We start from the raw sequence: 288,358 nt of genomic DNA, 5'->3' as shown, positions 1-288,358 counted from the left end.
TTTGTACATTAAACTTTTTCTAACTTTTTGCCATTCATTGAAATCGTTAGATTCCTGTTAAAGGGCCGTGTTCTGGCACAGATCTCGTTCACGCGAGGCGTGCACACCGGCCGGCCACCCACCCACCGACCGCGCGCGCTTCGCGCGCGAACAAAAGGGGTTGCAGCGTCAATTGGAGGACTTCGCCGCTTCGACGCGCCGCGCAAACTAGCATTCTTGCTTCGCATTCTTGCTTCGCATTCTTGCTTTGCATTCTTGCTTCGCATTCTTGCTTCGCATCGTTGTCGAAGATCGTTGCTCTGCTTCGCAGAGCAACGATCTCGACGGATTGACATCGTCAATCAACAGCGTCAAGCGTGTGTCAATAAAAAATTTAAACTCAATTATTTAAATTTCGCCGCTTCCACCACAATTGATTAAGGTATAAGGTTTTCAATAAAAATGTTAATCTTTTGCAGCTCGGCGTGGCCCAATGATGCATCGCAGATTTAACGAAGTGTGGTTAAAAGAGACTTGGACTCCAAACAATTTTAAGTTACAGTAATTAAATCTAATTGCAGCAGCACATAACATAATTTAAACTATTGTTATCATTATTGTACTACAGACTGAAAATATCTCAGATCTATTTTGGGCGTTTTTAACAACTTGTAGTTGTAATTCTTAAATATTAGATATCCTAATTTATAACTTTTTAATCAGAGTGAATTAATAATTGATATTTGATAATTTATTTATTTGATAGTTTAGTCTGATATTGATATTAATATTGATTATATTGATATTGTTATTATTGAATGAAGCTAACTCCAGACATAAATAATACTACTTCTATTAACAAAGGGACTTGGAGTATAAACGACCAATTTTGCATAATTGTCTTTCCAACCAAGAATTCAGGAGGCAAGGGTGGGTGCGTAAACTTTATGGTCTGCACTCTCAGATCCTGTATCACCCTGGATTCATTTCGACGTATTTTTGGTAAAAGTATACATATACTTTCTGGTCACTCTCTTGCTACTCCAAGTCCCCTAAGATATATGGTCTAAAGTTTGCACTAGTTATATATATAAAATATGTTTTTGTCTGCTTTAACTGATACTAAATAAAATTGTTGTTTTCTTGAAATTGTTGTTTTCTTGCGATATACATTATTTGATGCGCGGCGCTACTGCAAGCGTAAGGGCTCTGGAGAGTGTAAAAAGTGTTTCTTACCATTATCCATTAAAATCCACACTTGTAGCTAATTACCACGACAACCGAAATCAGAAAGGCATTTCGATTTTGCAAATTAAATATTTTTGGTAATTTGATACCGGGAAAGTTTTTTTGGATATTTTGTAAATTTTGATAATTTTCAAAATGTTTCATGATCGATTAAAATTATTTTATAAAGGAGCAACATATCATAATGGAATCCCAAGCGCAACAGAGGCCAAATCTTTGGGATGATGGTGAGTGGCCCCGCTTATCTTCAAGAGGACCCTGGCATATAATAAAAGTCTTTGAAAGTATCGAGGTTATCTTTAAGCCATATTGGAGCAGCATATAAAAGTTTTGTGAGTTCTAAGTTGAAGGTCTAGGGTTCGAATCTCACCAAGTTTAGGATGTAGGGTCCATTAGATCTGTGTAATGTCAACTCAGACGAATGATCGGAAACGTGATCGGTTTAAATGAGAAGGGGCCCAGCAGTGGCGTAACGTTGCCTGTTGGCGCCCCCAGTTGGCGCCCCCTCCCCTTTTGGTGCCCCTCCCTAAAATTGAACAAATTAGGTGATTTTAAAGAAAACGCCGGTAAAATCTCTAAAAAAGTGTGTATCTAGAGCAAAACGCGCAGTTTTGCTAGTACTTTAGTTAAGTTTTCGAAATTGTCCCACATTCAAACGACGATTTGGCGCCCCCCTAAGACGGCGCCCCCCTGCACAGCAGGGTCAGCAGGGCCTTTCGTTACGCCACTGGGGCCAGCCAAAATGTCAAGAATCATCTATGGATAACCCTTCACTCTTCAGTACATATTCTACATTGTAGTAAATGAAACAAGAAAAGACATTAGGGGTTCTGTTTATAGTTGTTACTATGGGTTGCAGTCTTGTTGTGATAGAAAGTCGACACTATAATATGCTTAAAAACTTATATTGCGTGATTCAAGGATATAAAATGCAACTTCGAGTGGATATTATCTAACAACTGCTACAAAGCACATCATTGCATTAACGTACTGGAGGTATGGGACCGCTATGCACTGTATTTGTAGATCGTGTCTCTGAGATGATAGCTGACCATAAAAAAGAAGCCAAGAGCCAAGTCAAAAATCATATCAGAACGCGATTTAGATTTGATCTGTTAAGAAGTACACTCATTGCACTAAGAGGAATCAGAGGAAGATCAACGGCCCAGCATCTTGAACTGCATGACATCTCCTTCAACCTCATCCCCCAGAAGACGAGCTTTGAGGTCTCCTAGATTTGTTTATGTAAATTTTGAAATTTTGATATTTTACTATACTATTTTATGTTGTATATATAATTTTATGGACGAAATGATCCCACCGCTTCGGCGGGTAGTTGACGCACCTTTCACAAGCAAGAGCCACTTTGGTCTACTTGCTGTGAGGTGTCTCAGCTACATGGGTTGGGGGTCCCCCTTTTTTTTTTTTTTCTTTTTTTTCTTTTTTTTAAAACATACTGTTAATTTATAGGATCAGGGTGTCCAGGACAATTTGAACTATCTGCTATCATACTGCGCGGCTGAGATCGTACACATGTGGTGTCCTATTTTCACTCATTCAAGTTTCCGTATTTGTTTGCTGTAGCCTGTTACACATTACAGACAGGCCCTGTGTGTAACTCTCTGCCATGAAACATGGCTAACTTTTCTCTGCCATGAAACATGGCTAACCTTTTAAACTGTGATTCAAAACCTAAAGCTAAACTAAAACTCAACTGGGCTCTCCTTTGTCACCAAACTAAACCAATAAGTAATTTTAGATTATTATATTTTTCTATATTTTTATAACAAGTATATTGACGTAGTGGATGGTTGAGGGGGTTTCAAGCACAGGTCACTCTCAAATCCTAAAGATAAGCAGTGGCCTTCGGCACTTGAAACCTCTTCAAACCTCCCCTGATTTATTTATTATTGATATTGTTTGATTGTGCCGTAAAAATAAATATTTGTTTTATTAAATATTTGTTTTATTAACTGTAATGTGTAAAACATGTGGGCGTGTGCTAACTTATATGCATGGTAATTTCTAGCTTCGATGTAATATTTTAAATCTTGCCTTATACATTAGAAGAATTTAATTAATTAATTAACTTTCTGCTGTGGTATTGTGTGTAGTCATCGGCAAATAACCAACGGCAGTTGGGGGAGGGGGGCCGCCCCCAAGCCCGCGCCCGTACCCCCTGAGTCTGTCGATTGGACACCCGACACAACTGCACCCCCCCTCCCCTCAGCCAGCTCCCTCGAGTGTAGTGGTCTGCAATGCGACCACATTACACAACCAGACACTGATTATATATCACTTTTGATAGTTCCCTGATTTATATTTAAATGTAAAATTTTATCGATATAAGATTTGACAATAGCAGGAGGGTGATCATTATTTTCGTTGGCCCATTGACATTATTATTGACAAATGATATGATCACGTTATGTGCTGTGTAAATTTTGATCCACCATAATTCTGATTCTGATCACAATGAATTGTTTGATGATGTGAATAAACTCAGGATGAATCTGGATTAAAAAAGAACATACACAAGAAACAAATTTTTTCCTACCAATGAAGTTGGTCCTCATTCTAGCTTTACTTTATGTGGTATCATTAGCTGAGCAGAAATACGACAATGTCACTAAAGCTAACGGTAAGAAACAAACTCAACTACTTCCGTTTATTTTACACTCAATTCAATATCTTCTAAAAATAGTTCTCCTGATCCAGTGGGTCTGTCCTGATCTTTATTATATGTATTAAATTTCATTACATAATGATATCTTTTATAGATATTAAATTCGAGCCCTTACTACTTTTCACTAATTCAGTATTCACTGATGGTTCCAGAACATTAGTTATGATACAAATATAGTATAATGATTTTGTTATATTACTTCAGGTATCGAAATTACCAGTTACGGAACGAGTGCATCAAAGGGTATCAGAGCCATCGGGCGAAGTTATGCGTATCAGCTGATAAAGAAACAACAGTTCACTGGTACTTAATTAATTAACTCACTCCGGCACTTATACTATGTGAATTACTGAAATATATACTTACATGTATTATACATCATAATACATAGATGGGAGGAGATTAAAGTTTGATCACTTCAGCTCTGCAAGTTGCCATTCCAATTGATATGATTTTCCATTATCGAATATTTGTGATTGACTGTCAATTTTTGCAGATTATGTAGATACTGCTTGGGGAATCTTCAATAATGAGGTAAGTAAATAATACTGTAAATATAGTAAATAATACTGAATTTGTTAAATTCATGTTCACTAGTCACAAATCAAGACGAACAATCTGATAGTTACGCACAATAATGTCTATCATTGACTAGACCTCAAATAAACTTTTAGGAGGAACAATCTGAAAGACTCTTGTGTGTCTCACTCAGGGGTGTAGGAAGCGGGGGGGCATCACTCCACTGTCCCAACAAGCCAACATTCTGTTCTGTGTACAATCCTAAAATGAAATTGTACTCCATAACTTCAATACAATAACCATTGCATGGTTACCATGGTTACCGTAATATAAATCTCGCCAACCTCATAAATACCTGTTATTCCCTCCGATTTCAAAATAGGTATATGTGGTATTAATGTATATTTATGAGGATGGCACCCCCCCCCCCCCCCCCACTAATGTAATGCCCACACCCCACCATTATTGTCAGATATTCATTATTCATGGGCCATTGTTAGCCTCAAACGTATTGATCCTTCATTCCTGCCACTCAGCATTGCCTACTGTAAAGTAGACATTTTTCTAAAATCATAGAGAAACTGACCTGTCTCACTAAAATCAACCACTTGTCATGATTAAAGGAATGTAAAATAAAACTTATTGTTTATTGGATAAACAGTGAACCTAATAAACAGGTCCTGTAAACACTCAGTTTCATGGCGTTAAATAATAATGATTTTATGGTTTCATTTATCATCTGTATTTCAAGGTGTTGAAGAATTTAATGTTTTTATTTGTATTCACACGCTGACTCAGGTAGTCAGGTAGTGCTGTGTACTAAGTGGAGTGAGACACACGCTGACGGCAGCATGTTATCATTCAACAAGTTTTTTTCAGTAGAAGCTTTTAAAATAGGCTGTCAAAAATTAGAAGAAACAGTCAAATGTTTTTAAATAAAATGTATTACGAACTTATCAAAATTTAAAATCAGATTAGATCAGGACGTTCCTCATTCGAAGTTATTAATGTGTCTTAGTTGCTATGGTAACATTTTAAATATTAATGTGTCCTACTCTATCTACAGTTTTACTTTTCTCAGACTCCGAGTCAGATAATAAATCATGATTCATATATTTCTGACATGCCTTAATTTGGGGGATTAACCATGAACTGACGCGTCCTAACTCCATTAACTGACGCGTCACACTGCACATTATCTCTATATTGCTTGATGTTTGCTGGTGACGTGGTGTCCACGTGACCTCAAGTCTCACATGCAGGATTATCTGCCATCTATTTGAAAACTTAGTGTCAAAATGTAATTATCGAGGGATGGAGCTGTATTCTATAAGTCATTACATGAAGAAGCTATCCAGTGCTTCCTTGGAATCTCCAGTAATATAGTATATATTACATATATATATAGTATAAATTATCTCCTGAGTAATGAGGCTTTATAATAGTCCTCGGGAACAATTTTTATAATTTCTTGTTTCATAAGGAACGGTGTAAACTCAGTGATATTAATGCTTTTCAAACAAAGTTACAGCTAATTCTTCATGTAGTGCATCCTGTGTTTGGACAGGATATGCACGTTTAAAATATTTCCATCACGTTACATAATTCTGAAACATATATTATATTTACAATAAATTATGCAATATCACAATATTACAATCAACAAAATAAATTAATCACAGAATCTCAGATACAAATAATCATAAATTAAACACAAAAAACAAGCAATAAATGAATATACCAATTCGCATCCACTGACAAATTACTCCTTCATATAAATTTATTATTCCTTCAATATTTCATTGAGTTATGTGATTTATTATCTTACTCGCGAATGATGTAATATTTGATATTTTGAGGTTGGATTTTGACTTTCGTGAATTATATTACAGAAATGAGAAATTAATATGTTTGATTCAATTATCTAAAACATTTGAGGTTATTCGTCATTCGTTGCTAAGAAACCCCATTAGATATACCCCAGTAGCCATTATATTTATTCAACTTAGGTGTAGAATGATTAGAATGTGACTACAGGATCGGGTGAATGTGACGAGATATGTGTGAACAATATATTATATGTGTGAACAATATATTTGAAGGTCTTATATGTTAAAAAGCAAGGAGAAATTTCGTGTTATAATCTACCCTAAATAATAAGAACATTACTGTATAATAGTATGAAGTTCAGAAGATTTACTCACACCTAAAAATGCAAACAAATAGTTTGACTAAGCTTAAAGTTTCAGATGCACTGGTTACACGACTTATTTAAGTAAACGTCTCTTACGCGGCGAAAGGGCTTCCTAAGCCTGTCCAGGGACCAATAACCACAGCAACATCAACAAGTCTCTCTTACCTCTTTTTCCTTATCTTTAGTATACATTGTAACCTACTAGAACGATCTCAAATTACACCCCCTCGAATCCCCCCAATATATTACATCCGACCTACGTCAAAATAAGTCCTTCACAGTTCCCCTTTCTCTTTTTTGAACAAAAGCAATATGTTACAGCAGTAATTGTAAACGGACTGAGCTAGAATGTTTTGTGAAAGAATACGGTTTGAAACTTTCACAAATATTACATTAACAATACAATGCATTTATAGTCTACTACCCTATAGTCACATGAATACAATCTGGATGATAGTAGGAGAATGAAAAACAGTGGTTTTCATCTGGTCATTCGGCTTATAAATATGACATACATATCGCTAAGCCCGGGTTAATATCGCTGCTTTGTTTCAACAACTTCAAGCACATTCCCTTGTGGTTCGAGCTCATTTAGGTTCTCCTAGCCCTGCTAAGAAACTCTGTGGAATGAACAAATTAATTAAGTGAGTCTGACTAAAGTTAACCTAGACCGACATGCTGCGGTACTGTAAACCGTCACATTGCTTTAAATACACCACAAAGAAGATCTAGTAAGCTAGTACGGTCATAAATTACATCTCAGTCTACCATAGTCGGTAGTATTACTGGGGTCTAATTTGGTCCTTTTCGGGCCAAAGAATCATATTTATAACAGTCCATATTTTTATCCCCCATAATTTAACCCCCGAGTCAAATTTTGGTGTTCCTTTTGGAACACGTTTCTTTCATTCACGTCCAGAAGTATGCGTACGTTATTGTGTAACGTTACATAATGAGTAATAATAATGTAGGTTAATTAAGAGGTGGAGAATATAGTTGGTGGAGACATGTGATACTTAGTAACACAGTTTAGCATGTGATACTTAGTAACACAGTTACATGTGATACTTAGTAACACAGTTACATGTGATACTTAGTAACACAGTTACATGTGATACTTAGTAACACAGTTACATGTGATACTTAGTAACACAGTTACATGTGATACTTAGTAACACAGTTACATGTGATACTTAGTAACACAGTTACATGTGATACTTAGTAACACAGTTACATGTGATACTTAGTAACACAGTTACATGTGATACTTAGTAACACAGTTACATGTGATACTTAGTAACACAGTTACATGTGATACTTAGTAACACAGTTACATGTGATACTTAGTAACACAGTTACATGTGATACTTAGTAACACAGTTACATGTGATACTTAGTAACACAGTTACATGTGATACTTAGTAACACAGTTACATGTGATACTTAGTAACACAGTTACATGTGATACTTAGTAACACAGTTACATGTGATACTTAGTAACACAGTTACATGTGATACTTAGTAACACAGTTACATGTGATACTTAGTAACACAGTTACATGTGATACTTAGTAACACAGTTACATGTGATACTTAGTAACACAGTTACATGTGATACTTAGTTACACAGTTACATGTGATACTTAGTAACACAGTTACATGTGATACTTAGTAACACAGTTACATGTGATACTTAGTAACACAGTTACATGTGATACTTAGTAACACAGTTACATGTGATACTTAGTAACACAGTTACATGTGATACTTAGTTACACAGTTATATGTGATACTTAGTAACACAGTTACATGTGATACTTAGTAACACAGTTACATGTGATACTTAGTAACACAGTTACATGTGATACTTAGTAACACAGTTACATGTGATACTTAGTAACACCGTTACATGTGATACTTAGTAACACAGTTACATGTGATACTTAGTAACACAGTTACATGTGATACTTAGTTACACAGTTACATGTGATACTTAGTAACACAGTTACATGTGATACTTAGTAACACAGTTACATGTGATACTTAGTTACACAGTTACATGTGATACTTAGTAACACAGTTACATGTGATACTTAGTTACACAGTTACATGTGATACTTAGTAACACAGTTACATGTGATACTTAGTAACACAGTTACATGTGATACTTAGTAACACAGTTACACATGTGATACTTAGTAACACAGTTACATGTGATACTTAGTAACACAGTTACACATGTGATACTTAGTTACACAGTTACATGTGATACTTAGTAACACAGTTACATGTGATACTTAGTAACACAGTTACATGTGATACTTAGTAACACAGTTACATGTGATACTTAGTTACACAGTTACATGTGATACTTAGTAACACCGTTACATGTGATACTTAGTAACACAGTTACATGTGATACTTAGTAACACAGTTACATGTGATACTTAGTTACACAGTTACATGTGATACTTAGTAACACAGTTACATGTGATACTTAGTAACACAGTTACATGTGATACTTAGTTACACAGTTACATGTGATACTTAGTAACACAGTTACATGTGATACTTAGTAACACCGTTACATGTGATACTTAGTAACACAGTTACATGTGATACTTAGTAACACAGTTACATGTGATACTTAGTTACACAGTTACATGTGATACTTAGTAACACAGTTACATGTGATACTTAGTAACACAGTTACATGTGATACTTAGTAACACAGTTACATGTGATACTTAGTAACACAGTTACATGTGATACTTAGTAACACAGTTACACATGTGATACTTAGTAACACAGTTACATGTGATACTTAGTAACACAGTTACATGTGATACTTAGTTACACAGTTACATGTGATACTTAGTAACACAGTTACATGTGATACTTAGTAACACCGTTACATGTGATACTTAGTAACACAGTTACATGTGATACTTAGTAACACAGTTACATGTGATACTTAGTAACACAGTTACATGTGATACTTAGTAACACCGTTACATGTGATACTTAGTAACACAGTTACATGTGATACTTAGTTACACAGTTACATGTGATACTTAGTAACACAGTTACATGTGATACTTAGTAACACAGTTACATGTGATACTTAGTAACACAGTTACATGTGATACTTAGTAACACAGTTACATGTGATACTTAGTAACACAGTTACATGTGATACTTAGTAACACAGTTACATGTGATACTTAGTAACACAGTTACATGTGATACTTAGTAACACAGTTACATGTGATACTTAGTAACACAGTTACATGTGATACTTAGTAACACAGTTACATGTGATACTTAGTAACACAGTTACATGTGATACTTAGTAACACAGTTACATGTGATACTTAGTAACACAGTTACATGTGATACTTAGTTACACAGTTACATGTGATACTTAGTAACACAGTTACATGTGATACTTAGTAACACAGTTACATGTGATACTTAGTAACACAGTTACATGTGATACTTAGTAACACAGTTACATGTGATACTTAGTAACACCGTTACATGTGATACTTAGTAACACAGTTACATGTGATACTTAGTAACACAGTTACATGTGATACTTAGTTACACAGTTACATGTGATACTTAGTAACACAGTTACATGTGATACTTAGTAACACAGTTACATGTGATACTTAGTTACACAGTTACATGTGATACTTAGTAACACAGTTACATGTGATACTTAGTAACACCGTTACATGTGATACTTAGTAACACAGTTACATGTGATACTTAGTAACACAGTTACATGTGATACTTAGTTACACAGTTACATGTGATACTTAGTAACACAGTTACATGTGATACTTAGTAACACAGTTACATGTGATACTTAGTAACACAGTTACATGTGATACTTAGTAACACAGTTACATGTGATACTTAGTAACACAGTTACACATGTGATACTTAGTTACACAGTTACATGTGATACTTAGTAACACAGTTACATGTGATACTTAGTAACACAGTTACATGTGATACTTAGTAACACAGTTACATGTGATACTTAGTAACACAGTTACATGTGATACTTAGTAACACAGTTACATGTGATACTTAGTAACACAGTTACATGTGATACTTAGTAACACAGTTACATGTGATACTTAGTTACACAGTTACATGTGATACTTAGTAACACAGTTACATGTGATACTTAGTAACACAGTTACATGTGATACTAGTTACACAGTTACATGTGATACTTAGTAACACAGTTACATGTGATACTTAGGTAACACCGTTACATGTGATACTTAGTAACACAGTTACATGTGATACTTAGTAACACAGTTACATGTGATACTTAGTTACACAGTTACATGTGATACTTAGTAACACAGTTACATGTGATACTTAGTAACACAGTTACATGTGTACTTAGTAACAGTTACATGTGATACTTAGTAACACAGTTACATGTGATACTTAGTAACACAGTTACATGTGATACTTAGTAACACAGTTACATGTGATACTTAGTTACACAGTTACATGTGATACTTAGTAACACAGTTACATGTGATACTTAGTAACACAGTTACATGTGATACTTAGTAACACAGTTACATGTGATACTTAGTAACACAGTTACATGTGATACTTAGTAACACAGTTACATGTGATACTTAGTAACACAGTTACATGTGATACTTAGTAACACAGTTACATGTGATACTTAGTTACACAGTTACATGTGATACTTAGTAACACAGTTACATGTGATACTTAGTAACACAGTTACACATGTGATACTTAGTAACACAGTTACATGTGATACTTAGTAACACAGTTACATGTGATACTTAGTAACACAGTTACATGTGATACTTAGTAACACAGTTACATGTGATACTTAGTAACACGGTTTAAATAGGCAACCTCACTCTTTATTATATAAATTAACTAATATCCACGAATAAGTGAATACTGTATGTCTGTATGAAGCCTCCTGCTCTGGAAATATATTCAACATTCAGCGCCCTGTAGAAAACACCCTCGTCAAACATTGGAGTACTACAAGATACTCTAGTTGAATACTATACATGTGTCATTAGACACATGTATAGTATATAGTAGTATTCAACACACCCAGCTCAATTTAAGAGCAGCAGAACACTTTAATACCAGATACACTAATGAAATTGGTCACGTGTTTTCTTAAATTGATCACGTGACACACACTCACAGTGTCTACATGCTAATATCTACTGTCCGTGTTCTGTGTAACTTCTCTCTGTATTATATCTGGAGCTATCAGTGTCACTTGTACAATACAATGTAGAGATTACATAAAGATTAAGGGGACACACGGGACCAAAACCTTTTTTGCCGGGACCCTCGATTTGACTTTATGTTATAAAAATAATAGTTTCTAAAAGTTTCGTCTCATCAAGCTGATTACGATTTTGTAAAAATTATTTCAAAAAACTGATACTTTTTGAATTATAGGCATTTGAAGCCTTAAATCTGGCCATTTTTTGCCCTTTTTTACATGAATTTGAAGACCTTTAAGGCCAGATTTCATACCTTTAAAAAAAATTGAGAGAAATCCGGTTCCAAAAAGTTGGATATGATCATCAGCTACACGTACACTCACAATAATTTTTGATGCGATGGGTGATTGGTAAAATGTACAACTTTAATAGTAGGCAAAAATTTCAATTCTGCTCCTCTCGCCCTTGTTCGGTTTGTCACTTTTTCATCTATTGTTCAATTATATAATCCTTTGGAGGGCTTCTTGTACGGATTGTAAATAATGTTCAGTAAAAAAATCAGCCAAAAACCTTTAAAAATGACTAAAAAAACGGTATTACATTGACAGACTTTACCAAATTTAATAAATTTTCGACAAGAAAAAGTGAATTTTTTCGAAAGTGCATACTCTCAAAATAATTTAATACTGTGTCAAATCATATTGTTTTTATCTAGATCTTAAACAATAATCTCACAATGTTTGTCTGTCTGTCTGTCTGTGCGCATGTAATTCCCGAGCGGCTTAATCAAGAAAACAGTAATAGTTACGGGACTGGTTTTTGCGGTAGAGTGCCTTGAAAACTCTGACGAAGCCAAATGATAAAGGTTTTTTGAATCGGTCGGTGGTAAGTGGTTTAATTGATGGTTTTGTACCACAAATGTGACATAAAATGGCTCACATTTTCTCCCTCCTCGCTCTCTCTCCCATTACTGCATAGACAGCGTTGGTACATAAATCATAATTAAGTTAGCCTCGATATTCACTGTTATGTAATACTATAAGCTTATTAGGGGAGGGGCACTCATTGCGGTCTGTTTGGACTGCAGAGAGAGAGTTCATAATTTCATATGACAATGTTATGCGTATTTTCAAATATAATAGGCGGGTTTATACTTTTGCATTTCAACTGCGATAGTGAAGTCCCGGCCGCGCCGTAGGCACGGGTTACACTAGTATTTTCATAATATGTTTGAAGTCAAATCGAGGGTCCCAGCAAAAAAGGTTTTGGTGTATGCCCCCTTGACCCCCTGTACAATATACAATATATACAATATACCCCCTCTATACAGTATAGAGATTATATACCCCTCCCCTGTACAGTGTACAATTCACTACACGAGATAGGTTGTAGTGCTCTCTTTACAGTATCTATTATGTTCACACGAGCTGCCAATTACGAACTATTTGTGAGTAGATACAAAAATGTTTGTCATGTCAATACAATACAAGAGGAAATGGTATTAACTAATACATTGTCTCTCTCTCAACTGTTTATTGTATCTCTGTAACGTGCTATGAGAACAGATCTGAAAATTTGTGAGTTGTTATAAAGTGTCCTGTAGCAGATAACTTACTACTTAATGGTAGCTGATGTGCTGATTGCTCTGCTGTTGTGTCAACACGAGTGAACAAATATTTTGAATTCCAAAAGCAAAAGTAAGGTTGTTTCCGGGAGATGGAGCGCGGTATTACTGGTTACCATGGTTACTACACAGGGTGTCATGTTACTTATATTACTGGTATGTGCGTCATGTTACTGTGGTTACCAATGTGAGTCATCATTACAATGTACTATATATAATATAATATATATATACTATATATAGTGCACACTATTGAAATCTAAGGAATTCCTCTCAGTTTGTCACGTGAGAATGTTACGTGAGAATGAAGCGGGCTTGTCTGAACTGCAAAGCATCAAACAAACCGCTCCAACATTGATATCATTTCACAGGTCTCACCATTTTGATTCCCATTTCCCATACTTTTAAATCAAACTAAATTCCTGTCATATTTAAACATCCTGGACGCATCATCACCGTTACCAACTAGATAATAACAATCACGTGGCATCACACGTGGCATGTATAAACAGTAGTACAGCAGACTTGTTACCATGGTTACCAGGGCCTATCCTCGTGTTGTAGTTACCTCGTGTTACCATGGTTACTGTGTGTAACTACACGCGGGTAACTGTGTGTAACTACACGCGGGTGACTGTGTGTAACTACACACAGTTAAATTTTATAATATAATTATTTGTTACAGATAAACGATAGACAATAACAGCTACAGGAATATCCAATAGGAGAGTGTGCGTAATGTGAGTGTACATGTAGAAAACATGCCGTGAGGTGCCGACATGCCGTGACGACTGAACGTAAGTGTGTCTTTAAGTCGTGGTTTGTCAGCTCAGTGAATATGAAATAATGGTGCCCCACTGCGCACGATCATCTCAAACAATGTTAAATTAGTACATTGATCTGTGAGATCCTACAGTACTCCTCCAGTCTCCAGTGTGAGATCCTACAGTACTCCTCCAGTCTCCAGGCCTATAATGTGAGATCCTACAGTACTCCTCCAGTCTCCAGGCCTATAATGTGAGATCCTACAGTACTCCTCCAGTCTCCAGGCCTATAATGTGAGATCCTACAGTACTCCTCCAGTCTCCAGGCCTATAATGTGAGATCCTACAGTACTCCTCCAGTCTCCAGGCCTATAATGTGAGATCCTACAGCTCAGTACTCCTCCAGTCTCCAGGCCTATAATTTGAGATCCTACAGTACTCCTCCAGTCTCCAGGCCTATAATGTGAGATCCTACAGTACTGCCCAAATTTGACAAAAGGAAGTATGTGACATTTTTGAAGATATGGAGTTTTATATACCGTTGAAAAGCTGGCAATAAGCTCTATCCCACTGGATAAGTGGCATTACATGAAAATGCTTCTATAATGTTGACCCATGGAAGTATGTGACAGTTTTTAACCTGAATATCCTGATACTTGCTGGTAGATTATCACAAAAGGAAGTATGTGCGCACATACTTCCTTTTGTAAAATTATTTTGCCCATTACTGTGTGTACATACTTCCTTTTTTGTTGGACATACTTCCTTTTTATGATATTTATTATATTGATCATTGTACTTACTTCCTTTTATGTATTAAAATACACAGGGTAAAATAACTGGATAAATTGTTTTAAAACGGTCGTTTTTGAGGAAAAATGGTCAAAGAAGAGGGAATGGATGAAGTCTCACAAGTTTTTCCTGACAATTTTGGATTAAAAAAACATTATCCCAAGAAAACATTTCAACCTATAAGGTGAAAAAAAACGGCCATCACAAACTTGCCATTATCTCGAACACGATATTACACTTTTACATTCGTTGCTAAATTGTAGCTCTCTTATCAGCAGTTTTGTGTGCGCGTTGAATTATCTCTCTGGCTTTGTAGATTTGTATACATTGTTTGTACATTTTCTGTACAACGTGTACGATGCCTTTGCCGCTACAGAATGAACACTTGGATATGATAGATGATGCTATGGTTATGAATGGCCAGTTCCTTACGGAGTATGTGAATCAGATACACATGGCAACTAACAGTATTTTTAAGGAGATTAGAAGTAAAATCGGTGCCGAACACAACGATGATGTGCAATTTGACAAACTGAACCAGAGAAGTGTGCCTAGAGAGAAGTTATCAGAATGGCTAGAGACAGTGTGCTGTTTGCTGAACGATTATTGTGGTCTATTGTTACAATCTGCCACAGAAACAGCTGACGACAACAGAGTGTTCAGGAAAGAAAAAATTGAAGATGCGACTAAGATCATAGAACTACAAGAGAAGTTACTCTCGAAGCAAGAAGAAGATATGGCAAAAATCAGTGATCTGCAGGAGAAGTTAGCTTTGAAGAAGGATGACGAGATTGGAACTGTGAAAAGTGCAGCTCAGAAAGAGATTAAGACCTTTTCGTCTCTGTTGAAAAACACGTGCAAAAACGCCTTTGCACCGAAGAAAATCCAAGCTGCAGTGAAAAGGGTTGCCCTAGAAGAAGATCGAAGTAAAAGTCTGATCATCTTTGGGATTCCAGAGACTGAGGAGAACCTGGATGCTAAGGTATCTGGTATTTTGTTGGACCATCTCAACGAAAAACCAAAAATTTTGAGATGTAATAGAGTTGGAAAGGACACAAGTGAACGAGTCAGACCAGTTAAATTCACTTTGTCAAGCTCAGATCAAGCTCGTACCATCTTGAGCAAGACTAAGTTATTAAGACATGTAGAGGGGTTTAGTTCTGTTTACATTACTCCTGATAGATCAGCTGCAGACAGAATAGCCTACAAGAATGTTGTCGTCCAGCTACTCAATAAAAGGACAGCAGAGCCGGACAAAGTTCACGTAATCAGGAACTTTAGAGTCATTAGCTCGGAGAAGGAACCTTGAGAGTTTTATATTTTCTATAAGTACAATATTATATGTTTTGATTCATTGATTAATTAATTGTTGCTAGGGCCCAATGTTATTGCGGGTGTGGTATTACTGCACACTACCGTGTTTTGGTTACCCCTCTTTCAATACATAATTTGGGTTTCAATATTCTGGGATAGTGAAAATTAGGGCTATATCGGTTCTTCCTTTTATAACTGGGTTTATTTAGAAGCATTCAATTCTGTATAATTATGTATTGTTTGAAAAGTTTTAGATAAAAAAAAAAGTCAAAAATGCACATACTTCCTTTTGTCAAATTTGGGCAGAGTACTCGTCTAGTCTCCAGGCCTATAATGTGAGATCCTACAGTACTCCTCCAGTCTCCAGGCCTATAATGTGAGATCCTACAGTACTCCTCCAGTCTCCAGGCCTATAATGTGAGATCCTACAGTACTCCTCCAGTCTCCAGGCCTATAATGTGAGATCGTACAGTACTCCTCCAGTCTCCAGGCCTATAATGTGAGATCGTACAGTACTCCTCCAGTCTCCAGGCCTATAATGTGAGATCCTACAGTACTCCTCCAGTCTCCAGGCCTATAATGTGAGATCCTACAGTACTCCTCCAGTCTCCAGGCCTATAATGTGAGATCCTACAGTACTCCTCCAGTCTCCAGGCCTATAATGTGAGATCCTACAGTACTCCTCCAGTCTCCAGGCCTATAATGTGAGATCGTACAGTACTCCTCCAGTCTCCAGGCCTATAATGTGAGATCGTACAGTACTCCTCCAGTCTCCAGGCCTATAATGTGAGATCCTACAGTACTCCTCCAGTCTCCAGGCCTATAATGTGAGATCCTACAGTACTCCTCCAGTCTCCAGGCCTATAATATGAGATCCTACAGTACTCCTCCAGTCTCCAGGCCTATAATGTGAGATCCTACAGTACTCCTCCAGTCTCCAGGCCTATAATGTGAGATCCTACAGTACTCCTCCAGTCTCCAGGCCTATAATGTGAGATCCTACAGTACTCCTCTAGTCTCCAGTGTGAGATCCTACAGTACTCCTCCAGTCTCCAGGCCTATAATGTGAGATCCTACAGTACTCCTCTAGTCTCCAGTGTGAGATCCTACAGTACTCCTCCAGTCTCCAGGCCTATAATGTGAGATCCTACAGTACTCCTCTAGTCTCCAGTGTGAGATCCTACAGTACTCCTCCAGTCTCCAGGCCTATAATGTGAGAACCCTACAGTACTCCTCCAATCTCCAGGCCTATAATGTAAGATCATACAGTACTCCTCCAGTCTCCAGGCCTATAATGTGAGATCCTACAGTACTCCTCCAATCTCCAGGCCTATAATGTGAGATCCTACAGTACTCCTCCAGTCTCCAGGCCTATAATGTGAGATCCTACAGTACTCCTCCAGTCTCCAGGCCTATAATGTGAGATCCTACAGTACTCCTCCAGTCTCCAGGCCTATAATGTGAGATCCTACAGTACTCCTCCAATCTCCAGGCCTATAATGTAAGATCATACAGTACTCCTCCAGTCTCCAGGCCTATAATGTGAGATCCTACAGTACTCCTCCAATCTCCAGGCCTATAATGTGAGATCCTACAGTACTCCTCCAGTCTCCAGGCCTATAATGTGAGATCCTACAGTACTCCTCCAGTCTCCAGGCCTATAATGTGAGATCCTACAGTACTCCTCCAGTCTCCAGGCCTATAATGTGAGATCCTACAGTACTCCTCCAGTCTCCAGGCCTATAATGTGAGATCCTACAGTACTCCTCCAGTCTCCAGGCCTATAATGTGAGATCCTACAGTACTCCTCCAGTCTCCAGGCCTATAATGTGAGATCCTACAGTACTCCTCCAGTCTCCAGGCCTATAATGTGAGATCCTACAGTACTCCTCCAGTCTCCAGGCCTATAATGTGAGATCCTACAGTACTCCTCCAGTCTCCAGGCCTATAATGTGAGATCCTACAGTACTCCTCCAGTCTCCAGGCCTATAATGTGAGATCCTACAGTACTCCTCCAGTCTCCAGGCCTATAATTTGAGATCCTACAGTACTCCTCCAGTCTCCAGGCCTATAATGTGAGATCCTACAGTACTCCTCCAGTCTCCAGGCCTATAATGTGAGATCCTACAGTACTCCTCCAGTCTCCAGGCCTATAATGTGAGATCCTACAGTACTCCTCCAGTCTCCAGGCCTATAATGTAAGATCATACAGTACTCCTCCAGTCTCCAGGCCTATAATGTGAGATCCTACAGTACTCCTCCAGTCTCCAGGCCTATAATGTGAGATCCTACAGTACTCCTCCAGTCTCCAGGCCTATAATGTGAGATCGTACAGTACTCCTCCAGTCTCCAGGCCTATAATGTAAGATCATACAGTACTCCTCCAGTCTCCAGGCCTATAATGTGAGATCCTACAGTACTCCTCCAGTCTCCAGGCCTGGGATCTTTATTATAATTGATTATCTTATCTAGACATAATTTATCTGTCATTATGCTAATTGCTATAGAAGTATTCGTTATGAGCTGGTTTATGCTATTAAGTAGATTAAATAAAGGCGTAGTGTGACCCTAAAGTACCATACCTCGGATTTAATGTTAGTTAACTAGTTACTTACTGGGGAGGATGTATTACTACTGAAATAATGCCTTTGAATATTAGGCGTACATCAATATTGCTAAATATAGTTAAATCTAAAATATTTTATAATAATAGAGATACTACCTTTTATACAGCAAAGGAACCATTCAAGGTACTACTTCAGTCATCACATCGGTGGTAGAAGATTTGTATTAGATTGCTTGCAGGTGTAATATTGCAGGTGTAGAATTATGTAACTATTATAATAATAACTATTATATACTACTTGCAACATCATGATCAATTCTAAGAACATACTTAGACTTGGACGTTTTATGATTTTTTCCTTATTATATATAATGTATTTAAGAATGCCTGAAAAAGTTACCAACGTCACGAAATTGACGAGGAACGAAATGAAATCTGTAGAAAGTAAGGGATCTTGAAATGTCTCCTCATTTTATTGGTCGAGGGAGTTTGAGGAAATAGCGAATCACTGTAAGAATATCACAATTTAGGATTATTTTGGACAATATTTTGCTTTATCGACTTCCTACATGTAATATTAGAATTCCCTACATACATAATACCGTTTTGTTTTTGGCGGTTGGCGTGTGCCGCAATTTATTGATCAATGGTTATTACATAAATGAAATTATAGAAGTCACACTAAAATATAATAATGTAAAATAAATATATTAAAATAAATGCCCTACTAAAAGTACTATATAACTAACGGTCTGCAAAACTGGTTGAAGTCGCAATTTGTAAACATGCTAATTACTATTTAATAATAATAGATAAAAAGTTTTGCGCGGCAGATGTAAATTCGGCATTGCATAATGGCAGTGAAATTAAAATGATATGTTGTTGATAAAAGATCATAGTCATTTGTCGCGAGTGATCTTTCTTTACTCGTTGTCGCTTACTAACTCGGTGCTGTAGTCTATTTGCGAGCGCCCTTCTCTTTGAGACTTTCTTAGCCCAGGTATACTATAAAGTAAGAAATTTGGCCAATTTTCATCGTCTCCTGAGCTTTGCAGCTTGAGGAGTTCGCGCTTAGCTGAATTTTTAAAGATTTCAATTGAAAAGGTAGAACTTGGAATAGTTATATCCTTACTTTGTTTTGTAATAGAGAGCATGGGTCCTTTGAAGAAAAGAGTATTTCTAAATGTTGGGCCGTTGTAAGTTGTGAACCAAGAAAGGTTATGTTCGTATGTGGAATTATAGGTGGGAATATCGTGAGGGAAAAGATCTTTGATGGATTTAGGGAGAAGGCTTGGCATGTTCCTTACTTTGTGTAGTAGAATAAGAGCGTTTTTTACAATGACGCTATGGACTGTTAGGATATTATGCAATCTAAACGCACTTTTTGTGTGCTCCGGGGGATTGCCGTCTTTATATCTATAATTTACATATCCTGACATAACAGCTCTAATTCCCTGCTTTTGCTTGGTGAACAGAGATTCAATGTGACATTTTGAGGCAAATCCCCACACTAAAGAACAGAAATTTAGATGGGATTGGATAAGGCTTTGGAAAATGTTTAGGCGGGCTTTGATAGGTAGAAGGTGCTTTAGCTTATACATAACTCCGAGGTAGCGACCCATCTTTATTCTAACGGCCGTAATGTGTTTTTGCCAAGTGAGCTTTTCGTCTAGGATTACTCCTAAAAATCTTGCTTCAGTCTTACGTTCGATTACAGTGTTGTCAATGGACAAATTAAAGCCGCTGAAGTCGATTCTTTTTCTAGTGAAAATCATGTAACACGTCTTTTTTACATTTAAAGATAGCCCATTAACACCTACCCAATCTACAAGACGTGAAATTAGCTGATTAGCTTTTAATTGTATTTCTTCTAGGGTGGTTCCACTAATTAATATGTTTGCGTCGTCGGCATAAAGGATGAACTTTGCAAAATCACTAATTCCAGGTAGGTCGTTTATATAAATTACAAATAAGAGAGGTCCTAAAATGCTACCCTGAGGTACGCCGTAAACTATGGGCATGCTAGAAGAGCAAGTTCCGTTTAAAGTTACGTATTGAGATCGATTACAAAGGTAAGATCTAAACCATTCGTGCGCGACTCCCCTGATCCCATAATGGTCAAGCTTCTTAAGCAAGGTCTCATGATCAAGCACGTCAAAGGCTTTACTGTAATCGAGCAGGAGCAGTAGGGAAATTTGTTTCTTATTCAGAGAGTGTAGTATAGAATTTTGGGCATTGAGCAGTGCATGTTCGCACGATCTTCCTGGCCGAAATCCGTATTGATTTTCGAAAAGAGAATCGTTCTTATCTAAAAATTCTAAAACACGAGCATGCATAAGTTTCTCATAAATGTGAGATCCTACAGTACTCCTCCAGTCTCCAGGCCTATAATGTGAGATCCTACAGTACTCCTCCAGTCTCCAGGCCTATAATGTGAGATCCTACAGTACTCCTCCAGTCTCCAGGCTTTACTGTAATCGAGCAGGAGCAGTAGGGAAATTTGTTTCTTATTCAGAGAGTGTAGTATAGAATTTTGGGCATTGAGCAGTGCATGTTCGCACGATCTTCCTGGCCGAAATCCGTATTGATTTTCGAAAAGAGAATCGTTCTTATCTAAAAATTCTAAAACACGAGCATGCATAAGTTTCTCATAAATTTTCGAGAATGATCCCAAAAGAGAGATCGGCCTATAATTAGCTACTTCCAATTTTGAACCACCTTTGTGGATAGGAACGACTTTCGCAGTTTTTAGAGCATTTGGGAAGGTACCACTGGAGAACGAACAGTTAATGACATTAGCTAGTGCCCTGGTAAAGTTTTCGCAGCTGTTTGCAATTTTCAACGGCTCAATTTTACAATCGAGTGTGGACTTGTTCTTAAGCCCTGATATTATCTTTTGGACTTCACCGTGTGATGTAGGCTTAAGAAACATCGAGTTACTACACGAAGCCTTAAGAAAATGCTTGAAACCACCTGGGTCAAAGGTTCGACGGGCAGCGATTTGCCTCTTGATACTGGCTGCAATACCGGAGAAGTAGCCGTTAAATTTCTCAGCGACTGCCAGATCGGAGCTTATAATCGTGCCATCGTCGTCCTTCAGACGGGTGTGTCCGAACTTTTTTCTGTTACGGTTCAGGAGGCCATTGATAATTTTCCATTGACTTTTAGAGCAGTTTTGGTATTTGTCAAACATTTTTTTATAGTACTTTTCTTTGGCTAGATTCACATGTTTGTGACAAAACTTTTTCATTTTATCATACGCGTCGCAGTTTTTTTGTGATGGATTTATAGTTTTTTCAAAAAAAAGTAACTTCTTGCGGTTGCATGCCGCCTCAAGCCAGGGTAAGATCCAAGGCTTTGGGTCAGCTCTTTCGAATTTTCTTCTCGAACTGTCGCGCTTCAGGGGGTATGCAGTATTGTAGTGTTTCATGTACGTTTGATAGATGGAATTGTATTGTTCATCAGCGCACGTTGAGGAGGTAGCATCATCCCAGGTCTCACTTACAATAAGCTCTTTGAATTTAGCATGATTAGCTTCGTTAAATACACGGGCCTCTAATTTCAAGCTAGTGTTGTTGTTCTTTACACGTTGACTACGGAATCGCTCGTTCAAACTAGGTGTGGCTCCTAAACTAATGGTCGTGCTAACCGCGAGATGATCTGACATATCCAACGTCACGACATTACAACTAATAACGTTGGTCACGTGATTAGTATACACGTGATCAATAAGCGTTGCACTGTGGTCAGTTACCCTGGTAGGCTTGGAGACAGTCTGGGCAAACCCATATTTTTCTAGTAAGCTTATAAGATCCTGGCTGTAAGCGTCGGTATCGTATTTTATAAGATCAATATTTGCATCACCCAGGAAGACTATCTGCTTTCTGGAGTGTCTATCAAGACCCCTGAGCACGTTTTCAAACTTTTCAAGGAATTTTTTAGGGCTTGTGGATGGCGAGCGGTAGAAATTTACGATGATTTTTGTCTTATTTCCGTTTTTAAAATTGTTGATTTTAAGCAATTGAAATTCTCCGCAAGTAACTTCTTCTGGACTCAGATTGAGTTCGAGTTCCTGTATTTTATCGTAATCACAAACGCGTTTGTTAACATAGAGCGCAAGACCACCTCCTTTTCCAGATTTACGTGCAGGTTCTTTGATAAAGGGCTCGTAAAACTGTTCGATTTCAATGTCGTTCAGACCATTAGGAAGATTAGAAATTTTACAGTTGGTTTCATTGAGGCAGATGAGGTCAAATTTGGAGAATGTTTCTATTTCTTCTCTAAAATTTGAGATATTCTTCACGAGTGATCTAACGTTTAACGAAAGTATCTTAAATTCGTGATTGCTAGGGGTCTTGATATTATCAGGGTGTTGGTACTTACAGCTAACCAATATCTCCGATATACAATTGTTGAGATCGATTTCGCTGGAATCTATTTCATCAGTAAGTTCGCCTATTTGATTCAGTACGTGAGAACGAATATAGGGGTTAAAAGTGGGGGTTATTGTATTGTAATTATCATTAAGTTCGTAGGAAGTTACTCTATAGCCAGGTATTAGGTTTAGACAGCATGTAATACAACCAAGATAATCTTTGAGGCATTTTTTATGAACTGGTTTGTCACATACAGGACAAATGAAAACATTTCTAGGAGCATAAGACCACCCGAAGCAACTTGAGCATTGTGATTTGAAACTAGGTTCAACCATTGTTCAAGATGTGTAAATACCAGATATCTGTGAATAATTAAGTAAGATATTAAATAGATAAGAGTGTATAGTATGGTGTATAGAATAGCTTGTACAGTCTAAGAATATGTATAAAATGCTAATGTGTGTGCGTGTGAATGAATGAGGAGTAAACTGTGTGCTGAGAAAGCGTAAAGAAGAAAAAGAAAACTTGTTAGACCTACCTATCAAGAACTATACAGCTCTGTGTGTAGATAGAATCGTAACGTAGTCTACAATATTACAATATTACGATAGCGGTACTGATTTCAGAACTATTCTAAAGTGTTTAAAAAACTCGGGCAAGAATTCTAGTAACTTACGATAAGCTGATAAGAGCACGGGCATGACTATATATTTTTATGCGAGGGTTTTCATTATAACCATAAGATGTAAGCTATAATCCCTTAAAGATTTTGTAAAAATTTTGTGAAAATTTTGGCGCGGCAAGTATAAGTAGTAGGCTGGGGTACGGCTTTGTGAGTTTGTATTTAACCGTTAGTTACCAGGCAAGAGCGAGACAAACTCCCGCCTTAATGGCCAGTGCTTTCGAACTTTCTCGCTTCGCATAGAGAGTTTTTGAACACCGGTCACCAGACAGTTAGCTATCTCACTCTTGGGCAGCTGAGTAATGTGAATCCCATTTCCAGATCTATCTAAAATCTCAAACCCTTTGTTAAATATCACACTACAAATATGGTGGGAGTCGAAAAACCAAAAGTTACGATTTTCGATCAGACTAAAGTCAAACATGCAGCGGTTAAACAAATCAACCTCCTTATTTAACCATGCAAATCTCGTTCTAAGAAGGTAGTTGAAAACAAACACTGTTTTTGGGTATCTAGCAAACAAGAAGTTAAAATTGTCCCTAATTTCACGGGAAAGTGTATAGCTTCTATGGTCATATCTCGACAAATCATTAATACCGGAAGATATAATCACATAATCGCAGTTTTCAAAAAAATTTTCAAACTTCATTAAGTCCGTGAGTTGGTACATGTCACGCTTTATGACACGAAAGTTAGAGGGGAAAGATGATGGGGTGTTACGTATCATAGAGTCAGTAAGGTATAGGACAGTCTGTTTGGAGGGTCTCAGGGGGTCGGATGGTGCTATTGACGGTTCATGGATTTTAGGAATGTGCGTGCGCATGGGCTTGTCTATGCGTCTAAAGGTCACTGACACACGACACGAGGTGACGCCAGGTTCGGGGTGTATTGCATGCTCCCAGAAAAACTGAGACTCTGTGGTCATTGCGTACACTGTGCCATTCCTTAGTTCGTGTTCACGTCGCTCATCAGTGACTATGTTACGGAAAGTTAAGGTGCGAGTGGCCCCAAAGCTGGCAGTGATGATTTCACCCGTTAAGCCTGTTTCATTATCAGAGTGAAACGGGATAGAGTCTGAGCCTGTCTGGTATCTAGTGACCATGCAAGTAACGTTATCCCTATTGAAGGTGGGATCGTCTAGTTCGTCAGCTATACAGTCTAGTATCTTATTTACAGCGTGATCAGATGGTGGGTAGGCCTTAGCGCGATGGGTAATACTGCCGTAACTGTATTTACTGGAGCCGAAGTAAGAGACGTCACGTGATCCTATGCGTTGAAAGTCCAGTCCATCACAAACATTATGCGTTTCAAACTCAAACTTTGATCGCAAACTTCTTACCGGAGTAGCTTCTAGTACTTCCTCGTGTCCGGCTGGCGAACCTGTGACGAAGGTTGAGGGATCCGAAGTAGTGTTGGGAGTAGAGTTCCTAGCGACGAGAGAACTAGAGCTCCTTATCACCTCCTTGTATTCGTCAAGCGTCTGTTCGGCTTTTTCCAGCAGCATGCAAAAATCGGAGGTTAGATTACCGTGTATAGTCTGCTTATCAGTTGGATTTCTGATAAGATGATCATAGTATCTAGAGTCTAGATTTAGCTTTGCTGTCATGTATGGTTTTCGTAGCGTTTTGTTTGTAGATTTACAGAGTCCGGCACTTAAAGATTCACGATAAAGTTGGTCCGGTGTAAGTGACGGCAGTAGCTCGAGGCAAGTTTCTGGCGTAAAAGTAGGTACCCAAAAACCAACAAACTCTGTCTGCGTACTGTGATTTTCGACGTTTATCTTACCTTCAGCTTGAGGGTTTGCCGAGCAGTGTTTTTGATCTGCGGCAGTGGTGGGGGCACCACTGCCCAGCAACCCCTTTTCAGATGTGTCGCTCTGCGTCGTGGTACTCGAACTAGAGGTAGGGCTGTGGGACTCCAGAGGACTCGAGGGGATCAAGCTTAGGTTAGTAGGACTCGAACTAGGCTCAGAAGACATGGTATAGAGGGTGTAAAAGTAGGTGTAGGATGTAAACTGGTTAACAAGACGTGGCTAAAAGGCAGGTCAGGCCGCGCGTTATCAGCTTATCAGATTACTATCAGCAGCAACAAAACATTTAGTAAATATTGAAATATGAATTTAGTGAATATTGAAATATGATTTAGTGAATATTGAAATATGAATTAGTGAATATTGAAATATGATTTAGTGAATATTGAAATATGGTTTAGTGAATATTGAAATATCGTACTGATATATCGTACTAATATTGAAATACCGTACTTCTACAATTTTGTTAAAGGCTGTAAAGAATGATCGATTTTGCGCAATTATCCTAAGTAATGATCAGAAGTCAAAATCAAATCAATATTTCAATCAGAACTCTCATGGAATCGGTATGATTCTCGTTATATCGACCTTCATTGTTCGCACAACCCATTAAATAACATTACTCTATCAGATAAATAACACATACTCCTTCATAAACTAAGTGTGCGATAACTGCGCAGTGGCACAATATATCCAATACTAAGTGAGAGTAGCTGCACATACTCCTTCATAAACGTCATGCTTGTTTATTGAGCGTGTTTACACAGGCTGGCAGCAGGATAGATATAGTTTAACTGGTACATGACTACATTCGTGTGCAAATATTGCGGTAGACACAGATTATATTTATATTATGACGCAGTGAAACTATCGGACTACGATGTGTGGGGACTTGCCCCCATGGCAACATTAAAATATATTGACTCTGTTATATATCGTTTCCTGTTAATATAAAACTCCGTTACAAATTGAACTGGGACCTGGCAATACTAAACCTTAGATCAATAAAATATGATAAACTAATGTATACTTAAGTAAAAGTCTGATAGAATAAAGAAAACAAAATAGTCTATTGCTGTCTGCTTGAAAGCTTGATAGTAAACTGCGAAAGAGTGGTCAACGTAAATAAAACTGTTCCGATACGGATACCGTACAGCCAAAGAGATAGCTCTTGCAAAAGGTTACTTACTTTGTTACTTTGTAGGGTTTCATAGAATCCTCTATCGGGCCATCGAAAAAGTCGACCCCCCGGACAGTGTAGAAACTGTTTTATCACCACTCCAATCAAGCAAGGAGTTTCCATTCCGACGGCTGTATCCTGGAGCTGGAGGCTCGTCCGGAAATGACTTCACAAAGTTCGTTATAGCCGCTTTGAATTGCATAGGATCCTCGATGGTGTGCATATGTGTTGGGATTACATTCCATAATCGAGGTCCAGTGACTGCAAATGAGTTGTCATGTAGTGCTTGATTACGTTGATTGCTGGACTTAGCTATACTGGGCACAACTGCTTTTTGACCATGTCTGAGAGTCACCGAGAACTGGATACCAATATCATTAGGGCACTTGCAATGCAGAACTTTCCACATGTTGATGATTAAATACCGTTCTCTTCTTCTTTGCAATGACATCAGATCTAGGGCCTTTAATCTCTGCCAGTAGTTGAGGTGCTGGGTGCCATCTATTTTCAATGTAAACGTACGCTGAATCCCTTCTAGCTGTTGGATGTCCTTGTTCTTAGAGCAATTCCACAGAGGACAGCAATACTCCAGATGGCTTCTAACGAGAGACTTGTACAGAGTCATCATGGTGGCTTTGTCTCTCGTTTTGAACGCACTTAGCACCCAAGAAGCAACTTTTCCTGCGCGTTCAGCTATCCTGTTGACGTGTGGGGTCCAGGACAAATCAGCGGAAACTGTCACTCCTAGATCTTTCACCGTTTGAGTGGGGTACAGCATGTTTCCGTTAGACACTTCATATGTTTGAGCTTGGATGGCGAATGGATGATCAAACAAGGAATTCTTTGGACAATGCTTGTGAACAAGAAGCTCGAACTTATCCTCATGAAGGGCCATGTTGTTGCACTTAGCCCAATTAACAACAGAGTTGAGATCATCCTGCAGGACATCTTTGTCGGCCAAACTGTAGATATGCTTAAGAATCCTAGTGTCATCAGCAAAGAATCTGATGACAGACCCTTTAACACATAGCTTCATATCATTTATGAACAGAATGAATAACAGTGGCCCAAGAACGGTGCCTTGTGGAACTCCACTGAGGATTGCGGCAGCAAACGATGATACACCATTTAACACAACACATTGCTTCCTTTCAGTCAGGAAGGATCGGATCCAGTTTACCACCTTCTCATGAAACCCCAATCTCTTCATTTTCAGAAGCAGTAACCGATGATCGACCTTATCAAAGGCTTTGGCAAAATCCAGAAATATAGCGTCAGTGTCTGCATTTCTAGTAAGACCTTGAACTATATCGTCTACGTGACTTAACAGCTGGGTAAGGCAGCTTCTTCCTGAGCGGAACCCGTGCTGGTTGTTGCAGAGTAACTGATTTTTCTCAATAAAGTCAACCATAACACCACGGAGGATACGTTCATACACTTTGATGATGTGCGAAGTGAGAGCAACTGGTCTGTAGTTGACTGCCTTGGCCCTGTCACCCTTTTTAAATAGTGGTGTAATGTAGGTGTCTTTGTAGAACGATGGCACTGTACCGTTTTCAAATGATTCCTCCCAAATAATACGTATAGGAGAACACAACTCCTTAGCACAGTTTTTCAAGAGAGTTGTAGGTATTCCGTCCGGTCCACAAGCAGAATCTGTAGAGATACTTTTTATAGCTGAAATGATATCTTCGTCACTAATTCTAAAGTCCTCTAGTTCTTGTGGGTGCTGGATAGAGGGAGGGGAGAAAACCGGATCCTTAACATCAGGAGAGGTCGGATCGCTAAACACAGAGCTGAACTGTTCCTGCAGCAGATCGGCCATTTTCTTGGGGTCTGTGGTTATCTCCTGGTTGCTATCAAAGAGCATGTTAATACTGGATTTGATCTTCGACAGAGACTTAGCATAACTGAAAAAGAACTTGGGATTTGTTTTGATCTTTTCTACTGCCCTGGATTCCTTTTCATCAAGTCTCTTGGTATGGGCACATCGAATATCATACTGTAGGAGTGCAACCTTGTTCCTAAAATTTCTGATGTGATCGTCAGGTGCACCATTGTTGACTAAGGCATTCAGCCTTGCCTGAAGTCGGTTCCTTTTACGCCGCAAAGCATTGGTATGTTTTGGGCGCCCAGAAGGTTTAGCCTTGCGGGGAACATGAGACGAGCATATCTGAAAGAGGGTCTCAGTAAACAAGGCTGGGAAGTCTTCAAAAGAGCATGAAGAACGAAGTTGAGACCAGTTAGTGTCTTCTATCTCGTCTCTGAGCGAGCTGAAGTCTGCTTGGAGAAAATCAAGGCATCTGTACGAGTTTTCATCAAACTTCGGCACTGCTGATTTCTCCTGTTCAAGTGGATTATATGCTAGCATAACATCTACCACGTGATGGTCTGACATTGTTGTGGTTTTGCATTCAACATTTGTAACAACTCGGTTGTTGTTAGTAATAAACAGGTCCAAAACATTGTTTCCTCTCGTTGGACACATTACGTACTGACTCAGCAGATGATCAGACATGAAAGTTAAGAAATGCTGTGCTGACTGCTGAATTTCTTGCGTGCCTCCAGATTGAACACAATTTGTCTGCCAGTCAATTGAGGGTAAGTTAAAGTCTCCAGTCATCATGATATCGTAGCTGTCGTCATTAATACTACTGATACATACGGAGAAAAAACTGAGGAGTGCTTTAAAGCTTGACAAGGATGCATTAGGCGGACGATAAGCCACAGCAACACATGTCTTTATAGTGCTGAAACTACAGAAAAGTCCCTCACACGTGCCGTCATCAAACGTGTTACACTCACTGACCGGTAAGTTGACATGAGAGTAGAGTAGAACACCCCCTCCCACCCTTGCATCACGGTCGCTGCGAGATACCGAATAGCCTGGTATTTGCAGTTGTGCGTCTGACATATAGGACTTGAGCCACGTTTCCGTAAGTGCTATAAACGGTAACGAGTGGTTTCTGGATTTCTCATCCTGAATAAGAGCTGAGATTTCTGGCACTTTCCATCTACTCGTACTTGATGCACTAGGATTCATGGACTGGACATTTAAGACGAGGCATGAGGAATAAGGGGCACGTGTGTCCTCTGAGGCGGTAGGAACTGCGGGTACTGGTAGTGGTATAGTGGGAGCGCTGTTCCTGGCTGAAGAGGTGGAGGTGGTCTGGGGTAGTGGTAGGGCATTTGAGTTTGAGGGAGGCTGGACCGGTGGTCGACTATTTCTGATAGGAGTCCGATCCTGGTTTGCATCGTTTCCAACAGTCTCCGTAACTCTAAAAAATCCTGATTCGCCGCCGTTACACCTTTTGATGGCATGGATTTCTTATTCTCTGCTTTTCCCTTCTTGTGTCCAACAGCAGAGTTGCTTGTCTGACGGCGGGTACCCTTCAAATGAATAAAAGTGCAGTCAGACTTTATTCTTAACTGAAAACTTGCACAACACAGGGTGAAGAAACTTGCAGTCTGGACCTTTACTGCAACCAAACTTGTGCTGATTTCCGTATTGACAGAATCTGTTACAATACTTCGGGTGTTCAAACTCACAAATCTGACCATTATGTTTCTTCTTCCCCTTGAGACCATGAGGACACTTTCCACGCTTGTACTTCGCACAAATTCTCTCCTGCGCAGCAGCAGATGATTTCTCGTGAAGCTCTGAATCGTCAATTGCTACACTAGATTGAGAAGTGGAGTGTTCTGTGATTTCCTCGGATGAGGACATTTGTGACGCAATCAAATCCTGCTTGGGTTGCTGAGATTCGGAATCTGATTTGTTCACAGTACTATCATCTGATTTGTTCACAGTACTATCATGCCGGCTCTTCGATTTTCGTGGTTTAATAGGAATGCTTTATTCCATGCATGATTTACACAACCAAACATAACTAGAAAGAACAGTAGCACTAGTCAAAACATCGTGGAAACTCGTAACAGCAGAACAGTTGTGAGATCCCCGAAAACACATATGACAGTGAAAAACGGGTTTCTGATCGGCTTCAAACTCAACAGTGTACTTTTCGTTACATTCCAAGCATTCTGATGGCAGGAACGCACGGAGCTCGAACTGAATTCTATTGGAAAGACTGTCCTTTGTATACAGTTTGTTCCCGTCTGAGTCGGCTAAATCAATGTTCAAAAACTCTGCACACGGTTCCAACATATCAAGATTAAAAGCAGATAATGACTTGACATTTGCTGAACGCTTTGCAGAGTGGTCAAAAACTGAAATGACACGTTTCACAATTTCATTACTTCCTGCACGGAGAAGCAGGTTCCCAATAGCCAGTTCATTAGAGTTATCGCCTGACATTGTACACTTCTTGTACAGTTACACACGTTGTACACAAGGTTATCACAGAGTAATACCGTTTTATCAATAGAGATAAGAGAGCTGCGTAATGTACAACCAAAGCAATTTAACAAATTATTATTGTCTATTTATTATTATTGTCTGTTATTTGGGCATTTTTTTTTGTGACTTACATTACCGAGATAGCAAATTTTTACCTTTGAGGAGTCATGACTCGGTAACCATGCATGATGAGATGATATTTTGGTATTTATTTCCGTATCCGGAATCTCTTCAGAACAATGCAGGTATAATTTAGTTTGTGTCTTAAGGAAATTTTACACAATCGCCTGCCAAAAAAGTGTGACTTACATTACAGGATAGACTTTGATTTTCGGACTTAGGTGTATTCAAACTGCAATTCTATCTCGAATATGTCAGATAGCAGCTTTCATCTAAAATTTCTGCAAATTTGAGGCCTTAAGCTGCTAAAAAATGCTAAGTTTAAGATTCGTTCATTCGTTTATTACATACATCACCCTCATACATTTGTGACTTACATTACAGACATTTGTGACTTACATTACTTTATCTCCTGAAACCAAGATACAAATTCATTTTCGTGTGATATTAACTTGGAATACAAAATTTTTTTGATTCTACATGCTCATTTGGTAATAACATAACACATAAATGTAATAATCCCCAATAACTTGAAATCATATTTTAATAATATCGACGAAATACATTATTGCCTTTAATTCAAAAAATAAAGGTTTTAGGCATATAGTTGATTGATAAGTTGAATATAAACTTGGCTATTTCGGTTCTTTTAAGCTATAACACAGTTCTCTAAGTGGTATGGTTCTCCAGATATGAATTTAATTGAACAGTAAACGCGACCGCGACAGAGTGGTTACCATGGAAACGAAAAATACCACAATATAAGGTTGGAGTTGAACTCTAAATTTTTTTTTCCAAACTCACAATGACCTAATGCAACTTTTTTGAAGGTGCATCAATTATTGGACTATGTTTGTGTTTTTTGATACAGCTTAATCGACAATCTTAGACAGCAACACAACACAGCAAAGACAGTTCACAAATAGGAAGTTTTTTCAACTTCCTAGTTCGCCTTTTTTTTACAGGTGAATTTGTATGAAACAGAACAGTCGAACAACATTAAGTCTGAACTGTATTGTTGCTCAGCAGGGATTTTAAGGTGTCGTTTTGGTATGTGTGACATACATTACATTGTGACTTACATTACACTGTGACTTACATTACTACTTTATACACTTAATTACAGGTACATTTAACCCACTAGCAATCATGTAGTAATTGATCTATCGTCCTTGAAGGTAGTAGAGATAGGTCTGAGAATTCGATTGTGGCTAGATTCGATTATTTGTCGGGAAAAAAACTTTTGTGGCAATATTGTGACTTACATTACATACTTTTGAAGGTAGATTTTTTTCTATGAAGTAATACTTGTCACAAGTTTATCACTTGATTAATACTTATACACTAAAAGTACAAACCAAATTGCGGTAAATTTAAATCGATAGTATTATTCCTACTTGTCGAAGTAAGACTTGAGAAAAACGTAAATAATTGGAGCAAAATTTACAGCAGACTTCAGCTGCACTTTTCATGAACTAAAATTCGCATTTAACGGTAAACCCTTATCGAGTCTGACATTTGAGACCTTTTTAAACAACAAACAATCATTTTTTGATGCTTTCTATTGATTTAAAATTTTCACCAAAGTGGAAGTTTTAGAAAAAAATGCCCATAATTTAACAAATTATTATTGTCTAGGTAACATGCATAAGGAATTAAAAGGAGGCCTTTTTTTTTCTTTTTTTTAAAAGAGAGGCTGGGCCATGATAGCCCACGAGAGGAAAGCATTGAGATGCTCTGCCTACCTCTGGGATGTGGCAACCCTGGGGAAGGTTGCCGGAGAAATCAGAGTGAATGGTGGAGGATGGTTTAGAAAGTGACATGAGTCAAAATGATACGCTTAAGTGCCAGCTGGGTTTGGAGAAGTAAAATGAGACGAGACAGCATGTCACCCCGGTCTGATCCAGCTCTTCCGGCACAATTAAGCGTTTGGTGCGGTTTGCGTAATTGACAATCGTGGTGATATGTTGGTTGTCGAATAGATTTCGTAAATACTTTGGGAGTCCTGGCGTGCAGCTAGCAGGAGTTGCATTCTGTGGGCACGGCGATAAGACCTCCTTCTTAAAGTAGGAGGCCAGAAACCGTCGACCAGAACAGAGAGAGAGAGAGAGAGAGAGAGAGAGAGAGAGAGAGAGAGAGAGAGAGAGAGAGAGAGAGAGAGAGAGAGAGAGAGAGAGAGAGAGAGAGAGAGAGAGAGAGAGAGAGAGAGAGAGAGAGAGAGAGAGAGAGAGAGAGAGAGAGAGAGAGAGAGAGAGAGAGAGAGAGAGAGAGAGAGAGAGAGAGAGAGAGAGAGAGAGAGAGAGAGAGAGAGAGAGAGAGAGAGAGAGAGAGAGAGAGAGAGAGAGAGAGAGAGAGAGAGAGAGAGAGAGAGAGAGAGAGAGAGAGAGAGAGAGAGAGAGAGAGAGAGAGAGAGAGAGAGAGAGAGAGAGAGAGAGAGAGAGAGAGAGAGAGAGAGAGAGAGAGAGAGAGAGAGAGAGAGAGAGAGAGAGAGATATCATGGATCGCTTAGGTTCCACCAGGATCTGGTAGTCCTCATAATTCTGCGGCCTCTGTCCTTCTCATCCTCTTATTTCTTTATTTTCCCACTAAGATGGATCATATCCTTCTCATCCTCTTATTTTCCCACGCAAGGCTTACTCTTTGTATCTTATCTGATATCCGTGTGTGTGCCTACTCTGCTGTTCTTACGCATGCGCTCACCTACTGAGGGGGGGGGGGGTTGTAGCACATTTCTCTATACTCCGCAAGCAATCCTCACTTCATTAGTTATACTACTCTACCAAACATTGAGGAATGAAATTACTATACACTCACAATTATATTATAATCAAAACACAAAACTCTAAGATAATATATTGTTTCTGTTTGAGATTTGAATAACGTTATTGTAATGTTCCAAATTATATTTGGCTTGGTTAATAGTTTGTTATTTGATCAAATACCATACATTTAGTCAAAATTTGACTAAAATTGTTGTAAACCAAATTTTTTGAAACTAAATTTTTCGGCGACTAATTTAAAAGCAGACCAAAATTTTAGTAGAGCATATGACACGAATATTATTGAGCTTACATTGTATATTGTTATATAATTAATATAATGACATCACTACACTACACTACTGCACTACACCGTTCCTACTACTCACCTACTGTTTATCCCAGGTCAAGATAGTATTTATTACACGTATAATCCACTGACAAGATAGTATTTATTACACGTATAATCCACTGACAAGATAGTATTTATTACACGTATAATCCACTGACGTTAAACTTTAAAGTATGACTTTATAGTTTATGTGCGAAATCGAAAAAAAAGAAGTGGCTAAATAATGGAAAAATCAAATAAATGGAATGGAAAATGGTCTCGAAAAGACGAAAATGTGACCAAAATTGTTGTAGAGACTACAACCAGCCACTAAAATAATCAGGATACGCCAGGGCCCCTTAAATATAACTGTCACTTGGTGATTATGCCATATTCTATCATATTCTAAACGTATTTTGCCAAATTCGGAATTTTCTCGAATGTGTAAAATTCTATTATCGTATTATGTAATGCCCGCTGTGGGTACCACCTAATTGACAATTCAATTTATTATTTACAGCAATATAGGGTTACTAGTGTAACCCGGGCCGTGCATAAGAAACTTACACTAGAAACTTCTTGCTTTTGTCTTTTCGGGTTTGAATAGGTATATAATAATAATGAGGGGTCCGTTAACTGGTTCAGTGTTTTATATGAAACACATGAGGTGTGTAGATTAGTAACTCACAGAAAAACTGTTCTTAATTTCAACTTATTAGAGTGCACATAATATTGACTTTGTAGCCTGTATTATATATATAATATTATAGGCGTGGCTATTGCGGACATGTTATGGGTTTGACTTTTGACAGGTTTTAATAAGGATTACTAAGGTACATTACAAATCATTACACCTACATCCTACATTACATTACAAATCATTACACCTACATCCTACATTACATTACAAATCATTTCACCTACATCCTACATTACACCTACATCCTACATTACACCTACATTACATTACACTTACATCCTACATTACACCTACATCCTACATTACACCTACATCATACATCCTACATTACACCTACGTCCTACATTACACCTACGTCCTACATTACACATACATGTATACATCCTACATTACACCTACATTACACCTACATTGCACCTACATTACACCTACATCCTACATTACACCTACATTACTCCTACATCCTACATTACACCTACATTACACCCACATCCTACATTACACCTACATCCTACATTACACCTACATCCTACATTACACCTACGTCCTACATTACACATACATGTATACATCCTACATTACACCTACATTACACCTACATTGCACCTACATTACTCCTACATCCTATATTACACCTACATTACACCCACATCCTACATTACACCTACATCCAAATTACACCTACATCCTACATTACACCTACATCCTACATTACACCTACATTACACCTACATCCTACATTACACCTACATCCTACATCCTACATTACACCTACGTCCTACATTACACCTACGTCCTACATTACACATACATGTATACATCCTACATTACACCTACATTACACCTACATTGCACCTACATTACACCTACATCCTACATTACACCTACATTACTCCTACATCCTACATTACACCTACATTACACCTACATCCTACATTACTACCTATCATCCCTGTACATCCTGTTTTCTGTAGTAATCTGTAAAATATAGCATAATATTGTGTTACTGCTCCTGGTTACTGCTCATGGTTACTGCAACTGGTTACTGCTCCTGGTTACTGCAACTGGTTACTGCAACTGGTTACTGCTCCTGTTTACTGCTCCTGGTTACTGCAACTGGTTACTGCCCCTGGTTACTGCAACTGGTTACTGCTCCTGGTTACTGCATCTGGTTACTGCTCCTGGTTACTGCTCCTGGTTACTGCAGCTGGTTACTGCTCCTGGTAACTGCAACTGGTTACTGCTCCTGGTTACTGCAACTGGTTACTGCTCCTGGTTACTGCTCCTGGTTACTGCAACTGGTTACTGCCCCTGGTTACTGCAACTGGTTACTGCTCCTGGTTACTGCATCTGGTTACTGCTCCTGGTTACTGCTCCTGGTTACTGCAGCTGGTTACTGCTCATGGTTACTGCTCCTGGTTACTGCTCCTGGTTACTGCTCCTGGTTACTGCAACTGGTTACTGCAACTGGTTACTGCTCCTGGTTACTGCATCTGGTTACTGCTCCTGGTTACTGCTCCTGGTTACTGCAGCTGGTTACTGCTCATGGTTACTGCTCCTGGTTACTGCTCCTGGTTACTGCCCCTGGTTACTGCAACTGGTTACTGCTCCTGGTTACTGCAGCTGGTTACTGCTCATGGTTACTGCTCCTGGTTACTGCTCCTGGTTACTGCAACTGGTTACTGCAACTGGTTACTGCTCCTGGTTACTGCAACTGGCTACTGCAACTGGTTACTGCTCCTGGTTACTGCAACTGGTTACTGCTCCTGGTTACTGCTCCAGTGTATTATCCAGTCACTGCTTGCAATAATTATATTAGATTATAATATTCTTAGTGGAAACAGTCTCCAAACGTAATATTGGACCGCCCGATAACTAGAACATTTCCCAAATATTAGGTCCCAAGCAACATTTCCCGAATGACATCCCCCAAATATGTTATGAGTCCCTCTCCTACGTAAACATACGTAAGCAGACCTACGCTAACACTAAATTACATTGCATAATGTGATCATGGGTATCAGGAAACAAGTAATCACACAACACACACACACTACACAGAGACAAGTAATCAGGTAAAGAGTGGTGATCTGATCTGAGTAACACACAACACACACTACACAGAGATACACAGAATTAGTGGGACTACACTCAGTACGTGTCTGTAGTGAAACTAACTTATTGTACATAATACAGTTGATAAATACTGTGATTTGATTAGTTGAATACCTTGGTGCCCTCTGTTATAGCGAGGAGAAGGAGGAGGAGGAGCCTCTACCAGTCTGTTATAGTGAGGAGGAGGAGGAGGAGCCTCTACCAGTCTGTTATAGTGAGGAGGAGGAGGAGGAGGAGGAGGAGCCTCTACCAGTCTGTTATAGTGAGGAGGAGGAGGAGGAGGAGCCTCTACCAGTCTGTTATAGTGAGGAGGAGGAGGAGCCTCTACCAGTCTGTTATAGTGAGGAGGAGGAGGAGGAGGAGGAGCCTCTACCAGTCTGTTATAGTGAGGAGGAGGAGGAGGAGGAGCCTCTACCAGTCTGTTATAGTGAGGAGGAGGAGGAGGAGGAGCCTCTACCAGTCTGTTATAGTGAGGAGGAGGAGGAGGAGCCTCTACCAGTCTGTTATAGTGAGGAGGTGGAGGAGGAGGAGGAGGAGGAGGAGGAGGAGCCTCTACCTGTCTGTTATAGTGAGGAGGAGGAGGAGGAGGAGCCTCTACCAGTCTGTTATAGTGAGGAGGAGGAGGAGGAGGAGCCTCTACCAGTCTGTTATATGGAGGAGGAGGAGGAGGAGCCTCTACCAGTCTGTTATAGTGAGGAGGAGGAGGAGGAGGAGCCTCTACCAGTCTGTTATAGTGAGGAGGAGGAGGAGGAGCCTCTACCAGTCTGTTATAGTGAGGAGGAGGAGCCTCTACCAGTCTGTTATAGTGAGGAGAAGGAGGAGGAGCCTCTACCAGTCTGTTATAGTGAGGAGGAGGAGGAGGAGGAGCCTCTACCAGTCTGTTATAGTGAGGAGGAGGAGGAGGAGGAGCCTCTACCAGTCTGTTATAGTGAGGAGGAGGAGGAGGAGGAGCCTCTACCAGTCTGTTATAGTGAGGAGGAGGAGGAGGAGGAGGAGGAGGAGCCTCTACCAGTCTGTTATAGTGAGGAGGAGGAGGAGGAGGAGCCTCTACCAGTCTGTTATAGTGAGGAGGAGGAGGAGGAGGAGCCTCTACCAGTCTGTTATAGTGAGGAGGAGGAGGAGGAGGAGGAGGAGGAGGAGGAGGAGCCTCTACCAGTCTGTTATAGTGAGGAGGAGGAGGAGGAGGAGCCTCTACCAGTCTGTTATAGTGAGGAGGAGGAGGAGGAGCCTCTACCAGTCTGTTATAGTGAGGAGAAGGAGGAGGAGCCTCTACCAGTCTGTTATAGTGAGGAGGAGGAGGAGGAGGAGCCTCTACCAGTCTGTTATAGTGAGGAGGAGGAGGAGGAGGAGGAGCCTCTACCAGTCTGTTATAGTGAGGAGGAGGAGGAGGAGCCTCTACCAGTCTGTTATAGTGAGGAGGAGGAGGAGGAGGAGCCTCTACCAGTCTGTTATAGTGAGGAGGAGGAGGAGGAGGATCCTCTACCAGTCTGTTATAGTGAGGAGGAGGAGGAGGAGGAGGAGCCTCTACCAGTCTGTTATAGTGAGGAGGAGGAGGAGGAGGAGGAGGAGGAGCCTCTACCAGTCTGTTATAGTGAGGAGGAGGAGGAGGAGGAGGAGCCTCTACCAGTCTGTTATAGTGAGGAGGAGGAGGAGGAGGAGGAGGAGGAGGAGGAGCCTCTACCAGTCTGTTATAGTGAGGAGGAGGAGGAGGAGGAGGAGGAGGAGGAGCCTCTACCAGTCTGTTATAGTGAGGAGGAGGAGGAGGAGGAGCCTCTACCAGTCTGTTATAGTGAGGAGGAGGAGGAGGAGGAGGAGGAGGAGGAGGAGCCTCTACCAGTCTGTTATAGTGAGGAGGAGGAGGAGGAGGAGGAGGAGGAGGAGGAGCCTCTACCAGTCTGTTATAGTGAGGAGGAGGAGGAGGAGCCTCTACCAGTCTGTTATAGTGAGGAGGAGGAGGAGGAGGAGCCTCTACCAGTCTGTTATAGTGAGGAGGAGGAGGAGGAGGAGGAGGAGGAGGAGGAGGAGCCTCTACCAGTCTGTTATAGTGAGGAGGAGGAGGAGGAGGAGCCTCTACCAGTCTGTTATAGTGAGGAGTAGGAGGAGGAGGAGCCTCTACCAGTCTGTTATAATGAGGAGGAGGAGGAGGAGGAGCCTCTACCAGTCTGTTATAGTGAGGAGGAGGAGGAGGAGGAGGAGCCTCTACCAGTCTGTTATAGTGAGGAGGAGGAGGAGGAGCCTCTACCAGTCTGTTATAGTGAGGAGGAGGAGGAGGAGGAGGAGCCTCTACCAGTCTGTTATAATGAGGAGGAGGAGGAGGAGGAGGAGGAGGAGGAGACTCTACCAGTCTGTTATAGTGAGGAGGAGGAGGAGGAGCCTCTACCAGTCTGTTATAGTGAGGAGGAGGAGGAGGAGGAGGAGCCTCTACCAGTCTGTTATAGTGAGGAGGAGGAGGAGGAGGAGCCTCTACCAGTCTGTTATAATGAGGAGGAGGAGGAGGAGGAGCCTCTACCAGTCTGTTATAGTGAGGAGGAGGAGGAGGAGGAGGAGCCTCTACCAGTCTGTTATAGTGAGGAGGAGGAGGAGGAGGAGCCTCTACCAGTCTGTTATAGTGAGGAGGAGGAGGAGGAGGAGGAGCCTCTACCAGTCTGTTATATGAGGAGGAGGAGGAGGAGGCGGAGGAGGAGGAGACTCTACCAGTCTGTTATAGTGAGGAGGAGGAGGAGGAGCCTCTACCAGTCTGTTTTAATGAGGAGGAGGAGGAGGAGGAGCCTCTACCAGTCTGTTATAGTGAGGAGGAGGAGGAGGAGGAGCCTCTACCAGTCTGTTATAGTGAGGAGGAGGAGGAGGAGGAGCCTCTACCAGTCTGTTATAGTGAGGAGGAGGAGGAGCCTCTACCAGTCTGTTATAGTGAGGAGGAGGAGGAGGAGGAGTAGCCTCTACCAGTCTGTTATAGTGAGGAGGAGGAGGAGGAGGAGCCTCTACCAGTCTGTTTATAGTGAGGAGGAGGAGGAGGAGGAGCCTCTACCAGTCTGTTATAGTGAGGAGGAGGAGGAGGAGGAGCCTCTACCAGTCTGTTATAGTGAGGAGGAGGAGGAGGAGGAGCCTCTACCAGTCTGTTATAGTGAGGAGGAGGAGGAGGAGGCGGAGGAGGAGGAGGATGAGGAGGAGCGTCTACCAGTCTGTTATAGTGAGGAGGAGGAGGAGGAGGAGGAGCCTCCTACCAGTCTGTTATAGTGAGGAGGAGGAGGAGGAGGAGCCTCTACCAGTCTGTTATAGTGAGGAGGAGGAGGGAGGAGCCTCTACCAGTCTGTTATAGTGAGGAGGAGGAGGAGGAGGAGCCTCTACCAGTCTGTTATAGTGAGGAGGAGGAGGAGGAGGAGCCTCTACCAGTCTGTTATAGTGAGGAGGGAGGAGGAGGAGGAGCCTCTACCAGTCTGTTATAGTGAGGAGGAGGAGGAGGAGGCGGAGGAGGAGGAGGATGAGGAGGAGCGTCTACCAGTCTGTTATAGTGAGGAGGAGGAGGAGGAGGAGGAGCCTCTACCAGTCTGTTATAGTGAGGAGGAGGAGGAGGAGGAGCCTCTACCAGTCTGTTATAGTGAGGAGGAGGAGGAGGAGAGCCTCTACCAGTCTGTTATAGTGAGGAGGAGGAGGAGGAGGAAGCCTCTACCAGTCTGTTATAGTGAGGAGGAGGAGGAGGGAGCCTCTACCAGTCTGTTATAGTGAGGAGGAGGAGGAGGAGGAGCCTCTACCAGTCTGTTATAGTGAGGAGGAGAGGAGGAGGAGGAGCCTCTACCAGTCTGTTATAGTGAGGAGGAGGAGGAGGAGGAGCCTCTACCAGTCTGTTATAGTGAGGAGGAGGAGGAGGAGGAGCCTCTACCAGTCTGTTATGTGAGGAGGAGGAGGAGGAGGAGCCTCTACCAGTCTGTTATAGTGAGGAGGAGGAGGAGGAGCCTCTACCTGTCTGTTATAGTGAGGAGGAGGGAGGAGGAGGAGGCCTCTACCAGTCTGTTATAGTGAGGGAGGAGGAGGAGGAGCCTCTACCAGTCTGTTATAGTGAGGAGGAAGGAGGAGGCCTCTACCAGTCTGTTATAGTGAGGAGGAGGAGGAGGAGGAGGAGCCTTACCAGTCTGTTATAAAGAGGAGGAGGAGGAGGAGGAGGAGGAGGAGGAGACTCTACAGTCTGTTATAGTGAGGAGGAGGAGGAGGAGCCTCCTACCAGTCTGTTATAGTGAGGAGGAGGAGGAGGAGGAGCCTCATACCAGTCTGTTATAGTGAGGAGGAGGAGGAGGAGGAGGAGCCTCTACCAGTCTGTTATAATGAGGAGGAGGAGGAGGAGGAGCCTTCTACAGTCTGTTATAGTGAGGAGGAGGAGGAGGAGGAGCCTCTACCAGTCTGTTATGTGAGGAGGAGGAGGAGGAGGGGGCCTCCTTAAACCCCCGCGTTAAAGGAGGAGGGAGGGAAAGGGGGGAGAGCCTCAAACCAAAATCCCCGTTATAGTGAGGAGGGGGAGGGGGACCCCGACCCCCTTTATAGTGAAAGGAGGGGGAGGAGGGGGAATTTGCCCTTCCCCTCTTTTAAAAGGGAAGGGAAAGGAGGGGGAGGAGCCTTCCCAAACCCATTTTGTTATATGGGGGGGGAGGGGAAATCCCCCATTCCTTCCATCCCCACCCTCTGTTTTTTGGGGGAGGAAAAAGTGGGGGGGAGGAGCCTCTCCCCATTTTGTTAAGGGGGAGGGGGAGGGGAGGAGGGGGGGGGAGCCCCCCCCCCCCCCCTTTACCCGTTTTAATATTGGGGGGGGTGGGGGGGGGGGGAGGAGGAGGGGGGGGCGGGGGAGGGGGGGAGGATGGTTTTGGGGAGGAAGGGGGGTCATTAACCCGTTAAACCCAACCCCTCTGTTTTAAAAAGGGGAGGAGAGGAGGGGAGGGGGGGGGGGAGGGAAAACCCCTTTCCAAACCCTTTTTTCCCCGTTTAATTTTTAGGAGGGGTATTAAGAAGCCGGGCCTTTTTTATAAAAGGGAAGGGGAAGGGAGGAGGGGGGGAGGATTAGCCCCCCTACCATTCCTGTTATAGGGGAGAGGGGGGGGAGGAGGGGGGCCTCTACCCCCCGTCTGTTATAAAAGGGGAAGGAAAAGGGGGGAGAAGGCCCTCCCCCCCAGTCGGGGATAGTGAGGGGGGGGGAGGGAGGGGGAGCCCCCTAACCCCCAAAAAAAGGGAAAAGGAGGAGGGAAAAGGGAAGGGAGGGGGGGGGGGGGGGAGGAGGAGGAGGGTGAGGGGGAGCGTCTTTTCCCCGGGGGCCGGGGTTTTAGGTGAGGGAGGGGAGGGGAGAGGAGGGGGGGAGCCTCTAACCCAAATCTTTTAATAGGGGGGGGAGGAGGGAGGGAGGGGCCCCTACCAGGGCGGTTTTATGGGGAGGGGGGGGGATTTAAATAAAAGGCCCCCCGGTTTGTTTTAGTTTAGGGAGGGGGGAGGGGGGGTAAAGGCCCCCCCTTTTGTTTTGTAGGGGGAAACCTTCCCGGCTTTATAGGGGGGGGAGGGGAGGGAGGGACCTCTAAAAACCAAGGGCTTTATAGTGAAAGGGGGGGGAGGGGGGGAGGAAGGGCCCCAAAAAACCCACCCCCCTTTTGGGGGGTTTTAAAAAATAAAAAAGGAAAGGGATAAATGGGGGAGGAGGGGAGAAAGGGGGGGACCTCAACCCGGCGTTTTTAAAGTGAGGAAGGGGGGAGGAGGGGGCCCTCCCCTTTGATATAGGAGGGGGAGGAGGAGGACCCCTAAAACCCGTCTGTTTTTAAGTGAGGAGGGGGAGGGGGGGGGGCCCCTACCCCTTCCGGTTTTTATGAGGAGGAGGAAGGGGGGAAGGGGGACCCTTTTAAACCCTCCGTTTTTAGTGAGGAGGAGGAGGAGGGAACCCCCTACCAGTCTTGTTAAAGTGAGGAAAGGGGGGGGGGAGGAGCCATACCAGTCCCGCTAAAGTGGGGGTGGGGGAGGGAAAGAATGACGACATATAAAAAAATTTAAGAAAAGCAGTTTTTAAGGGCCCCCAAAGGAAAAAGTTCATAATTATTACAAAAACTCCCCAAAAACCCAACAATTTTAAAATAATGTAATACATGACAATGTAATACACGATATAAAACTGCTTACCATCATTAAAAATGGGCACCGATTTAAGGTATAATACTGCTTTCCCCCCCTTTTTAAAATTTGGGGGCTGAGGTTTTTAAATGATATAAAATTTCTGCTTTTAAAACCCCCAATTTTTTAACCCAAGTTTATATGGCAATTTTTTTTGAAAACGGGTTACCCCCAAATTTTTTTTAAAAAAAAAATTTTAAAAAGGCCCACAAATATGTGAATTTCCCCAAGGGTTTTTTTTATTAAAAATTTAAAATTGGGTTTAGAAAATAAATTTGGGGGCAATTTTTTTTTCCCGCCTGTGTTTTTTTTCCTAACTTACAAGGGGTTTAAAATTACCACCCCCACTGCCTTTTTTTTTAAAAAAAACCCAACCAAAATTTTTTTAATTTTTCACTCAATCCGTGTGTTTTTTTCCCCAACTTTCATTTTTGGGAAAAATTTTCAAACCCCTGCCTGTGTTTTTTTTTCCTAACTTAACCCTTGTTAATTTTCCCCCACTCACAAACCTTGGGTTTTTAAAATTTCCCAACTTAAAAATTGGTTTTAAAAATTTCTCACCCGGGCCCGTGTTTTTTTTAATTTTCCCCAACCTAAATTGTTAAGGGTTTAAACTCCTGGGCCCGTGTTTTTTTTAAACCTAACTTTCCCTTTTTTAAGAATAAATCACTTAAATTGGGCCCGTGTTTTTTTTTTCCCCAACCTTTTTATTGGGTTTTTATTACTCACCACTTAAACCGGTTTTTTATTCCAACTTACATTTTTAAGGGTTTTCACTCACGGCCCGTGTTTTTATTCCTAACCACATTTTTAAATTACGCACTCACTTTCCCCGGTTTTTTAAATTTCCCAACCTACTTGTTGAAGTTAAACCAAAACCCCCCTGCCTGTGTTTTTTAAAAATTTCCTAAAAACCCCACATTGTTTTAATTACCTTTTACTCACTGCCGGGGTTTTTTATTTTCCCAACCTACTTTTTTAAGTTACCACTCACTACCGGGTTTTTTTTTTTTCCAACCCCCCCCCCCACATTGGGGTTTAAGGGGACCCCTCCTTTTCCGGGCCGGTGGGTTTTTTAAACCTACTTATTGGGGGAAAATTACTCCCACTGCCTGTTTTTTTTCCAAACCTAACCCCTTTTTTTTGTGGGTTACTCCAATACGGGCCGTGTTTTTTAATTCCTTCCTACTTTTTTAAAATTTCCCCTCACTACCTGTGTTTTTTTCCCAACTTACCTTGGGTTTAAGGGGTTTTGGATTTTTTTTTAAATTTAGGTGGTGAGTAGCTCACCCGATTTCAAATTTTGCTTATATCTCAGACTGTCTTTTTTTTTCATGTTAAATTTTAACTGTGAGGGACGGGCTCATTCAAAACCTAGGGCCTATTTTTCAATAAAAGGGGGTGGGCGATTTTAAAAAGTTTTGGGCTTTGGGTTAGTAATTATATATTTAAGTCGATTTTTTAGAATATAAAACCTTTCAATTATTTAAACTATTCAAAACTAAATCCCGTTTTGGGGAATATTTTCCACAAAAGCGGGGTAAGGGTGGGGGCCCAACGGGATAAGGGGCACTAAGGGGGGGGGACTTGGCCCCCCTCCAAAAACTTTGGGCCTTTTACATTTTGCCACAAAATTTTAAAAACTATAATTTGGAAAACTTAACCTAAAAATTTCCATGCAAAAAAAAGGGTTTTAAAGCTATGAGGAAGTAAGAAAAAAACTTTTTATAAAAAACCCTTTTGGACCAAGTTTTTCCCAACAAATCGGGACATACTGGGGACCCTCACATATCTTTTTCGTCACAGCCAACAAATAACCCACATCACACTACAAATACGCCCGACTCAATTCAGGGGGCGGTTTTTCACTACTTTTTAAAAAATTAATTTTAAATATAAACTAAAATTTTAAAATTTTCAGACCCCTAACCCCCGCGGGAAACAAACTAAGGGCTATGCAAAAGCTTTTCCCCAGTCTAAGCTTTATAGGGGCTGGTTTTTCCTTTTTCCTTTTTCCTTTTTTCCGGAGGTTTTGGGGTTTTTTTCCTTTGGGCTTTCCCCCCCCGTTTTTCTGTTGCCCTGTAACAAATCTCAAAAGGTTCGCTTTTCCCTTTTTTTTTTTTTTCCCTTTAAGATTTAATTTTGAAAAATTTCTAACACAAACCAAAATTGGTTTTAGGGTTTCCCATGGGTTTCCCTTTTTAATAAGGTAATTTTTTCTATGAGTTTTTTGGGGCGGGGAAAACTTTAATTTACCCAAAGTTTTTAATGGGCCCTTGTAAAAATAGTTCCATATCTGCCCGCAAGATTCGGGTATGGGATTGGGGGGCGAATGATTTGGGGGGGAAAAAATTTTTTGGGGTTTTTTCTCTGGCCGCAAACATGTTTTACACCAATTTTTTTTTATTTTTATAATGTCCCCCCAAATTTGGATGAATATAATAAAATTGTTTAAAATCAAAAAAAATTTTAGATTGGAAAATTGGGGGGGCTTTGCCCCTTGAAATTTTTGGCTGGGACAAATGAAATGGGGTTTGTTTTCCCCAGCAAGGGTAAAAAACCCTCCCCTTTTTTGAAATTTTTTATTTAATTTGATGACGGGAAATATCTAATTTTTGGCCGTTTAATCTTAAAAAAACTTTTAAAAAAGTTCAAGGTTTTTAAAAACCCTTAAACCCCGGTGACATTCACTTTAGTTTTTCTTCGCGAGAATCCTCGCCGGGGGCGGCCCCCCTCACCGCGCGCTCGGGGTCCATTGTCTTTCAAATTTCAAAAATTTTTTTATATAGCAATTTTTTTAACATGACGGGATTTGATTTAAACCCTAAATTGTATGGGGGGCATCAATTTGACGGAATCGATGGGACCCGATTAAAGGGTATTCTAATTATTTTTACATACACCATGGGTATAAACCGGGAAAAACCCCCCTCTACAGCGATTTCGGAGATTTTTCTAAATTTTTAAAACCCCCCAACAGTTAAACCAACTTCAATTTATTATTTCGGGAAAGCTATTGCGAATTTCCCCCATGACATAGGGTTTTTGGGGTTTAAAAATGTACCCCGGGGAGGTTTTTTTGCGAAAAACGGGCTCGATCCGTGAAATGAGAAAAAAAACAAGACACAAATAATGGATACTTAAAAGACAAATTTAAAAAAATTTACAAAAACCACTTCTCATTTCCCCATTTCTTTAAAAAACTGTTATTTTTAAATCTCACCTTTTAAAAAAAACGTTATTTAACATGCAGGGCCCGGCGATTTTTGGTTGTGTCAGGACCCCAAATTTTCGGGCTCTTTTAAGGGGGACCAACCCACGGGTACTATTGAAACAACCCCGGGGCTGACGGGCCCTTTTCGGGAAAATTTTATGAAACAAACGAGGGGAAACTTTTTATTTTTTTTTTAAAAGGCCCCTTTTAATTTAAAAAATTTTTTCTTGTATTAATTCTCTTTTGGGGGGGGGGGGGGGGGGGGGGGGGGGGGGGGGGGGGGGGGGGGGGGGGGGGGGGGGGGGGGGGGGGGGGGGGGGGGGGGGGTTTATGTTTTTATTTACATTTCACAAATTGCTGCTGTATTTTTGGAAATTTTGGGGGTTTTAAATTTTAATAACTTTTCCCCTTTTCCCCTCAAATTTGCAAATAAAAGGGCTCCGAAACTAATTCAATTTAAAATTTTTATTAAGGAGCTAGAGGGCCCCCGTTGAGGTTTTTTCCCAATTTTAATTTTTATTTTTTCCCCCATGGTTGAAAAAATACGTTTGAACAAAAAATTTTATGTTTAATTTTTTTTTTTTTTCCAAACCCCCATCAGGAAAAAAAAATATTTTTTTGGGGAAAAAAGTTCATTGAAGTTTGGGTTATTTAATTTTTAGTAGCCCTATTTTAAAAGGCACGTTTATGGGAAAATTTTTTCACATTTTAAACTATATAAAACCCCTCCCCCCAAAGTTAGGGTAATCCCCGCAGCCCCCTTGGAAAATTTTTCACATTGAAAATCTTTAACAATGGAAAAAGAATCGTTTTTTAAATTTGGGCCGGGGAGTGGTTTTTTAAAATTTTCCCCACTAAAAAATTTCGGACCCCCGTTTACCCTGGCCCCTTTGGGGTTTCTTTGCCCGGGGTTTTTTTTGAAACCAAAATTTTGGGGGGGGGCAAAAAGGGTTTAAAAATCAACGGGCCCTTAAATTTTAATTTTAACTGTTAACCGGGTAAACGTCCTTTTTTAAAGTTTTTTTCCCCCCCCCCGTTCCAAAACCAAAACAGAAAATATTTAAAAATGGGTTTCGGCAATTCACCCCCAAAATTTCAAATTTTCCTTTTGGGAAAAGAAATTTTAAAACCCATTTTCCCCCTTAAACCCAAATGCATATATAAATATACATCACTTGGTTTTGGGTTAAAAAACCAATATTTCCAAAAACCCCCTTTTTTTGGGGGGGGAAAGGCCCCGCCAATGAAATTTTATTTAATTTCCCTTTCTTCTACTATTTTAAATTTTTTATGTTGCTAACTTTTTTTAAAAAAACATTTATTTTTTGGTTTTTTTCAAATAAGTGTGGGGAAAAAAAATGTCTTTTTTAAAAAAACTTCAGATGCATAAAAGGGAATTTTGACCGGGGGGTGCAAACAGAAAACTGTCTTGGAGCCGAGATCGGGAACACTAACCCTTTAAACAAGGCTTTAAATGGGGCTTTTTCGATGGGAAGTGATCCCTTTCAGTTTTTATTTAAAATTAAAAATTTAAATTAAAAAATTAGTTTTTCTTTATTTTTACATATTTTTGGTTTTTTTCAACGAAATGGTTTTTTTCCGGGGATTCTTTTTCCCCCCAAACGGGGTTTTTTCCCCAAACAAAAAAGGGGGAACTTTTGGGAAAACTACATTGGGTTGGGAAAGGGGTTTTTTTAAAAAAATAAAAACGAACCCGAAGCCCCCCCCCCCCCCCCCCCCCAAAATGAACCCCCCCCCCCCCCCCAACCCCCCCCCCCCGGGCCCCCCCCAATAAAACCCCCCCCCGGTATCGGTTTAATGTAAAAAAACCGGATTAAGTATTTTTTTAGATCGCAAATTTGGGTTTTAAGGGATTCTGTTAAAAAATTTTCTTTCCCCCCGGGTTTTTTGCGACAAGTAAAAATGCTCTTATTAGGGAAAAGGGGTTACTCGCGTTTCAAAAGTAACTACAAACGTATTCATGACTCAAAAAAAAATTTTTTTATATAGTATGTTGAAAGTATTAAAACTGATTAAAAAGGGTGGGGGAAAAAACTGTACTAACAAATAAAAAGAAAAAATTTTTAGTAATTGCAGATTTTTACCCCAAATAAAAATTTTTTTTAGACTGGGTTAAACGGGGGTGACTAATGGGATTTCGTTTTTCAACGAATATCAAACCCCCGACAAACCCCCGGGGCGGGATAAAACCCCCCGCCCGGGGGACTTTTAAGGGTAAAGTTGGGAAAAATTAATCAAACAACAATTAAAGGGATTTGGGGGGGTTGGACGCAGGGGTTAGACCCTGCGGGGTTTTTGAAACATCATTCGAGCCCCCGTGTGGTAATTCCCCTTTAAGGGCCGGGTTTTTTAAAAAAATAATTGTATGGTATATAAATAGCAAATCGACTAAAATTTTTTAACTAGGACTTTTTTTTTAAAATACTTCTCCGGTTTTTAAAAAGAGGGAAATAACCTATAATTTTTGGTAGTTTTCCCTAGCTAATCCTAATTTCGGGCTCAGGTTTAAAAGCAGAAAATTGGAGATGCTAAAACCCCCTTAAAAAAAACTCAAGAGTTTTCCGAAACAGGGTGGGGGGGAGTCACAAGAATGGGGAGGCCCTTTGTCCCCAAAAAAAACACGGGGGAAAAGGGAACCCCCCCGGTTTAAAAACCGACATCGTAAAACCAACAAAACATTGAATGCCATCAAAGGTATGTTATCGAGATTTAGTTCAGTTTATATTATAGCAAAAGTATAATATTAGGCAGTATCTAGATACTGCCTAATATCGCTTATTTTATTTTATCTCTCCCTAAATAATAATTGTGAAGTTTAATTAAATTTGAAAAACTGAAAAAATGGAAAAATGGAATGGAAAATAGTCTCGAAAAGTCGAAAAATGTGACTAAAATTGTTGTAGACAAAACATTTGTGACTAAAATTATGGTAATCAAAATTATGGTAGCCAAATTTATTGTGAACTAAATTTATTGGCCCTTAGGTAATATAATTAAGTTACCATGTATTTTAATTAGGGTCATCTCGATTTTGTAAGGATAGCAAGTGCTTTTTAAGGTTGGATTTAATAATACCTGACGAGGCTGATAGTGATAAGTCTGAATTTTTTTCTCAGAATATACTAAAGCATTGACGGATGCGGAGGGCCAGTTTTCTTCAACATTGGAAGATGACGTACAATCACAGCTGACAAAATTCAAGGAAGAAATCTCGGAACAGAAGGGCACTCAAACTAAGAGTATTTCAGCTAATCTAGCTTATATCAAGTAATTTGAATATTGATTTAACATCTAATCAATCAATTTAATTAACAATATTTTCCAAGTTATAGACGAGGTTTATTCGCTCGTCACAATTATGATCATGTGATGGCACTTTTAATATCATGGAGCGGGGGCCGGGGGGAGCAGGTACTAAGTGTATGATTCCCCCCCCCCCCCCCCCCCCCCCCGCATGAAGCGGCCGTTTCCGCTGAGCCCTCTCCTCACATCTAATAATCACAGAGATTTGATGTTTCTTAAAGTGAAGAAAGTAGAAGATGATGCTGAGGATGATGTAGAAGATGATGCTGAGTATGATATAGAAGATGTGAATGAGTCTCTTAGAACAATGACCGAAGAGGGTCCTGGAAAATATGCAGTGTTTGGTAAGAGAAATAAAGCATATTTACTGCGTTTATCATGCTGTATACTGTACACCATGTGCATAGTTTATCATAAGATCATACTATATACCATGTGCATAGTTTATCATACTATATACTATATACCATGTGCATAGTTTATCATAATATATACTATACACCATGTGCATAGTTTATCATACTATATACTATATACCATGTGCATAGTTTATCATACTATATACTATATACCATGTGCATAGTTTATCATACTATATACTATATACCATGTGCATAGTTTATCATACTATATACTATATACCATGTGCATAGTTTATCATACTATATACTATACACCATGTGCATAGTTTATCATACTATATATACTATACACCATGTACATAGTTTATCATACTATATACTATGTACACCATGTGCATAGTTTATCATAAGAGCAAGTAACAATAAATTTTCTGATACACTCCAGTAACCTTATCTTATTCAGTAAACTTACTTAAACAATTAAACAATCAATTAATTTTAAAATAAATTTCAATTTTAAAATGAAATTATAATTATAATTCTATTTCAGCTCTTTTCGTCCTGATCTGTATTATACTGGGACTACTGGTACTAACAGTACTCATTGGCTTACTCTCCACTGTATTCGGCTGCTGTAAGGTGAGTAACAGTACTCCTAGGCTTACTCTCCACTGTATTCGGCTGCTGTAAAGTGAGTAACAGTACTCCTAGGCTTACTCTCCACTGTATTCGGCTGCTGTAAGGTGAGTAACAGTACTCCTAGGCTTACTCTCCACTGTATTCGGCTGCTGTAAGGTGAGTAACAGTACTCCTAGGCTTACTCTCCACTGTATTCGGCTGCTGTAAGGTGAGTAACAGTACTCCTAGGCTTACTCTCCACTGTATTCGGCTGCTGTAAGGTGAGTAACAGTACTCATAGGCTTACTCCCCACTGTATTCGGCTGCTGTAAGGTGAGTAACAGTACTCCTAGGCTTACTCTCCACTGTATTCGGCTGCTGTAAGGTGAGTAACAGTACTCCTAGGCTTACTCTCCACTGTATTCGGCTGCTGTAAGGTGAGTAACAGTACTCCTAGGCTTACTCCCCACTGTATTCGGCTGCTGTAAGGTGAGTAACAGTACTCCTAGGCTTACTCTCCACTGTATTCGGCTGCTGTAAGGTGAGTAACAGTACTCCTAGGCTTACTCTCCACTGTATTCGGCTGCTGTAATGTGAGTAACAGTACTCCTAGGCTTACTCCCCACTGTATTCGGCTGCTGTAAGGTGGGTAACAGTACTAAATATCTAAATATCAATTTCTCCGTATAATATAACCATTTCTATATCACTTTATACCACTTCCTATTCTTTTAAATAACTTAACTCTGGTACAGGTAAGTGACCCACTTCCTATTCTGTTAAATAACTTAACTCTGGTTCAGGTAAGTGACCCACTTCCTATTCTGTTAAATAACTTAACTCTGGTACAGGTAAGTGACCCACTTCCTATTCTGTTAAATAACTTAACTCTGGTACAGGTAAGTGACCCACTTCCTATTCCGTTAAATAACTTAACTCTGGTACAGGTAAGTGAGTAGTGACCCACTTCCTATTCCGTTAAATAACTTAACCCTGGTTCAGGTAAGTGACCCACTTCCTATTCTGTTAATAACTTAATTCTGGTACAGGTAAGTGAGCCACTTCCTATTCCGTTAAATAACTTAACCCAATACTCCTTTGACTTCATACCTAAATAATGAAAATTTACAATTTTTGGGTTTCGCGACAGCGCGCGGTCGTGAAAAAAGGCCATTTTACTGCTAAATCTGCTCTAAATTAGCCATTTTTTAACCATAATTTTGCAAAATTGGACAAGATCTGCTCTAAACTGTTCTTAAATAGTGTATCTTACCAGTAACAAACAATATAACACCACCAGAACTAATTAGACTGCCTCCATGATTAATTAAGGGTAAAATAGTGATATCCCCATATTTTGGCAGTCAAATTTTTTGAGGGAGGCTGGGGGTACTTATGGCCATGGGAAGGTGTCAGATGACAAATTTGGGTTCCCCATTATGTTTTTTCTGTCAATGTAAGGTATCAGGCATAACAAATAACTTAGTTAATAGTTCCCAAAACTGCGATCTGGAAGTTGATTCTGCACTTTGGTACCATGCGAACGAAATTTTGTCCTTCAAAAATGATGAAAACATCGAATTTTGCCTGCAAAAATAGAAATTTCAATTTTTTAGCCCAATTTTTATTGGCTCTTGCTCCTTACCCCATTTACTGATGATAGTGACCAGTTTTAATGGTTTTTAAAACGTTTAAAGATTGTTATTCAAGTTTATATGTTTAAAATGTATCCATTAATATTTATTATATTGAATTTTATTCACAAATTTCATACCAATTAGGTGTATTTGATTCAAGATTTCTCAAGAACCAAAAATGACAGCCCCTTAATTCTTTTTTGTTAGAAAATTCAGATTATTTCTGATTAGATCAGGCTAAACTTATCTGGAAAGCAAATATCACCCAAAATACTTTTTGCAGCCTCTGGGCACACTGTGCCCTGGTTCAGGTAAGTGAGCCACTTCCTATTCTGTTAAATAACTTAACTCTGGTACAGGTAAGTGAGCCACTTCCTATTCTGTTAAATAACTTAACTCTGGTACAGGTAAGTGAGCCACTTCCTATTCTGTTAAATAACTTAACTCTGGTACAGGTAAGTGACCCACTTCCTATTCTGTTAAATAACTTAACTCTGGTACAGGTAAGTGACCCACTTCCTATTCTGTTAAATAACTTAACTCTGGTACAGGTAAGTGAGCCACTTCCTATTCTGTTAAATAACTTAACTCTGGTACAGGTAAGTGACCCACTTCCTATTCCGTTAAATAACTTAACTCTGGTACAGGTAAGTGACCCACTTCCTATTCTGTTAAATAACTTAACTCTGGTACAGGTAAGTGACCCACTTCCTATTCTGTTAAATAACTTAACTCTGGTACAGGTAAGTGACCCACTTCCTATTCTGTTAAATAACTTAACTCTGGTACAGGTAAGTGACCCACTTCCTATTCTGTTAAATAACTTAACTCTGGTACAGGTAAGTGACGATGTTCTGCCTACAGAGCGTGACTCTGGCCCCTGTGGAAACCTCCTGATGTGTACCAGTTACTGCTCTGTAATACTGTGCGCGTTTGCCACTCTCGTCGCTGCAATCCTTGTTACTGTTGTTATTGCCAGTGAGGGAACTTGCAAGCAATACAGCGATGGCAAGCTTATTGGAGGGGTTAGTTTTTTAAAAATGTATTCTAGAATTATCTGCCGCGAATATTTCGAATCTTTTTTATTGAATCACTGTAAAATATTTCTTCTTGTTTTTAGAAACACCGGAAAGTTGAGATCCCCCAACAGTATGATCCCCCTACAGTATGATGACTTACTTGACTTAAGGCGGCTTCACCGTCCGAGTATTGATGCGCTGTCTCCATAAAACTCTATCCGCCATAAGTCCGCCCATTTCTCCAGTGTCGTTGAGACCCGTGTCAGCTCGTAGGCTATCAACATATGATCCGGCCTGTGTCTCCCCACTATGACCCCCCAAGAGTTTGGGTTCCCCCAAGTAGCAATACAGTTTGCGCACTAGTATGTCCCGGTGAATATGTCCCCCTAAGTAGATCCGCGCTACTTGGATCTATCAATATGATCTCTTGTAAAAAGGTATGCCAATAGACTCCTACATATTGATCCCTACAGTGCTTCCTCCTACATTAATTTCCCCCTACATTATATGTATATCCATCAATACGTCTCGTTATTATATATATGTCAGATGCTACTGTCAACGTCCATGTTTCAGACATAAAGAAGTATTGACTCCGGAACAAATAAAAGATCTTGATGAACATGTTGATAACTTCTAATTAGGGACTGTCCCAACATATCTAGCAAATGGCTGGAGTTGCCCCGAATAAACATCTTTTGCTTTGACCCTGAAAAAAGCACTACCTGTTTGGATGTTCACTCAACTCTGAAGAGAAGTTACAAGAAGTATCTGTTCACATTAAATCCCTCCCCCCCCGCAGAACTAGCTATTATAACTAATTTCTTATGTTAAAAAATCAATCTAAGTTTTAGAGCGTTCTTGAACATAATGTCCCGACACAAAAACTCACTGCAATATTCTCAAACCTTAAGTTGAAGGACGTCTAAAAGTTTGGATTCGAACTGGGTATAAGTGACGAAGGCAAAGGCAATATCGAAAGTAGACTCTGAAATGTTACGGACTATCTATAACACCTGTGGCCGACACAGGTAATTTTATATGGAATTTCATCATTTTGGTACTTTTTATACACTGTTCATTTGATGTATAGAATATGTCAATCAACTTAACAAGTCCCAAGACCAATGCGATTCCTTAATGATGAATTAATCCAGCAGGAGTGTATCAATAGGTGTGTGAATAGTTTGGTTAAGTACACATTCCCCGGGCTGCTAACTAAATAAATATTGACCCTTTGTGGTGTAGAACCCTTCTGTAAAAGTAACCGAATATGCTTTTAAGACTAGTAACATAGTTAATAAATATTAGTGAAGATAACCCCACAGCAATACGTAGTTACCCTTTTTTGATTAATCAATTATTAAATGGAAGTTAAGATTGTTGTTTACACTTCCAAGCTCACACCAATGCTCCATGAGCAATGGATTACGCATTTAGAGACCATGTTAAACGTTTGGTTTGTTATAAAATCTCAATCTTGCTTATCTTTTCAAATCAACATTTAGTTACAGGAGTTTTTACGACTATTCGATGTCCCAAGAGATAACCCACTATATGATGGTCATCTTAATGATAGGTCCCCTTTCGGACAGGGAACCCAATATCACTGAGCTTCCAATATCGGCTAGGGAACCATCACTAGGTAACCAAATCGTAGGAGAATCCAATATGACTGGGGCCATCCGATGTCCAACCCTATAATCACTTTAGGGTACCCAAATCTATAACCATATGCTGGTACCCTAACTAATATCTGCTTTTGGGCAAGACTAGGGTCCCCCAATTCGAAGGGTCAACCCTAATTCGATAGGGTCCTAATATTCGACGGGGAAACCTATTAGCTGGGACCTGGGCGTCCAAGTAACCCAGAGAGTTCCTCCAGTTCTCAAGACGTTCTGTTGAGCTGCCCCCTTCCACGAGTCCACAGCTGGGATTTGTTCCTCCCTGAAATATCGTTGACAAGCTTCCAGCTTTCTTGTTCTTACAACGATCAGCAGTATCCTCAACTTTCCTGATCTTTCCTTTCAGGATCTCCTCCTCTACCTCTTTGTAGCAGGCCTTTAACAAATCCTTTTTAGTGGCGACTTCCTCTCTCTTCTCCTCACAAGGCTCCTGATGGTATTGGTCCTTGGCCAGAACAGTCCCCTCCTTGCACTGTCCCACTCTTGGGTCACTTGAGGGGTCAATCTGCTTATGTCGAGTCTTCTTTGGCAGAAGGCTCTTGTTTGCCGCCTCAATAGCCAACCATAAGCTTCCGTAGCTTTCAGTGGCCCCATCATCCTCCTCTACCAGGCAAGAGAATCTATTCCGAACTTCAATTGCATACTTTTTTTGAAGCTCACCATCCGACTTCAGGGCACTATAATCATAGTTAACTTTTTTCGGAGGCCTGTGTCCTTTCCTAAAGCTAACTTTGATCTTACACACTACAACTCTGTGATCAGATCCCCAACGACTGAAAAGTGTTGTAAACTTCAGTGTTCTTTAATGAGTTTTTCCACTTCCGCCGTATGAGGATATAGTCAATCTGACCTTTGTTAAGTGTCCCATCGGATAAGAAGGTCCACCTCTTGTTTGACCTTCTTTCTGAAGCGGATATTGGTTATTTCCATATCGCACTCCAGGGCAGTGTCTCTCAGTAGCTCTCCATTCCGATTGGTACGAGTATGAAAGTACCAACGGGAATCTTCTTCACTCTCCTTTCCAAGCCGGGCGTTCATATCTCCCTCTGTGATCAGCAGGTGGTGCGCTGGCACATCATTCATAGCCTGTCTAAGGGTGTTATGAAAATCCTCCGCTTCTTCAACTAGTGCTGCCTCGGTAGGACTATAGGCAGTTATAGTTGTGAGTCTGGGATTTCCGTTGAAAGAGATAGTCAGCACCCTTGAGCCATAGGGTTTAATGAGGCTGATTGCGCTGTATGCTCTTCTAGTCAGCAGAAAGCCCACTCCACCAGTGGCTGCTCCTGCTCCATTCCTCCATGCTGAAACAGTTACCAAGCTAACCCCCTCCTTGAACTTTTCGATCTTGATCGGCTCCTGGTGGACAATCCTATGTTCTTGGATCCCAAGGATCTCCATGCCACTCTCCAGAAACTGAGTCACGAGTTCAAGGCGCTTGTAACCTTCTCTAGCAGTTCGGACATTAAATGTCCCTACTAGAGCTACCTCACTACAAGAAACCAATGCATCCCCATCCTTTTTTTGTTGTTTTATGTTATTTTTTGTGCCGGGTGAAGGAGCCGGCATATCATCTGTCACCCCTCTCCTAGGGAGTTTTAGGGTGAGAGAGTCATCAATCCGGTCCCCTCCGACATCTAAATCAGTGGTAGGGACTTTAACCCTAGTGTTATTATAAGACATCATCAAACTTTTCAATGGCTGGTGTCTCATGCGCAGTCCCCCTGCACATCAGGCAAAGTGAGACACCTACTTAACGCCGGGCGCCACTTGAGCGTTAAATGACTTATCCATCTTGGCCACGTGAGTAACAACTTCCGCTAGAACACTTGTTGCTACTAATCAGTAAGAGTGGGTTTTGTGATGATGTCCTGTCGTTGTATTTTTTCTTCTTTCTTCACCAATTCCAATAAATGACTATACGCTTTTGTCCCAAAGCTTAGGGAGATTAGAGTGTGAGCCAAGGCTCCACTTTTACGGGGGCTAACCTTCCCCCTGACTACCTCGTTACCCCAGGCATGATCCCCCTACAGTATGATCCCCCTACAGTATGATCCCCTTACAATATGATCCCCCTACAATATGATCCCCCTACAGTATGATCCCCCTACAGTATGATCCCCCTACAGTATGATCCCCCTACAGTATGATCCCCCTACAGTATGATCCCCTTACAATATGATCCCCTACAATATGATCCCCCTACAGTGTGATCCCCCTACAGTATGATCCCCCTACAGTATGATCCCCTTACAATATGATCCCCTACAATATGATCCCCCTACAGTATGATCCCCCTACAGTATGATCCCCCTACAGTATGATCCCCCTACAGTATGATCCCCTTACAATATGATCCCCTACAATATGATCCCCCTACAGTATGATCCCCCTACAGTATGATCCCCCTACAGTATGATCCCCTTACAATATGATCCCCCTACAGTATGATCCTCCCCCTACAGTATGATCCCCCTACAGTATGATCCCCTTACAATATGATCCCCCTACAGTATGATCCCCCTACAGTATGATCCCCCTACAGTATGATCCCCCTACAGTATGATCCCCTACAGTATGATGTATATGTATATATATATCGTCTCGCTTTATATATAGTGAGATTATTGTAAGATGTTACTTTCACACGTGTTGTGTTTCAGTTGGAAGACGTGGGGGAGGCACTTGGACAAGATTTAGATCTTGATGAAATGTTGATAACTGTGCTGAAATTAGGGGATGATCAAACTATGAATATAGAAAATGTGCTGGAGTTATGCTCTCAGAATGAAACATTCTTTAAAGCTTTAGACTTAAAACAAGACACTAACCTGTTTGGGATGTTCAGCTTCAACTCTATGAAAGACGAAGTTGACAAAGTAAGTATAAATGTGATAATATTAATCCCCCCCCCCCCCCCCCCCGCTGTAACTGTTATTAACTCATTAACGGTTAATTTAACCAACAATCATCTAAGTTTTATTAAATTGCATGTTCGTTCTTTGATACTATAATTTCCCGTTATCTTCATCAAATTACTTCACTCAGCAAATTGCTACCTTTAATGTTGAAGACGCTCTAAAAGATTTGGATTTCGAACCAGAGCTGTTAAGTGACGAGGCAAAGGCAGATATAACGAGTAGTAAGAACTCTTTAAATGATTACGACTTTGCTGCTATGAAGACAACTGTGGCCGACACAGGTAAGTTTTATTGGTTTTATACATTTTGTACTTGTATATAATGCTTGTCTGTTCATTTGGTATGTAATTAGTAATTAGTGTCATCAACTTACTATTCCCCAGAGACCACTGCGATTACCTCTGAGAAAATGGATGAATATATCACTGAAATAGGAAAACTCAAAGTACAGTACACATACATGGCTGAATGTGAAACTGCTTTGACAGATATCAAAGACACTAAAATACCAGCTGTGGAAACTAGTAAGGTACTAACTAAATACTTGTCATGTGACCACTTTTGTGGGAACACCCCATTCTGTAAAAAGATTAACTCGAATACTTTAAGACTAATAGTAACACTGATTTGAAAATATAAAGTACAGATAACCCCACAAATAACGTTTTGTTCATCCCTTTTTTGATTTGATTGATCATTAATTATTAATTATGATTTAATTATGATTCGATTGTAATGTTTTACACTTCTCAGGCTGCACTAGATGCTCCACTGAGCAATATGATTACCATTAAGACCAATATAGTGGTAAGTTTTGTTATTTATTTGCAATCTATGTTATCTTATCTGAATTCAGACCATTTAGATTAAAGCGAAGGTTTATCGACTAATATCGACTAGGGTAACCCTAATATCGACTAGGATAACCCTAAACCCTAATATCGACTAGGGTAACCCTAAACCCTAATATCGACTAGGGTAACCCTAATATCGACTAGGGTAACCCTAATATCGACTAGGGTAACCCTAATATCGACTAGGGTAACCCTAATATCGACTAGGGTAACCCTAATATCGACTAGGGTAATCCTAATATCGACTAGGGTAACCCTAATACCGACTAGGGTAACCCTAATATCGACTAGGGTAACCCTAATATCGACTAGGGTAACCCTAATATCGACTAGGATAACCCTAAACCCTAATATCGACTAGGGTAACCCTAATACCGACTAGGGTAACCCTAATATCGACTAGGGTAACCCTAATATCGACTAGGGTAACCCTAATATCGACTAGGGTAACCCTAATATCGACTAGGGTAACCCTAAACCCTAATATCGACTAGGGTAACCCTAATATCGACTAGGGTAACCCTAATATCGACTAGGGTAACCCTAATATCGACTAGGGTAACCCTAATATCGACTAGGGTAACCCTAATATCGACTAGAGGGTAACCCTAATATCGACTAGGGTAACCCTAATATCGACAAGGGTAACCCTAATATCGACTAGGGTAACCCTAAACCCTAATATCGACTTATTTTATAATAAGCAATAAATTACTTTTCCTATTGTCTTAAACTCATATTTTTTAATTACCGCATCGTGGGCCAAAATAGGAACTCTCCGACATTTCTGCTGAACGATCCTACATTATCTAAGGAACCAATTATTTAATCTACAATAAATTTAATCAAATGTTTGAATAAAAATAGTTTTTATTGTTCCTAAGGTAATTTTAGTTTTTTCTTACCTAACAACCTATCAGACAAAAATAGACGAGTTATTAGATGCGATTGGAAAAATGGATGACAGATTCAATTCAGATGATTTCAGCATCAAAAGCATTGTCTTGGAGGTCAGTTTGTAACCTACTTATTGAATATTACTACTCTAATATATATATAATATATGTACATATTATGTAATCAGCGACAAATTCCCGTTTTCAAAATGACCAGTTTCCCATCGACTACTTTTGTTTTGGGGATAAAATAAACAATTCCGATAACTTTGATATCTGATTGTGTGTCAATCCAGGAAGTGAACAAAGCCATAGACAAGGCTAAAACACTGGTGTCCGAGTTTATAGACTTCCTGTACGGCCAGTTTAGGACGAGTATCGGTAACTGCCAGCCGATTCCAGCTGTGTATCACACAATTCTCAACTACACCTGTGATGGAATCCTTATTCATATTGTAAGTGCTTTTTTGTCTGGTTCTATTCGGGGTATTTTGGTGAACTGTTGTTCGATTTTACAAGGAATTTGAAACAAACGCCTCGACTAAACATATCATAATTAATATCAAAATCTTATATCAAATTTTAAGCTAAGTTTTTATTTTTGAGGGTGTTAAAATTACTAATTGGTCGCAGTTAATTATCAACATTTTCGTTAATAATGTCTCTATATGGTGTTAATAATGTCTCTATATGGTGTTAATAATGTCTCTATATGATGTTAATAATGTCTCTATATGGTGTTAATAATGTCTCTATATGGTGTTAATAATGTCTCTATATGGTGTTAATAATGTCTCTATATGGTGTTAATAATGTTTCTATATGGTGTTAATAATGTCTCTATATGGTGTTAATAATGTCTCTATATGGTGTTAATAATGTCTCTATATGGTGTTAATAATGTCTCTATATGGTGTTAATAATGTCTCTATATGGTGTTAATAATGTTTCTATATGGTGTTAATAATGTCTCTATATGGTGTTAATAATGTCTCTATATGGTGTTAATAATGTCTCTATATGGTGTTAATAATGTCTCTATATGGTGTTAATAATGTCTCTATATGGTGTTAATAATGTCTCTATATGGTGTTAATAATGTTTCTATATGGTGTTAATAATGTCTCTATATGATGCTGTAACAGACCCTTCTCAGACCCTGCTGTACTGTGGATTGTCACTAGTTGGGATCTCCTTGCTGTTCTACATGTGTGTATCACGGTGTCTGGCCCGCTACTTTATAAAGTTTAGTCAACTCCACCCTGAAGACGAGGGAGGAAATGGATGGTAAGTCACGTGACCTCTCATTCTATCACGTGACGTCACGTTTTACTCCGAGTGACGTCACGGGATATTATGCGCGTTTAGAACGAGTTAAGTACTCTTGTATTCTAGCCCGTGTGTGTTTAACTGACCTCTCTGATTAGTGTGCTCTGAACCATTCAGCACGTGTTAACTCTACTCTGCTACTAGAGTAGTTAGGGTGTGCACGTGTTAACTACACTCTGCTACTAGAGTAGTTAGGGTGTGCACGTGTTAACTACACTCTGCTACTAGAGTAGTTAGGGTGTGCACGTGTTAACTACACTCTGCTACTAGAGTAGTTAGGGTGTGCACGTGTTAACTACACTCTGCTACTAGAGTAGTTAGGGTGTGCACGTGTTAACTACACTCTGCTACTAGAGTAGTTAGGGTGTGCACGTGTTAACTACACTCTGCTACTAGAGTAGTTAGGGTGTGCACGTGTTAACTACACTCTGCTACTAGAGTAGTTAGGGTGTGCACGTGTTAACTACACTCTGCTACTAGAGTAGTTAGGGTGTGCACGTGTTAACTACACTCTGCTACTAGAGTAGTTAGGGTGTGCACGTGTTAACTCTACTCTGCTACTAGAGTAGTTAGGGTGTGCACGTGTTAACTACACTCTGCTACTAGAGTAGTTAGGGTGTGCACGTGTTAACTACACTCTGCTACTAGAGTAGTTAGGGTGTGCACGTGTTAACTACACTCTGCTACTAGAGTAGTTAGGGTGTGCACGTGTTAACTCCACTCTGCTACTAGAGTAGTTAGGGTGTGCACGTGTTAACTCTACTCTGCTACTAGAGTAGTTCGGGTGTGCACGTGTTAACTACACTCTGCTACTAGAGTAGTTAGGGTGTGCACGTGTTAACTACACTCTGCTACTAGAGTAGTTAGGGTGTGCACGTGTTAACTACACTCTGCTACTAGAGTAGTTAGGGTGTGCACGTGTTAACTCCACTCTGCTACTAGAGTAGTTAGGGTGTGCACGTGTTAACTCTACTCTGCTACTAGAGTAGTTCGGGTGTGCACGTGTTAACTACACTCTGCTACTAGAGTAGTTAGGGTGTGCACGTGTTAACTACACTCTGCTACTAGAGTAGTTAGGGTGTGCACGTGTTAACTACACTCTGCTACTAGAGTAGTTAGGGTGTGCACGTGTTAACTACACTCTGCTACTAGAGTAGTTAGGGTGTGCACGTGTTAACTACACTCTGCTACTAGAGTAGTTAGGGTGTGCACGTGTTAACTCTACTCTGCTACTAGAGTAGTTAGGGTGTGCACGTGTTAACTACACTCTGCTACTAGAGTAGTTAGGGTGTGCACGTGTTAACTCTACTCTGCTACTAGAGTAGTTAGGGTGTGCACGTGTTAACTACACTCTGCTACTAGAGTAGTTAGGGTGTGCAAGTGTTAACTCCACTCTGCTACTAGAGTAGTTAGGGTGTGCACGTGTTAACTACACTCTGCTACTAGAGTAGTTAGGGTGTGCAAGTGTTAACTCCACTCTGCTACTAGAGTAGTTAGGGTGTGCACGTGTTAACTACACTCTGCTACTAGAGTAGTTAGGGTGTGCACGTGTTAACTCTACTCTGCTACTAGAGTAGTTAGGGAGTGCACGTGTTAACTACACTCTGCTACTAGAGTAGTTAGGGTGTGCACGTGTTAACTCTACTCTGCTACTAGAGTAGTTAGGGTGTGCACGTGTTAACTACACTCTGCTACTAGAGTAGTTAGGGTGTGCACGTGTTAACTCTACTCTGCTACTAGAGTAGTTAGGGTGTGCACGTGTTAACTACACTCTGCTACTAGAGTAGTTAGGGTGTGCACGTGTTAACTCTACTCTGCTACTAGAGTAGTTAGGGTGTGCACGTGTTAACTCCACTCTGCTACTAGAGTAGTTAGGGTGTGCACGTGTTAACTACACTCTGCTACTAGAGTAGTTAGGGTGTGCACGTGTTAACTCTACTCTGCTACTAGAGTAGTTAGGGTGTGCACGTGTTAACTCCACTCTGCTACTAGAGTAGTTAGGGTGTGCACGTGTTAACTCTACTCTGCTACTAGAGTAGTTAGGGTGTGCACGTGTTAACTACACTCTGCTACTAGAGTAGTTAGGGTGTGCACGTGTTAACTACACTCTGCTACTAGAGTAGTTAGGGTGTGCACGTGTTAACTCTACTCTGCTACTAGAGTAGTTAGGGAGTGCACGTGTTAACTACACTCTGCTACTAGAGTAGTTAGGGTGTGTTCTACAATAGTCATTAAACACCTAATCTCCACTGACTATTTGTTAGGTATTAGTTTTTTAAACAGGTGACCATGGTTACCATGGTTACCAGTTACGTTTGGTTACAACTTAAGAGCGTGCTGTTATATTAACTCTGATCTGGTGTTATGTACATTATACAACATTAACCACCGCTATCTTTAACGGATACTCATGACTGACATTGGACAAGTGTGAAAATGCGGAACTGACGATAACAGCTTTCACTATATTATGAAGTAGCATTGAATGACCATTGAAATGAGGAATGATAATCTTATTGCTTTATTGGACGTTTGAGGAAAGTTGTATAGCACGAAAACATGACTTCAATCAATTTTCAACTTCTTGGATATTTGGTCACTTGTTATTAACCGATCTTGCAAATCATGCCGATTTAAAAAAAACAAACAATTGGAATTTGGAGCATCTGGAAGAGAATTTGAAGAATTCAAAAGAAAACCAGCAGCAACTACCTTTACATAAGGAACCAGCTAGGTAACGTCACGTGGTTGCTAGGTAACGTCACTACCTTTACATAAGGAACCATTCAGGACAAAAGAGCACAGCATGACTCCGGTACTAGGGTCTGGAAACAGAGTGTAAGTAGCGCTCTACATGTGTACATGTTTGTAACGTTTCCTTCTGCCTCCCTATTGGGCCGCGCGCTACGTCTTCTTAATTATGTGAAATTACGGAATCAAACTATGGTTTTGTAAATGAGAGATTCGCTGCTAAGATCTTTTTTATTTGTCAACGTTTCGCACAGTTTAGTTAAAGAATAGGTTTTATGCCGTCTTTCTAGCTCTGAAAATAATTTATCTATGATTTTTTCAGTATATACAGGGTGTATACTGTGATACATCCTGTAATATACAGGGTCTACACTGTGGTACACCCTGTAATATGAAAGTTTTACTTGAAATATTTGAATGGTGCGTTAAAACACGACAATTTTGCATCTTATTGGGGCCCGATTTATAAGTTCTTGCTTGTCTTTTTAGCTTTTGCGTAAGTGCCTTCGGCAAAAAGACGGTAGTAAAAATTAACATTGATTCACAGTTCTCTTACCTGAATAATTCTTAATATTAGTGACATTTTATTTAAGTAGTGCTTTGCGACGGAATGATATTTTAATGTATATTGTATGCGCATGATTCACATGAAATTTGTAATATTATATTCGACTGACACGTGCAATGATTATGTTATTGTTAATACTTTATTGTAGTTAACTGACATTAATTAACTGACATTAATTAACTGACATTAATTAACTGAAATTAATTAACTGACATTAATTAACTGACATTAATTAACAGACCTAATTAACTGACATTAATTAACTGACATTAATTAACTGACATTAATTAACTGACATTAATTAACTGACATTAATTAACTGACATTAATTAACTGACATTAATTAACTGACATTAATTAACTGACATTAATTAACTGACATTAATTAACTGACATTAATTAACTGACATTAATTAACTGACCTAATTAACTGACATTAATTAACTGACCTAATTAACTGACATTAATTAACTGACATTATTTAACAGACATGTGTTTACAGTGAGAGTGGTATAAGTGAGCCAGTGATAGAGCTGGTTCACATTCCAATGACCGACCTACGCAAGGACCGACCCCGACCTAACAGACGAGCCCCACCTGGCAAACAGCCAAAGTTGCTAATTGACAATAATTACACAGTAACTGACAAACAAATAAACAAACATTATACAGACGGACAGACTGATGACCCCACAAATACATACCATCCAAGTGTTGTTATTGAGAACAGGACGGCCTGCTGAGGATGTAGATTATCAATTTGGGAATCCGCTCGGCTTTTTCAAGAGCATGGATCCTAAATAGGACTGTTTTTCTAAATAGGACTGTTTTTCTAAATAGGACTGTTTTTCTTAATAGGACTGTTTTTCTAAATAAGACTGTTTTTCTGAATAGGACTGTTTTTCCATCAACAAAATGTTAAGTCATTATTGAATGAATCAGTGAGGATGATATATTTTAGGTACTTTAGGGTAACCTTACTATTTATGCAAGGAAATCTAAGTAGGCACTGACAGAACTTGAAACCTTTTTGTTGTTTTTTTTTTCGTTAACATATTTTTGAATTACTTATTTCTCATCTTATCTGTTGGTAAACAGGACTATCTAAAGTAAATAGGACTATCTAAAGGCCTTTGATTTGTGTTAAGGTTTGCTATCAAACGTCTTGACTCAGCTATGCCTAGTGTAGCAAACAAATTTCAGATTAATATTATAATAATGACAATTAAAAAGAATTCTACAGATTGTTATATTCTATCTTACATGTCTTTAAAACCCACACCTTATATCTAACATGATTACATGCTATCTGAATTAACAACTTGCTGTATTTTTATTTTAAGATTATAATTATGCTAGAAAGCCCGTGGTAACAGGGAGGAAGCTAGTAGTATTCTTTAAAAGAAAAATGTAATCGTATAAAAAAATATCCGTCGCACATCCGAAGATACAGCCTTATGTAATCGACACTCTAAACACAGCGTAATTACTACAAAATCGATCAAAATGGCGCTCGCAAATCTTTGCACGTGCACGTGTGACAATCCTCGTTACCATGGTTACTTTGCAACTTCTTATTTCTCATCTGGTTTGCACGTGAGCGGTCGTACAGACATACAGACAAACTTAATCTTTCGAATTATAAGTAAGATACCATATAATATCTCTATTGTAACCAACTTTGAACTGACAAATTACAGCATTTGGGTGCGATAGATGTATAATTTGCCGTTTATTTGCTGCATTTTTATTCATTTTTATTCATTCGCATGTGAACTATTGCAATGAAATGAGGAGATGCGGTATTGCATGATTTAAGAGACTTCACCCAAATGTTGTCTCTGAAACCACATTATACCCACAACATGGTTACTGAAACATTCCCATCCCCTTGTCTTGACAGCACGCGGGATGGAAATGAATACGCCCACGTGCATGACAAGCCCCCCAGTGTTGGGCAAAGCGTGGTTACCGTGGTTACCGTGGTTACTGACAGTTACCATTTGAAAACTGACAGTAGCAATCCTAGGGGTCCGTACCCAGGTCATTACGCGCAGACAAAACTATAATCAGATGACAGAGATTGAAAGGTAGGCTCAGTCACGTGATCTCAGCTGCCCTCGTGGTTTTGTAAATGTGTACGGGTATTATTCAGGTATTATCCGCATATTGTGCGGGTAATAGCCGCATATTGTGCGGGTATTATCCGCATATTGTGCGGGTATTATGCGGGTATTGTTCGCATATTGTGCGGGTATTGTTCGCATATTGTGCGGGTATTGTTCGCATATTGTGCGGATAATAGCCGCATATTGTGCGGATAATAGCCGCATATTGTGCGGGTAATAGCCGCATATTGTGCGGATAATAGCCGCATATTGTGCGGGTATTATGCGCATATTGTGCGGGTAATACCTGAGTGGTACTATTCTATCTCGCTTGATTGCTGCATATGAGAGACTGAGTTCTAATTTGTGTTTATTTATTGGTAAATGAGATGGCACTCACTCATTTACAGGCATAACAACGTTTATTTAATTATTATAATAACGTTTATTTTGAAGTTATTTGATAAAATGACCTGATTGATTGAGGAGCACTACCCAGAGGCATTACTCGGCACTAACGCCTTAAAATCTTTAATTACAATCAAATATAAATATATGCACACAATGTATAAAATATGAATAATGTATAAAATATGATTACGCTATTAGCAAATTTGAATAGTACTACTATTAAGAATTTCTAAATAACTCTTATCTCTTGACATAAATTTAGAACAGCGACACAGGGTCTGAAGAATGCGCGGTGATATTTTTGTTTTGTAAATGACAGTGAAATTGCGCGGTAGCGATAGCATTGTAGAAAATGCTCGAAGATAGTCATATTTCGTTATGAGGTTAAAGTTTTGTTGCTCGTTATTATCAACGTATGTTGTACCAAATTATTTAAATTTCTAAAAGTACGAAATTTGAGTTGTTCCAGTCCTTGTCATCCGGGTTAAGTGCTTGTGCAGTAAGCACATGCTTGCTGACTGTAGACTTGAATGAATTTAGGAATTTGTCTTGTAGGCAAGTCGTGACATATTTTATGTCCTTGTTAATAATGTTGACTGTTTTGTTATATAACTTAGGCCCAATGTAAGAAATGCTCTTGTCTGAATTACATAAACGGTTAAATGGTACTGCAAAGAACTCAGGTTCTCTTCTAGGTGCGTTTAAGTTTGAAACAGTGAACATTCTTATAATATTTGGTGGTGCAGTGTTAGAATAAACTTTGTGCATTAAGCATAATATACATTTAGCTATCACGTTCGGTAAAGCTAATACTTCGAGTTTATTGAAAATTTCCTTTGTGTGTGAAGGTGTACTGTTCAGATCTTTGTCATAAAAATAGCGGTGGTATTGGTTATCTGCAGCGCGAATGCCCTTTTTCTGGGCCGAGAAGACTCTTTTAACGGAGTTTAGCGATCTTGTTCCCCAAACTGTGCAGCAGTAGTACAAGTGAGACTGAACAAAGCTGTTGTATATCAACTTGAGTGCTTTGTTAGGTACAGAGCCTTTGAGTTTGTAGAGTATGCCCGCATTTCTAGATACTTTAGTGGCTAAATGTCTAATGTGGTGGGCCCAATTTAGCTTGGTATCAATGATCACGCCAAGAAACCTTTCGTGATCACTTTGCTTTAATCGTTCACCTCCCATGTAAATTTCTATATCCTCAGTTTTCTTATTTGTAAAGATCATATATTTAGTTTTGCTAGCATTTAATTTAAGCCCGTTATTAGTAGCCCAATCAATTATCAAAGTCAGAATCTCATTCACCATTGCATTAAGTTGTTCAAATGTATCTGTACTTATTATTAGGTTTGCGTCGTCAGCGAAATAAATATGTTTAGCTAAATTACTAATCTGAGGAAGGTCGTTGATGTAAATTATGAACAGAATTGGTCCGAGAATGGAGCCCTGTGGTACTCCGTAGTTAAGTTTGAGGTGAGAGGACTTGCAGTTGTTGACGCTCACGTATTGCTCTCTATCGGTAAGATATGAGTGAAACCAAGATAAAGCCAATCCCCGAACTCCATAGTGCTCAAGTTTTCTCAGAAGAATACTGCTGTCAACCATGTCGAAGGCCTTGCTGTAGTCCAATAGAAGCAGTGCTGTGACCTGCTTTTTTTCTAGTGCCCTGTGGATATGGTTTTGGGCTTCTAGTAAAGCATGTTCACAGCTATGTCCAGCTCGAAATCCGTATTGAGAGTCAAATAGGATTTTCTCTGTCTTTAAGTGATCTAATAGTCGCGCTTGCATAATTTTTTCAAAGATTTTTGAGAAACACGAAAGTAGTGAGATTGGTCGATAGTTTGAAACTTCAGCACGTGACCCACCTTTGTGAAGTGGAATTACTTTCGCGATTTTCAATTTATGTGGAAACTTCCCCTGATGTAGAGAAGCAGAGACTAGGCAGCTAAGCACTGGCGCAAGTATATTGCTCACTTTTTTCAGGGGAAGTATACTCATATCAGAAGTCGACTTAATCTTCAGACCCTTAACTATTTCAATTATTTCTGATGCGGACGAGTCTTCGAGATTCATGCTCCGCTGGCATTTGCTATCTTGAGTTTCTGTTACGATAGTCTGGCCCTCGGAGCATACGAGACCATTTTCTCTCTTAAGAGTCTCAGCTATATTGCAGAAATAGTCATTGAAGCTATTCGCAATTTGCTGAGAATCTGTTATCTCGCTCCCATTATAGTTAATTTTGTTTATCTTGATTTTGCCTTTTTTCTTTCTGTTTAACAAGTTATTAACCATTTGCCATTGTTTTCTGCTGTCGCTAGAATATTTTGTAAAGTATGCGTTGTAATATTTGTTTTTGGCCTTATCCACGTGTTTATTCACAAATTTCTTCATTTTCTTGTACCTAATATCATTTTCAGTGGTCGGGTTTGTGACAAAATCTTCATAAAATTTATTTTTGCGATCACATGCGCACCGTAACCATTCTTGGATCCACGGCTTTGTGTTTTTACGGCGGCCTGGTTTACTCTTTTTTGCCTTCATTGGGAAATTTCGGTCGTATAGTTCACTATATTTTTTCTCGAAAGCCTCAAATTTTTCATCTACAGAATCATAGTTATTAACCAAGTTCCAGTCTACGGCAGAAATGTCGTTCTCGAACTTTTTGATGCTGTCATCGTTTATTACTCGAGAAGATGTTTCTGTTGTATCTTCTTGAAGTTTACAACTGAGCCTATTCTGATCAACCATAATTGTGACAAAAGTTGCCAAGTGGTCAGAGATTGATTCAGAAATTACTCCCGATTTTGTAACAGCGTGGCAATTATTGACGAAAATATGGTCAATGATAGTCGCACTGTGATCTGTGACTCTAGTTGGTCTTGATATCACAGGAGCGAATCCGTGCTCTGCTAAAGTATCCACATACTTAGTAACAGAGTCTATTCTCCCGTAATCTAGTAGGTCTATGTTAGTATCACCGGCCAGTATGATATTTTTGTTTCGATGTCTTGCTAAGTTACGGAGGAAAATTTTCAATTGTTCAAGGAAACCATTCAAGTCCCCACTTGGAGAGCGATATATATTACAGATTAACGCGTTTTTGTGCCCTTTCAAGGTAAGTTCTGCAACCAAGAATTCTCCTATCTTAGGATTATCGTGGCAACATAGAGCGCTCTTAACGTTTATGTCAGATAATTCACATAGTTTTTTGTTAACATATATGACTAATCCTCCACCACGATTTGACGCTCTAGCGGGAGTCTGAACATACGGTGGATAGAAACCGTCTAGTTCGAGCTCCTCTCCCTGAAAAGGCAAACATTCCGTGTTACAATTTGTTTCATTGAAGCAGAGAACGTCGTATTTTGTGTATTGATCTATATTCTCCCGAAATTCTTCAATTTTCCCATTAAGTGACCTAACGTTTAGCGAGAAAACTTTCAATTCATACTCCTTCGTATTTTTGATCGCGTTCGCGGTATAATATTTGCAGTTATTTAGAAGACTAGACGTTGTTTCCCATGGATTCAAATCAGCATCAGTATCATCATGATCACCTATTTGATTTGATAGGTGGTCGCGATTAAAGGGGTTAAACCTAATAGTGTTACTGAAATTTATCATGTGAAGCTGTCTAATGGAGACATCGTATGCTGGGAAAATTTTTCTCAAGCAATCTTTGCAGCCTGTTGAGCCAGCAGAACATCTTGTGTGGGATAGGTTGTCACAGTAGCAACATTTGGTCATTTGTCTTATATTCCCAATTTTTGTGCAAGTGTGACATTTTTCTCGTTTATTGGAGACTTGGATTTGTATAGGCCGTGATGGTGATAGAGGCATGACGGCACCCACTGGAAGAATTTCTGAAATGCAGCTGTAGCAAGACCATTCTCCAGTAAGTTCAGTTATGTCGCTAGGTGTTAGGTGAGCACATTTTGGGTGATATGTCGTATAACAAATACTACAAGTGATGCTTACCTTGTGTGAGACTAGGCGCTTTGCACAGGCCTTACAGCTATTTTTACTACTTCGGATAACTACCATTTTTTTTAGCTGTAAATGATACTCTTGTTTAAATGTAGATATAGGTTTGCTACTATATATAATATAATAAAGTACACGGAAAACAGTCACTGAAAGTATCTACTCCAGATGAGTGAGCCAAGAAAATGGGGCCAGGGAAGAGTGAGAAAACGTGCGAGGTTTTGTGAACACTCTGTCCGGGTCCCTAACTTCAGCTTCTAACTAGAGAAATCAATTCAGTGAAGTGTTGTTCTGTGGGAATAAGTTTAAAAAGTTAATTGAAGTATGTGAAATGTGAATGTGACTTGTATTCTGTACGTAGTCTCTCAATTAAAATGCATGATTATTAACTAAACTGTAAAACTCACTCTTCTTGTGTTTGTTATGTTTGTTTAATGTAGCCGTCTTGAGTTTTACTAGAATTCTCATTAACATTCCTACTTTTGATTTTACACGTCATGATCTGCTTGTCACACTATCCCACAACTTCTCCCTGCTACTAGAGTACAACTATCAAAATAAGTTTAACACCTCTAACATTACGAATAATGTTTTACACGAGTAACTGCACAACATTACACATTCACAACTATACTACTACACATAATACATCCGCTAATTGCCAGCTACTTTCTGCAGAGTGTATCCTGATCAGCTTATCCTGCAAATGTATTAGGTAACTAACCGTACAACTGTTGAACTAGTGTGTCTGTATTCCGCCCCTCTGCTGTTTCATAGTCACGTGCTTTGGTCACGTGCTTTGGTCACCTCTTTTGTGTTTATTACAATAACTGCTGTGTTGGTACGTGTGTTTATTACAATAACTGCTGTGTTGGTACGTGTGTTTATTACAATAACTGCTGTGTTGGTACGTGTTGCCATGGTGATGTGTGATTCCTCGTGAAGTGATCTATACTCGACAAATCCTCGAACATATCACAATAACACTCACGTTCAATGTTCATTACTCTTATCAGTAATTTTATTCATTCAATCCAAGATGATTAACTCACGCATTTTACATTCTTACACATTAACTCACACATTTTACATTACTACACATTAACTCACACATTTTACATTACTACACATTAACTCACACATTTTACATTACTACACATTAACTCACACATTTTACATTCTTACACATTAACTCACACATTTTACATTACTACACATTAACTCACACATTTTACATTACTACACATTAACTCGCACATTTTACATTACTACACATTAACTCACACATTTTACATTACTACACATTAACTCACGCATTTTATATTACTACACATTAACTCACACATTTTACATTACTACACATTAACTCACACATTTTACATTACTACACATTAACTCACACATTTTACATTACAACACATTAACTCACACATTTTACATTACAACACATTAACTCACACATTTTACATAACTACACATTAACTCACACATTTTACATTACTGCACATTAACTCACACATTTTACATTACTACACATTAACTCACACATTTTACATTCTTACACATTAACTCACACATTTTACATTACTACACATTAACTCACACATTTTACATTACTACACATTAAATCACACATTTTACATTACTACACATTAACTCACACATTTTACATTACTACACATTAACTCACACATTTTACATTCTTACACATTAACTCACACATTTTACATTACTACACATTAACTCACACATTTTACATAACTACACATTAACTCACACATTTTACATTACTACACATTAACTCACACATTTTACATTACTACACATTAACTCACACATTTTACATTCTTACACATTAACTCACACATTTTACATTACTACACATTAACTCAAAAATTTTACATTACTACACATTAACTCACACATTTTACATTACTACACATTAACTCACACATTTTACATTCTTACACATTAACTCACACATTTTACATTCTTACACATCAACTCACACATTCACATCCACACAGCCGACTAGAAGCATCTAGAAGGTGGTCAAGTTCACGAGTCAGTGGAACTAAGTCCGGCTACTCCGGAAAAAGGAGTGCGAGGGACGGACAAAGAGTGCTCATAACATCTCCAACACTTGATGTGTCCGTGCCGGCTGACGATATCATTCTCATATCAAACCCTACACTTACCAGAAATACTGTCCGGTTGGAAATTTATTGGACATAAATTATTCATCTACTATTGCTGTGCATTTGTCAACTTGACTACTACTACTTTTTCAAATCCAAGTCCAATAAAAATAATCATAACCAACTTCCACTTTAAAATACATTTCAACCTAAACAATCACACAATCACCTCACAGAACGTCCGTACCCAACCTGCCCCACACCACATCACACCACAAGTCACCTCCGCCGTACGGTGAACAGCAGTTCGTCACGCACATACCTGATACGCCGCGCGCACGTGCATCCATCCTCCCACCACTTGAAAACATGATGGACTTCGCCAGTGATACCAGTAGCTTCTAATATAAGGTAAACTTTGATGTAGACTCTCTGTAAACAAACACCCTAGTGGTTATTTGTTATTTTTTGATAACGAATTATTTAAAACAGTTATAGATACAGTGCAGTGTCTGACAAGAGATAAGTAAGCTGATTCAGATCTTTAAAATAATGGGCTCATTTTATCTGATTTTAAATTGAAATATTATATCCTGCATGCGACGAACCTTTCTCTGGGTTTTCATCTGGGTAATATCACTTAAAGTATTAAGTGGGATTAAAGTTATTATATTAAATAAACATTGACATCCACACAAATTCTGTCTAAATATTTGTTACTATTAAAATTAATATTAATATAATAAATGCAAATGTTTAGTATCCCGTTCTGAACAGTAGATGCCTTGCGCATCAAATAAACATCTCAGCTCTTTCCTCCCAGGAAAGACCCAGGGGTCTTTCCTACAAGTGTTACTAGTTAATTAACGCTGTAATTAGCTTCTAAAATAACTATTTTCTCATTAATTAAATGAATAGTCACCAGATACTACCATATTATAACAGTAGCTACAGTGTAGCTACACACTGCTACACACACTGCTACACACTGTCGTCCTCAGTTCAGGACTACAGATCCCTCTACCCCCTACCCAGCAAGTAGATCTACCAAAGTTAGAACGAGCTCAGGTTCAAACCTCTGCCCCACATTACTTCCCTGAGCTGGCAGTGCCTTGGAGACAGAGAGCAGAGGTGGAGAGGTTTGAGGCTGGGGATGAGGCGAGAAATTGGAAGCATGGTGGTGATGGTGGGAGAGATGGAAATAGACGGGGGAGAAACCAAGCAGTTCCGGATAAAAACAAGGTTCAACCCTCAGCCCCTGCTGTAGAGGACTCTCCCGGGTTGTTACAATCTCTGCCGGGGTATTCTACTTTTACTTCGCTGTGGAGCTAAACTCAGGTCTCCCAATTCCTCTGATGGGTAAGAAGTGCTGCACTACACCAGCAGAAATATCCAGCAGTCTAGCACAACTCAAAGATCTGACGAATACAGCACTTAACTTTAACAAGGCGGAATCTAGCAACATAACAGAGCTGTACTATAACTACTATACTATACTGTACTTACTACTATAACAAAGTGCCATATTATATATTATTAAATATTATATATCTTTAAACCTATCTTGGTCATATTATTATATTATTATATGTATTACTGACACTGTAGATTAAGCATTCTAAAAAACCTGGAATTACTTTATATCACACGTGTTCTTATTCATTAATCAAAACAATACACTAAAACCACTCAAACATTCAACTTCACGATCCATCTCATGAAAACAATATCACTGCATGAAAAATGTCTTGAGTCTTAAATAAAAGAGCATTGCTTGCAAACCTTATCTGAAGCATGAACGTCAGAGAAGCACTCAATTAGCATGTATTTCATTTAAACTGTATGCATGAGATTTATTAATGTGGTCAATTTTAACATGATGTGTCATCATAAACAGGATTTTCATGACGAATAATATTTTTTCTACGATTAACAATTCATCTGAAGTATGGTATGATCCATCTATAACAGTTTCATTTCAGTATGATAGAGACGAAGTTCTAGCGAAGGAGGATCATGGCGACTTTTTTACTCACCTAAATTCGGAGGAGTTTACGTTCAGTTTGTAAATTTATTTGTAGCACACAGACGCCACATAACACTACAAGATATGTCTCCTGTGATATAGTTGTGCGCCCTGGTAGCTTAGTTACTAGCGGTTACTAACAGTTACTAGCGGTAGTGACGCTGAACACTGGTTACTGGACGTAACTCTGATCATGTTTATTTGTTATCCTTCTTGGTTGTTGATGCTCCAGATATCTCGGGGACTGCGCGATAAGTTTAATATTCCACAAACTAGTTACATTTTTACTGTATATTAGTAGTCTTCTCAGAGTGTTTTTATTGGACTTTCCTGATCAGATGCACGTTGCTACTTTGCATGTGGGCAGAAATTTCAAGTAGGCATCGCTATCCCTCGATTATTCTCGAAATTATGACGCTGTTTTCTGTTTAAACAATTTCTAATGATTTATTAAAAGTAATCAGATTAAGCATTGAATAAGAATTAGCGATAAGAGCCAATGATACTGCATTGAATGAAAGCTGGTCTGAAGAATTAAAATTGGACACTATAACAATCGATAAATTGACCCCCCCCCCCCCCCCCCCCCCCCCCCCCCCCCCCCCCCCCCCCCCCCCCCTGTACCAGTACAGAGCAATGAATTTAGAACGCTGATAATTCTCGTATTTGTCAGTGAGACTGCGCTGAGAATTGTGACATTGTGATTAATTAATTATCAATACCTCCCTGTCCGCCACTTGTGAAACATCTATTTTTTATATTAGGTCTGAGCTCTCTGGAGTAGATACTTTGATAATAAATAGGGACTGGCATTGTGTTACCATGGTAACTAGGTAACATTGTGATTGTTTTGTTGCTGCTGAAACTACACTACACTACACAACATTGTGATTGTTTTGTTGCTGCTGAAAGTTCAACACAAGATTGATGGTTAAACGTCTCGTGTTGATTTATTATCAGAGTTAATTTTGATATCTATTTTTCATACAGACTATGATCGTGGCGAGATGTACTGATAATTTTATAAAACTACTAATAACTTTAGTTAGTGTAGTTGTTATGTGTGGAGGCTGAAATGATTATCAGTATTAATCAAAATAGGTAAAGATTTCTCACTTCAGACCAGTATTAAAATATGTGTTCAACTACTATACCTGAAACAATGCAAGTTTACATTATGATTAACTGAAAAAGATAAAATCAAAAGTCCTAATTTTACATGATTCGGTTAAATATTTAAATAATCAAATTCACCTGACAAGCATGACTGATGGTTACCTAATTGATTTTCAGATTCAAAAGAGACATTTTACTGTTACGGTTCTTGGTTTTTAACTCAAAGTGTAAAAAGTTTAATAATGCTTTTATGTATTAAAACAGCTTTCTTTGTAGATTGTAGAGAACCTCAATTTGATTGTTTTAATTTTCAAAAAGGTGAACTCAAGGACAACGTAAATTTACTACAAGTACAAGGAAGTATTATATTGAATATTAGTGCCAAGTAATATGCCAAGTTGGTAGGGATAGCCTTGATAATCTTATTTTTCGCAAATTAAGTGAAAAGGTTCATGTAGTCAATAATCAATATTAAGCAGAGTAATTGGTCTCAAATTCTTGATTTAATTCGGTTCCACCGGGGTTTAGGCTTGGGTAAAATTGTAAGTGTAAAAATAACTATGGCTATTCTCCTCTGTCCATTGCACACGTCATCTAGTGGCCCCCAAATTTATTCGAAGTAGCGCGGGCCGCTTTCTTCTCGAAATGTTAGCCCGAGGCAAGTGCTAAAAAGTTGAAAGTAGCGCGCGCCAGGCTAGTCCATTAACAATGGACAAATTGTGAGCACCTTGTATTGTATGTACTGTATGTATCTAGAATTGAACTCCGATAAAACTTGTATCAGACATCTGCAGTTTAAGTTTAACTCCGCCGTGATCTGTCATCTGTGCTTTTTTTTTACTTTTTGGTCAATAAATAATTGTCATAAATATATTAAGCCAATGCAGTGATATTTTTTTAATTATTTTGATTGTTACAAAGCAGATAATAGATATATTATATTTATATCATTATGCTACCTTACTGTTTAGCTCACACTACAACTTAATCACACACTTAATACACACTACAACTTAATCATTAATCCACAACCGAGTTGGACTTTCTGTACAGGGGTGTAGGAAGCGGGGGGCACTTCAAAAGATATTTCTCAGACATCAGATAACTTGTAGTTTTACCATCTGCAGCTAATTTATCTGCATTGCAGTAAGACTATGTGCAGAAAAGGGGCCAACTTTTTTGACCCCTTTGTTCAGACAATAACAAAATTTGGACATTTTAAAAGATATTTCTCAGATAGCTGTTTAGTTTAAGGCACATTGGTTAATTGACACAGTAACGCATCGCGCTACAAGCTCATTGGTAGCATAAGTCGGTACCATTTGTAGCTAGGTCATCTGCAAACTGTGTACAATCCATTTTTGTCCAAATTTACATTTCTCATTGCTCAATTCATTCCTTAAAGCAAATTTGCTGAAATTTCTCCGAATGACTACAATGTGCAATCCTTTTCTCGTTCCTTTTTCGAACAACACTTTCGCTTGACGGATGTTTGATGTTACTCGTCTGAATTTCTTCGAAGTAGCGCGCGCCGCTTTCTTCTCGCGCGCGCCGGGCCAGATCATTAACAATGGTCAAAACTTTCACAAGAACTGCTGGCATGCCCTAATGTAATATGCATAAAATCGTATTATTTAAATCGGTCTTAAAACGGTGTTTGAAAATGATCTCTATTGTCAAATTATTTTTACTGTCACCTTGTAGCGCGATGCACTACTGGGTCGCGCCGCGCATCAAATAATTCTTCTCGCAACCACTTCGGTAATTCAGCGAGATGCACCACTGTGCCTCACCGAGCTGCGAAGGATTGACATCGTGAATCAACTGTCACCAAGATGTAATTAGGCTTTTTTCAAAAGCAAAATGCTTTAAAAAATTTGCCTTCGGCAAGCTGTATCATGTATGGCCGGTAGTACTAGTACGTCATTGCTAGTATTTTGCCAATAAAATTTTAACATGAAGCAGGTTTCGACCATACATGATAGACCCTACCATATCCTTCAACTTTTTTTACAGCCATGGTTGACACTGAATGCTTTATGTTGTCTGCACATTAAACTTTTCTCAACGCATGATCATGACGAACTTTTTGAAATTTAAGCTGTGGCGCAAAGTTGAAGTGCGCACTAGTACTACATAAACATTATAAAAACTTTAAAATTTTGAAACTCATTCCACATTCCTACACCCCTCTTTCTGTACTAAACTGTACCATGGTGCAATATTTGACGATTGTCTCGAAAACTGACTAATGACTGATACTGATAGAATTTTTTTAAACTTTCCAGATAGTTGTAAATATATTTAAAGTTTGTAGCGCGATACGTTACTATGCTGCGCCGCGCACTCAATATGAGGCTTCTCACAGCGAAAGCCGAGCTGCGATGAATTGACATCGTCAATTAAATTTAAAGTTATTTACTGCGAAACACTCGATTTTCAACCTTTTGATTTGGCACAGTTTTGACGAAAGTCCTTCTGCCACAACCATAATAAACTTTATGTCCACGTCGGCTGCGGTGACGTTCTTATAGAAAATCTCCAACAAACTGATTCTTATAGAATCAGTTTTGAAATGAGACCAGAGACGCACAATACAGTGCGCGCGTCTAATTAAATTACGTTAATTATTACTTACAGCAGGTCAGCAGCAGCAATTACCTGGGGACCCCAGTAACAGCAGCAACTGCAAACACAATGCAGTCGTAAAATATTTGTTCCAAATATTGACCAAGACCGTCGGGCGTCGACGATTCCAACTCGGCGCGCGTCTTTGTTGTTTGTACTTGTAGGTTATAAACTAACAAGCTAAAAGCTCCATTAAGAAAATTCTGACAGCGACTATTAACATGGGTGGCGGACCCATAATCAAATTTTTGAATATTTTTATAAAATATATTTGACCATAATCATGGGTAGAGTGGACCGCTGCCAGTGTCTCTCTTTCCCAAACAAAAGGCAATGATATCAATTTGAATGACCGTAATCAAATGCAAAATGATACCGAGAGTAAAATTGGTCGCTCGCTTTCCCCATTCATTTACAATTGCAATAGATTACATGTTATAAATCGAAACTTATTACAATTTGTAAGCCGTGAATGAAATGTGAAAGGGAAAAGCAAGCGACCGATAATTTCATTCTCGGTACTATTCAACTGAAATATAATAATAATAATATTATTAACTTATGGCTATAACTGGTCCTGTTAATATTCAGATTCTCTCTAAACCAAAAGACAGTCCAATACAATTAAGCATCTGGGTTGATTGGGCCATCAATAAAAGGTTTGTCAGTCAGGTAGATACTGTTCTCAGCGGGCATGTAACTCTGTAGTTCTACTAAACTTATCGTGTTGATTCCTTCCTTCAACCAAACTCCTGCAACAATGAGCAGGTTCAGTAGAGCCCTCATTTGCTAAAATTAACATTTACTAGTACAGATATAATCTTTAACCAACTGTGAGTAAAATTAAAAACATTGGAGATATGTGTTAACTAGATATGATTACCGGGTAAATATAGAGTGTATTGTGGTCCGGCATCAGGCCAGTACCGTCCTATCAGGATACGGTTCACAAGGAGGTAGCCTTTACTCCAACTCCTCGTTATATCTGAGCAGTGGAAATGGTCGTGATTGTTATAGAATTTAACTTTAATTTAACTTCAACATTTAACTTGAAAAGTTGAAACCAGGCAGTAGAGTAATTCATGCTTAAATTTGACACATTATTAAGGGTAATCGTTCTTCAAAGATCGTTCAAATATTGCATCAATTAATTTTTACTTGAACACTTGATGGATGTTACTCGTCTAAATTTCTTTCGTGACCAAAACGGTTTTTTGCCCATAACTCTCCAGGGAAGCAATTTAACCCTACGTCATGGGGGGTGATTTGGAATCAGCGTCCAAAAATACACCGATCCAGATCACTTTCATGCCCAAAGGGCCTTTTCACAAGAATTTTCTTAAAATTTGGGCGAGCGATTTAGTAGGAGCGCAACTTGAACGCTGGAAGCCCTAGCGTTCATGATGTTCGTTCAATAAATAAAGTCCGATAACAGATATGGTATTTGAAAAAGATAAGTTTGCGTGCTGAGTCTAAATAAATTGTGCAGACCACCTCCATTGGAATTTGCATTTGCTGGACTTATGTACATTTCTTAGTCTTAACATCTACCGTAAACATTTCAATGTTATCCTCTCGCGGGCTATTTTGGCCCAGCCTCTCTTTAAAAACAAATTTTTAAATTTAAAAATCTATCTTAAAAAAACTTTACTTACTCAAACAGGCTGCGGAACAGATCGCGAAGGCCTCACAGTCACGCTTATAAAATTTTCAAATGGTGAACATGAAGCAGGCTTGTCCGCCGTGGCTAAACCAGTCGGCGGCGGCGTGGGCCCTAAACTCACCAGCGGCGGCGGCGTGAGATCGACCTTGACGGATGTTACTGGTCTAAATTTCTTCGAAGTAGCGCGTTGTATCACGTGGTGACCCCCACTGTCGCTTCACTATTATCGTCTTCACTGTATCGTCTTCGACGATACAGGGGGAGCCGCGCACTTCGTGCGCGGCGGGTCATACAACGTATGACAAGTAGCGCGCGCCGCCTTCTTCTCCGATGGCAAGTCACAAGTGCTACGAAGTAGCGCGCGCCGGGCCAGATCATTAACAATGGTCAAGATCGACCCTGAGATCGACCCTGAGATCGACCCTAAAAATTTGGTCTATTATAATTATTAGGCAGTGCGCCATCGACAATAAGACGCGCGCGCTGACCATTGACAATTAAATGGTTTTTTAGCTCTTATTTCGGCCAGCACATTATTTTGGAAACAATCGAAAAGTTATAATACTTCCCATATAACAATTTTGTTGAAATTTGGTCAGCTTACGTAAACATTTATGTTATACTGAACCTAATTTAGTTTGAGCAATTTCGATGCTCAGAATTTGAGTTATCAACGAATTTATACCTATTTTGTCATTTTTAGACCTCTTAGTCAAGGCCAATCTCTCCCAACTAAATTAGGTTCGGTAGTTAAGTATGATTGGAAGGTTCTGACAAATTTTCAGCATGATTCATGTTCAGGAACCGAAGATATGACAGAATAATACGACAAAAATCAACGAATTTCGTCAAATTACGCGACTTTTACACCTAATTTTGCTCCAAAAGCCGCGCACCATCAAATATGGCACCTAGGCGAAACTCACTGATCATTCCAAAAAGGTATGATAAATTTGGTACTGTGAAAATTCTCACAGTCTCTAGAAAACGATGGTACAAAAATTTTGAAAATCCGAGCAAGTTTATTTTTATCGTGCACCGCTTATAATTATGAATCTACATTATCGTGCTTTTTTTCCGACAAATACAATTAAAGTAAATTTGAGCTGTGCAAAAATTTGATTCTAATTTGATTTATTTATTTATTTAATTTTTCAATCTGCAAATTGAATTTTCAATGAAACTTCAAAAATTCGATTTATTCACGCCGTCGTACGCCAGGGGTGGTATCGGCGGCGTGCAGCGTCGTCAAATTGACCGGCGGCGTTTGGCGGCGGCGGACAAGCCTGTGGTTAAGGTTGTTTTCCAGATGATTGGTTTTGTGACGGCAAATATGCAGACTGCAAAAATGAAACAAACGAAGCGAAGAAGATTGTTAAGGTTTGTTAAATATATTCGAAATTTCAGTGGATTTCAACGCAATACGGCTGATAACGATTAACACATGTTTATTGAAAGCTTCTATAAGTTTTGTAGCGCGATGCGCTACTGTGCCGCGCCGAGCTGCCATGAATTGACATCGTCAATTACCTATAAGTTAAACTATCGTATCACTTATATGTTTTCAACCCAACTCCATTCAATACGGTCATGTTACGTTGAATCTTAAATCTACTCAATATTATCATCTTATGATATTTACTATGTAGTATTGACGGATGTTACTCGTCTAAATCTCTTCGAAGTAGCGCGCGCCACTTTCTTCTCGAAATATTGGCCCGATGGCAAATGCTACAAGCTACGAAGTAGCGCGCGCCGGGCCAGACCATTAGCAATGGTTAATATGTAGTATTAAGTTATAATTTTTAATAAATTCATAATTTCACAGTTATTCCCTAGCTGTTAGCCCCTTTACCTTCCTGCATACAAACAAATAAGACTACAAAAAGAGAAAGTCGAGAGGATGGGAGCTTCTACATTTGACATTCTAAATTGCTAATCTCGTTATTAGTGATTTAAGAATATCAATAATGGTGTCAACTGTCAATTCACATAAATACTTATTACTTATGTACTATTTGACCAAAACCCATAATTGGACCAAAACCCATGATTAGAGTGGACCGCTGCCAGTGTCTCTCTTTCCGGTTCCCAATCAAAAGTAAATGATATTAATTTGAATAACCGTCCGCAAATGCAAAATGATACCGAGAATGAAATCGGTCACTCGCCTACATGTTGCATTTGACTATACAAACTTGATTTATACTAAGCTCACAGTTTGTCAGCATCATTAGACAATCCAATTAGTAATTTAATTAGCAAGATTCTTATCTCGACCGATTAGTAAGATTCTTATTTCGACCAATTAGTAAAATTCTTGTCTCGCAGCACTCCATTTCTTATCAATTATCTAAACATTTCTGGCGCACTTTTTGCATCGTTTTTGAAATTTTAACTGCAACTGATAGATCATGGAAATTGAAAACATGTGGACGATTCAAAAATTAATTGAGCAGTGTGAAATACGTATTTCATCATTTTTTCACTTACTGACAAATGTATCCAGCAGTTGACTTTTTTCCAAAACAAATTCACCGCTGAAAACTGCCGGTCCTTTTGGTAGCAACGTTTTCCCTTTCCAGCTTTTCGCCTGCAAAAAAGTGTTATTTTAGCTGCATGGCCTAACAATATCGTTTTCAGTTTTGAACTCACTTATATATTTAAAACAATTTGATCGATTTTGTAAGTTGAATTTGTATATTTAGTTGTAAGAACGAAGGTACTGAAATCACCTTATAAGGATAAACAGAAGAAATGTGATCCGTTGTTCTGGAGGTGTCAGTTACGTTTATTTTGTAGTGGTTCCAGTGTGTCCAGATGCAACCGTTAACTGTTACATTCTTTAGCCCTTTGTACTCTGGTGGTGTCATCAGATTAATGAACGTTAAAAAACAGGGGGGGGGGGGGGGGGAATGATGAGATCTCTGAAGGGGGGGGGGGGGGGGGGGGGGAATGATGAGATCTCTGAAGGGGGGGGGGGGGGGGGGGGAATGATGAGATCTCTGAAGGTGTCCGCCGTTCAGAAGTCATGTAATTTGTTAAAGGATAGCACTGCTGTTATGATATTTCTAACAAAGCCTAGAGCTAGAATCAGACCAAATTATACCTGCGCTGTAGTCCAGCATTGCTTTACTGAAGCCGATATAACCCATATTCTCCACCATAATAGTAATTGTTTTGTGAGCGGTTATATTGAACTTAACCTCCTCCTCTCTCCTTACCACCTGAGTAACATGATTATAGGAATACAAGGAATACAAGGAATACAAGGAATACAAGGAATACAAGGAATACAAGGAATACAAGGAATACAAGGAATACAAGGAATACAAGGAATACAAGGAATACAAGGAATACAAGGAATACAAGGAATACAAGGAATACAAGGAATACAAGATGTGAGAAATCTTAAGTTACAACAGTAACTGTTTAGAGGGATTATTATTCACTATTATTTTATATATTTTAATTGGTCATTAGAACCACCTGGCACCGTCCAGCTTTCAATCATTAGATTTAATATTAATATTAATATTATAAGAGGACACGTGATTATAAGGGGACACGTGATTATAAGAGGACACGTGATTATAAGAGGACACCTGATTATAAGAGGACACGTAATTATAAGGGGACACGTGATTATAAGAGGACACCTGATTATAAGAGGACACCTGATTATAAGGGGACACGTGATTATAAGAGGACACCTGATTATAAGAGGACACGTAATTATAAGGGGACACGTGATTATAAGAGGACACCTGATTATAAGGGGACACGTGATTATAAGAGGACACCTGATTATAAGGGGACACGTGATTATAAGGGGACACCTGATTATAAGGGGACACGTGATTATAAGAGGACACGTGATTATAAGAGGACACCTGATTATAAGAGGACACGTGATTATAAGAGGACACGTGATTATAAGGGGACACCTGATTATAAGGGGACACGTGATTATAAGAGGACACGTGATTATAAGGGGACACGTGATTATAAGGGGACACGTGATTATAAGAGGACACGTGATTATAAGGGGACACGTGATTATAAGGGGACACCTGATTATAAGGGGACACCTGATTATAAGGGGACACCTGATTATAAGGGGACACGTGATTATAAGAGGACACCTGATTATAAGGGGACACGTGATTATAAGGGGACACCTGATTATAAGGGGACACGTGATTATAAGAGGACACGTGATTATAAGGGGACACGTGATTATAAGGGGACACGTGATTATAAGAGGACATGTGATTATAAGGGGACACGTGATTATAAGGGGACACGTGATTATAAGGGGACACGTGATTATAAGAGGACACGTGATTATAAGGGGACACGTGATTATAAGGGGCCACGTGATTATAAGGGGACACGTGATTATAAGGGGACACGTGATTATAAGGGGACACGTGATTATAAGGGGACACGTGATTATAAGGGGACACGTGATTATATTTATAAGAGGACACGTGATTATAAGGGGACACGTGATTATAAGGGGACACGTGATTATAAGGGGACACGTGATTATAAGAGGACACCTGATTATAAGAGGACACCTGATTATAAGGGGACACGTGATTATAAGGGGACACGTGATTATAAGGGGACACGTGATTATAAGGGGACACGTGATTATAAGAGGACACGTGATTATAAGAGGACACGTGATTATAAGAGGACATGTGATTATAAGGGGAGACCTGATTATAAGGGGACACGTGATTATAAGGGGACACCTGATTATAAGGGGACATGTGATTATAAGGGGAGACCTGATTATAAGGGGACACGTGATTATAAGGGGACACCTGATTATAAGGGGACATGTGATTATAAGGGGACACGTGATTATGAGAGGACACGTGATTATAAGGGGACATGTGATTATAAGGGGACACGTGATTATAAGGGGACACGTGATTATAAGGGGACTCGTGATAATAAGAGGACAAGTGATTATAAGAGGACACCTGATTAGTCGCTAGTTGACCCCTCTACCACACAATTTTGCTATTAAAGACATGAAGTTAAATTGGCAGCCAAAAAAATAATATGAATTTTGATATGATGGTTCAGATCGGTGGACTTATTTCACCTGAACAAAGCTCCCGTCGGTGAGAACATAAGCGCGGTCGTGAACCCCCAGTATCTCCAGTTCCACATCTATGAGAGGTTGCCCCGGAGTAACCTCGTGCTCGTACGCTAAAATACCTTCAAACACACCTAGCTGCTCCATTGTGTGGGGAAGTGGGGACTTCTTCACCAGCGTATCTAGGTGCAGAATTGCCTAATTATGTAAGTTAGTTAAATAATTAGTCAATTAATTGGTTGAGTGATCGATTATTTCTACTGAACGGCGCTTGCGACCCTGCCACTCCGCCATATCTTTATTCATTCAGTGTTTATGGACACTTAAGCCTGGTCCTCGGTAAGATTATTTAATATTTATGTTTCTGATGGAAGAAAGATTTGTGAAAATAATCTTAGTAGATAAATGTGTAGTGTAGTGTAGTGTAGTGTAGTGTAGTGTAGTGTAGTGTAGTGTAGTGTAGTGTAGTGTAGTGTAGTGTAGTGTAGTGTAGTGTAGTGTAGTGTAGTGTAGTGTAGTGTAGTGTAGTGTAGTGTAGTGTAGTGTAGTGTAGTGTAGTGTAGTGTAGTGTAGTGTAGTGTAGTGTAGTGTAGTGTAGTGTAGTGTAGTGTAGTGTAGTGTAGTGTAGTGTAGTGTAGTGTAGTGTAGTGTAGTGTAGTGTAGTGTAGTGTAGTGTAGTGTATTGTAGTGTAGTGTAGTGTAGTGTAGTGTAGTGTAGTGTAGTGTAGTGTAGTGTAGTGTAGTGTAGTGTAGTGTAGTGTAGTGTAGTGTAGTGTAGTGTAGTGTAGTGTAGTGTAGTGTAGTGTAGTGTAGTGTAGTGTAGTGTAGTGTAGTGTAGTGTAGTGTAGTGTAGTGTAGTGTAGTGTAGTGTAGTGTAGTGTAGTGTAGTGTAGTGTAGTGTAGTGTAGTGTAGTGTAGTGTAGTGTAGTGTAGTGTAGTGTAGTGTAGTGTAGTGTAGTGTAGTGTAGTGTAGTGTAGTGTAGTGTAGTGTAGTGTAGTGTAGTGTAGTGTAGTGTAGTGTAGTGTAGTGTAGTGTAGTGTAGTGTAGTGTAGTGTAGTGTAGTGTAGTGTAGTGTAGTGTAGTGTAGTGTAGTGTAGATAAATGTTTAGTATTAAACCCACCTGGTCCGATCTGAATAGTCAGTATTCCTGCTAATGTGAGCTTGAGGGGTATACCTCCCAATTTCTTAGAGTCCTCTGGTACCGGCATCTTGTTTCCCGGGAAGTACTTCTCTGTAACGTTCCTTATTGCCCAGTATTTATCCAATTTCACGTCGCCTGAAAACGGAGGAATGATTTTGGATAAGAATGAAACTCGAGTACTCAGGCAGTGAGGCTCTACTAATAGATACTTTCATAGCGCTTAGCCCAACAAATTAGTTTCTCATCATTCTCAGGCCTTGACAATTTTAGGCTTCATTCGTTTAGCTGTCAAGTGAAAGCATTTTTAGTCTCTCTCGAGATGGGTGAGATTAACATTACCCCATTCTGACTGTGGAGCATCGTAATCATAGCTGGTTGGATTAGCGATGAGTCCGCCTCTGTTCTGTGCCCCGCTCCACAAGCCGAAGTTGCTGCCTCCGTGCCACATGTACAGGTTCACGCTGGCCTTCAGACCCACCAGCTTGTCCAGAGACACTCCCAGTTTCTCAGCAGCTGAAACAGATCAGGTGATAGTATATGAGGTGGGAGGGGCGGGTTTACCTTGCTCGGACAGGGGAGCGTCGTAGTCGTAGCTTTGTGGTGTGAAGACGGTTTCGTAGTCACTAGCTCCAGTAGTATACATACTACTAGCTCCGCTGGAGAGACCAAAGTTGCTGCCTCCGTGAAACATGTAGAGGTTCACACTTACTGAGAGTGAGAGGAGCTTGTTGAGGGTCGCTCCGAGTGGCTCAGCAGCTGAAATAAGATTATTCCTTAAAGGAAAAATTACAGTCCATCGGTCATTTAAAACAGATGACGGATAGAATCAAGGATGACAAAAACCATCAAAAATGGATAGTGTAACATCTGGATTGTCATCATTTTGTCCCAATCCCTACATAAATATCCCAATTGTAAGAAGGCTGACTAGTAGTCAGTGACTACGTGTAGTGTAGTGTAGTGTAGTGTAGCTGACTACATGTAGGTACTGACCAGTAGTTTGATGAACCTTTCCGTACCAGTCACACCACCCAGAGTAAAGCTCACTGTTCACCACCGGACCCTTGCTCTGATGTCTCCTCAACCTGGCTAGGATCTCTGTAACGTTATCAGCAGGGGAGAAGTCTACAGTACCGAACAGAGGAGGCGTAATCCCGCAACTCAGTTCCCAGTCTCTCTTACCATCCGTTGTGAAGTACACCACATCCTTACCTGTGGGGACACTAATTACAAACTTCTCAACTCACATCTGGTGGAATGTTTGTGCTGCCAGTGATCCAGCCAGCCGGTGTAAAACTCTGAGTTAACGCTGGGTCCGTCAGGTTGGAACTTGCGCAGTTTCCGGAACTCGGCTGCTCCGTCAGAACCCACCCCGAAATCAATAGTGGTAAAGAGGGGCTCAGTGCCCTGCAGGGAGCCACATTTGTACCCTCCTGGTCCGTCCGTTGTAAAGTAGATGATATCTTTTCCTGGTTTTATCGGAAAGTGTTTTATATTTAGTTGGAGCTGGTTTAATTATGAGATTGTTCAATAAGATTTATTTTTGAAATACCTTTCAGGCGCGCTACCTTTCAGGCGCGCTACCTCTCAATTTTCACTCGTAGGTGGGAACACCACGGTAACACCATACTACCATAGTCACGTGGTGTAACACCATACTACCATAGTCACGTGATGTAACACCATACTACCATAGTCACGTGATGTAACACCATGCTACCATAGTCACGTGATGTAACACCATGCTACCATAGTCACGTGATGTAACACCATACTACCATAGTCACGTGATGTAACACCATGCTACCATAGTCACGTGATGTAACACCATACTACCATAGTCACGTGATGTAACACCATACTACCATAGTCACGTGATGTAACACCATACTACCATAGTCACGTGATGTAACACCATACTACCATAGTCACGTGATGTAACACCATGCTACCATAGTCACGTGATGTAACACCATACTACCATAGTCACGTGATGTAACACCATGCTACCATAGTCACGTGATGTAACACCATGCTACCATAGTCACGTGATGTAACACCATGCTACCATAATCACGTGATGTAACACCATGCTACCATAGTCACGTGATGTAACACCATACTACCATAGTCACGTGATGTAACACCATGCTACCATAGTCACGTGATGTAACACCATACTACCATAGTCACGTGATGCAACACCATACTACCATAGTCACGTGATGTAACACCATACTACCATAGTCACGTGATGTAACACCATACTACCATAGTCACGTGATGTAACACCATACTACCATAGTCACGTGATGTAACACCATACTACCATAGTCACGTGATGTAACACCATACTACCATAGTCACGTGATGTAACACCATGCTACCATAGTCACGTGATGTAACACCATGCTACCATAGTCACGTGATGTCACACCATGCTACCATAGTCACGTGATGTAACACCATGCTACCATAGTCACGTGATGTAACACCATACTACCATAGTCACGTGATGTAACACCATACTACCATAGTCACGTGATGTAACACCATACTACCATAGTCACGTGATGTAACACTAACCGAAATATTGTTGGAAGAAGGTTGTCATAAGACTGATGTAATCATGATCACAGCCGAATGAACCATACTCGTTCTCCACCTGCAGTCATTAAACATTATTTACCAGTTATTAATTAAAAATAGTTAATTAAACAGTCATTAAACATTATTTACCAGTTATTAATTAAACAATAGTTAATTAAACAGTCATTAAACATTATTCGGAACATTCCCTTGCCCTAACAGTTCAAACAGCTGGTATATGGCAAAACCCGAATATTATGTTGAACGTGGTCTCAAAGTTGAATATGAAAACTAACGGTTTACAAGTTACTGGAAGCTGATTGGCTAATGGTTGACACGTGTAATCTTGAGATTACCTGTATCATGATCACTGGACCTCCGTTTGCGTAGAGTAGAGGTTTTATTTTAGGTGCCAGCACTTCCAACCACTGGTTAACCGCTAACAGGTACTGTTTATCTGTCGTCCGCACCTGTCGCGAGTGCCGTTAAATCAACATTTAGGGTTAATTATTGTACTTATAGTCTTCTGTGTATTTGAACTTGCAGCCCATTTTGTCTTCTTTTATCTACGCTTTTTAACCGATACCAGTAGGTACACCTATAGTGTGCTACATATCAGTAGGTACACCTAGTGTGCTACATATCAGTAGGTACACCTAGTGTGCTACATACCAGTAGGTACACCTAGTGTGCTACATACCAGTAGGTACACCTAGTGTGCTACATATCAGTAGGTACACCTAGTGTGCTACATACCAGTAGGTACACCTAGTGTGCTACATATCAGTAGGTACACCTATAGTGTGCTACATATCAGTAGGTACACCTAGTGTGCTACATACCAGTAGGTACACCTAGTGTGCTACATATCAGTAGGTACACCTAGTGTGCTACATATCAGTAGGTACACCTAGTGTGCTACATATCAGTAGGTACACCTAGTGTGCTACATACCAGTAGGTACACCTAGTGTGCTACATATCAGTAAACTACTTACTTGAGATGTACGTCCCAGGAGCCAGGGAGGAAGACCCCCGAAGTTCCACTACTTACTTGAGATGTACGTCCCAGGAGCCAGGGAGGAAGACCCCCGAAGTTCCACTACTTACTTGAGATGTACGTCCCAGGAGCCAGGGAGGAAGACCCCCGAAGTTCCACTACTTACTTGAGATGTACGTCCCAGGAGCCAGGGAGGAAGACCCCCGAAGTTCCACTACTTACTTGAGATGTACGTCCCAGGAGCCAGGGAGGAAAACCCCCGAAGTTCCACTACTTACTTGAGATGTACGTCCCAGGAGCCAGGGAGGAAGACCCCCGAAGTTCCACTACTTACTTGAGATGTACGTCCCAGGAGCCAGGGAGGAAGACCCCCGAAGTTCCACTACTTACTTGAGATGTACGTCCCAGGAGCCAGGGAGGAAGACCCCGAAGTTCCACTACTTACTTGAGATGTACGTCCCAGGAGCCAGGGAGGAAGACCCCCGAAGTTCCACTACTTACTTGAGATGTACGTCCCAGGAGCCAGGGAGGAAGACCCCCGAAGTTCCACTACTTACTTGAGATGTACGTCCCAGGAGCCAGGGAGGAAGACCCCCGAAGTTCCACTACTTACTTGAGATGTACGTCCCAGGAGCCAGGGAGGAAGACCCCCGAAGTTCCACTACTTACTTGAGATGTACGTCCCAGGAGCCAGGGAGGAAGACCCCCGAAGTTCCACTACTTACTTGAGATGTACGTCCCAGGAGCCAGGGAGGAAGACCCCCGAAGTTCCACTACTTACTTGAGATGTACGTCCCAGGAGCCAGGGAGGAAGACCCCCGAAGTTCCACTACTTACTTGAGATGTACGTCCCAGGAGCCAGGGAGGAAGACCCCCGAAGTTCCACTACTTACTTGAGATGTACGTCCCAGGAGCCAGGGAGGAAGACCCCCGAAGTTCCACTACTTACTTGAGATGTACGTCCCAGGAGCCAGGGAGGAAGACCCCCGAAGTTCCACTACTTACTTGAGATGTACGTCCCAGGAGCCAGGGAGGAAGACCCCCGAAGTTCCACTACTTACTTGAGATGTACGTCCCAGGAGCCAGGGAGGAAGACCCCCGAAGTTCCACTACTTACTTGAGATGTACGTCCCAGGAGCCAGGGAGGAAGACCCCCGAAGTTCCACTACTTACTTGAGATGTACGTCCCAGGAGCCAGGGAGGAAGACCCCCGAAGTTCCACTACTTACTTGAGATGTACGTCCCAGGAGCCAGGGAGGAAGACCCCCGAAGTTCCACTACTTACTTGAGATGTACGTCCCAGGAGCCAGGGAGGAAGACCCCCGAAGTTCCACTACTTACTTGAGATGTACGTCCCAGGAGCCAGGGAGGAAGACCCCCGAAGTTCCACTACTTACTTGAGATGTACGTCCCAGGAGCCAGGGAGGAAGACCCCCGAAGTTCCACTACTTACTTGAGATGTACGTCCCAGGAGCCAGGGAGGAAGACCCCCGAAGTTCCACTACTTACTTGAGATGTACGTCCCAGGAGCCAGGGAGGAAGACCCCCGAAGTTCCACTACTTACTTGAGATGTACGTCCCAGGAGCCAGGGAGGAAGACCCCCGAAGTTCCACTACTTACTTGAGATGTACGTCCCAGGAGCCAGGGAGGAAGACCCCCGAAGTTCCACTACTTACTTGAGATGTACGTCCCAGGAGCCAGGGAGGAAGACCCCCGAAGTTCCACTACTTACTTGAGATGTACGTCCCAGGAGCCAGGGAGGAAGACCCCCGAAGTTCCACTACTTACTTGAGATGTACGTCCCAGGAGCCAGGGAGGAAGACCCCCGAAGTTCCACTACTTACTTGAGATGTACGTCCCAGGAGCCAGGGAGGAAGACCCCCGAAGTTCCACTACTTACTTGAGATGTACGTCCCAGGAGCCAGGGAGGAAGACCCCCGAAGTTCCACTACTTACTTGAGATGTACGTCCCAGGAGCCAGGGAGGAAGACCCCCGAAGTTCCACTCCGCACAGATGTACGGACCTACTCTGAGGATCAGCGCCATATCTGCAGCCTGCACCAGTTTAATGAACCTGCAGATATTGCAGTTTTAGTGTTTGCAGCCTGCACCAGTTTAATGAACCTGCAGATATTGCAGTTTTAGTGTTTGCAGCCTGCACCAGTTTAATGAACCTGCAGATATTGCAGTTTTAGTGTTTGCAGCCTGCACCAGTTTCATGAACCTGCAGATATTGCAGCTTTAGTGTTTGCAGCCTGCACCAGTTTCATGAACCTGCAGATATTGCAGTTTTAGTGTTTGCAGCCTGCACCAGTTTCATGAACCTGCAGATATTGCAGTTTTAGTGTTTGCAGCCTGCACCAGTTTCATGAACCTGCAGATATTGCAGTTTTAGTGTTTGCAGCCTGCACCAGTTTAATGAACCTGCAGATATTGCAGTTTTAGTGTTTGCAGCCTGCACCAGTTTCATGAACCTGCAGATATTGCAGTTTTAGTGTTTGCAGCCTGCACCAGTTTCATGAACCTGCAGATATTGTAGTTTTAGTGTTTGCAGCCTGCACCAGTTTAATGAACCTGCAGATATTGCAGTTTTAGTGTTTGCAGCCTGCACCAGTTTAATGAACCTGCAGATATTGCAGTTTTAGTGTTTGCAGCCTGCACCAGTTTCATGAACCTGCAGATATTGCAGTTTTAGTGTTTGCAGCCTGCACCAGTTTCATGAACCTGCAGATATTGCAGTTTTAGTGTTTGCAGCCTGCACCAGTTTAATGAACCTGCAGATATTGCAGTTTTAGTGTTTGCAGCCTGCACCAGTTTAATGAACCTGTACATATTGCAGTTTTAGTGTTTTCTAGCCGCAAAGGAGGTTAGTTTTTTTGTATTAACAATCTTCTTTGTTGATGACTTTTGGATCAAGAAAATGATTCAAAATTCTTAGACTGAGCATCACAAAAATAGATAATTTAGATTTTATTTCTTATTTGAAAACTAACTTGACGATATCGAAATCTCCTTCAAAGTTGTAGTGTCCAGGTTGGGGCTCATGGACATTCCATGCCACGTAGGTCTGGACAGCGTTTAAACCTGATGTTATTTAGGAACGTTTAAAATAAAATTTAGCCTTTTTAGTTGTAAGTTAGCCTTTTGAGATAATTACATGAAAATAATTTATAGAATACTGTTCCGTAAAACTGAAAAATGTGTAACTTCTATTCGATTCAGTTATAGCTTTCAAGTTCATAAAAAAGTTCATAAAAAAGCGACAATTTGTGTATTTTTAGTATAATTTCTTATCGGTATCCCATGTTGATGCCTTCTGAAATTACATAAAAATGACAAAATCAATTGCAACAAAATTGATTAATTAATTGCGACAAAACTAATTGCTCCAGCTCCTACCAGCAGATTTAGCAGCGGATATCCGGTGTTGCCAGTACTGGTGTGGTATGCGGAAGTAATGCATTCCTGCTGAAACATACTGGAAACTCTCTCCGTCCTTTACAAACCTGACGCAATATTTTTATCTGGTTATTTTACTTTTTTGAAAGATCCTCAACTGTTTGCGAGAAACTTTTTTGTTAATAAAATCAAAAATGACGTGACCGGTCACGTACGTTTACACGTAGGTCGTATTTATACAGTCTTATATAACCGTATATTATCTGATAGTAATAGGACTTCATAAAACTGTAGGACCCTATATTATGACTTAACTTAACTGTAGGACCCTATATTATGACTTAACTTCCTCACCTGTCGTTCTCCCAGTCTATGTAGAAGCCCCGTTTAGCATGACCCGAGCAAACCAGCAAAACTAACGCTAAAACAAAAAGCATTTTGTAAAATGAACCAAAGTTTAGACATCACCTCTTGTATTTCAATACACAATAAATAGCCTCATAGGCTCTATGATAAGTGTCATGTAACACACGGAATTATCTTTACCCGAAATTACATTATAAAATATTCTAGAAGAAGATGTACTCGTGATGGATGCTTATTGCTTATCGAACATACGCACAAGATAAAACTAACAGACCTAAACCCATAACAACCAGCTTTTACACCCATAACAACCAGCTTCTAAGTCCATAACAACCAGCTTCTATTCATAAACATATTATCTTGACAATCATTGACAATCAACAGACATATCATATACCAAATATAACTTACTTTTACTTAACAAAGTGACACCCCTCTCCCTCAGGTGGGATAAGGATTAAGGGGAAAGAAGCTTTCCATTCTCCTCCTTTACAGTTGAGACGGTCTTTACTTGAACTCAGGTTTGGACATTATTTAAGTCTTGCTATTTTTTATCAAAGTTATCAAACATTAATCAGGGAATGTATCACTTTTCCCTCACAACCTCGAGTCTTTCAACTGTAAATGACGTAATTCAATATATTTTCTACCAGCTTAATTCTGATCTGCGTATTGGTAATTCCCACTGGCCAGGTGTGAGGTGGTGTCTCACCCTGCACTGCCCAGGAGGTGCCGCTGCACTTGCTCCAGGTTCTCATATTCGTAATGCTTTACATAGTTCCTGGAGGTTGATAAGACAATAACATGCGCACGTGCACGTGTCATGCGCACGTGTCTCTTGTACAATACATTCTTAATTCCGGTGAGCGCTGGATCAATAGACAGTAAATCTCGAAAGTATAGTGTAATTGGCTAATGGACATCAGATGGTGTACACGTGAAAGGCGAAAGTGCACGTGCAACTTCTCATGACACGTGTCAGGTGATGTCCACGTGACGCACCTAACTACACAAATAACGTAGATAATAAGGTACATAGCACACTGTCTTCTTCATTAGGCTATATCTAGCGGCGTGTACCGTGAGCCAGATGTGCGTCATGTGACAATAGTATGAGTCTTTATCTCCAGCTCATTGGACGCCGGCTAACACGTGACTGCTCCGCGGAATTCCATTCGTAACTATGGCAACCCACGTGCAATAGGTAGTGTACAGATCTGAGCTATTACTCTGTTGGCCGCATCACACTCTCGCGTGTGTCGTGGATATTTATAGATTTCGTCCTCCGAATAGTCGGCAGTTTTGCACGTGCTCGTCTTCACTGCACGTACAGATACGCGGACGCTACGCTCTTGTACCCTAGCTGAGAGAACGGCCCATTATCAGTAACTTGTAGACCGTTTAGTGTACTCTCTCTCTCTCTCTTTCTCTGTTGTGATGTTAAGCTCTAGCTTGTATACATAACATACTGACCTTGCGTACAGACCCCTATCACTCTTATCAGCTATACTTTCACTGCCTAGTCATTTCTGCTGTTCGGTGTTCTTACTTGTTTTTGCTCATTTTGTCCTAATTATTGATGGTCAATGATGAGTAAATGTATTATTTCGTTAGTTGATAAGTAATTTCATTAGTCAGTAAGCATATTTTGTTTGGTCATGAGACTCTTATTGATTTGCTATTGGAAGGTACCCACATCCCAGTGTCCCGTAGTTTTGATTGGCAGGTATAATGTATCTGGGATCTGCTATAGTACCCCTTGTGCAACCCCAAACTGCAAGATAGAGGAAAACACAAATAATCATATCTATAGAAGAAACAACTAACAAGCTTTATATGCAGAGGCGAGGGGGGGGGACACTTAACAATCAACATGTGATAAATCTAGGGGGCCGGGGGGGGGGGACACTCAACAATCAACATGTGATAAATCGACTTGTTACCCAAGTTTTCATAACTCAAGGTGAGTCGTCCTAGTATCTAGAGTGAGACCGTCAGTTAAAGCAACTCACTAGAGTGAGACCGTCAGTTAAAGTAACTCACTAGAGTGAGACCGTCAGTTGAAGCAACTCACTAGAGTGAGACCGTTTGTTGAAGTAACTCACTAGAGTGAGACCGTCAGTTGAAGTAACTCACTAGAGTGAGACCGTCAGTTAAAGTAACTCACTAAAGTGAGACCGTCAGTTAAAGTAACTCACTAGAGTGAGACCGTCAGTTAAAGTAACTCACTAGAGTGAGACCGTCAGTTGAAGTAACTCACTATAGTGAGACCGTCAGTTAAAGTAACTCACTAGAGTGAGACCGTCAGTTAAAGTAACTCACTAGAGTGAGACCGTCAGTTAAAGTAACTCACTAGAGTGAGACCGTCAGTTAAAGTAACTCACTAGAGTGAGACCGTCAGTTAAAGTAACTCACTAGAGTGAGACCGTCAGTTAAAGTAACTCACTAGAGTGAGACCGTCAGTTAAAGTAACTCACTAGAGTGAGACCGTCAGTTAAAGCAACTCACTAGAGTGAGACCGTCAGTTGAAGCAACTCACTAGAGTGAGACCGTCAGTTAAAGGAACTCACTAGAGTGAGACCGTCAGTTAAAGTAACTCACTAGAGTGAGACCGTCAGTTAAAGCAACTCACTAGAGTGAGACCGTCAGTTGAAGTAACTCACTAGAGTGAGACCGTCAGTTAAAGTAACTCACTAGAGTGAGACCGTCAGTTAAAGTAACTCACTAGAGTGAGACCGTCAGTTAAAGTAACTCACTAGAGTGAGACCGTCAGTTAAAGTAACTCACTAGAGTGAGACCGTCAGTTAAAGTAACTCGCTAGAGTGAGACCGTCAGTTAAAGTAACTCACTAGAGTGAGACCGTCAGTTGAAGTAACTCACTAGAGTGAGACCGTCAGTTGAAGCAACTCACTAGAGTGAGACCGTCAGTTAAAGTAACTCACTAGAGTGAGACCGTCAGTTAAAGTAACTCACTAGAGTGAGACCGTCAGTTGAAGCAACTCACTAGAGTGAGACCGTCAGTTGAAGCAACTCACTAGAGTGAGACCGTCAGTTGAAGCAACTCACTAGAGTGAGACCGTCAGTTAAAGTAACTCACTAGAGTGAGACCGTCAGTTAAAGTAACTCACTAGAGTGAGACCGTCAGTTAAAGTAACTCACTAGAGTGAGACCGTCAGTTAAAGTAACTCACTAGAGTGAGACCGTCAGTTAAAGTAACTCGCTAGAGTGAGACCGTCAGTTAAAGTAACTCGCTAGAGTGAGACCGTCAGTTAAAGTAACTCACTAGAGTGAGACCGTCAGTTAAAGTAACTCACTAGAGTGAGACCGTCAGTTAAAAGAACCACAACACAGTTCCACCGAGCCTGGGAGTATCTGATACAGAATGTCACTAGTAGCTATACTACTAGTAGTAGAAGCTTGTCATGTACTTCTAAAGAGCTTTAAACCGTGATCCCAATACTTGCGAGCAGTTCCAGGATTAGATCAGATACAGTGACCGATGTTGAAATATAAACAAAAGTTTAGTGTTTTTCAAGATATAACCACTGTTTGGATTTTCTGCTGTAACAAAATTATTGTAGAGAAAATGTTAATTTCGTCTGGTTCAACAAAATCCAAATTAGCGCTCCTTTTTAAGTAGGCCTTGTCACAGTACGTGTCTTCTTAGATAAACACTTTTAGAGTCGGCAGATGCTGTGACAGATCACGCTGTAAAAATATGATTATCTTCACTGTTTTATGTATATATATATATACTGTTTTCTGTGTCACTATGAGATGAAATTTCGTAAGAATTTGCAACACACATCAATAGTCAAAATCTATAATTTTGTAACTTGTTTGAAAATCTGCACTACTGACTTGAAACAAAGAAAAATAGGAGTGACGTCATTGAGCTTCGTAGTGACGTCATTGAGCTTCGGCAAGAATATATAACTTATAACAATCATCATATCATTGTTCAGTTCTGTTCAGCTTTAGCACATCAGTACACAGTACGCAGTACACAGTGCACAGTACACAGTGCACAGTACACAGTGCACAGTACACAGTGCACAGTACACAGTGCACAGTGCACAGTACACAGTACACAGTACAGAGTGCACAGTACACAGTACACAGTACACAGTACACAGTACACAGTACACAGTACACAGTACACAGTACACAGTACACAGTACACAGTACACAGTACACAGTACACAGTACACAGTACACAGTACACAGTACACAGTACACAGTACACAGTACACAGTACACAGTACACAGTACACAGTACACAGTACACAGTACACAGTACACAGTACACAGTACACAGTACACAGTACACAGTACACAGTACACAGTACACAGTACACAGTACACAGTACACAGTACACAGTACACAGTACACAGTACACAGTACACAGTACACAGTACACAGTACACAGTACACAGTACACAGTACACAGTACACAGTACACAGTACACAGTACACAGTACACAGTACACAGTACACAGTACACAGTACACAGTACACAGTACACAGTACACAGTACACAGTACACAGTACACAGTACACAGTACACAGTACACAGTACACAGTACACAGTACACAGTACACAGTACACAGTACACAGTACACAGTACACAGTACACAGTACACAGTACACAGTACACAGTACACAGTACACAGTACACAGTACACAGTACACAGTACACAGTACACAGTACACAGTACACAGTACACAGTACACAGTACACAGTACACAGTACACAGTACACAGTACACAGTACACAGTACACAGTACACAGTACACAGTACACAGTACACAGTACACAGTACACAGTACACAGTACACAGTACACAGTACACAGTACACAGTACACAGTACACAGTACACAGTACACAGTACACAGTACACAGCTTTAGCAGGGACTTACATCAAGAGACTTTCTGTGTAGAGTGTTATATTGCGTGTAGAGTGTTACATTGCGTGTAGAGTGTTACATTGCGTGTAGAGTGTTACATTGCGTGTAGAGTGTTACATTGCGTGTAGAGTGTTACATTGCGTGTAGAGTGTTACATTGCGTGTAGAGTGTTACATTGCGTGTAGAGTGTTACATTGCGTGTAGAGTGTTACATTGCGTGTAGAGTGTTACATTGCGTGTAGAGTGTTACATTGCGTGTAGAGTGTTACATTGCGTGTAGAGTGTTACATTGCGTGTAGAGTGTTACATTGCGTGTAGAGTGTTACATTGCGTGTAGAGTGTTACATTGCGTGTAGAGTGTTACATTGCGTGTAGAGTGTTACATTGCGTGTAGAGTGTTACATTGCGTGTAGAGTGTTACATTGCGTGTAGAGTGTTACATTGCGTGTAGAGTGTTACATTGCGTGTAGAGTGTTACATTGCGTGTAGAGTGTTACATTGCGTGTAGAGTGTTACATTGCGTGTAGAGTGTTACATTGCGTGTAGAGTGTTACATTGCGTGTAGAGTGTTACATTGCGTGTAGAGTGTTACATTGCGTGTAGAGTGTTACATTACGTGTAGAGTGTTACATTGTTACATTGAAAATCCAAAGAGCTGTTTGTCAAAGTTTGTATGCTATGGTCCTGATATGCGGTGTCCAAGATAGATTATTGGAAACATGAATATTATCCAGAGCAAGGCAAGCTCGAGCTAGAGATCCCACTTACTTCAAGTAATCCACTCTGTTGAAGTCATCATATAGGACAGAATGATGTAGTTCAACTGTCTGTCATATTACTTCCAGTTCTTCTGTTGAGGTACCGGTACGTGCTCGTTACTACCACATGATTGCTCATGAAAATGGAGGGAAAATATTTGTCGAACTAGAGTACCTGGACTCAAGCTGTACCGATGTTCGACACGTACCCCCCCCCCCCCCCCCCCCACGTACCCCCCCCCCCCCCCCCCCCCCCCCCCGCCCACGTACCGATGTTCGGATGTTCGACAGGGCGATGTTCTGACTTACTTTGGCTGTCGAACTAGAGTACGTGTCGAACTAAAGTACGTAAATCGTAATAAAGGTATATTGTGTGACCTAATTCAGAGGAGATGTGGGACTAAAACTTAAAAGTCACATACAGCTTGTAACATTCGTCTTATAACAGATGCACAAATCCCATGTCGGTTATAATACCTCTTGCTTTTAATATGTGCCCTTAATGTATTACTTACTTAAGGTGAACAAAGAGCTTTTATTATATTTGCTTTTATTCTCACGTCAATTCTTTTGTTTACAGTTTTGTTTACCCTACAAGTACTGATCAAGGTATTTCGATGAAAAGTAAATATTTTCTTTATTGCCTAAAAGTCTAGATTACGCCGCTCTTATTTATAATTTAAATTCTTGATTGCTCCCAATTGAGCTAATGTTTTACTGAGCGGAGTTTTTTGAAAAAATTAACCGTTCAGTTTTTCTGACTGTCCCATTGGTATCTTATCGCATCCGCCTTCATCTCTCTCGCACAGTGTAGTGTAGTGTAGTGTAGTGTAGTGTAGTGTAACCATGGTAACGAGTGTAATGTAGTGTAGTGTAGTGTAGTAACCATGGTAACGAGTGTAATAAAGTGTAGTGTAGTAACCATGGTAACGAGTGTAATGTAGTGTAGTGTAGTGTAACCATGGTAACGAGTGTAATGTAGTGTAGTGTAGTGTAGTAACCATGGTAACGAGTGTAATGTAGTGTAGTGTAGTAACCATGGTAACGAGTGTAATGTAGTGTAGTGTAGTAACCATGGTAACGAGTGTAGTGTAGTGTAGTGTAGTGTAGTAACCATGGTAACGAGTGTAGTGTAGTGTAGTGTAGTAACCATGGTAACGAGTGTAGTGTAGTGTAGTGTAGTGTAGTAACCATGGTAACGAGTGTAATGTAGTGTAGTGTAGTAACCATGGTAACGAGTGTAGTGTAGTGTAGTGTAGTAACCATGGTAACGAGTGTAATGTAGTGTAGTGTAGTAACCATGGTAACGAGTGTAGTGTAGTGTAGTGTAGTGTAACCATGGTAACGAGGACTCACATAATCATGTATAAAACTCCTTTTTATGTCTGTTGATAATTACAAATAGTAAATATAGTAGTACACTACACTACACTACACTACAAATAGTAAATACTACGACTTTATTCGGTGTTAGAGTTTGTAGATCATTTCTTGTTAACCAAGCTGAATTACGATTGGGTGATTGTCAGTAAGCCACATGGAATAAAATGAACGTTTATTATATTAGTCCAGTCATTTATGGACAGGTTCGGTACCTGCAAATCTTCAGATACTCCTGAAACTTTGCACAGACCTTCCTAATGGTACGAATAACTGATTTCCGGTCGGTGACAATTTTGTTACTATGGGAAATATGGGCCACGCCCATATTGACCCAATAATGCAACTGCGGGGGGGCGTCAACCTCATAAATACAAATCGTTTACAATTGCCATTTTGCCAATGATTATAGACTATAGAGTAAGATATACCGTGTTTCGAGTTATTGGCAAAAACGCGAAGCAGAAATGGCAAATTTAACCAATTTAACTCTATTTTGTGTAAATTTTCTCTGGTTTTCCCCAAAACTTCGAAAAAAGATCATATTTCCGTGAAATAACCAAGGGTCGACCGGAAACGGATACCCAAGTAGGGACTATTATTATAGGAACGAATCAGTGGTCAACGGTCACTGCTTCTCCTCGCAGAACTTATCTATACCGTGTTCATCTCTTTGCACCGAATTTGCAGTGCGAATTATATAAAGTTGCCACACAAAAAGGATTTCCAGTGGTTGCATTAGGCTACAAACATGGCTAATACATCCAGTTAATCGTACACCTGGCTTACTCAGTTACTCTGTTGCGTTCAAGCCCTGGAAAATTGCCAACAATTTTCAGTCTCAAAGTCTGTCTGGTGATCTAGTTTTGGAAGGGCGCCTAGTCCCTACTCTAGTTTTGGAAGGGTTTGCGGCCTCGGACCTCGGCTTGCTTGGGGGCCATGACCCTTTATATCTTATCTTAGGAGCGTGGCCTCCAAACTTTTCATCGTGATAAATTTGACTCAAAGGTTTTGCATATGTTCTTCATATTAACTTTCACTTACTCCAGTAGCAGGGAGTAACTGGCCTATCAAACAGGACCCTATCTTTTATAACATCTCTTTTATTTCGGACCCTGTTTCAGATCGTGAGTCATATGATAGAAAATATACATAAATACTACATAGTTGGTTTTGTATAGTGGATCAGTTAAATATAGATCAGTGAGGTCAAGCTGAGAGTATAGCCTTGGTTTGGGACCAGGTCAAGCTGAGAATATAGCCTTGGTTTGTGACCAGGTCAAGCTGAGAATATAGCCTTGGTTTGGGACCAGGTCAAGCTGAGGATATAGCCTTGGTTTGGGACCAGGTCAAGCTGAGAATATAGCCTTGGTTTGGGACCAGGTCAAGCTGAGAATATAGCCTTGGTTTGGGACCAGGTCAAGCTGAGAATATAGCCTTGGTTTGGGACCAAGTCAAGCTGAGGATATAGCCTTGGTTTGGGACCAGGTCAAGCTGAGAATATAGCCTTGGTTTGGGACCAGGTCAAGCTGAGAATATAGCCTTGGTTTGGGACCAGGTCAAGCTGAGAATATAGCCTTGGTTTGGGACCAGGTCAAGCTGAGAATATAGCCTTGGTTTGGGACCAGGTCAAGCTGAGGATATAGCCTTGGTTTGGGACCAGGTCAAGCTGAGAATATAGCCTTGGTTTGGGACCAGGTCAAGCTGAGAATATAGCCTTGGTTTGGGACCAGGTCAAGCTGAGAATATAGCCTTGGTTTGGGACCAGGTCAAGCTGAGAATATAGCCTTGGTTGGGGACCAGGTCAAGCTGAGAATATAGCCTTGGTTTGGGAAAAGGTCAAGCTGAGAATATAGCCTTGGTTTGGGACCAGGTCAAGCTGAGAATATAGCCTTGGTTTGTGACCAGGTCAAGCTGAGAATATAGCCTTGGTTTGGGAAAAGGTCAAGCTGAGAATATAGCCTTGGTTTGGGACCAGGTCAAGCTGAGAATATAGCCTTGGTTTGGGACCAGGTCATGCTGAGAATATAGCCTTGGTTTGGGAAAAGGTCAAGCTGAGAATATAGCCTTGGTTTGGGACCAGGTCAAGCTGAGAATATAGCCTTGGTTTGGGACCAGGTCAAGCTGAGAATATAGCCTTGGTTTGGGACCAGGTCAAGCTGAGAATATAGCCTTGGTTGGGGACCAGGTCAAGCTGAGAATATAGCCTTGGTTTGGGAAAAGGTCAAGCTGAGAATATAGCCTTGGTTTGGGACCAGGTCAAGCTGAGAATATAGCCTTGGTTTGTGACCAGGTCAAGCTGAGAATATAGCCTTGGTTTGGGAAAAGGTCAAGCTGAGAATATAGCCTTGGTTTGGGACCAGGTCAAGCTGAGAATATAGCCTTGGTTTGGGACCAGGTCACGCTGAGAATATAGCCTTGGTTTGGGACCAGGTCAAGCTGAGAATATAGCCTTGGTTTGGGACCAGGTCAAGCTGAGAATATAGCCTTGGTTTGGGACCAGGTCAAGCTGAGAATATAGCCTTGGTTTGGGACCAGGTCAAGCTGAGAATATAGCCTTGGTTTGGGACCAGGTCAAGCTGAGAATATAGCCTTGGTTTGGGACCAGGTCAAGCTGAGAATATAGCCTTGGTTTGGGACCAGGTCAAGCTGAGAATATAGCCTTGGTTTGGGACCAGGTCAAGCTGAGAATATAGCCTTGGTTTGGGACCAGGTCAAGCTGAGGATATAGCCTTGGTTTGGGACCAGGTCAAGCTGAGAATATAGCCTTGGTTTGGGACCAGGTCAAGCTGAGGATATAGCCTTGGTTTGGGACCAGGTCAAGCTGAGGATATAGCCTTGGTTTGGGACCAGGTCAAGCTGAGGATATAGCCTTGGTTTGGGACCAGGTCAAGCTGAGAATATAGCCTTGGTTTGGGACCAGGTCAAGCTGAGAATATAGCCTTGGTTTGGGACCAGGTCAAGCTGAGAATATAGCCTTGGTTTGGGACCAGGTCAAGCTGAGAATATAGCCTTGGTTTGGGACCAGGTCAAGCTGAGAATATAGCCTTGGTTTGGGATCAGGTCAAGCTGAGAATATAGCCTTGGTTTGGGATCAGGTCAAGCTGAGAATATAGCCTTGGTTTGGGACCAGGTCAAGCTGAGAATATAGCCTTGGTTTGGGACCAGGTCAAGCTGAGAATATAGCCTTGGTTTGTGACCAGGTCAAGCTGAGAATATAGCCTTGGTTTGTGACCAGGTCAAGCTGAGAATATAGCCTTGGTTTGGGATCAGGTCAAGCTGAGAATATAGCCTTGGTTTGGGACCAGGTCAAGCTAAGGATATAGCCTTGGTTTGGGACCAGGTCAAGCTGAGAATATAGCCTTGGTTTGTGACCAGGTCAAGCTGAGAATATAGCCTTGGTTTGGGATCAGGTCAAGCTGAGAATATAGCCTTGGTTTGGGACCAGGTCAAGCTGAGAATATAGCCTTGGTTTGGGACCAGGTCAAGCTGAGAATATAGCCTTGGTTTGTGACCAGGTCAAGCTGAGAATATAGCCTTGGTTTGGGACCAGGTCAAGCTGAGGATATAGCCTTGGTTTGGGACCAGGTCAAGCTGAGGATATAGCCTTGGTTTGGGACCAGGTCAAGCTGAGAATATAGCCTTGGTTTGGGACCAGGTCAAGCTGAGAATATAGCCTTGGTTTGTGACCAGGTCAAGCTGAGAATATAGCCTTGGTTTGGGACCAGGTCAAGCTGAGAATATAGCCTTGGTTTGTGACCAGGTCAAGCTGAGAATATAGCCTTGGTTTGGGACCAGGTCAAGCTGAGAATATAGCCTTGGTTTGGGACCAGGTCAAGCTGAGAATATAGCCTTGGTTTGGGACCAGGTCAAGCTGAGAATATAGCCTTGGTTTGGGACCAGGTCAAGCTGAGAATATAGCCTTGGTTTGGGATCAGGTCAAGCTGAGAATATAGCCTTGGTTTGGGATCAGGTCAAGCTGAGAATATAGCCTTGGTTTGGGACCAGGTCAAGCTGAGAATATAGCCTTGGTTTGGGACCAGGTCAAGCTGAGAATATAGCCTTGGTTTGGGACCAGGTCAATCTGAGAATATAGCCTTGGTTTGGGACCAGGTCAAGCTGAGAATATAGCCTTGGTTTGGGACCAGGTCAAGCTGAGAATATAGCCTTGGTTTGGGATCAGGTCAAGCTGAGAATATAGCCTTGGTTTGGGATCAGGTCAAGCTGAGAATATAGCCTTGGTTTGGGACCAGGTCAAGCTAAGGATATAGCCTTGGTTTGGGACCAGGTCAAGCTGAGAATATAGCCTTGGTTTGGGACCAGGTCAAGCTGAGAATATAGCCTTGGTTTGGGACCAGGTCAAGCTGAGAATATAGCCTTGGTTTGTGACCAGGTCAAGCTGAGAATATAGCCTTGGTTTGGGACCAGGTCCAGCTGAGAATATAGCCTTGGTTTGTGACCAGGTCAAGCTGAGAATATAGCCTTGGTTTGGGACCAGGTCAAGCTGAGAATATAGCCTTGGTTTGGGACCAGGTCAAGCTGAGAATATAGCCTTGGTTTGGGACCAGGTCAAGCTGAGAATATAGCCTTGGTTTGGGACCAGGTCAAGCTGAGAATATAGCCTTGGTTTGGGACCAGGTCAAGCTGAGAATATAGCCTTGGTTTGGGACCAGGTCAAGCTGAGGATATAGCCTTGGTTTGGGACCAGGTCAAGCTGAGGATATAGCCTTGGTTTGGGACCAGGTCAAGCTGAGAATATAGCCTTGGTTTGGGACCAGGTCAAGCTGAGAATATAGCCTTGGTTTGGGACCAGGTCAAGCTGAGAATATAGCCTTGGTTTGGGACCAGGTCAAGCTGAGAATATAGCCTTGGTTTGGGACCAGGTCAAGCTGAGAATATAGCCTTGGTTTGGGACCAGGTCAAGCTGAGAATATAGCCTTGGTTTGGGATCAGGTCAAGCTGAGAATATAGCCTTGGTTTGGGACCAGGTCAAGCTGAGAATATAGCCTTGGTTTGGGACCAGGTCAAGCTGAGAATATAGCCTTGGTTTGGGACCAGGTCAATCTGAGAATATAGCCTTGGTTTGGGACCAGGTCAAGCTGAGAATATAGCCTTGGTTTGGGACCAGGTCAAGCTGAGAATATAGCCTTGGTTTGTGACCAGGTCAAGCTGAGAATATAGCCTTGGTTTGTGACCAGGTCAAGCTGAGAATATAGCCTTGGTTTGGGACCAGGTCAAGCTGAGGATATAGCCTTGGTTTGGGACCAGGTCAAGCTGAGAATATAGCCTTGGTTTGGGACCAGGTCAAGCTGAGAATATAGCCTTGGTTTGTGACCAGGTCAAGCTGAGAATATAGCCTTGGTTTGGGACCAGGTCAAGCTGAGAATATAGCCTTGGTTTGTGACCAGGTCAAGCTGAGAATATAGCCTTGGTTTGTGACCAGGTCAAGCTGAGAATATAGCCTTGGTTTGGGACCAGGTCAAGCTGAGAATATAGCCTTGGTTTGGGACCAGGTCAAGCTGAGAATATAGCCTTGGTTTGGGACCAGGTCAAGCTGAGAATATAGCCTTGGTTTGGGACCAGGTCAAGCTGAGGATATAGCCTTGGTTTGGGATCAGGTCAAGCTGAGGATATAGCCTTGGTTTGTGACCAGGTCAAGCTGAGAATATAGCCTTGGTTTGGGATCAGGTCAAGCTGAGAATATAGCCTTGGTTTGGGACCAGGTCAAGCTAAGGATATAGCCTTGGTTTGGGACCAGGTCAAGCTGAGAATATAGCCTTGGTTTGGGACCAGGTCAAGCTGAGAATATAGCCTTGGTTTGGGACCAGGTCAAGCTGAGAATATAGCCTTGGTTGGGGACTGCAGCACTTAGACAGCCCAACGTGAGCAGTACCTGACTCGCCTGATATAGTTACCTAGTTACAGTTACCTGTACTCCCCCACCGTGCACCAACTCCCCCACCCCACCCCACCCCCCTCACCTGACTCAATCTAAATTATCTGGAACATTTTCTATCGCTTGTATGTTTCCTGTCCCCTATCGAGCTCATTTTGACTTAGAGCAGGTCACTGTGTAAAAAACAACGGACACAATCTAATCTATTCAGTACCTAGTCCGTATCTCCCATCAGTTATAAAGCAGATATATTATAAACGAATCAGTAATCACTTATCAGTAAATTTATTGACTCTTTCTGTATCATTACCATAATTTGAATCGAAATGGTTAATTGATGGAACTACACAAAGCACATAATGGATACAACTGTGGACCTGTTGAAGTATGGTGACGGTTACTGTGTACCTACCCTAGTGTGGACCTACCCTAGTGTGGACCTACCCTAGTGTGGACCTACCCTAGTGTGGACCTACCCTAGTGTGGACCTACCCTAGTGAGGACCTACCCTAGTGTGGACCTACCCTAGTGTGGACCTACCCTAGTGTGGACCTACCCTAGTGTGGACCTACCCTAGTGTGGACCTACCCTAGTGTGGACCTACCCTAGTGTGGACCTACCCTAGTGTGGACCTACCCTAGTGTGGACCTACCCTAGTGTGGACCTACCCTAGTGTGGACCTACCCTAGTGTGGACCTACCCTAGTGTGGACCTACCCTAGTGTGGACCTACCCTAGTGTGGACCTACCCTAGTGTGGACCTACCCTAGTGTGGACCTACCCTAGTGTGGACCTACCCTAGTGTGGACCTACCCTAGTGTGGACCTACCCTAGTGTGGACCTACCCTAGTGTGGACCTACCCTAGTGTGGACCTACCCTAGTGTGGACCTACCCTAATGTGGACCTACCCTAGTGTGGACCTACCCTAGTGTGGACCTACCCTAGTGTGGACCTACCCTAGTGTGGACCTACCCTAGAATGTATAATTGGGATTTTGAGCAGGGATAATTAGCATCACATCCAAACCAGTCAACCATATTATATATATACCTCGTATATATATATATATATATATACGAGGAATTAAGTAGCCATTTATTTATCATGTAACCTTCCTTTGTTAAGATGCTCAGTCACGTATAGTTGCCATGGTGACAATTAATTAGTCACATATATGCTATCACAATTAGTCACGTACATGCTATCACAATGAGTAAACACAAATTACCGCACTGTTGAAGTATTATGTATCATGGTGACGGTTACTGTTGAAGTATTAGGTATCATGGTGACAGTTACTATGGTTACTGTTGAACTAGTCAAGTATTAGGTATCATGGTGACGGTTACTGTTGAAGTATTAGGTATCATGGTGACGGTTACTGTTGAACTAGCCAAGTATTAGGTATCATGGTGACGGTTACTGTTGAAGTATTAGGTATCATGGTGACGGTTACTGTTGAAGTATTAGGTATCATGGTGACGGTTACTATGGTTACTGTTGAACTAGTCAAGTATTAGGTATCATGGTGACGGTTACTGTTGAAGTATTAGGTATCATGGTGACGGTTACTATGGTTACTGTTGAACTAGCAAAGTATTAGGTATCATGGTGACGGTTACTATGGTTACTGTTGAACTAGCCAAGTATTAGGTATCATGCAATGGTGACGGTTACTATGGTTACTGTTGAACTAGCCAAGTATTAGGTATCATGGTGACGGTTACTATGGTTACTGTTGAACTAGCCAAGTATTACCCCCCAGTTCCATAGCGGATATTATGCCAAATTATTAGACGGAGGTCCATTTCTACGGTGATGATTCTCCGGCTCCGTCTACTGTATTAGACGGAGATGAAGCTCTCCGGGAATTTCTCGGAGATTGTAGCAGTTTGTGGCAGTTTCTTTGCACTTTGCTCCATCTGTGAGAATCAACAAAATTACCGTAGATGGTCTCCGGATAAGGTAATGGAACTGCAAACCGGAGAAATATCCGTAGAAATATTAGTTGACGATCTCCATCTAATAATTTGGCATAATATCCGCTATGGGACTGGGGGGTTAGGTATCATGCAATGATGACGGTTACCATGGTTACTGTTGAACTAGCCAAGTATTAGGTATCATGCAATGGTGACAGTTACTATGGTTACTGTTGAACTAGCCAAGTATTATGTATCATGCAATGGTGACGGTTACTATGGTTACTGTTGTCGTTGAACTAGCAAAGTATTAGGTATCATGGTGACGGTTACTATGGTTACTGTTGAACTAGCCAAATATTAGGTATCATGGTGACGGTTACTATGGTTACTGTTGAACTAGCTAAGTATTAGGTATCATGCAATGGTGACGGTTACTATGGTTACTGTTGAACTAGCCAAGTATTAGGTATCATGGTGACGGTTACTATGGTTACTGTTGAACTAGCCAAGTATTAGGTATCATGGTGACGGTTACTATGGTTACTGTTGAACTAGCCAAGTATTAGGTATCATGGTGACGGTTACTATGGTTACTGTTGAACTAGCCAAGTATTCCATGTTCGACAACAGTTACTCTAATCGGCAAAGATTAGATTGATAGAATGTGTATTCGGTTGATAAGATTTAATTTGGTTTATTTAGTTTACACTTTTCTTTCTGTGAAACTGATTCACTCTTCAGATATGACTCATGATGTCGGAGGAAAAGACATGATGTCGTATCACTAAACAGGTAACAAATCAGCTATGTTATCCATAGTAACCATCATAGCCGGGTAATCATGGCAACTATTACCACCTGGTTACCTTGCTTATTAAAACTTGACAACTGGCGTTAAGCCAAAAGTCACACTTACTATGGTAACTGAGAAAAATTGGTTACCGTTGCAGCTGAAGAGGCAGCTCTCTTCATTACTTGTTTCTGGAAACTGGATAACAAAATATATGCAGTATACTTGATGATCGAGATGGTTCATCGTTAAATTTAAATTATATAAAACAGAGCGTAAACGAGAATTACGTAACTGTAAAGCAGCTTGATGTTAATCCATCTTCAAACACGTGGATCATCAGCCAGAAATTTTCAGAATTTTCCTCTTTGAATGCACCGATAATTAATATGGGTCCTGACACCTCACTAATCAATAATTGTAACGACTTATTTCCTACACTTGTGTCATTAATTAATTAATTCACTACTTAAGGCAGAGGCGGCCTAATTATAGGGCTTATATTTCTATTAAGCTATTATTTCAGGGTACCAGTAAAATGCAATGATTGATAGAGCTATTATTTCAGGGTACCAGTAAAATGCAATGATTGATAGAGTGTCGACGGAGGAGAGCAGGGAAGTTAACAGAGAAACAGACATTTTATTACAACATCTTAAGCTCAAACGGAAAATAGGTAAATATTTATAGTTGCATGTGTGAAACTTAAAACGGAGGGGAGAGGGGCCGGAGGAGGGGGAGGGGGTTACACTTACTAATTGTGAAACTGAAAACGGAGGGGAGAGGGGCCGGAGGAGGGGGAGGGGGTTACTAATTGTGAAACTGAAAACGGAGGGGGGAAGGGGGAAGCCTTGATTACGTAACTGTCAGGAGGGGGGTTTGGTCTTGAGTACGGTTGATTACGGAGGGGGAGTGGGGCTAAAAATGGGTGGGCGACAATTGACAACCCCCCCCCCCCCCCCCCCCCCCCCCGACAATTAACCCGCCGACAATTGACCCGCCGACCCTAAGCCTAACCAATTCAATTGTCGGGGGGTCAATTGTCGTATTAAGCCCTAGATTTCGCGACAATTTACCTCAGTGTAATTACATAGGGGGTCAATTGTCGGGGGTCAATTGTCGGGGGTCAATTGTCGTACTAAGCCCTATAGATTTCGCGACAATTGACCCCAGTGTAATTACATAGGGGTTCAATTGTCGCGGTACCGTAAAAATTGCTAAAATATTGATTACGTAATATGTGAACGACCCCTCATAAAAAGGATCATGCGGGTACTATAGGTCAGTCTAAATGAATTATATAGCTTAATGCCTTCACAAGATCAAAGTCGAGCACTGCAGATTAAAATTATAGTATAGTTTTAAAGTATTTGATACAGGAAAATGGCAAAACTACATTTACTTTTAGTTTTCCCTTTATTATCTGACAAAAGAATAACTTTTATAAATTACATCTCTCGCAGGTTGTGGAGGTTTTGGTTACGTGTACGAAGGTACGTATAAAGGAACTAAAGTGGCGGTCAAGAAGATGCATGCAAACCGACGGAACAAAATGATCGCATTAGAAAGTCTTCGAGCAGAACTGTTCGTAGTCAGAATGAACCTGAACCATCCGAACATCGTTAGAACTCTGGGGACCACCACATCGGGCAGGGAGGTGGACGACCTTCCTTTTCTTGTCATGGAGTTTGCGGGCTCTAGAAACCTCCAGAACATTATAAATAATCCAGAGGAGGAAATCAGCGCCTTCAGGCGGTTTAAATACGCTACCGGAATAGCTCGGGCTCTAGAATACACTCATTTGAAGGGAATCGTACATCTGGATGTCAAACCGGCCAATATTATCATTGACGAATATGACACGTGCAAGTTAGGAGATTTCGGGTGCGCGCAGCGGTTGGGGGAGTCATGCGACAACGAGTTTACCCCGAGTCCCAGCATCACGGGGACAACTGTGTACAGGGCACCAGAACTTCTGAAGGGGTTTATTCCTCAAACAAGCGCTGATATGTACTCTGTGGGCATCCTCTCTTGGACGCTACTCACTAGGGAGACTCCTTATGGGGCTGAAAACCTGCAGGTATTACATTTTAATTCTTTTTTTACATTTAAGTTCTTCTTGTTTTTGATTTTGACTTTCTACAAAATCGAGAAATGCGCAGTAAAGCATTTACCGGTTTGCTAGTCAAAAAAATGTTATTTTTGCAAAGTTTAATGAAAAGCTTAATTTTGTTTCTATGCCAAACACAAACAAAATATTGGCTAATCGGGCTCAATCATAATCATTAACTCCAAAATGACCTGGCAGACTGCCAGTACCCCTAATTAAGTTATTAGTTGTTGTTGTTAATTATCAAATACCTATTCAGTATTCACACAGAGGGAAATCACTATCCAGTCTTAACCGTGTGCGTATGTAATTGCAGGGAGCCATTATTGTGATGGTCCAATTAAGGCCCCTCATGAGTTACCTGGGGATACCAGGCTATAAGTATAATGTTCATAAACATAGTGATAGAGGTTCTGCGGAATGACTGCGCCGCTCATGAGCCCACTTTACCGGTTATATAAGTGTTTCCTGGGTACACGTACTCAAGTTTGACACGCACTGTAGTTCGACAAACCCTAAGGACTCTGTCGATCAGCATGTCGAACTAAAGTGTGCTACCTGGACTCAAGTTCGATTTCGACACGTACTAAGATTCGCGTTCGACAAGACTAAGAGAACTAGAATTTTGAACTAGAATTTTGAAATCTCCGATCTCAAGCGACGATGATCCTTTTGCCTTTACGAGCTTCAAATCTATTCGTTTGTTTGTTTTTCACTTGATGATGTTCAGCTAATAAATGTGAATCTTGTTCTTAATATTATCTATAATCCATATCTATGGACATTTTTTCAACCTGTCTTCAATTATATGGAGTATTAGGAAGCGAGAGGAATAGGCGCTGGATCAGGATAGGATATTAAGTAAAATAATAATAATAAAGTTAAGTAAATTTTAACTGTCATAAAATTACCACTTGCGTCACAGTGTACCATCTTATTCATTATTGTTAACTTTTTCCCGTGATGAATTTCGTATAGTGCGTATACCCTTGCTAAAGAAAGTCAAATGTTCCAAAAATCATTTTTTTACCCCCCCCCCCCCCCTCCGTAATCAGTTTTACACATCGCTATTGTGTCAAAATTACACAAGCGTAATCATTCGGAAACCCCCCACCCCCCCCCCCCCCCCCCAGCTGATTACGTAATATGTGAACGACCCCTAAGGAGAAACCGCACAATTAAATATGCCGATGCGTGATCACTGATCAGTTTTATTTGTAAAGAGAAACCGAAACTAAATAGCACGTGTTACAGAGAAACCGAAACTAAATAGCACGTATTACAGAGAAACCGAAACTAAATAGCACGTGTTAAAGAGAAACCGAAACTAAATAGCACGTGTTACAGAGAAACCGAAACTAAATAGCACGTGTTAAAGAGAAACCGAAACTAAATAGCACGTGTTAAAGAGAAACCGAAACTAAATAGCACGTGTTACAGGTGATAACATGGGGAGTAGTCGCACTGAACTTGCGGCCTGACAGCGACAGCAGCACGGCCCGGAGGGAGGTTGGAGAGGTGGAATACCGTAAACTCTACAGGGACTGTTGGGACGGAGAACCCTCCAACCGACCGACGGCTACCCAGTTTCTGGAGCGGTTACATCAACTAATTCCCAACTGAGACACCAACCCCGGCTCTGTGCACTTTTTTAATACGTTTTTAATTTTTATACAAGTCACTCCGACATAGGGCTCTCAGAGGACATTTGAGAGAGTTTAATTTAGATGCCGTACAATTGCACACACACGATTACATGCAATTAGTTATTACTTCTAGAACAATGCGTGAGCACGTGGGCACAAATTGTATTTGGTATAAACAGTGTCGTTTATACATCGTCCTAATCGATTGCCTTTGGGTTTTAAATTCAAAGCTTTATAAATTTCCAAATGGTCGTAACAAATTTCCTGATACACAGACCGGTAGTGCATAGTGGCGCCTTCTTCCCGAAATTACGCATTTCGGTACAGTTTTATACCCCATTTCTGATTTCATGAGAGGTTAATCGGCGACCAAAAGACTACGCAGCCAACCTAGATTCTTGACTTCCTTTCACCCAAATTCACGAGAGTAAATTTGGAAACATTTAATTTTTGATGGCAATCGATTTAGTGCGATCGCTTCACCTTGCACATGCATCCATATTGTTCCTACTTATTGTTACACTGAGATTCATTTCCACACTTGATCAATGAGAAACTGTTTAAAAGCTAATCCCAGCTGAATAATGTGCAGTGGATTCAGGATTGTGTTCGATCATATCATGGTCTAATTCTAACATAGGTCAGCAAATGAGACTGCTATGTCATATCTTAGTCTTAGGATAGTTCCAAGGTAAGGGTGGTCTTCTTAAAACTTAGTCTCGCTTATCTGACATGATTTTGTTTGGATAAAGCGAGCAGGGGCTTGGTTCGATTATTCTTTGATTTTTATTCTGAGTATGAGCAAATCTACTAATTCTATAGGAAAGACTCTGCCTCACAACGAGATATTGTGAATACCTGAAATATTTAAATGTTGGTAAGCAAATAAGTTCGTTTTAAAATTAAAATAAGAAGTGTAATAAAGTTTAATTCAATTCAGAGATCTCTGATTCGGTTTGAGTTTTAATTGATGTTAGTAAAATTGTTGATATATTTTAAATGTTTTCAGTTTATTTTGTTCGGTTAGTTGTACATTTTACTGTAGTAAAGTATATCAAGTAAGTTTAAGGCAGAAGAATTTGGTTAATTTAATTTGAATATAAATTATGATTTAGTTAATGATAATATGAACGATTATTTATTCGATTGAGGTTCAATTAACTTCATTAATTGATAGATTGATTGCAGGTTAATTCAATTTAAATGGTACGGTAAAGGGTAAAATTGTAATTTGTTTTTTTTTGGGCGGCCCATGTTCGATATTACTTCATTTGTTTGAACGAACTTTATTCTGTTTGAGCTTTTAATTTTTGGAAAATGTTAGCTTTTCACTAACACTTTTAATCTAATTTCTGTAATCACAATCCACAAGATTCTACAAATTTCGGTACGATAAGTACACTCGTACAGGGTGTTCCAAAATGAACTATTCTTGTTTTATAGTTGATAACAAGAATACAACCACTGTATTCTACTACTACTTACTACTACTAGTACTACTGAATACCCTGTACACTATTCTACAGTGTCTCCTGGTCATGTTGAGACATTATTTATTACAGTTGACAGCATTTTTGATTTTGAACCTTCAAGTTTTAGTTTTTCAATATCTGTAATGCAAAATAGTTACCCATGGCCATGTTATACCCTAATTAATGGCAATGATTTCTCATTAACATTTCTCCATTATTTTGCTGTTTTATCACAAAGACAGTTCAAATCGGTAACATTTAATTACCAATATACCATGGCTTTAAGTGAAGATTTATAGTTATGGCTCATGAACCAATTAGCATGCTCACAAACAGGGTGGGTACAATTGTTCATTTTAAAATATTTTATGTTTGAAGAGACTTACTTTCAGTATTGTTTTCTCCGTTTAAATTATTGCCAATAAGAAAGGCATGTGATTAAGAAGAACTTTGTGGAATTGCGGATAAAGTAGACAAGACTAAATCGCTTTTTTTTCTAAATTATTTGTAATCTGAGAAGAAACTTTTGATTTTACATAAACTGGACTACATAAACTAAGGACGTTTTTACTTCTTGAGTAATGAGTATTGAAATGAGTATTGACAATTGAAAACAACGCGTATGATTTCTTTATGACGAATTAAATTAATGAAATAAAATACAATGCCATTCATCAGATGAAAATTGTATCACATAAAATTATTCATAATTTAATCTGAAAATGTAAAATTTGGTCACTACTCAAAAGGTAGACCCGATTAAAACAGCACACTTAGCACAAACCTCTACCAAATACCAATCTCCATTCTCCCTAAGTCAGCATATCCACCCACTATCATAAATAATGGAATCACCTTACAAGGATGAAACCTATCCAATTCCATCTAATCATGATGATTTCTTGGCTGGATGCTTTCCACTCGCTGTTTTCTTAGCTGCCGGTTTCTTTTTAGCAGCCGGTTTCTTAGCTGCTGGCTTCTTAGCTGCTGATTTCTTCGCGGCTGATTTTTTAATCATAACATCCTCCCCCTCTTCTTCAGACTCAGCGTTATCTTCAGTTTTAACATCATCTGTGCTAACCGCTTTAACTTTCTTTTTTTTAGCAGCCGCGCTCTCCAGCGCATATGGAGTCATGTGGCTCCCTTTGTTAAATTGCCGAGTAAAGGCTGATTTGGTTTTAGTATTGAGGTTAGCAGCAGGGTTAGGGTGAGGCGAGAAGGTTGATAGTTCCATTATACTGTCCCAGTCTTCCCTCTGGAGGTCGTACTGGTTCATTGTGGATATTACCTGCGGGGTTCAAGGCCAATTAAAAACATCAGAAATGAGCTGGATATAAGTTTAGATCCATGTTCTCTTTAGCAATATGAGGATGAAAACTACTGGAAATCTGCTCATTTAAATAACTCAAACATTTAGATCGATTATAAATACTGTTTTTATACCTCTGACACACCCTCAGATTCTTTATCCAATAGAGGAGAAACCAGTTTGTTCTTGAGAAGAGGCAAGTACTCCATACCCAGCTGCCTCTTATCCGTACTAACGTTCAGCACCATGTGGGACAGCAGATCTTGTAGCATACCGTCACATCTGGACGGGGGATATATAGTAACATCTGACCGAAGCAAATTTTAACAAAACAATAAATTTCATTACTTTTTTCGTTTAAAACCGACAGTCGAATGAGCTTAAGTTTTACAACACTCATTATGTATACACTGTAAATAAAGATAATAACCTGTTTTTCTTGCTGGTTTGTCCAAGAACCTGAGGGAACTGCGTCATGCCGGACAAACCTCCTCTCATGTAATAACACGGCATAATAGCAGAGAAATGAGACTGTGTGGGTAAAAGAGACCAGTTCTGCATCTTGATGGCAGAGTTGACCTGGTCCCCGGTACAGACACTGTCAGCTGCGTTACTCAGGCAAATCAGCGCGGATAGAGCGTTATTGTGGGCCCGCATTGGTCTGCTCCGGGGGTAGTTCTCGTGGATAAAGAACGGTGTCATACTGTAGTCCTGAGGAAAACATGGTATTGGAGCAAAATACTATGAAAATACAGGGCATTCACGATACAGTTTTAAATGTCTATAAAAACATTTATGAAGGAACATTCCACTATGTTTTCCACTCATTTATATGGACTGCTCCTTCATAAAAATGTTTATAGACGTTTAAAACCGTTTCAATGTATCGTGGATACCCTGTAGCTAAAATGTGCTAGTCTTGTGTTCTAGAATCTAGTTAATGATTGTACTACCACTAAGCTGAGTTTGAGTCTTGTGTTCTAGAATCTAGTTAATGATTGTACTACCACTAAGCTGAGTTTGAGGTCTTCAGTTCAAGAATCTAGTTAATGATTGTACTACCACTAAGCTGACTTTGAGCTACTACAATACCTGGAAGAAGAGGTCAGTGTAATCAGCGTATGTGTATTTTCTTGTTTCTTCACCGGCTGAGAAAAACAGCCTAGGAATGTCGAAGATTCCGATATTCATATCTTTCCTGGCACTTTCAGCATCTTTTCCAGCCTGGTGATAGGATGTGTAGATATATGTATATATATATATAATAAGGACGAGGTATTGTTGGAGATTGTAATTGGGGTCTTGTTTACAACTGTTTAAGAGTTAAGTACCACCCGTATTTGGGCGTATTTACACTCAGAATTGAGTTGGATACGAGATTAGGGACGTACAAGTGACGTGAAGATGGGGGGCATGGTGTGGGGCGTGGTGTGGGGCGTGGTGTGGGGCGTGGTGTGGGGCGTGGTGTGGGGCGTGGTGTGGGGCGTGGTGTGGGGCGTGGTGTGGGGCGTGGTGTGGGGCGTGGTGTGGGGCGTGGTGTGGGGCGTGGTGTGGGGCGTGGTGTGGGGGCGTGGTGTGGGGCGTGGTGTGGGGCGTGGTGTGGGGCGTGGTGTGGAGTGGGACGTGGTGTGGGACGTGGTGTGGGGCGTGGTGTGGGGCGTGGTGTGGGGCGTGGTGTGGGGCGTGGTGTGGGGCGTGGTGTGGGGCGTGGTGTGGGGCGTGGTGTGGGGCATGGTGTGGGGCGTGGTGTGGGGCGTGGTGTGGGGCGTGGTGTGGGCGTGGTGTGGGGGGACGTGGTGTGGGGCATGGTGTGGGGCGTGGTGTGGGGCGTGGTGTGGGGCGTGGTGTGGGGCGTGTTGTGTTAGCTACTCCCTAGACTAGGTGACACTGGGATGCTCTAACCACCAGGCCATCTAGGTAAAGCAAGTGCAATCATAATAGGCTGCGGCATCCCAAATAGACACCAACGCGAGGAAGTTTAAACGAGTTCAGGCATTGGCATTGAGAATGATGTCTGGTGCCATGCCAAGTACTCCCGTCATCGCATTGAACCACCTCACTAACACTTCAGATATCATACTTTTCCTGAGAGGTGAAACAAGCAAAGGGCACTGCCAGGCTTCAAGCCTACGGTAGCCTAACCCTAGAAACTATCGCCCACAGAAAAGGTACCATCAAAACGCACACCACTATCAACAAACAATTCATGGTAGACCTCAACATACCACCCAAAGCAGAGAGAGAACTATCTATACCAACCATGATGCTTGAACGACGCTTCACGGTCACCACTCCTGGAGCTGACAACATTGAATATAGAGGTTCACTCCAAAACACCATCGACAACATCCCCAGTAAGACTATCACCTGCTACACAGACGGGTCACGCACAGACTCAGGTAGCGGGGCTGGCTACATCATCACCACTGACGACAACAACACTACCCTAGAGGAAAAATCATTCAAGCTTCCTGATTATTGCACTGTTTATCAAACAGAGCTCACCGCCATCATCGAAGCTTGTAAATATCTCTCAACTTATACCAACACACACATCATCATATGGTCAGACAGTCTCTCCTCTATACAAGCTATATCCTCGCTCTCAACGAGGAGTAGAACTACTAGAGACTGTTCCTCAATGCACTCGGATCCACTAACACCTTAGAGATCAGATGGATACTGGATAGCTGCACACATCGGATTGTGGGGTTATAAAAAGCAACTAGTTAATACACTTTGAAGGGAAATTCCACAATCTTACATCAAACGCCTGATCGACGAAAAAGTCACCAGACTAAATCAAGAATCATGGATAACTGATGGTCCCAGACACACCAAACTGACTCTCGGACACAAACACATCAACATCATCAAAAATCTTAACACTACACTCAGTAACAACAGACAAAATTACAGAACTGCAGTGCACCTCATCACGGGACCTTGTGGCTTAAACAAACACCTCCATACCATTTGCAAATCAAACACCAGTGCTTGTCCTATGTGCGGCGACGAAGAGGAGACTGTCTCACACTTTCTCCGACAGTGCCCGGCTATTTCCCAAATAAGAGGTCAATATTTCCGGGACTACTACCTCTCCATCAATGACATATTCGACAACCAACACATCTCCACCATCGTCAACTTCGCAAACCACACTAAAGGCTTAATAGTGCCAGAGGAGCTGGACCAGACTGGTGTAACATAGCGACTATTCACTCGTCGTCTTAGTTCGCCTCTCTCTTCCACACCCAGCTACCACTTAAGCGTTCGTCTATGACACATCCCACAACACTTACCATCATCCTTGATATTACACATTCTGTTCCCCCGGCATCCTCCCATAGGACTGCCATACCCCAGGTAGGCAAAGCATCCATATGCTATCCTCTTGTGGGCCACCCAGGCCCAGCCTCTTTCTAAAAAAATTTTAAAAAGGCTGCGGCATGTTTGGCTCTGCAATTGCGGCATGCTTGGCTCTGCAATTGCGGCATGTTTGGCTCTGCAATTGCGGCATGTTTGGCTCTGCAATTAATGGGTGTGCCGCATTCCTGAACCCCCACATAACGGTACAAGTCACATTTGTTGTAAGTTTGGTGCTGATTGGGGTTGCATAACAGAGCAGGGAAAATAAATAACTTAAGTCGTGTAAATTGTTATTGTCACTTAATGCTTTTTTCAAATTTCTGCTTTTTCTCTAAATATAATTCTGAATTAGTGAAGGTTATAATAAAGGTAAAAAGATCACGTCACGACCTTCAAATTCTATAATATAGCTCGATAATTCTAATATAGAGATGATTTCTATGGAGAAAATGGAAAAAACCTTTGGGCAATTCTCCATTTTATGCCATTGCCCCCCCCCCCCCCCCCCCCCCCCACGGTGAAACATGGGAGATTTTGTGCCATCGTGCAGTTACCTGTTCGTAAGATATGGTTTTGCTGCCAGCTGTCCACACTGCTAAATGGTTTAGAATCTGTCTGATATCGCTGTTAGCTCCCTCCACTATTTTCTGCATGGCCGGAGGAGGCACTCTTAGTCCTTCCTTAAACGCTGGGAAATGTTTTGTTACAGTTCTGATGTCACACTAGAATGATGATTCCATTATCCTAACAAGAATGTCAAAGAAAGATGAGTTTTATAGATTTGTATCTATATATATCTATAGTTATCTGACCTATACTCATCATTGCTCCTTTCACTTGTTCTACTCGTGGTTTGTAAAATCGGAGGTCGAAACAATGGTTAGCCAAACTTCTGATCTTCTGATGGTTCCTGTGGGGGGGGGGTGCAGGTACTGTGATGACATTAAAATATTAGCTAATCAAACAGTTACTATAAATAACAAGCCAGCTCAAGGCTGCGACTGAGTCAAATTTTAAAGCGAACAGATACCTTTACATTTTACAAATGCCTTTAAGACGGATCATCATTGGTGGCCTCTAACCTGTCATTGCAGATACATATTATAGGAATACGGGTAGTTTTAATCAGTGCTATCAGCTCAGCAACCCCTCCTCTGTCCTCATTTCCCGCCATTCCATCCACTTCATCCATAATTAACACATGCCTATCTCCATCAGCTCCTGGAACAAATAATTAGTTATGTGGTGTTTAGGGAGAAAGGCTTCTCTTTAAGACACGGTAATCCTACTATACTTCTTGTTTTATGTTACGAAATTTAATATTACGGGACTTATGCCAGCTCCAGTCTAAGAAAATCGGGGATATGGGGGGAGGGAGGGGGTTATGGGGGGAGCTGGAGGGGGATATGGGGGGAGGGAGGGGATATGGGGGGAGGGAGGGGGATATGGGGGGGAGGGAGGGGGATATGGGGGGGAGGGAGGGGGATATGGGGGGAGGGAGGGGGATATGGAGGGAGGGGGATATGGGGGGAGGGAGGGGGCTATGGAGGGAGGGGGATATGGGGGGAGGGAGGGGGGATATGGGGGAGGGAGGGGGATATGGGGGGGAGGGAGGGGATAATGGGGGAGGGGGGATATGGGGGGGAGGGAGGGGGTTAATGGGGGAGCTGGAGGGGGGATATGGGGGGAGGGAGGGGATATGGGGGGAGGGAGGGGATATGGGGGGAGGGAGGGGGATATGGAGGGAGGGGAATATGGGGGGAGGGAGGGGGATATAGGGGAGGGAGGGGGATATGGGGGGAGGGGGGGGATATGGGGGAGGGGGGATATGGGGGAGGGGGGGGATATGGGGGAGGGGGGGATATGGGGGGAGGGAGGGGGATATGGGGGAGGGAGGGGGTTACTGTTCTTTTAGACGCCAATTAAAGATCAGTCTAAGAACGACATACTTATCTTTGACACGGGCAATAAAGTTGAAAAGTTGGTAGCAACCTCTTTCAGTAAGTCCACGAATAGTATGATTGTTGAGAACTTCAGCCACGTGCTCTTTGATGGACTTCTTGCTTCTCGCATCGCTCGCATTCAGCTCCAAGTAGCTAAATCCTAGTTCCTGAGAAAATATTAAATAACACCTTACATAAACTATAAATATGTTCACCCATATATAACATAAACTATAAATATATTTACCCACATATCAAAGTCACTATTGTGACGGTACATTAGAACTAGACAGAAACAAAGTGTGACGGGCCTGAACGGAACCCCTCGGTTTCAGTTCCTTGTTTAACACTGCCGTACAGCAAGGACATCCACCGGGTTGTCCAAGGATGGGCACATAGCTCACTCCACACTGTGCTATGTCAAATGTTGCTTTTATACCGAGAATCTACAGGAAATATTTCCTTGTAAGTTTAGAGGGCGATCTGTGAACAGACAACTACCTCATTCCCATATATAACATAAACTATAAATGAGAAATATCAGCGAAAACCTATAAATGCAAAAAAGTTGGAGAACCCGGGCATTGATCCAATGAGCCCGGTACCTCTCACATGCTAAGCGAGCGCTCTACCACTTGAGCTAGTCCCCCGATGTGTGAAAAGCGAATCGATTCTGAAAATTTTTCTAAATTTGGGATGTTTCTAACATTACAGTTACGCTACAAAATCCAACTTCTGTACAATAGCGAGAAATATTTTATTATAAGTACTACCGGTACAGTGGTAACGTTACGTCACTGTACCGGTACAGTGGTAACGTTACGCCACTGTACCGGTACAGTGGTAACGTTACGCCACTGTAACGGTACAGTGGTAACGTTACGCCACTGTACCGGTACAGTGGTAACGTTACGCCACTGTACTGGTACAGTGGTAACGTTACGCCACTGTACCGGTACAGTGGTAACGTTACGCCACTGTACCGGTACAGTGGTTACGTTACACCATTGTACCGGTACAGTGGTAACGTTACGCCACTGTACCGGTACAGTGGTAACGTTACGCCACTGTACCGGTACAGTGGTTACGTTACACCATTGTACCGGTACAGTGGTAACGTTACGCCACTGTACCGGTACAGTGGTAACGTTACGCCACTGTACCGGTACAGTGGTTACGTTACACCATTGTACCGGTACAGTGGTTACGTTACACCATTGTACCGGTACAGTGGTAACGTTACGCCACTGTACCGGTACAGTGGTAACGTTACGCCACTGTACCGGTACAGTGGTTACGTTACGCCACTGTACCGGTACAGTGGTAACGTTACGCCACTGTACCGGTACAGTGGTAACGTTACGCCACTTGCACTGTACCGGTACAGTGGTTACGTTACGCCACTGTACCGGTACAGTGGTAACGTTACGCCACTGTACCGGTACAGTGGTAACGTTACGCCACTGTACCGGTACAGTGGTTACGTTACACCATTGTACCGGTACAGTGGTTACGTTACACCATTGTACCGGTACAGTGGTAACGTTACGCCACTGTACCGGTACAGTGTAACGTTACGCCACTGTACCGGTACAGTGGTTACGTTACGCCACTGGTACAGGGTCATGTGGTATACGGCGGAAGCACTGTTCCGGTAGGCGCACGTACGAGTGTTGGCTGGCGTGGGTGTTGTGGAGGGGGGGGGTCCACTAGGTAAGTTTTGGGTTTCTCGAGATCATTTTGGGTTAAGTTTGGGATGGGGGGAGTTTTAGGATTAGCTTTGATCTTTGGTTCGATGAGAAGGGGCGAGGGTCAGAGTTTAATCTGGAGTCCATATATGAATATGTTGTTGTATGTATGTAGCTATGTACTGTACAGTATGTATGGTAGTATGTATGTCGTCTTATTATGTCGTCTCTCTGTCGTCTATATCCTGGCGGTACTATATGTACGTTTGTATGTCTATCTGTCATTTTGGACTACAAGTGTGACACTTGAAGTGTCAATTACACAGAACAAGCAATAAAAGAAGTTCTGGAGAACCCGGGCATTGATCCCGGTACCTCTCACATGCTAAGCGAGCGCTCTACCATTTGAGCTAGTCCCCCGATGTAAGAAATGCGAATCGATGCTCGAGAAGAAAATTCGGTTGGGGATGTTTTTAAAGCAGGCGAATCCGCCTTTTGTCCCATAAAAACTGCTTTGTAATTATCTGTTTATGTTCTGAAGTATGAAAATCTTGCGGAGGCGAAAAAAACAAAAAATGTTGGTTTCTGTAATCTGTACCATAGATGAATAACAATCAACATACCATATATGGTGCGAAACTTGTTTTGCGCCTTTTGTAGCATGTTAACTTTGATTAATCCAGGGTAGAGAAACCAAAATGTTCTCATTTACTGTCCACATCTATTACCAAGAATGTAATTTTATTAGGAATGTTTAGAAAGCAATAAAAGAAGTTCTGGAGAACCCGGGCATTGATCCCGGTACCTCTCACATGCTAAGCGAGCGCTCTACCATTTGAGCTAGTCCCCCGATGTAGTGTAAGGTAATCAATTGTCATAATTCAAATATGATTGGGAATGTTTACATATTAATAAAATCCAAATTATATTCCGTGGAGACTTTTTTTTGCAATCAAGAGACTTCTATTAATTTGAATTTTACCAAGTGATTTCTCGAAACTGTATCGGGGGACTAGCTCAAATGGTAGAGCGCTCGCTTAGCATGTGAGAGGTACCGGGATCAATGCCCGGGTTCTCCAGAACTTCTTTTACTTTTGTCAAAGAAAATAGGATATGGTTTAAGTAGTCAATCAAGATATTGACCAAGATATTGACCAAGATATTGACCAAGATATTGATCTAAGATATTTATATTAGAGTATGATTGATATTTTTTAGTATGATTGTATTTGGTCACTGGTCTACCGTTTAGTGATTTGATTAAGCAGTTAACATAAAATTTGAACATATATAGTGTTTACAGCTCAAAGAGTATTAAAACGTGATATTAATTATAAATATTGTTTGAGAGTTCTCCTGGTGCATCTCCATAACACTCAATATTCATCTTAGTGTAATGGTACTTATAAATAGTCAGTATATGACATAGTGATCACTGGGAAGTCCAGACTACACTGATCACTGATACCTTTTATCCGATTATAGGAGAGCGAACGCCCAACTGGCAAACGATCAAGCGAGTGAAATTAAAGTTAAATTAATATGAAAATACGCGCGCTCAACATCATGAGCGCGGGAAAAATTTCCACAAAAAGACACCGCGCATTCCAGCCAGGCCAGCAAACATGTGCTCAAAATAATGTGCCACGACCTGGCACACGATTAAAGGGGAGTTCACCCTAATTTTGTTGTGAAACTTGGTTTTGAGATAGCAGTTGACCAACAAACTACGACCGGTGACCGAACTTTTGAGCGGGTCCCGGACCCCAACCGCCAAACGGTGCCCGCGGGGCAGCCACGCCCATATTTGGTCCAAATTAAGCCCAATTTAGCCAAATACCCTGAACATGCCCAAAACCCAGATTTTAGGTGCTCTACTTGTAGCTAGTGGTCTCCTGAACTCGTAAATGATACAAAGAAAACCCCATTTACGGACGTGAGGAGAGTTAGGACTCCTCCAACTACATACAAAATTAAGTCAAAGTTCTGTTACGTCCTCAATAAATGTAATAGATTTTTAGTGTTGTAATTAGTTTAAAATTTTCATTAAGATTGGACATGCGAAATCTGGGTTTTGGGCATGCATGTTCAGGGTATTTGGCTAAATTGGGCCTAATTTGGACCAAATATGGATGTGGCTGCCCCGCGGGCACCGTTTGGCGGTTGGGGTCCGGGACCCCCTTAAAAGTTCTATCACCGGTTCTAGTTTGTTGGTCAAGGTGAACCCCCCCCCCCCCTTAATACATACCTTGGAGCATACGGTGGCGGATGTAGTCTTCCCTAAACCTGGAGGACCAGATAACAGAGCTGCTTTCAGATGACAACCTTCCTCTTTGTTGAAGGGAGCCTTTACTCTCGGCTTATTCCATCCTTCCCAATTCTGAAAAGGAGAAAAGTTGATATAGAAAGCCTTTACAGCTAATTCGCTTGTTCTCTGAATTATACATCTGTTGTAACAACATAATAGGAACATTATCTGAAGATAAAGATAACAGAGATGTAAAGATGAACCTTGAGCCACTTCAAGAGTTTGTTGACATTACTCTTAGCCCCTTGCTGTCCAATGATATCCTTAACTCTAGTCGGTCTGTATTTCTCCGTCCAGCTTATCGTACCAGCTGATCATGATAATAAATCATATCAACTTATTAATCTAACAGTCAAGTAACATATTTTATACTTCTTATCGGTTCATACACAAACTACCGTGTATATCATAATTCGCCGCGGTAAATCAGGGTTTGCGGTAAATCGGGGCGCGGTAAATCGGGGTTTTACTCTTTTTACTGTACATGCAATAATTTGAGGTGATACTCCGGTTGATATTTACCCGACGACATTTTCACAGAATCAGTTGAAGGTTTGAGGAGTTCTGTTTTTATTTTTGTTTCAGTGTTTATACTCTCTTTCTTTACGTCATGTTTCTCAGAATGTGATTTAGCAGTTGCAGTGGTAAGAGGTTCACGTTTCACTTCTGGTTTGATGATTTCAGTTTTCGGTTTTTTCTTCAATTCTTGAGCTGCTTCTTGTTCAACCTGAAATAGAACATGCTGGCATAAAAACTCCCCCCCCCCCCCCCCCCCCCCCCCCCCCGCATAAACGGTGAAACTTGGTATTTAGATGAGCATCTACAGACATTGCACTCAAAAAATAAACACGTTTATATATATATACAGGGTGGGCCAAAAGTCAGTGGGCATACGTTGACCTTAATAGCTCCGCCGTGTTTTATATTTGAGAGCTGTTGCTTTGCAGATGGCATACTGTACTTACTGGTTCGAGGATTCCGTCTTCAAAATTTGAAAATTCTAATATATTAGACCACGCGTGATTAGGTAAACCAATCACCTGATCACACGTAATGAATAAACTCGTTATGCTTCATATCTCGGTCATCTGAGAAGCTACAGTTCTAATTCTTTCAGGACAAACGTAATTCGAATGGCCAAACACAATTCAATAAAATTTAGCTCGATCCGACTATCCAAACTATCAAATAAATGCAAAAATTAACCTTCATTTTTTTTAAATGAATCGAATATTTTTCGATTTGACAAATTCCTCGAACCAGTGGTGGTAGTAAGTCATACCAGAAAGAATTATTTCAATTGGGCACTCAGTGACTGAGCTATTAAGGCCAACGTATGCCCTGTGACTTTTGGCCCACCCTGTAAATATATTTTCAAATATTCATCACAAAGTCGTATCTTTACTATTGCAGTACTAATAGTTCTTAACCTTAATGTCATAGGAACTCTTCTTTGCAGGTTTAGAGCGAATCAGATCCAGGAATCCATCTTCGTTAATCTGTGTTGTGTTGAACTTCTCAGCTGTTTCCAGCTTCTTAGCACCGACACCGTCACCCTTCAACTAATAATAAATTAAATCAATAGCACATATCGCTACTGGTAGCACATATCGCTACTGGTAGCACATATCGCTACTGGTAGCACATATCGCTACTGGTAGCACATATCGCTACTGGTAGCACATATCGCTACTGGTAGCACATATCGCTATCGGTAGCACATATCGCTACTGGTAGCACATATCGCTACTGGTAGCACATATCGCTACTGGTAGCACATATCGCTACTGGTAGCACATATCGCTACTGGTAGCACATTTTCTGATATGATTATAATCTTTACTGGACAGAAACATTTTGGCGCAGAATTTCTCAATTTGGTAAGATAACTCAAGACACGATTGAGTAAATTCAGAATACCACAAACTCACCAGATAGTTAGTTTTCTTGCTGACAGCAGATGTGACTCTGCCACCGTATTTCTTTACCATATTGGTAGCCTCGTCCCGCTCGATACTATCCAACACTCCTGATATCACAAACGTTAATCCCTCCAAACAGTTGGGTGCTCCCTGGAAAGGTTAGGATTTAGAATGCAGTACATACTCGTATTGAGTAATGAGTATAGTTATAATTGGAGGGTTGAAGTGGAGGGTTGAAGTGGAGGGTTGAAATAGAGGGTTGAAATGGGAGGTTGAAATAGAGCATTGAAGTGGAGGGTTGAAGTGGAGGGTTGAAACAGAGGGTTGAAATAGAAGATTGAAACAGAGGGTTGAAATGGGAGGTTGAAATAGAGGATTGAAGTGGAGGTTTGAAGTGGAGGGTTGAAGTGGAGGGTTGAAACAGAGGGTTGAAATAGAAGATTGAAACAGAGGGTTGAAATGGGAGGTTGAAATAGAGCATTGAAGTGGAGGGTTGAAATAGAAGATTGAAACAGAGGGTTGAAATGGGAGGTTGAAATAGAGGATTGAAGTGGAGGTTTGAAGTGGAGGGTTGAAGTGGAGGGTTGAAGTGGAGGGTTGAAACAGAGGGTTGAAATGGGAGGTTGAAATAGAGGATTGAAGTGGAGGTTTGAAGTGGAGGGTTGAAATAGAGCTAGAGGGTTGAAGTGGGGGGTTGAAGTGGAGGGTTGAAGTGGAGGGTTGAAATAGAGCTAGAGGGTTGAAATAGAGGATTGAAATAGAGGATTGAAGTGGAGGGTTGAAGTGGAGGGTTGAAATAGAGGATTGAAGTGGAGAGTTGAAGTGGAGGATTGAAGTGGAGAGTTGAAGTGGAGGATTGAAATAGAGGGTTGAAGTGGAAGGTTGAAGTGGAGGGTTGAAATAGGAGGTTGAAATAGAGGATTGAAGTGGAGGGTTGAAGTGGAGGGTTGAAACAGAGGGTTGAAATAGAAGATTAAAACAGAGGGTTGAAACAGAGGGTTGAAATAGGAGGTTGAAATAGAGGATTGAAGTGGAGGGTTGAAGTGGAGGGTTGAAATAGAGCTAGAGGGTTGAAATAGAGGATTGAAGTGGAGGGTTGAAGTGGAGGGTTGAAATAGAGCTAGAGGGTTGAAGTGGAGAATTGAAGTGGGGGGTTGAAATAGAGGATTGAAGTGGACGGTTGAAATGGACGGTTGAAATAGGAGGTTGAAGTGGAGGATTGAAGTGGAGGATTGAAATAGAGGATTGAAACAGACTAGAGGGTTGAAATAGGAGGTTGAAATAGAGGATTGAAGTGGAGGGTTGAAGTGGAGGGTTGAAATAGAGCTAGAGGGTTGAAGTGGAGGGTTGAAACAGAGGGTTGAAATAGGAGGTTGAAATAGGAGGTTGAAATAGAGGGTTGAAATAGAGGGTTGAAGTGGAGGGTTGAAGTGGAGGGTTGAAATAGGAGGTTGAAACAGAGGGTTGAAGTGGAGGATTGAAATAGAGGGTTGAAGTGGAGGGTTGAAATAGAGGATTGAAGTGGACGGTTGAAATGGACGGTTGAAATAGAGGATTGAAGTGGAGGGTTGAAGTGGAGGGTTGAAATAGAGCTAGAGGGTTGAAGTGGAGAATTGAAGTGGAGGATTGAAATAGAGGATTGAAGTGGACGGTTGAAATGGACGGTTGAAATAGGAGGTTGAAGTGGAGGATTGAAGTGGAGGATTGAAATAGAGGATTGAAACAGACTAGAGGGTTGAAATAGGAGGTTGAAATAGAGGATTGAAGTGGAGGGTTGAAGTGGAGGGTTGAAATAGAGCTAGAGGGTTGAAGTGGGGGGTTGAAGTGGAGGGTTGAAGTGGAGGGTTGAAATAGAGGATTGAAGTGGACGGTTGAAATGGACGGTTGAAATAGAGGATTGAAACAGAGGGTTGAAATAGGAGGTTGAAATAGAGGATTGAAGTGGAGGGTTGAAGTGGAGGGTTGAAATAGAGCTAGAGGGTTTAAGTGGGGGGTTGAAGTGGAGGGTTGAAGTGGAGGGTTGAAGTGGAGGGTTGAAATAGAGCTAGAGGGTTGAAATAGAGGATTGAAGTGGACGGTTGAAATGGACGGTTGAAATAGGAGGTTGAAGTGGAGGATTGAAGTGGAGGATTGAAATAGAGGATTGAAACAGAGGGTTGAAATAGGAGGTTGAAATAGAGGATTGAAGTGGAGGGTATAAGTGGAGAGTTGAAATAGAGCTAGAGGGTTAAGTGGAGGGTTGAAACAGAGGGTTGAAATAGGAGGTTGAAGTGGAGGATTGAAGTGGAGGATTGAAATAGAGGATTGAAACAGAGGGTTGAAATAGGAGGTTGAAGTGGAGGATTGAAGTGGAGGATTGAAATAGAGGGTTGAAGTGGAGGGTTGAAGTGGAGGGTTGAAACAGAGGGTTGAAATAGGAGGTTGAAATAGAGGATTGAAGTGGAGGGTTGAAGTGGAGGGTTGAAATAGAGCTAGAGGGTTTAAGTGGGGGGTTGAAGTGGAGGGTTGAAGTGGAGGGTTGAAGTGGAGGGTTGAAATAGAGCTAGAGGGTTGAAATAGAGGATTGAAGTGGACGGTTGAAATGGACGGTTGAAATAGGAGGTTGAAGTGGAGGATTGAAGTGGAGGATTGAAATAGAGGATTGAAACAGAGGGTTGAAATAGGAGGTTGAAATAGAGGATTGAAGTGGAGGGTATAAGTGGAGAGTTGAAATAGAGCTAGAGGGTTAAGTGGAGGGTTGAAACAGAGGGTTGAAATAGGAGGTTGAAGTGGAGGATTGAAGTGGAGGATTGAAATAGAGGATTGAAACAGAGGGTTGAAATAGGAGGTTGAAGTGGAGGATTGAAGTGGAGGATTGAAATAGAGGGTTGAAGTGGACGGTTGAAATAGAGGATTGAAACAGAGGGTTGAAATAGGAGGTTGAAATAGAGGATTGAAGTGGAGGGTTGAAGTGGAGGGTTGAAATAGAGCTAGAGGGTTTAAGTGGGGGGTTGAAGTGGAGGGTTGAAGTGGAGGGTTGAAGTGGAGGGTTGAAATAGAGCTAGAGGGTTGAAATAGAGGATTGAAGTGGACGGTTGAAATGGACGGTTGAAATAGGAGGTTGAAGTGGAGGATTGAAGTGGAGGATTGAAATAGAGGATTGAAACAGAGGGTTGAAATAGGAGGTTGAAATAGAGGATTGAAGTGGAGGGTATAAGTGGAGAGTTGAAATAGAGCTAGAGGGTTAAGTGGAGGGTTGAAACAGAGGGTTGAAATAGGAGGTTGAAGTGGAGGGTTGAAGTGGAGGTTGACATAGAGGATTGAAGTGGAGGGTTGAAGTGGAGGGTTGAAACAGAGGGTTGAAATAGGAGGTTGAAGTGGAGGATTGAAGTGGAGGATTGAAATAGAGGATTGAAACAGAGGGTTGAAATAGGAGGTTGAAGTGGAGGATTGAAGTGGAGGATTGAAATAGAGGATTGAAACATAGGGTTGAAATAGGAGGTTGAAATAGAGGATTGAAGTGGAGGATTGAAATAGAGGATTGAAACAGAGGGTTGAAATAGGAGGTTGAAATAGAGGATTGAAGTGGAGGGTTAAAGTGGAGGGTTGAAATAGAGCTAGAGGGTTGAAGTGGGGGGTTGAAGTGGAGGATTGAAATAGAGGATTGAAACAGAGGGTTGAAATAGGAGGTTGAAATAGAGGATTGAAGTGGAGGGTTGAAGTGGAGGGTTGAAACAGAGGGTTGAAATAGGAGGTTGAAGTGGAGGATTGAAGTGGAGGATTGAAATAGAGGATTGAAACAGAGGGTTGAAATAGGAGGTTGACATAGAGGATTGAAGTGGAGGGTTGAAGTGGAGGGTTGAAACAGAGGGTTGAAATAGGAGGTTGAAGTGGAGGATTGAAGTGGAGGATTGAAGTGGAGGATTGAAATAGAGGATTGAAACAGAGGGTTGAAATAGGAGATTGAAATAGAGGATTGAAGTGGAGGGTTGAAATAGAGGATTGAAACAGAGGGTTGAAATAGGAGGTTGACATAGAGGATTGAAGTGGAGGGTTGAATTGGAGGGTTGAAACAGAGGGTTGAAATAGGAGGTTGAAGTGGAGGATTGAAGTGGAGGATTGAAGTGGAGGATTGAAATAGGAGGTTGAAACAGAGGGTTGAAATAGGAGATTGAAATAGAGGATTGAAGTGGAGGGTTGAAATAGAGGATTGAAACAGAGGGTTGAAATAGGAGGTTGAAGTGGAGGATTGAAGTGGAGGATTGAAATAGAGGATTGAAACAGAGGGTTGAAATAGGAGGTTGAAATAGAGGATTGAAGTGGAGGATTGAAGTGGAGGATTGAAATAGAGGATTGAAACAGAGGATTGAATTGGAGGGTTGAAGTGGAGGGTTGAAATAAAGCTAGAGGGTTGAAGTGGGGGGTTGAAATAGGAGGTTGAAATAGAGGATTGAAGTGGAGGGTTGAATTGGAGGGTTGAAATAGGAGTTTGAAATAGAGGATTGAAGTGGAGAATTGAAGTGGGGGGTTGAAATAGAGGATTGAAGTGGACGGTTGAAATGGACGGTTGAAATAGAGGGCTGGATGTTATACAACCTTACCTCAGGTATTTCCTTGCTGCCCAGATTTTTGGGTCCCTCTCTGTTTTTATATTGCCAGTACCCGGAACTGTTTGCTTTACTTTGTACTGTATCTTCATTTTTGTCAGCACTAATTTCACCCTCATTTGATACTTTTCCCAAAGTTTTCTCATCACTTTTCGATTTCGGTCTCTAGAAATGTAAATTATTAATAGATTAATCAGTAGTACAATACACAGTAGTACAATAGTGACAATTTAAGAATATGCATAGGGTTGCAGGATATCTTGTATACTATTCATCAGATATAAGGTAAAACTAACGATGTTGTTCTACCTCATCAGATCTTGGTCGTTTTCTACTAGGTGTTACTGGGTCTTCTTCTGTACTGGACTTTTTCTCCGGCTGACCAATCTTTTCTTTCCAACTCATTACTTTCTTTTTCTGTGACAGTTTCTCTGCTAAACTTTCTGACACCTTCGGTGATGTTCCAGGCGTAACGTTCTCCTGACAAAAACACTAATAACATCACATAAATACCTATTTAATATTACGAAATAAGCTCAGTAGCTCACTTAAGAACTGTTGAATTGCACACAACATGTACTTGTTTGCGATATAGTGAGTCAATGCTTTGGAGAACTATTGTGTGATTAAAAGAGCACTCACTTAATTAAAAGACTATAGCTGAAATGGTTCTAAAGTTATAAGGTCTCTTCCTTGTATTCTGAAATTGTTTATAAATATAACTTGCAATAATTGATTTAGGTCATAATTAAATTGGCCGAATTTGAGATTGTACCAATAAAAAAATCAAACTGACCTTCTGTTTCTTCTTGTCTAATGTATCCAAAGTTTTCTTAAATGAAGGATCTTCAATCCGAGAAATCGTCAATATCTATAGCTGAGATATCATTTTCTGTGATATTATTTGATGGCCTGTCAACCTTTTTTACAACTGGCTTTGGGTCTTTTTTGACCTTCGAGGAACCAAAGAAGTCTATTGGAGCAGCTGCTTTCTTCTTAACTTCAGGAGAGCTAAACTTTGAAATGGATGGCCCTGTTTTCTGTTTCCTGAAAATTCAAAAATTAATTAAAGAGTCATTACTTGCAATTTCAATTCATTCACTAGTTGTACGATGAGACTGTAGCTGTATCCTTTCGATATAGTCAAACCCTAAATTTAATTCAACTTACTTAACAGGAAGTTCAATAATGTCATCATCGTCAGAATCAGAGATCACCAATCGCTTCTTTTTTGGGCGGCTAGTTTCTTTACTAGGTGCTGGTTTGCCAGATGATTGTTTGCCAAAGAAGCTTCTGATGTCCATGCTGGAAACATGATATGTAATATGTAGCGAAAATATCAACTCAATATACATATATAGTATATATATATTTTCTCTGGTCTCAGGTTACTATCCATGGCATACCAGTATTATCACTCCTATCTACAACCCAGGCAACCCCTTCAGCCCAGACAATTACAGAGCAATAGCAGTTGGCAGTTGTAAGGGTAAATTGTTTTCTAGCATTTTACTTTTTCTGTTACACTTCAAAAAGCTTTACTGTCCTGACCCAAAAGAACAGCTTTGATTTTCGAAGGGTGCCCAAACTAACGATCACGTTTTCACCCTCAAGACAGTCATTGACAAATACATAAAAGTTAAAAAAGCTAGTCTCTGTGCATGCTTTGTTGATCTGAGAAAGGCCTTTGACACTGTATATAGGGACCTCCTTCTGCACAAAATTACATGCCTTGGAAATTCCAAGTTGGAATAACCGGTAACTTCTTCAACTGCTTAAGTGATATGTACAAAAAGTCAATTGCCCATATAAAAATTTCTAAACTCTTGTCCCCTAAAAGTGATATTGGCAAAGGAACGGAGCAAGGACACCCCCTATCACCAGACCTTTTTAAAATCTATATTAATGACTTTTCATCTCTCCTGAAATCTGCTGATGTTCTGATATCACATCTGCTCTGGGCTGACGATCTTGTCCTTCTTGCTTTAAGTCCCAAGTCCTTGCAAGTCAATATCAACATTCTATTTGATCTCTGTAACTCCATGGGCCTTGAAGCAAATATTTTAAAAATTAAGATTGTTATATATTCAACCCTCCCAAAAGAAAGCATTCCTATGAAACATTCACATTGGGAGGTCAGCCCATCCAGCACACCGAAAAATACTGCTATCTTGGCATAATATTCCACAGAAATGAATCATTTACAGCAGCAAATACTGAGCTGAGGGCCAAGGCTCTCCATGCTCTCTATGGCCTCAAAGGCAATATAGTTAAGGATGCCCTCTCTCACCGTGCCCTTAATATTCTATTTGACTCCTTAATAAAACCAATCCTGCTTTATGGCTGTCAAGTCTTATGCCCCCACTCAAAAACCATGAGATACCTTTCAAAAATAGATGACAAAGCCAGCCCCAGCATACCCTGAAGTACATTGCACAAGACCACTGTGAAAAATTCCACCTTAAGTTTATCAAGTGGTACTGGTCTATGTCCGTCCATTCAAAAGCATCAAATATAGGGCGAAAGCGGGTGAAAGCGAAAGCGGGTGCCACCTCCTATTCTTTGAAGCCTGCAAACTTGCAATAGATTACTTTAGACGCCTTGAAAGCACTGAAAACGAACTACTCTGTGCTGCATTTCACGAGCAGATCATGCTGGGCCTTCCTTGGTAAACCAACATCTCAAACCTTCACACCAAATTCAACTTCCCCCACTCATTTTCCTCAAAATCTAAGCTCTCCACCCACTGTCACAATATGAGGGAAGAATTCGTGAATACCTGGAAATGTTTATGTTTGTATCACGGTCGTTTCACTAAGTGGAAACCCCTTTATCGTTATTACGATACAGGGGGAGTTGCGCACTCTTGCGCAGCGGTTCATGCAACGTATGTCAAGCTTATGTCTGATCGCATTGCACTGTGTGGCGAGTCAGCCTTAGTGTCAATAAAAGAATCTTACTTCCATCCAGTGCGGTATATGCATAGCTCTACTAGAGAACCAATACCTGCAACATGCCGCCGTGGGCTTTTCACCACCTTCAATACACCTATCTCTGATAAAGGCCAGCTAATCGGCTTAGTAATTGGTGTACAAACTGGCAGTTCTGCAGCTCAACAAGACTCTGATAAGGCATTGCTCAAAGTAGGGCGCTGTGAGTTTCTCACTAATACCAGGAACGTGCGCAATCGCATATTCTTATCAATTATTTACACGATCACGTGACAAGCAACTCAGGCATCGATACGCATTTAATGGGTAACAACTCAAGTACACAATCTCCTTCACCACACACCAACTAATGTGGTGTTTCCAAATATTCCTAACTCATACCAGCGATTTGCCCAGCATGCCACTGGGGCTAGATCGGTTCTTTTCTAATCACTCGGGATCCATGGTAGTCAATCTTCGGAGGGAAAAAAGAAGGCACCCTTGAAAACATCATATACTAGTAAAGTTTTCTCTGCCTCCGGCAGACCAAGGAGAATCTTTCCGTCGTTAACTTACTGCTTTTTTTTAAAAGGGGGGACCCCCAACCCATTTAGCTAAGACACCTCACAGCAAGTACACCAAAGTGGCTCTTGCTTGTGAACGGTACATCAACTACCCGCCGTTAACTTACGGCACAATAAAGTTCTCATAGTTATCATATTCTGGACAAAAATTTTGTTCAGAATTCCAATCATTGAGGCCGTTGGTAAGAGTGACACAAGTCGCCATCAAGGTACTGGAAGCTAGAAGCAGTATATCCGGAGAAACATTTGATCCAATGAAAATTTTGAATATGATCCACCATGTGTTTTAGAATTTACTCAGAAAACCTTACTGCCTGGCGGGCTCGTAGCGCGATGCAGTACTGGGTCACGCCTCCGCGCATCTTCTCGCAATTCCACAGTATGCAGATCGGCGATATGCGAAGAATTGACATCGTGAATCAACTGGCAGGCTTGCCTGCCAGATAATTTTCCAATAGCATGTTTGACGTTTGTCGTCGCGCGTGACGTAAAGTTTGCTGCTCGCACGCGTTTTACAGTTTGAATTCAGCCATGGAGTCATGATTGCTCTAACCAGAGCCCTCTCCCTTGCAGTAGCGCGCGAACGCCGAAGGCGGCAAATATTCTTTTTTTGAAACAAACGCGTCACGCAGTGCGCGTATACACATGGCTATGTGAAGAGTCATGACAACCAAATTGGATGATGATTTATCACTCTACGCTCGACTGTCACGTGCCCTTTTCAACCCGTTCTCTAGCTGGTCCTGGACGACTTTTCGAAACCCTAACCCTTTATAACTTTTCGAAACCCTAACCCTTTAACTTTTCGAAACCCTAACCCTTTAACCTGATCACAACTCTAACCCTAAGCTACGAATGACGAAGCCGCGCACTCGTGCGCGGCAGGGTTACAACGTGAAACAAAACATTACGGACTATTTATTTATGGACTATGGAGTCAGTTGAGGAAATATTTTTTGAATAACGTTCACTTCTGTTTTAGAATTTTTACTTAAATTTGAATTGCGCTGCGATAAAAATTTATGATTGAGACGAATTTTCCAGTAGTTCACTACAATATGTTAAATCATAGTAAAAAGCGTATTTTACATTTCTTTAGCATAGCCAATATTCTTATTGGGCCGCGCTCAGCCTGTCATTCCGCTGAATCTTTATTATGTTTATCAACATAATACCCTGATGTCCCCAGGTAACCAATATTTATGACTTTATTATCGGATGTTTAAGTTTAACTATGTTTATTATGATATTATTATTCATTGTAATATAATATGGCAATAAAATTTAAATTTTGTTTTACTTAAATTTTGTTTTACTTAACCCAATCTTTAACAAAAGCATTTGCTAAAACTTTAACCCTAACGATAAATTAGATTTACTTCCTTATATGGTCATATCACGTGATCGAGACAGTTTTTCGCCAATATCTCGTTTGGGGAGCATTTTAACCCTATGTCATGGGGGGTGATTTGGAATCAGCATTCGAAAATACATTTATTGAAGTTGGTTTCAACTGTCGGGGTCCCTTTTAGAACAATCTCGAAGATCGACTGTAAAGTGATTTAGCACAAATTAATTTGTAAAGTTATAAAGCTGCGACCTTTTATTCGGCCCAAAATCATATTTTTCAGGATAACTCCAAATCTACGTTGTCTCAAATTTCCCCTGAGGGGAAACGTTATTTTTACAAGGCGAACATTTTGCAAAAAACCGAAAGTCTTTATCTCTTTTACTTTCGAAGTTAGGCCCCAGCCGGTAAAGTTTCCTGGGTAGAATTTTTGAAATATGACTTATGGGGCTAACACTTAACTTTCTTTGAAAAATCGAATTTGGGGTAAAGTTAATCTCATATTTAAAAAAAAATCTTACAATTATGATACAACATTGGTTAATGGGCACGGATCGAACGGTTACAAGGCAATATTTGGGTAACTTTGTCACACTCATGATACCATACCTCTATTCTAATGTGAGGTGTCCTAAAAACCCTTTCAACTCATTATTTGATGGTTGCTCTACCAATCATAGCCCTAAAATATATCGTTTTGAATAGTTAGCTAATACAGGCACTTGGTTATTGGGAAATGAGGTTAATTCTGTCACAATATATGAAATTTTAAATTTTGGGCGAATTATTTATATTTGATTTTGGTTTGAAAGGCGGGAAAACTTTATATGATGACAATGTAGTTGATGCGAGTTAAGATCAGTTGATGTTTACATTGTCACAAGAAATTATACGAAATCGTAAATAGGTTAAAAACAATGATTATAGAATGAAATAGTCTCTTATAATAACTCTTATAATAACTGATGTGACAAGGTGAACATGTCTTGCCCCTATTTTGAAGATCTATATTCTATACCTCTATTAGAATTCAACATTCTTAAGTTTAACAATTTTAGGTTAAATTTGTCAAAGTCACTAAAAATGTGACAAAATTAACTTTCCCTGCCCCAACAATATCAAGATAGTGTGTTAAAATTGGCATACTAGAATGCTTTATTGCCTATATAATTTAAATCAATCCAAACTACAAAATATATGTTAATGTGATGACGATTACCTAACTCTTATAATAACTGATGTGACAAAGTAAACATGTCTTGCCCCTATTTTGAAGATCTATAACTCTATTAGAATTCAACATTCTTTCAGAAACGATTGGAAGAATATTGTCCAGAACATCAGAGCTCAATTTTAACAATTTTAGATTGATTTGTCAATGACACTGAAAATGTGACAAAATTAACTTTCCCTGCCCCAACAATATCAAGATAGTGCACGTTAAAATTGGCATAGGGTGCTTTATTACAGGTATATTAATCGATCCAAACTACGAAAAATATCTTTTAATCTGATGACGATTACCTAACTCTTATAATAACTGATGTGACAAAGTAAACATATCTTGCCCCTATTTTGAAGAACTATACTCTATTAGAATGCTATGAAACTTAATCATCAAAAAATTTTGATTTATAATAATTTTTTTGTGACGAAATTATCCTATTTTTGACCATGTTGTGGTAGTTTAATTGTGACACTGTTAACATATTACCACCTGATAATGATTCATGTGACTGGTGCATGGTACTAGCAGTGTTGTTTGATCCATAGTACGTAATATAAGGGGTTTAAGCTGGTATATCATTATTTGTTCAATTTCACACATGTTCAGATATCATCAAGATTATGTGACAAAGTAAACTTGGTTGTGCCTTCTGTGTTTTAATTCCTTACGACTATATGATATAATAACAATTCCCAGCACTTTCAGGCCATCAAATAAACCTACACTACTCAGCATTGCTTATCAGGGTGCCCTAAACATTCATCACATATTTTCTTTAATGTGTGACAGAGTAAACCTGAGTGCACCATCTAACGAAAAAAGTCGTCAAATATGTAGGTAATGGTCATATGTACCCATCCAATCAACTGGACACTCAAAAATTTGGTCAAAAACGGCAGCAAGGGGTCCATATTTACTCCGTCACATGTTTATAGTGTGACAATGTAACCATTTCCGTGCCGGCCGTATTTAAGCGATATCTTATCACCTGATTAAGATATCGTTATGTGACAAAGTTAGCCTAGAGGATGATACGATTATCCTAACCATCAAGGGTTTATGTAATTTCATAGTGTGACAAATTGAACTACACTGTGCCATTTAATAGGGTCACTTATATTTACCAATATCCTCAAACTCAAATGAACGTGTCCATATACTAATTGATAGATGTTTTTTAAAATTTTTTTAGAGAGGCTGGGCCGTGATAGCCCACGAGAGGATAGCATTAAGATGCTCTGCCTACCTCTGGGGTGGGACAACCCTTGCGAAGGTTGCCGGAGAAGTCAGAGTGAATGGTGGAGGATAGGATAGTGTTAAAAGTGACATGAGTCAAAATGATATGCTTAAGTGCCAGCTGGTTTGGAAAAGTAAAATGAGATGAGACAGCATGTGAGTTTACTCTATGTCACCCCGGTCTGATCCAGCTCTTCCGGCACAATTAAGCGTTTGGTGCGGTTTTCGAAATTGACAATCGTGGTGATATGTTGGTTGTCGAATATGTCGTTGACGGAGAGGTAGTAGTCCTGGGAATATTGACCTCTTATTTGGACAATAGCCGGACGCTGTCTAAGGAAGTGTGAGACAGTTTCCTCTTCTTGGCCGCACATTGGACAAGTACTGGTGCTTGATTTGCAAATGATGTGAAGGTGTTTGTTTAAGCTGCAGTGACTCGTGATGAGGTGAACTGCAGTACTGTAATTTTGTCTGTTATTGCTGAGTGTAGTGTTGAGGTTTTTGATGATGTTGGCGTGCTTGTGGCCGAGTGTCAGTTTGGTGTGTCTGGGACATCAGTTAACCAAGTGATAAATGGTGCTGCAATATAAGTTGCTCATTGTGTGGCCGGATGACAACTAACTAAAAATAAAAATTAACTTGATTATATAATAATTAATTCGGCTGAACCAACACATAGCATGAGTCACTTTAACATTGCGGCCGTCTACCAAATTTGAATGACAAACAATAACTGTAAGCCTGCAGTCTGGAGCAATGATACACAACTGAGTATAATGAAAGTGTGTTTTTTTAAAAGAGAAAAATGTCAAACAGTATATATACAGGGTGGGCCAAAAGTCAGTGGGCATAGGTTGGCCTTAATAGCTCCGCCGTGTTTTATATTTGAGAGCTGTTGCTTTGCAGATGGCGTACTGTACTTACTGGTTCGAGGATTCCCTCGTCAAAATTTGAAAATTCGAATATTTTAGACCATGCCAATTCAATATCAAAACACCTATATTGTTTTCTCTGAACATGCTAAACGCCTAATATTTTCAGAGACGGTAGATTATTAAATGTTGCATATATGATCTGAAAACATGAGGCAAAACGGATTAGAAATGACGATGTTATCAAGCATTTTCTGTATCTCGTTAACAAAATTGACTGGGTGATTATGTGAAACCTTAATTGGGCACCCTTAACAATTCCCATAATGTTTAATGGGGTGGTTAACGGGGTCACCTAATCACGTGATTAGGTAAACCAATCACCTGATCACACGTAACATGAATAAACTCGTTATTCTTCATATCTCGGTCATCTGAAACTATCCAAACTATCAAATAAATGCAAAAATGAACCTTCATTTGAAAAAAATGAACTCGAATATTTTTCGATTTGACAGATTCCTCGAACCAGTGGTGGAAGTAAGTCATACCAGAAAGAATTATTTCAATTGGGCACTCAGTGACTGAGCTATTAAGGCCTCTGGCCTTAAAGGGGGTGGGGGTGTCACGTCCGTCTATGTCTGGCATCCGCTTGTCTTATAGAATCCAAAAAGGACAGGACAGGACAGGACAGGACATAGCCGGACATAGGCGGGCATAGGTGGACATTGGTGGACATAGGCGGACATAGGCGAACAAAAGCGGACAACTAAATTAGCTAAATTTTGCTAAATTTTGTTGAAATTTGCTAATGAGGCAGGGTGATCATGCTACCCTGATCATTATGAGCCGAAAATATTTTGTCCAAATCCTGTGCGAAAAATTCTTATAATGTTTGTCTGTTAATGTCCGCCAATGTCCGTCCGAGCCCACCAATGTCCGCTAATGTCCCAAAAAACACATCCGTTGTCTCATAGAATCCAAAAAGGACAGGATATAGGCGGACATTGGCGGACATGTCACCCCCCCCCCCCCTCCCCCCATTAAATTCAATTTTATACTATTCTCATATTAATGTTTTCGGCCAGGTAGCGCAGTTGGTTAGAACGCCTGTCTTACAATCGTTAGGTTGCGAGTTCGAAACCCACTGACTGCCTGGTCGTGGGGTGAGCGTCGTCGACGTTCAGCTAAGGATCATGAGTGGTCTATGCAGCCCCCCGGTCTACTCAGCCGAATACTCGAGAAATCGGGTGTGAGGGTTAAATGAGGAGCTGCACATTGCAGCAAAGTCTCGGACGAAGAAAGTATGGTACACACTACCTTAACCGTCACTGGCCAAAAAGATCCTTCGGCTTCCTGTAATTGGCTGGTTGCACTTGTGTAACATTGTGGCTGTTGGAATACACCGAAGTAAAATAAGTGTCTAGATAAAAAAAAAAAAAAAAATAACATATATTTTATACTAATCTCATATTAATAATATTGGTAGCTGATGACGAAACAAGGCAGCAATGAAGCAGGTCCAGTGGTAAAGTTAGAAGCAACCAGTCCAGTACACTGCCCCCAACCCGCCAGCAGCAATGTTTTTACCAACTTTATAAAGAAGTGAGTACTCGGCATTAACCACAGTAACTGTATATACGATATATCATACTATCATATGGACTCCACATGATATGATACGATTTTATTAAATTGTTAAAAGTAATTTTATCTTTTTCTTGTTTTGTATTACAGCCAAAATATATAATATCACGAGTTTACTGGTAGGCTGAACTTTATATCTGTTGGTCGCTCTACTGGAGAAGATATCCTCAACACATGTTGTGTTTAATCTGTATTATAACCATTGTCTAATACGGTGCATGCGAAACAAAACACATGACGCAGCAGCCACAGTAATTTCACACACTAATCAGCATCATCTCTCCGTCACGTGGTGTAAAGTGTCTCGTGGTGTAAAGTGTCACGTGGTGTAAAGTGTCACGTGGTGTAAAGTGTCACGTGGTGTAAAGTGTCACGTGGTGTAAAGTGTCACGTGGTGTAAAGTGTCACGTGGTGTAAAGTGTCACGTGGTGTAACGTGTCACGTGGTGTAAAGTGTCTCGTGGTGTAAAGTGTCACGTGGTGTAAAGTGTCACGTGGTGTAAAGTGTCACGTGGTGTAAAGTGTCACGTGGTGTTAAGTGTCACGTGGTGTAAAGTGTCACGTGGTGTAAAGTGTCACGTGGTGTAAAGTGTCACGTGGTGTAACGTGTCACGTGGTGTAAAGTGTCTCGTGGTGTAAAGTGTCACGTGGTGTAACGTGTCACGTGGTGTAAAGTGTCACGTGGTGTAAAGTGTCACGTGGTGTAAAGTGTCACGTGGTGTTAAGTGTCACGTGGTGTAAAGTGTCACGTGGTGTAAAGTGTCACGTGGTGTAAAGTGTCACGTGGTGTAAAGTGTCACGTGGTGTAAAGTGTCACGTGGTGTAAAGTGTCACGTGGTGTAAAGTGTCACGTGGTGTAAAGTGTCACGTGGTGTAAAGTGTCACGTGGTGTAAAGTGTCACGTGGTGTAAAGTGTCACGTGTGTAAAGTGTCACGTGTGTAAAGTGAACTGTGCTGCAGTAATATATGCTCGAGGAGTGTCATGTTTCACTACGTCATATTCCAATTTTTATCTCATTTTCGCATCATCGCTGTGTTCTCGTGATCAGTCTGTGTGGTTCGTATGACTTAAATCTCGTGTGACTTTATACCATCAGTTTCATTTGCTCTCTTTTTCCTTTGCCTGAGTATACAATAGTGGATCTAGCTATCTAGCTAGGTTAGTGTACACTGTACAATGTTAAAGAAACATAGAGCTAGATCGTTAAACGGAGACAAAATACACACCAAGACCCAGCCTTCCCCCGACAGGTGTGTGTTACCAATATTGTGTTACATTGGGCTCCACAAGCCAGGTGTGTGTTACCAATATTGTGTTACATTGGGCTCCACAAGCCAGGTGTGTGTTACCAATATTGTGTTACATTGGGCTCCACAAGCCAGGTGTGTGTTACCAATATTGTGTTACATTGGGCTCCACAAGCCAGGTGTGTGTTACCAATATTGTGTTACATTGGGCTCCACAAGCCAGGTGTGTGTTACCAATATTGTGTTACATTGGGCTCCACAAGCCAGGTGTGTGTTACCAATATTGTGTTACATTGGGCTCCACAAGCCAGGTGTGTGTTACCAATATTGTGTTACATTGGGCTCCACAAGCCAGGTGTGTGTTATCAATATTGTGTTACATTGGGCTCCACAAGCCAGGTGTGTGTTATCAATATTGTGTTACATTGGGCTCCACAAGCCAGGTGTGTGTTACCAATATTGTGTTACATTGGGCTCCACAAGCCAGGTGTGTGTTACCAATATTGTGTTACATTGGGCTCCACAAGCCAGGTGTGTGTTACCAATATTGTGTTACATTGGGCTCCACAAGCCAGGTGTGTGTTACCAATATTGTGTTACATTGGGCTCCACAAGCCAGGTGTGTGTTATCAATATTGTGTTACATTGGGCTCCACAAGCCAGGTGTGTGTTACCAATATTGTGTTACATTGGGCTCCACAAGCCAGGTGTGTGTTACCAATATTGTGTTACATTGGGCTCCACAAGCCAGGTGTGTGTTACCAATATTGTGTTACATTCGGCTCCACAAGCCAGGTGTGTGTTACCAATATTGTGTTACATTGGGCTCCACAAGTCAGGTGTGTGTTACCAATATTGTGTTACATTGGGCTCCACAAGCCAGGTGTGTGTTACCAATATTGTGTTTCATTGGGCTCCACAAGCCAGGTGTGTGTTACCAATATTGTGTTACATTGGGCTCCACAAGCCAGGTGTGTGTTATCAATATTGTGTTTCATTGGGCTCCACAAGTCAGGTGTGTGTTACCAATATTGTGTTACATTGGGCTCCACAAGCCAGGTGTGTGTTATCAATATTGTGTTTCATTGGGCTCCACAAGTCAGGTGTGTGTTACCAATATTGTGTTACATTGGGCTCCACAAGCCAGGTGTGTGTTACCAATATTGTGTTACATTGGGCTCCACAAGCCAGGTGTGTGTTACCAATATTGTGTTACATTGGGCTCCACAAGCCAGGTGTGTGTTACCAATATTGTGTTTCATTGGGCTCCACAAGCCAGGTGTGTGTTACCAATATTGTGTTACATTGGGCTCCACAAGCCAGGTGTGTGTTACCAATATTGTGTTACATTGGGCTCCACAGACCGTTATATTGGTATTTGTAATAGCTATTGTCCGTCAGTCAGTTATAGATATTATATAAGGCTTCATAAAGCTTATAACTTCATCTCATTATACATTATACATTGTGTGCCCCCATCTAATATGACATCTTCTTCCCTAGACTTCTAGAACATTACCCACAGGTTGTAGTCCTTCGGTTTATAAAACCTAGAAATAAATTACAACGAAGCCTATTCTACTAGTACTACACCCTGACTGACATGTACGTATATTTCTCATCAGAATGGCAGATAAATATGTAACTAGTTGCTCTAACTTTAGGAATCTTGCTAGAGGGTGACACGGCTCACAGATTCTTAAAGATAGCTGTGTTACTTATCATAGTGGTGATATCGATTATGTCAAACATAGATTTCTGAATACGATGATCATGAGTACGATGTTGTCACATTGAAACGTTGAATAATTCCTTTCCTGATAAGAGCCTTTTCCTTGTCGTATCAAACGGGATCAATAGAAATTTACCCAAAAAACATAGATTTCTGAAGAAGAAAAGTGTTATAATATTTGTAGGTGTATAAACGGGCTCTACTATCTCAGTAAACTTTAATTTTTCTTGAAACAGCTTTAAATTCATAATTGCGAATCTGTTACCTCTAACTAACCTCAATAATCATCAATAAAAGTTAAGCTCAAGCCAAACATATCGTATTATTATTGCCTCAGTTAACCTCACTTTGCCTCAGTTAACCTCACTTTGCCTCAGTTAACCTCACATTGCCTCAGTTAACCTCACTTTGCCTCAGTTAACCTCACTTTGCCTCAGTTAACCTCACTTTGCCTCAGTTAACCTCACTTTGCCTCAGTTAACCTCACTTTGCCTCAGTTAACCTCACTTTGCCTCAGTTAACCTCACTTTGCCTCAGTTAACCTCACTTTGCCTCAGTTAACCTCGATTTGCCTCAGTTAACCTCACTTTGCCTCAGTTAACCTCACTTTGCCTCAGTTAACCTCACTTTGCCTCAGTTAACCTCACTTTGCCTCAGTTAACCTCACTTTGCCTCAGTTAACCTCACTTTTAGTGCACAGCCGCTGGTGTGCCGGCTCAACACCAGACAATAGGTTTACAGAGTTTACACTATAACTGTTGTCTGAGTAGATAATTGTACACACGATTTGACCAGAATCAAGACTCAGTTATCTGGGAAACGCCAGACAGGAGGATGTGGGAGGATATGGGAGGATGGTCAGGTTCTGAACGTAGAAAAAAAAGGTTACTCTAGTAGCAACTACACCCTGCTACTAGAGGAGGTTCTGAACGTAGAAAACTTTACACGGTAAAAGTGAAAAATCATTTTAACGACAATCTTAAAATACAAGTTAAAAAGTTATTCGCTGGTAGAGCCAGTGCCACTCTCGTTACGAAAATAATTTTTTTAAATACTAGGTTTATTTCTTACAATAATATCTCCTCTGATCACAAGTCTAGCATTTCCAGTAAACAGTATTGTAAATATATAATAATAAACACAGATACTAGCTGTTGTAATGTTAGCTTGCTGAGCTGACTACTTGGGAAATATAATAACCCGGATTTAAACACGTCGCACATACTGCTTCTCCTATTTACACGTATCTTTAGTAAACATTCTTACTAACAATTGTAGAGCGAGATCGCATATTAATCAATTATTGTTTTTGTATGTCCTCACTTCTATCTGGCACTAGTTCCAATACACCAGCCCCATGTTTAGTAAAGTTAAACAAGAACTAGAACTCTAATTATCTGCTTCTTATCTTTTCACTCAATTACCGTACTTAAAACGTAAACTCTTATCTTCTTAGAAGACGTTAACACTCGATACTTCGTGAAATTACAATCTTAAGTCTGGTTTTTAAAAGTTGGAAGAGGAATTTAGAGGTTAAATTCTGATTTTTTAGGCTTTATCTACATTTTCTTGATAAGTTTATAAGTGAATTAGTTTTTAAAGTTCGTTCAATTGATTAAAAAACAACCACCGAACCGATCATTGCTTTTTTTCCACTGCACTAGTTATGCTTTGTAATAACACTCATCTCACAATATTCATATTATAATGAACTAGTGTAACTAGTGTTATTAGTATAGATAAACTTACTCTGTTCTAACAAGGAATCACAATATAATTAAAATTACTGCCGCTTGTTAAATTAATAAGTTACCTAAGTAGAGTAAGTGCTCTAAGTTTGAAAAGTTCCTCGACTTTCCTTACGCTTAAATCTCTAGAATTAAAGTCAGATATTAATAAGTTAAATATAAAATAGATTAATCTGATGGTGACCTTTTGATTTCTAAGCCTCATTAGTCTGAGCAAACATTACTTTGTATTACTTTATATTATGAATAACTCAATATTTTAAATTACTTTCAAGTAATTTAATGATTAAAATCATTAAACATTATGGAAATGTTATAAATATTTTAAATTCCAAAGCTTTAACAAATGTTTCCTTCCACAGAGTACCCTACAGTCAGATCTCGCCAGCTCTAAAGAGAAGAGCAGCAGCTTCCAAATCAGTTCCAGCTGATTCACATGCTTCATCACACGACCAGTCAAAACGCTCCACTGTCAGTCAGATATTTCACTCAGGTTTGTTCACATGCTTCATCACATGACCAGTCAAAACGCTCTACTGTCAGTCAGATATTTCACTCAGGTTTGTTCACATGCTTCATCACATGACCAGTCAAAACGCTCTACTGTCAGTCAGATATTTCACTCAGGTTTGTTCACATGCTTCATCACACGACCAGTCAAAACGCTCCACTGTCAGTCAGATATTTCACTCAGGTTTGTTCACATGCTTCATCACATGACCAGTCAAAACGCTCTACTGTCAGTCAGATATTTCACTCAGGTTTGTTCACATGCTTCATCACATGACCAGTCAAAACGCTCCACTGTCAGTCAGATATTTCACTCAGGTTTGTTCACATGCTTCATCACATGACCAGTCAAAACGCTCCACTGTCAGTCAGATATTTCACTCAGGTTTGTTCACATGCTTCATCACATGACCAGTCAAAACGCTCCACTGTCAGTCAGATATTTCACTCAGGTTTGTTCACATGCTTCATCACATGACCAGTCAAAACGCTCTACTGTCAGTCAGATATTTCACTCAGGTTTGTTCACATGCTTCATCACATGACCAGTCAAAACGCTCCACTGTCAGTCAGATATTTCACTCAGGTTTGTTCACATGCTTCATCACATGACCAGTCAAAACGCTCCACTGTCAGTCAGATATTTCACTCAGGTTTGTTCACATGCTTCATCACATGACCAGTCAAAACGCTCCACTGTCAGTCAGATATTTCACTCAGGTTTGTTCACATGCTTCATCACATGACCAGTCAAAACGCTCCACTGTCAGTCAGATATTTCACTCAGGTTTGTTCACATGCTTCATCACATGACCAGTCAAAACGCTCCACTGTCAGTCAGATATTTCACTCAGGTTTGTTCACATGCTTCATCACATGACCAGTCAAAACGCTCCACTGTCAGTCAGATATTTCACTCAGGTTTGTTCACATGCTTCATCACATGACCAGTCAAAACGCTCCACTGTCAGTCAGATATTTCACTCAGGTTTGTTCACATGCTTCATCACATGACCAGTCAAAACGCTCCACTGTCAGTCAGATATTTCACTCAGGTTTGTTCACATGCTTCATCACATGACCAGTCAAAACGCTCCACTGTCAGTCAGATATTTCACTCAGGTTTGTTCACATGCTTCATCACATGACCAGTCAAAACGCTCCACTGTCAGTCAGATATTTCACTCAGGTTTGTTCACATGCTTCATCACATGACCAGTCAAAACGCTCCACTGTCAGTCAGATATTTCACTCAGGTTTGTTCACATGCTTCATCACATGACCAGTCAAAACGCTCCACTGTCAGTCAGATATTTCACTCAGGTTTGTTCACATGCTTCATCACATGACCAGTCAAAACGCTCCACTGTCAGTCAGATATTTCACTCAGGTTTGTTCACATGCTTCATCACATGACCAGTCAAAACGCTCCACTGTCAGTCAGATATTTCACTCAGGTTTGTTCACATGCTTCATCACATGACCAGTCAAAACGCTCCACTGTCAGTCAGATATTTCACTCAGGTTTGTTCACATGCTTCATCACATGACCAGTCAAAACGCTCCACTGTCAGTCAGATATTTCACTCAGGTTTGTTCACATGCTTCATCACATGACCAGTCAAAACGCTCCACTGTCAGTCAGATATTTCACTCAGGTTTGTTCACATGCTTCATCACATGACCAGTCAAAACGCTCCACTGTCAGTCAGATATTTCACTCAGGTTTGTTCACATGCTTCATCACATGACCAGTCAAAACGCTCTACTGTCAGTCAGATATTTCACTCAGGTTTGTTCACATGCTTCATCACATGACCAGTCAAAACGCTCCACTGTCAGTCAGATATTTCACTCAGGTTTGTTCACATGCTTCATCACATGACCAGTCAAAACGCTCCACTGTCAGTCAGATATTTCACTCAGGTTTGTTCACATGCTTCATCACATGACCAGTCAAAACGCTCCACTGTCAGTCAGATATTTCACTCAGGTTTGTTCACATGCTTCATCACATGACCAGTCAAAACGCTCCACTGTCAGTCAGATATTTCACTCAGGTTTGTTCACATGCTTCATCACATGACCAGTCAAAACGCTCCACTGTCAGTCAGATATTTCACTCAGGTTTGTTCACATGCTTCATCACATGACCAGTCAAAACGCTCCACTGTCAGTCAGATATTTCACTCAGGTTTGTTCACATGCTTCATCACATGACCAGTCAAAACGCTCCACTGTCAGTCAGATATTTCACTCAGGTTTGTTCACATGCTTCATCACATGACCAGTCAAAACGCTCCACTGTCAGTCAGATATTTCACTCAGGTTTGTTCACATGCTTCATCACATGACCAGTCAAAACGCTCCACTGTCAGTCAGATATTTCACTCAGGTTTGTTCACATGCTTCATCACATGACCAGTCAAAACGCTCCACTGTCAGTCAGATATTTCACTCAGGTTTGTTCACATGCTTCATCACATGACCAGTCAAAACGCTCCACTGTCAGTCAGATATTTCACTCAGGTTTGTTCACATGCTTCATCACATGACCAGTCAAAACGCTCCACTGTCAGTCAGATATTTCACTCAGGTTTGTTCACATGCTTCATCACATGACCAGTCAAAACGCTCCACTGTCAGTCAGATATTTCACTCAGGTTTGTTCACATGCTTCATCACATGACCAGTCAAAACGCTCCACTGTCAGTCAGATATTTCACTCAGGTTTGTTCACATGCTTCATCACATGACCAGTCAAAACGCTCCACTGTCAGTCAGATATTTCACTCAGGTTTGTTCACATGCTTCATCACATGACCAGTCAAAACGCTCCACTGTCAGTCAGATATTTCACTCAGGTTTGTTCACATGCTTCATCACATGACCAGTCAAAACGCTCTACTGTCAGTCAGATATTTCACTCAGGTTTGTTCACATGCTTCATCACATGACCAGTCAAAACGCTCTACTGTCAGTCAGATATTTCACTCAGGTTTGTTCACATGCTTCATCACATGACCAGTCAAAACGCTCCACTGTCAGTCAGATATTTCACTCAGGTTTGTTCACATGCTTCATCACATGACCAGTCAAAACGCTCCACTGTCAGTCAGATATTTCACTCAGGTTTGTTCACATGCTTCATCACATGACCAGTCAAAACGCTCCACTGTCAGTCAGATATTTCACTCAGGTTTGTTCACATGCTTCATCACATGACCAGTCAAAACGCTCCACTGTCAGTCAGATATTTCACTCAGGTTTGTTCACATGCTTCATCACATGACCAGTCAAAACGCTCCACTGTCAGTCAGATATTTCACTCAGGTTTGTTCACATGCTTCATCACATGACCAGTCAAAACGCTCTACTGTCAGTCAGATATTTCACTCAGGTTTGTTCACATGCTTCATCACATGACCAGTCAAAACGCTCCACTGTCAGTCAGATATTTCACTCAGGTTTGTTCACATGCTTCATCACATGACCAGTCAAAACGCTCTACTGTCAGTCAGATATTTCACTCAGGTTTGTTCACATGCTTCATCACATGACCAGTCAAAACGCTCCACTGTCAGTCAGATATTTCACTCAGGTTTGTTCACATGCTTCATCACATGACCAGTCAAAACGCTCCACTGTCAGTCAGATATTTCACTCAGGTTTGTTCACATGCTTCATCACATGACCAGTCAAAACGCTCTACTGTCAGTCAGATATTTCACTCAGGTTTGTTCACATGCTTCATCACATGACCAGTCAAAACGCTCCACTGTCAGTCAGATATTTCACTCAGGTTTGTTCACATGCTTCATCACATGACCAGTCAAAACGCTCCACTGTCAGTCAGATATTTCACTCAGGTTTGTTCACATGCTTCATCACATGACCAGTCAAAACGCTCCACTGTCAGTCAGATATTTCACTCAGGTTTGTTCACATGCTTCATCACATGACCAGTCAAAACGCTCCACTGTCAGTCAGATATTTCACTCAGGTTTGTTCACATGCTTCATCACATGACCAGTCAAAACGCTCCACTGTCAGTCAGATATTTCACTCAGGTTTGTTCACATGCTTCATCACATGACCAGTCAAAACGCTCCACTGTCAGTCAGATATTTCACTCAGGTTTGTTCACATGCTTCATCACATGACCAGTCAAAACGCTCTACTGTCAGTCAGATATTTCACTCAGGTTTGTTCACATGCTTCATCACATGACCAGTCAAAACGCTCCACTGTCAGTCAGATATTTCACTCAGGTTTGTTCACATGCTTCATCACATGACCAGTCAAAACGCTCACTGTCAGTCAGATATTTCACTCAGGTTTGTTCACATGCTTCATCACATGACCAGTCAAAACGCTCCACTGTCAGTCAGATATTTCACTCAGGTTTGTTCACATGCTTCATCACATGACCAGTCAAAACGCTCCACTGTCAGTCAGATATTTCACTCAGGTTTGTTCACATGCTTCATCACATGACCAGTCAAAACGCTCCACTGTCAGTCAGATATTTCACTCAGGTTTGTTCACATGCTTCATCACATGACCAGTCAAAACGCTCCACTGTCAGTCAGATATTTCACTCAGGTTTGTTCACATGCTTCATCACATGACCAGTCAAAACGCTCCACTGTCAGTCAGATATTTCACTCAGGTTTGTTCACATGCTTCATCACATGACCAGTCAAAACGCTCCACTGTCAGTCAGATATTTCACTCAGGTTTGTTCACATGCTTCATCACATGACCAGTCAAAACGCTCCACTGTCAGTCAGATATTTCACTCAGGTTTGTTCACATGCTTCATCACATGACCAGTCAAAACGCTCCACTGTCAGTCAGATATTTCACTCAGGTTTGTTCACATGCTTCATCACATGACCAGTCAAAACGCTCCACTGTCAGTCAGATATTTCACTCAGGTTTGTTCACATGCTTCATCACATGACCAGTCAAAACGCTCACTGTCAGTCAGATATTTCACTCAGGTTTGTTCACATGCTTCATCACATGACCAGTCAAAACGCTCTACTGTCAGTCAGATATTTCACTCAGGTTTGTTCACATGCTTCATCACATGACCAGTCAAAACGCTCTACTGTCAGTCAGATATTTCACTCAGGTTTGTTCACATGCTTCATCACATGACCAGTCAAAACGCTCTACTGTCAGTCAGATATTTCACTCAGGTTTGTTCACATGCTTCATCACATGACCAGTCAAAACGCTCCACTGTCAGTCAGATATTTCACTCAGGTTTGTTCACATGCTTCATCACATGACCAGTCAAAACGCTCCACTGTCAGTCAGATATTTCACTCAGGTTTGTTCACATGCTTCATCACATGACCAGTCAAAACGCTCACTGTCAGTCAGATATTTCACTCAGGTTTGTTCACATGCTTCATCACATGACCAGTCAAAACGCTCCACTGTCAGTCAGATATTTCACTCAGGTTTGTTCACATGCTTCATCACATGACCAGTCAAAACGCTCCACTGTCAGTCAGATATTTCACTCAGGTTTGTTCACATGCTTCATCACATGACCAGTCAAAACGCTCTACTGTCAGTCAGATATTTCACTCAGGTTTGTTCACATGCTTCATCACAAGACCAGTCAAAACGCTCCACTGTCAGTCAGATATTTCACTCAGGTTTGTTCACATGCTTCATCACATGACAGTCAAAACGCTCTACTGTCAGTCAGATATTTCACTCAGGTTTGTTCACATGCTTCATCACATGACCAGTCAAAACGCTCTACTGTCAGTCAGATATTTCACTCAGGTTTGTTCACATGCTTCATCACATGACCAGTCAAAACGCTCTACTGTCAGTCAGATATTTCACTCAGGTTTGTTCACATGCTTCATCACATGACCAGTCAAAACGCTCTACTGTCAGTCAGATATTTCACTCAGGTTTGTTCACATGCTTCATCACATGACCAGTCAAAACGCTCCACTGTCAGTCAGATATTTCACTCAGGTTTGTTCACATGCTTCATCACATGACCAGTCAAAACGCTCTACTGTCAGTCAGATATTTCACTCAGGTTTGTTCACATGCTTCATCACATGACCAGTCAAAACGCTCCACTGTCAGTCAGATATTTCACTCAGGTTTGTTCACATGCTTCATCACATGACCAGTCAAAACGCTCTACTGTCAGTCAGATATTTCACTCAGGTTTGTTCACATGCTTCATCACATGACCAGTCAAAACGCTCTACTGTCAGTCAGATATTTCACTCAGGTTTGTTCACATGCTTCATCACATGACCAGTCAAAACGCTCTACTGTCAGTCAGATATTTCACTCAGGTTTGTTCACATGCTTCATCACATGACCAGTCAAAACGCTCTACTGTCAGTCAGATATTTCACTCAGGTTTGTTCACATGCTTCATCACATGACCAGTCAAAACGCTCTACTGTCAGTCAGATATTTCACTCAGGTTTGTTCACATGCTTCATCACATGACCAGTCAAAACGCTCTACTGTCAGTCAGATATTTCACTCAGGTTTGTTCACATGCTTCATCACATGACCAGTCAAAACGCTCCACTGTCAGTCAGATATTTCACTCAGGTTTGTTCACATGCTTCATCACATGACCAGTCAAAACGCTCCACTGTCAGTCAGATATTTCACTCAGGTTTGTTCACATGCTTCATCACATGACCAGTCAAAACGCTCCACTGTCAGTCAGATATTTCACTCAGGTTTGTTCACATGCTTCATCACATGACCAGTCAAAACGCTCTACTGTCAGTCAGATATTTCACTCAGGTTTGTTCACATGCTTCATCACATGACCAGTCAAAACGCTCTACTGTCAGTCAGATATTTCACTCAGGTTTGTTCACATGCTTCATCACATGACCAGTCAAAACGCTCTACTGTCAGTCAGATATTTCACTCAGGTTTGTTCACATGCTTCATCACATGACCAGTCAAAACGCTCCACTGTCAGTCAGATATTTCACTCAGGTTTGTTCACATGCTTCATCACATGACCAGTCAAAACGCTCTACTGTCAGTCAGATATTTCACTCAGGTTTGTTCACATGCTTCATCACATGACCAGTCAAAACGCTCCACTGTCAGTCAGATATTTCACTCAGGTTTGTTCACATGCTTCATCACATGACCAGTCAAAACGCTCTACTGTCAGTCAGATATTTCACTCAGGTTTGTTCACATGCTTCATCACATGACCAGTCAAAACGCTCTACTGTCAGTCAGATATTTCACTCAGGTTTGTTCACATGCTTCATCACATGACCAGTCAAAACGCTCCACTGTCAGTCAGATATTTCACTCAGGTTTGTTCACATGCTTCATCACATGACCAGTCAAAACGCTCCACTGTCAGTCAGATATTTCACTCAGGTTTGTTCACATGCTTCATCACATGACCAGTCAAAACGCTCTACTGTCAGTCAGATATTTCACTCAGGTTTGTTCACATGCTTCATCACATGACCAGTCAAAACGCTCCACTGTCAGTCAGATATTTCACTCAGGTTTGTTCACATGCTTCATCACATGACCAGTCAAAACGCTCTACTGTCAGTCAGATATTTCACTCAGGTTTGTTCACATGCTTCATCACATGACCAGTCAAAACGCTCTACTGTCAGTCAGATATTTCACTCAGGTTTGTTCACATGCTTCATCACATGACCAGTCAAAACGCTCTACTGTCAGTCAGATATTTCACTCAGGTTTGTTCACATGCTTCATCACATGACCAGTCAAAACGCTCCACTGTCAGTCAGATATTTCACTCAGGTTTGTTCACATGCTTCATCACATGACCAGTCAAAACGCTCCACTGTCAGTCAGATATTTCACTCAGGTTTGTTCACATGCTTCATCACATGACCAGTCAAAACGCTCCACTGTCAGTCAGATATTTCACTCAGGTTTGTTCACATGCTTCATCACATGACCAGTCAAAACGCTCCACTGTCAGTCAGATATTTCACTCAGGTTTGTTCACATGCTTCATCACATGACCAGTCAAAACGCTCTACTGTCAGTCAGATATTTCACTCAGGTTTGTTCACATGCTTCATCACATGACCAGTCAAAACGCTCTACTGTCAGTCAGATATTTCACTCAGGTTTGTTCACATGCTTCATCACATGACCAGTCAAAACGCTCTACTGTCAGTCAGATATTTCACTCAGGTTTGTTCACATGCTTCATCACATGACCAGTCAAAACGCTCCACTGTCAGTCAGATATTTCACTCAGGTTTGTTCACATGCTTCATCACATGACCAGTCAAAACGCTCCACTGTCAGTCAGATATTTCACTCAGGTTTGTTCACATGCTTCATCACATGACCAGTCAAAACGCTCTACTGTCAGTCAGATATTTCACTCAGGTTTGTTCACATGCTTCATCACATGACCAGTCAAAACGCTCCACTGTCAGTCAGATATTTCACTCAGGTTTGTTCACATGCTTCATCACATGACCAGTCAAAACGCTCCTACTGTCAGTCAGATATTTCACTCAGGTTTGTTCACATGCTTCATCACATGACCAGTCAAAACGCTCCACTGTCAGTCAGATATTTCACTCAGGTTTGTTCACATGCTTCATCACATGACCAGTCAAAACGCTCTACTGTCAGTCAGATATTTCACTCAGGTTTGTTCACATGCTTCATCACATGACCAGTCAAAACGCTCTACTGTCAGTCAGATATTTCACTCAGGTTTGTTCACATGCTTCATCACATGACCAGTCAAAACGCTCCACTGTCAGTCAGATATTTCACTCAGGTTTGTTCACATGCTTCATCACATGACCAGTCAAAACGCTCCACTGTCAGTCAGATATTTCACTCAGGTTTGTTCACATGCTTCATCACATGACCAGTCAAAACGCTCCACTGTCAGTCAGATATTTCACTCAGGTTTGTTCACATGCTTCATCACATGACCAGTCAAAACGCTCTACTGTCAGTCAGATATTTCACTCAGGTTTGTTCACATGCTTCATCACATGACCAGTCAAAACGCTCTACTGTCAGTCAGATATTTCACTCAGGTTTGTTCACATGCTTCATCACATGACCAGTCAAAACGCTCCACTGTCAGTCAGATATTTCACTCAGGTTTGTTCACATGCTTCATCACATGACCAGTCAAAACGCTCCACTGTCAGTCAGATATTTCACTCAGGTTTGTTCACATGCTTCATCACATGACCAGTCAAAACGCTCCACTGTCAGTCAGATATTTCACTCAGGTTTGTTCACATGCTTCATCACATGACCAGTCAAAACGCTCCACTGTCAGTCAGATATTTCACTCAGGTTTGTTCACATGCTTCATCACATGACCAGTCAAAACGCTCTACTGTCAGTCAGATATTTCACTCAGGTTTGTTCACATGCTTCATCACATGACCAGTCAAAAACGCTCTACTGTCAGTCAGATATTTCACTCAGGTTTGTTCACATGCTTCATCACATGACCAGTCAAAACGCTCTACTGTCAGTCAGATGTTTTACTCAGGTTTGTTTCACATGCTTCATCACATGGAACAGTCAAAACGCTCTACTGTCAGTCAGATATTTCACTCGGTTTGTTCTAGTTGCTTCATCACATGACCATCAAAAAGCTCTACTGTCACAGATATTTCACTCATTTTGTTCAGTAATAGCCAAAAAATCGACAAAAACTGCCTAACTTCAGGCAGATTTTTGATGTTTGTTTGATATCACACTATTCAGTTATTTCGCGCCTTCAAAAAGTCACTAGCACATTCCTATCAAAATTTTAGAAAAATCAGTAAATATGAAAAACGAAAAATGTGCCTAAATTTGATGCCTAATTTTGATGTTTTTAGAAACGAAATTACAAGATTTACACACACCTTGAAATAGAATTGAATAGACACACGAGCAAAATTTCAACTCGATACCGCAATAAATGATTATCTTATAAGCCTCTCCACGAAATAAATGGTGTTTTTTCCGAAATTCCAACTAACCAGGAAATGCTCGATTCACAAATGGGTAGTCCTCAAATAATTTTTTTAAATGTGGAAACGGTGCGCTAGATGGTCACTGAACTGCCTATGAGGTCATTTGGGTTGGACGGCACAAACCACTGTTTTGGTATATGCCCCCTTAAGTGGTGGTCCAGGAGATGGTATTTGAACAACACTCTTCATTGCATAATAGGCTAGCACACGAATACTTGTCCGCATTATGTAGTGTATACTACTATATATACATTATGTAGTGTCTCCACCATTACACTATTATCGTGTAATCAATATAACCTTACTACCACTTACTATCAGTTTACTGTAATAATCTCACTGTTAAGTTTACTGTAATAATATCACTGTTCCTGATTCAGCATCTCCCTGGTAACTCTATCTCACATAACATCACACATCCACTAGAGTGTCGTTACAGTACCGTTACAGTACTGTTACAGTACCGTTACAGTGTCGTTACAGTACCGTTACAGTACTGTTACAGTACCGTTACAGTGTCGTTACAGTACTGTTACAGTGTCGTTACACTACCGTTACAGTGTCGTTACACTACCGTTACAGTACCGTTACAGTACCTACCTGTAATTTAACTGACTAATGATGAGCAGCTACAAACTTGTATATTATCAGGTGTTGCTCAGGGAGCACTACTAACTGGTTACATACAGTAATACGACACTGCTACACCCTAATATATTGTCCTTAATACTTGCTGCATACAATATACTGGTAGTATTTCCCTGAAACTTTATATATGTGCAGTTTTTATGACTGGCATAACATGATATTATGTATGAAACGATAATACGTTTGCAAGTTTGGTATGTGTATATTTAAAACATATAAATGATACGAAAAGTGGGCGGGCGTGTTATTATTCTGCAGAATAGCGAAATACCAATGACCGTGTTTTTCAGGTATTCCAGGTATTACAATTCCCTAGTGAGTTATTTTTAAAGCGTACTGAAATTTGTGTTATACCCCCTCGGCCTTGTTTCGAATGAGGAAATATAACTAACTCTGGTCGAATTGTTATTCCTCGAATAAACTAAGACTATTACATTTACTGAATAGTTGTGTATGAGATTGAATTATTTCGACCCGATCCGGCCAGTTCACATCCTGGCGGCAGTTCCTATTGAAGAGTTCGAATATAAGCTATACTTTTGTTTTGAATTGAGCTATCGAATACTTAAGTGTTAATACTAAGTGTTACTTAAGTGTTACTTAAGTGTTCTCAGAAAACATGTTGTGACTTGTGATGTTGCATCTAAAGATGGTCGTATTCGACATAATGCTAATAATCCTGCACGTCATTTGAATATCTAACATTGGCCGGTGACCTGTACCAAGCCACACCCATTATTATACGAAAAGTATCTTTGAATAGTAGCTGCACTATGTCACACTCTAGTAGCACTAGTAGTAGTAGTAGTACTCCCTACTACTACTCCCTTCCCGTTACTGTGCAGCTCACCTTATCAGGTTAAATGCTAAACTAATTCACGCTTAAAATATGGACATTTTACATTACATTTTCCACTACATCACATGAATAAAAATACGCTCAGAAAGATTGGGAGCTGGTCATTTTCCAGTCTCCGTATGTGACATAACAATAAGTTAGTCTCACTTGACTTTACCACTCTTGCCAGTAATGTGTAATTGTAATTGACAGGGCTGCTTCCTGCACTACACACAGTATATAACATATAGTGTATAATAACAGTTCTGTGCAAATTGTGCTTGTTTGTAGTTATTACAGGCAGGTAAATTACAATATTGGAGGTAAATTATTAGGTTGCGTGGTTACCGGGAGCCCTTAATAGTAAATTATCTTGTGTCCAGTATAATTAGTTATGAGATATATATGAATAAACATCGCCCAAGTCACAATTAATAGCTACACCATTGTATGGACTATGGGGGGTCGTTATAGTCCTTGGTTCATTCTCTTGTACTTGATATAGACGCTTCAGTGAACTGGACAGTGTAATAAATGTTGCTAAATTCAAAGAGTTCAGTAACTGCGTATTTGTAACGCGCGAATATAAATTTGTGGTCAAGGCCTGCGAATTACCGCGCACTTTACCACGCGCGCGCGTATATCTGTTTTGTAGAATTTACAATTTTAGTCCTAAATCGAGCAATGAACGGAAGAGCAAATCAGATCATAGCACTGGTTCTTGAATCCTGATTCCTGTCCTACTATAAAATATTTAAACACCATGTAAATATGATTTATCTCAGAATTACAACCTCACACTTATTAAATCACCCCTTCAGTTCCCGACGCAGTAAAGAAGAAGTTCTCACGATCTGGAGCCCCTAGTCCGGACCTATCCAGTATCAACAGTTGGGGTAGTGAGGATACTTTAGAGTACGATAATAGTGAGGTGAGTATCAACAGTTGGGGTAGTGAGGATACTTTAGAGTACGATAATAGTGAGGTGAGTATCAACAGTTGGGGTAGTGAGGATACTTTAGAGTACGATAATAGTGAGGTGAGTATCAACAGTTGGGGTAGTGAGGATACTTTAGAGTACGATTATAGTGAGGTGAGTATCAACAGTTGGGGTAGTGAGGATACTTTAGAGTACGATAATAGTGAGGTGAGTATCAACAGTTGGGGTAGTGAGGATACTTTAGAGTACGATAATAGTGAGGTGAGTATCAACAGTTGGGGTAGTGAGGATACTTTAGAGTACGATTATAGTGAGGTGAGGCAACATAGAGGTACATGTGACTGCGTTCATTGTTGACACGTGAATGTGTTTAATCATTCATATTAAATAAGAAACTGTGGTATAGCATGATAGTAAGTAAGATATTCAGTCACTCTTCGGAACAATATTAGCTCCTAGCTAAGCTGCCTACTTTAGGGCAGCTTAAGCCCTACTTATAACTGTAGAGTCTAAGTAAACAGTTCTGAGCACGTACGTCGCACAATCAATGCTAGTTGCTAGTGTGGTTATTGCGAGAGAGGATTGGGACCCAATCATATCACCTTTGTGACGAAGCTTGACAGGGAAATCATTCTAATTCTTCTGAAAAATAACATCGCATTTTTGTGACGTTCGTTGAAACATACATATAATATTATAGAACCCACAACCTACCAACGCGTCCCAATGACCACAACACTGCAACACAATTGGTCCTATTCGCCACAACACTGCAACACAATTGGTCCTATTCGCCACAACACTGCAACACAATTGGTCCTATTCGCCACAACACTGCAACACAATTGGTCCTATTCGCCACAACACTGCAACACAATTGGTCCTATTCGCCACAACACTGCAACACAATTGGTCCTATTCGCCACAACACTGCAACACAATTGGTCCTATTCGCCACAACACTGCAACACAATTGGTCCTATTCGCCACAACACTGCAACACAATTGGTCCTATTCGCCACAACACTGCAACACAATTGGTCCTATTCGCCACAACACTGCAACACAATTGGTCCTATTCGCCACAACACTGCAACACAATTGGTCCTATTCGCCACAACACTGCAACACAATTGGTCCTATTCGCCACAACACTGCAACACAATTGGTCCTATTCGCCACAACACTGCAACACAATTGGTCCTATTCGCCATAACACTGCAACAACACAATTGGTCCTATTCGCCACAACACTGCAACACAGTTGGTCCTATTCGCCACAACACTGCAACACAATTGGTCCTATTCGCCACAACACTGCAACACAATTGGTCCTATTCGCCATAACACTGCAACAACACAATTGGTCCTATTCGCCGCAACACTGCAACACAATTGGTCCTATTCGCCACAACACTGCAACACAATTGGTCCTATTCGCCACAACACTGCAACACAATTGGTCCTATTCGCCACAACACTGCAACACAATTGGTCCTATTCGCCACAACACTGCAACACAATTGGTCCTATTCGCCACAACACTGCAACACAATTGGTCCTATTCGCCATAACACTGCAACAACACAATTGGTCCTATTCGCCACAACACTGCAACACAATTGGTCCTATTCGCCATAACACTGCAACAACACAATTGGTCCTATTCGCCGCAACACTGCAACACAATTGGTCCTATTCGCCACAACACTGCAACACAATTGGTCCTATTCGCCACAACACTGCAACACAATTGGTCCTATTCGCCACAACACTGCAACACAATTGGTCCTATTCGCCACAACACTGCAACACAATTGGTCCTATTCGCCACAACACTGCAACACAATTGGTCCTATTCGCCACAACACTGCAACACAATTGGTCATATTCGTCAAAGAAATGACGAATGTTCACAACATGCTCTCTCTCAATGACCACTCTCTCTTTAATCAAGCAAACAAAATCGATCATAACGAAAAAGCGTGCTTCACACCGCATATTATAAAGATAAAGTCCTTAGCAAAGCTGCCAGCAATGAGGCGTCATGTGACAAGTAGCGGTATTCTGGCGTTGTGTGACAGCGTTATTAACACTATTGTCAGCCAACTATTTGTCAAGCGTTTCCTTAGTTTTAAGATAATATACTGTTGTAGCTAGTCCAGTATGTAGCTTGTAGTCGTAGTATGCAGCTTACAAAGAATTGTAGTGTTGGTAATGAGGGGGGGGGGGGGGTTATAATGAGGGACCGCGTTTTAAAGTCGTTATTAAGATCAGCCCATGTAATCGGAACCATTAAACTCTACAGGGCCCCAGTGTAATTCAGCAGGGAGCAGTGAGCAGTGAGCAGTGAGCAGTGAGCAGTGAGCAGTGTGGTATTTGTTGGGATGTCCCTTATCTGATACCGGGCCTCTTATATAATACTTGTAGCCTATTGTTCCCTATCTCATTCTTTGAGAGCCTATTGTTGTTTACCCGCAAGTGTAGTTTATATTGTGTGTAAAGTACGTTTTGGGTGTATGCAATTATTTTAATATGTAGCTGTGAACTGTTATAGCTGTGTGAATATTGTCGGAAATGTTTCCGATTACCAAGCACGCATGTTACTATAGTTACCATAGTTCATTTTGTACGAGGTTTTCTTGATATAACATGGACCTCAAATGGTTGTACAATAATTTTAACACCTTTAGAATTAGATAATTTTAGTTTCAGTTTGTCAGATTAGAAACTAAAATTAATAAATCACGCCACGATCTCCTGATGGGTATAGGTAGTTTAAAACGACCTACATTTTAAACTTAGAAGCAATGCGTTTCGTTGCATAATGACTGATATGAACGCAGATGTCTATTATAAGAGCTTTTTACTTGACAGTATAATTTTAAACAAGGTGTTTTCTTAAGAATTGGCTGCCAGCTCAGATTTAAACATTCCCACGAATTCCCGTAAGCGCGGATAACATTTGTGTAAAATGTTACTTGATTTATTTTGCAGATTTTGCTGTTGTCCAACAGGATATGTTAATCTGATTTGTGTAATTTTACCTGCCAAATAAAAGGTACCATGGTATAACCCAGATATGTATTCTTAGTAATGTATTCTTAGTAATGGCACTAGCAGATGTTAAGTCGGGTGTTTAAATTCCACGAATTTGAGTATTGTCATTTGTCATTATGATTTCTGTTGACGTCGAAATCTAATGTTTTGCTAAAAAAGTGTCGACAAGCTACGAGCACTACTAGAAAACTATACTGCCCCTTAACCCCCTCCCCCCCCCCCCATCACATAGTTTAGTATTTTATATTATAACGTATCGTGTAGTAAGCTTAGACTAGGGACATGCATGCTCAGTTGACTGACTCACTGTATGTACTATTACTCACTGTATTTACCATTACTCACTGTATTATTACTGTAAAAGTAACTACAGTTACTGAGCACTGCTTGCTATACATGTGTGCTATACAGGATGTGTGTACATACCGCCTACAATTACATTCCTGATGTGTGCACGACGCGCTTTGTTGTTTGTTTGTGTCTACATGACATTAATATACAGAGCTTAAGTTATTTTGAATCAGTTCATTGATATTGGAATACTTTTAAGTTTACTTTGAGCTTTGAATCATGCTGAAAAACAAGAAAGTTAGCCGGGTACAGGTTGTAAATCACTAATACCCCACCTAGAGACGTGCAAGTCACTTCAGCATCGTTCTGGACCAGATCAAAGCGTCTGACACGTGAGTAACATTCCTGTTACCATGGTTACAAAACCACTCATTTGTTGTATTATTCAAAGATCCGAAATTGAATATTTTAGTTAACAATTATTATCGTCTGAGGTGTGAGTTATTCATGCATAATGGGGGGGGGGGGTACATTACACTTATCCGGGGGTACACTACACTTATCCGGGGGTACACTACACTTATCTGGGGGTACACTACACTTATCCGGGGGTACACTACACTTATCCAGGGGTACACTACACTTATCCAGGGGTACACTACACTTATCCGGGGGTACACTACACTTATCCGGGGGTACACTACACTTATCCAGGGGTACACTACACTTATCCGGGGGTACACTACACTTATCCGGGGGTACACTACACTTATCCGGAGGTACACTACTCTTATCCGGGGGTTACACTACACTTATATGGGGGTACACTACACTTATCCGGGGGTACACTACACTTATCCGGGGGTACACTACACTTATCCAGGGGTACATTACACTTATCCAGGGGGTACACTACACTTATCCAGGGGGTACATTACACTTATCCAGGGGTTACACTACACTTATCCAGGGGTACACTACACTTATCCGGGGGTTACACTACACTTATCCAGGGGTACACTACACTTATCGGGGGAACACTACACTTATCCGGGGGTACACTACACTTATCCGGGGGTACACTACACTTATCCGGGGGGAACACTACACTTATCCGGGGGGTACACTACACTTATCCGGTGGTACACTACACTTATCCGGGGGTACACTACACTTATCCGGGGGTTACACTACACTAATCCAGGGGTTACACTACACTTATCCAGGGGTACACTACACTTATCCGGGGGTTACACTACACTTATCCAGGGGTAAACTACACTTATCCGGGGGAACACTACACTTATCCGGGGGGGTACACTACACTTATCCGGGGGTACACTACACTTATCCAGGGGGTACATTACACTTATCCAGGGGTTACACTACACTTATCCAGGGGTACACTACACTTATCCGGGGGTTACACTACACTTATCCAGGGGGTACATTACACTTATCCAGGGGGTACACTACACTTATCCAGGGGGTACACTACACTTATCCGGGGGTACACTACACTTATCCGGGGGAACACTACACTTATCCGGGGGTACACTACACTTATCCGGGGGTACACTACACTTATCCGGGGGTACACTACACTTATCCGGGGGTTACACTACACTTATCCGGGGGTACACTACACTTATCCGGGGGTACACTACACTTATCTGGGGGGGTACACTACACTTATCCGGGGGTACACTACACTTATCCGGGGGAACACTACACTTATCCGGGGGAACACTACACTTATCCGGGGGGACACTATACTTATCCGGGGGTACACTACACTTATCGGGGGTACACTACACTTATCCGGGGGTTACACTACACTTATCCAGGGGTACACTAATTTGGGGGAAATAATTATGGGGGTAATAATTACAGGGGTAACACATTATCGGGGGTAACTAACTTTCTGGGGGTACATCAATGGGGGTACACAAAATTTTTCCGGGGGGTAATAACAATCCGGGGGACACCACTTTGGGGTACAAAACCTTTCCTTTACCCTTTCTTTTTCTCAACACTTTTACACAATTTTTACCATTTCCCCCTTTAATCCCGGGGGAAAACTTTCGGGGTAATCCCCTATGGGGGTAAATAACTTTCCGGGGGAAATACCCTTTTCCGGGGAAAAAAAAACACAACTTTTCCAGGGGGTACCACATTTCCGGGGGTAAAAATTTTCCGGGGGTAACACATTTTTTGGGGGGGGTCCTTTTTATGGGGGTAACCCACTTTCCCCCGGGGACACTACACTTTCGGGGGTCATCCTTTTCCGGGGGGAAATTTATTTGGGGGTAAAAATTATCTGGGGGGGTAATACCTTTATCGGGGGTAAATACATTTCCGGGGTCTTTTTCCCGGGGGTTTTAAATTGGGGGGGGGGGTCCAAAAATTATGGGGGTCCCCTCATTTCCGGGGGACCCCTACACTTATCCGGGGGTACCCCTTATGGGGGTTTTTCCTTATCGGGGGGGTTAACTATTTTATGGGGGGGGTCATACATTTTGGGGGGTCCTCTTTTCCGGGGGTTCATAAAAACTTATCCGGGGGCCCACTAAAATTTCGGGGGTAATACACTTTCCGGGGGTTAATCACTTTCGGGGGGTCCTCACTTATCTGGGGGGGGGGGGGGTACACTACACTTATCTGGGGGGGGTACACTACATTATCCGGGGGTACACTACACTTATCGGGGGTACACTACACTTATCCGGGGGGTACACTACACTTATCCGGGGGTACACTACACTTCTCCGGGGGGGTACACTACCACTTATCCCGGGGGTACACTACATTATCGGGGGTACATTACACTTATCTGGGGGTACACTATTTCTTATCCGGGGGGGGGGGGTACACTACACTTATATGGGGGGTACCACTACACTTATCGGGGGGTACACTACACCTTATCGGGGGTACACTACACTCTATCCGGGGTACACTACACTTATCCGGGGTACACTACACTTATCCGGGGGTACACTACACTTATCCGGGGGTACATTACACTTATCCGGGGGTAACACTACACTTATCCGGGGAACACTACACTTATCCGGGGCGTACACTACACTTATCGGGGGTACACTACACTTATCCGGGGGTACATTACACTTATCCAGGGGTACACTACACTTATCCAGGGGGTACATCTACACTATCTGGGGGGGGGGGGTACACTATTCTATCCGGGGGGTACACTACACTTATATGGGGGTACACTACATATATCGGGGGTTACACTACACTTATCGGGGGTACACTACACTTATCCAGGGGGTCACATTACACTTATCTGGGGGGTACACTACATTTATCCGGGGGGTACACTACACTTATCCGGGGTACACTACACTTATCCAGGGGTACACTACACTTATCCGGGGGTACACCACCCCTTATCGGGGGTACACTACACTTACTCCAGGGGGTACATTACACTTATCCAGGGGTACACTACACTTATCCAGGGGGTACACTACACTTATCTGGGGGGGTACACTACACTTATCTGGGGGGGTACACTACACTTTTTTTTCATTGAAATCTTTCAAATCAGTCAATTACATACAAGTTTACACAATGAATTAGTTAAATATAATATTGTCTCTAAGCATGGATTGTCAAAGTTGAATTGTCTCGGACAAAATGTATGTAACCAAAGGCCCTGAGGGTCACCAAACACAGATATTGAGTGCAAATGCAGCTCCTGCACAAGCATGGGCCCTTATAAAATTGTAATAAGTTACTTTAAACAAAATCACACACCCATTCAATCAATTCATAAAATATTGTGCTGTGAGATGAAATTGAGAATATGTGAATGCAGACAGCAAGAATAGATAATCTTGAATAAACTATTTACGGATTTGTTTCTATTGAAAGTCAAGTCAGAGTCCGAATCCACCGGGATAATTTCCCCCACATGTAAGTGGAAAGTTTACTTTTAAAATCAGTGATTACTCTCTATCTCACGGATATCTAGAGGAATGTGATTCCACTTAGTGTGGGTCCTATAGAAGAAATTCTTGGCAAAAAGCGTTGGAGCTTGCTCGAGGTGGAGATAGAGCTTACAAAACATAGAGAGTCCATGTGACTATTTCTGAGCCTTGAGTGGCCTTGAAATGGTTGCAAATATGAGGGTAAAGTGACAGGTATATGTTGCTTCCCAATTTTAAAGAAGAAGATGAGATCCAAGAAGTCAAAGCGGTCTTCAATCGGCATAATCTTCAGCTGAAAGGGGGTACACTACACTTATCCGGGGGTACACTACACTTATCTGGGGGTACACTACACTTATCCAGGGGTACACTACACTTATCCGGGGGTACACTACACTTATCCGGGGGTACACTACACTTATCCGGGGGTACACCACACTTATCCGGGGGTACACTACACTTATCCAGGGGTACACTACACTTATCCAGGGGTACATTCCACCTTATCCGGGGGGGGGGGGGGGGGGGGGGGGGGGTACACTCACACTTATCCGGGGGGTACAATACACTTATCCGGGGGTACACTACACTTATCCGGGGGTACACTACACTTACCCGGGGGTACACTACACTTTTCCGGGGGTACACTACACTTATCCGGGGGGTACACTACACTTATCCGGGGGTACACTACACTTATCCAGGGGGTACATTACACTTATCCAGGGGTACATTACACTTATCCAGGGGGTACATTACACTTATCTGGGGGGGGGTTCACTATTCTTATCCGGGGGGTACACTACACTTATATGGGGGGTACACTACACTTATCCGGGGGAACACTACACTTATCCGGGGGTACACTACACTTATATGGGGGGTACACTAACACTTATCTGGGGGGGTACATACACTTATCTGGGGGGGTACACTACACTTATCCGGGGGTACACTACACTTATCCGGGGGTACACTACACTTATCCAGGGGGTACACTACCACTTATCTGGGGGGGTACACTACACTTATCTGGGGGGTACACTACACTTATCCGGGGGTACACTACACTTATCGGGGGTATACACTACACTTATCGGGGGTACCACTACACTTATCCGGGGGTACACTACACTTATCCGGGGGGGGTACCACTACACTTATCCGGGGGTACACTACACTATCCGGGGGTACATTTACACTTATCTGGGGGTAACACTATTCTTATCGGGGGGGGGGGTACACTTACACTTATAAGGGTGGTACACTACCTTATCCGGGGGGTACACTACACTTATCGGGGTACACTACACTTATCCGGGGGTACACTACACTTATCGGGGGTACACTACCACTTATCGGGGGTACACTACACTTATCCGGGGGTACATCTACACTTATCCGGGGGTACACTACACTTATCGGGGGAACACTACACTTATCCGGGGGTTACACTCACTTATCCGGGGTACACTCACTTATCCAGGGGGTACATTACACTTATCCAGGGTAAACTACACTTATCCAGGGGGTACATTACACTTATCTGGGGGGGGGGGGTACACTCTTACTTATCGGGGGTACACTAACTTATATGGGGGGTACACTACATTTATCCGGGGGTTACACTACACTTATCTGGGGGTACACTACACTTATCCAGGGGTACACTACACTTATCCAGGGGGTACATTACACTTATCTGGGGGGTACACTACATTTATCCGGGGGGTACACTACACTTATCCGGGGGTACACTACACTTATCCGGGGGGTTACACTACACTTATCCGGGGTACACCACACTTATCCGGGGGTACACTACACTTATCCCAGGGGGTACATTACACTTATCCAGGGGTACACTACACTTATCCAGGGGGTACACTACACTTATCTGGGGGGGTACAACTACACTTATCTGGGGGGGTACACTACACTTATCCGGGGGTACACTACACTTTCTGGGGTACACTACACTTATCTGGGGGGTACACTAATTCATATCCGGGGGGTACACTACACTTATATGGGGGTACACCTACATTTATCCGGGGGTTACACTACACTTATCTGGGGGGTACACTATTCTTATCCGGGGGGTACACTACACTTATATGGGGGTACACTACATTTATCCGGGGGTTACACTACACTTATCCAGGGGGTACACTACACTTATCCGGTAAGTTACCGCGACCCAATCTATTAACTTTCAGCTGACTAACTAAACCATTCTTCCAGACCATTGCTAAGAAACACGAGGTTGGAACCTGTGGAAGCTTCTCAAATAACCATGGCAGCACCAGTAAATGACCCGGACAACTACACTGTTGACTCAGATGATGAGAATGTGGATGTTGATGGACTATTCTCCAGCATATTCAGAGAGGTTACTCTAATACTCTTAGCTAAAGATATTTTAGCCAGGTTCCTGTATTATTGTTATTTGCAGTACTTAAAATGTAAATATCTCAAAAAGCATGGCTGAGATATGCAACAGTATGTACTGGTCATGGTGACGATCATGTATCACCATGGTGACGATCATGTATCAGTGAAAGCAGGATTAATGAACGAATAGTGTGACATTGGGTTCTCAACCATGAAAATTTAGAAGTCCCTACATGCTGTTCTTTCTGGCTCCATGTGCTAGTTAGGGGTCTGAGGTATCGAAAAAATCATGTTTTGAGTACCCAAAGTGTTCTGGGTGCCAGGAATGAGGTTAATTAAAGCGGCGAAAATGACCGATTTTGGACTATTTATGAGCTTTTTTTGCCCCATTTTCATGAGATAAAGAAATCAGGAAGCTGCTCTAGATGATTGAAATGGTTGATACCACTGAGGATACACCCAACACACATAAATATTCGTGATATATGTGATTTTAATGAGAAAAATATGATTCAGGGCCCATTTATACCAAAATTTGCCAAAACCACTCGCCAACTGTCAAAGCTTCCTCATTTTAGACACATTTAATGATTATTATGGTATCTAACTTATGGTGGATCTGATAGGAGTATGTCTTAGCTTCATTTTTAAGCCATCAATGCGCATGCTGGTGTGTATGAAGTACTTTAATCCTCCCGTCCATTGATACTAGTCTGGGCAGTGGGCCATGCAGCGCGCGCGCGCGCGCGCGTTTACAAACATGAATTTTCTCCCTCAGTTCTCTATCTAAAGCTTTTAAAGGACATGATTTGATTGCTATCTACTAGCACATGAGTGCTACAGGATGGTGAAAGAATTTCTATAAAAATCATTAAATGTGGAAGATATGAGGTCATTATATGTGTGTGTGCGCGCGCGCGCGCGGCGCGCGCGTTTACAAACTTGATATCCTCAGTCCTTCCACATATACTGAGATTTTGTTTCAAACTTAATTGACTCTGAACCGAATTGCCAGAGGAAACAGATAGTGTAACCTCAGAAAAGACCACAAATGGATAGTTTGTGAGATATTGAGGATATACTCCAAAAATTTACAATGATGTCACACCAGAAAACCCCTATTTTTGGTATAATTTAACCTCATATCTCAAACGCGCAGTACTGGATTGAGCTAAACTTGGTCAGGTTTTGTAGCCCCTGACTATCCTAGATCATATGGAACAGGAATAAAACTGTTTAGATGTTATATCTTAATTGTATTAGGCACTTAGTTCTGAAAAGTGAGAATGTCATTAATACTGCTTTCACTGGTATCACCATGGTAACGATCATGTATCACCATGGTGACGACTTCATTAAAATAATCTGACTAGAACTGTATTTCTTCAGTTAACCTCTGTGGTTGATGTGGAAAGAGAGTTAATCAAAGTTAAGTCGGAGATTGAAGTGACACAGCGCAACAACACAGGTACTGTAGTAGCCATGTAACCAGGTAACCAGGTAACCAGGTAACCAAGTAACCAGGTAACCAGGTAACCAGGTAACCAGGTAACCAGTCAACCAGGTAACCAGGTAACCAGCTAACCAGCTAACCAGCTAACAGCTAACAGGTAACCAGGTAACCAGGAGATTGAAGTGGCACAGCGCAACAACTCAGGTACTCTAGTAGCAGCGTGTACACAGGTATTAATTAATTATACTGTATATATTTATACTATAATTAACCTTTCTCATCCACACAATATTCATTAATCATTGTTGATTATGTCTATGAGCCTGTACTCTAGAATTCTCAGTAACCTTAAAAGTACATTTACCTATTTGTTACATTTCTTTGTGCTTAAGCTGAGAGAGCAACTTAGTCTCTATACTGCATTATCCTACATATATTAGCATATATTCTACTCATATTAGCATATATCCTACGTATATTAGCATATATCCTACATATATTACTATATATTTTAAATATGTTTATTAGTATATATCATACATACAGGGGGGGGGGGGGGGGGGGCCAAAGTCAGTACCATACGTTGACCATTGGTCCGAGGAATTTGTCAAATCGAAAAATATTCGTGTTCATTTTTTTCAAATGAAGGTTCCAGTGGTCGACCGGGGTCCGGCCCCTGCCTCGGCCCCGGGCCAAATCATAAACCCCCGGCCCTTCCCGGCCCCGGCCAAAATTTGGCAATTCGCCGGGGGTAAACCCCGGCCCCGGCCAATAAATTTACCCCCGGCCCGGCCAAAAACCATGCATTTACCGGGGGCACAGCCGGGGATTTCATGAATGATTTTGGCACATTTTTGAAAAAAATCAAACTCAATTTAATAGTAATTATGAGATTTCAAAGTTGAAGTTACCTATTGCAATATGTTACAACGGAGTCTCTAACTTGTTCACAAACACGAGTATAACAATTCAATCTTGATTCGGGTGTGGCCCCGAAAAATCGAATTTTCAATTTTGTGTGACGGAATCTTCAAAACAAGTAGGTACAGTATGCCATCTGCAAAGCAACAACTCTCAAATATAAAACATGGCGGTGGTATAAGACCCAACGAATGGTACTGACTTTTGGCCCACCCCCTGTATATATTAGTGTACATTAGTATATTTGACCATCGAAACGGTTATGTTATGCACTGTTCATTTTATGCGGTCCACATGATGATATATATAATACGATAATGTAATTTCTTTACCATTTGTTAGAATGATCCCAGTATTTTACCGCTGAGTTGAAGTAGGTGTGTAGTGGGAGTAACAACATGTAGTCTCTACTATATACTCTCCTGTATATAGTAGTCTCTACTCATCGGACTACTCACCACACATTTCCCTCTTATCTTTCTTTGTTCCTGTATTAGTAGTCTCTACTCATCGGACTACTCACCACACATTTCCCTCTTATCTTTCTTTGTTCCTGTATTAGTAGTCTCTACTCATCGGACTACTCAACACCACAATTTCCCCTCTTATCTTTCTTTGTTCCTGTAATAGTTAGTCTCTACTCATACGGACTACTCACACACAATTCCCTCTTATCTTTCTTTGTTCCTGTATTTAGTAGTCTCTACTCATCGGACTACTCACCACACATTTCCCTCTTATCTTTCTTTGTTCTGTCAGTCAACCGTCCACACGATTGTTGAGATGTCTCACCTTGACTACTACTCACGTTGAACGGCACCTTTCTTTTTCAGCACATTCTAACCAGCTCTAAGCTCATAGCTCCGCAGAATTCCACCGAAGCATATTCGGATGGAGTATGCATATTACGGTGGAGTATGCTTCAGTTGAATTCCACGGAAGCATATTACGGCGGAGTATGCATATTACGGTGGAGTATGCTTCAGTTGAATTCTATGGAACTCTGTCGGAATCCTTGGATAGTGCCGCTTTTCCTTCTTTCATCCAAATTGCTGTACTGGCTTTAAATAAACGTCCTGATATATAACTGCAACTTAAGGACCTATACAGTATACACCAAAATAGAGTTTAGTGTTATCCAGCCCAAATGGAACTATTTCTGTGTTTTTGCCATTATTTCAAACCAGGAAATGCTCAATTGCAAAAAAATTGTTGATTTTGGAAATGATGCTCAAGATGGTCATTTGGGCGAGACGACATTAAACCTTTAAACCCTGTTTTAGTGTATAAGTCCTTTAACTAGACAATCTAGACATGATAAGACGGATAATGAGCTCTTGTAAACAGTATCATTACTTATCATTACTTATCATTACTTATCATTTTTACTGATTATATAATATGCAAGGATAATTACATCTCATTTTGCATATTACATTAATTTATTATCATGCAATTAACAAGACTGAGAAGACTGGTTATCACAGCCAGTGTAGTGATTTGCCATTAGTAGGGTAGTGCTCCTCAATCATTAGCAATAGGAAACCGGTTATAGTTGTCTTCAAATGATTTGCTTCTCGACAGTAGTATAGTAGTACAGTAGGAGGGATTGCGGTTTGCTTTATTCAATAGAATTTAGAATAACACGGAACTGATTTCCCTAATTTTGTAGGTCTCTTTCTTAACGTATACCAATTGTGCATTCGAACTGATTTTTTTTCGTCATTGAATGATTAAGAAAACAGCAGGATGGAAACGAAGAATAGATTTCTAAGGACAATGTCGCTGCCCAGCAATTTGAGACCTCCAGGTCTAAAATTTCGAATAAAATAGCTTTGACAACATTGATGAAGGAGTAATGATGGGGGGGGGGGGGGGATGGATTCTCAGAAAGAAGGAGTAATTTCTGAGCTGATTAAAAATGCCATACAGTTAACACATTCCCTCATTTCTACTGTACTACTATACTACCGTCTCCTTCAGAGTTGACGAAGAAGTATCTGGAAGTTAGCAAGACAGTTTCTGACTCACAAATACCAGACCTCGCTACCAGAGAACAGTACAACCAGAAGTGAGTATAACTTTCTGAAAATCGTACACAATCTTACACAATCTTACACAATCTTACACAATCTTACACAATCTTACACAATCTTACACAATCTTACACAATCTTACACAATCTTACACAATCTTACACAATCATTGTTTGTAGCAACTTCTGGTCGTTCACGTCAGTTGGTGTTTTCATCGCTATTGTCCTGCCTCAAATTTAACACCGAGATTCTTAGATTTAAACGTAGAGTTATAATGTGTCGCTCGCGCTCCCGCTCGAAATGGTATTTTGTAAGATTTTCTTGAAGTTACTTGTTTGTGCATCAAATGGCGACAAGCTCAAAATCTTTTTGAAAGTTTAATCCCCCCTTAACCCCCCCGCCCCCCCCCCCCCTCCCCCAGTCCCCACCTTAATCCCCCCAACTACACAATAGTAATACAAGTAGCATGTTCTGTTCATATGAGTTTTATTTGTCTTTGACATTGTGTTTCAATTTAATATATAATAACTCTTCGATGATTAAACATTTTTTCGGATTTGCTTCATCAAAACATTTTATCCTCCACCTTGTTATAATAATGAATGTACTATTATCTGATAAATGTATTATTATCTGATAAATGTATAATTATCTGATAAATGTATAATTATCTGATAAATGTACTATTATCTGATAAATGTATAATTATCTGATAACGAATCCAGGAACCTAAAGTCTCAGAAGCACGTTAGAGAACTGCAGAATAAACTGAAGAAGTTGGAGGAGAGGAAGAAGAAGATCCGAGTGAGTTCTAACAACTATTGGGGGGGGGGGGGGGGTACCGAGTGAGTTCTTACTACTACTGGGGGGGGGGGGGTACCGAGTGAGTTCTAACTACTACTGGGGGGGGGTACCGGTAACCTACTATCCGAGTGAGTTCTAACTACTACTGGGGGGGGGGGGGGGGGGGTGGTACCGAGTGAGTTCTAACTACTACTGGGGGGGGGGGGGTACCGAGTGAGTTCTAACTACTACTGGGGGGGGGGGGGTACGGTAACCTACTATCCGAGTGAGTTCTAACTACTACTGGGGGGGGGGGGGGGTACGAGTGAGTTCTAACTACTACTGGGGGGGGGGTACCGGTAACCTACTATCCGAGTGAGTTCTAACTACTACTGGGGGGGGGGGGGGGGGTACCGAGTGAGTTCTAACTACTACTGGGGGGGGGGGGGGGTACCGGTAACCTACTATCCGAGTGAGTTCTAACTACTACTGGGGGGGGGGGGGGGTACCGAGTGAGTTCTAACTACTACTGGGGGGGGGGTACGAGTGAGTTCTAACACTACTGGGGGGGGGGGGGGGGGTACCGGTAACCTACTATCCGAGTGAGTTCTAACTACTACTGGGGGGGGGGGGGGGGGTACCGAGTGAGTTCTAACTACTACTGGGGGGGGGGGGGGGGTACCGGTAACCTACTATCCGAGTGAGTTCTAACTACTACTGGGGGGGGGGGTACCGGTAACCTACTATTACTACTAGATCTACTAAAGGTCTAACTCTTAAGTAACTAACTAGTAGCTCTTAAGTAAGTTGTCACAGTAACTTGTATTAAATAAAGTAACTGTTAATCCCTCTCAGGAACAGTAACTTGTATTAAATAAAGTAACTGTTAGTCCCTCTCAGGAACAGGAACTGATGAACAATGGTTACGTACAAGTGGACCCACAAGACACTACCCACAGTACTATGGGACATGAGACTCTGGACGGGAAACGTACTCCTGACCAGACCAAGAAATCAGGAGTTATTCACCGGGCTTATGAGAAGTAAGTTTTATTAAGTTTTAATTTGGACATATTGTGATAGGGGGGGGGGGGGGGAGAAGATTGGTTAACAACAGTGTGTTGAATGTGAAGACACTAGAATCACGTGTAATTAAAGTGTTCATTAGAGGGTGATAATACAATAAACCCTGATTAACCGCGGAGTTTGAGGAAAGGAAACATCCGCGGTAAATCGGGGCGCATTATAATTATATCGTGGTTTTACTGTATTGTGAACTGTTTCACAGTGTAACCAGGGTGTTCCACCACGAAATGCCTCACTTCAACTCCCCCCGGTATCACAATACACCCTCCAAAACTGGACGGCCTCTTCTTCAGTGCAAATGAGTGAGTTAGTGTGGGCTATTATATAGTACAGTCACGAAAAGCTAAAAATTGTGAGAGTTACACTAAAAACTCGAAGGCCAGCTTTTCGTGGCTGTGGTATAATTTTGTAACACTTCGTTTTTTCATTGCACGTGTGATTATGACTTGGAGAATGTTCTCCCTGTACTCCAGTAGCAGGGCAGGGGTTGAGTGTGCACTTCTCCCTGCTTTAAAGCTTTGAATCTGACTCAGCTGCCGTTTGTGAATGCCCTCTCTTGAGTTGTCAAATTTATGCTTGGTTTTCATTAAAATTTCTCACATTTTTGCCTGTTTTTCCATTAAAATCAGTTATTTTGGTGCATTTATGTAAATGTATAAAATTAGACTGGATAAATTAGTCTGTGACTGGTGATGGTGTGTACTGAAAACTACCATCAATGTACAGCACATTGCATGGGATATTGTTGTGGTCTGAAGCTTTAACCATCTAATTAATTATGCGACTCGTACCTTTCTAGTCTCTGTAACCTCTCTATACCGGGTACATTTCTAGTCTCTGTAACCTCTCTATACCGAGTACATTTCTAGTCTCTGTAACCTCTATACCGAGTACATTTCTAGTCTCTGTAACCTCTCTATACCGAGTACCTTTCTAGTCTCTGTAACCTCTCTATACCGAGTACATTTCTAGTCTCTGTAACCTATATATACCGAGTACATTTCTAGACTCTGTAACCTCTCTATACCGAGTACATTTCTAGTCTCTGTAACCTCTATACCGAGTACATTTCTAGTCTCTGTAACCTCTCTATACCGAGTACCTTTCTAGTCTCTGTAACCTCTCTATACCGAGTACATTTCTAGTCTCTGTAACCTATATATACCGAGTACATTTCTAGACTCTGTAACCTCTCTATACCGGGTACATTTCTAGTCTCTGTAACCTCTCTATACCGAGTACATTTCTAGTCTCTGTAACCTCTCTATACCGAGTACATTTCTAGTCTCTGTAACCTATATATACCGAGTACATTTCTAGACTCTGTAACCTCTCTATACCGGGTACATTTCTAGTCTCTGTAACCTCTCTATACCGAGTACATTTCTAGTCTCTGTAACCTCTCTATACCGAGTACATTTCTAGTCTCTGTAACCTCTATACCGAGTACCTTTCTAGTCTCTGTAACCTCTCTATACCGAGTACATTTCTAGTCTCTGTAACCTCTCTATACCGAGTACATTTCTAGTCTCTGTAACCTCTCTATACCGAGTACATTTCTAGTCTCTGTAACCTCTCTATACCGAGTACATTTCTAGTCTCTGTAACCTCTCTATACCAAGTACATTTCTAGTCTCTGTAACCTCTCTATACCGAGTACATTTCTAGTCTCTGTAACCTCTCTATACCGAGTACATTTCTAGTCTCTGTAACCTCTCTATACCGAGTACATTTCTAGTCTCTGTAACCTCTCTATACCGAGTACATTTCTAGTCTCTGTAACCTCTCTATACCGAGTACATTTCTAGTCTCTGTAACCTCTCTATACCGGGTACATTTCTAGTTTCTGTAACCTCTCTATCTGTACCTCTCTGTAACGGGCCTCCCGGGGAAATGGAAAGTGCACGGTATAAGTATTGTAACTCTTGTATTACGATGAAATTCAGCTAGACATGTACTTATATCACTATCAAATGTGATTTTAACTGTTATGTAAGAAATCACATTTCTTGCAAAAAGAAACTTGCTAAAAAAGAGGCCCGATTTATGGAGGTACCCGGTATAGAGAGGCACGGTATATAGAGGTTCGACTGTATATTGCTTATTAATTAAGCGGCCATTACATGGGCAATTTAATAATTAAAAACGAGGACTAAATCTGCGGGGTCCCATAATAAGGATATAAGCGGTACTAGCTTTCTAGTCTCTGTAACCTCTATACTGGGTACACAATAATAACTTAGCTACTAGTAGTATAGCAACTTTTTACTCTCAATTAAATATAGTTTTATTCGGCTACATGCTGGTGATGTGTTCTTTTGTCATATACATTATCTGACTTTGTTTGGGCGGACATTAAGTTATACGCATTACGACATTAAATCATTATGTAGGCGTTGGAGGGATCAGCGCCAAAATTGAAGTTCGTTCGAATTTTCGGCCGGCATATACTTTTATATCTGCCCAAATAAGGCCTGATATCGTAGTCAATATACCAGTAGGTGTAGGTGTACCTAGTATACCTACAGTAGGTGTACCTAGTATACCTACAGTAGGTGTACCTAGTATACCTACAGTAGGTGTACCTAGTATACCTACAGTAGGTGTACCTAGTATACCTACAGTAGGTGTACCTAGTATACCTACAGTAGGTGTACCTAGTATACCTACAGTAGGTGTACCTAGTATACCTACTGTAGGTGTACCTAGTATACCTACAGTAGGTGTACCTAGTATACCTACAGTAGGTGTACCTATAGGTAGTAGGTAGTAGGTAGTAGGTGATTCATTGCATAAAGAGATAAGATTGAGTTATCTTATTTTATCTTCCGCCTAAACTTAAAGCACAATATCTTAAATTATAGTATTGTACTTTTAAAGATACTTATATTATGATTTTCGTAATTAAATAGACAATGTTACACCTACTGTCACAATATGTACAATGCGATTTTAGTTGAACTACCTATTTAAACCAACATTATTGAAAACATTTTTGCTTTGGAGAATTAAATCTTGCGATTTTAATTGCAAAGTGTGCTTACTTAACAGAACAGCATGTCTCTTACACATCCAGGTCACATGACTCTGTACAATTTGACCTATATATATATCTATATAGATATAGATATATATATTTTTTTTTTGGTAAACAAATAGAATAATATATAACAATATAATTTACAACAATGTATATCGACCAGATTTGAATCATCAATTAATTGAGTCCATAGGACTCATAATTAGCTAAGCTTTGATACAAAGCATGCGAACTCAAAGTCGCTTTCACAACTTTTGTCAACTGAATTGACAGAAGATCTGGTTCCTCTTATACACAGGAGAACCAGCTTCCTGATAATAAATGAAAGTTTACATCTTAAAAAATTTACAACATCTGAATAATTTTGTTGAGTTTTATATGCTATTTTCTCACACAATAATCTACAGAATGTTCTCGCTTCTGGCCCGCTGCCACCCGTGACAGAGTACACCAGAGGACAGAAACTCCCATGTTCTACATTCAGAATTCTCTCGTTGTATAACCTCCGCTTCTGAGTCTCAGCTCTCTCGTATATTTTTTCTGTTGATGATGAGAGATAAGACTCAGAATTGGGATTGAGAAACTTTATGTCGAAATAGGAGTTCTGTCCCGGACGATAGAATCCCCTGGCACGGACGTCAGGGTGGGCATTGTCTCCTGTTAGTGTGGTACTTGTTGAGAAAGTCTCCCCGTCTAAAGTCTGTAGGTGGGGCTCACATTCTACGTCTTTGCAAACAGTTGATAGTTGTTTGGCTATGAAATCCCTAACTGAGTTGTGGCGGATGATGATGTAGCCTCCTCTTGGACAGTTTAGAGCATGGTTGATGTCCATTTTGGCCCCACAAACACAGGATTGAGGTAATCGTGGAAGGTCTTTGTTATATCGAAGAAGTAGACTATCCCTGAATTCCCCTTTGTTCAATGTGAACCCATAAGACTTAAGAGGTAGGACAGTCAACCAACTTGAGCTTCCTTTTTCTCTTGCCTGATTAATTGCACGTGTAGATCTATCACTGCTTTCATTGCAGATTAACGTGTATTCTAATTCATGCTTTTCTGCCCTCACTTTTAGAATTTCTTTCAGCGACTCGGAATCATGATCTATATCCGTTTCAATTCCGGCCATGGCTTTTACTAAGGACTTAGTCACTTCCATGGATGTTTTATACTCCTCTGATGCCAACTTTGATAAAACTGGTATGCCTAGTCCCCCACATCGTACGGGTAGCGCAACCGTTCTTCTCTCTAATGGTGTAATAGGGCATCCAAATAAAGCCGGTATGAGTTTCTCATCGATAAGCATGTCAAGAGGTTGCAAGTATTGATCTAGTCCTTCAATTGTTCTCATGAAGTATGTCATTTTGTGCCTAACTCCATGAGTGAATGCTGCATATGCTGCTTGTGGCTGGGATTGACCAAAATCAGATAATTTGTTGATCATTTTGATTTTTGATCCATTCTTCAACTAAATTATTGATGTAAAGTCGTTTATATTCCTGTGACCCAATAACCGCTCCAAGATGTCTCTGACCAGTTATTTTTATCTCGATCCCGCTTTCTCCAAATATTTCCATAGCCCTCTCCATGCTCGATGGATGTTTTATTATCAAACATGATTTGCTGGGGTTGACATGATATCCATATTTAATTCCCTCTGCCACTATCATATCCCACCAGGTTTTGAGATGTATCAGTGTTCCAACAGATGACGCGTCGTCGGCCAGCCAGACTTGCATAACTTTCCTTAGCTCTTTAAGTTTCTGTAAAATTGGAAGTGTTGCGAGTGCAAATAGGGGCATTGCCAGATTGTCACCCTGGGTAGTGCCTTCTGCCGATGGTATTTCAGTTCCACAGACAAACAAGCGACTTGGAGCTCGGTACATATTGATGGCAATTGGTGCAAATTCAGGACATTGCCGCTGGATGTTATGCAGCATCACCATTCGATTAACAGCATTGAAAGCATTTGTCGCATCAACCAATATACACGCTTCAGCTGATTCCACTTGGAATTGCTGTCTAATGAAATGGACTGCTGCTTCAGTACCAGATTTTAGCCCTGTGCAGACTTGTGATGGTCCTGCTGTTTCCTGAATATCCATCTTAAGTGCCCAAGCGATAGCCTTTCCCACTATTCTTCTTACAGTTTCGCCAATACCAATTGGTCTAACACCCGGGCATTTGTTAAGCGGTATTAAACGGCAGTTGACATATGAATCAATGATTGATGGATCGATGTATTCAGATGCCAACGAACGTGCAAATTTGGCTAGCTCATCACGTAAATCTTGCCCCTCTCCTTTGAATCTCTTGTGCAGCAGAAGATACTTAAAGAAATCTGCATCAGTGGTGGACGGACCTGCTGCACCGTTGGTCATCTTTGCCGCTCGGCCAATCATATTTCCATCTATTAAGTCGAAATATGAGGAGTCTAGCTTCATTATTGGGCCGTATAGAAGTGTTTCATCTCTGATTCCAGTCGGTATTGGGTGTTTCTTTTTTAACTGCGTCATTGTTTCTTCCGATAAGGGTAGCACACCGTTATTGTTGTCATCACACAAAATTCTGACAGCTGCCGTAACTTTACCCTCAAACATTTTGTTAGCGAAAGAGCGAGCTAAATCTTGTGTTTTCTTCCTTGAACTATTTTCCCATAACCCCAATCTTTTCGCCAATAATTGTTTGTGATCAGCTCTTTTACTCTTTGCCGACGGTTTCTGGAGCAATAATGCTGGGAGAATATTAAACGTTTTCAATGCGATGCATCTATACTTTGTTTTGGCATTAAAATGCTGGAGCCAACTGGATAACAACTTCACAAATTTTTTTCCCACTGCACATGTGGGAACCTCGAATAAATTCTTTCTCCAGTGTACGATTTCTTCGTAGACTGTGTTTATGTGTTCACAAAAGCTGATTAGTTCAGGATCACACGGCTCCTCGTGATCAGGTTTCGGCAAATCTGCTTCTATTTGTTTAATGACGATGGACGTGGCGGTTGTAGCGTATGAAAAAGTAAACTCACTAGACTGATCAGCACATTGCTCTTCATTTTTCATTGACTCTCAAATATCTTTAAACAGAGCAAAAAACACGAATAGACTCAAAAAGAGTTATATAGATATATAACTCTGCTCATTACTTCCCACTCCCAATACTCTATTATATAGATATATATAACTCTGCTCATTACTTCCCACTCCCAATACTCTATTATATAGATATATAACTCTGCTCATTACTTCCCACTCCCAATACTCTATTATATAGATATATAACTCTGCTCATTACTTCCCACTCCCAATACTCTATTATATAGATATATAACTCTGCTCATTACTTCCCACTCCCAATACTCTATTATATAGATATATAACTCTGCTCATTACTTCCCACTCCCAATACTCTATTATATAGATATATAACTCTGCTCATTACTTCCCACTCCCAATACTCTATTATATAGATATATAACTCTGCTCATTACTTCCCACTCCCAATACTCTATTATATAGATATATAACTCTGCTCCTTACTTCCCACTCCCAATACTCTATTATATAGATATATAACTCTGCTCATTACTTCCCACTCCCAATACTCTATTATATAGATATATAACTCTGCTCATTACTTCCCACTCCCAATACTCTATTATATAGATATATAACTCTGCTCATTACTTCCCACTCCCAATACTCTATTATATAGATATATAACTCTGCTCATTACTTCCCACTCCCAATACTCTATTATATAGATATATAACTCTGCTCATTACTTCCCACTCCCAATACTCTATTATATAGATATATAACTCTGCTCCTTACTTCCCACTCCCAATACTCTATTATATAGATATATAATAACTCTGCTCATTACTTCCCACTCCCAATACTCTATTATATAGATATATATAACTCTGCTCATTACTTCCCACTCCCAATACTCTATTATATAGATATATAACTCTGCTCATTACTTCCCACTCCCAATACTCTATTATATAGATATATAATAACTCTGCTCCTTACTTCCCACTCCCAATACTCTATTATATAGATATATAATAACTCTGCTCCTTACTTCCCACTCCCAATACTCTATTATATAGATATATAACTCTGCTCATTACTTCCCACTCCCAATACTCTATTATATAGATATATAACTCTGCTCATTACTTCCCACTCCCAATACTCTATTATATAGATATATAACTCTGCTCATTACTTCCCACTCCCAATACTCTATTATATAGATATATAACTCTGCTCCTTACTTCCCACTCCCAATACTCTATTATATAGATATATAACTCTGCTCATTACTTCCCACTCCCAATACTCTATTATATAGATATATAACTCTGCTCATTACTTCCCACTCCCAATACTCTATTATATAGATATATAACTCTGCTCATTACTTCCCACTCCCAATACTCTATTATATAGATATATAACTCTGCTCATTACTTCCCACTCCCAATACTCTATTATATAGATATATAACTCTGCTCATTACTTCCCACTCCCAATACTCTATTATATAGATATATAACTCTGCTCATTACTTCCCACTCCCAATACTCTATTATATAGATATATAACTCTGCTCATTACTTCCCACTCCCAATACTCTATTATATAGATATATAACTCTGCTCATTACTTCCCACTCCCAATACTCTATTATATAGATATATAACTCTGCTCATTACTTCCCACTCCCAATACTCTATTATATAGATATATAACTCTGCTCATTACTTCCCACTCCCAATACTCTATTATATAGATATATAACTCTGCTCATTACTTCCCACTCCCAATACTCTATTATATAGATATATAACTCTGCTCATTACTTCCCACTCCCAATACTCTATTATATAGATATATAACTCTGCTCATTACTTCCCACTCCCAATACTCTATTATATAGATATATAACTCTGCTCATTACTTCCCACTCCCAATACTCTATTATATAGATATATAACTCTGCTCATTACTTCCCACTCCCAATACTCTATTATATAGATATATAACTCTGCTCATTACTTCCCACTCCCAATACTCTATTATATAGATATATAACTCTGCTCCTTACTTCCCACTCCCAATACTCTATTATATAGATATATAACTCTGCTCCTTACTTCCCACTCCCAATACTCTATTATATAGATATATAACTCTGCTCCTTACTTCCCACTCCCAATACTCTATTATATAGATATATAACTCTGCTCATTACTTCCCACTCCCAATACTCTATTATATAGATATATAACTCTGCTCATTACTTCCCACTCCCAATACTCTATTATATAGATATATAACTCTGCTCATTACTTCCCACTCCCAATACTCTATTATATAGATATATAACTCTGCTCATTACTTCCCACTCCCAATACTCTATTATATAGATATATAACTCTGCTCATTACTTCCCACTCCCAATACTCTATTATATAGATATATAACTCTGCTCATTACTTCCCACTCCCAATACTCTATTATATAGATATATAACTCTGCTCATTACTTCCCACTCCCAATACTCTATTATATAGATATATAACTCTGCTCATTACTTCCCACTCCCAATACTCTATTATATAGATATATAACTCTGCTCATTACTTCCCACTCCCAATACTCTATTATATAGATATATAACTCTGCTCATTACTTCCCACTCCCAATACTCTATTATATAGATATATAACTCTGCTCATTACTTCCCACTCCCAATACTCTATTATATAGATATATAACTCTGCTCATTACTTCCCACTCCCAATACTCTATTATATAGATATATAACTCTGCTCATTACTTCCCACTCCCAATACTCTATTATATAGATATATAACTCTGCTCATTACTTCCCACTCCCAATACTCTATTATATAGATATATAACTCTGCTCCTTACTTCCCACTCCCAATACTCTATTATATAGATATATAACTCTGCTCATTACTTCCCACTCCCAATACTCTATTATATAGATATATAACTCTGCTCATTACTTCCCACTCCCAATACTCTATTATATAGATATATATAACTCTGCTCATTACTTCCCACTCCCAATACTCTATTATATAGATATATAACTCTGCTCATTACTTCCCACTCCCAATACTCTATTATATAGATATATAACTCTGCTCATTACTTCCCACTCCCAATACTCTATTATATAGATATATAACTCTGCTCATTACTTCCCACTCCCAATACTCTATTATATAGATATATAACTCTGCTCATTACTTCCCCACTCCCAATACTCTATTATATAGATATATAACTCTGCCCCATTATTTTCCCCCCCCCAATACTCTATTTTTGAATATAACTCTGCCCTTACTTCCCACTCCCCAAAAACCCCATAAAAGATATATTTCCTGCTTCCTTACTTCCCACTCCCAATACTCTATTTTAGATATTAACTCTGTCATTACTTCCCCCTCCCAAAACCTTTTTAAAATATAAACCGCTCCTTTCTTCCCACTCCCAAAACCTATTATAAGATTATAACTCTCTCATTCTCCCCCCCCCAAACTCATAATGAATTAAACTTCTGCCATACTTCCCCTCCCCAAACTCTATTAAAAAGAAAATAAACTTCCCTCCCCCTTCTTCCCCCCCCAATACTCATTTTAAAGAAATAAAAAACCCTCTCTCATTATTTTTTCTCATTATTTTTTTCTTGAAAAAGGGGCCTCGGCTAGACTGCCTTTCCCTTTCTCGTGTAACCAGAAAGAAAGTGGAGCACAAAAATAAAATAGGTACACCTACTGTAGTACTAGTAGTAGTAGTTATAATATTTTCCGATATCTGCAAATTATCAGCTCTCAGTGTCCACGAGTTTTAGTGGATATAATTCCCGGAAGGTATTATAACAAATAATACCTTCGCTTATTCGGGCCGCAAATTCCCTCCAGCAAGCTGTCGGGAATTATCCCCGTTGATTAAAATTTGATACGTCTTGTGTTATAAACCCCTCGCATGCCGGGGTTATGTGTGTTATAAACATCTTCGGAATCGGTATCCCTGAGGGCATATATTTGATTATTTCTTCTAGATGTATCTAACAGTTGTTCCAGTACACAGTACACAGTACACAGTACACAGTACACAGTACACAGTACACAGTACACAGTACACAGTACACAGTACACAGTACACAGTACACAGTACACAGTAGTAGCTGGCTACAGTAGTGTAGTAGCTGGTGTGATGTAACCTCTCGTACCTCTGATCACGTGATTTCCTGGTTATTTTCCACCGGGTACAATAATACAGGTGGCACATGTACAATGAGACTGTATTTCGCATATTATGTCTGCTGTTTAGCGTTGCTTTTTCCTTTGGTGTATTTCCTGCGTCTAACGAAAAGTTATTGGTCTAAACGTGGTCTAAACTTGGTCTAAACTTGGTCTAAACTTGGTATCCACTACTGGAAACTTGTCAGATTACTTAGAGATCACAACAAGTGTGAAGTGTTGAAGGAAACACTACACTACACTACTGTGTACTGTGATGTTGGATATACCAGAGATGCCACCCTCCGCACGACGCGCGACTCACCAAGCGCTTAATAAAGTTCAGTACATGCTATCTGAGTAAGTAGTAGACACAGTACCTAATCTTTAATATTGTGTGTAAAAGTCGACCATTGAAATCGTTTTAAACTCTGCAAAGTAATTAGTATGTTCTCGCATTACGTTAAACACATAGTACAGTAATAGTATATATATAGTGTACAGTAATTACAGTACACGGATTATATTTAAGTACCCATGTGAAATGTAACTGGGCAGTTACAGACTAACATATTATGTGAGCTGCGTATACCATTACTTATCGGTCTAATGGTCGCATGAAATATCCCATTATGTGCTTAGGCTCACTCTCAGCTGCTTTTTCTTGACGGATTGTGGTGACTTAAGAGGGATATTACGTACTTAGACTCACTTAACATGCTCCCTCTTAACCGATTTGCGAACCAATACGGAACTGCTTTCACTTAAATTTCGCTAAGTTGTTTTTGGCTTCGTGCGAACTACAGTAGTGTAGACACTGCACACACAGTACCTACTACGCTCGGCAACAATCTCCGTGGTCAGTGGATCTGGTGATGTATCTATAATCCTGGACCAGGCTTACTATAATCCTGGACCAGGCTTACTATACGTATAGAACCTACCTAATCTATACGTATAAATGGATGGCTAAGATCTCTTCAGAATGTCTCCGATGCTGGTCAAAGTGTGGCAGGTTTCATATTCCCCGGAGCAATGAACCTTACAATTTATATTTAATGTTTACTATGTACAGTGATATGTACTGATCTGTAGACTGACTGTTTACGACAACCTAACCAGCTTACTAAACATTCATCATAATTAACTGATCACAATATAATAATAGAGCGCATTTTACTTTGAATATCTCTACAGCTATGGTGTTTAATCTGATTCCCGAACATTTGTTATAGTTAAAGTTCACTACTTCATTAGCATGGCGGGGGCGGGGGGGGGGGGTACCAATGGCATAAATGGCAGTAATGGAAATTGGCCAATAAAAATTTTCCATTTAGCCATAAAACGTAATGCCAGTTATGCCATTTTATGACATTCTATGCCATTGGTACCCCCCCCCCCCCCCCCCCCCCGTTTGATATAATACATTTCTATTTCTTTATTTGTCATATGAATCTTTAACGATCATTCCAAGCGTTATAAAGCATGAAACATTCTCCTATTCAAGTACTAATAATAATTTGCGAATTTAAAGTCATCCTAAAGGTCAAATATGAAGACCTAAATCATGGCATAAAATGGAGAATTGGCCAATAAAAATGTCCATTTATGCCATAAAACGTATGCCATTTATGCCATTGGTACCCCCCCCCCCCCCCCCCCCCACATGGGCCCACAATAACTTCATTAATCAAGAAAGTGGGAGGACAGTTAATTCCTCCGCAAAGTTATTTTCTCAGTACGACACAGTCAACCGTTCCCAGCCGTTTGGATTGTAGATCAATTGTAGAATGTAGAATGGTATGAGTGTTTGAATGTATATATGAGTTGTACATTTACTGTGCTAGATAATGTTTATGTTATAAATTATTGGTAGAATAAAGACATATTATAGTGGTGTACTTCGTAATTCGTAGGATTTAACAATGGTGCTCTTTGGTTCATTCAATCGTTATTATGTTTATCATCATTCTAGTAAATTTTTCTGGATAGCGTAAGACTTACCTTCTAATCTGTGACAATATCCTAAGTGGTTATTTTTGAGCATAATCATTAAAAAAAATCGGCATATTAAAAATACCTGCTCCTATGTTATCGCAGAAAATTTTCCAGAACGTAGTCTAGGACTATGCTAACAACTTATGTAATCAAACTAGCTAGTTTCATAAATTGCCAATGTTAGTAGCCATAAAATTACGTCGTCTGGATTCTTTCATCGTTTTCTGCCAGCTTGATATACTCGAATAGAATGATCGGGAATTTAATTTTACCAAAGTAAAGTATTTCTGACTAGTTTTACATACGATGTATATACTAGCTGCAGTTACATAAAGAGCAGGTTAAGGCTTACCATTATACAATAAACATGTAGACTGTAGACTGTAGAGAGACTACGAAAAGAGCAGCTGGCTTGTACTATACGTCAGAATTATGTATACAAATCCTGCCTACCCCTCTAATTCTCCTTTTTTATCTCCCACTCCCAAGCTACCTCCTCCTTAATAATAATATTCTCTGTCCGTTGTTCGGTTTGAAACGTTTCGTCTTCAAACCGAGATTAGATTGGAGTGTTTCGTCGGTCATCAGCCTTATATTCAAATTAATATTGTGTGTGTATTGGCCACTACTATTACCTGATCCCCCCCCCACCCACCCCCCCCCCCCCCCCCCCCGCACTACTGTGTGTGTATTGGGCACTACTAGTACCTGATTCCCCCCCCCCCCCCCCGCACTACTGTGTGTGTATTGGCACTACTATACCTGATCCCCCCCCCCCACCCGCACTACTGGCTGGTAAATATTAGGCAGGGCGCTCCGTCTCTCACTTGGTAGTTTGATTTATTTGATTAATAGTGTGGTGGGTTAGTGCACTGAGCGTCAGAACCTTTTTATATATATTTAAAACCTCCGTTGTGGTATTGTTTTAGACAAGCTTTTGGCGGGGGGTGGTTTTTAAAACTTCGGCGTCGGGGCCCTTCCATTTTCCAGTTTCCCTGATTATCATTTTTTGAGAAATATTGAAAGGTTAGTAATGGTTAAACATGATTAGTAGGGAAATTATAGAAAAAGTAATAGTAAAATTTTTGAAAAAATTTATGAAAGAAACGCAAAGGGGAAAGTTCTTTAAGGGGAAATTTCCCCAGTCCAAACCCTGGATACATACACGAAAGATTCTTTTTCACTTTGGGGGGCAGAAAAGCATTAAATTTATATAGCATATAGTATATAAATATTTTTTCATTGGCGGGACTTCTACACAAATAAAAAAACGGTTGGATTAGTTTTCGAAGTTTTTGGGCTCTTTTTTTTTACATATCATTAAAGCAACTAAACAAATACAATCATATACAATTGGGGAATAAATAAACTAAAAGCAGGGGGAAAAAATCTGATGAAGGGAAAATTTAAAAGAGAAACGAAACCCGTTAAAAATTTAACCCCTTATTTTTCCCCTCAACCCTAAAAAATTTGAAAACCCCGATTCTGGGAAAATCAAAAAAAAAAAAATTTTAAAAAGGGGGGGGCCAAAAGCCCAGAAACCCAAAAGTTGGGCCCCTTTATCCCCCTCCGCCGTTTTTAATTTGAGGGGTTTTTGTTTTGCAGTTTGGCAACTGTCCCTACTTTTTCCCGGGGTTTCCCCCGTCACCATAAAAGTGGAAAATCTCGAAAAATTTTTCAAAAAAAGTCCCTTTGAAGTTTTCCTTGCCCAAAAATTTTCCCCTGATTTTTCCCGCAAGTTTTTTTCCCGTTTTAAAGGGGAAATTTTCCCTTAAAATTTCCTAAGAAATCAAATCCCCCCAAATTTTTTTGAGGGAGTATCTTTTTTAATATAGAGGAATTTTTTAATGTTTTTTTTCCCTTTTTAAAATTTTAAACGCACCAAGTTTAAGTGTAATGTTACTACTGCTGTAGTAACATTTTTAAACCCCCTTTACATCCTGACACGGGTGGACAATAAACTGGTGACAACGCAAAAAACTCACACGGCTTTCACTCAAAAACTCACACGTGGGTACACCAAATAACTCACACGTGCTTTCCCAAATAACCACACGGTCAAACTCAAATAAATTTTTAAAAATATTTTTGGGAAAAATTTTTTCTCCCGAGAAAAAACATTCGTTTTTATGTTTGATCAAATAGGATTTTGGTTTCTTTTGATTTTTACAGTCTGTTCCTCACTGTTAAAACCTACTTTATACTCTACAATCTACAGTTTTTCGGCACTTGGGGACGCACACAGGTTACAGGGGAACGTTTCACAGGGCCACGTGGAACGTCCCCATGTCACGGGGGGAGCGTAAACAGGTCACGTGGGGGAGCGTACACATGCACGGGGCAGCGAAAACAGGTCACGTGGGCACTACACAGGGCACGTGGGCAAACGTAAACAGATAAACCTGTGTTGAGTCGTGGTTTTTTTCCTTCCCCCCTCTACTGTGGGTCTACCCCCAAGGTTTATACATAGCTTGACTTGTTAGTTTTTATGTTCGGGGGCCAATTTTTGCTCGTTATTTTGCCCCGAGATTTTTGTAAGGTTTCAAGTGTAAAACAATTAAAACCCCCGGGGGGTTTTTGGGGGATTTTTTTTAAACGTAACCATGGTAACCCCCGCTGGATAAAAAAGAAAAAAGTTTCTCATACTTTTATAGTTTTTTAAGGGTTATCTGCGATTACGGGTTTTTAAACCCTTTTATTTTAATTTTTTCTTTCAAAGGTTTAAAGTTTAAGTGTCCTTAATCTTTCATATATGTTATGTGACCAAATTTTTATAATAAACAAAAACCTTCTAAGTTATTGCCGGGAACAACGTTTCCCCTGTCTCAATATTATTTTAAATTTTTAATTTTCACAAATAAAAAATTTAAATTTAAAATGCAAATTACAATTGGGAAAGCCCCACATAAACCTACCATCAAAAATTCAGGAACACTACCGCCCAAGGGGGGTTTTTTCTTTAAGGAACCCCTAAATAGTTCAAAAAGTCAAATTAATGAGGGGTCAACTCCCTCTAAAAATCTAATAAAGTACGCGATGCCTCGGTTTGAATGGCAGGTCTCATTGGGACTTTATTTGTATTGGTTTTGTTTTTGCAGACTTTCAAACCCTTTGGGTTTTTTAAAAACTCTGTGTATTTTGGCCCGCCCCCCCCCCCCCCCCCCCCCCCCCAAATTTCTTTATGGACACGTTTTATTTTAAGTTTGAGGGAAAATTGGGGAAATATTAGTGACCCTACTAAATGGCACATGATGTAAAAAAGTGTCACACTAAGAAACTATATAAACCCCTAACCCCAAAAATAACGTTTTTCCTCCCCCAAGATAAACTTTTTCCCCATAACGAATCTTTTTCAGACATAAAATAGGCCCCCCAAATGCGGGCCCCAGTGGGGTTTTAAACCTTTGGGCACACATTAAAAAAAAGGAAAGGAGTTTTTTATGGACCCCTTGTTGCCGGTTTGACCAAATTTTTCCCAATTTTCCCAAATTTAAGAATAGCGGGTTTTGACTTTTTCTACATAATTAGCGACTTTTTTCCCTTAAAAGGTGCACCATTAAACTCCTCACAAAATTCAAGAAAAATTTTTTTTGGGGGGGATGTTTTTGCACCTGACATAAATTACCGAATAGTCCCAGCAAATTTTTTTGTGAGCTGAAAAGTGTATGGGGAAATTTTTCACATATTTCATTATTATAGGGAAATAAAAAACAGAAAAGGGAGAAAAGGTAAATTTAGTCACATAAATTTTTTATGATATCTCCCCAAAATTTTTGAAAATTTAGTAAATATTAGTAAAACCAACTTAAACACCCTATAATTTCGTACTATGGATCAATTAACAATTTTCAACCCCTACGCCGGGCAATAAATTATTATAGGCATGATATTTTAAATTGGGTTTTTTTTAAAAAACCCGAACAGGGAAAAATTTTAAATTTTTGTCACCAAAAAAAAATTAAAATTAAAAAACTTTAAATTTTCCCGTGTTTTGGGAAAAAACTAATTTTATCGACATAGGGGATGGTGATAAAGTTTCATTATATTCTAATCGGGGATGTTTCTTCAAAAAAAGGGGGGAAGAAATGTAAATTTCGTCACATCAAACCCCTTTCATTAGTTTAGATAGATTTTCTTTCATATCAACTGCCCTTATTATAGTTTGGAATGGATTTTTACAGGGAAAAATTTGAAACCCCTCCCATTTTTTATCACATTGAAAATTTTAACCGGGTTTGGGGGGGGAAAAGGGAAATTTTGGGCACATTTCGGGAAATTTTGTGAATCAAACTCGCATTGTTTAAAATTTAGTTCTGATTTCTGAAAAATAACCTACCAAAAATTTTCCCGGGAAAAATATTGAATCTAATCGGGTATGGTTCTTCAAAATAGGGTCAAGAAATGTAAAATTTTGTCCCCCAAAAAACGTCTTTTTAAAATTTCAATACATTTTCTTTCACATCAAAATTTCCCAATTAAAAAAGGTTTTTAAATTTATTTAAATTCCCGGGAAAAAGGAAATATAGAAAAAACCCCTACCCATTTTTCATCACATTGAAAAATTTTACTTTTGGGGGCAGGGAAAAATGAATTTTGGCACATTTTTGGTAACTTAAATAAAATTAAACTCAGAATGTCAAACTTGGGGTTTTTGATGATCTGCTGAATAATAACCCCACTAATAATTCCCGGGAAAAATATTGAATTCTAAATCGGGGTATGGTTTTTTTTCAAAATTGGGGCAAGAAATGTAAATTTTTTTCACATAAGTTTTTGTAAAATTTAGAACACTTTCTTTCCACAACAGTCCTAATTATAGTTTGAAAGGGTTTAATTTCCCGAGATTTAAGGAAAAAATAGAAAAAAACCCTGCCCTTTTTTTATCACATTTAAAAAATACTGTTGGGGCAGGAAAAGTGAAATTTTTTCACATTTCGGAACTTTTAAATTTAAAAACCCCCAGAAAGTTTAAAATTATTCTGATTTGCTGAAAAATAACCTACTAATAATTCCTGGAAGAAATTTTTGAATTTTAAACGAGGCATGTTTTTTCAAAAAGGGTTTTGAAATGTAAATTTCGTCACAAACACCATTGCAAAATTTTTTAGATAGATTTTCTTTCCCAACAACTTCCCCCTTTTTATTGGGGGACCCTTTTTTAAAACAACTGCCCTTAACTTGAATCAACCCCTATCCCTTTCCCTCGTCCCCTTTTTTAATTTTTCCGCCCTTTCCCAAAACCCAAAAACAGATCTAAATTTATTTCGGCAATTCACCCAAAAATTTTAAAAACCCTATAATGTTTACAGAAATTTCATCATTTTCCCAAAAAATTGGGAAGTATTTGCCCAAAATTTTCAAAAAAACATATTTTTGGGGGTAAAGAATTTGGGAAAAAAGAACCATCAAAAAAATGAGTTGAAAAGGGGGTTTTAAGGGCACCCCCACAGTAAAAAAAGAGTACGTTCTGAGGGACAAAGTTTCCCAAAAAATTGCCCTTAAAAACCCTCGATCCCTTTCCCTTTAGGGCCCAAAAGGTTTTTATCATAATTGTTAGAATGACCTAATCTACATATTTTTAAAACCAAAAAGCTAATTGGGGCATATGGTTAACACAGTCCCCAAAAAAGTGACATTTTTTCATTATAGTTGGGCCCAAAAACAATAAATTGTATTTCCCGAGCCGTGTATATGGGGAAATAATGGGTCACGTGGTAGTGGGCCAGAACTTTTGAAAACCCTTTTTTTTTTTTGGGTTTTCCCAAACCCTTTTCCTTTAATATGGGAAAGTGTCCCCTTTACATTTCGTATCATTTTTTGACGATGTTTTTCCCTCAACTGCCCTATCTTCAAATCCCCTGTAAAACCGGTATCGTCCCCCATATTTGAGTTTTTTTTCCCCCGCCTTCCAAACCAAAATCAATTTTAAAAAGATTTCGGGAAATTTACCCAGAATTTCAAATTCCAATTTTTGTTTACAGAATTTACATCCCTTTTTCCCCAAAAGCCAAGTGCATGTAATTTTTTTAAATTTTCAAAACAACATATTTTTTGAGCTATGGGGGGGTTGGCAGAAGAACTAAACAAATTTAAGAGTTGGGAAAGGGTTTTTTTTGGGCACCTCACAGTAAAAAAAAGAGGGCCCCCTATTCCCGAGTGTGACAAAGTTTTCGAAAAGTTGCCTTTTAAAACCGTTTTGATCACTCCCTTTAGGGCCACTTTTTTAAACAAAAAATTTTTGATTGACCTAATCTACTATATTTTTTGACCAAAAAAAAACCAATTGGGGAGCTATGGTAAACAATGTCACAAAAATGTTTACATTTTTTTTTTTCATAATTTGTCCTAAAAGCAAAACATTTTAATTTTTTGAGCAAATGATATGGGATAGGGGGCACTGGCTAATGTTCAGAACTTTAAGAACACGCCAAAATTAATATATGTTAAAAAATTTAAAAACCCCATCGTCAAAAACGCTGTTTTAGAAAATTTTCCAATTTCCTCAAACTTTCAATGAAAAGGTCCTTATATGAAAAAAACTGAGCTAATTTTTTCCCATTTTTAGCTTTTTTTTTCTTTGGGTCTACATAGTGGTGTAATTCACCCCTACCCTGGTAAGTCCCCCTACTACCCTGGTAAGCACCCCGGTAAGCCCTCCCCCCTGGAAGTCACCCTCTACCCTGGGAAATACCCTATACCCCGGTAAGTCACCCCTACCCCTGGGAAGTCCCCTGGTAAGTCACCCTTCCCTGGTAAGTCACCCTGGGAAGTACCCTCACCCGGTAAGTCACCCGGGTAAATCACCCCTTTTAACCGGTAAGTCCCCTACTACCCCTGGTAGCACCTTACTACCCGGGGAAGTCACCCTATACCCGGGGAAATCACCCACACCCCGGTAATTCACCCCACTACCCGGTAAAAACCTCTACCCGGAAGTCCCATACTACCCGGTAAGTCCCCTAACCCGGTAAATCACCCTAAACCCTGGGAATTTACCCCACTACCCTGGAAGCCCCCTCACCCCCGGTAAGTCCCCTTACCCCCGGGAAGCACCCCCATAACCTGTAAGTCACCCATACCCTGGTAAGTCACCCCCCTTCCCTGGGTCACCCTACTACCCTTTAATTTTCCCCTACTACCAGGTAAGTCACCCTCTACCCTGGTAAGTCCCCCACTACCCTGGGAAGTCCCCTACACCCTGGTAATCCCCACTCCCTGTAAGTACCCACTCCCTGGTTTGCACCCTCCTCCCGGTAAGTCACCCCCACCCGGGAACACCCTACTAACCCGGTAAAATCCCCTCTACCCGGGAAGCACCCTACTACCTGGTAAGTCAACCAACCCGGTAATCACCCTACTACCCCGGTAAGTCACCCCCACTACCCTGGAAGTCCCCATCCCTGGGGGAAGTCACCCTATACCCTGGTAAGTCACCCTACACCCCGGTAACACCCTACTACCCGGGGGGTCACCCTCTCCCGGGGAAGTCACCCTACTACCCTGGTAATAAACCCATACCCTGGTAAGTCACCCTACCCAGGTAAGTCACCCCGGTAAGTCACCCTGGAAACCCCTAACTCTGGAAGTCCCTATTCCCTGGTATTTACCCTATACCCGGTAAGTCACCTACTACCCTAAATACCCACTACCCGGTAAGTCATTCTACCCAGTAAGTCACCCACTACCCCGGGAAGTCACCCTACTACCTGGTAAGTCCCCTACTACCCGGAAAAATCACCCTACTACCCCCGGTAAGTCACCCGGTAATCCCCACTACCCTGGGAAGTACCTTTCTACCCTGGTAATTAACCTTCAAACCCGGGAAAATCACCCCCCCCCGGTAATCCCCTACTACCCGGGGGTCACCCTACCCCTGGGAAGTACCCCGGTAAGTCACCCTACTACCCGGGAATCACCTGGTAATCACCCTACTACCCGGTAAACACCCTGATAAGTCACCCCTTTTCCCTGGTAAGTCACCCCCCTCCCTGGTAAAACCCTTACACCCTGGTAATCACCACTCCCGGTTTAAGTCACCCTACTACCCTGGTAAGTCCCCTACTACCCCGGGAATTTACCCACATTGGGAATCACCCACACCCTGGAAAAACCCCCACTACCCCGGAATCCCCTCTACCCGGGGGAAATCACCCACACCTGGGAAGTCACCCATAACCGGGAAATCCCCTAAACCCCCCGGGAAGTCACCTACAACCCCGGTAAGTCCCCACTACCCCGGTAAGTTACCCTACTACCCGGGGGAAGTCACCCTATACCCTGGTAAGTCACCCACTAACCCTGGTTTCCCCCCACTCCCGGTAAGCCCCACACCCGGTAAGTCACCCTCACCCGGTAAGTCACCCTACTACCCTGTAAAACACCCCACACCCTGGTAAAGTCACCCACTAAACCCCTGGTTAATCACCCACACCCTGGTAAGTCACCCTACTCCCCCGGAAGTCACCCAAAATACCCGGTAAGTCACCCCCACAACCCCGGAAGAAAAAAGGTTAAGTACCCTACCCCGGGGAAGTCACCCTACTACCCTGGTAAGTCACCCTGGTAAGTACCCTGGGAATTCCCCTAAACTCCCGGGAAGATCCTATTACCCTGGTAAGTCACCCTCTTCCTGGAAATCACCCTACACCCTGGTAATTTCCCCTATCCCGGTAAGTCCCCCTAAACCCCGGTAAATCCCCTCTACGCGGTAATTTTACCTACTACCCGGTGGTTTCCCCCCACTACCCCGGTAAAACACCCTAAAACCCTGGGCCCTGGTAAACACCCTACCCGGGAAGTACCATACCCGGTAAGTAACCAACTACCCCGGGAAGTCACCTAAAAACCCTGGTTTTCACCCACACCCGGGAATCCCCTACCCTGGAAGTACCCCACTCCCGGGGGAAGCCCCTACACCATGGAAGTCACCCCGGAAGTCACCTTTTACCCTGGTAAGTAAACCCCACACCCCCGGTGCACCCTCTCCCGGTTTGTCCCCTGGGAGTCACCCACTACCCGGAAGTACCCAAAAACCCTTGTAAGTCACCCTACTACCTGGTAAGCACCCTCTCCCTTTAAATCACCCAAAACCTGGGGGGTCCCCACTCCCGGAAGTCACCACCCACCCGGTAAGTCACCCTATACCCTGGTAAGTCACCCTCCACCCTGGGAAGTCGCCCAACGGTAAGTCACCCTACTTCCTGGGAAATCCCCGGTAAGTCCCCCACTACCATGGAAGGCCCCTGTTACCCTGGGGTTTGTACCCCCACCCGGGGGCACCCACTACCCTTTTAAGCACCCTACCCCGGTAATCCCCACAACCCGGTAATCCCCCCACTACCCGGGGAAGCACCTACTACCCTGGTAAGTCACCCTACTACCCTGGTAGGTCACCCTACTACCCTGGTAAGTCACCCTACTACCCGGTAAGTCACCCTACTACCCTGGTAAGTCACCCTACTACCCTGGTAAGTCACCCTACTACCCTGGTAAGTCACCCTATACCTACCCTTGGTAAGTCACCCTACTACCCTGGTAAGGTCACCCTACTACCCTGGTAAGTCACCCTACTACCCTGGTAAGTCACCCTACTACCCTGGTAAGTCACCCTACTACCCTGGTAGTCACCCTACTACCCTGGTAAGTCACCCTACTACCCTGGTAAGTCACCCTACTACCCTGGTAAGTCAACCTGGTAAGTCACCCTACTACCCTGGTAAGTCACCCTACTACCCTGGTAAGTCACCCTACTACCCTGGTAAGTCACCCTACTACCCTGGTAAGTCACCCTACTACCCTGGTAAGTCACCTCTACTACCCTGGTAAGTCACCCTACTACCCTGGTAAGTCACCCTACTACCCTGGTAAGTCACCCTACTACCCTGGTAAGTCACCCTACTACCCTGGTAAGTCACCTGGTCAGTCACCCTACTACCCTGGTAAGTCACCCTACTACCCTGGTAAGTCAACCTACTTCCCCGGTAAGTCCCTGGTAAGTCACCCCTATCTACCTGGTAATCACCCTACTACCCTGGTAAGTCACCCTACTACCCTGGTAAGTCACCCTACTACCCTGGTAAGTCACCCTACTACCCCTGGTAAGTCACCCTTCACCCGGGGAATTTACCACCACCCTGGGAAGTCACCATACCCCGAATCACCCACTACCCTGGGGTTTTCCCCATACCCTGTAAGTCACCCTCACCCGGTAAGTCCCCCTACTACCCGGTTTTGGCACCCTACCCCGGGAAAACACCCCCACTTTCCCGGTAAAGTCCCCCTTCCTACCCGGTAAGTAACCTTACACCCGGGGGAAGGGCCCCATTTCCCTGGTAAGTCACCCTACACCCCGGTAAATCCCTACTCCCGGAAGTCACCCTCTACCCTGGTAAGTCCCCACTACCCTGGGTTTGACCCTACTACCCGGGGAAGTCCCCTACTACCTGGTGCACCCACCCGGTAAGTCACCCCTACCCTGGTAATCACCCACTCCCTGGAACACCCTATACCCCGGTAAGTCACCCTTCTACCCGGTAAGTCCCCTACACCCGGTAAGTCACCGGACCCTGGGGGTCACCCATACCCGGTAAGTCACCCTATACCCTGGTTTAAACACCCAACCGGTAAATCCCCAATACCCCGGTAAGCACCCTCTACCCTGGAAGTCACCCCCTCCCGGGGAGCACCCCTACCCTGGTAAGTCACCCCTACCCTGGTAAGTCCCCTATACCCGGGGTTGTCACCCACTCCCGGGGATTTTACCCACTACCCCGGAAGTCTCCACTACCCTGGTTCCTACCCCGGGAAAGTCACCCTCTACCCGGTGTCCCCACCCCCTGGTAAAGTCCCCCCTCCCCCGGGAACAACCTGGTAAGTCCCCAATCCCGGAAGAACCTCTACCCCGGTAACAAACCCAACCCCCCTAGTCACCCGGGGGCCCCCCCAATTACCGGAAAATCACCCTCTCCCGGTAAGTACCCTACTCCCCGGTAAGTCACCCTTCCCCGGAAGTAACCCTACCAGGGGAATTTCCCCTACTACCCTTGGTAAGTCCCCTATACCCGGTTAGTCACCCTATTACCCTGGTAATCACCCTACTACCCTGGAAAATCACCACACCCCGGAAGTCCCCTACTTCCCCGGTAAATCCCCCTACCCCGGGAAATCCCCTAACCCTGGTAAGTCACCCACACCCGGTAGTCACCCTCACCCGGTAAGTCCCCTATACCCTGGAAGTCCCCCAAATACCCTGGGTTTCACCCCATTACCTGGGTCCCCTACTCCCCTGGTAAGCCCCAACCGGAAATACCCTCACCCTGGGAGTCCCCCATACCCGGAAGTCCCCACTACCCTGGAGTCCCCCACTACCCTGGAAGTCACCCACTTCCCGGTTGCCCCCAAATACCCCGGGAAGTCCCCTCTACCCCGGAAGTCACCCTATACCTGGTGTCACCCAAATACCTGGTTAAACCCCCTATACCCCGGAAATCACCCTACTACCCGGGGAAGTCACCCACTACCCCCGGTAAGTACCTCCCCGGGGGAATCACCCCATTACCCTGGGAAGTAACCATATACCCGGGGAATCACCCTACTACCCTGGAAAATCACCCACCACCCCCGTAAGACCCAAAACCCTGGGTAATTAACCTGGGAAATCACCCTCTACCCTGGAAGTAACCATACTACCCTGAAATCAACCACTACCCCCGGGAAGTCACCCTGGGAATCCCCCATTCCCTGGGGAAATCACCCTACACCCGGGAAGTCACCTACTACCTGGATCCCTACTACCCTGGTAAGTAACCAACTACCATGGTAAGTCCCCACTAAACCCGGAAGTCACCCTACACCCCGGTTAGTCACCCCACTACCCTGGTAAGTCACCCCCCTACCCGGTAAAGAACCATACTACCCGGTAAGTCACCCTGGAAAAAACCAACTCCCCGGTGTCACCCCCTACCCTGGGAAGTCACCCCGGGGAAGTCACCCTCAACCCCGGGAAGCACCCTGGAAGTCACCCGGTAAGTCACCTTACTCCCTGGTAAGCCCCTGGTAAGTCCCCTACACCCGGTAAGTCCCCCTGGGGAAATAAACCTCTCCCTGGTAAGTCACCCTACTAAAACCGGTAATTACCCTGGTAAATCCCCTACCCCCTGGGGAAGACCCCCGGAAGTCACCCAAAACCCCGGTAAGCCCCTGGAAGTCACCCCCTACCCCGGAACACCCTGGTAAGCACCCTACTCCCTGGTAATCCCCTGGAAAAACCCCTACACCCTGGAAGTCACCCTGGTAAGCCCCACACCCTGGTAAGTCACCCATACCCTGGGAACCACTACCCTGGTAAGTAACCTTACTACCCTGGTAAGTAACCTTACTACCCTGGTAAGTCACCCTACTACCCTGGTAAGTCACCCTACTACCCTGGTAAGTCACCCTGGTAAGTCACCCTACTACCCTGGTAAGTCACCCTGGTAAGTCACCCTACTACCCTGGGTAAGTCACCCTGATAAGTCACCCTTCTACCCTGGTAAGTCACCCTACTACCCTGGTAAGTCACCTTACTACCCTGGGAGAGTCCACCCTACTACCCTGGTAAGTCACCCTACTACCCTGGTAAGTCACCTACTACCCTGGTAAGTCACCCTACAACCCTGGTAAGTCACCCTACTACCCTGGTAAGTCACCCTACTACACTGGTAAGTCACCCTACTACCCTGGTAAGTCACCCTACTAACCTGGTTAAGTCACCCTACTACCCTGGTAAGTCACCCTACTACCCTGGTAAGTCACCCTACTACCCTGGTAAGTTACCCCTACTACCCTGGTAAGTCACCTACTACCCTGGTAAGTCACCCTACTACCCTGGTAAGTCACCCTACTACCCTGGTAAGTCACCCTACTACCCTGGTAAGTCACCCTACTACCCTGGTAAGTCACCCTACTACCCTGGTAAGTCACCCTACTACCATGGTAAGTCACCCTGGTAAGTCACCCTGGTAAGTCACCCTACTACCCTGGTAAGTCATCCTATTACCCTGGTAAGTCACCCTACTACCCTGGTAAGTCACCCTACTACCCTGGTAAGTCACCCTACTACCCTGGTAAGTTACCCTACTACCCTGGTAAGTCACCCTACTACCCTGGTAAGTCACCCTACTACCCTGGTTAGTCACCCTACTACCCTGGTAAGTCACCCTACTACCCTGGTAAGTAACCATACTACCCTGGTAAGTCACCCTACTACCCTGGTAAGTCACCCTACTACCCTGGTAAGTCACCCTGGTAAGTCACCCTACTACCCTGGTAAGTCACCCTACTACCCTGGTAAGTCACCCTACTACCCTGGTAAGTCACCCTACTACCCTGGTAAGTCACCCTACTACCCTGGTAAGTCACCCTGGTAAGTCACCCTACTACCATGGTAAGTCACCCTACTACCCTGGTTAGTCACCCTACTACCCTGGTAAGTCACCCTGCTACCCTGGTAAGTCACCCTACTACCCTGGTAAGTCACCCTACTACCCTGGTAAGTCACCCTACTACCCTGGTAAGTCACCCTACTACCCTGGTAAGTCACCCTACTACCCTGGTAAGTCACCCTACTACCCTGGTTAGTCACCCTACTACCCTGGTAAGTCACCCTACTACCCTGGTAAGTCACCCTACTACCCTGGTAAGTCACCCTACTACCCTGGTAAGTCACCCTACTACCCTGGTAAGTCACCCTACTACCCTGGTAAGTCACCCTACTACCCTGGTAAGTCACCCTACTACCCTGGTAAGTCACCCTACTACCCTGGTAAGTCACCCTACTAACCTGGTAAGTCACCCTACTACCCTGGTAAGTCACCCTACTACCCTGGTAAGTCACCCTACTACCCTGGTAAGTTACCCTACTACCCTGGTAAGTCACCCTACTACCCTGGTAAGTCACCCTACTACCCTGGTAAGTCACCCTACTACCCTGGTAAGTCACCCTACTACCCTGGTAAGTCACCCTACTACCCTGGTAAGTCACCCTACTACCCTGGTAAGTCACCCTACTACCATGGTAAGTCACCCTGGTAAGTCACCCTGGTAAGTCACCCTACTACCCTGGTAAGTCATCCTATTACCCCTGGTAAGTCACCCTACTACCCTGGTAAGTCACCCTACTACCCTGGTAAGTCACCCTACTACCCTGGTAAGTTACCCTACTACCCTGGTAAGTCACCCTACTACCCTGGTAAGTCACCCTACTACCCTGGTAAGTCACCCTACTACCCTGGTAAGTCACCCTACTACCCTGGTAAGTAACCATACTACCCTGGTAAGTCACCCTACTACCCTGGTAAGTCACCCTACTACCCTGGTAAGTCACCCTGGTAAGTCACCCTACTACCCTGGTAAGTCACCCTACTACCCTGGTAAGTCACCCTACTACCCTGGGTAAGTCACCCTACTACCCTGGTAAGTCACCCTACTACCCTGGTAAGTCACCCTGGTAAGTCACCCAACTACCATGGTAAGTCACCCTGCTACCCTGGTAAGTCACCCTACTACCCTGGTAAGTCACCCTACTACCCTGGTAAGTCACCCTACTACCCTGGTAAGTCACCCTACTACCCTGGTAAGTCACCCTACTACCCTGGTAAGTCACCCTACTACCCTGGTAAGTCACCCTACTACCCTGGTAAGTCACCCTACTACCCTGGTAAGTCACCCTACTACCCTGGTAAGTCACCCTACTACCCTGGTAAGTCACCCTACTGACCTCCTGTTAAGTCACCCTACTACCCTGGTAAGTCACCCTACTCCCTGGTAAGTCACCCTACTACCCTGGTAAGTCACCCTACTACCCTGGTTAGTCACCCTATTACCCTGGTAAGTCACCCTACTACCCTGGTAAGTCACCCTACTACCCTGGTTAGTCACCCTACTACCCTGGTAAGTCACCCTACTACCCTGGTAAGTCACCCTACTACCCTGGTAAGTCACCCTGGTAAGTCACCCTACTACCCTGGTAAGTCACCCTGGTAAGTCACCCTACTACCCTGGTAAGTCACCCTACTACCCTGGTAAGTCACCCTACTACCCTGGTAAGTCACCCTGGTAAGTCACCTTACTACCCTGGTAAGTCACCCTACTACCCTGGTAAGTCACCCTGGCCTTGATGCTGGTTTCAATAGTACAATATTTATAGAACATTATCGTTTTCTCATTTTCTCAATGTTTTTCAACTAGTGAAAGTCGCCTTCTGTTTCACGAAAACAGAATTCAATTTTGTTATCAAAATCTGCGTCAGGCTCAACTTGTTATAAGAACATTGAGTAGTATTTAAGTATTATGCAAGTATTTAGAATATAAAAATGCACGACATTAAGACCACATGAAACCACCACTCTCACAGTCACATATTTACATAACATAACATAACGTGAGATGAGCGTAACATTTAACGTATTGACACAGCTGCATATTCCAGCCGTTATAACATGAGTTATTAGCCACTCACGCACTCATAATAGTTATCATAGATTATATCATATAAGTTATCATATCGCACTCTAACAAGTTATCATATCGCACTCTCCACTTTTGTCTTTGGGATGATCCACGTTCTGGCGCAGTTTGGCAAATTTTTGAAAATGTTTGTTTTAGTTTGGTCTAGTTTAGTATCGCTCTCATTTCGGTTGAGTTCATCCAGACATATTACTTGGAGGGGGGGGGGTCCAGACATATTACTTGGGGGGTGGGGGGGGGGGGGTCCAGACATATTACTTGGGGGGGGGGGTCCAGACATATTACTTGGGGGGGGGGGGGGGGGTCCAGACATATTACTTGGGGGGGGGGGGGGGTCCAGACATATTACTTGGGGGGGGGGGGTCCAGACATATTACTTGATAATAACCTTGTAGTGTACACTCAACTACACCCTGCTACTAGAGTAGTAGTGTATACGATAAGGTTAAAAATAAAACATTCTCTTTAACGTAGTGAACCTTACATTTTATGCCTCATTAATTAAAACTATATAATAATAATATACATAATAATACCTTGTCCCTCCCCGATTTAAAGGATATGATAATTAGACCAATCTCATAGGACAGTGACACTCCCCCTAGCCCCCCCCCCCCCCCCCCCTGGCTACGTGACACTCGTACTGCTCTCTCATCGGCTAGTTGGTGACACAATTCACATGGGCCAAATACTGAATTCTCATTGGTTGTTCGCCGTCATGTGACTAGGACATTGTTTTGTTATCCGCAGCTTTGAACCACATCTATTATACTCCTGTCTTTAAACGCAGCTGTCAGATTGGTTGGTTTTTAAAACTTGATCAGAATAAAGATATATATATAGAATAAAGGCTGGTGATTCGTCAGTTCTTGCACTTAATTTATTTCAGTTTTGTACACCACTCATCTGATCTTTTGTACGGGGTTCTCATCTTTATGTCTGATCACGTCAGTTGTCAGGGTAGTCGATCAGAGGACCTCGCTCCGCTTAGCAGTCATTACCGTCACCAGATTCATACCTTGACATCAGAGTAGTATACCCTACTAGAGTAGCTCTTTCATTAGACAATTACACTCCCGTCCAGATCCTTTAAAAGCTGACAAGTTAACTGATTTCTTTATATACTTCCACTTATATGGCGTGGAGTTTGTTTAATATCTATCTTGATACCCTCTCTTTGTTTCTGCCAAATTATCAAATTCTATTTTCCTTCTATAGTCTTCACACCGCGTGAACATCATTATTGTTTTTATAAATTTGTTTGAATTGGCTGTAAGAACAGCTAGACTATTTCATATTGCACATATCATGCACATTACGGGTTTATCTATGACAGCGCATATCATGCACATTACTGGTTTATCTATGACAGCGCATATCATGCACATTACTGGTTTATCTATGACAGCGCATATCATGCACATTACGGGTTTATCTATGACAGCGCATATCATGCACATTACGGGTTTATCTATGACAGCGCATATCATGCACATTACGGGTTTATCTATGACAGCGCATATCATGCACATTACTGGTTTATCTATGACAGCGCATATCATGCACATTACGGGTTTATCTATGACAGCGCATATCATGCACATTACGGGTTTATCTATGACAGCGCATATCATGCACATTACGGGTCTATCTATGACAGCGCATATCATGCACATTACGGGTTTATCTATGACAGCGCATATCATGCACATTACGGGTTTATCTATGACAGCGCATATCATGCACATTACGGGTTTATCTATGACAGCGCATATCATGCACATTACGGGTTTATCTATGACAGCGCATATCATGCACATTACGGGTTTATCTATGACAGCGCATATCATGCACATTACTGGTTTATCTATGACAGCGCATATCATGCACATTACGGGTTTATCTATGACAGCGCATATCATGCACATTACGGGTTTATCTATGACAGCGCATATCATGCACATTACGGGTTTATCTATGACAGCGCATATCATGCACATTACGGGTTTATCTATGACAGCACATATCATGCACATTACGGGTTTATCTATGACAGCGCATATCATGCACATTACTGGTTTATCTATGACAGCGCATATCATGCACATTACGGGTTTATCTATGACAGCGCATATCATGCACATTACGGGTTTATCTATGACAGCACATATCATGCACATTACGGGTTTATCTATGACAGCGCATATCATGCACATTACTGGTTTATCTATGACAGCGCATATCATGCACATTACGGGTTTATCTATGACAGCGCATATCATGCACATTACTGGTTTATCTATTACAGCACATATCATGCACATTACGGGTTTATCTATGACAGCGCATATCATGCACATTACGGGTTTATCTATTACAGCACATATCATGCACATTACTGGTTTATCAATGCCAGCGCATATCATGCACATTACTGGTTTATCTATGACAGCGAGAGCCCAGTCAGGCAGATAAATCAAAAAAATCCTTACCCATTAACTTTTTTTGAATTTTAATAGTTCTCTATAAATATGCGGAGGTCTCAAATTATCTTTTAAACATTTATTTGTTTGATATGTTTATTTAACTTATGTTTAATAAATAATTTAAGACTGTTTGCATGTTGATATTAGAATTGATTTCGTGATACGACGGTACAATATACAGGGTGGGCCAAAAGTCAGTGTGCAAACGTTTGGTCTTATACCTCCGCCGTGTTTTATATTTGAGAGCTTTTGCTTTGCAGATAGCATACTGTACCTTCTTGTTCGAGGATGCCGTCGCCAAAATTTGAAAATTCGAATATTTTAGACCACGTCCATTCAATATTAAAACCCCTATATTGTTCTCTCTGAACATGCTGGACGCCTAATTTTGTTTAGAGACGGTAGATTATTAAATGTTGCATATGAAAAAATTATGTGAAACAGATTTGAAATGAATGAGTTATCAAGCATTTAGTTTATCTTGTTAGCAAAATTGATTGGGTGATTATGTGACACGACACCTTAATTAGGCTACCTTCAAAATTCCCTCTCTGTAAATCTGATATCACGTAGTACATGCCATGCTTTAAGCGTGCTACCTGAACCTTAGGATTTAGGAATTATTAGAGAATTCCTGGCGGCAAATGAAGTGAAACATAACTGTCGCAAAAGAATAACTTTATTTAAAATATGCACACAATAATAAACAACAATAAATCTACAGATAATTCTCAATATGGCCTCCGTTCTTCTGTACGACCAACTTGCAGCGCACTCCACTGGAACATCTCTACAGATCCGGATACTTCACCAGCTGAAGGACTCCGACTACATACTAAGCGCACTCCACTGGAACATCTCTACAGATCCGGATACTTCACCAGCTGAAGGACTCCGACTACATACTAAGCGCACTCCACTGGAACATCTCTACAGATCCGGATACTTCACCAGCTGAAGGACTCCGACTTCATACTAACAACAAGACACAAGAAACTCCTATTTTCCCCCTGGTTTGATCAGAAATGCCAGACAGACCCGTTCAGGACAGTGCTCGTCCTCATAACTTCCAATAACTCATAACTTCCAAATTTAATAACAGAACTATCGGCGAAGGACTAGCTGAACCTTGGCCACCTCGTAGTCCAGACTACGGTCATCTGAAAAGCTGCAACTCTAATTTTTTTCAGGACAAACGTTATTCGAATGGCCAAACACAATTCAATAAAATTTAGCTCGATCTGACTATTATATTATATCCAAACTATCAAATAAATGCAAAAATTAACATTCATTTGAAAAAAAATGAACACGAATATTTTTCGATTCGACAAATTCCTCGAACCAGTGGTAATAGTAAGTCATATAATACCAGAAAGAATTATTTCAATTGGGCACTCAGTGACAGAGCTATTATTTATTAAGGCCAACGTTTGCACACTGACTTTTGGCCCACCCAAAGTTACATGAAAGTATTCAATATAACTAAAACTTTCCATCTATATTATTCACATCGTGTGTATTAAACAGTCGTTTAAGTCCTCTAACAAGAAAACAACATCCTCCATTCCACAACAGTCAATACAATGTACTATTATTTATAACCATTACGACCAGACCGTCATACTCCATCAGCTGATAAATCCAAAAATATCCCTTACGTAACTCTTTTGTAGTGCCGTGTCAAGATCCCACAGCTTGTATCCTCCAAAGATCATTGTGAATTTTGTATTTAACCTCTCAAATAAAAGGGCCACCACAATCATCCAGCGTCATGCGTACATTTGTAGATCATCACTTCAGCCCTCTCTCCCTCCCCCCTCTCTCTCTCCTCCCCCTCTCTCCCTCCTCCCCCTCTCTCCCTCTCCCCCTCTCTCCCTCTCCCCTCTCTCCCTCTCCCCTCTCTCCCTCCTCCCCCTCTCTCCCTCTCCCCCTCTCTCCCTCCCCCCTCTCTCCCTCCTCCCCCTCTCTCCCTCTCCCCCTCTCTCCCTCCTCCCCATCTCTCCCTCTCCCCCTCTCTCCCTCCTCCCCCTCTCTCCCTCTCCCCCTCTCTCCCTCTCCCCCTCTCTCCCTCTCCCCTCTCTCCCTCCTCCCCCTCTCTCCCTCTCCCCCTCTCTCCCTCCCCCTCTCTCCCTCTCCCCCTCTCTCCCTCTCCCCCTCTCTCCCTCCTCCCCCTCTCTCCCTCCCCCCCTCTCTCCCTCCCCCCTCTCTCCCTCTCCCCCTCTCTCCCTCCCCCCTCTCTCCCTCTCTCCCTCCCCCCTCTCTCCCTCTCTCCCTCTCTCCCTCCCCCCTCTCTCCCTCTCTCCCTCTCTCCCTCTCCCCCTCTCTCCCTCTCCCCCTCTCTCCCTCTCTCCCTCTCTCCCTCTCCCCCTCTCTCCCTCTCCCCTCTCTCCCTCCCCCCTCTCTCCCCCCTCTCTCCCTCTCTCCCTCTCTCCCTCCCCCCTCTCTCCCTCTCCCCCTCTCTCCCTCCCCCTCTCTCCCTCTCCCCCTCTCTCCCTCCCCCCTCTCTCCCTCTCTCCCTCTCTCCCTCTCCCCCTCTCTCCCTCTCTCCCTCTCCCCCTCTCCCCCTCTCTCCCTCTCCCCCTCTCTCCCTCTCCCCCTCTCTCCCTCTCCCCTCTCTCCCTCCCCCCTCTCTCCCCCCTCTCTCCCTCTCCCCCTCTCTCCCTCCCCCCTCTCTCCCTCTCCCCCTCTCTCCCTCCTCCCCCTCTCTCCCTCCCCCCTCTCTCCCTCCTCCCCCTCTCTCCCTCCTCCCCCTCGTAGCATTGTGCCACAAATCCACAGCTTGCACAGCTTGTATCTCCTCTTTGTATCTCCTCCTTGTATCTCATCCTTGTATATCCTATTTGTATCTCCTCCTTATATCTCCTCCTTGTATCTCCTCCTTGTATCTCCTCTTTGTATTGCCTCTTTGTATCTCCTCTTTGTATCTCCTCCTTGTATCTCCTCTTTGTATATCATCTCTCCCTCCCCCCTCTCTCCCTCTCCCCCTCTCTCCCTCCCCCTCTCTCCCTCTCCCCCTCCCTCCTCCCCCTCTCTCCCTCCCCCCTCTCTCCCTCCTCCCCCTCTCTCCCTCCCCCCTCTCTCCCTCCTCCCCCTCTCTCCCTCCCCCCTCTCTCCCTCTCCCCCTCTCTCCCTCCCCCCTCTCTCCCTCTCCCCCTCTCTCCCTCCCCCCTCTCTCCCTCTCCCCCTCTCTCCCTCCTCCCCCTCTCTCCCTCCCCCCTCTCTCCCTCCTCCCCCTCGTAGCATTGTGCCACAAATCCACAGCTTGCACAGCTTGTATCTCCTCTTTGTATCTCCTCCTTGTATCTCATCCTTGTATATCCTATTTGTATCTCCTCCTTATATCTCCTCCTTGTATCTCCTCCTTGTATCTCCTCTTTGTATTGCCTCTTTGTATCTCCTCTTTGTATCTCCTCCTTGTATCTCCTCTTTGTATCTCCTCCTTGTATCTCCTCCTTGTATATCCTATTTGAATCTCATCCTTGTATCTCCTCCTTGTATCTCCTCCTTGTATCTCCTCTTTTTATCTCCTCCTTGTATCTCCTCCTTGTATATCCTATTTGAATCTCATCCTTGTATCTCCTCCTTGTATATCTTCCTTGTATCTTCTCCTTGTATCTCCTCCTTGTATCTCCTCCTTGTATTGCCTCTTTGTATCTCCTCTTTGTATCTCCTCCTTGTATCTCCTCTTTGTATCTCCTCCTTGTATCTCCTCCTTGTATATCCTATTTGAATCTCATCCTTGTATCTCCTCCTTGTATCTCCTCCTTGTATCTCCTCTTTGTATCTCCTCCTTGTATCTCCTCCTTGTATCTCCTCTTTGTATCTCCTCTTTGTATCTCCTCCTTATATCTCCTCTTTGTATCTCCTCCTTATATCTCGTCCTTGTATATCCTTACCTTATACCTGCTACACATTACCTTATACCTGCTACACATTACCTTATACCTGCTACTGCACATTTGACATATTGTTATATTCTGATAGGTTACACCGAGTCATTTGTTACATTTTGTCAGTCACCATGGCAACCGCTGAATAATGTCACTCCGGCGTTCCTCGCTTAGTGCACTTAACAATTTAAAGTAAGTTTGGAAGAGTGGACATATCATAAAGCGTGTATAATGTATATAGCGTGTATTTAGTTAGGTTTGTGGACATATCATAAAGCGTGTATAATGTATATAGCGTGTATTTAGTTAGGTTTGTGGACATATCATAAAGCGTGTATAATGTATATAGCGTGTATTTAGTTAGGTTTGTGGACATATCATAAAGCGTGTATAATGTATATAGCGTGTATTTAGTTAGGTTTGTGGACATATCATAAAGCGTGTATAATGTATATAGCGTGTATTTAGTTAGGTTTGTGGACATATCATAAAGCGTGTATAATGTATATAGCGTGTATTTAGTTAGGTTTGTGGACATATCATAAAGCGTGTATAATGTGTATAGCGTGTGTAATGTATAAAGCGTGTATTTAGTTAGGTTTGTGGATGCTGCATGGGTTTAAACGTGTAACTCATGTAAAGTTTTACTGTAACGCCTGTAACGATCGACTGTAACGACGTGTAACACTGTAACGCATCATCTCTTGTATGGTCTATGATTACGAACTACCATATTATTTGATTATTGATGAGACTATTCTGGCAGGGCGGTTGCTAAGAGACGGAAAACCCGTACACAAGATGACAAGAGTTGGGGGAGTGATGGAGCTATCGATCAAAGTAAGTGTCTAGCTTAGGTACATATTTTACTTATTATCTTTAGTAAAGTGACAAAACATGTACCTATTAGTTATTATTTTATAATAAGTACCTACAAAATAGTTGTTAGTTTCCATTTTTGTGGCAGCAGTTTGTGTGAACCTACGTATTATTAGATACAATATTAAACTTGAACTTTGAACCTTGCGCGCGAAATACGCGCGCACGTTCATGGCAACGGAGCTGAGTTGCCATGGTTACTATGGAGTTGCCATGGTTGCCATGATAAACTTGGTTAACATAGTCATTCCTGGTTACATCAGGTAGTTGTAAATATGCCTAATTGCTTACCACACAACATCATAGCATTTAGCGACACATCACCTGTCACGCTGGTTAACCTTGTTCCTGTTAATTATCGGAAGTTATAATTTTGAGGCAAGGGAGAAAAACTAAACTTGCTAGTTACAGTAGTAGTTGCTGGTGTTTATTGTTAATTTTTGGCTCAGTGCCTGTTTTTTTGTCTCTATCCGATTACTGTCGTTCTATATTATATAACACTTTGTTTCTCTTGGTTTCTACTGTGAGCAGTTTCCGTGGTAACAGTAGTAGTGTGAATGTTTGTGGTAATTGATTAGGTAATTACTAATTAGCGATGTTAGAATCAGTGGTTACCTGTGTATAATCAGGTGCCTGTCCCTAATAAGGAATTATAAGATAATTTTAACATTGAGCCATTGTTAAACACAAGCAAACATTTCCTGTAGTACACGCCTCTTAGTTAGACTTTGTTAAACACAAGCAAACATTTCCTGTAGTACACGCCTCTTAGTTAGACTTTGTTAAACACAAGCAAACATTTCCTGTAGTACACGCCTCTTAGTTAGACTTTGTTAAACACAAGCAAACATTTCCTGTAGTACACGCCTCTTAGTTAGACTTTGTTAAACACAAGCAAACATTTCCTGTAGTACACGCCTCTTAGTTAGACTTTGTTAAACACAAGCAAACATTTCCTGTAGTACACGCCTCTTAGTTAGACTTTGCTTGAGATATTCAGCTCTCGTTTTGAGATCGGTTCATATCAGCCTTGTTGTGGATAGTTATAAGTAGATATTAACGATAATTAGTTCTAATTTTCACCCTTCACAATACGTGGGTTGTACAGTGAGTTGCTATGTATCGTATGCTATGTATGTGACTCTACTCTATTGTACTTTGCTCTACTGTATCTTTGTGTACATAATAGATTTCTTTTACTGATATTTCTTTTTATTTTATCGAGTTAATTCGAACTTAGACTCTGGAAGCTGGAACTTTTCACCGAGCGTTAAGCGTAAATTTCTGCGCAGAATTGTGTTCCCAGGCGTTACATGAAGTTTTATTTTAATTTGTGATAGCAACGTTACTTAAACTTAAGATCTGAGAGTTTCTCCAGAACAGAGTCCATCTTGAGCCGTACAGTCGGTAGATTTAGCTCATCAGAAGAGGGAACTAAGGCTACACTAGGTACACAGGTATAAGAGGTGGTCACTACTCACTAGGATACCACACTACCACCACACTAGGAAGCAGGCAACAGATAAATAAGTATTCTGGTAGAGTTCAATAAACTGATGAGTTTCTGATGAGCGACTACGTTAATGTTCTGAAGAAACTTTAAGATTCTGAAATTGCTCTGAATGTCTTGATGATAATGAAAATACTGCCTCGATGTTTTATAATCGCTATGATAAGTTTGCTATTACTCATTTCTTTTTTTTTAACATTTAAAATATAATTTGGAACATTACAGTAATGTTATTCAAATCTCAAATAGAAAAATTATATTTCAAAGCTTTGTGTTTTGATCATATTATGATCGTGGGTGTATAGTGATGTTGATTGCATTATTTTGATTTGGCAGTGATGGTGAGTGAGAAAATGTTGTGAGTGCCAGCCAGTAACTCTGTCAAATGAACATCCGACTGAGGAGTGGGTGAGCGCAAACGTGAAAACAGCAGAGAGGGCGGCACAAAACGGCCACGGAAAAGACACAGAAACTAAGCCTTGCGCGGTAAGTTAGCCAGTGTCTGAGAGCCGGTGTTGCCCGGCAGGAGGCCTTCAAGTTAGGTACCGTGGTGAACTGTGGAGGTAAAGTCGAGAGTAAGACAGTAACTAGGGGGGGGGGGGGTACTGTTACAGCCTCTAACTGATGATAATCGCACTACAGTACGGGAATCTAGTTACTAGTTAAACTCATAGACAAAACCATCCGTGGCTGACTACCCCGTACGTAGGCAGTGTCCCGTGTCCGAGATTTCAGGCATCAGGATACACTGAAACAGAGCTGATTACGACCAGGATTCTCACGGATACCCCGCCTCGGAGCCAATGCCCTGCTTTCGATACTTATGTCTACTGGTGGAACCTTCATATTTTCTCTACTAGCAGTCACTGTAACCCTATCACTCGGAAGGCCCCACAGCTCCTACATGGATGCACGGTCGGGAGCCCATGTAGGGATAAAAGTGACTGCAAGCTTTCCATCACATCCATCACAGATTCAAAGCTGGGAGGAGAAAAAGAGAGGACAGGAAAAAGAAAAAAAGAAAAAAGATGAATAAAATACTGAAAAAGGAAACTAGTTATCTGCTTTCAGACTGTCTTTGAAGTTGAGGGTTAGTCTGTAGATCTTGTTAATGGTGCTGGTCGAGAGTTTGATCAAACTTACGTCCTCATCACTGAGATTATCCTTGCGATCGGGCTGCGACATGAACGTGGAGGCAAGATTGAAGCTACCATTACCGACATTGTTGAGTAGATTTCCACTGAGATTTTGAAATTTGTCCCTTGGATTTTTCCCTAGGGGGCAGAAATGGAGCATATGATTCTCGTCCTCGATGAATAGCTGGTTGGTGTTCAGCTCGCAATAGTTGCTACTTGCAGGTCCTTTCTTCAAGTGGAGTTTTGTCTCCCCCTTTCAATTATAAGGTGATGAGAACTGGACCGAATCTTTGTGGTTGCCCTTCTGTCCTGGAAAGACCTAGCGTGGATTAGATAGGGCTCCCATGCAAATTCTGTTTTGTCACTGTAGAATGATAGCTTTCTAGAATCTTTCACAAGAGAACCCCAGGAATCGCGGAACTGTTTTTGCAGGTTCTCTGTGATTAATTTAGGACTGCAGGAGTCCGCGAGGAAGGTTTCTTTCAACAGCGATGATGAATTCCTTTCAAGAAGGTCGATGTTGTTGAATGACTTAATGACTGATTCGATGCCTACAAACCATGACAATTTGAGGTCAATCTGCTCAGTCATTGCAGCTTTGACTAGTTGTGTAGAGGGGAGGCTCATAACTCTTTTGAAATATTTAGTACTCAGTTTCAACATTTCAATAATTGGGTATGAGCCAGTTTCTCCCCAGGCTGTAGCATCGACTGCCCTTCTGTTTATACCAAGAAGGTATTTCAGGTGTTGTAGGGGCACTTGCTCAAGTTGCTGTTTAGCGATGTGAGAGACCGCATGATCAAGATTGTGAAACTTGCTGAAGCTAGAAAGGACCTTACTGACGGTGGGTAGAACCGGGGCCCAAACTTGACAGCCGTAAAGTAGAATTGGCTTAACAAGGGTCTTAAATAATTTGTTGATGCAGGATGCATCAACGAATCTCCGGTCTAAAGTGCTTCTCAAGCTGAAGTAAGCTCCAAGTCCTTTACGGTAGAGAGAGTCAATTGCTTGCCGAAATTTCCCTGTGCTGCTTATAATAATTCCAAGATAGCAGTAGCTGGAGAGCATGATCTCGATATCTCTGTCGTGAATGGAAGGACGCCAGTTTGGAATGTCTGGTCCTTTAGCGTTGAAGACCATGAATGGATATGTTGATTTCCAGACCCCATTCGTTACAGTAGTTCCCAATAATCGTAAGCAACTTTTGGAGGGACTCAGGATCTAGGGCAAGTATAACTAGATCATCAGCCCACCCTAGGTGAGTCACTGAAAGTCCAGCAAGTGTTGGGCAGTTCGCAGTAGCTTCGTTAAGGAGGTCAGAAAGCTTTTTAAGGTAAACTTTGAAAAACTCGGGGCTAAGTGGGTGTCTTTGTTCAGTCCCTTTGAGGATATTGAATGCCTCACTGATTTTACCATTCATCTTGATATGACTCTCTGATTTGCTGTACATATCTTTGGTGATGTCGTAGTAGCCACCATTGACGCCAAAGCAGGCTAGTTTGAAAATAAGGGCTTGTATGCAGACTCGAAAGAATGAAGACTGCATAGATTTTACTCTTAAACTTCTTGTACTTTTCAATGGTAGACATCAGCGTAAATATATGATCGTTGCATAAGCTTCCTTTGGTAAAACCTGCTTCGTTAGGTGGATCAGGATGAGAAATTTGGCGGTGAGTAACAAGCCGAGATAGCAGCATCGCAGAGAGCAGTTTTCCGATACAGCTACAAACTGCTATTGCTCTATAGTTGTCAGGGTTCCTGATGCACCCTTTTTTGTCTATTGGTGTGATCACACTTTTTTTCCAGAGGTAAACTCCTGTCTCCAGGCACAAATTGAAGAGTTTGAGAAGGAGCGACCTCAAATTTACGCTCAGACCCTGCGCCGGAGCATTTCGTTGCTGATGATAAAGAAGATGCTCTGATTTGAGGTCGCCTAGCGCAGCGATCAGCTCATCCAATGTAAATGGGCTGTTCAGTGACTCATTAGGAGCAGATCCCTCGGATAGGGCGTGGGCTTCTTCGAGGAGAGCTCTTTTAGTGAGGGTGTCTACGGTTTTTTTAAATAAATCTCACACTCATTTTACTTCGGAGTATTACAATTGTAACCAGCCAATTACAGGAAGCCGAAGGATTCATTTGGCCAGTGACGGTTAAGGTAGTGTGTACCATACTTTCTTCGCCCGAGACATTGCTGCAATGGGTAGCTCCTCATTTAACCCTCACACCCGATTTCTCGAGTATTCGGCTGAGTAGACCGGGGGGCTGCATAGACCACTCAGGATCCTTAGCATATGATTCTCGTCCTCGATGAATAGCTGGTTGGTGTTCAGCTCGCAATAGTTGCTACTTGCAGGTCCTTTCTTCAAGTGGAGTTTTGTCTCCCCCTTTCAATTATAAGGTGATGAGAACTGGACCGAATCTTTGTGGTTGCCCTTCTGTCCTGGAAAGACCTAGCGTGGATTAGATAGGGCTCCCATGCAAATTCTGTTTTGTCACTGTAGAATGATAGCTTTCTAGAATCTTTCACAAGAGAACCCCAGGAATCGCGGAACTGTTTTTGCAGGTTCTCTGTGATTAATTTAGGACTGCAGGAGTCCGCGAGGAAGGTTTCTTTCAACAGCGATGATGAATTCCTTTCAAGAAGGTCGATGTTGTTGAATGACTTAATGACTGATTCGATGCCTACAAACCATGACAATTTGAGGTCAATCTGCTCAGTCATTGCAGCTTTGACTAGTTGTGTAGAGGGGAGGCTCATAACTCTTTTGAAATATTTAGTACTCAGTTTCAACATTTCAATAATTGGGTATGAGCCAGTTTCTCCCCAGGCTGTAGCATCGACTGCCCTTCTGTTTATACCAAGAAGGTATTTCAGGTGTTGTAGGGGCACTTGCTCAAGTTGCTGTTTAGCGATGTGAGAGACCGCATGATCAAGATTGTGAAACTTGCTGAAGCTAGAAAGGACCTTACTGACGGTGGGTAGAACCGGGGCCCAAACTTGACAGCCGTAAAGTAGAATTGGCTTAACAAGGGTCTTAAATAATTTGTTGATGCAGGATGCATCAACGAATCTCCGGTCTAAAGTGCTTCTCAAGCTGAAGTAAGCTCCAAGTCCTTTACGGTAGAGAGAGTCAATTGCTTGCCGAAATTTCCCTGTGCTGCTTATAATAATTCCAAGATAGCAGTAGCTGGAGAGCATGATCTCGATATCTCTGTCGTGAATGGAAGGACGCCAGTTTGGAATGTCTGGTCCTTTAGCGTTGAAGACCATGAATGGATATGTTGATTTCCAGACCCCATTCGTTACAGTAGTTCCCAATAATCGTAAGCAACTTTTGGAGGGACTCAGGATCTAGGGCAAGTATAACTAGATCATCAGCCCACCCTAGGTGAGTCACTGAAAGTCCAGCAAGTGTTGGGCAGTTCGCAGTAGCTTCGTTAAGGAGGTCAGAAAGCTTTTTAAGGTAAACTTTGAAAAACTCGGGGCTAAGTGGGTGTCTTTGTTCAGTCCCTTTGAGGATATTGAATGCCTCACTGATTTTACCATTCATCTTGATATGACTCTCTGATTTGCTGTACATATCTTTGGTGATGTCGTAGTAGCCACCATTGACGCCAAAGCAGGCTAGTTTGAAAATAAGGGCTTGTATGCAGACTCGAAAGAATGAAGACTGCATAGATTTTACTCTTAAACTTCTTGTACTTTTCAATGGTAGACATCAGCGTAAATATATGATCGTTGCATAAGCTTCCTTTGGTAAAACCTGCTTCGTTAGGTGGATCAGGATGAGAAATTTGGCGGTGAGTAACAAGCCGAGATAGCAGCATCGCAGAGAGCAGTTTTCCGATACAGCTACAAACTGCTATTGCTCTATAGTTGTCAGGGTTCCTGATGCACCCTTTTTTGTCTATTGGTGTGATCACACTTTTTTTCCAGAGGTAAACTCCTGTCTCCAGGCACAAATTGAAGAGTTTGAGAAGGAGCGACCTCAAATTTACGCTCAGACCCTGCGCCGGAGCATTTCGTTGCTGATGATAAAGAAGATGCTCTGATTTGAGGTCGCCTAGCGCAGCGATCAGCTCATCCAATGTAAATGGGCTGTTCAGTGACTCATTAGGAGCAGATCCCTCGGATAGGGCGTGGGCTTCTTCGAGGAGAGCTCTTTTAGTGAGGGTGTCTACGGTTTTTTTTAATAAATCTCACACTCATTTTACTTCGGAGTATTACAATTGTAACCAGCCAATTACAGGAAGCCGAAGGATTCATTTGGCCAGTGACGGTTAAGGTAGTGTGTACCATACTTTCTTCGCCCGAGACATTGCTGCAATGGGTAGCTCCTCATTTAACCCTCACACCCGATTTCTCGAGTATTCGGCTGAGTAGACCGGGGGGCTGCATAGACCACTCAGGATCCTTAGCTGAACGTCAACGACGCTCACCCCACGACCAGGCAGACAGCGGGATTCGAACTCGCAACCTCACGATTACAAAGCTGGCGTTCTACTCTGAGCTATATTATGGCGTTGGATGATTGTCATAATATAGCTCAGAGTAGAACTGATGGAAGGAGTTGAGTTGCTCCGTTTCAGTTTGGACTTCTTCCTTCTTGTAGCTCATAAGCTTCTTGAAATCTCTCCAGGATTTAGTTTTACTGTTTTTGATATCCTTGTTAAGACTATTGAAGAAGTCATCCCTTTTCTTATTGAAAATCTTTCGATATCCTCAGAGTTGGCATGATGCTGTGTTTTGATCCTTTGGTTATCAGGATTATTTTCGACAATTTTTATTGACTGTTTGAAAAAGCGTCGTGCAGTATGACACTTGCCGTCAAACCATGAGTCGAACTTAAGTTTTGGATTCTTGGTCTGTTTAGAGATATCGAGCTCTTTTTTTAGCGACATCATATTTTATGAGTTCTGTAATTTGCCTACTCAGTGCAGTGCTTCAACTGCCTCGTGGGTTTTTGGAGTGGATTCGACATCTTTGGTCAGATGGGAGATTCTTTGAATGAACTCAGGCTGTTCAAATGATTTTTTGAAGTTGGCTAAACCGTTTTCTGTGATCTTGTATCAAAAGGGAGCTTCCTTGTTAATACTGGAGCTCGACTATTCCTTTGAGGGGCCCTGCGTCGATGCCAAAGGCTGAGAAAGACTGGATTGTGGTCGGAGAACAGAGTGTGCTCACCCACTGAGAGGCTCTTGACACGGTGAAGAAAGAATATTGATGTAGCATGTGTATTTTCCAGCAGAGTCACCGATGGTACGTCCATTAAGGATCAAGAGGTTTTGCGATCCACATGATTACTCTGATACCTCTATCATTTAGATGATGTTGATCTGGGACAAACAAATAGTCGTGTGGGATATCCGATCCCCCGGGTAGAAGTTGTTGTTTCTGTTTTCCCTTGATCTCATCCAGAAATCAGCTTTTTCATTGTCACCTTTAAGATTTCTGATTGCCTCTGTGATGCGTCGACTATTCTTACCCCATTCCCCTCCAGGATGGTCGCGGAGAAAGAGGTGAGAGATGAATATTTTGTTCTCTCCCTGGATGGATGTTATAAATATGTTTGTGGGGGCTTTCTGGGAGGAAATCTATTTTACCCACAGTTTTCTGTTGCGTTTGAAATCGAGTTTCTCATTTTCATTAGTTTGATGTTTAACATTTTATACCTGATCTAGAATAAAAATGGGTGGCCCCTACTTGTGTTCAATCATTACTCTGAACATTGCACGTGCAGAGTAACTGAACGTAACGTGTGTTTGCGGAGTGTATTTGTCTGTTGCACGCGTGGGGTAAGCTGAATGCACGTGCAGAATGAGGGGCGCGCATTTCCTGCTTGTCGGTGAGTTTAGAGGAAGGCGGTCAGATGCGCATGTCCGATATATCGTCACAGACGAAACTGGTGAGTGTGAGTTGAGACAGTGTGCGCAGTGTGTCTTATCTTAGTAATACTGTGTGTCTGAAAGTAATACTTTACTTTTAGAATGGTTGAGTTATATTTATAAACGCAATATATTATCATATTATTATGTAACCCGTGGGTTTATTAGTATAATGTGGAATACTGCTTTATATCCATGGTCGGGAGCAGAATGGCTGCACAAATTCAGCAGAAAGGTTGCAGTTAAATCACATTCAAATACATAATAATTCCATCACATTAATTTTGCGATCGAAAAGCTCCCGAACATAGATGTATGCCTTCTCCCCTATACATACTATACACTATACACCATACACTATACACTATACACTATACACTATACACTATACTTCTCCCCCACGCAAGCCGGTTGTTCTCGTCTAAGCTATGCTTGGTGTAGCTCGTTGGGATAGTATAGGAATTCTAATTCCTATAAGTTGGGAATGAGGTAATTATCTGTTCACAGATCACCCTCTAAAACCTACAAGGAAATATTTCCTGTAGATTCTCGGTATAAAAGCAACATTTGACGGAGCATCTTGTGGAGTGAGCTATGTGCCCATCCTTGGCGAACTCGGTGAATGTCCTTGCTGTACGGCAGTGTTAAACAAGGAACTGAAACCGAGGGGTTCCGTTCAGGCCCTTCAAACTTTGTTTCTGTCTGGTTCTAATATACCGTTACAATAATGACTTTAATATATATACAGGGGTACCTTAAGAGTAAGGTTTACACTAATCCCACTCCCAAAACAAGAGAGGAGCTAAATAAAAAGTAAACATCAGAAGGGAAGCCTGAAAGATCAAACTTCATGCAGTCAAGTCGGCTGTAGATAATTGTCTTACACGTTATCAACATGTCCTAGCTAATAAAGGACGATGGGTTGAGCAAATTATTAATTGTTAAGTATTTTTATTGTATTATTATAATATTTATATATTTTCATTACCTAAATATGCAAAAATTAAGTGGAAATTTCATTTGTCAAACAAATTAGAGCCATTTACATTCCACACACTATTTTCAACTCACCCTGTATATAGCTACTTGGCCCCCAATTTAGCCGGCGCGTGCTTTATTGTTTACATCCCGGAGTGCTGCGTGGAGATTGTTTATTAGTATTATGATATTATACTTCTCCACTGGAGAAGTATAATATCATAATACTAATAAACATTTGTACTCTTGAGTAATCTGTAATTAGGGGGTAGTGTATTAAGTACTAGTGCACAGATATTACATAATAAGTATTAAGTACTAGTGCACAGATATTACACAATAAGTTCTAGTGCACTGCAGATATGCACTATAAGGCTATAATAAGTACTAGTGCACTGCAGATATGCACTATAATAATCTCACTATATTGCTTGTTGTACTGCAGATATGCACTATAATAATCTCACTATATTGCTTGTTGTACTGCAGATATGCACTATAATAATCTCACTATATTGCTTGTTGTACTGCAGATATGCACTATAATAATCTCACTATATTGCTTGTTGTACTGCAGATATGCACTATAATAATCTCACTATATTGCTTGTTGTACTGCAGATATAAATCAAGAGGCTTGCATATAATGAACATATTGACACGGGTGCAGAGTTGAGTCTGTACGGAACCTAGTAGTTTCAGATCCTTGTTTAACTTGCCGTACAGCAAGGTCATCCACTACTTTAGCCCGGCGAGGCACATAACTCGCTCTACAACTCCATGACAAATGTTTCATATATACTAGCCGAGTTCACAAGTTATATCCTTGTGTTTGAGAAGAGCTCGTTAGAACTGCTTCCTTTCCCTTCAGTATCCCACAGTCTCTCGAGTTTCGTAACTGCCAGAGAACTCTCTTAAACACTATATGCACTATATGCACTATAATAATCTCACTATATTGCTTGTTGTACTGAGGGCAGTGTAGTTACCGACCTGAATTAGGCCTTATAGAGCAGCAACCACACCACACTACACTACTTATAGATGTAGCAGGAGCAGCTTAGTGCTGTTTACCAGACTGTCACACTTTGTTTCTTCAATATTACTACACGACGCGGCCTCACTACTCTGCCTTTATTTAGTTATATAGCTTGTTTGTCACTAGTTATATAGCTTGTTTGTCACTAGTCTTGATCTTTATCTGAGGTTTGATTGTTCGGTAGTATTGTTGAGGAGCTTGGAGTTTACTGTAGTTGTTTAGACATTAATTGTTCCGTAACCAGCTGCAGTGAATTTTTAGTTCTTGTTTTTGTGTGGTTGTTCTCTGAGATGGCAGATAAGCTCTTCAAGCGAGCAAGTTAGTACACGATACACAACCACACTACACAACTACACAACCACACTACACAACCACACTACACAACCACACTACACAACCACACTACACAACCACACTACACAACCACACTACACAACTACACAACCACACTACACAACCACACAACCACACTACACAACCACACTACACAACCACACTACACAACCACACTACACAACCACACTACACAACCACACTACACAACCACACTACACAACCACACTACACAACCACACTACACAACCACACTACACAACCACACTACACAACCACACTACACAACCACACTACACAACCACACTACACAACCACACTACACAACCACACTACACAACCACACTACACAACCACACTACACAACCACACTACACAACCACACTACACAACCACACTACACAACCACACTACACAACCACACTACACAACCACACTACACAACCACACTACACAACCACACTACACAACCACACTACACAACCACACTACACAACCACACTACACAACCACACTACACAACCACACTACACAACCACACTACACAACCACACTACACAACCACACTACACAACCACACTACACAACCACACTACACAACCACACTACACAACCACACTACACAACCACACTACACAACCACACTACACAACCACACTACACAACCACACTACACAACTACACTACACAACCACTACACACACTACACATCCACACTACACAACCACACTACACAACTACACTACACAACCACACTACACAACCACACTACACAACCACACTACACAACCACACAACCACACAACCACACTACACAACCACACTACACAACCACACTACACAACCACGCTACACAACCACGCTACACAACCATACGTAGTTATATGTCATAATATTACTATTGAAATATTTCACTATAGAATTGTACAGTATGGTTTTTTAGATCATATTTTTATTTTTTGTAATTTGATTCTTAATTCTTTACAGTTGACTAGTATTGATTAATATTATGTCTTGTGAAACGTGGTTTCAGTTTAAGAAATTAAGTATGAGTGGGGTACACTACCCCCTATATTTGGGGGGTGGGGGTAACACCACGATGCACAATGTGCATGTTTTGCAAAGATATCCCCAGAAATTTTAAAGGTTCTGCCTTCCATGTTTCTATATTTCATCAAAAATCGTTAAGTGGTTAAGAGGCCTTCTCCAGAAGAGAGGGGCACATTACCCCCGATATGTTGGGGGTACACTACCTATACTCCCGATATGTTGGGGGTACACCACCCCCGATATTTTGGGGTACATTACCCCCCAACATATTTGGGGTAATGTATCGGTGCCCCGATATGTTGGGGGTACACTACCCCCGATATGTTGGGGGTACACTACCCCCGATATGTTGGGGGGTACACTACCCCCGATATGTTGGGGTACACTACCCCTCTAGTCGATACTAGAGTCGATTCTCCCACTGCTTTTCATTTTCCCGACTCGAAATGAATCAGCTCAGCATGCTGCCCGATGCTGCACGCCGTAGTTTCGGTACTTGAGTTACCTTAATTTGACCTACAATACATTTAAATCTGATTAAACTAGTTAGTCACATTAGTCTCTAGTCGGTTCAGCCACCTCTCGAAGCATGGCATACACGTACATTTACATTTAGGTACTTATTCCGAATTATATCGTTGATGGGCCTTTTGATTGCCGAATGTTTAATTGTTAGTGTATCATTAGATAGTGTTTACGGAGGGAGGGGTTGGCACTGTTTGGCAGTCCAGCTTTGTTGTTTTATTGCTCATTAACTTACACTACGTTTTGTAGAACTCGAGTACAGCGTTTTTAAGGTGTTTAATTATACTGCGTCTTGTTAGTGTTGTCAGATTGGTACCCCCCCCCCCCCCCCCCCTGTCGGATGGATGCTTTCTCTTTAAATCTTGATTTAGTGGACGATTTCAAGAAACTATCCAAGGATTTAGGTCAATCTATCCGGAGTTAGTAGTTACACAATACACAATATGTAACGCATCCATAACAGTGATATTCATCACTTAATTGTTTATATTTTATTTAATAATTCATTATACCATCTTCAATATATTCACCTACTTATAGACTCGTTAGCGTTAAAACACCAACCCTTAAGGCATGTTCATCCTTCCGTAATGTAAAACTACGGGTTCTAAAGACAAGATACATCCCCACCCCATGCGTGCATTAACAATCTGCAAAGCAGTACAGTGCAGTACAGTACAGTGCAGTACAGTACAGTACAGTACAGTGCAGTACAGTACAGTACAGTACAGTACAGTACAGTACAGTACAGTACAGTACAGTACAGTACAGTACAGTACAGTACAGTACAGTACAGTACAGTACAGTACAGTACAGTACAGTACAGTTTAACTAACCAACCACATCCCCCAGGTTCTGGTGTGATAGAGCTTGCAGAAGCTATAGGAGAGTAACTAACCAACCCCTCCCCCCAGGTTCTGGTGTGATAGAGCTTGCAGAAGCTATAGGAGAGTAACTAACCAACCCCTCCCCCCAGGTTCTGGTGTGATAGAGCTTGCAGAAGCTATAGGAGAGTAACTAACCAACCCCTCCCCCCAGGTTCTGGTGTGATAGAGCTTGCAGAAGCTATAGGAGTGTAACTAACCAACCCCTCCCCCCAGGTTCTGGTGTGATAGAGCTTGCAGAAGCTATAGGAGAGTCCATATCCAGCTCCAGCAGAGAACCAATACTAACTGAACACGTGTCAGAACCCTCAGTACCAGTTGAAGAGCTCTCTAACCTTGCCAGGTACGTGTTGGTTTGTCTCTAACCTTGCCAAGTACGTGTTGGTTTGTCTCTAACCTTGCCAGGTACGTGTTGGTTTGTCTCTAACCTTGCCAGGTACGTGTTGGTTTGTCTCTAACCTTGCCAGGTACGTGTTGGTTTGTCTCTAACCTTGCCAGGTACGTGTTGGTTTGTCTCTAACCTTGCCAGGTACGTGTTGGTTTGTCTCTAACCTTGCCAGGTACGTGTTGGTTTGTCTCTAACCTTGCCAGGTACGTGTTGGTTTGTCTCTAACCTTGCCAGGTACGTGTTGGTTTGTCTCTAACCTTGCCAGGTACGTGTTGGTTTGTCTCTAACCTTGCCAGGTACGTGTTGGTTTGTCTCTAACCTTGCCAGGTACGTGTTGGTTTGTCTCTAACCTTGCCAGGTACGTGTTGGTTTGTCTCTAACCTTGCCAGGTACGTGTTGGTTTGTCTCTAACCTTGCCAGGTACGTGTTGGTTTGTCTCTAACCTTGCCAGGTACGTGTTGGTTTGTCTCTAACCTTGCCAGGTACGTGTTGGTTTGTCTCTAACCTTGCCAGGTACGTGTTGGTTTGTCTCTAACCTTGCCAGGTACGTGTTGGTTTGTCTCTAACCTTGCCAGGTACGTGTTGGTTTGTCTCTAACCTTGCCAGGTACGTGTTGGTTTGTCTCTAACCTTGCCAGGTACGTGTTGGTTTGTCTCTAACCTTGCCAGGTACGTGTTGGTTTGTCTCTAACCTTGCCAGGTACGTGTTGGTTTGTCTCTAACCTTGCCAGGTACGTGTTGGTTTGTCTCTAACCTTGCCAGGTACGTGTTGGTTTGTCTCTAACCTTGCCAGGTACGTGTTGGTTTGTCTCTAACCTTGCCAGGTACGTGTTGGTTTGTCTCTAACCTTGCCAGGTACGTGTTGGTTTGTCTCTAACCTTGCCAGGTACGTGTTGGTTTGTCTCTAACCTTGCCAGGTACGTGTTGGTTTGTCTGTCTGTCTATTTGTTTGTAGTAATGTTTTAGTCGTAAGGTTTGTTTGTTTGTCTGTTTGTAGTTATATCATAGGTACAGTCAGGACTCAGGTATGTTTAATGTTTATGTTTTTGTTTGCAGCAACAACAATGCTAGTTATTCAAAAATCCAAAAATAAAATAAAATGTAGAAACAAGTTTATTTGTTCACTAAAACGCACTCACGACCCATGGATCATAACCAGAACTGCACACCTCCAAACTGCACAGTGCACGTAATTTATAATCACCAGTTTAGACTTTAGTGCTGTCGGTATTCTATAATCACCAGTTAAGCGCTGTCGGTATTCTATAATCACCAGTTTAGACTTTAGTGCTGTCGGTATTCTATAATCACCAGTTTAGCGCTGTCGGTATTCTATAATCACCAGTTTAGACTTTAGCGCTGTCGGTATTCTATAATCACCAGTTTAGACTTTAGTGCTGTCGGTATTCTATAATCACCAGTTTAGCGCTGTCGGTATTCTATAATCACCAGTTTAGACATTAGTGCTGTCGGTATTCTATAATCACCAGTTTAGCGCTGTCGGTATTCTATAATCACCAGTTTAGACTTTAGCGCTTTCGGTATTCTATAATCACCAGTTTAGAATTTAGTGCTGTCGGTATTCTATAATCACCAGTTTAGCGCTGTCGGTATTCTATAATCACCAGTTTAGACTTTAGCGCTGTCGGTATTCTATAATCACCAGTTTAGCGCTGTCGGTATTCTATAATCACCAGTTTAGACTTTAGTGCTGTCGGTATTCTATAATCACCAGTTTAGCGCTGTCGGTATTCTATAATCACCAGTTTAGACTTTAATAGTGCTGTCGGTATTCTATAATCACCAGTTTAGACTTTAGTGCTGTCGGTATTCTATAATCACCAGTTTAGACTTTAGTGCTGTCGGTATTCTATAATCACCAGTTTAGTGCTGTCGGTATTCTATAATCACCAGTTTAGCGCTGTCGGTATTCTATAATCACCAGTTTAGACTTTAGTGCTGTCGGTATTCTATAATCACCAGTTTAGACTTTAGTGCTGTCGGTATTTTGTAGGTTTACAACCCACCAGGACGCGCGCCGAGTTGGACTCGTCGACGGTCTAATATATGGAACAGATATTTTACGAGTATCACCCGTTAATCGGTATTCTATGATCACCAGTTTAGCGCTGATCGGATCAATCACACACGTTCCGAAGAAGCACAGTTGTAACATGCAGCCACATCCTGCCAGCTTGTTAGCTGTAACACTACTCTGTTAGCTGTACCGAGCTTCAGTTACTCTCTCTCGCGGTCCGCGTATAATTACTTGTGATAATAGACGCATTGTTCGACTTGCTACGTTGTGTTTTGCAATTCTACTCTCATATTTATTTATAACTAATGAATATGCGATGTATATCTTATTTGTTGTAATTATTGGACAACTAAAGACTCCAGTATACAACTAAATTAAATAGAGGGTAATAAAGGAGAGAGGCCCTGTTTGTATGTATTCCTCAATTATATTAATTGATTATATTAATTAATTATATTTTTGCCCCTCATCAAGTACAGTTTACTGCAAAAACCCGCGGTAAATCGGGGTTTTCGTTTTTAGGGTCCGAAACTGGTATAAAATGGGTGGATAAGGCCTCAAATCTATATAGATATTTTGGATAATCAGTAATCACACGTATTTAATTAGCTATCTAATGATTGTAAACTTTTAGAATTTACCTACAGTGTTTACCTTCTTAGTTATATGGTACATCATATTAGAACATGCGTCAATATCATGTGTTCTTAAAATTGTATCAGTAAATTTAGATCGGACCACAAACAATTGCTCCTATAGTGCGGATCTCAAACCAATTGGAACGTATTACTATTCTCAAGCATGGGATGAGTTAATGGGTAAAATGAGAATATAAATATGAATATGTGATTCGAGAAGCAGTAACGAGCACACCTTGAACCGAGCTAATGAGCTTGTGTAAGGGGTCGCATCCTTAGTACTAATACTATAAGAGTATATAATAAGGGATAACATCAATAAAGTCCACTACATCTTTATATACATGTATATAATAAAAATCAACTTGTGGAAAAATTCCGACCAAACTGTCGGAAAAAATCTTATTTTTCGTGTGAATTTCGAAGAAAAATTCGGGGGAAGTGAATTATCTGCGGTAAAACTAAGGTTTGCGGTAAATCGGGGTTTTTATTTACTGTTTTTATTTACTTTACCTGGATCTGAACGACGAATACCGAATTGTGTTAAATTGAATTATCCAATCGTTACCTAATGTATCGACGGTATTGTTCCATTTTTTATAGAATCGTTTGTACGTGTCCTCAATTTGTCCCTGCACATTTTGTGTGTGATTTTAGGATTTTAGGATTGCTATTGCAGTATTGATATTTGATACCGACATTGGGAAATTGGTAGATCACCGACCGGCTATAAGCCGGTTATAAGCCGGCTATAAACCGGCTTATAGCCGGCTACAATTTTTATAGCCGGCTATAAGCCGGCTTATAGCCGGTTAGTAGCCGCTTACATTTGTTGTTGAGCGACGGCTATTAGCCGGTTATAAGCCGGCTATTAGCCGTTTAGGTATCGGCTATAAGAAATTCAGTGAAAACGGCTATTAGCCGGTTATAAGCCGGCTATTAGCCGTTTAGGTATCGAAAGTGGTTATAAGCCGGCTATAAGCCGGTTATAAGATATTAACTCAACTTCATCGTACTGAACGATAGTCAGGAGCCGGCTATAAGAAATTCAGCGAAAACGGCTATTAGCCGGTTATAAGCCGGCTATTAGCCGTTTAGGTATCGAAAGTGGTTATAAGCCGGCTATAAGCCGGCTATAAGATATTAACTTAACTTCATCGTACTGAACTGAGTTAATATCTTATAACCGGCTTATAGCCGGCTTATAACCACTTTCGATACCTAAACGGCTAATAGCCGGCTTATAACCGGCTAATAGCCGTTTTCACTGAATTTCTTATAGCCGGCTCCTGATTATCGTTCAGTACGATGTAGTTGAGTTAATATCTTATAACCGGCTTATAGCCGGCTTATAGCCGGCTTATAACCACCTTTAATACCAAAACGGCTAATAGCAGGCTTATAACCGGCTAATAGCCGTCGCTCAACAACAAATGTAAGCGGCTACTAACCGGCTATAAGCCGGCTTATAGCCGGCTATAAAAATTGTAGCCGGCTATAAGCCGGCTTATAGCCGGTTAGTAGCCGGCTTATAGCCGGTCGGTGATCTACCAACTGGCCCCGACATTTACAAAGCAAAATTTCGTGAAAGTATTTTATTCGTGGAAAAGTGACGTAAATATACCGGCCTTTCTGGCGTTTTTTGTTGTATGTGATCTTAGGATTTTTATGATGAACTTTAGCGGACGCTTGCTCTCATTAAATATTTTGTAATAGTTTCTGATATAATTTATTAATATTATTTTAATCTGCTAGATGATACTCCCTTGTGGATGGCCGTAAAACGCCGAAACGAATCTTAAGCGGGTCGCCTCGAGGTACGTGGTTTTCATGTGTACATGACTACCATCAATCTTAACATTTCAGGATTGCTATTGTAGTAATATCATGAAATATTTAATTTAATTTTAGGGACTTTTTTTCGTTAGTTTCAAGTTAAGGGTATAATCCAGGTATTAGCGTGGTAGCCATTCGTCAAGCTGCACTTCATTAGTACAGACGAATCAGGCTTAATAAGTGTACCTGTAATGAGTGGTATGAAATTACCTGTGAAACCAGGTAATGTGATAGATGGGCCTAGTGTTTGTGACATTACCTGTGAAACCAGGTAATGTGATAGATGGGCCTAGTGTTTGTGACATTACCTGTGAAACCAGGTAATGTGATAGATGGGCCTAGTGTTTGTGACACAGATTCCTCCCGCTAAAAACAGAGGCTTCAGCTTGTGAAGTGAACAGCCATGATACGTTACCATGGTTACGGCGCCACGTGAAGCTATATTCTTACAGTTACCATGAGTAACGCCAGGAAATCCACGCAGAATATTGCAGCCACCCGAAGTGGTACCACTCAAACAGTTTGCCAATGAAATATTTTGTTTGGGAACGACTGACGTACTTCTTGCAAAAATATAGTGTGAAACAGTGTAAGGTTTGTAAAATGAGACAATATTGTTTGTTGATATCAATCAGGGTAATTGGGTCGCAAGTAAACACTAAACACATACCTTAAACTGATTAATCTCGTGACGTAACGTGTACCAATGTGATATATAATCAAGGCAAGAGTAATTAGTATGATTTGATTGACTCTTGCGTTTCTAGATGTTTCGGTACGGGCGGAAGACTACCAGTTACCATGGTTACTACCAGTTACCATGGTTACTATCAGTTACCATGGTTACTATCAGTTACCATGGTTACTATCAGTTACCATGATTACTATCAGTTCAGACTTTAGTCATTCACAAGCAGGATTATAATATAATATATATTATAATAATAGTCTCTTCTTTTTTAACTTCTGAACTAGTCGGTCCTCTCCATGTTAGTGTTTCAGTCGTACAGTTTTTGTTTCTCGGTTTGAAAAATTTGTACGTAAATTTTCGATCATTCGGCTGAATGGAACGTTCAAACTGTATAAATTCAAAAGCAAAATCGTTAGAAATAATAACAGTATATTTTTGGCTAACAGCCGGCCGGCTTGATTTCGTAAACATTTCTTTTGTTTGTGTTTTATCTCGAACATTCATCCGAGTTTTATATTTTATTCCCAAAGAGCTTACCAAAAAATGGAGATAATTATGTCGCGATTTTATTGAATCGAAGTCTTGATAGATCGAGCATCGGAGAATTACAGTGATTAAATCATGAGACAAGCGTAACAAAATACTGGGGGGGGGGGGGGATAATGTTTTTTTTGTTTTTTTTGTTTAGGTGGAATTAATAATAAAAAAATACGTTATCCCCCCCCCCCCCCCCCCCCCCTAATACTGTAACCACAATGTTTGTTCGGTAATCGTTGAGATACTGATAATTGTTAAACACTCTTTTGCATTTTCTCGATTGAGAGAGTTAACATCAAAGATAAACACGTGCCATCAAAATAAATTGATGTAAAAGTAAAGTAACATCTTTTCGTAGTAGTATCACTGAACATCTGACAGTAGCGATGATGAGAGTTATGTATGAGAGTTATGTATGGATTAAGATGTATCGCTTTCTTCGTCTCTGCAATGAGAGAAGATCCAGTTTGATCTCATTAAATTCTGGTAGCCACTGATTCGACGAGAGGCTGCTCAACCCATGAACGTTTGGCTTGTTACCATAGTTACACTACTAGTTACCTTGTTGTCGCTTGTTACCAATTCAATTATGAGACACATCGATGAGTCCTGATTGGAATTTAGAAAATATAGGATGAATTTCAAAAGAATTGACTTTATATGTAGTGAATCACTTATCGGAGAAAACACGGGGAGCCAAATATCAACAGAGAAGCCTCAACTAATATATTATGTACATCCTGGCATCAATGACATACACAAAGAAATAATAGAAATTTAATCAACTTATACACAGCACAGCTGGACACCTGAATGTTTAAAGTATCTCCAGAGGTTCTTAGTTGTCGGGGATATATGATGATTGGTTTTTAATTGTCGGAGCTGATTGGATTTCCCAAGCTAGCATGTTAATTAGTTAACTAGGTCTAATTGACAGGTTCTTAGTTGTCCGGCAGACTGTCGCTGGATGCTTTCAATAACTTCTATATCCCTGATTTCAGCAGGGTTCCACACCGGTGTTAGCCATTTGCTGTATGTTTAAAACGACTTGTTGCTTAACTAGATCCTGAATAGTATCTTTGTTATCCAATCTGAGGAGGGGGATGTAGGCCCCCCCCCCAAATCTGAGGAGGGGGATGTAGCCCACCCCCCCCCCCCAATCTGAGGAGGGGGATGTAGGGGCCCCCCCCCAATCTGAGGAGGGGGATGTAGGCCCCCCCCCCCAATCTGAGGAAGGGGATGTAGCCCCCCCTCCCCACACTGAGGAAGGATGTAGCCCCCCCCCCCCCAATCTGAGGAGGGGGATGTAGCCCCCCCCAATCTGAGGAGGGGGATGTAGGCCCCCCCCCCAATCTGAGGGCGGGGGATGTAGGAGGCCCCCCCCCCCCAAATCTGAGGAGGGGTGTAGCCCACCCCCCCCCCCCCCCCCCAATCAGAGGAGGGGGTTGTAGGCCCCCCGCCCCCCACAAATCTGAGGAGGGGGAGTAGCCACCCCCCCACTCTGAGAAGGGGATGTGCCCCCCCCCCCCCCAATCTGAGGAGGGATGGAGCCCCCCCCCCTCAATCTGCGAGCCCCCCCCCCCCCCCCCAATCTGAGGAAGGGGATGTAGGCCCCCCCCCCCCCAATCTGAGGAGGGGGATGTAGGCCCCCCCCCCCAATCTGAGGAGGGGGATGTAGGCCCCCCCCCCAATCTGAGGAGGGGGATGTAGCCCCCCCCCAATCTGAGGAGGGGGATGTAGCCCCCCCCCCCCCCCCCCCCCCCGGATGAAGACTGGACACTGCTTCCTGTGAGGACAGTTATTAGTTCTATATTTTATGACTAACGAGTAATTATGTTGCAACGAATCTTATTATGTGACAACGAATCTTATAAATGTATTACGGTGGATTTAGCTATTTGTATGATTCTGTTGAGTGTGATTGCTTGTACTTAGTAATCTATATATAAAGATCGCATTTCCGAGCTGTTTCGTTGGCATTTTTACTAATAAATGAGGTTAAATGTGTTAAATGTGACGAATTTGGCGACTATTAAATCATTTTAAGATTAGTAGTGTAAATTTATCCGCACTGTTGCTCACTATATTGTCCCACTGATTTGGTCATCTTTCGTAAACTTTTCTTTAGTCTGGTTAAAATTTATATTCTTTTTTAAAACTTTTATTAATTTTGTCTTGTTAGATAAAGTATAAAACGTACAATACGTTACTCTTCAGTTGTCTTGTTAGATAAAGTATAAAACGTACAATACGTTACTCTTGAGTTGTCTTGTTAGATAAAGTATAAAACGTACAATACGTTACTCTTGAGTTGTCTTGTTAGATAAAGTATAAAACGTACAATACGTTACTCTTGAGTTGTGTTAATGAACGCTTTTCGTGGAAGATCGCCAAATTGTCCCATATCAATATGTAGTTAGGTGTAAATACCTGTAGTTACTTTAATATCAATATGTATGTATTCAAGAGTCGATTAATGAAACTTACAATTTTTCAATAAGTGTCTTTGAGTAAAAAAGATGAGACTCAATAAAAAGGAAACCAAAAAGCCTACAATGTTTTACAACAAATATTTAAGTTGTACCGTGGTTAACTGTGACATAAATTCATAGGATTTGCAGACAATTTGCAGACAATTTGCAGACAATTTGCAGACAATTTGCGAACAGTTTGCAGACAATTTGCAGACAATTTGCAGACAATTTGCAGACAGTTTGCAGAGAAGTGTAATTACTTCAGATCTCTATAGCAACATCAATTTCCAGTCTATCCTAACGGCTAGAACTGTAGTTAGGTGTAACTAACTGCAGTTAGGTGTAACTAACTGTAGTTAGGTGTAACCACAGTCATCTAACGACATGTCATCATTATTGTCTCTTCTTTTGATGATCCACATTATATTCCGTCATCAGTTGTCTGTTTGTTTTGGTTGTTTACTTGGCTAACAAAAATCAACTCTTTATGTATGACATTTTATATGATTATTTGATATATCATATTATATGATTATTGATAGCCCTTTTTAATCATTATCGTGTTACATCTTGATTTTACATTTTACATTTTACATTTTTACATTTTACATTTTACATTTTTACGGTAATCCGATTTTTGTTCTCTGCAATTTTGATTCAATTTTTCAATTGCTATATTATTTACAAATTTCAATATTTGCACATCTTGCAGATAATATTAATTGTCTATTTATGTAATATATCCAGGTATATGATATTGTTTAACCCGATTTAAAAACAAACGTCAACAGATTTTCCAGCGGCCAAAATTGTGTGCTTACTGCAGCATACTCAAATCAGTGTTAAATTACAATCATGTTAATTGTTATTTGCAAACTTGTTGAAATTTGTTTGTATGTGTTTGTTTGTACGTGCTTGTAAGTGCAATTGTAAGTAAGTGTTGGAAATAATGATAGAAATTATGATGCGTCCCGCCGCGACAAAGTTACAGCAGAGAATTCGTAGGGTTCCGTCATTTGACTATCAATGTTTATTGTTTAATCAAAATCGTCATTATCATTACAAATATTTAAAGCAGCCAGGAAGCCTAAATCGTTGGATTTTGATGCTTTCAAATTGATTGTCTAGACCGGGGGGGTACCCCCCCTCTAGACCGGGGGGTACCCCCCCTCTAGACCGGGGGGTACCCCCCCTCTAGACCGGGGGGGGGTACCCCCCCTCTAGACCGGGGGGGGGGGGGTACCCCCCCTCTAGACCGGGGGGGGGGGGGGGTACCCCCCCTCTAGACCGGGGGGGGGGGGGGTACCCCCCCCCTCTAGACCGGGGGGGTACCCCCCTCTAGACCGGGGGGGGGGGGTACCCCCCCTCTAGACCGGGGGGGGGGGTACCCCCCCTCTAGACCGGGGGGGGGGGTACCCCCCCTCTAGACCGGGGGGGGGGGTACCCCCCCTCTAGACCGGGGGGTTACCCCCCCTCTAGACCGGGGGGGGTACCCCCCTCTAGACCGGGGGGGTACCCCCCCTCTAGACCGGGGGGGGGTACCCCCCCTCTAGACCCTGACACAATTTGTTAAAATATCATATCACGTCCTGTGACTGCTCCCCAAGCTGGTTCACAGAATCTCTTCCTTGTAGATTAGAGGTAATTAAATATCCACGAAGAAGAAGAGGATGTTTCAGTTTGGCATGTTGGAATTCCCAAAGATCGTTACACATTATAGGAAGTGTCTCTCTCCCTGCACACTAGTTACTATACTATACACGATTAAAGATAAACGGCTAATCCAGCGGAAATTGGATAAAGGTGAGAAACAAGTTTTACAGGTTGGATCTCTAAGATTCAATTATGTGACAATCCTCTGTCCTCATCCGAGTGGCACTTCCATGTTTGTTCAATACGTGGTTTTCTTCTTCCTTCTTGGATCGTCGACGGTGAGGTTGAATACCCGGTTCCAGCCTCACATTGTACCTGTTGTTCTCAGAGTGCCATCCGTTATGTTTGCTCAGATATGCTCACACTAACCAGATGGTAACCATGGGTAACCAGGGGTAACCATGGGTAACCATGGGTAACCAAGGGTATTGGGTAACCAGGGGTAACCAAGGGTATTGGGTTACCAGGGATAACCAGGGGTAACCAAGGGTATTGGGTAACCAGGGATAACCAGGGGTAACCAAGGGTATTGGGTAACCAGGGATAACCAGGGGTAACCAAGGGTATTGGGTAACCAGGGATAACCAGGGGTAACCAAGGGTATTGGGTAACCAGGGATAACCAGGGGTAACCAAGGGTATTGGGTAACCAGGGATAACCAGGGGTAACCAAGGGTATTGGGTAACCAGGGATAACCAGGGGTAACCAAGGGTATTGGGTAACCAGGGATAACCAGGGGTTTCAGATCTTTGTTTTCCTCGCTAACCGCTTTTTGTCCTCGCTTGTAGTTGTTCTTTTCGCTAGAATCGCTTGTTTTCGATATATGTATTTACCTTTCTACTAGCCCTGCATCCGGCTATTTTTGGCCACTCATAATCGATCATAATGGTTAGAAAGGAAGTGTTCTAGCAGTGTTAGTGTAAGGAATGGTTAGAAAGGAAGTGTTAGCAGTGTTAGTGTAAGGAATGGTTAGAAAGGAAGTGTTAGCAGTGTTAGTGTAAGGAATGGTTAGAAAGGAAGTGTTAGCAGTGTTAGTGTAAGGAATGGTTAGAAAGGAAGTAGGTTTCTGACACGACTGTTATTATTCAGACAGGCTTACTTTGCAAGTGCCACTCTTAGCACTGTCCCGCCAAAAGCAACCGGCACCACCACATGTTTACTATTACCACATGTTTACTATAGCGCACTGACCGCAAGATTTACCAACAATTCGACCTGTTCTACAATGGCCATTAGTATTATGTATCAATAATTGTTGGTAGACGAATTCTGATTAATAATCTTCCTTGATTTTCCCATGATCGATGCTAAGGGCATGGTTTGTTGCTGGCTGGGTTTGTAAAATGACAAATTTTACTTTTTCTAGAAAGTTAGTTTCATTAGTCTAAGTATGACTTAATCTGGCATCATGCCATCATCATGCTAACATTTCCTTCAGTCGGCTTTCATGCTTATTGCTTAGTATCTGTTCTATTACTCTACTGCTAGATGGTTGCGCTTAGTATCTGTTCTATTAATCTACTGCTAGATGGTTGCGCTTAGTATCTGTTCTATTAATCTACTGCTAGATGGTTGCGCTTAGTATCTGTTCTATTAATCTACTGCTAGATGGTTGCGCTTAGTATCTGTTCCATTAATCTACTGCTAGATGGTTGCGCTTAGTATCTGTTCCATTAATCTACTGCTAGATGGTTGCGCTTAGTATCTGTTCTATTAATCTACTGCTAGATGGTTGCGCTTAGTATCTGTTCTATTAATCTACTGCTAGATGGTTGCGCTTAGTATCTGTTCTATTAATCTACTGCTAGATGGTTGCGCTTAGTATCTGTTCCATTAATCTACTGCTAGATGGTTGCGCTTAGTATCTGTTCTATTAATCTACTGCTAGATGGTTGCGCTTAGTATCTGTTCTATTAATCTACTGCTAGATGGTTGCGCTTAGTATCTGTTCTATTAATCTACTGCTAGATGGTTGCGCTTAGTATCTGTTCTATTACTCTACTGCTAGATGGTTGCGCTTAGTATCTGTTCTATTAATCTACTGCTAGATGGTTGCGCTTAGTATCTGTTCTATTAATCTACTGCTAGATGGTTGCGCTTAGTATCTGTTCTATTAATCTACTGCTAGATGGTTGCGCTTAGTATCTGTTCTATTAATCTACTGCTAGATGGTTGCGCTTAGTATCTGTTCTATTAATCTACTGCTAGATGGTTGCGCTTAGTATCTGTTCTATTTATCTACTGCTAGATGGTTGCGCTTAGTATCTGTTCCATTAATCTACTGCTAGATGGTTGCGCTTAGTATCTGTTCTATTAATCTACTGCTAGATGGTTGCGCTTAATATCTGTTCTATTAATCTACTGCTAGATGGTTGCGCTTAGTATCTGTTCTATTAATCTACTGCTAGATGGTTGCGCTTAGTATCTGTTCTATTACTCTACTGCTAGATGGTTGCGCTTAGTATCTGTTCTATTAATCTACTGCTAGATGGTTGCGCTTAGTATCTGTTCTATTACTCTACTGCTAGATGGTTGCGCTTAGTATCTGTTCTATTAATCTACTGCTAGATGGTTGCGCTTAGTATCTGTTCTATTACTCTACTGCTAGATGGTTGCGCTTAGTATCTGTTCTATTAATCTACTGCTAGATGGTTGCGCTTAGTATCTGTTCTATTAATCTACTGCTAGATGGTTGCGCTTAGTATCTGTTCTATTACTCTACTGCTAGATGGTTGCGCTTAGTATCTGTTCTATTAATCTACTGCTAGATGGTTGCGCTTAGTATCTGTTCTATTAATCTACTGCTATATGGTTACGCTTAGTATCTGTTCTATTAATCTACTGCTAGATGGTTACGCTTAGTATCTGTTCTATTAATCTACTGCTAGATGGTTACGCTTAGTATCTGTTCTATTAATCTACTGCTAGATGGTTGCGCTTAGTATCTGTTCTATTTATCTACTGCTAGATGGTTGCGCTTAGTATCTGTTCTATTAATCTACTGCTAGATGGTTGCGCTTAGTATCTGTTCTATTAATCTACTGCTAGATGGTTGCGCTTAGTATCTGTTCTATTAATCTACTGCTAGATGGTTGCGCTTAGTATCTGTTCTATTAATCTACTGCTAGATGGTTGCGCTTAGTATCTGTTCTATTAATCTACTGCTAGATGGTTGCGCTTAGTATCTGTTCTATTAATCTACTGCTAGATGGTTGCGCTTAGTATCTGTTCTATTAATCTACTGCTAGATGGTTGCGCTTAGTATCTGTTCCATTAATCTACTGCTAGATGGTTGCGCTTAGTATCTGTTCTATTAATCTACTGCTATATGGTTACGCTTAGTATCTGTTCTATTAATCTACTGCTAGATGGTTACGCTTAGTATCTGTTCTATTAATCTACTGCTAGATGGTTGCGCTTAGCAAACATTTCGATTTCTTAAATGCACTAATCGCTTTGCTCATCGCATTTCACTCGCTTACTAATGATATTGGGGTACATTTTTCTCTGGCAATAACAGAAATTTTACCTGGTTTTGCTTCAGCGTGTTGACTTCAGATGGTTGAGAATAGTCACAGCAATGTGCAATCTTTTACGGTAAAAGAGGAAAAAGATGCGTTGAACTTTGACTGTAAAAGTAAGGCTGATGTAGAACTAGCTTCTGGTGGATGTGTTAGTGAGCCCCAATCTGAACTAAACCGTAACCTTCTAGAACTGTTCCTTGATGAGGATGAGCAGGTTTCAGTTCACTCAGTCCTGGCCCAACTGAAGCGTAACGGCATCAGACCATTCTGTGACCCAAGGCTTGTTCAGATGGTGAACAAGCTCTCTATAGACCCTGCTGGTCTCACCATACCTAATGAGATAGGGGTCAAGAAGCTTGTTTCCAAAGAAGAATTTATTGAAGCTTGTTCCTCTTCTAACAACATTCTCAACCAATCCTTGGGCTCCAACCTCGTCATCCCTGATTTCCAAGAATTTAGTAAGGAGTTGAAAAACCTCTTTCACGAACTGTCAGACTTTAAAGGCGGTAAGAATGCAGACTACATTCCACAGCTCTCCAGAGCCGACCCTAACTTGTGGGCTATATCCGTCTGTACAATTGACGGTCAAAGATTTTCTGTCGGGGACACTAACATACCCTTTTGTATTCAATCTTGCTGCAAGGCCCTGAACTACGCTATCAACGTGTCTGAAATAGGGGCTGATGCTGTACATCTGCATCTTGGCAAGGAGCCTAGTGGGATAGGCTTCAACCAGATAGCACTGGATAAGCACGGTCTACCGCACAACCCAATGATAAACCCAGGTGCCATTAGTTGCTGTAGTGTCATACGTCCTCAGGATACTCTGGCGGACAGGTTCGACCATATCACCCAACAGTACAAGACGATGGCTGGGAACGAGTTTGTCGGGTTCAGCAACGCTACCTTTCTTTCCGAGAAATCAGTCGCTGACCGGAACTTTGCTATTGCTTACTTTCTACACGAACACAATGTGTTCCCCAAAGGGACCAATCTGAAGGAAACACTGGACCTCTACTTCCAGCTGTGTTCTGTAGAGACCACCTGTGACTCAGGCTCAGTGATCTGCGCTACCCTAGCTAACGGAGGGGAATGTCCGACCAGTCGGGAGGTGTGCCTGTCTCCGGATGCAGTGAGGAACACCCTGTCTCTCATGTTCTCGTGTGGCATGTACGATTACTCTGGAGAGTGGAGTTTTGAGGTGGGCTTCCCTGCTAAGTCAGGAGTTGCTGGTTCTATCTTCATTGTTATCCCTGGGGTTATGGGGATTTGTGTGTGGAGTCCCCCGTTAGATGAGCTGGGTAACAGTTACCGAGGAGTTGAGTTTGCTAAAAGACTTGCCCAGAAGTTTGCCTTCCACCAGTTTGATAATATCCAAGGTAACCAGACAAAGATGGACCCGCGACGAAACCCAAAGTCGGAGAGCAAAGAGATACAAATCCTAAACCTGATCTCCGCTGCCAACAACCGTGACATGGTGCTTCTTCACAAGTACTTCGAAATAGGGATAGACTTCAACATCTGTGACTACGACAACAGGACCCCCCTTCACCTGGCAGTGGCTGCGGATCATCTCACTGTGGTTAGGTTCCTGGTTGAGAAAGCTAAGGTTAATGTTAACCCCATTGATCGGATGAGAACCACTCCGATGGATGAGGCCTTGCGGAGTGGTTCTCATGCTGAGTGTACCAACCAGGAAGTTATCAAGTATCTCCGCAAAAAGGGAGCTAAAACATGTGAGCAGCTCCTAATGGCGGCTAGTGTCCAGTATTAGTCAGAACTAGAGGAGTTTTGTTAAATTGTTCTGTGATCTGACTTAGTACCTGATCCCCCCGGGTCTGATGAACTGCCAGTCTGAACAAAATAACTTGTAATTATGGGGATATCACTGAAAATGGCTATTTTTACAATTTTGAAATCTTTTAAAACTTTGCATGCTTCTCAAACTACAGGGTGGGCCAAAAGTCAGTGTGCAAACATTGGGTCTTATACCTCCGCCGTGTTTTATATTTGAGAGCTGTTGCTTTGCAGATGGCATACTGTACTTACTGGTTCGAGGATTCCGTCGTCAAAATTTGAAAATTCGAATATTTTAGACCACGCCCATTCAATATTAAAACACCTATATTGTTTTCTCTGAACATACTGAACGCCTAATTTTTTCAGAGACGGTAGATTATCAAATGTTGCATATGATCTGAAAACATGAGGCAAAACGGATTAGGAATGACGAAGTTATCAAGCATTTTGTGTATCTCGTTAACAAAATTGACTGGGTGATTATGTGACACCGTGACACGACACCTTAATTGGGCACCCTTAACAATTCTCATAATGTTTAACGGGGTAGTTAACGGGGTCACCTTATCACGTGATTAGGTAAACCAATCACCTGATCACACGTAATGAATAAACTCGTTATGCTTCATTTTTTTTTATTTGAAAATTCAATTAATTATTATATATATAAATCAAGCGTTACATTTCAGCCATGCAAAATTACAATGACATATTTTGATATACTAATTGATAAATGGAACTGCAATATAAGTTGCTTAATGTTTGACCGGATGACAACTAACTAAAAGAGAAAAATAAACTTGATTACATAATAATTAATTCGGCTGAACCAACACATAGCAAGAGCCACATTAACGTTGGGGCCGTCGTTAATATCTCGGTCATCTGAGAAGCTACAGTTCTAATTCTTTCAGGACAAACGTAATTCGAATGGCCAAACACAATTCAATAATATTTAGCTTGATCCGACTATCCAAACTATCAAATAAATGTGAAAATGAACCTCCATTTGAAAAAAATGAACGCGAATATTTTTCGAGTTGACAAATTCCTCAAACCAGTGGTGGTACTAAGTCATACCAGAAGGAAGTATTTCAATTGGGCACTCAGTGACTAAGCTATTAAGGCCAACGTTTGCACACTGACTTTTGGCCCACCCTGTATTATCAATGCTACAGTTGACTCAGAGTTGCAACTCTAAGACTAATTTCTAGTCTGATCAGAGAGATGATAATGAGAACTTTTCTTTGAAAAGTAAATTTATGAATTCGTGACAGAATTTTTTTGGACGCATTTCAATCAATGAAATGAAATTTGTAAGTGTCGTGTTGTTCGTGTTTCTCTTGTTCGTGTATTAATGTTGGTGGCATGTTTTTTATTCTAAACTATTATCACTTGTCTATCACTTATCAGGGTTAATCTGTAATCGACCCTGTTCATTAGGAAAATTCGCACGAGATGGACCACGTTTTTCCCAATTTAACTTTAGAAGATTGTCACAGGAAGAACTTTTTAGATAAGCATATCATATTTCACGTGTCTATAGTTCAACTTATTAAGTTTCGAATAATAACATTTTTGAAGCATTTATTCGAGGGCAAATTGAGGCTAACGAGTCATTTTACATTTTGTTTTCTAATGACAGCTTCCAAGCATGCAATAAAAGTTGTAACGTGTTTAATCTACCCATCAGAGCGAACTCTTTCAGAATCCGAAGAGAAGAGAGAACTTGTTCGCTAATTGAGGGGAAATGAGACTAACAAGTCATTTCTAATTTTTGAATTATGTTTGAACAATAACATCCTTAATTAACTATCCTTTGACCTGGTATACATTATATGGATACTTTATAGGTCGATGGTAGACTCCACCTACCCTTTCTGTCTTTTGATGGTAGATGGAGGATAAAATAAGGCTAACTATCAAGTTTTTGTTCATTACTTGTTCTACTGCTTCTTCGGAATAGCCCTTCAAATTGTTTGAAAGCCTCATTTCACCCTCTCAAAAGGTGGTTAGCCTCATTTTCACCCCAAATATTTAAAGCTTAGATCTCGATCAAGTATAATCACTATGGATTATACTTGCAACTTGGATATCATGGACTTAACTTGAGAAAGTTCTTTTTTGAAAGTGATGAGGCTAATTCGTTAGCCTCAATTGTCCCTCGCAGTTCAATCAATCCTCATCAGCTATGAGGTCGCCGAACATCTCATTTTAAAGCCGTATCGATTTTTTATACACATATCAAAAATCAAATGCGTAACTAAAACAAAAATGGAATTACAGAAGTTTTTAATTTTTTGTTTTAAAAAACGAACTTTAAGGGTTTTTCTAATGACTAGGGTCAATCGTCCTTCACCCTGGCATGTATTTCCAATTTTAATTGGTTGAATAACTAATAAGTTATCAGAAATTTGTTCCAATGAGCGATATTTACTATTTTTCGGTCCTTTTATTGACGGTCCTTCTTTGAGCAATCTTCCCTCTCCTGCTTTTTAAATTAGGACCGTTTGGCTGCGTAAACTTTGGGCCATTTATACTCATCTTTACCATTACCAACCCTAATTTTGGATAAAGATGAAAGTTTCCATAGTAACCAGGTCTTACGTGTGTGTGATTCTTTTATGTCATGTATAACTTGGTAGTAAGACAAAGAATGGAAATGTAATCATCGTTCTAGAAAGAACTCAATATAACGACAATGAAATTGTATATTATATATATATTTACAACATTGAATGAGTTGATTTTCTACCTAAGTCTATAGCAATCATTTATGGCGTAATTTTCTCAAATACTGGTAGTGGTATTGGTAGTTAAGTTTAGAGACACTGGTGTTCTTGATCTATAAATAGATTTAAATTGCTTTTTAATGGAGCTTAAATATACATAAATAGCTGGGAATCCGTCTTGTGATTGGGTATCCTTTCTGTCCATTGTCTTTGTTAAACTAAGAAATACAGCAAATGCATTATTAGGAGTTTGTATCTATAATCTCTAACATGAAAGGTATCGAATGTCTGTCTTAACTACAGCTCGAGCTTAGGAACAATCGTATCTGGCAGAATCCTGATGGGTACTGGTCTGTCCACGTTGGTACCCCCCCCCCCCCCCCCACGTGCGAACCTTATGTTAGATATTTAGCTGGACTAGAAATAGTACTATTCCTTAATCTCCTCATAATATGATTAGATAATGCTGATGCAATTATAAAGCCAGGTTGGAGCCAGTCAGTTGCGATATGAACTACAAGATTCCGTTAAACCTCGAGAGTAAAACACGTCCTTGTAATATTTTATTTTCCAAATTTTTGAGATCGTTTAATTTGAAATACTGAACTTGTTATACTGCCCTAGTGATGACTGAAGTTAACGTGGAAGCGTACCACATGGTAGTGCCCCAGATCAGCATTAACGACAACTTCTCAACTAAAGAATCAATCCCCAACTTTATAGTTTCCACGTCACCGGTACTGGAAAACCAGGTCCTTGATGGTGTGGCAACCCTTTCTCTGAAGAATGATGACACCAAGGACATCAGTCCTACACTTCTGAACTTGTTCACAGACGACAATGGTGATCATGTCATGGTACACAAGGTGCTGGCACAACTGAAGAGGAATGGTATCCGCCCATTTACAGATATCAGACTAGAGGAAATGATGAACAGATTGTCAGTAGATCCCGAGGGACTGACTATACAGAGTGAGATTGGTGTGAAGAAAACCGTGTCAGTTGAGGAGTTTAAAGAGGTTAGTCACAGCTGCGCTCTTCTTCTCAACAAAGCTCTCAGCTCAAACATGATTATTCCGGATTTTCAAGGATTTTGCAGTGAGATTAAGAATATTTGGGAGGATTTGAAGAAGTGTCGAGGTGGGAAGAATGCTGATTACATCCCTCAGCTGTCCAGAGTAAACCCCAACTATTTGGGGATATCAGTTTGCACTATTGATGGTCAGAGGTGCTCTTTTGGTGACACAGATATACCCTTCTGTATTCAGTCGTGCAGCAAAGCACTGAACTACGCTATTAATGTAGCAGAACACGGTCCTGACTTTGTACACCAGTACCTGGGTAAAGAGCCCAGCGGAGTTGGATTTAATCAGATAGGACTAGACAAGAACGGTCTGCCTCATAACCCCATGATCAACCCAGGGGCTATCAGCAGCTGCAGTATTTTGAAGAAAGACGAGTGTCTTGCAGATAGGTTTGATTTCGCTACCAGTGAGTACAAGAAAATGGCTGGCGAAGAGTTCATTGGTTTTAGTAATGCCACATTTTTGTCAGAGAAGTCCGAGGCAGACAGAAACTTTGCTATCGGGTACTATCTGAAGGAGCACGGAGTATTCCCGGAGAACGTGAATCTGTCAGAAACTCTAGACCTGTATTTCCAGCTGTGTTCTGTGGAGTCTACAGCAGACTCGGCTGCTGTGATCAGCGGCACTCTTGCTAACGGCGGAGTCTGCCCCACTACTAAGGAAGTGTGTGTCACTGCGGACGCTGTGAGGAACACTCTGTCCCTTATGTACTCCTGTGGCATGTACGACTACTCCGGAGAGTGGGCCTTTGAAGTGGGTCTTCCCGCAAAGTCAGGGGTTGCTGGTTCTATCTTTATTGTAGTACCCGGAGTGATGGGCATATGTGTGTGGAGTCCGCCACTAGATGAGCTTGGTAACAGCTACCGGGGTATTCTGTTCGCAAAGAAACTGATTGAGAAGTTCGCGTTTCACCAGTTCGACACAGTCCAAGGAGATGTTAAGAAAATAGATCCTCGACTACAGATTCGCCAGGAGACGAGAGAGATGCAGATCAACAACATGCTGAGTGCATCAAGTAACAATGACCTGGTCCTCCTGACCCGGTATATTGAGAGTGGGGTAGACTTCAACATGCCCGACTACGACAACAGAACAGCACTCCACTTAGCAGTGTGTAACGGCCATCTCAACGTCGTCAGGTTCCTCGTTGAGAAGGGTAAGGTTGATGTCAACTTCCTTGATAGATGGCAGAGCACTGCTCTCGACGAAGCTTGTAAGTACGAGTTTGAAGATATCAGAAGTTATTTAGAGAAGAAGGGAGGTCTGGAAGGAGATGTTATTTTGCAGCGAGCTACGATGCAGTACTGATGGAGCTGGGACTTAGTAACCCCTTAGTAACCCCTTAGTAACCCCTTAGTAACCCCTTAGTAACCCCTTAGTAACTCCTTAGTAACCCCTTAGTAACTCCTTAGTAACCCCTTCTTACTTTCTTAGTAACCCGTTCTTAGTAACCCGTTCTTAGTAACCCCTTAGTAACCCCTTAGTAACCCCTTCTTACTTTCTTAGTAACCCCTTAGTAACCCCTTCTTACTTTCTTAGTAACCCCTTAGTAACACCTTCTTAGTAAACCCTAAGTAACCCCTTCTTAGTAACCCCTTAGTAACCCCTTAGTAACCCCTTCTTCGGGGGAAATAGTGAGTTAAAGATAGTTTTTAGGTGTGCTATCAACAAAACGCACTCAAACATTAGGATTTAATTTTATGAAATGGTTCCAGAGACTGAGAGACAGATTCCAGCTTTAGGTAGATGTTAAATTAGCACATTAAAGTACTACACTATAACTATACAGTCAGACCCTGATTAAGAATGGTTTTTATCCAGTTTTGTCTTGATTTACTGTGATCTATTTGACTGTATGATATTTTTAGAGGCAAACTCATGTTCATGGTTCGAGTAGAAATGTGATCATCACAGAGCTTTCCCATTGAGCTTCTGAAACTGGAAGAACCTCTGTCTATATACACATAATAACTGTAATGCGATGGTAAAATATTTTCGTGTCTAATTAGTAATTAGCCAATGGGATGCCTATGTTGAGTTCCATGTCTGTATTTTAGTTTGCTTCTAGGAACTTGTGGCCTTCAGCTGTCATCGCCCTGGTTTTTATTTTCAATGGAAAATCATGATTTCGTTGTATCATAATTCAGATCGATAGTGTTTATCAGTAATCTCAGTGTTTTTACTTTAGTGAAACAAATAAGCTTTTCTTAGTAGCATTCTCGTAGTAACAAAGTTTTAAAATATTATTGGCATGTTTTTGTGTTAGTTTTTGGTTGGGAGGTGAACCATATCAGCTTTCAGTATTGACTAATCAAAAACCAGAACTAGTGTCCACCTGTACAGTTTCGGGTTTGTGATCAGTATCTTCAAGACAATAGCGAAGTATTTTTTCTGGCTACTGTATCAGTATAATTTAGTATTTGGTTGCTTTAAATACTGTTATTTAGGAAACTAAAAGTACATACAATATACATGCTACTCGGTTCGATGCTAACTAAAAGTATGTAGTTGTTAGTTAGAAAATTAAAAGTATTTAGTATTTAATTAAAGTTGGTCTCAAGCCCCGGTATTTTAACAATTTTCATTTTGATATTTAGTTCTGCTACTAAAATTCTGTTAAGTTTTTGTTATCTAATGCTGCTTGTTTCAATGTATAGGTTTATTTACTTACTTAAATGTGATTTTTGGGCGTCTGAAACAAAAATTCAAAAGATTTCGTATCTCAATTTCTTGTTGTAAAAGCATATTCAAAAGGACGCTCAAAAACACAGTTTGTTGTACTAGAAATGACCATGCTTAGGGTCAAATTAGCGACTGCATGGAATTGGCAATCTTCAAGAATGTTATAGAAATTTTATTTTATATTTACTGATATGTAAATATTTGTTTTACTAGTAAAACCGATTACTCATTAAAATTTAATCGATTAGGACACAAAAGCGTTGCAAAATAGGAAAGACACTGTAATGAATCATGTCCTGTTGGAGGATAGGTCCGACGTTGGATTTTAAATTTTAGTGTGTAACACTAAAGTGGATGTTTTCAACGTCGTTAATTTTCCTTTAATGAGCAATCTTGCTGACTATGAACCTGCCACAAAAAAACAGGTGACAGCAAGTAAACCACCTTCGGACTTGTGTCCAATCATAGGAAATAAGGAAACTCAACTAGTTTAAGCCTCAAGGATCACCACTAGAATGATGGTAGACTCCGCCTCTTCAGTATCCATGCCATGATTAGGTTAATCCAGTCAATGCCTCAACAATCTTTATTCTGTGAGGACGGACGTGACTTGTTGCAGTAGGAGTTAATTTGTTGATAATAAAATTGTTCTGTTGATAAAAGTAATACAAATTTGTCAAGACGGTATAGATCCCCACCAATCTGGTAGCAGCAGCTCATAAACTTTCCCATCAATCTGTCTATTCGCGATGTCGTCAGAGAATTTGCTCTTAACGTGAACTAATTTTAATTTCATGGAAATGGAGCTCCATGCGCTCGCCTCCTTCACTTGACTGTTGAGTTGTTTCGGTGATCATTGGATTTTCTAGGCAACATATTTATATTAGTTTTCGAATATTACGGATGGCAAACGACAGTTCAAAGTTAGGAAAGATGGACAAATCTTCAGAGAAGGAGGATGAGGAAGAGATTGAAGAGGGTTCTGGTAGAAGAGAAAACATGCTACACACAGTCGAGACTCGTGAAAGAATAAGGACATTGAGTTTGGAAAGCAGACATCCAGATATGTTATTCTCTGACCTTGGATACGATTCTAACTCCGAGCTTTCCAGTTCCACTGACTCTAGTAGAGGTTCTGCTCCACCTCACCCTCAGTCCACTGACTCTAGTAGAGGTTCTGCTCCACCTCACCCTCAGTCCACTGACTCTAGTAGAGGTTCTGCTCCACCTCACCCTCAGTCCACTGACTCTAGTAGAGGTTCTGCTCCACCTCACCCTCAGTCCACTGACTCTAGTAGAGGTTCTGCTCCACCTCACCCTCAGTCCACTGACTCTAGTAGAGGTTCTGCTCCACCTCACCCTCAGTCCACTGACTCTAGTAGAGGTTCTGCTCCACCTCACCCTCAGTCCACTGACTCTAGTAGAGGTTCTGCTCCACCTCACCCTCAGTCCACTGACTCTAGTAGAGGTTCTGCTCCACCTCACCCTCAGTTCATGAGACAGGTTCATGGCCCGTATGAAGATACCCGAAGTGTGCAGTCTCTACCTCTTGATGTGATTCGTGAGGGGTCCAGTCAAGACAGCTTCGAGTACTGCGCTACCACTCCGAAGGAATCTGGATGGAGTATTGCGATGCAGAAATATAACGAACAGCTTCAACAATCAGCTGCTTGTCTTCCGCCTACCTGCATAGACAGACACCATCTGCAAGAATTTGTGGCCGCTGGTATGGTAAACATCAAGAAGTTCATTTCAGCCCTCGATAAGACAGGTATTAACGTCTTCAAGGATATTAGATTTCAGACTCTAATGGATGCTCTGACCGCTGAACGCTCCGTGACAGATTCCGATCAGATTCCTGTCTTGAAGTCGATACCTCTGGAGGAATTTGAGCAAATATGTCGACCCAGTGCCAGCCTCATCAACCAGGCCCTGTCAGGCGAACTTATTTTACCCGAGTTTGGGTCATTCTGCCAAGACGTACGACGACTCTATAGCCGTTGTAAAAGTATAAAAGAAGGAGAAACTTCCAAACACATCAAACAGCTTGAACGACAAGCTCCTGACTTATGGAGTGTGAGCATCTGTACGGTTGATGGACAGAGGTTCAGCGTGGGTAACCACACCACCCCCTTCTCCATGCAGAGCCTGAGAGACGTTTTGATATACACACTTGCTATCACGGAGTGTGGACAGGAAGAGGTTCACTCTCATGTTGGCAAGGAGCCAGCTGGAGATGTCCACGACTCTCTGGTCCTGGATAGAGATGGTCTTCCTCATAACGCTATGATCCCTGCTGGCGCTCTCGCAGTGCTCTCCCTCATCAAACCCAACTTTACCCTCCCTGATAGATTCGATTATCTGTTCGGTATCTACGAGAGATTAGCAGGATTTGAGGGAATCGACTTCTCCAACGCTACCTATCTAGCCGAGAAGATGGCAGCAGACCACATTTACTCTATAGCTTACCATCTGATGGGACACAAAGTGTTGCCCACACACTGCAAACTCCAGCAGACAATAGATCTGTACCTCCAGTTAAACTCTATCGAGTGTACCACAGACTCAGCTGCTACCATAGCTGCTACCCTCGCTAACGGGGGTGTCTGTCCTTTTACTGCTGAGGCTGTCTACTCTCCACAAGCGGTCCGGAATGCTCTCTCACTTCTACATTCCTGTGGTGTCCGCAAGATATCAGGTCAGTGCCCTTGTTAAGATCTCCACATTGTGTTAACGAAACTGATCCGAATTTACACCAGGAATTATTTACCTTTCTCCCTTAGGTCAGTGGTCCTTTGATGTGGGTCTCCCCGCTAAGTCTACAGTTTCCGGAACTATAATGATAATAGTTCCTGATGTAATGGGGGTAGTGGTGTGGTCTCCTCTACTCGACAAGTGTAAAAACAGTGTCAGAGGTATCGCCTTCAGCAGAATGCTCACTCAATTATTCTCCTTCCACAGTTTTGAGAACTCATCCCCTCAACTCACTACTAAACCTAATCCTGTACGGAGGTCTTGTCATGAGAGCAAAGATGTATGTACTTTTATATATTGTACTTATTCTTGTGAAAAAGGGGATATTGACTTTTATAATCGGTTAATTGTGTCAAGCGGTTATTGCTTATAAAACAAACTCACAGGTACAACTGGTAAATCTGCTGATCTCAGCTAAGAAAGGTGACCTACCTCTGCTCATCAGGTACTACGAACAGAAAATAAACTTTAACTGGTCTGACTATGACGGCAGGACAGCTCTACATTTCGCTATAGAGGGAGGACATCTTAACATTGTCAAGTTCCTGATCGAGAAATGTCAGGTAGAACTAGAACTTGTCAATATGATATCCAGCTCACTGTCCGCCCGGCGTCCAACCTCCTTAGTTACCAATGTACCTCCTTAGTTACCAATGTACCTCCTTAGTTACCAATGTACCTCCTTAGTTACCAATGTACCTCCTTAGTTACCAATGTATCTCCTTAGTTACCAATGTACCTCCTTAGTTACCAATGTACCTCCTTAGTTACCAATGTACCTCCTTAGTTACCAATGTACCTCCTTAGTTACCAATGTACCTCCTTAGTTACCAATGTACCTCCTTAGTTACCAATGTACCTCCTTAGTTACCAATGTACCTCCTTAGTTACCAATGTACCTCCTTAGTTACCAATGTACCTCCTTAGTTACCAATGTACCTCCTTAGTTACCAATGTACCTCCTTAGTTACCAATGTACCCGCAGTTAGTATCCAACAATATTACCACTCTGCTCCATAGAACAACCATTTTCTCTGTACAGGTGGATGTTAGTGTAGAGGACAGATGGGGACACACACCTCTAGACGAAGCAGTGAAGAAAGGGGACAGCAACACCACCAGATACCTTCTCCTTCATCACAACACCATGCTGCCGCACAGATCCTGTCATGCAACCTTGTGAGACAAAACTCAGATAGAAATTCAAATAGAAACGTGTGACTTTGTATATCTTGAACCGCAAATCTAAATTACCAGGATATTCATGTCAATGCTATAGGGTTTCTTGATTGTGACTTATGACGTCTGTCCTTTTAGACAGATTTTCGATGCCAAAACCTGACATTTGCTTCTGTGATTATACCATATAATATGCCAGGTCCAAAGTGACAGGTTCTTTTGAACACTCTATTCGATGACTTAATTTAGTTTTGGCTTTTGAGGTTAAATAAATATTCGAACATTTCTCAACTGGCGCTCTTAGTTTTCTGAATTGTCGAATGAAGTGCATATTGAATATGTCATGTTCTTATCAGTTTAAAAGAAGCACACCGACGAACGTGGTTGTGGAACGGCCGTAGGAAGTATTTAGTAATATCATGTTATAACTCGTATACCAGTATAGTGTTTCACTTTTTCGTGTTAGGGGTACCAGTCTCGTTGCAGTTGTATATTTGTTTAGGTCATGTTGACCGACTTCATTCATTATCTTTAAAATTCTGTCATAGTCCGACGTTTCGAATTTACTTATTTAGTGTGCTATTCTTCAGTTTGTCTGTGTGTATAAAATGAACTCTATGTACATGGCGCTAACTGCGCCGAGTGCACAAATTGCAAAGATGGACGGTGAGAGACTCTCGAAAAGTGACCCTGTCAACCTCTCCCGACACCCAAAGATCCTCAATCTTTCAAATTCTAACAGTTACAGTGACATTAACAAGTGAGTGCAGTTGTAGTCGTAATCCTTAAATATTGTTTACTTGTACAATGATTTATTCAGTTGCTAGACTAGATAAATTAAATTAATATTTGGCGATGATATAACTTAACGAGCCGGCAAATTCTTCAAATAGCTGAACAAGTTAGTTCACTGTCTGCTGGTCGTGATCCTTTGTTTTCTACTCAAGTTCAGGAATGTAGTCACTAGTCATGTTTTGGAATGTAGCCAATATCCTATTGTAAACAATTCTAAGAAAGGGCTTCAGCTCATCAACAGCCGTGCATTAAGATCAAAAATGCTGAGTGTAGATCAGATGTTTGAGCGATTTATTGAAGAGGTTTGTGAAAATATTCGTCTCAATTCCTGAATGTAGACAATATCAAACATCAAATTCTATGAATGAGCTTCTTTCTTCAATCTGATTGATTCAACTTCAACACAATCATAATGCATATGTTTTACGACTTTTTTTAGGAAACATTGTGACCGATAGCCCTCGGAATTAAATTTTAAATCATATTTGACCCATCTTCCTTCTCGCCCACCCTACTAGTACTAGATTAAACTTTAAGGGCCGGTGAACCATGCCTGACCTGTGGCTAGTTTAACTTTTTTATCAAGACACCTATTTTACTTCGGTGTATTCCAGCAGCCACATTGTTACACAAGTGCAACCAGTCAATTACAGGAAGCCGAAGGATTTGTTTTTAGCCAGTGACGGTTAAGGTAGTGTGTACCATACTTTTTTCGCCCGAGACTTTGCTGCGATGTGCAGCTCCTCATTTAACCCTCACACCCGATTTCTCAAGTATTCGGCTGAGTAGACCGGGGGGCTGCATAGACCACTCAGGATCCTTAGCTGAACGTCAACGACGCTCACCCCACGACCAGGCAGACAGTGGGATTTGAACCCGCAACCTCACGATTGCAAAGCTGGCGTTCTAACCAACTGCGCTACCTGACCGTTCCAACTGCGCTACCTGACCGTTAAAAGGTAGAAATGCACTTATTTTTAAATGACCTGGTAGGTTGGTACCGCATTTTAAAGTCTCTATAGTAAACCACATGATCCATTATTTTAACCGTTGGCTCATAGGATGGGTTCAGAGTCACGTCAATGCGCAGAAATTGCTAATGAAGTAGCTATAAGAACAATGGAGGTGGACAATTTAACTGAAATATCATTTAACGTTGATTCCCAATAATTTCCATTTCAAAGTGCACGCAAGAGATACTGAGAAATTTGAAGACTTCCTCTTGGAATGGTGTGCTTTGTTGATGGTGTGCCATTCCCATCAGATTGACCAAGAGGAAAAAACTTAATAATAAAAAAAGTTGCGTAAAAAATGTTCATTGAAAAATGTAAATTTACTCGTATGTTAACTTGCTGTAAAACTCGGCAGACTTTTTGATGCACAAAGGTCCCGTGACAAAAGAGCGCATTATACACAGTGGGACTACAGTCTACATAATCACGTATTGAGTTTAATTACCATGTAGCACGTGCGCTATGTGGGACTCTGCATTGGTTGCTAGGTATCTTGTGTTCATTGTGCACTAGTCACGTGATATGGCGAGGGATGGGCTATTGGTGGTGGCTGGTGTCTGCGTGTAGTTGCTCATTGGACTACTTTAACAGCTGGTCTTCTGTATACGTTACACTTCGTACACCTTACTAAATTTGTTCACTTGATTAGCAAGTCAATCTAATCACTTTCTCGTGCTCTAAGACTACACAAGACACACGTTCCAGTTCTATGTTTATCTGCTGGTCTGTAGTTTTGTAGTTTAGTTTGTGATAAAGGACGCCGCCCTGACTAGCAGTATTCCTCTGACACGGCTACGTGACTCACTGAGGCGAGGCGTAGCCGAGGTTAACAGAAGTGTAAACAGTGGAGACCCAACATTACAGACTCTTCACACGTTACGGGATACAGTCCACCGGATAGTTCACGATACAGACCTCAAGAAGGGGAACCCCAATGTTCATTTCGCGTTCAATGTCAATGAGCCAGAGGAGCTGCACAATAGTCCTGAAAACAATACTCCTGAGAACGGTAGTGGAAGTTCCAGTTCCAGCCAGGACTTCTATGACTCTTCTGATTCGGGGGAATTTTCCAGGTGCGTTGGTTGTTACCGATAACATTTTGTTGCCGTAGCATCCCTGAACAATAAATGATTATTTATACATTATACAATGGTCGCCGTTTTCTGGTCTGAAGACGAGACGAAGGATTTCTCATCGGGTATCGGTCTTAAGTGTTTTTGACTTGACTGATCGTTATAAACCTTAAAACCTAGGTATGCTTATATTGCAATAGAGTTTCCAGTTCAGGCTATGCTCATTCCTCTAGCCTTAAAGCATGCAATAGAAACCCGCCAAAAACATCTATATACAGTAGTAGTAAATATATCGGCGGCATAAACAGAAGTATTTATTACGGTACGTGACGCTTAGCCATACTAGTTAAAATATTTCCATCTCATCGACCACTGCAATATTAAGAAAAGGTATTAACTCATTATTATCTGTTTCTGAGTATAATCAGAGCTTTCGTACATACTCGTAAGTAGATTTACTGCTTATGCACAGTTACTGTAAGTGTACTTACACTAATAGATGTTCCGGAGTCTTTTAAAAGACGTCTCCAATGATCTTTATTTAATTTTTTTTAATTGAGTTAATTACAGTAGAATAAATTGTTTGTGGGGCACCCACTCTACCTCGATACCTAAGTAAGAAGGCCAACTGCAACTGGGCTGACGTCTAATGAGGTGTAGGGATGAGCTTATACATTATACATTTAAACATTATACATTATACATAACATTATACATGTTATAATTGAACTATATTCTGGGCCAAGTTCAGATATATGCTCCCAGAGGACGAAGCCTTGTGGACGGCGACATGAGTTTGTTGATTTATTGAATACGTTGATTTTACTGACGATAACTTAATAAGTACGAATAAATACACGATTACACGATTTATTTGTTATATACAGGAATAATAACAATTATAAAGTTAAAATATCTTACTTCCCTCTGAAGTAGAACACTAACGTCTAACAGTTGATGAGAGAGCTTCAAACATGGCGATGGAGGGAAGCGGTGGCTCACCGCAGGGAGGTAAATTAATACCTGTATCGCGATGGTAAATTTGTATGATATGAAATCTCAAGTAAAAATGAGATCTCAAGTTAAAATACAAGTAAATCGAACGATTGTTTAATTAAATAATAAGCGGTCTTTAAATAATAAGTGGTCCCCCCCCCCCCCCCCCCCCCCCCCCCCGAGTGGTCAGGAATGGGTCATGGAATTTGGAGAATGTTGGCATAGGGCGACATCATGTGGAGCTTATTCAATTTTAGAGGGTCCTCCTTTACAGATGAAATACCCAATGTTGGCTTCTTAAATCTTAAATTTCGATGGCCGGGTAAATTCGATGTTCATAAATAGAATAAATAAAGGAAAGAACTAAGCATAAGAATTGTTCGGTTATTCTAAAGAATTACCAATTGTACGTGTGGGGAATAATATTTAAATTTCACGACTCTCAGTAATCAATATATTTATGAAGGAGCTTTGAGAGCATGGTCTCTATTACTATACGAGTCAAATTAACACGAGTCCAGCTCATTTCGTCACACGTTAAAGTTGCTCAGGTAACATGTTATAAGCCTTTACTCATCGTTAGGCTTCTTAATGTTAAGCTGAACTGTGGATTTGATCAGTTCATTTTAGTTGCTTCTGAAATTGTTTGGAGACATCGATAATTTTGATATCTTAAAATTTCTTCTTTTTGCAATCAGTTTAATATTGTTGCAGAGAAAACATCTCATATCTCAAAGTACTCAAACTATCATGGAAAGATCAAGCTCCTCCAGTGCATTCGAGCGGACAAATTCAACCCCTTATTATAGCAGGTTAACCTTATAAAACACAATTTATGTCGTTCAACGTAGACTAAATCTACATGCAGAGATGTTTCTTTTGGGGAACCTAAAACTATATGTTTTTATTATATTGACGAAGTTTTGAGCCTGAAAACAAATGTTGCAGTTACAAATGTTGCAGCTACGCTAATATGCATCGATACTACCTTGAGCACGACAAATTTAGTCTACCATAAATGTAGTCAAACTTTTGACTAAAATAGTTTGTTGTTGTAAACCAAATTTCATGAGACTAAATTTTTCGGCGACTTATTCTAGAGGAGACCAAAATTTCAGTAGAGCATTATTATCTGATGTTATTGAAATTCCTGAGTAATGCATTGCAGCTTAATCTGTAATGCTCAGACGGGGTAGACTAAATTTATCGTTCTTAAGGTAAATATAAATGGAATGGAAAATGGTCTCGAAAAGTCGAAAAATGTGACTAAAATTGTTGCAGACAAAAAATTTGCGAAATTTGTGACTAAATTTGTGACTAAAATTATGGTAACCAAATTTATTGTGAACCAAATTTATTGGCCCTAAGGTAACAAAAAACACGCGCGCTCGCAGAAAAAGCTTGTTTATTGAATTTACATTTCTATGGCGGATGTCTCCGGCGTGGTGTAGGGGCTAGCATCTGTGGCTCTCACCCACAAGACCCGGGTTCGATTCCCGGCGTCGGAAATTATTTTGATGTTTTTTTTTCGTAATTTAACGAGATCGAAGAAATATATCCAGAATTGGTGAAATTAATAGATTAATAATACATATTAAGTATCTGGACATATATTTCTGTTGGTTTATAAGCAGTGAACGTCGTTATATTGTAATGTAGATTGTACACAACGCAGATCCCCTCAACTCGAACGTGATGAAAATATTTTGAAGGAAGTAAATTCACTGACAGTAAGTTATCAGGGAACAGTACGTGTTTGTCACTCGCCGTATTTAATACATTGTGCTGTGTATAGTCTGCCTGTTGAAACAGCTCATATTCATGTTTCGCGTGTACAAATTAATTAATCTCATGTTACACAACACCCCGCACTTAGCGAGATGAGGCGCTGCACAGTAGTCTCATTGTACACAACACCCCGCACTTAGCGAGATGAGGCGCTGCACAGTAGTCTCATGTTACACAACACCCCGCACTTAGCGAGATGAGGCGCTGCACAGTAGTCTCATGTTACACAACACCCCGCACTTAGCGAGATGAGGCGCTGCACAGTAGTCTCATGTTACACAACACCCCGCACTTAGCGAGATGAGGCGCTGCACAGTAGTCTCATGTTACAGAACACCCCGCACTTAGCGAGATGAGGCGCTGCACAGTAGTCTCATGTTACACAACACCCCGCACTTAGCGAGATGAGGCGCTGCACAGTAGTCTCATGTTACACAACACCCCGCACTTAGCGAGATGAGGCGCTGCACAGTAGTCTCATGTTACACAACACCCCGCACTTAGCGAGATGAGGCGCTGCACAGTAGTCTCATGTTACACAACACCCCGCACTTAGCGAGATGAGGCGCTGCACAGTAGTCTCATGTTACACAACACCCCGCACTTAGCGAGATGAGGCGCTGCACAGTAGTCTCATGTTACACAACACCCCGCACTTAGCGAGATGAGGCGCTGCACAGTAGTCTCATGTTACACAACACCCCGCACTTAGCGAGATGAGGCGCTGCACAGTAGTCTCATGTTACACAACACCCTGCACTTAGCGAGATGAGGCGCTGCACAGTAGTCTCATGTTACACAACACCCCGCACTTAGCGAGATGAGGCGCTGCACAGTAGTCTCATGTTACACAACACCCCGCACTTAGCGAGATGAGGCGCTGCACAGTAGTCTCATGTTACACAACACCCCGCACTTAGCGAGATGAGGCGCTGCACAGTAGTCTCATGTTACACAACACCCTGCACTTAGCGAGATGAGGCGCTGCACAGTAGTCTCATGTTACACAACACCCCGCACTTAGCGAGATGAGGCGCTGCACAGTAGTCTCATGTTACACAACACCCCGCACTGTGTAAGTGTTAATGTAATTATTACAGCTGGATGATATTATAATTATATAGTGGGGATGTGTAGCTCTAGTTTTTGTTCCTGAATCGTCCAGCTATTGTGCTTATTTTCACCCTGCCTCTAGCTCTATTTCCCTGCCTCTTTTGACGTGCCTACTTTTGCCTATCATCTGCCTATTATCTGCCGTGTTTGTCAGATTTACTGGTCAACTTGTCATCTCTTCTAGCCCTGATAAGTGATGGTGTTTTGAAGGTGGTGTAGTATTGTACTGCGTGGGATATCCTGTACACTGAGTACTGGCTGAAAGTTGCTTCTTTGTTTAACGAGTAGTTACAGTTAATCAGTCGAATTAAAATAACATAATATGTAATTATACCTGCACAATGAGCATTTATAATTACATAATATGTTATTATAATTACACAGCACTGTTCATGTAACCGTAGCTTTTGCCGGATGTACAGCTTTACTCCATAAGCTTTCGCTCTGCGCTGTTCCTATGGCAACGTTTTTCATTTTGCTTTTGTACACTCAGAATTTGTTATTGTCAATTGTACTGCTCCGCTTTGCACTTAATTTCTCGTCGGCCGCAAAGTTTAACGTTCAATATTTTAAACTAAATTCCCGCACTGAATTGTTCGTATTTGTGGTGGATTTACATTTTAACGTTGTTGTAAGAGTGTTAATGTTAGTATCAGGTTACCATGGCAACACCATGAGTTACTATGAGCAGTAACAGTGTCGGGAGATCTACCTTCTTTTTAGATAGTGCACCACAGATCATCGTCACTGGGTGTGTTACATTACACATTACACATTACACATTACACATTACACATTACACATTACACATTACACATTAAACATTACACATTACACATTACACATTACACATTACACATTACACATTACACAGTTCGCTCAATTCGTAATTACTTGTCCATTCCTTAATATTTTCGCATGAAATTTTCAGAGTCAATAAAGAATCGTATTTTGACTTCACACTATTGATAAGATTTTAGATTAAGGCCCAATGAAAAATTTTGGGCCAATTTCCAAACTAGTTCTGGCAGAAACATTCTTCACAGTTATCACTCATATCAGGATGTTGCTGCACAATATTTGAAATTTTGAGAATTGTGTGACATTTTTGATATCTGGACTAGTTGTAACATAAATTTAATCGATTACCCCCTGACAGCAATATTACGTAATCATGGCCTGACCCCCCCCCCCCCCCCCCCCCCCCTTGACTTTTTTCTCTGGAAATAATTTTTCTTTACGTTTCATGCTACCCTGATCATGATGAGCCGATATCATTGTTATGATATCCGGCCAAGCACCTTTCAAACTACTTTGATATCCGATCAATTTCTAAATTTTATCACTATCAGAATAGCCCCCCCCCCTCCCCCCGTAATCAACCGTAAGCATTTGGAAACCCCCTCCCCTCGGCTGATTACGTAATATATGAACGACCCCTTAGCAAAGAAAATAAGTGGAAAATATAGTGGAGTGCTCCTTCATAAATGTTTTTATAGCCATTTAAAACCGTTTCAATGTATCGTGAACACCCTGTATTACATATTACATATTACATATTACATATTACATATTACATATTACATATTGTACATATTGTACATATTGTACATATTGTACATATTGTACATATTGTACATATTGTACATATTGTACATATTGTACATATTACATATTACATACCTTACTCGGGAATATTATAGCGGGTTAATTTATGACTGGGAAAATTAATAACCGGGAAAAATATGGCGGAATTTCCCAAAACCCGCCAAATTATCCCGGTCATGTATTTACCGGTGGCCGACCTTTCAAGTTTTTTTTTCAGAGGTCAACAAATTTTCAACCGAAATTTCTGTTTTTGTTACTTGTTAAAGAAGTTATTTCAATTTACAGTTACTGATATTACTCAGAAATAGAAAAAAAGACACGTCTAGTATTTAAAGGAAAATAAATCTATAGCAATAATAAGTCAAATCTTCATTAAAGCGTATTCTAATTCTCATTATCGCTAATGTCCCCTCCATTATCATTATTGATATCCCCCTGCTGCTGACCGTCAAATTCGAAGTTGTATTGTTGTCTTAACAAGACTTTCATTTTGTCCGCTAATGGGGCTACTGCTCTGAAGGTCAGCCGGAGCTTAATTTCCTGCCCACCGCTTGGTATTGGGGAACGTCTTGGCTTTGCATCTTCAACTGCTCCAGTAATCAATCCACCGTGGACCATGAAATAGTGGCACAGTTTACTCACTTCATGGGCAAGAAAAGTGAAAATCACGGTCCACCCTGAAATCTGATTTCTATAACCAAATTGTGATTTTTATAACGAAATTATGGTAGCAACCGCCAATAAAGTTACAGCCCTCCATCCACTGCTTCAAAAGTCTTCTCTAGCACATATGAGACTTCAGGTAAAATATGATGATCACCACCCCCTTGGAACCCCATAATCTGAGTCGGCGGGTTTTTTTATGACTGGTAAAATTTTTGACCGGGAAAAATATGGCGGAATCTTCCAAAACCCACCACTTTATCCCGGTTATAATAATCCCGAGTAAGGTAGGTAACAGGTCATGAATCACAGTACACTTGACACGTTATTCAATTCAATTCCAAGGTTTATAAATTATACAAGGTCGTCTGTTTACTGTACAGTGTACAGTGTAAATCTGTTAAACTAACTTATTGATAATTAATTTTCTTGATTAATTTACTAACAATATATTGATAATTAATCAATAAATTAACCTCGTTTTTGTTTCAGTGACGACGAAGACCAGTCCCCTGTGAACAATGACGAATTTGAGAATGTTTCCGACAAGTAAGTAACCATGGTAACACTACCTTATATAGTAATGTTTCCGACAAGTAAGTAACCATGGTAACACTACCTTATATAGTAATGTTTCCGACAAGTAAGTAATATGACTACAAGACAGCTAATGGTTCTTAACCCATGTAAGGTTTAATTTGGCCCACCTAGTTCTGTTACTCCCAATGTTGTGAGTTGAATTATTTCGTAGGACGGACATCACTTCTTTTGGTAGGAGCAAATCAGAAACGTCGTGTTACCAACGTACCCATGGTAACCATAGGAACCCGTAAGTTTTAGTTCCGCCTTGTCAGTGTGAACCGCACCCCACTTCTAGTTGCAATAAAAGGGAGGGATCACCTTAGTTCCTAGTCCCTAGATTCCCCCGTTGCTAGGCGACGGGGGTTGTTGTTGTTTTGGGCCAGCTGTGATTTGTTGATTGGCGTGATTTGTGGCCCTGTTTTTATTTAGATTTGCTGACGATTATCTTCAAGATTATCTTTTAGTGTTTCTTCTTCTGATTTCCAGTACTTTTCCTCTCGATTAGACAATACAAGCTCCTATACCCAATCATAACAACACATTAAAACATATTAAAATTCGTTACATCATTAATGTGATGAGTTGCTTCAAGTTGGCTTGAATGTTAAAGTTTCATTCGACTGATTGGCTTACACACCCGATTGTTAACTTGAGACATTTTGTATAGCATATTCTTATAACATATTTTGTATAAGAAAATATATTTCACTGTGAAACTTACCCCTGAAGTGATCTTCAACATTTCGATGTAAGTTCTTATTCTGAAATTATACGCTCTCTCAAGAAAAGACTGCGTTCGTTTTTATTCCTTACACCTAGATTCTGGGAGTGCTCAAACTTCAAAGTATGAGTGTGTAATGAAGTAAAGAATATTTTATTAAATTCTGTGTAGTGTTACTTACAAACTGTAATGTATTACATAGTACTGATGGCTATTTGCTAGGTACTGATTGCTAGGTACCAGTTGTTAGGTACTGGTTGCTAGGTACCAGTTGTTAGGTACTGGATACTAGGAAGTAGGTATTGGTTGCTAGGTACTGGTTGCTAGGAAGTAGGTACTGGTTGCTAGGTAATAGGTACTGGTTGCTAGGAAGTAGGTACTGGTTGCTAGTGAGTAGGTACTGGTTGCTAGGAAGTAGGTACTGGTTGCTAGGTAATAGGTACTGGTTGCTAGGAAGTAGGTACTGGTTGCTAGGAAGTAGGTACTGGTTGCTAGGGAGTAGGTAATGGTAACTGGTTGCTAGATAGTCCTGTCAGAGAGTGGGTGGTGGTTTCCATATATGTTTAATCACGTTAATGAGACTAACTTATCTGTTAGATATCCTGATTATTTTTCTCAAACTTTACTTCATAACCCTAGGTCGTGGGAGCTGGAATTGATCAAATTTGACATTTTTGTCTTCTTGATTAGAGGAGACAAATCCATGTAAATCTGTCTACACGTTGTGGCAATAATTAGAAGTTTCGCGACATAACGCAAAATCGATTAAATCTTAATTGTTGGGAAGAGAATGCCCGGCTATTCCGCAAATGTATAGTTGGTTCTGTAATCTGTATTGGTCATTGTATTGCAGTGTCAGATATTATATTCACTATGCATCTCACATTTACAGTGTAAAATGTAAATCTAATTACACTGGTCACTTTTTATCGGTATCTTGAACTTACATTCCAGCTCACTTCCTGTGTACATTACATATTATGACGCTGGTATTACTGTATTAGTCGCTGCTACCATTATTGTTCATCTTGATTCGCACTTTATTTAAAGTTAGGCAACTTCACTGATGTGGGCTGTTGAAAGTTTAGGTGTATGTAGTATACACCGCTACTGGAGTGTATGTCTTCTGTACGCTCTATATTTTGTAGTAATTCTAGCAAATGTTCAGTGTTTATCAAGACGGAGACCACTTTGTTTTGCTTAGTTATTTACTCGACAAGGACCGCTAAGAGGACCGCTAAGAGGACCGCTAAGGGGGCTCTATTTGGACAATCAGCACACCTGACTCCTGGTGTATTGTTTAAAGTACACTTCTCAATGTCAGTACATTTGGAGTGAATATATTCTCGAATATTCGCGCCGTTTTATTAACTGCTCCACAGTCACTTTATTGGTGTGTTAGTGTTTCGTGAGTGTAGTGGTTTAGAAGAAGTCAGCAGTTTTCAGTATTGCTGCCTTTTCTTTCTTTCCCTCCGTATAATGTCTATACTCTATAGTGTTGTTGCTTGTTTCAGTGTACTGACCAGCAATACATTATAGCACACATCAGGGGTGTAGGACATGATCTTATATTGCCTGACTCTCGCAATATTCGCATTGTTCTTTCGTTAGCTGCGCGGCCTAGCTTTTGTACCTGACTGCGCATACGTACTGTATGGTGACTCATGTACTGTTGTCTCTGTCAATTTATAGCTGCTTTCATCCTTATAGTGTTAGTTTTCATAATTATTCCAATTAGTAATTACAGTACTTTCCGGCTTTGTTGATTTTATATTTAAACTCGTATCGAAGCGTGTCTGCTCTACCAGTACCATTCGAACCCGGAAATTTGATCCCTCTTCAAAAACTGCATAATTGATTCCTATGAACACTAACGAACGTGTTTATAAGCCGCAGTCAAAAGCAGCACATTTAATTTTGTTACACTAACTTTGAGATTCTATACTCACATGGCCTGGGGGTTCTATGTGTCCCAAGTTGTATTATCCTTTGTATCGCGTGGAGTTGAGAATACTTACCGCTACCTTTTCTAAAGCTCACTGCTCCTGTTTAAATCTTGTACGTGCTTTGTGACACTTATCTCTGAAGAAGCTTTCGTTGCTTACTCTGCTTAGTGTTTTATCTTTGTAATAGTCGCATATTTTATAAACAGCTGGCCCGTGTGCATATTAAGATAAATATTTCATTGTTAACGGTGAGAGCCTAATACGAAGTTTTTGTTTCTTCGCACGATTAGTTTTGTTGCAGTCGCTGTGCTCGGATGAAGTTGGTACCTTAGATCATCAGCTTACTGACTTATCTTGACAAACATCTCAGTATAAAAATGAAATGACTGTAATCCTTCGTGATCTCTGGCGCCAACTTCAGCTGAAAACACTTTACTGATCGAGGTGGTGTCTGGCTTTATATTTCATTTTAACTACGTACCCGCATCATTGCTTGTAGAAGTAGTGACCATGTCCCGGAAGCACCAATCCAACAAAGGGCACAGAAGAGCCGCTAGTATCGGAACTACACTGGATAAAATGTTGAGACCCCAACTACCCCTCGAGAAGAGCAGCAGTGCTAACTCAAGTTTTGAGAAGGGGTTTAATCGGGAGAGAGGGGAGAGGACCCTCTCTGAAAGGTCACTGAAGGGAGGTGAGATGGTGACAGCATTGGCTCTAGAACATAGAAGGAGAGTGCCTTCTCCTTTAATTCTCCCTCCCCGACCAGCATCCTTATCACCAACCCTCGGGTTAGTTCCTGATAACAGACAGATCAGTCAGATGGTACTTAACAAATAGTGTTCATTGTGGTCACTAGATAGTGGGTATTAGATACATTGTGGTCACTAGATAGTGGGTATTAGATAGTGGTCACTAGATAGTGGGTATTAGATACATTGTGGTCACTAGATAGTGGGTATTAGATAGTGGTCACTAGATAGTGGGTAGTTAATACATTGTGGTCACTAGATAGTGGGTATTAGATACATTGTGGTCACTAGATAGTGGGTATTAGATACATTGTGGTCACTAGATAGTGGGTATTAGATAGTGGTCACTAGATAGTGGGTATTAGATATATTGTGGTCACTAGATAGTGGGTATTAGATAGTGGTCACTAGATAGTGGGTATTAGATATATTGTGGTCACTAGATAGTGGGTAGTAAATACATTGTGGTCACTAGATAGTGGGTAGTAGATACATTGTGGTCACTAGATAGTGGGTAGTAGATACATTGTGGTCACTAGATAGTGGGTAGTAGATACATTGTGGTCACTAGATAGTGGGTATTAGATACATTGTGGTCACTAGATAGTGGGTATTAGATAGTGGTCACTAGATAGTGGGTATTAGATATATTGTGGTCACTAGATAGTGGGTAGTAAATACATTGTGGTCACTAGATAGTGGGTAGTAGATACATTGTGGTCACTAGATAGTGGGTAGTAGATACATTGTGGTCACTAGATAGTGGGTAGTAGATACATTGTGGTCACTAGATAGTGGGTATTAGATACATTGTGGTCACTAGATAGTGGGTATTAGATAGTGGTCACTAGATAGTGGGTATTAGATACATTGTGGTCACTAGATAGTGGGTAGTAAATACATTGTGGTCACTAGATAGTGGGTAGTTAATACATTGTGGTCACTAGATAGTGGGTAGTAGATACATTGTGGTCACTAGATAGTGGGTAGTAGATACATTGTGGTCACTAGATAGTGGGTATTAGATACATTGTGGTCACTAGATAGTGGGTATTAGATAATGGTCACTAGATAGTGGGTATTAGATACATTGTGGTCACTAGATAGTGGGTAGTAAATACATTGTGGTCACTAGATAGTGGGTATTAGATAGTGGTCACTAGATAGTGGGTAGTAAATACATTGTGGTCACTAGATAGTGGGTAGTAGATACATTGTGGTCACTAGATAGTGGGTAGTAAATACATTGTGGTCACTAGATAGTGGGTAGTAAATACATTGTGGTCACTAGATAGTGGGTAGTAAATACATTGTGGTCACTAGATAGTGGGTAGTAGATACTGGTCACTAGATAGTGGGTAGTTAATACATTGTGGTCACTAGATAGTGGGTATTAGATACATTGTGGTCACTAGATAGTGGGTAGTAAATACATTGTGGTCACTAGATAGTGGGTAGTAGATACATTGTGGTCACTAGATAGTGGGTAGTAGATACATTGTGGTCACTAGATAGTGGGTAGTAGATACATTGTGGTCACTAGATAGTGGGTATTAGATACATTGTGGTCACTAGATAGTGGGTATTAGATAGTGGTCACTAGATAGTGGGTATTAGATATATTGTGGTCACTAGATAGTGGGTAGTAAATACATTGTGGTCACTAGATAGTGGGTAGTAGATACATTGTGGTCACTAGATAGTGGGTAGTAGATACATTGTGGTCACTAGATAGTGGGTAGTAGATACATTGTGGTCACTAGATAGTGGGTATTAGATACATTGTGGTCACTAGATAGTGGGTATTAGATAGTGGTCACTAGATAGTGGGTATTAGATACATTGTGGTCACTAGATAGTGGGTAGTAAATACATTGTGGTCACTAGATAGTGGGTAGTTAATACATTGTGGTCACTAGATAGTGGGTAGTAGATACATTGTGGTCACTAGATAGTGGGTATTAGATAATGGTCACTAGATAGTGGGTATTAGATACATTGTGGTCACTAGATAGTGGGTAGTAAATACATTGTGGTCACTAGATAGTGGGTATTAGATAGTGGTCACTAGATAGTGGGTAGTAAATACATTGTGGTCACTAGATAGTGGGTAGTAGATACATTGTGGTCACTAGATAGTGGGTAGTAAATACATTGTGGTCACTAGATAGTGGGTAGTAAATACATTGTGGTCACTAGATAGTGGGTAGTAAATACATTGTGGTCACTAGATAGTGGGTAGTAGATACTGGTCACTAGATAGTGGGTAGTTAATACATTGTGGTCACTAGATAGTGGGTAGTAAATACATTGTGGTCACTAGATAGTGGGTATTAGATAGTGGTCACTAGATAGTGGGTAGTAAATACATTGTGGTCACTAGATAGTGGGTAGTAGATACATTGTGGTCACTAGATAGTGGGTAGTAAATACATTGTGGTCACTAGATAGTGGGTAGTAAATACATTGTGGTCACTAGATAGTGGGTAGTAAATACATTGTGGTCACTAGATAGTGGGTAGTAGATACATTGTGGTCACTAGATAGTGGGTAGTATATACTTGTTACTGGTACTTAACAAATAGGGTAATGTTCATTGTGGTCACTAGATAGTGGGTAGTAGATACTGGTACTTAACAAATAGGGTAATGTTCATTGTGGTCACTAGATAGTGGGTAGTAGATACTTGTACTTAACAAATAGTGTAATGTTCATTGTGGTCACTAGATAGTGGGTAGTAGATACTTGTTACTGGTACTTAACAAATAGTGATATGTTCATTGTGGTCACTAGATATCGATAGTGGGTAGTAGATACTTGTTACTGGTACTTAACAAATAGGGTAATGTTCATTGTGGTCACTAGATAGTGGGTAGTAGATATTTGTTATGTAATGTTCATTGTGGTCACTAGATAGTGGGTAGTAGATACTTGTACTTAACAAATAGTGTAATGTTCATTGTGGTCACTAGATAGTGGGTAGTAGATATTTGTTATGTAATGTTCATTGTGGTCACTAGATAGTGGGTAGTAGATACTTGTACTTAACAAATAGTGTAATGTTCATTGTGGTCACTAGATTGTGGGTAGTAGATACTTGTTACTGGTACTCAACAAATAGGGTAATGTTCATTGTGGTCACTAGATAGTGGGTAGTAGATACTTGTTACTGGTACTTAACAAATAGGGTAATGTTCATTGTGGTCACTAGATATCGATAGTGGGTAGTAGATACTTGTTACTGGTACTTAACAAATAGTGTAATGTTCATTGTGGTCACTAGATAGTGGGTAGTAGATACTTGTTACTGGTACTTAACAAATAGTGTAATGTTCATTGTGGTCACTAGATATCGATAGTGGGTAGTAGATACTTGTTACTGGTACTTAACAAATAGGGTAATGTTCATTGTGGTCACTAGATAGTGGGTAGTAGATATTTGTTATGTAATGTTCATTGTGGTCACTAGATAGTGGGTAGTAGATACTTGTACTTAACAAATAGTGTAATGTTCATTGTGGTCACTAGATTGTGGGCCCCCCTTGGACCTTGATTTTTAGAGGTCCAAGATTTTCAAAATCGAATTAAAAATCTTTAAAGGCCTATCTCCAAATTCTGGCTCTAGAGTTCTCTTCTAACTGATCCTAAGAACATATCCTGAAAGTTTGAGGGTGATTGCTCAAAAAATGTAGGAGAAGATAGATTTTTAGACTCGATTTTCAGAACGCGCGATTGAAAATTGCTCGCGCAATACAATTACACATAAGCGCTGACCTTTGACCGGCGATAATTTCGGCTAGGAACAATATTTTTCCATGGGACCAAAAGCAGCGGGGGGAATGCAACGTCAATTAATGTCAGTATTCCATAAAAACCCCAAACTGACATTGACATTAATTGACATTAATTGACATTAATTGACATTAATTGACATTAATTGACATTAATTGACATTAATTGACATTAATTGACATTAATATGTCTTGAAATTTGAGATTATCATTATTCGATAAATATTCAAGATATTCACGTCTATGTAAGTTAGACCGGTTCAAAAAAACAAAATGTCCTTGAATAATTATGAGTATGTTCTTATCTGTTGATCCTTTGGTTCAAAGACCACCAAAAAAATTTCAGCTTCCAACTCTTCCATCTTCGGTCCCCACCGGCCACGCCCATATTTTATTGGTTTCTTATACAGGTAAAATATCTAAAATCGGTTTTTTTAGTATGAAGGAGTAATGTTAGCTGTTTAAGATTCGTTATTCAAATATAAATGTCATGAAGGCATTTCGTTTAATGTGGGTTTTAAGTTCTGATGATGTTGAGAACCACGCCCTTGGATGGCCACGCCCATTTAAGAAAATTAAATTTCGGGAAACCGTATTATTTTAGTTTTATTGTTTAATGATCTGAATTTTTTCACATTTCACATTTCCATATGTGATAGTAGTGAATCAATTGATGATATAAACGTTCTAAAGTGCTAAAAATATGGTAGAACTACATAATCTCTGGTCGAAAAATATCGTGTCAATTAATGTCAGTATTCCAAAATTTTGCAAAACTGACATTGACATTAATTGACATTAATTGACATTAATTGACATTAATTGACATTAATTGACGTTGCATTCCCCCCAAAGCAGCTGATAGATATCACTCCCCTCTATCAGAAACAACTATAAACTCGATTTCGAGAGAATTTTGATGAAGACCCCCCCGGCCCCCTTAACAAATAGTGTAATGTTCATTGTGGTCACTAGATAGTGGGTAGTAGATACTTGTTATCAGTGTAGGGTCGGCACTAAATAACTCAGGTGGAATTACTGGCTGTATTGTAGACGATGACTAACGTGAATATCCTCAGGGCCGACAGTGGTTGCTAGGTACCAGTTGTTAGGTACTGGTTGCTAGGTACTGGTTGCTAGGAAGTAGGTACTAACGTGAATATCCTCAGGGCTGACAGTGTATCCAACTTAAGTGAGGGAGTCAACGATGGTTTGAATAAACTTAGAGAAGATTACTTAGCTCTTCTTAGTGAAGTTAAGGAGTTGAGGGTAAATTTATTTAATATTGTTGGGTTAAAATGTGTTAGTTGAACTCAAAATAATTTATATTACTAAGTAATGTTAATAAGTTATTATATTACTAAGTAATGTTAATAAGTTATTATATTACTAAGTAATGTTAATAAGTTTGTTACTTTGAAGCACAATCAGAAGTAACGGTTGTTTCTCCATGCTGTACGTATTCACTATTCGTGTATCCATTGTTTTATTTTCCACTTTTAAAATGTGGCCCACCAGGACACGTATAAGGATGGAATAATGCTAGTTAACGCTAACCTGGCAAAGCAACATGATTACTTTGTGGAAGCAATCCAGGAAGGTAACATGCGGATACGACAAATTGACGATAGAGTTGATGACAAGCTCGATAAATTTCAGTGAGTCTGATTTATTTTATTACTATATAATGGGTTATTTTAAGTGATTTTTGTGTTCATTACTAATACTAGATTATTCGTTATACATAGTTATACAGTGTTATAATTTACACTGCAGAGAGTTGTCATCTTAAATTCAACACCTTGGCTTATTACATATTTGGATGAACAGCTTGGCACATTGACAAATGTTGTGTTCAAAACATTTCGGCCGTTTGCTGTCCAACTCACGTCGATTAGCCGAATTGAAATAAACATTGTTGCTTTGTGTTGTTCACATTAAAATGATACGCTAATTTGTCCTTTGTGTTGTGTAATATGACCTTTGTTAAATCATTAAAGTGAAGGGATTTTACTTAACGTTTGTGATGCCATGATATTGTAATTGAGAAGGCAATTAAAGGATAAGTGAGACCACCATTAATTTTAATGATATTAACGTAGTATTAGTCGTAAAAGGAAACCGTTATGAATATAGAAATAGAAGATGTATTATCAATTATTAAAAAATAAAAGTTATTTATAGAAAATAAAAGTGAATTACTTGAATGACCGGAGTAAAATATATCAACGGAACACATTTCAGTTACTCGTCGGATGAACGTATAAAAGAGATAGAAGAGCGACTGGATGACTACAAGTACAAGATGACCAAATTCGAAGAATTACAAGTAAATACTAAACACTAATATAACACTAATATAATACACTTCCTTTGTTTGACTCCTGGATCTCAAATTGTTACTTATGGAGTTTACAAATGACATTTTATTCCTTAAATATTTTCAATTTTAGGAACAGAAGCGGATGGAACACCCGTTAACGGGTAACGATATCGCCACCCGAGGTCGTGACGTCATGTCTTCTGTAATCTCATTGGGTCTCGCCTCCGTCTCGTTACTTCTCTTCTTGTTCACTACTGCTGTCGATTGTCTGAAAGTTTTCAGTGAAAACAACGCACTGTGAGTATCCGCTTGAGCTTTCAATTTTCGCTAATAAACTTTCACAATGTTATCGTGGTCACTTACTTATTGGTATAGTGACTAATCAGTATCATAGTGTTTTAACTAATGTCCATACTTTCAGATCGACAGGATTATCATTAGGACTGTTCGGGGTTATCATAGCAACTTACTATTACTTTGATACTGAGAGGACTTCATTATAGCACACTAGGTTTCTTTAAAGATTTTTCTTATTGTCCAGTTGCCAATTTCTTGGTCATCAACGTTGGTAATCCTGGTTCATTGTTTGTTTATGCCGTGAGATTGCAGCTCAGATTGTTAGTATGTATAAATTTGTATTTATTAAGACAGGGCCAAAAAATTCACTTTCTAATTTTCAAAAACGTGAGTGAAATCTAGTTGGAGTGTGGGGGAAATTGCTTTGCCGCCGTTAATTATAGTAAAATTTTTAGAAATTATATTATGAATATGAAGTTTTGATTTTTATGAATCGGATTTACATACTTCTGTAAATTGATCGAAATTGAATTAAATGATTGGTATTTGTAGCCAAAGCTCAATGATTGAAGTAGTTGGTTTTGATTTTATTTTGTACAGACTCAATTATCAGATATTATGACGATGAGGTGAGCTGTTAGTGTTAGTTAAAATCTGGGGATTAGATACGACATATGTCTTGAAACTTTCTCTAAGAGTTCTTTTGTTCATTTGATTATAATTTCGATTCCCAATAAAATGATGCCACATCCATGATAAATAATATCCACGCTGATTCCTCTTTTTGATTTTCAGATTGACAAATTTGTCTGAATTCAGTTGTATTGGTGTTCTTGTTACGTTCTTTTCGCCATGTTGAAAGAACTGATGACTGTTGTATTACTCCAATCATTCAATTATCATCCAATATAATACGAATTCTGCGTTCAATGATCAATTCTTGTTAGAACAAGAATTGCGCCGGTTAGCGGACGCTAGATTTCCATCGCCACGTAATTAATTACAATTAACAATTGTTTCATATTGGTTAAATTACCAAATTTCTTTGGGGCGTTACAGAGAACAAAATGGAGGGATTGCCGTTGTCAATTATTTGAATCGAAAGTTAAACGACCGGACACCGTAGTGTAGCCTGTGCGGTGATATGCATGATGCAGTTAAAAGGACATCTGTCCGACAGCGACTTTTGTCCGACTCAATATGTTACCAGAAAAAAAAGACATCTGTCCGAAATCGTGATCTAATTGCAATAAGACACATTTCCATTTTCCAATTAGAGACATGATCTGAACTGAGATATGACCTGAGCTGAACTCTACCATAGTTTATTTTCATTTGATGTCAAAAATTGGACAATAGTTTAAATGTTATATAAATAACTGATCTCCATACCGTTCTCCTGTGTGTAATGTAGGCTGTGATGTGATTGGCAGCTTGTTACAGCTTGTTAGTGTACGGCTAGTATAGCATGATCCTGTCCTCAAATAGTCAATCACGTATCGATGGATCAGATCTCAATGGATCAAATCAGCATTATATTAGGACTGTGGGAGCAACGTCACAAGATTACACGTGAGCTTGTGAAATACGAACGTGATTTGAAATTGCGATTGTGATCCGAAAGTTGGACAGATGTCGCCAAAAACGACTCCTATCTGACAGCGACTCTTGTCCGAAACCGGTAATTCGACTGTCGGACAGATGTCACCCAATCAAATCTGTGGTAGTTAATACAATGTGAATCATAATAAAATGTATCGTTCATTTCGTCTAAATATAATGAATCAATCTATGGGCAATCATGTTCAACATGATAGTCATAACATCATAATTTATACAACAACATAACGGATTACTAATATCGGGTTGCACCAAGCACCCACAACAAAATGAGAAGTTTGTATCGCATGAAGTTAACGAAAGCTTAAACGACAAATATCAATGCGAATCAAAATGTATAATAGCGAAAAGAGATATACATGCGCGCCGTACACGATTTATTAGCTCGATTCTTGGTATAGAGTACACCTTGACATAAAAGCATTGTAAAATGCGCGCGCGACCATCAAAAGATAATTTGTAAAGGAGCACGTGTTTGCGGAGGTTAATGCATGTTTTGCTTTGTGACACCACGAAAAACCTATACCCACTATACCCATTCTCAAATCCTACCACTTCTAACCATCTATTGCCTTTTTAGGCGATGGAAAAAATAACAATCCAAACCGAGTTTGTCAGACGCTTGGGTAACAAGAATTGCGCCCGTTGTTTCGTTGTGGCGGACGCTAGATTTCCATTCACTTCAACTACAAGCTCTAATCACAAATCAGCTCACTTCATAATATGAAAATTATGTTTTAAATAGGGAAACACTTGTGACTGATTCAATTCAATTGCCGTAGAACTAGAACTTAATTTTTATCTGTAATTTAAGAAATTGTAAGCAAAAAGTGAACTATACTCATGTTTTATAATTGTACACATCAGTAGACTGTACTAGTACTACGCAGTCCGCATGTCACATACAAATTGGTCTTATTTCCTAATACATTAAAATACACTCGCGCATACACAGACACTGACTACTGGCTATACATCACATCTCCGCAAGCAACTCTTGCGCGCCTAATTGTCTAGTTGTCATGGTAACGGACGGAAGGACTGACAACATATTTAAACCCACATACTTCGTTCTCCAAAATCCACGTTTTTCTTATAGGTTTATAACCTACCAGGACGCGCGCCGAGTTGGACTCGTCGACGGTAATATTTGAAACAAATATTTAACGAGTATCACCCGTTAACGTTTTTCTGAAAAAACGACCATTCGTAACCTTTCAGTTTCACAAAAGAGTGTGACTGTGAACGGAAAAAATGCTTCTCTGGAGAGTTATTATGGGCAAACGACTGTTTTGGTCACGTCACAGGCTTGTAAAACACGAATTTGATTGTTTAGGGTTGTAGTTAGGGTTATAGATAGCTTCGAGGTTAGTGTTTATGTAAAACCGTTTTGTTCGGCTGCGAAACCAAAGTCACGTAATAATTTTTGGGCGAGCGAATTAGTGAGAAGCCGCGAAAATGGGGAATAAAGTATGTGTCAAATTATAACCTACCGTTACCAAGACGCGCACCGAGTTGACGGTTTGTAGCGCGATGCACTGCTGGGCCGCGCTGCGCATCAAATAGTCTATGTAATAAGCGTCATGAGTTGGCACAGAATTTTTTGTCTCTGATTTTGATAAATTTGGTACCAAAAGTTGCCTCTAAGTGTGAATAATGCAAATTCACCGTGTAGCAAAATAACGTCAAGCTATATGTGGGCCTCCTGTGCATTACAAGAATGTACAAAGGACGAAAAATGGGTAATTTATTGCTTAAAATGCCTATAACTCCTAAAATATTGAATATTTTGAAATAATTATTACAGTATCGTAATGAGCTTAGTCAGACGCAACTTTTGGTACCAAAATTATAATATTTGAAGTACCAAATTTTTCAAAAATTTGTTCAAAATTTCACACAAGGGGGGACCCTTGTGTTCAGATTGAAAAATTTTGAAAATAATTTTCCTTTAAATCTTAAAATATTAGTACCAAAAGTTTCGTCTCGATGAGCTGATTACGATGCCATAATAATTATGTGATAATAACTGAACATGTGAAAGTTATAGGCCAAAAACTAAAAATTTGCGCGAAAAAAGCACGCGCGGCGAACAAGCGCCGTGTAGCATTTTTAGCGAAAATTGCTACACGGTGGATTTATTTTATTCACATTTTTAGACAAATTTTGGTACCAAATTTATCGAAATCGGAGAAAAAAGTTCTGTGCTCGCGCTTGGCGCTTATTACACTGACTAAAATACAAAATAACGCTTCTCGCAACCACTTCAGTTACCTGGAGACCCCAGGCTATTATGTTCATAAACATAGAATAAAGATTCGGCGGAATGACAGGCTGAGCGTTGACGGATGTTACTCGTCTAAATTTCTTCGAAGTAGCCCGCGCCGCTTTCTTCTCGATGGCAAGTGCTACGAAGTAGCGCGCGCCGGGCCAGATCATTAACAATGGTCAAGCTGAGCGCCGCCCAGTAACCACTTCAGTAGATCGACGAGATGCGCCACTGGGCCTCGCCGAGCTGCGAAGGTGGAAGGATTGGCATCGTGAATCAAGTTGACGGTCTTATTTGGAACAACTACTTAAGGGGCTATCCATCAGGGCAAGAGAATCATAATCGAGATTCAGTCACTGTATCCTGCCATATCTGTCCGGATTGTGATATCGAATACTCGACTCAGTTTGATTCTGATACAAAACCTGCCGTACATTGCTTTCTTTGTTTGCAAGGCTGCCATGATTGTGATTCTTTTGAACCACGTGTGTCTTCAGCTACTTCTGTTTGGCTTTGCAAAGCATGTTATGAAACCAACTTATCAAATCAGTCAAAGGCGAAATCCAAGGCCCCTGGCCCCTAGGAAATTGGCCTCTAAACAGCAATCTGGTACAAACACACCATCCTCCCAGAACCAGAAAAAACATGTTCCCCTTGATCAAATTGAGCTTCAGAAAAAGCTTTCACTCGTCAAATCACAGGAAGATGAACAACATTCAGTAAATGACGATAAACCGCAGCTGCCCAATCTACGGCTTGATGAGATCTGCAGCTTGCTTAAACTTGGAAAATGTCCACATGGTTGCTCTATCCAGAGCCCTTGCGCTTGCAGTAGCGCGCGCCCGCCTCCTGACTTGTGAAACAAGCGCGCCCGCAGTGGCGCGAAAGCACATGGGTAGGTAACCCACATGGTGTCAGTGGTAAAACTAGGTAGTGCGCCATCGACAGTGAGCCGCGCGTGCCGACTGTAGGATGGTTTTTAGCGCTAATTTCGGCCAGCACAATTTTCTTCAAACAAATTACCTGGGGACCTCAGGCTATTATGTTCATAAACATAGAGATTCGAAAAATTTAAAGCATATCCAACCATCAAAAATTATGTTATAGCTAAAAGCAGCGTATTTTGCCCCGTTTTGGTCACTATATCAACTCCGATATCCACCAAATTTTTCGGACAGTTGTGAAAGCCCTATATATATACTATTGGAAGGTCGTCGCCAATTTTCAGAATGATCTCATTCAAAGAACCGAAGATATATCCGAATATACGACAAAAATCAACGAATTTGGTCAAATTACGCGACTTTTACCGCTGTTTACAGCTACTTTTGCTCCAAAAGCCGCGCACCATCAAATATTACTGGGCCGCGCTCAGCCTGTCATTCCGCCGAATCTCAATGTTTATGAACATGATAGCCTGAGGTCCCCAGGTAACATCAAATATGGCACCTAGGCGAAACTCACTAATCTTTCCAAATAAAAGGTATACCAAATTTGGTATTGTGAAAATTCTCACAGTCTCTAGAAAACAGTGGTACAAATTTTTTTAAAATCCGAGCAAGTTTATTTTATCGTGCACCCCCTAGTAAAACGCCAAATAATGATCAATCAGCTCAACTCATCAACCTATGCGACAAAGAGGATTTTCCAGAGCTATTCACTCTTATTACTTTACAAATCTGTCAGATTGGCTGTCCGAAGAAGATCCCTCCCAAAACCCAAACTCGCTCATCTGTGCGCATCCCCTCTCGCAGAAAACAAAAGCTTCAAACCCAGCTAGAGGTTGCAAAAAGTAATCCACATAGCCCTCCCACACAGATTGAATCTTTGAACCGGAAACTTGCTCTTGCTCATATGGATATTCGTGATGCCATCAACCAGGATCTCCTGTACCGTGAACAGCAAGCCGTAAGCAAGGTAAAAGAAAATCCTAAGTATTTCTATAGTTACGCTAAGAAATTTTCGAAGAAGAAAAGCAACATCAGCATGCTTTTTGCTAACTACCGACCTATATCACTCACCTCTCATGTGGTTAAAGTATACGAGAGGGTGATAAGAAAAAAGCTGGTAAACTATTTGGAGATCAATAACCTCATGTAGTAAGCAGCACGTATTTAGATCTGGCCGGAGTTGCCTTACTCAACTTCTCCACCATTTTGATGATGTTTTGGATTCTCTGAGCAACAATTCAGATTTTGATTCAATATACCTCGACTATGCCAAGGCTTTCGATAAGGTAGATCACAAACTTCTACTGAGAAAGCTCCAACTCTATGGAATCCATCCTAAAATCATAAAGTGGATAGAATCTTTCCTCTCAGACCGGAAACAAGCAGTTGTTGTTGACGGTCATCTGTCCATCCTTGCATTGATAATCAGCGGAGTTCCACAAGGTACGGTTTGGGGCCGATCCTTTTCTTGATTTTTTCCATCGCCTTAAAAAGGCAATAGATGGTTAGAAGTGGTAGGATTTGAGAATGGGTATAGTGGGTATAGATTTTTCGTCGTGTCACAAAGCGAAACATGCATAACCCTCCGCAAACACGTGCTCCTTCACAAATTATCACGTGATTGTCGCGCGCGTGCATTTTACAATGCTTTATGTCAAGGTCGTGTACTCTATACTATACCACAAATCGATCGAGCAATTGTTTGCGTCGCGCTTGTAATGTACTTCTTTCCACTGTTATACATTTTGTGCGTATTGATAATGTCGTTCAAGCTTTTGTTTACTTCATACGATACAAACTTTTTATTATGTTTTGGGTGCTTGTTGCTACCACAGACTTGGCTCCCGATCGCGATATTAGTAATCAGTTATGTTGTTGCATAAATTATGATGTTATGTTGAACATGATTGCGAATAGATTGATTCATTATACGAAATGAACGATACATTTTATTTTGATTCACATTGTATTACCTACCACAGATTTGATTGGGCGACATCTGTCCGACAGTCGAATTACCGGTTTCGGACAAGAATCGCTGTCAGATAGAAGTCGTTTTTGGCGACATCTGTCCAACTTTCGGATCACATTTGTGATTTCGGATCACGTTCGTATTTCACAAGCTCACGGGTAATCTTGTGACGTTGCTCCCACAGTCCTAATATAATGCTGATTTGATCCATAATTGAGATCTGATCCATCGATACGTGATTGACTATTTGAGGACAGGATCATGCTAGCCGTATACAGTATACACTAACAAGCTGCCAAAGTGCCAAGTGCCAATCACATCACAGCCTACATTACACACAGGAGAGCGGTATGTAGATCAGTTATTTATATATAACATTTAAACTATTGTCCAATTTTTGACATCAAATGAAAATAAACTATGGTAGAGTTCAGCTCAGGTCATATCTCAGTTCAGATCATGTCTCCAATTGGAAAATGGAAATGTGTCGTATTGCAATTAGATCAAAATTTCGGAAAGATGTCTTTTTTTCTGGTAACTATATTAATATTGAGTCGGACAAGAGTCGCTGTCGGACAGATGTCCTTTTAACTGCATCATGCATATCACCGCACAGGCTGCGCTACGGTGTCCGGTCGTTTAACTTTCGATTCAAATAATTGACAACGGCAACCATTCCATTTTGTTCTCTGTAACGCCCCAAAGAAATTTGGTAATTTAACCAATATGAAACGATCGTTAATTGTAATTAATTACTATTATTATACGGGCGATGGAAATCTAGCGTCCGCTAACCGGCGCAATTCTTGTTATCAATGATATCGAACATTGTATCATGCACTCTATAATTCGATGTTTTGCTGATGACACTCGCATATCTATTGCTATCAAATCAGAGCATGACGTCAAGCTCCTCCAAAATGTCATTGATTGGTCTGAAAGAAATAATATGGCCCTTCACAAAGACAAATTTGAGTACATGTGTCACAAATTCAACCACCAATATGTACTATCTGAGCTTCCATTTGTGGTTGAACATTATCAATACTCAGTTTCCAAAGACAATCGTACAGTAGGATCCGACATAAACTATTGTCCAAATAACCTATTTTCGGATTCGGACAGATGTCGCTGTCGGACAGATGTCGCCCAATCGACACTACACTTGAGCCAATACATCAGCTCAGAGATTTAGGCGTCATAGTGTCAAGTGATCTCTCATGGTCCCCTCACATACGAGCCATTGCAGATAAAGCTCGCCAAAAAGCATCATGGGTTCTCAGTGTATTTCACACACGATCTCACTCCATCATGCTGACGCTATACAAATCAATGGTTTGAAGTCTGATTGAATATTGCTGTCCATTATGGCATCCCTCAAAAATCAGCGATATCCAAGAACTGGAGAGCACTTCAAAGATAAGCTCACAAAGTTTATGTTGTCTCTCCCTGATAAGCCGCCGATCAGGGGATATACTCCTCCAAATACGAACTCTCTGCTGTGCTGGCGCAACGAGCGAGACTCTACTTCGCTATGGGGTGGTCAGAAGATGTGATGGCCCCGTCAAGTCTTGACGAAAGTCGAAACTCAACATAGGACATAGGTAGGTAGGACGTAGGTGTTAATAAAATTCAAAGAGTTGAAATAAATGAGACTTTTTCGTTAATTCTGCCAAAATTTCCGGATTTGTCCGAAATTCCGAAACCACCCCTCCCTATTTGCCGGACGTCCGAAGTAGATGGCCCCTAATTGACTAAACATAACTTAAAGGGGCCGGGGGGACTAAAAACAGCTGATAGATTTTACTCCCCTCTATCAGAAAGAACTATAAAGTCAATTTCGAGAGAATTTTGATGAAGACCCCTTGTAGGTTTACAACCTACCAGGACGCGCGCCGAGTTGGACTCGTCGACGGTCCAATATATGGAACAGATCTTTTACGAGTATCACCCGTTAAAAGACCCCCCGGCCCCCTTAACAGGTAATACTCGTAAAATATTTGTTTCAGGACCGTCGACGAGTCCAACTCTGCGCGCGTCCTGGTAGGTTATAAACCTACAAGTACAAAACATAACACATACTTATAAAGTTAGATAAGAAAGCTAGCTGGGTAATATACTGTCACCAAGATGTAACTAGGTCTAACCAAACGGAGAAATTAGGTCTCACGCAGGCGCGTGATATATATAAATGATAAATACACTTAAAAGCCGCGCTTGCTTGAGACCTAATTTCTGCGTGAGACCTAATTTCTCCGTTCGACCTAGTTACATTTTGGTGACAGTTATGCTTGTTGCGTAAATTGCACAGCCAACACTCCAACAGCTTAACGCCTTAAGTCTTATTCGGCCCAAATAAAACTTTTTGGGATAACTCAAAATCTTCATTCATCATTGTCTCAAACTTCCCGGGGGGGGGGGGGGGGGGAGGGGGGACGTTATTTTACTGTTTTGTGTCTACAAGGTGAACATTTTGCAGTAAAGTCTATATTTTTACTTTCTTGTCTCACGTCGTGATCTTCATCACTCATCGTCATTTCATTTCATACCGTGCCGAAAGCAACGATATAGCCGCGCCGCGGGGCCGCAACGTGTGGCTCTCCCTGTATCGTAGAAACTTTATTGATTGACGATGTCAACCCATCGATATCGTTGATTCGTTGCTCTGCGAAGCAAAACAACGATCGACGATGCGAAGCAAGAATGCTAGTTTGTGCGGCGAAGTCTTCCAAAAACTCTACTATAGTGTTGTAGGTTTACAACCTACCAGGACGCGCGCCGAGTTGGACTCGTCGACGGTCCTATTCCTAATATATGGAACAAATATTTTACGAGTATCACCCGTTAACTATAGTGAAACGACCGTGGGGGTCGCAACGTGATACAAGGCCCATGGTAGTTGGTTGTGCTCGGTAACCGAGCGACATAAAGTTAAACTTTAACCCAACATCTTGATTCCTGTAACTCTTGTATTTATCATTATAGAGTTGAAAAAGGCCATTGCCACGATTTTATCAAAGAAATGGAACTTAAAATTAGAGTTGATGGATCCGGATTTTTGGAACATGGGGACAAAAGTGGGACATGCATTTATTTGCCCTAATAAGCCCTGAATGGTGCCAAAAATAATTGTAAATGATAGATATAGCTGCAAGCTACTAGGTATAGGGGCCATCGAAAGTAGCATAACATTACCCAGGTTCATGGAATGAACGAAAATGAACATTCTCCTCAAATTGCTCGGAATGGTTCAAAATTGGTCGCAAAGAGTTCTAGTTATATTGGTCCTAGGACCACTCAAACCAAGTTTGGGAATCACTGCATGTCTAGAACCGATGTAACCAATGTTCCAATTTTGTCCCAATAATCCTCCTGAGTATCCAGATTTTTGGAACATGGGGACATTTTACCTGGGGACCTCTTGTCATACGTTGTATGACCCGCCGCGCACGAAGTGCGCGGCTCCCCCTGTATCGTCAGGACGATAAAGGGGGAGTGAAACGACCGTGGGGGTCGCAACGTGATACAAGGGACCTCAGGCTATCATGTTTATAAACAACCGAATAGAGATTAGGCGGAATGACAAAATCGTCGTTTAATTATGGGACAATTTTGAAAAACTTGACTGAGGTACTAGCAAAACTGCGCGTTTTGCTCTAGAAACACACCTTTTTAGAGATTTTACCGGCGTATCCTCTAAAAGCACCTCATTTGTTCAATTTTAGTGAGGGGCGCTAAAAGGGGGGGGGGGGGGGGGGGGGGGGGGCAACAGACAACGTTATGCCACTGGTTTGGGAATCACTGTATGTCTAGAACCGATGTAACCAATGTTCCAATAATCCTCCTGAGTTAGTATCCCATATTCAATTTGGCGACAAATTTTGTATTATATTTTCGTTAAAGTTCCTATTAGAACTTCACCAGCAACCTTTCTCCCTCATTTTGTAGGTTTACAACCTACCAGAACGCGCGCCTTACCTGAGGACCCCAGGCTATTATGTTCATTAACATATATAATATAAGATTTGGCGGAATGACAGGCTGAGCGCGGCCCAGTAACGCGCGCCGAGTTGGACTCGTCGACGGTCCTAATATTGAATATATGGAACAGATATTATACGAGTATCACCCGTTAACCCTCAACCAACTCGTTCACAGGTGATCGCGTCTTTACAGCTTGTCGAGCTCCGCGCGCGCTCGTAAGTTCATTAACGGGTGATACTCGTAAAATATTTGTTCCAACTCGGCGCGCGTCCTGGTAGGTTATAAACATACAACCTAACTTTGCGTAGTCAAATAAGTCAAATGCCAATTTTAAAATACCATGACCAAAAGAAACTAGAGAATTTTGTCAACACAAAATACAAAAGGGGACTCCTGGATGGGGTCGTAAAAACGCGATCTTCATTCTTCACCCTCAAAATCGACTTTTAAATTTCATACTTTGTACTTTTCCCCGTCAAAATAAGCCTTATATCGAAATATCCCCCCCCCGCCTTTGGCGTCGCGAGCGAAAAGTGGGATGCAACGTATGTCAACCCTTTCTCAACTTTCTACCGCCCCCCCTTCCTGTGCTCTTTTCTGAACTCTCGGCTCTCTCATTATATAATACCCTCATTGACATTGTATCACGTTGCGACCCCCACGGTCGTCCTGACGATACAGGGGGAGCCGCGCACTTCGTGCGCGGCGGGTCACACAACGTATGACAACATGGGCCTGCTGCACAAATAAATGAAACACAAAATTCCATGGTAATTGGTAAAGTGTTCACAGTTTAGGAATTATTAATATCATAGAGCACTGGATTTAGTGAGCAATAAATCGTTTATAAATAAATCCGTTATCTATGGAGCGAACTTATAGTTAAATCAAGGTTGAAAATCATCTAATACTGAGAGTAGAGCTAGGGAGTCGCATGAAATTACTGCCGTGAAAACAGCGTTATCACGTGACTCGGGTTCTAGTGGAAAAGTTTGCTTTAACTTTTTTAGTTGGCTAAATTGTAGACGATAAATGATAAAGAAGATCAAAATATATATTATTTAAAAAATAATTTACAAACTCCGGATTATAAGGGTTTTGAGGGCGTGATCCCCCTCCCTCCATTTGCAGCGTTAATAAGTTACGCTTACAAGTGGAATACAAATTGTCTTCGGGCGTTCATTCAGATAAGTTTGCTATTAAGGGGAAGTTTTTGGCGCAGTTTTGGCAGGTGCTCGATATGCAGGTGTTATAGAAGGGTCTGCTACGGTGGTTGGCGGCGTTGTTTTAATTGCGCGCTCGGCTGCTGGGCGGGCCGGCGCAACATACGGCACAGGATCTATACGTGCTGCAGGGCGGGCCGGCGCAACATACGGCACAGGATCATAATCTACACTTGCTGCACTAGCTGGAGGCGCGTAGGGATCTTTCCTAGGCGGAGGTCGTGCATATCCGTAAGCGTCTAGTTCTTCGTAAGGGTCTCTTAGTAGTCGAGGGTCTGAATAATAAGGGTCCCTTTCGTAAGGATAAGTATACGGATCATAAGCCTGGTGACGAGGGCGGGCACCAGGAGAGCGTGGTGGTGCAGCTGGATGTACCGTTCTAGTTTCAGCTGGTAAAGGCGGCGCACGTGCAGGAGGTGGTGCTCGTGCAGGCACTGTTGCTGCGAGGATAGCCTCATACACGGCGGCCGGTTCAGTGGGAGCTGCAGCAGCCTTAGCAAGGGGTGGCGGTTGAGCGTAAGGGTCCCTGGCTCGAGGATCGGTGGGAGTAGCAGCGGGCCTGGGGGCTGGAGTGGCCTCAGTTCCTGGTGCTGGCGGCGCTGCATAAGGGTCCCTAGTTCCTGGTGCTGGCGGCGCTGCATAAGGGTCCCTATCAGGCTGAACTCCGTAGGGGGCTCTTGCAGGGGGCTGGGTGGCGTAGTAATCGTCATAATATGGGTCTCTAGCTGGAGCTGGGTGGTATGAAGGATCTGCCTCAGAATAAGGGGGGCGGGGTGCGCTGTAGTATTCCTCATAATATGGGTCCCGTCTGGGCGGGGGGTATGTATTTCCTTCTAGACCCAGAGGGGGTGCGTGGGGCGGCGGGCGCGCTCTTGGTGCATAATAAGGATCATCGTAGTAAGGATCTCTTCTCGGACGGTGGGAATGGTCCTCAGCAAAGTACTGCACGTCATCGTATACGTGTCTTGTCGGCCTGATAATGTACTTGATTAGTAGATTCAGGTTGTCTCTTATTATAGAGATCATAGTCATACTGTTTGTGATTTTGGAATTTCGGACAAATCCGTACAGGGGGAGGGGGGGGGGGGTTCTGAAAATCCGGACGTCCAGAAATTTTGGCAGAATTAACGAAAAAGTCCCATTTATTTCAACTCTTTGACACTAATTACTCTGTAAGTTTAGATCCCTGTATTTTGAACGAGAAGTCGATTCCCAGAGCAGCTCATGAGAGCAGAGACACAACTCGCATATAATATTATCTTATTATATAATATTATCTTATTGCCTTTTATACTTTATGTCGCCAGCCAGTCTGGCGACAATCCGGACGTCCGGGGGAGGGGGGTGGTTTCGAAAATTCGGATACACCCGGACAGGGGGAGGGGGGTGGTCTGAAAATCCGCGATTTTGGCGGACGTCCTAAGTAGATGGCCCCTAAGTAGATGACCCCTAAGTAGATGGCCCCTAAGTAGATGGCCCCTTAGTAGATGGCCCCTAAATGTACAGTATGCACTTGGTCATGTTCATTTGAGGATATTGATACAATATTTGTAACCCTATTAAAAACACGGGCAGTTAAATTTATCATATGTACAATGTACATTGTATAATATACATTGTATATGAACCCTTGATGGTTAGGATAATCAAACTATACTAGATATCACATTATATATTAGCGATATCTTAATCAGGTGGTAAGATATCGCCTACATTTGGCCGGCACAGAAATGTTACATTTTCACACTGTAAACAGGTGGCCGAATTAAAGAGTGTCAGGATAGTTCAACATGATATGACTATTATCTACATATTTAACGACTTTTTCCGTTAAATGGTTAAATGGTGTCTCCAAGTTAATGTCCCCAAGTATATATGATGAACTACACCGTAGTAGCGGTGAGTATAGTAGAGTATATACTAGAGTGTATATGATGAATGTTTAGGACAACCCTGACAAGCAATGCCCAGTAGTGTGGAATAGTTGTAAGCAAATACATTGTCACACTAACACTAACACTAACACTAACACTAACACTAACACTAACACTAACACTAACACTAACACTAACACTAACACTAACACTAACACTAACACTAACGCAAAGGCAAAACAAGTTTCATCAAAACCGTGCTCTTTAACCAATAATGTATAATGATTATTAGATTAAATTTAACCTAATCTGCTAAATTTTAGACCAAGGAACAATAATTGGGCAGACACAGTTGACAAAAGAAATCACAAAATTGTGACATTTTAGTTTTAGGGGGGAGGGAGCTGACCATATTAAAGTGTATTAAAATGTAAGTTTTTCCCGATTTGAGGGCGAGATATACTTTAATATAACCTATATCCATATCTTTTTGGAGGCCCATACCACAGTAAGCTTGAAATACAATTCTTAATCTATTAATTTCATGCAAAAATATCATCATATTGGAAACTGATGGAATCATTTCAATTTTAATGAAGTCATTTTGGCGAGTAAAATTCAAAAATATTGAAATTTGATCGAATTTTAGGCAAAGCGTTCAAATTCGGTGCGTATGCCCAAATATGGGCGTATGGTTTTTAGCTCACAACTCAGCCATTTTTTGTCCAAACTGGATTCATGTACTTATCCAAAAACAGGCTGATCTTGCAAATCTAAACGAAGAATATAGCTCGACAAATTTTGGGTATATTAAAGTGTATTAAAGTGTATTAAAATGTCGGGTTTTTTTTTATTTGAGGGCGGGGATATACTTTAATATGGTCAGACCCCCCGGCCCCCAAATTTTGTGTGTGTGAGTGACCAATACCAACTTCAAATGAAAGAGTTCATATATACTGTTTATTTAGTGAACCTGGCTCGTTTACTGAGGAAGCCTCTCTGTGGTGGTGGTCCGCCCCGTCTCACTCTGCCCCCCCCCCCCTCTCTCTCCTCACTTCTACAAACCTGGCTCGTTTACTGAGGAAGCCTCTCTGTGGTGGTGGTCCGCCCCGTCTCACTCCGCCCCCCCCCCCTCTCTCTCCTCACTTCTACAAACCTGGCTCGTTTACTGAGGAAGCCTCTCTGTGGTGGTGGTCCGCCCCGTCTCACTCTGCCCCCCCCCTCTCTCTCCTCACTTCTACAAACCTGGCTCGTTTACTGAGGAAGCCTCTCTGTGGTGGTGGTCCGCCCCGTCTCACTCTGCCCCCCCCCCCTCTCTCTCCTCACTTCTACAAACCTGGCTCGTTTACTGAGGAAGCCTCTCTGTGGTGGTGGTCCGCCCCGTCTCACTCTGCCCCCCCCCCCCCCTCTCTCTCCTCACTTCTACAAACCTGGCTCGTTTACTGAGGAAGCCTCTCTGTGGTGGTGGTCCGCCCCGTCTCACTCCGCCCCCCCCCCTCTCTCTCCTCACTTCTACAAACCTGGCTCGTTTACTGAGGAAGCCTCTCTGTGGTGGTGGTCCGCCCCGTCTCACTCTGCCCCCCCCCCTCTCTCTCCTCACTTCTACAAACCTGGCTCGTTTACTGAGGAAGCCTCTCTGTGGTGGTGGTCCGCCCCGTCTCACTCTGCCCCCCCCCCCCCCCCCCCTCTCTCTCCTCACTTCTACAAACCTGGCTCGTTTACTGAGGAAGCCTCTCTGTGGTGGTGGTCCGCCCCGTCTCACTCCCCTCTCGCGCCTCACTTCTACAAACGCTTCAGCTGAAATACAACAGGTTATTGGCTAAACTACTACTACTGCATATTAGCTATACAATATACATCGTCCTTAACCTGGGATCCAGGGATCCTTTACATATTACAAGTCACATTTCTTGTAATAAAAAAGTTAAATGTTGAATTATCATCATGGTAAGGAATCTAACTTAGTCAGATTTTACTTAAATACTATTATTAAGGAATATCCTGAAAAACCTCTTTTTTTGGCTTTGCTGTTGTGAGTGATCTGAATCTTAAATGTTGACTCGAAGTGTTTTGCGCCGTCCAATTCTTTCATAGCCCTCTTAGCGTCGTACAGCTCAGAGAACTCAACAAATGCATATCCTGGTGTATTAATAGTCAATATAGCGTTTTAGTAACTCAGTAGTGTAGTGTGTAGCGTGTACACTCAACAATTTGCAACATTGTTGAAAAAAGTTTAATTTGTTGGTGATGGTATCATGACAGATCACAAAAAATAGGATTCAAACAAAACCCAGCAACGAACTCTTAGTAGGTTGGTAACTACCTACCCTTAGGGTTCCTAGCGATCCAGACGTCGATGACGTCTCCATAGGGACCAAACACCGACAGGAGCATCTCCTTGGTAATATCCTCCTGCAAGTCTCCCACATAGAGGCGCGGTCTCTCCTCACTCTCTTCCTCGTACTCCGCAGGGTATGAAGTGTCGTACAGATCCTCCTCCTAAGGCATATCTAGATACTAAATCTTATATTTTCCGGGAAGGGGGACCCCCAATTAATTATCAGGGGTCAGATCGTATCACCAATTACTAATTAGTGACGTATAATTAGTGATGTGATCCATAAGTATAATTTAATTGACCTAGAAATGGGCTAGATATAGAGTTCATATATTAAGAAGTAAACATGATCTTTAAGATTTGTCTGCTTGACTCGTAGATCACATAAGGGACGGGAGCTCTTGCTAATGGGGGTGGTAAGTTAAAGTAGATAATTGAAATAACTCCAATAAAAGGTACTGTCTTGGCAACTCGCCAACCTGCCACTCGTCGAAATAGCCCCTCTGAGAAAGACGTCCTCTGCTTCTCCCACTTCTCCCTCCTCTCCCACCTCTCCCACGACCCCTTCGACCTCCACGACCGCCTCTCTCTCCTTCTTTCTTGCCACTTTTAGCTTTCGTGCGCTCGATTCTAAATACAATGGTCAGTAGAGGAATATGCATAGCTGGAATTGCAATTAAATGCATTGCGATCCCAAAGCTTTGTCAAAATTGCGCTATTTGCATAAAAGTTTAACGTTGAAATCATATCAGTATCACGTTATTGGAAAATGTAGAGAGTTCAAAATTTCTGATAATTTCGTACATGCCCCAAGGAGAAAATGCTTAACGTTTCAATGTAACGAAATCTTATTCATGTTCTAAAAAATTTGAGAGTTATACAGGGGGGGGGGGGGGGGGGGGAGGGGGCATACGTTGGCCTTTATGGCTCAGTCACTGAGTGACCAATTGAAATAATTCTTTCTGGTACGACTTACTACCACCACTGGTTCGAGGAATTTGTCAAATCGAAAAATATTCGAGTTCATTTTTTTCAAATGAAGGTTCATTCTTGCATTTATTTGATAGTTTGGATAGTCGGATCGAGCTAAATTTTATTGAATTGTGTTTGACCATTCGAATTACGTTTCTCCTGAACAAATTAGAGTTGTAGCTGCTCAGATGGCCGAGATACGAAGCATAACGAGTTTATTCATTACGTGTGATCAGGTGATTGGCTTACCTGATCACGTGATAAGGTGACCCCGTTAAACATTATGGGAATCGTTAAGGCTGGCCATTGGCACAACGCATGCCACCTTCATTTTACGTATTCACTGACACTATCCATATACAGTATTTTATTAATTTATGGTTGTATATTCATTGTATGTTCATTTTAATTTTCGTGCAGTGTAGTGTACCAATACACCGGCCAATGTATCCCTTGTTTTTGCCGCAACTATGAATGAAACATTTAAAGGGTGTATAGGTTGTCCCGGCAAAATCCTCTTTAAATTAATGACGGACGATCTTAAAGATCGTAATTTGGTTATGAACACGTTAGAAGAATTGAATGAAATAAAGGATATAGCCCGCTGTAGGCAATGTTGTATACCAGTACCACGGTAAATTCTATTTGTACTGTTTATTCCTGTTAATAAAAATAAAATAAAATAAAATAATTTATTTAGGGTTGTATAATCTCGTATATTCATTTTCATTTTTTAGATTTCTTTTAATTCCGTGTATGCGACAAAAGGAAAATGGTATTTTCAGATAAAGGGGAAAGAACATTTTCTCTTTGTCGCATACACGATAAGATTAAGAAATTTTCATCACAAAAATCACAAAAATGCGACACACAAATAATGTTGATATCCGGATATTACACTCGTGATTATAAACTAATTTTGTTACGATTTTTGTCCCAAAATATTTTGGATTTAGTTATCTAAATTAAAAGCTGATAATTGATAAACAATATTTTTACGTTTTGAATGTTTGATTAAAATCTTTATTAGAATATGAATACAGTTTCCTTAACCTGAACAAGAGCATTTTCCCTTTGTCGCATGTATCAGAAATTTGTAACTCTAAACATCACTACTCTAGTAACATCACTACTCTAAACATCACTACTCTAGTAGCATCACAACAATGCGACTAATAAATAATGTTCCAATCCGGATATCATTGGAAAACCTTACTAATTATGTAATCAGCTAGCACTCACCTAATGGTAACCCCCAGTGCTTCTGTATTATTAAGCGCAGCCATCGCCTCTCTTGCACTTTCAACAGTCTCCATCTCCACAAACGCGTAACCAGGTGGGTCCTTA

The 288,358-nt window shown here is 41.1% G+C and overlaps 9 protein-coding genes, 1 long non-coding RNA gene and 1 other non-coding gene across 16 annotated transcripts in view; 8 read left to right on the top strand and 3 right to left on the bottom strand.

Annotated features, from left to right (window-relative positions):
• Positions 1-3,728: 3,728 nt before the first annotated feature.
• On the top strand, positions 3,729-4,447 carry LOC134823760 (uncharacterized). The gene is made up of 3 exons (XR_010161318.1): positions 3,729-3,868; positions 4,118-4,216; positions 4,410-4,447. It is a non-coding gene; the product is annotated as an uncharacterized LOC134823760 (long non-coding RNA).
• Positions 4,448-49,433: 44,986 nt separating this feature from the next.
• LOC134823757 (uncharacterized) lies at positions 49,434-75,903 on the top strand. The gene is made up of 15 exons (XM_063835298.1): positions 49,434-49,438; positions 49,861-50,011; positions 50,249-50,391; positions 50,960-51,048; positions 53,504-53,689; positions 58,029-58,244; positions 58,414-58,567; positions 58,670-58,815; positions 59,040-59,093; positions 60,061-60,150; positions 60,333-60,491; positions 61,193-61,323; positions 73,215-73,400; positions 73,562-73,736; positions 75,308-75,903. Exons 3-14 carry the CDS (start codon positions 50,256-50,258, stop codon positions 73,728-73,730), a joined length of 1,716 nt encoding a protein of 571 aa, XP_063691368.1. The 5' UTR covers positions 49,434-49,438; positions 49,861-50,011; positions 50,249-50,255; the 3' UTR covers positions 73,731-73,736; positions 75,308-75,903.
• A 3,490-nt stretch (positions 75,904-79,393) lies between these two features.
• Positions 79,394-94,477, bottom strand: LOC134822699 (beta-galactosidase-like). Its single transcript, XM_063833895.1, has 15 exons — positions 94,360-94,477; positions 94,006-94,112; positions 93,600-93,690; positions 92,563-92,680; positions 89,963-90,076; positions 89,604-89,682; positions 88,265-88,486; positions 87,357-87,530; positions 86,997-87,152; positions 85,881-86,056; positions 83,868-83,985; positions 83,494-83,618; positions 83,252-83,351; positions 79,979-80,080; positions 79,394-79,847 (listed from the first exon to the last, which is right to left on the bottom strand). The coding sequence occupies exons 1-15, from the start codon at positions 94,440-94,442 to the stop codon at positions 79,720-79,722; spliced, it is 1,893 nt and encodes a 630-aa protein (XP_063689965.1). The 5' UTR covers positions 94,443-94,477; the 3' UTR covers positions 79,394-79,719.
• A 15,499-nt stretch (positions 94,478-109,976) lies between these two features.
• LOC134823413 (serine/threonine-protein kinase mos-like) lies at positions 109,977-113,843 on the top strand. Its single transcript, XM_063834875.1, has 4 exons — positions 109,977-110,033; positions 110,600-110,707; positions 111,495-112,111; positions 113,582-113,843. Exons 2-4 carry the CDS (start codon positions 110,617-110,619, stop codon positions 113,762-113,764), a joined length of 891 nt encoding a protein of 296 aa, XP_063690945.1. The 5' UTR covers positions 109,977-110,033; positions 110,600-110,616; the 3' UTR covers positions 113,765-113,843.
• A 2,213-nt stretch (positions 113,844-116,056) lies between these two features.
• LOC134823415 (replication factor C subunit 1-like) lies at positions 116,057-133,694 on the bottom strand. The gene is given in 18 exon segments (XM_063834876.1): positions 116,057-116,547; positions 116,703-116,850; positions 116,999-117,279; positions 117,661-117,792; positions 120,492-120,625; positions 120,750-120,847; positions 121,020-121,158; positions 121,930-122,047; positions 125,817-125,948; positions 126,080-126,186; positions 126,399-126,603; positions 127,307-127,438; positions 127,808-127,948; positions 132,379-132,549; positions 132,694-132,864; positions 133,181-133,234; positions 133,236-133,431; positions 133,555-133,694. Coding segments are annotated over 18 exon segments (2,892 nt in total). The 5' UTR covers positions 133,689-133,694; the 3' UTR covers positions 116,057-116,148.
• An 8,363-nt stretch (positions 133,695-142,057) lies between these two features.
• Positions 142,058-270,292, top strand: LOC134823411 (uncharacterized). 6 transcript variants are annotated; one of them, XM_063834870.1, is made up of 18 exons: positions 142,058-142,187; positions 147,319-147,449; positions 159,808-159,917; positions 163,617-163,669; positions 169,481-169,628; positions 171,020-171,098; positions 173,988-174,075; positions 174,766-174,844; positions 175,724-175,866; positions 210,885-210,958; positions 224,555-224,681; positions 259,890-259,946; positions 260,149-260,226; positions 268,359-268,458; positions 268,708-268,847; positions 269,434-269,518; positions 269,643-269,809; positions 269,934-270,292. In XM_063834870.1, the coding sequence occupies exons 1-18, from the start codon at positions 142,075-142,077 to the stop codon at positions 270,013-270,015; spliced, it is 1,854 nt and encodes a 617-aa protein (XP_063690940.1). In that variant the 5' UTR covers positions 142,058-142,074; the 3' UTR covers positions 270,016-270,292. The 6 variants fall into 6 exon arrangements, with proteins under 6 accessions (XP_063690940.1, XP_063690938.1, XP_063690942.1 ...); XM_063834868.1 differs by having other exon boundaries at positions 159,808-160,187; XM_063834871.1 differs by lacking the exon at positions 142,058-142,187 and adding an exon at positions 143,259-143,479.
• On the top strand, positions 238,156-239,982 carry LOC134823424 (glutaminase liver isoform, mitochondrial-like). Its single transcript, XM_063834884.1, has one exon. It carries the CDS (start codon positions 238,406-238,408, stop codon positions 239,888-239,890), a length of 1,485 nt encoding a protein of 494 aa, XP_063690954.1. The 5' UTR covers positions 238,156-238,405; the 3' UTR covers positions 239,891-239,982.
• On the top strand, positions 243,252-245,917 carry LOC134822827 (glutaminase liver isoform, mitochondrial-like). The gene has a single exon (XM_063834093.1). The coding sequence runs from the start codon at positions 243,275-243,277 to the stop codon at positions 245,039-245,041; it is 1,767 nt and encodes a 588-aa protein (XP_063690163.1). The 5' UTR covers positions 243,252-243,274; the 3' UTR covers positions 245,042-245,917.
• Positions 246,964-251,097, top strand: LOC134823412 (glutaminase kidney isoform, mitochondrial-like). Its single transcript, XM_063834874.1, has 3 exons — positions 246,964-249,449; positions 249,556-249,732; positions 250,212-251,097. Exon 1 carries the CDS (start codon positions 247,319-247,321, stop codon positions 249,128-249,130), a length of 1,812 nt encoding a protein of 603 aa, XP_063690944.1. The 5' UTR covers positions 246,964-247,318; the 3' UTR covers positions 249,131-249,449; positions 249,556-249,732; positions 250,212-251,097.
• Positions 255,662-255,733, top strand: Trnae-cuc (transfer RNA glutamic acid (anticodon CUC)). Its single transcript has one exon. It is a non-coding gene; the product is annotated as a tRNA-Glu (tRNA).
• Positions 270,293-281,369: 11,077 nt separating the features above from the next.
• LOC134822840 (uncharacterized) overlaps positions 281,370-288,358 on the bottom strand; it is a 7,260-nt gene continuing 271 nt past the window's right edge. The window contains exons 1-6 of the mRNA XM_063834108.1: positions 288,254-288,358; positions 286,519-286,669; positions 286,029-286,200; positions 285,712-285,840; positions 285,411-285,498; positions 281,370-282,800 (exon numbers count right to left, since the gene is read on the bottom strand). The exon at positions 288,254-288,358 is cut by the window's right edge and continues 271 nt beyond it. Coding sequence (XP_063690178.1) covers positions 281,804-282,800; positions 285,411-285,498; positions 285,712-285,840; positions 286,029-286,200; positions 286,519-286,669; positions 288,254-288,358 — 1,642 coding nt within the window. The 3' untranslated portion in view covers positions 281,370-281,803. The remainder of the gene's footprint in view (positions 282,801-285,410; positions 285,499-285,711; positions 285,841-286,028; positions 286,201-286,518; positions 286,670-288,253) is intronic.

The sequence above is a fragment of the Bolinopsis microptera genome, chromosome 11 (genome assembly GCF_026151205.1).
Source record: "Bolinopsis microptera isolate Bmic1 chromosome 11, MBARI_Bmic_1.0, whole genome shotgun sequence".
NCBI lineage: Eukaryota > Metazoa > Ctenophora > Tentaculata > Lobata > Bolinopsidae > Bolinopsis > Bolinopsis microptera.
The sequence above is the reverse complement of the archived record's forward strand: the minus strand, read 5'-3'. Positions and strand labels throughout refer to the sequence as shown.

Excerpts from the sequence above, each read along its gene's own strand:
- LOC134823757 (XM_063835298.1), top strand. The coding sequence starts at position 50,256 with ATGTTTCTTAAAGTGAAGAAAGTAGAAGATGATGCTGAGGATGATGTA. Across the intron at positions 50,392-50,959 it reads TGGAAAATATGCAGTGTTTG|CTCTTTTCGTCCTGATCTGT; the intron begins GTAAGAGAAATA and ends ATTCTATTTCAG. Across the intron at positions 60,151-60,332 it reads TCAAAAGCATTGTCTTGGAG|GAAGTGAACAAAGCCATAGA; the intron begins GTCAGTTTGTAA and ends GTGTCAATCCAG.
- LOC134822699 (XM_063833895.1), bottom strand. The coding sequence starts at position 94,442 with ATGCTTTTTGTTTTAGCGTTAGTTTTGCTGGTTTGCTCGGGTCATGCT. Across the intron at positions 92,681-93,599 it reads GGAGATTTCGATATCGTCAA|GTTCATTAAACTGGTGCAGG; the intron begins GTTAGTTTTCAA and ends CAATATCTGCAG. Across the intron at positions 90,077-92,562 it reads TCCTGGGACGTACATCTCAA|GTGCGGACGACAGATAAACA; the intron begins GTAAGTAGTGGA and ends CACTCGCGACAG.
- LOC134823413 (XM_063834875.1), top strand. The coding sequence starts at position 110,617 with ATGATTGATAGAGTGTCGACGGAGGAGAGCAGGGAAGTTAACAGAGAA. Across the intron at positions 110,708-111,494 it reads TAAGCTCAAACGGAAAATAG|GTTGTGGAGGTTTTGGTTAC; the intron begins GTAAATATTTAT and ends CATCTCTCGCAG. Across the intron at positions 112,112-113,581 it reads ATGGGGCTGAAAACCTGCAG|GTGATAACATGGGGAGTAGT; the intron begins GTATTACATTTT and ends CACGTGTTACAG.
- LOC134823411 (XM_063834868.1), top strand. The coding sequence starts at position 142,075 with ATGACGAAACAAGGCAGCAATGAAGCAGGTCCAGTGGTAAAGTTAGAA. Across the intron at positions 174,076-174,765 it reads AGAGAACAGTACAACCAGAA|GAACCTAAAGTCTCAGAAGC; the intron begins GTGAGTATAACT and ends TAACGAATCCAG. Across the intron at positions 260,227-268,358 it reads CATGGTAACCATAGGAACCC|GGCTGACAGTGTATCCAACT; the intron begins GTAAGTTTTAGT and ends GAATATCCTCAG.
- LOC134823424 (XM_063834884.1), top strand. The coding sequence starts at position 238,406 with ATGGTGAACAAGCTCTCTATAGACCCTGCTGGTCTCACCATACCTAAT.
- LOC134822827 (XM_063834093.1), top strand. The coding sequence starts at position 243,275 with ATGACTGAAGTTAACGTGGAAGCGTACCACATGGTAGTGCCCCAGATC.
- LOC134823412 (XM_063834874.1), top strand. The coding sequence starts at position 247,319 with ATGGCAAACGACAGTTCAAAGTTAGGAAAGATGGACAAATCTTCAGAG.